Genomic DNA, 286,872 nt, shown 5'->3' on the forward strand with positions numbered 1-286,872 from the left:
TTTGGTGTTGTTTTGAAGTTATAGCAATAAGCTTCCCTCTGAGCACAGCTTTGAATGCATCCTAAAACACAGTTGGGCTAATTTCTTCAGTGGAATTTTCCTCTATGTATTGCTTTATATCTTTCTTGATTTGGTCTTTCGTTTCTTTTTTATTCAGACAGCTCAGATTTAACCTCCAACAGGTATTTCTACGCCTACTATTTAGATTTAGCTTTAAATGAATGGCACAATATCTGCCACTCCAATTGTGCATTCAGTTACTCTGTGTAGATCCCATCTGTTCATTAAGACATAGTCAATTCTTGAGTAAGTGTTGTGAGTCTTTGAGTAGTGTGTATACTCCTTATCCAGCGGGTGGTGTTCCCTCCATACATCTACCATTCCCTGCTCCTTCATAAATGTATTAACCATTCTCGCCAGGCTGTTTTTGCTTCTATTTGTGCTTGTTGTATCAATTCTATGGTCGAATACCACATTAAAGTCTCCTGCACACAGCACAGTCCCTTCAGATTCTGACATGACTGTAGTAAGTAGAGTCTTCACATTTTGTTGGTTGCTCTCAGGGGGAATATAGAGATTGATTAGTGTCACCGCCTCCCCTTCTAGTTTACCTCTTACAATAATGTATCTCCCCTCACTGTCCCGAATTTCTTTAGAACATTCAAAATTAACTGAATTTTTAATAAGTATTGCTACCCCCCTTTTACGACTTTTCTTGCAAGTACTATAGTAAGAATTTCTGTACCCAAATTTCTTCAATTTATCATGCTCTTCCTGCGACAGATGTGTTTCCTGTAGATATATTACATTGGCATTAAGCTTTCTCATTTTAAGTATCACTTTACTTCTTTTAATTGGGTTATTCATCCCATTGACATTCATTGACACCAGCGTTATATTCCTCATCTTTTCACTGTTAAGTTTTGCTTTATTTTTGGCTTATCACTATCATAGCCTCCCACACTAACTCTAAGAACTTGGAACAAGATAACAAGAAACTTAAGAGAAACTGAAAATACGTATTTCTTACCCACAGCGTCCCTGTGGTTCGTGGGGTATATCCCTTTCAGATTAGGGGCCCCCGTGAGATCCAACATAGGTTCCTTAAAAAAAAGAAAAAAAAAGAAAACCTACCACTTTCCGGTCTACCTTGCCTTGAAAAGTAACAGAGTAATGAACCTTTAGTTTCTGAGTTCTACTGTTCAATCATTTCCACCGGATTCAAATGTTTGTATCCTCACTTATAAGTTCTCGGTGTTAGATCGCTGCCATCCCAATGCATTTTGCAGTCGCTCCTCCAGCATCGTGCTTTCCCCGCTCCGCCGCGGCACCTCCGCCTGTATTCCTCTCTCTTTTAAGGCTTTCTTAATTCCAGCGTATTCCTTCCTCTTTTGAACCACGTCGGCAGCGTAGTCATGATCAAAGAAAAGCTGCTTATCCTGATGTACAACCTTTTTCTTCCACGCTGCCTTCAGCACCATCTCCTTGGTTGAGAACTGAAGAAAATTAACCACCACCAATCGCGGAGGTTTTTCTGGTCCGGGTTTTGGCACCAGAGCTCTGTGCGCCCGCTGAATATTTAGAGCAGAATCCGGCGGGAGCGAAAGCTCAGCTCTCAACAAGTCCTCCACACACTGCAGCACAGAGTTTCCTTCAGAGCCCTCTTTTAGGCCAAAAATGCGAATGTTGTTCCGTCGGCTACGGCCTTCCAAGTCAGCCAGTTTCATCTGAATATTCCGTTGTTGCTGAAGCGACTGGATTAGAGCGTCTTTTGCGGCCAAATTCCACCTTTCCATCTCTTCCAGTCTTTTCTCAGCTTCTTCGAGTCTGGTCTCATGGCTAGCTAGCTCATTCGCAGTTTCTGCCAGCTTTATATTAATGTCTTTCTTGAAGCTGTCGAATTCGTCCTTCATTTCTTGTGTGATGTCTTTCTTAAACGTGGAAAACTCGGTTTTAAACTCTGCTTTAAGTGAGTGAATTTCCTTAATGTTGTCCTGGAAGTCTGCGTGAGGGTGGCTAGCTACATCTCCTTCCATCTGCTCGCCTTGCACGCTGTTCTCGGACATGAATGCGTTGCCTCCTCTTGCCAGCTCCACTTGTTTCACAAAATCCTTAATGTTTCCTTGTCTTTTTGACCTTCTTCCACCTTCCATGGCATTTATTACACGGTTTAGCGGTGGAAATATTCGAATTCTGGTTCTCTTTCGAGTTTTGACCGGGAGCTGCAAGCTTATGCTGCCATCTTCCTTACGTCTCCCTAGTGGTCTCAGGACAGGGTTTTTAAAAAGGGAAAAAAGGAGACACTGATATGCAGGCTGGAGGAATAAATCTTTGGTAGACACCTAGCTTTGCCTCTGAGCCACAGCTGACAGCTTCAGCTTCTCATTATTACTCCCTGAATGATCTTTAGTCAGAGCTTGCGTCAATAAATAAAGGATAATGCACCCTGCCACAGAACAAAGGTTAGGAATGGTTGCAGGAGCACGACGGTGCATTTTAAGGGTTGATGTGGCCTCCAGACCTCCCAGATATCAATTCAATCAAGCATGTGTGGAATGTGTTGGACAACCAGGCTGTTCTTCACAGCTTACAGGATGTAAAGAGTTTGCTGCTGCTAACATCTTGGTGCAGACACTCTGGCACATCTTATTACCAGGGCATGGACTTCAGTGGTGTCCGTCCCTGATTGGTCAGGGCTGTTTTGGCAGCAACACAATATTTGGCAGGTGGTCATAACGTTATTCCTGATTGGTGTACATGTTCATCGTTATACTTACATTTATATTTATTTAGTACTTTGAGTCAAACGTTTACTTATATAATGTGAACACTTGCTTCACGATGGCCTAAAGAGATTTTTGTTGCGAGTCCAGAAAATAACGTGTGCTGACTGTGATGTTGTTTTTACATGTTTGCAGTACAGAGCACTGTGAGGGGTCCATGCAGCCACTGGTATCTGTGAGCTTTGTCTGTGTTCTAATACAATAACCTCCTTGGTCTTTGAGAGAGATCACATCAAAATCAATAATTATTTTTTATTGTTTTTTTCTCCTGCTGTTATTTTATTCTTCCACAGGCGGAAAATGCTCTTTACCTTTTACTGTAAGTCACAGTAATGTTGTGCTGACTCTTTAGGACTCGTGCAGAATAAAGACACGTTTGTTTGTTTTTTAAATATTATTTGTGTCACTTTTGCCAGTCTTGTGATCTTTTTGTTTTTACATCTTCCATAATGATTGGCACTTTTTATATCTTCCTATTTATTTTGTTTTATACAGTTTTATATAAAGTACAGTGGCACTGCATATAGTCTGAGAAAATATAAATAAAATTCAAAATGAAATAAAATTTATTAAAGCTCTGAACATTTCAACATATGTGACCAACGACTTGTAGGAGAGATGATTCCATCTAGTGGACAGGAAGTGACATTACACCGTGCTAATCCCGATCATGATCAACACGATGACCAGTCCAACACATAAACCAGCAGTGGGGAGTGTTACTACCGTATGCAGGAGGCACAAATGGTTTAAATGGTTGGAGGCAAATATCGGCAGGTACCAATAAAAAACTTTATTAATATGCCAAATTACAGTTATTTACTGCATTTCTCTGCAGACAAATGAGTTTCAAGTGGTTTCATGTTACGCTTGATTAATGTCAGAATTCTCAAAGAAGTCCAGTGTGCCAGCTAAAAACAGGGGTTTAGTATTTATTTATTTAAATGCGTTTTGGAGCTTTCTTAATTCTGTTCATCAGGACGTTTTCACTGGGAGAAACGTTTCGTCACTCATCCAGGTGACGTCTTCAGTCTCAGCTGACTGCAGGTTTCAATCTTATAAACAGGACATCTGCACAATGACTGAAACCAGCCCACTGAAGGAACAATGGGCTGGGAGGTCAGTTCCTTAATCTTAATTATGCAAACTCTCATTGATCAACAACCTCTGATCAGTGGCCATGAGTCCCATTCACAGAGAGTTGGGGAATGGCTGCAATCACAGCATTGTAAGATGGTGACAGATGCACCCTTAGGCCCCTCCTCCATTCAGAGATGGTCTTTCCCTTTTCACGTAAATGGCCTCCTTGACTCCGCCCTCAAACCAGCGTTCCTCCCTGTCCAGGATGTTACATCCTCATCATTGAAACAGTGTCCACTGGCCTGTAGGTGTGCATAGACTGCAGAGTCCTGGCCTGACGAGGTGGCTCTTCTGTGTTGTAGCCAGAGCTTGTTTGGTTTCCCCGATGTATAAATCCTGGCAAACCTCCTGCACTTAACAGCATACACTATGTTACTCTGTTTGTGTCGGGGGACCCGATCCTTGGGGTGGACCAGTTTTTGGTGCAGCGTGTTTTGGGGTTTAAAAGCCACAGAGACCCGGTGGTTAGAAAAAATGTGTCTCAGCTGCTCCGATACTCCTGACACGTACGGGATCACTGCAGGTTTTTGCTTAGGCAGCGGCTGTCCTTCTCTCCTGTGGGGATGGTGTTCCCTCTGTGTTATAGCGTCCTGATGACACCCAGTTTGTGCTCCAGTGGATGATGAGAGTCAAACCTTAGATACTGACCCATATGTGTAGGTTTACTGTACACGTCAGCTTTTAGATGTCCCCCATTACTGATGGAAATCTCACAGTCTAAGAAGGCTAACCTGCCACTTTTCATATCCTCCCTGGTGAATGTGATGTGTCGGTCCACCGAGTTAATGTGATCTATGAATTGTGGTACGTCCTGAGATTGTATTTTCACCCAGGTGTCATCCACATACCTGAACCAATGGCTTGGTGGTGTTGCAGGGTAGGATAGCAAAGCCCTCTTTTCCACTTCTTCCATGTACAAATTGGCCACGATGGGTGAAACTGGGGAGCCCATGGCACACCCGTGTTTCTGCCTGTAGAACTGAGCCTTGTATGTGAAGAAGGTGGAATGAAGACAGTTCAAACACACTTGGTGGATGCTGACGCTGGTCCTGTTGCTGAGGTCATCCTGTAGTCTCTTACGGACTACCTCCAACGCTTCCATGACTGGGATGCAAGTGAAGAGAGATGTAACGTCGTACGAGACCATGGTTTCATCTGCCTCCATGATGACATCTCTCACCTTCTCAACAAAATCCAAAGTGTTCTGGATGTGGTGTTGAGACCTGTTTATTAGATTGGGGGAAACCTACAGTCAGCTGAGACTGAAGAAGTCCCTTGGATGAGTGACTAAACGTTTCTCCCACTGAAAACGCTACATCCAGAGGAACAGAATCAACTTTTGGAGCCTTCTAAAGTATTCGTTTCCTCGTTCGATGGTCTAATAAATCTGACCTAAACAGGGAAAAGGCTCTCAGGGCACACATACCGATGGGCCAGAGGCTTCATGTTTATTAGGAGGACTGGAGAAATGATATTAGAGCCGTCACAGTTTCTCACAGCATCATCCACCAACTCAAAGAGTTTACTCAACTTTTCTATTCTGCTGGAATCCTGTTGACTCCTGCACTAAACGATATTTAACCTGCTCCTTTACCTCTGGTCTGACAGAAATGTCAATCACACCAACACAGCCCTGACTCTACGAAGTCTGAAACAAACAATCCAATCACAGTCAGGTATGAAAGTGACTCATACGGCAGGTTGTGTACCAATGGTCGTGTTTAATTTTAAACAGGATTATACACAAATAAAAACCATTAGCTTATTTTATTATCTAAAAAAAAAAAAAAAAAAAAAAAAAAAGCCCACACACACAATCCGTATGGACTGGGAGGAAAAGGTGGAAAGGTGAACTCCACAGAGGCCATGATGTCCCGGTTCAGCAGTAGATGGGCTCTGGCAGACTGGATGTCACATAGTCCTGCTGTAACTCTGTGGACTGCCAGTGACAGTCTATCAGTGCATCGTACAGTTCCTCACTGTGCTCCATGAACTTCCTGTTGGCCTCCACCACATCCACCTCCACACTTGGATCTGCGAAACACAAACATCCACTTAGAAGGTATATGCGCTGCAATTACACACAAGCCTCTTTATTAGGTAGACCTCCACCACTCAAGAACGCAAATATTTGTTTTGCCAAATCACAAGGCAGCAGGATGACCTGTTGAAGACCACAACACCAGCATCATCTGTTTAAAACATCAGCAATGGGCCAAACTGCATACACACGAATAAATAAGTAGGAATACTGCTAGTGTTACCCCTCAGCCTACTAGGAGACACACCTATGATATCAATGTCATGTTATCACATTCACAAGACTTTCACAAAACGTGACCTCTGACCTTTAGTTTGAGGTCACTGACATTCAAACTTGTCTGATGTTGTTAGTAGACGAAACGTTTCTTCCACTGTAAATGTCCAGATCAACACAACCAACCCGTTGAAATTGCCTTACCCAGATGATCGAGCATGCATCGAGAAATTTGAACCCACTTTGGCCCCGACTGCTTGAAGCTAGTACGAGCACGTGCGAGTAAATGTGGTTATCCCAGCCGGGCATTTGTCGAAGCAGGGAAGGCGCCTACAGAACGCTCCAAACCCGTAGTGGTCCCTTATGTGTCAGGAGTTAGGGCTGTTCGATATAACGATATATAATCGCATGACGATATAAAAACATCTATCGTTTGTTTCGTGGTGTCGCCAAATAAACTGTTTACTGCAATATTTTTTCATGTTTTGATGTCACTGTAGTGGCTACATTCATTTCTTAAAGCTCTCTCTTTCTCTTATATTTAATATAACCACACTACGGACGGACAAAATGGTAAAACCATCGCGTGTCCGCTTGTTTATTTTCCACATAAACCTTTCACAATAAAGCTCAAGATCCTGTTGAGACTTTTCAAAATAATCTGCATCACGTGAAAGAGTATGCAGAGTGTTTACAGGTGAGAAGCAAAAATGAGCCGTTAGGTGCTCCAAATAAACCTTAGACTCAAACGTTAGAACTTTTCCCCGCAGTACGCCGTGTAATAAATACTCACAAAGAAAACGGCGGCCGTTACAACTTATGTCTAAAAATGTGTCGTTTCATGTATCGGTTAAAGCACTCGACTCAGCTACATGACGCGCAGCTGGAAACACGTCACGCAAGTCGAGCTGCCCGAGATTCACAGAAAATGTAAAATTTTTGTGATTTATATCGTTATCAGGACGATGGATGTCTTATATCGGGATATGAGATTTGGTCATATCGCACAGCCCTACCAGGAGTATCGGAACATTTTCTCTAAACACAGAGTCTCTGTGGCTTTTAAACCCCAAAAAACGCTGCGCCAGAAACTGGTCCACCCCGACACAAACAGAGTAACATAGTGTACGCTGTTCAGTGCCAGGATTCATATATCGGGGAAACCAAACAACCTCTGGCTACAACAATGAAGAACTCGTCAGCGGGGCAGAGCGACATGAGGGAAATCTAATATCACAATATTTTCTTTATATAAATATCACCAAATGTTTAAATAACCTCCAAATGTTATTTTCAACCATATAAACCTAAAATTTCACTGCTATACTCAGTCAAATCGACCATTCAATGGTTTTTTTCTACTTGAATACAAAGAAAAAAATCTGAATGTTTTATTTTAGCCGTTCTTTAACCATCAGGTGCACAGAGGATACTGCCACAGTACGTCTGTGGTCAACACCTTTAACAAAGGATTTTAAAGGTTTCTTTGGTGTGTGGGGAGACGTTCACGTGCAAAGTTTAATATTGCCATGGCAACTCATACTCGATGGTTAGGATAAAGACATTTTAACCATTGTACGTGGAGAGACTCGCGATACAATGAAAATGTTCGATATCACCCAGCCCTACTCGTCAGGCCAGGACTCTGCAGTCTGTGCACACCTACAGGCCAGTGGACTCTTTCAATGATGAGGATGTAACATCCTGGACAGGGAGGAGCGCTGGTTTGAGGGCGGAGTCAAGGAGGCCATTTACGTGAAAAGGGAAAGACCATCTCTGAATGGAGGAGGGGCCTAAGGGTGCATCTGTCACCATCTTACAATGCTGTGATTGCAGCCATTCCCCAACTCTCTGTGAATGGGACTCATGGCCATTGATCAATGGTCATGACCTCCCAGCCCATTGTTAGTCAGTGGTGCTAGTTTCACTTATTGTACAAATGTCCTGTTTATAAGGTTGGAATATGGTATCTAAGCAGATTCTTACTCTGGATGGCATTACCTTGGCCTCCAGTAACGCTGTGAGGAACCTTGGAGTCATTTTTGACCAGGACATGTCCTTCAACGCACATATTAAACAAATATGTAAGACTGCTTTCTTCCATTTGTGCAACATCTCTAAAATTAGAAATATCCTGTCTCAGAGTGACGCTGAAAAACTAGTTCATGCATTTATTACTTCCAGGCTGGACGACTGTAATTCATTATTATCAGGAAGTCCTAAAAACTCCCTGAAAAGCCTTCAGCTGATCCAAAATGCTGCAGCAAGAGTCCTGACAGGGACTAGAAAGAGAGAGCATATTTCTCCTGTTTTGGCTTCCTGTTAAATCCAGGATTCAAAATCCTGCTCCTCACATACAAGGTCTTAAATAATTCAATTCAATTCAATTCAATTTTATTTATATAGCGCCAAATCACAACAAAAGTCGCCTCAAGGCGCTTCATAGATACAGAGAAAAACCCAACAATCATATGACCCCCTATGAGCAAGCACTTTGGCGACAGTGGGAAGGAAAAACTCCCTTTTAACAGGAAGAAACCTCCGGCAGAACCAGGCTCAGGGAGGGGCGGCCATCTGCTGCGACCGGTTGGGGTGAGAGAAGGAAGACAGGATAAAGACATGCTGTGGAAGAGAGACAGAGGTTAATAACAGATATGATTCAATGCAGAGAGGTCTGTTAATACATAGTGAGTGAGAAAGGTGACTGGAAAGGAAAAACTCAATGCATCATGGGAATCCCCCGGCAGCCTACATCTATTGCAGCATAACAAAGGGAGGATTCAGGGTCACCTGGTCCAGCCCTAACTATATGCTTTAGAAAAAAGGAAAGTTTTAAGCCTAATCTTAAAAGTAGAGATAGTGTCTGTCTCCCGAATCCAAACTGGAAGCTGGTTCCACAGAAGAGGGGCCTGAAAACTGAAGGCTCTCCCTCCCATTCTACTTTTAAATACTCTAGGAACAACAAGTAGGCCTGCAGAGCGAGAGCGGAGCGCTCTAATAGGGTGATATGGTACTACAAGGTCATTAAGATAAGATGGGGCCTGATTATTTAAGACCTTGTATGTGAGGAGCAGGATTTTGAATTCAATTCTGGATTTAACAGGAAGCCAATGAAGGGAAGCCAACACAGGAGAAATATGCTCTCTCTTTCTAGTCCCTGTCAGGACTCTTGCTGCAGCATTTTGGATTAGCTGAAGGCTTTTCAGTGAGTTTTTTGGACATCCTGATAATAATGAATTACAGTAGTCCAGCCTGGAAGTAATAAATGCATGAACTAGTTTTTCAGCGTCACTCTGAGACAGGATATTTCTAATCAGGCCCCATCTTATCTTAATGACCTTGTAGTACCATATCACCCTATTAGAGCACTTCGCTCTCACTCTGCAGGCCTACTTGTTGTTCCTAGAGTATTTAAAAGTAGAATGGGAGGCAGAGCCTTCAGTTTTCAGGCCCCTCTTCTGTGGAACCAGCTTCCAGTTTGGATTCAGGAGACAGACACTATCTCTACTTTCAAGATTAGGCTTCAAACTTTCCTTTTTGCTAAAGCATATAGTTAGGGCTGGACCAGGTGACCCTGAATCCTGCCTTAGTAATGCTGCAATAGACGTAGGCTGCCGGGGGATTCCCATGATGCATTGAGTTTTTCCTTTCCAGTCATCTTTCTCGCTCACTATGTGTTAACAGACCTCTCTGCATTGAATCATATCTGTTATTAACCTCTGTCTCTCTTCCACAGCATGTCTTTATCCTGTCTTCCTTCTCTCACCCCAACCAATCACAGCAGATGGCCCCGCCCCTCCCTGAGCCTGGTTCTGCTGGAGGTTTCTTCCTGTTAAAAGGGAGTTTTTCCTTCCCACTGTCGCCAAAGTGCTGCTCACAGGGGGTCATATGATTGTTGGGTTTTTCTCTGTATCTATGAAGCGCCTTGAGGCGACTTTTGCTGTGATTTGGCGCTATATAAATAAAACTGAATTGAATCCTGCAGTCAGATGAGACTGAAGAAGTCACTTGATGATGAAATGTTTCTCCCACTGAAAACGCTGCAGCCAGATGAACAGGATCAACCTTTTTGGAAACTACTGCTCATCTTTTTCTTATTTTTTTAAGTCTGGCATGTGAAAATAATGACAAGCAACAGCAAGCAGCTGCCACCCAGGCTAAATGCTAACCTTCCAGTCCTTCGTCCTCCTGAACGGTTTCACTCTCCTAAAACAAACAAACAAGAGGTTAGAATGATTCCATCTGTTTAACAATAACTGATATCTGCAACTCTGGTTTAACAGAGACAGCAGTTACCTGTGCAGCAGAATACTGTGAGTAATCATACTGCGGATAGTTGTAGCCATACATTCCTCCAGTCTGGTCATAGCCCCAGGAAGAATAAAAGCCAGGATAGGTCTGCTGCTGGTACTGGGTGTACTGGTCATAGTTTTGTCTGTATCCAGAGGTAGACTGCCATGATTTGTGCTCCGACTGCTGCTGCTTGTTCTTTAAGCTTAGAGAGGAAAGCACAGAAACACTCGTGAACTGAGCCAGTCCTTGGGGCTGTACTACGGGCACAAATACAGCCGTGTCCTGACAAAGGGAGGTAAGATTCTGAGAACTCACTTGTTAGCAGCCAGGCTCAATCGCAGAGGCTTGCCACCCAGCCCCACAGCTCCCTGACACTCCTCTAACGCCCGCTTCTGCAGCCGCTCATCAGGGAACTGAACGAAGCCACAGCCCCTGCAGAGAAACACGGCGGTGTTAAACTCACGAGGGAGCAACTCGTCTTAGGACCACCAGAAGTTTTCTTATGTTTACACCACATTTTAAAACAGAGGGTAAGAAAACGCTCTAGATTCAGTTTAGTTTGGATACTCCGGGATCATGTTTGAGTCTGGATAGGCTCAGATAAAGACCAACACTTAATTATACATTCGTGGTGCTGTTGATTTTGGCTGCCAGTTAAATCCACAGGCAGTATGGTGAGTGTGGAAAAAGTCTTTTTATACACAGTTACACAAAATACTGCAGAAAAATCAGGGTTAGACTGAAGTTAGCAGCACACGTAGCAGAACATAGTCGCAGCTATGGAGCGGAGCAGTGTCTGTAACATGTTCATATACTGTCTGTCAAATTCATCGCTTCAAAGTTCATCAACAGTCAATAATTGTCCCTTTTACGATAATTAACACGTGTGTAGGTCCCCGTCAGTGAATCACTGCCTTATTGTGGTGAAAGGGTCTGATTGTTTGTTTGCTGTAGGGGCAGACTGGTCCTGAATGAAGGACCAGAGAAAGAGCGATTCAGAAGACCCCCGTGACTACAACATCAAGGCAACAGTTCACCCTGCCCGGGATACCGGGGGCCATGAGAGGCAGTGGGTATCCTGGTATCCACTTGCCTTGGGGTTTTCCTCAGTGGACGAGAGGGTTTGCTCCCTGAACGGGTCCTGACTGTCATCTGCACGCGCCAAAGGACCATTCAGAGTATCCCGCCTTCTTGGGAGTCCCTGTGTGGGGACTCTGTCATCCTACTGGGGGACTTCAACGCTCATGTGCGCACTGACAGTGAGACCTGGAGGCGCCATTGGGAGGGATGGCCTTGCTGACCTGAACTCAAGCAGTGATGTTACCGGAGTGTTGTTTGTCAGTTTGTCCATAACAAACGCCATGTTTGAACATAAGGGTGTCCGTAAGTGATCGCAGTACCAGGTCGCCCGAGGCCGCAGGCTGATGACTGATTGTGTAATCGTATCATCAGATTCACGGCCGGATGTTCTGGACACTCTGTGAGAGGAGGACTGAGTTGTCAGTTAATCACCACCTGGTGGCGAGTTGGACCAGGTGGCGGGGGAGGACAGACCTGCCACACCAACACGTATAGCGAGGGTGAAAATATGACTGGATGAGTGCAGCAATGCCATTCTGTAGATCCAAATGTGTTCTGACATGTTAATACTTACTTGGAGTTGCCCATGCTGTCCAATACCACTTTTCCACCACGACAGGAAGGGTAACGATTGTAAAAAAACTCATAAAGCATCCCATCATCCACATCTGGAGTGAGATCTCCGACAAACAGAGAATACATCTGCCTACAACAAGAAGAGACAAAGTCAGAGCAGCGCTCCGTGATGGTTCTGTCATTAGGACCGTTCCGGTCACCTTGGATAATTCTGCTTGTCCACCTGGACTCACCCGCTTTCCTGTTTTCCAAAGGTCGCTCGGTTTAACTTGAATCTTGTGGGCTATGAGAAAATAAAGTCCAATCAATCAACAAATGAATAAAATCTCTGAAATGATGAACAAACAAACAAAAGATAAGGCTGTTGTTAGCAACTGCTGTTCTCCATACCGGGTTGGCTCCCGGTAAAGGTTTTCCATTGATTTTGCGGAGACACCTCTCGGCTGTGGCCTCGTCTGTCATCTCCACAAAACAGTAACCCAGAGCACCCCTGGGGGACGACACACTATTTAACGTCATTATAGAATAACTGCAAATAAGAATACTGCATGTGAATTCAGCTCTTACCCTGTCATCTTGTTGCGGATGATCCTGACATTAACCACCTGCTCGCCCATGGTGGAAAAAGCTCTGGTGATGAACTTCTCATCCATGTAGGTCTCCAGCTGCAGAGCAGCAAAAACAGTTAGCTATGTGATCACTGTAGTGATTACTGTTAGGAACGAGTCGGGCTTCAGCTAAATGTTTCTAACAAGAGAGGGAAGATAAATCTCCTTTGGTCCACAGAACTGCACAGTGAGAAATAAAATGTGAAATTCCCCCTTTTCTAATGAATCTGTCACAAATCTGGGCTCAAAGTAATGCTGGTCTAGTTAAAGTGCGACTTATCACAGCTGTGCCACTCCTATCAAACTGAGGGTACAGTTTGCACAGGCTCACCTAAACTGGACAATTGGAAATATGCTGCCTGGTCTGACAAGTCTCGAGCTCTGCTGCAACATTTGGGGGACAGGGTCCCAGGTTTAGATTTTTAAATACATAGTGAGATTGAAAAGATGCAAAAATATACACGTTCCAATCATTTGCTGGTGATTTTACCAAGATAGTTTAACTACAACCATTTCTAGGTTATACAATACACGACACATTTTGCAAATATTGTTGAGTCTTATGCATCACATCTTATATAAGTGAGATGGATGTTAGTTTCCCTTTGAGCGATTTGCCTCTTAACATAACAATTAAAGTGATTTTAAAAGTTTGCATTTTGTGTGTCACAGGACATGCTATGGATGATGCCCGCATTACCCGGTTATTTCTCTGTGTAAGAAAGTCGTCAGCAGCTTCTCCTACAGCTGGAGGAAGAGAAGAGAGCTGGCTGAAGTGCAAATACAGCTGGGTCTTCCAAGTCACCAGCTACTCACAGAGGCAACAGCTCGCTGGGGATCAAGGCTTCTCGTGATAGAGAGAGTTCTGGAGCAGGAAAGAGCACTTTCTAAAGTACTCTGTCGACATGAAAACCAGACCTCTAGTCCCTACTTGGCAGGACATAGAGGTCCTGGAGGCAGTTCAGAAAGCTCTCAAACCCTGTCAGGACTTCACTGATGCACTTTCAGGAGAGAAGTATGTGACCCTGTCCTGTGCTACACCTGTTTAACACTAGTCTCCTGGCACCTGGAGAGGTGACCTGTTGGACATGGCTTCTTTTGCCACGGTTCAGGGCGAAATACATCCCTAGTGAGAAAATTAATGCACTAAAACATAAACTCGTCTTGGAGGCAGAGTCTCTGCTCAGCTATCAGGGCACGTGTTTGTCTGAGCTGCCTGATCCAGCCGTGCCTGAGTCTGCAGACCAAGAAGAAGCAGCAGTGGGTGACACAGCTAAAAAGAGATCACTGGCAAGCTTCTCCCAGCACAGCCACCAACACTGGTTTCACAAGGAGGGAGGCAATCGAAAATGAATTTTCTAGCTACCTGTTGTCAGTTTGTGTAGAGTGATGCTGACCCTCTCAAATGGTGGAAGGAACATGAAGTTGCCTTTCCAGCACTGAGCCTCCTGGCCGAGAAATACCTTTGTGTGCCAGCTACCAGCTCCCCTTCTGAAAGGACTTTTAGTTGCAGTGGAAACATGGTAACCTGCCACAGGGCATCCTTGAAGCCTGATACTGTTGACAGATTAGTTTTCCTGGCACAAAATCTGGAAGCTGTACAGTAGCTGGCCTTGCCAATTGTTTGTGTTCTTTCTATATTGTTATTGTCATTGGAGATTTGCACAAAGACCCACTGAGCAAAGGATGTAATTTTGTTCATTTCATTCAATCTGTTTACATGTTTGGTTTTTTGCACAAAGTACCAGATGATTGTTCAGGAATACACACAAAGAAGCAAAACTTTACTTCAGTGTAAGCCACTTCCAAAGGCCAAGTTGCCTTTGTCACTTTTGCTCTGCATCTTTTTAGTTTACATTTAGTTTACAATTGTGAGCTTTTTGTTATACATGAAAAAAAATTTTTTACATTTTATTTATGGAGCATTATTAAATAATAAACGTTGACAATTTATTTTTGACTAATTTTTCATGTACATCTGCAGTTGTATGTTAATAAAAGTGCCTGTGTGACATCTGGGACAAGCAGCTTTGACTAAGAACTCTGTTTGTTCTTACTTTATGGGATTAAAGAAAAATAATCAAGATATATACTGTTTATCGCCACCCAGCTAAAAAATATCGAGATATGAATTTTGGTCCATATCGCCCAGTCCTATTGGTGCTGTATAAATAAAACAGAATTGAAATTGCTTGCATTAATAAATAGACTGTAGTCAGCAGGATCTGTGACACTGTTAAACACAAAATAAAGAAATTTGCTGTTTTGTACCCACAGCATCATTACCAACCGAGTCCACTTTATAGAGCTGTTATACTTGTTGCTGCCCTCTTGGCCAGATCGATCTCGGACAAAAACAAACATTTTTATTGTCATTGAGACTCTTGAGCTGCATTAAGGATATAAAGTGACTTGAGATCATTCATGAGAGATTTGTCTGACATATTACCAGCAAGATATTAACAACAAAGACTGGAAATCGCTTTTAGTGCAACACTGGTATCAGCCAGCGAGTTGCAAGAATTTGTTGCAGTAGGTCTGATAAGGAAAAGTCACTGTTATGGGTAAAGACCGGTTAAAACCGTGTCCTGGGTTTATCCGCGGCTAAGCTGCGGAACGCGGATGTATGCTAAATGTATGCTACACGAGAAAGCGTGTTTTGGTCTGTCCACGGTTGGTGTTGGCCCCTGACTGCCACATTAAACACAAAGTAACCGTCTTACAGGAACTCCGTACAAAGTTTTGTGCGGCAACGCAACATTACATGAAGTCAAGTTACGTTCATTTGGCGTGTGCGGCTCGTTTACAGCTAGCTAACACTCACGGTCAGACCAAACAAGTTACCGCGACAACAAGCTGGAAGCAACTCACGTTTCCCATCCATAGCGTACTCATGGCGCTGCCGCGGTGAAGATCCGACCACGAATACGGTTTACGGTCCAACTGCTAAACTACACCGAAGCTTCCTGTACGCTTTAGCCTAACGCGGACCACGCGCCACCGCTAGGTCCTACGTCACTCAAAAGGGCTTTGGAGCGTGATGTCACGGGAGGGGGCGTGGCTGCCGAGGCGCCATTTTAGCAGGCCAAACAAAGGAGCGAAAGCACACGGATGGCATCAGCAATGGTTCGCACTTGCTGTGTTGTCGGTTGTAATGATCGCACGATCGTGAAGGTAATAAGCTGGAAATGGGCTGTTTTTATTCTTTCCCCACCTGGAAGCATCGTGAGGCAGCTCGTGTATCCATGTTACCAAAAGAAGCGCCTGGATAGCAGCTGTGAGACGAGCTCCACAGACATCTGTTGGTGCTCCAGACATTTTCATTCAGGTAAGATCTGAATAAGTTCATATCACTCTTTGTAGCCTATTAGTGTTATTTTCAATGCGCTCTGAGCTCATACCAAATTAGAACAAACATCCTACTGAGTGATTTTGTAGATTTATGTTCTGTTTATAGAGTTGCTATTTGTTTTTCATTATTGCAGCAAACCAGTGGCGTGTCCAGCGGGGTGGCCTGGGGGGGCACAGGCCACCCCCCCAACCAGACTGGCCACCCCAGGTGCCACCCCAAAGGCAAAACAATAAAATTCAATCAAATATCAAATGTACGATTATGTTTTCACGGTGAAGCTCAGATATCTGAGTGTAAGTGAATGCAGCACCGGCTTCTGCGCTATGTGCATCACGTTAGCAAAGGTAGGAGAGCCAAGCACGAAAGAGGCACTGCAGGAAACAATTTTTCGGTGAAAGAAAATGAGGACAGAATAAATGTCAGTAATATTAAGTTTGTTGAGTTTAGTAAACTTCGGTGAAATTAGAATACCAAGGAAAAAATAACACTTAAAAGAATTATTGGAATATTTCAGACAGTATGCTACTGAGGGCAGCTAACATAAGAGTTATGAGTTATAAGATGTAATCTAAGTCGTAACATTGCTGTATGGAGCTGCAGATTTGGTTGCAGGTTAACATAGCTGGACTGGCCATCGGGCTTATTTGACTTATTTTTTATTTATTTTGTAATGGCATGAACAGTGAGAGGTGGTGGATCGGCCAGATGCAGGTCGATGTGTAAAAATAACTCAGTTGTTTGGTGGTGGCTATGGCAGGGCTTCCACAGAGGCCAGCAGGTGGATGAGGGAAGGGGAGGCAGGAGGAGAGCCCCGAGGCAGCCGCCAGTCCGAGTGTCAGGTGAACTGAACTTCAGGTAAGAAGTGATGACCTGCAGTCTATCTGGGTCAGATATAAACCAAGTTTAGGTGGAGTTTATTTTCATGTTGCTGACTTTTTACCCTCAGTTGCAATAACTCATACTGCGTTCTAGCCAGCTTGATGGAGTTTTTATACAGTACAGCTGGGTGGGTGCTATGATGTTACTGATAGTGAACTTTATTTTATTCATAAGGTTAGTTAGTAGAGTTGCCAACGACTCCTTAAAAATGGAATGGTCCCTCAATCAGAGAAAATATTACACGTTTCGTATTGAGCTGAGAAGAGACGCAGTTTGTCCCGGACTTTAGCTAGAATGGAAAAAGACACAAAGCTGGATTTATTCTGTCGTTATGCTGCACAGCTGCCTCTTCTTCTCTCATCCTCTCCCCTGCCTCTCCTGTTGCTACTTCAATCATGAAACTGATCAATGATCAGCTGATCGGCTCTCTTGTTTGTTTATCGCCCACTTTGCGCCAGAAAGAGGAAACCAGCGGATGTCGCGCAGCAGCACGTTTAAGCTTGATCAGCTGTTGTTAGAATTTATTTAATATTAATTTCTAGTATCAGCTGATGTTTGCTGGAGCCACAGCTGTAAAGCTGCTGGTCATGATGTTGGTTTGGATATGTGGTGAGAGGGAAACATGAAGATGAAACCAGGAGATGTCCTTACTGGATCATCAGAGCTGAACAGGTGATGGAGAAACAGGTTTACCTTTTAGGTGACATGAATGAGTTGAAGTTATGAACTGTTTCTGAGAGACAAATAACACCAGGATCCTTTTCTAAGCAGCTGACAGCTGGTAACTGTGCAGGGGCAGATCTAGCACAGCTTTTGCCAGGGGGCCAGGTAGGGCATTAACAGGGAGAGGGGGGCACAAAGAAATACTTTTCTTTCTTATTCTCATTTAAAATATCTCACTTTTATTAAATAATTATCTGAATCTTACAACCAAAGTTTTTATCTGACGTAAAATGTATAGAAATCATACATATACCAACAAGACTGTACATCACTGTCACAACAGGGTTTGTTTTCATTCAAAGGCTTTATGGCTTTAATACCTGGTGGGCCGGTCTGTAGTCAAAATGCCCGATTTTCTGTCCCAGTCCAGCCCTGCAGGTTAATACTGGCAGTGTCACCGTGTCAGCTGACTGGATTTCATCATCAGCCAGTGTTGTTCTTTATCAATATTACCAAACTTTACCATAAGGCAGCACAGAAAGTATTTACTTGCTTTCAGGTTTTATTCAAATGTTAGTCTTTTCAGTTGTTTCTCCACTTTTTTCCTGTTTCAAAATCAAACACCAGGTTGTGAGAAGATTATCTTCTTTTTTTAACAGGCAGATAAAGTTTAGCATTGGAACTGGATAATTTGTCAATTGTTTGTTACAAATGTTCGTATTTTAATATTCAAAAATGTTTTTGCCCAAAACATATGTGCACTACATGTCAATAAAAATACTATGCAAATATGGATGTCCTTGACTGCTGAATAAACACTGACTGATTGTATCTCTTGTACTTTATCAACGCAGTATCTAAAAACTTTGCACCGTAGTGGTTAAAATCTCATTCTAATAAGAGTTAAAAGCGCATTCGGTTATTAGGTTTACAGGGTTATTGAATTATGGTTAACGGTTGGTAGAATTGTTTTTAACATTATGTGCCAATTACATCTGCCACCCTTCTCCAAATCTGTGCCCCTACCTGGCCCCCCCAACAGAAATTTTCTAGACACGCCACTGCAGCAAACCAGCCTATGAAATGGATGAAACACCCTGACTGGGTTCCAGCGCTACACAAGGGACCTGCTTCAAACAAACCACCATGCCAATCAGATTACTTCTTCCATGTGAGGCTGAAGAGGGGACCCTCCTGGATAAGATGGTGAAGGTTTGCTGCGTTTTGGTGAACATGTGCCCCAGTGTGGCAGTAAAACCAGGGAAAAGAAACTTGCTCTTGTTAAGAACTCTTAAAAGTCTTGTGCTGTTTATGTAGTGACAGTAAATTACAGAACGCTATAGTGGGTGATATTATTTAAATGCTGTCGTGATTTTATGTGAACATTTTGTCATTTGTAAACTACACATGACATGGATTCTACATTGTTACTGATGTGATGTTCTACAAAGTGCTTTTAATCTTTTTTTAAAAGGCAAACATGTATTTCTTTATTCAACTTTTGAACAGTGGTACTTAGTAAGTACACATTCAGCAAATCCAAATTACTTACATGGCAGTGCACTTCAGGCACAAATGTAGACCCCTAAATACAACATTATGGGTCATTCAGAACAGAACTATGCTTGGAGAAATATTTTCCCATCAGTTGATCCAACTCTTCCACAGTAGCAGGTGGAATTTTTCTTTTTTGAGGACGGCTCCTTTTACCTGTCAATATGGATGGTCTGTTTATGTTTTGATCGAGAGCCTTTTTTTGGGCAGCTGAAGAGGAGAAGTCTATCTTACAGCCAACCACTGGCTGTATCTTGGTCATATTACCCAGCAAAACCCAGTATGCAGGTTCATCTGTAACAGTCCTTGTGCCAAGGATCAACACTGCTGCTTCTACTTTAAACAGAAGAGCAGCGACATGGCTGCAGGTCTCCACGACTCCGGCCATACAGGTGCAGTGGCCGGCTCAACCTTCCCTGTGATGCTCACAGTGACCCATGGCTGCAATGCTGGTTCATTCAGTCTTTGAGAGTGCAGCACCTGAAACACACACCAAGTTCATAAATGTGTTTGATCTACTTTGTTACTCTATTACTCTATTTAATTTGTAAAATATGTGTGTGTACACACACACACACACACACACACACACACACGTAGAAAAATATTTAGTATACACATCCAGAAATGCATATACTATTATATATTGTACATATATTTATTAGTTTCAGATGTAGCCATTCTTGTATTTTGCTTGTTTACATTATTGTATTTTGCACAACTCTGTTGCTTGTGAAGCTCGCACACAAGAATTTCACTCACATGTGCTGTACCAGTGTACCTGCACATGTGATGTGACAATAAAAGTGATTTGATTTGATTTGAAGTTCTGCCTTTCAAGTTGCCTCGAGCCCAGCACGCTCCAGAAGATAGGTAGGCAAGTTTGTTGTGCTCAGGAACTGGGTAGGTTGTGTGTGTGTGTGTGTGTGTGTGTGTGTGTGTAGCAGAAGGTAAGTTGGTCAAGAAGAATAAGTTGTTCGGTTACCATTAATTGTTGGCTAGCTTGTGAGAATTGGCACAGGTGTGTGTGTGGTGGTGGTTTTTTTTCAGGCTGGAATGGCGTTCCAGTTGAATCAGCTGGAGCTGACGAGCACTGGGCCTACATCTGTTGGTGAACAGGTGTCCAGAGGCTCATTTATGAGCAATAACATCCACCTGGTTCCAGTTTTCTGGGAGTCCAATGTTCATAGCTTCTTTATTGCCTTTGAACGCATAGCGACCGCACTGCAATGGCCTCAGGACATGTGGTGCGTGATGTTACTATGTAAGTTGACAGGTAAGGCTCAGGAGGTTTGTTCTGCTTTGTCAATGGAGGACTGCTTAGTTTATGAAAAGCTTAAAAGTGCTGTCCTCCAAGCCCATGAACTCATACCTGAAGCCTATAGGCAGAACTTTCGAGGTTTGGAGTTGGCACAGGGTCAGTCCTACCTTGACTTTGCTAGGGAGAAGGCAAAGCTCTTTGATAGGTGGTGTTCTGCAAGCCAGGTTAACGACGTGGGGTCCATACGTGAGCTTATGCTGGTGGAAGATTTTAAAAACTCGGTTCCTGAGTCTATTTCTTGTTATTTAAGTGAGCAAAGGGTTTCCACTCTACAGCAGGCTGCCATACTGGCGGATGGGTTTACCCTAACTCATAAAACAAACGCGGTGGAATGTGACATCCCTTCTCACGGTAACACATCTTGGAGAGCTAGGAGGGAGCCAGCTAACAAGGCTGAAAAAGTTGTGGTTTCGAGACCCAAAACGAAGCTTTGTTTCTTTTGCCACAACCCTGGACACCTCATTGCTGACTGTTCGAAATTGAAACTCAAACGGAAAGCCGACTCAAAGCAAAAACTGCCTGCTTTGAGAAAAGCTAGTCGTGGTTCTCAAACCGACCAGGTTGCCAGGCCTAGTAAAAGGCTACACTTGGAGCATAATTGCTCAATCGTGTCATGTAGTCAGTGTGAGAGGTCAACTAACCCTGAGCTGCTGCTGGTTGACAATGTCCCTGTTCCTCAACATGACCTGCAGGTGGACAGATCATGTATAACACCACCACTCAGATCTGCACCCCTGACTAACAAGCATGCCTGTACCCGTGACCGGAGCAATTGTCTGAAAACTCTTACAGTAAGGTCTTCTGACTGCCTGCTGTGTTCTCCACATGTGATGGCTCAAAGCCCTAGCTATCGCATGAGACGTTGTTTTGAGGGTCTGCGGCCACCCTCAGTAAGTATTTTGAACCCATTGAGATGGGGTTGGCAACTTCCGCGGGCAATGCCTAACCGTTGCTATGGGGTAGGTGGAAAGCCTGCAATTTGTTGATGCGACGGTTACGGACATGATTAGTTGTTTTGGTTATCATAATCATTGGACAAACCATGGGTTTGTATTTATGGGAGGGGGTGTTACGGCCCTAGCAGGGCCTCCTCCTGAACGGCCTCCCTCCTATGTGCCTGTGTGGGCGTGTCCCACTACCCCTTCTGCCTGAGGTGCCACCTTTCCCTTTTGTGCAGCTGACTCTCATCAGTAATTAAAAGTATTTAAGCCCAGGGAAAGGTGAGCTCTGGGCGGGAGTGCCAGTAGTGTGTTTTCAGCTAGTGAGCTGTGTTTGGTGGTTTTCAGCTGGTGAGCTGCTTTTTCGCTTACGTTTTACTTTATTGATTGACCAACGCCTGAGTTTTGTTTGTTGTTTTTCAAAAATGGTGATAGCGGCTTGTTCGTCTCTTTTAGTTGAATTACTTCAATAAAACTGTTTTATTTAACTGTTTCGCCTCCTTGATTCCTTTTTCTGACCCGGTCACTTTTGTTACTTCCCCCTCATCGCCTAGACCCCCCCCAGGGGAACGTAACAACTTTATCATAAATGTAACAAAGTGTTTAGAAAGTTGGCACATACATGTAATTTTTCATTTCTTTATGTGTCCATCTATAGAACGCTGCATTTTATACAGGGAGTGCAGAATTATTAGGCAAGTTGTATTTTTGAGGAATAATGTTATTATTGAACAACAACCATGTTCTCAATGAACCCAAAAAACTCATTAATATCAAAGCTGAATGTTTTTGGAAGTAGTTTTCAGTTTGTTTTTAGTTTTAGCTATTTTAGGGGGATATCTGTGTGTGCAGGTGACTATTACTGTGCAGAATTATTAGGCAACTTAACAAAAAACAAATATATACCCATTTCAATTATTTATTTTTACCAGTGACACCAATATAACATCTCCACATTCACAAATAAACATTTCTGACATTCAAAAACAAAACAAAAACAAATCAGCGACCAATATAGCCACCTTTCTTTGCAAGGACACTCAAAAGCCTGCCATCCATGGATTCTGTCAGTGTTTTGATCTGTTCACCATCAACATTGCGTGCAGCAGCAACCACAGCCTCCCAGACACTGTTCAGAGAGGTGTACTGTTTTCACTCCTTGTAAATCTCACATTTGATGATGGACCACAGGTTCTCAATGGGGTTCAGATCAGGTGAACAAGGAGGCCATGTCATTAGTTTTTCTTCTTTTATACCCTTTCTTGCCAGCCACACTGTGGAGTACTTGGACGCGTGTGATGGAGCATTGTCCTGCATGAAAATCATCTTTTTCTTGAAGGATGCACACTTCTTCCTGTACCACTGCTTGAAGAAGGTGTCTTCCAGAAACTGGCAGTAGGACTGGGAGTTGAGCTTGACTCCATCCTCAACCCGAAAAGGCCCCACAAGCTCATCTTTGATGATACCAGCCCAAACCAGTACTCCACCTCCACCTTGCTGGCGTCTGAGTCGGACTGGAGCTCTCTGCCCTTTACCAATCCAGCCACGGGCCCATCAAGACTCACTCTCATTTCATCAGTCCATAAAACCTTAGAAAAACCAGTCTTGAGATATTTCTTGGCCCAGTCTTGACGTTTCAGCTTGTGTGTCTTGTTCAGTGGTGGTTATGGGCAGAAATCTGTGCCATCAGAAACTGAATTTGAATAAGTTAAATTTGAATTTGAATTTATGGTTTGAAAATGATCATCACTAAATTGAAATTGAATTTTATATTTTGAAAATGAATTGATTTGCTTTGAAACTGCATTTTATCCTTTAAAAATTCAGCTCTTGAATAATTTCAGTTTCACTTCTCACCATTCAGTTTCAGTTCCAAAATTCAGTTTTTTGGAACTTACATCCGGTTCCGGTTCAAGCGCAGATTAATAGAACTACGTTTTACTAGCGGACCGAAAGTGTTACTGACGGGAATCTACAGCATCTTGAGCTGAATTAAGACTTCAGAAGTCATTCGTCATGTCGAATGACCAGCGGATAAACTCTCAGGTTGGTAATAAATGTACTACATGTATAAGAACAAGCGTCATGTTAACAAATGATAGCCGTAAGGTAACTTTTATGCTTATTGTAGCTGTTAGCTAAAAACGCTAATTTAGCGTAGTTTGCCCTGAATTCAGCTTTGACAACAAATATGATCGACTGTTTCTAGTAGAATTCCAAAGTTGTCATCTTGTACCCTCTCAGAGTACCCCCTCTGTATGCTTGCAGAGACCCCTACAGTAGGGAAACATGCAAAACGGTGTCCAAACCTTTGTGTTTTAGCTTTATTTATGTCTTACACAGCATCCCAACTCTGTAGCTAACTTAATAACTTTAGCTAAAGTGAATAGTTAGTCTGATTCATTAGTGCAGCATTACTGGATCACCTCTGTTTGAATTGATATAGTATTGAGTATTGCACACCTTGTGCTTTTGGGCACTCCAGTGATGTTGCAGCTCTGAAATATGGCCAAACTGGTGGCAAGTGGCATCTTGGCAGCTGCACGCTTGACTTTTCTCAGTTCATGGGCAGTTATTTTGTGCCTTGGTTTTTCCACACGCTTCTTGCGACCCTGTTGACTATTTTGAATGAAACGCTCGATTGTTCGATGATCACGCTTCAGAAGCTTTGCAATTTTGAGACTGCTGCATCCCTCTGCAAGATATCTCACTATTTTTGACTTTTCTGAGCCTGTCAAGTCCTTCTTTTGACCCATTTTGCCAAAGGAAAGGACGTTGCCTAATAATTATGCACACCTGATATAGGGTGTTGATGTCATTAGACCACACCCCTTCTCATTACAGAGATGCACATCACCTAATATGCTTAATTGGTAGTAGGCTTTCCAGCCTATACAGCTTGGAGTAAGACAACATGCATGAAGAGGATGATGTGGACAAAATACTCATTTGCCTAATAATTCTGCACTCCCTGTAGTATAAATCCGCCTGTTCTCTGTCAGAAACCTGCCTGCAGAAAATGAACCTAAAGTATGTCATGGAAGGATGTCATCACTTTAGAGATGGAGAAAGCATAAAGTGACAATTATGAATCACTTAATATGATAATGAGATTCTGCAGGTCATTAATCGATGTATAAAACTAAAATAAAATGTATTTTTAGTGACACAGGACACAAACATGGAAGCAAGGTGTATAATTAGGATTATTTATAATAAACATTAATAAATTATTGCAATTTCTTTAACCATAGAGAATAACTAAATTGTCACAATTTAGTCACATCAATGCACTGAACTCACTATGTTATCCCTCTGACAGCCTCCACATGTTCTCACTGTAATTTCCCCTCATGAATGAATTTATGCTGCACTAATCTGAATGTTCGGGAGGAAGTCGAACGCATTTCACTCGCAGTACTCGAGCTGACTTACCTTTGTTGGAATGACGGCGTACTCACGACGTGGAGGCTTAAAAATAGCCAAATCTTGTACCCAACCATTGGTGAACTGGATGTGCGCCTCCAGAGATTTATAATTGCGAAATTGGTTCGCCGTGTACGCGCTGACTCCACAGGTACGAGAATAGATCACGCTACGTCAACGGCGGTTGGTCCTCAGGGTTTCTACTCCACTGCTGTTATTTCATACGGGTCCACATTTTCAATGCACGCTATTTTTTTGCAAGTACCGTCTCGTTGCATCCGGTCGCAGTCTGTCTCTGTACCGTCCTTTTTCTTTTGAGCTGCTTTTAAGTGCGGTTCGTAGCACTCTTCCTTCCAACACAGTGGCCGTGTCCCTGTCACCTGGACTCCTCTGTAACATTTATTTGACACTTGATTGAATTTTATTTTTCTGTAACTCAGAGTATTGACCACATTCTAACATTACACGTTCAAGTGTTTCACACTTCCCCGTCTCATGCTTATTCATCTTTTTTACAGTGTTATTTAAACCTGTATGACCAAATCTTACTTTTGAGATTATATCGTCTTCTCTCTTACTGTTATGACTTCTTCTACAGTGTCCAGCTGCTCTCTGTATACCATAATAATATCTACCTTTTCCTTCCCTGTCCCATTGTGCCTGACACGCGACCTTTAACCTAATTTTACTATATTTTATATCCATATCTACATGACTTCTTCTCGTTGCACCTTTTGCAAACTTACCGGCCTCTTCCTTTCCATCTACACCGATATGTTCAGGAATCCATAAAAATGTATTTCTATTCCTGTTTGATTCTACAGATTAAACGAATTATATTAAAAAACAATATCGTGTCTAGAATCCAAACACGTAAGACATATCCTCAATAGTGCGCTACCAGAGTCCGAGCACATCAAACACTTCCTACTGGTGCCTCCTCCACCCAGTTTGCAGTGATTAACACTGCTACAGTTCTCCAGTATAAACATCAGTAATTCTTTTATTCATCACAAAGCTTGTTTCTGGAATAACAAACACAACACTTTATTATCTAACAATTATGCTGCATCAGTTTACATGTTCTGTCCACATGTTCTGAATACTCTCCCCTTATGTGATCATATACCTGGCTCTTCCTTTGTGTGATGAATGAAATCAGTTGTCTGGTCATATATCCATGGCAGTAAATTTGAAAATGGTTCTGCTGGACTAATATGTTCGTTACTAATTCCTGTCTCATTTATTTTTCCCCTATAATCCAACCAAAACGTCTTATTCGTTCACTTTTTTACTTTTTCTTAAACAAGGTTTAATTATATTCTGAGCTTTATGATTTTCACTGTGTCCCTTTAACTTTGCCCAGTAAGTTACAGCTATTTCATGTCTTCTGATTTCTAATGGTTGTTCACCCACTCCAACGTGCAGTGTGGACACTGGTGTAGTTTTAATGGCCCCACAACAAAACCTCAGCGCTTGACACTGAATTTTATCCAAGTTATTTAACAATGTTTTAGCCGCTGAACCATAAAGCAGAACTGAGCTAATGAAGTCTTTATAAAGCTTTTGATGCTGTCCTATCTGCACCCCACGCGCTGCCTTTTAAACATCTTCAAATATCCAAAACCTTTTTACATTTCTCAGTTATTCCCCAATATGTGTTTTCCATGTAAGCCTTTTATCAAACCACATACCTAAATGTTTAAAGCAATCAACCTGTTCCGTCTCATTCCCATACAATTTGAGATTAAACAGCTAATCTACTCTCTAAAAATAATCCAAATGCCTCCATCATCAGCAAATAATGATTGATCTATATTATTAAATACCTCGTTAGGGTTCAGGGTTAGCCTAACCCCTGAGCAGCATTGCCCCCCCCCCCCTGCTGAAGGACCCGTCCCATCCTGGCAACAATCTGTTCCAACTTCTGCGATCCGGCAGAAAGTTCCACATCATCCGGGCAAGGACAGAGACTCAAGAGGAGCTTCTATCCCCAAGCCACCCGAGCCCTAAACCATAACATGAATACACGTGTGCATATAATGTTCTTCTCTCGCCCTTTGCACAGTCGAGGAGCGTGTCAGGATACATTTCACTGCGTGTTGTACTTGTAGAACTGTGCATGTGACAAATAAGGAATCTTGAATGCTAACGCCTACCTTCCTGCCATTTCCAACTTTCCAGCCCCTGAATTTGGACACAGCCATGATAAAAATGCCTCCCCATCATTGACTGGTTCATCTAGAGGCCCTATATTGAGAAACATTCCTTAAACCGGTGTAAACAGATTCCTGGTCAGTGACTGCACCCAGGAGCTTTAGCTCGCCGAGCCTCAGGTGATCTCAGGACGTCACATGAGAGGGTGAGGCCTTGTCTCGCTGTGACTTCATCCCCTTTCCCCAGTGACATAATGACCCACGCCCTTTTTTCCACACCATGGCTCATGTGATGACTCACATGATCAATAGTGTGTCAGTGATCCCTCAGAACCAAAGATATCAGTCATCATATCAGTGGAATAATCTAACGCAGTCAGCCATGACCTTATTCCTGTTTAATAATGTTTTCATTTTGATCTTTGCTCCATAACAGAAATAAAAACAGCTGTGAGGACAAACATGGTGCACTTTATTCACCCTTTATTTTTAATAAGTATTATAGAGATGACGTTCCTCCATCACTGGCACATCTGTATTCTAACCTATTTTTTGACTTTTATTTTTATCAGATTGTGTGAAACTGGCCTGATATTGTTTATAAAGAGATCCAAGAAAAGTCACAGTACCTCCACACTAGATGTAATTCTGCTCCAACACAGCGTTCCCACAGAGGCATCGGCCTTCAAGCCCCGTGAACTACATTTCTGTTGCTGCTGCTTACAAACGTAGAACCTTTTTACAGGCTGCTGCTTTCATCTTCAATCATTTGTGTGCTCCATTTTTAAACGATGAAGCTCCAACAAACGTAAACGGAGCCTGTAAATGAACCATAAAGGTTGTTTTTTTAAACGGACACTGAGCGAGTCTGTTCCTAAAACCCTTAGTAAGAAGTACTTTCACCTGATCTGACGTTAATGTCCCGTACAAAGCCTCCCATGTGTCCGTCCCTGCTTTCCTTTCTATTTCACAAAGAAAAGAAACGATAAATGAAACTCCAGAAGCTCAAAGGTGCTGTAACATCTGCGTGTTCAGTTTATTAACAAAGTCTGGTCCTGGAAGGAGAGTGCTGAAGAAGCACGAGATCATTTTCCACCACAAAACAGAGACAGAACGTGTTGTTTAGTCGTACACTCCCAGTGTTCCTAATATGTGACGATTATCAGCAACAGTCAGACATAAAAACACCAAAGTCAGCTGTACTTCACAGAGATCATCGTCTGTGTGGAGAGACGATGTGCGTACTACTCAGAGAGCTTACAGAGTATTAAAGATCAGAAAAGAGAGAATCTTGTTATTATGTCCTAACATGACAAATGTTTCTGAAATGTGTTTGTCGCATTTCTCTAAAACCACAACATGAAATAAAGAAAACGAGCGTGACTCGCTGCCGAGCCGTGAAAACACACGAACCACATATTGAGCCCCTGTCACTGAGTCCACTGTTGGACAGAAGACAGTACGGACCCGTCAGATCGCTGCAGGTGCAGGAAAGACCGAGAGCTGCAGCGTCCAGATCAAACCATCGCTCAGTCTACTCTAATACAAATGTCCTGTTCAAAATACACAAGGATGTGTCCAGAGTTCACAGCTGATTGCATACTGTATAAGCTGGTGAAGAAGTAGCTAGACCGAACATTTGAGCTCACTGGCAGCTCCACGGGAACGAGTGATCTCGGGTCGTGGACACGTGATGAGGTGTGACCCTGTGCCTCATCTCGAACGAACGAGGACCAAAACCAAGGTAACGACTGGTTTAAGATGGTGTCCTGGGTTAATGACCAAGAAAGCTGCACCTTAAGAATAAATCCACAGAATGTTTTAGCAACTAAATCATTTGGTATTCTCAAACTACAGTAAGAACCTTACTCTGTCACACCTGACAGTATTTGGGAAAAGGTTATCATTTTTCCGCTACATCCAGCACCAGCTCTGAAAACCTGCAACAGCGATGCAGACATGCTGCTGCAGGTCAACCTGAAACCACTGCAGGTGAAGAGGACAACATGACCGCCTGGATACTGTCGAACTTTTGCCAGAAACTTTGGTTCCTGGCATTCATTTAAGCTAGCGAAACATGCACAAAGACCGAGGGCACGTTTGATCACCAAGGCAAGCCTCAGCCATGGAGGCCCAAACCCAATGATGATATCGTGCCATCACACATAAAGCAGTACGCTGTAGTGCGCTGTGGTCACCTGCAGGTGGCTCAGATGGTCTCATTCTTGACCCTGTATAAAGCTGAAATGGAGCAAATCAAGCCTGTAACCCTGAAGCCAAACGTTTACCACTGACGGCTCTGTCACAGGTGTGTGCGGCCACAGTTTGTGCTTCTACAAAGAACAAGGTCACCGGCGCTTTTCTAAGGTCGCTTCATAGGAAGACAGATTGGCCACATAGTTATACAATTAATACACAAGTAAGGCTCATTACATTCAAAACTTCCAGAGTGCATACTTTTCATTGCAATACAACATAGGTTTTAATATCTGCATGTTTCATCGCCACGACTGCTGAAGCTAACGTACGGGGAAAGAAAGCACAAACAAGCCCAAACAAAGGGAAACACAGTGGTAGTGTAGTCATGGAAACAACCAACACCAACGAAACCCAGCTAGCTAAACCAACGGCAAACTAAAGCCTGGGGACCAAGGGAAACGAAATTAGATGAAAAGCACGTGTGTGCAGTACAACTGAAGGTGGTCACATGTGCTGCAGACAGAAGACAGACACTGTTTTGTATGAGAAAGTCCAGAGGGCAACACGGAGGCGGCAGGTCAGCCTGGACTCCAGACCTGCCGAAGGTGAAGATGATGAGGTATACGAGCCCGCCGGACCCAGCTCATCCTCACACACACACACACAAGCGCACACTTAGTCCATCTTCTCCTTGTGAACCAACTTGGGGGCGTCCACAAAGTCTTGGCCATTAAACAGGATGATAGTGGCTGTAATTGCACTTGCAGCACCCCAGAACATCACATAAGCCAGGGTCTCTGTCCATGTATCACCTGGAAGGCAGACAGCAGACATCTCATCATCATCATCATCAGGAACACTTTTAGGCTGTTACTCTGTAAACCAAGCAGCTTCTAACGAGCTGCTTTCACGACACAGCTTTGATCCCTTCGGCCAAGTGTGCGGTTGGATTCTCACCCTGAAATGTTTTGCAGAACAAATTCAAAGCAAAGAATAAGATTATATTAATTATTAACAAATATCAGGAATATTCTTTAAGCTCGCCTTTAAAAGTACGATGCAATTAGTGCAATCTGGAAAAAGAAAGGAGGCAGCGAGAGACTTTATCCAGACAGAAATGGAACCTGAAGCTGCAGAAGTCTGGACCATATTTTACATGAAGACTGTAACTGTTGCTTCAACGTGTAGTTTGGTGACTACTTTTACTAAACAACAGCAACAAAGCTTGTGAAGCTGTTCTGGTTGAACTTAAAAAGATCTGAGATAAAGTTACCAAAATCCTGAAGATGTTCACACGAGGCCTGTTTGATACTCATATTACACAGTGGAGGGCTGACAAACACTTTCCTAAACAAGCACGACGGCTGTCTCTGATGCATAAAACTATTTGATAAGAACTGGATGTTGCACCATCAACATGCATGTTTCAGTGCTGACTGGTTGTGCTTCTTTCCAGTTGTATCGAGACACGTTGGTCCTTTAATACTGACCTATTTAAGCTCAGTATCTCTGATAAATCCACAGGCAGTAAAAAGATGGATGTAGCTAGTGTGACGTCAGCAGAGTATCATTTTGATGGTGAGTGTTTACATTGTTGCAAGCAGCTGTGACTGAGGCTGACACCAGCATGATGATGGTGTCCTTAGATCATTGGACTTTCTGTTTGTCAGGGTGCTGTTTTCCAAAAGAAGTCTTTTTGCAACCACGGGCCAGCTGTGGCTCAGGATGTGGACGACCAATCAGAGCATGAGCAGCTCAATCTCCAGCAGCTTTTGCCTGCATGTCAAAGTATGCTTGGGCATCCATGGGGGTGCCTCAGTGTCAGGTTAGAAGTGAAGGGCTTGTTGTTAAAGTGCTGCGAGTGCTTCAAAACGCCCATGCATTTACCAGAGCACACACATCACCCCTTGATAGCCATTAAAATAATGCAAGTTTGGGTCAAGCTGCATGATGAGCTGAAAACTACGTCCATCATTTATACCATCTATAGTTAAACCCTGGATTCATCTCTATAGCCTGGGAATTACACCAAGTGCTCAATGAGCTCAGTCACTCACTTCATACTGAATAAAACAAGTGCTTTAGAACTGGACAGTGCTCGTCTGTACCAAACTAAACAGGATTAAGGATCAGCAGTTGTACATACCAGCCATGAGAAGACAGACAATGCACATGGAAAATGCCACCAGCATAATGATGGGCAGCTGCAAAAATAAAAACACGAGTTAGTCACAACGTCCTGCTGCTGGTGACGACAGGACACGGTGCTGATATACTGACTGTGAGGAACTTCCAGTCCTTTTGCACACGAAGCGGAGTGGGTCCGTCCGACTCATCGACGGCAAAGTTACCCAGGAACAGGTCGATGGAGTCCTGAAACCAGCAACAACGCACATGCATAAATCTGAACGTGGCTGCATCACAGCTCATTTCTGCAACAAATAAGCCAAAGCAGAGCCGGTGAATGTGGACCCGGTTGTATTTAAGAAGGCAAGTCTGTCGTTAACCAGTGCCACCCTCCATCCACAGGGGGTGGGGCTATCTCAGCAGTCTCATGGGCGCCGTTACCAGTCTGTCACAGGGCTAACAGATAACCATTCAGACCTATGGGCAACTTAGAGTTACCAGTTAACCTGTCCCCACTAACTGCATGTCTGTGGACTGTGGGAGGAAGCTGGAGAGAACATGCTCCACACAGAAAGACCTGAACTCAGGACCATCCTGCTGTGAGGCAACAGTCATTTATGTGTTTCCATAGAGAACGTTCTGCTCGTCTCCTCTGAACTTCGGCTTCAGAGTAGAGATGGACTGATCCGATATTACGTATCGGTCTGATACTGACGTAAATGACTGGATCGGATATCGGAGAGAAATAAAAGATGTAATCCGATCCATTAAATATCAAAAAAGCACCTCACTAAACTACACGGCGTAACTCTGCTCATAACCGTAGCACGTCGCAGCAGTGTGGTCACGTGATAGAGCGGCTGTGTGTTTGTAGCCTCGCTACCAAACCGGCATTTCATCTCTGAGGAAGTGATCCCAGAGAGAAGTAAAGCAAGTGTGTAAGTTCATCTCTGAATGTTTGTAAAGCATTCCAGCGTTAAGCTTACCAACCGATATATGGAGCGACTGCCTCTCTCTCTCTCCTGCTGCTACTTCAGTCATGAAACTGATCAATGATCAGCTGATCATCTCTCTTCTTTGTTTTTGGCCCACTTTGCACCAGAAAGAGGAAACCAGCGGCTGAACAACAGCAGCACGTTTAAGCTTGACTGTTGTTAGAATGTATTTAATATTACTTTCTACACCAGGATCTTTTTCTACAGCTGACGTAACTGTGCAGGGGCGGATCTAGCAAAGTTTAGCCAAGGGGCTGATAGGGCATGAACAGGGAAAGGGGCACAAAGACATACTTTTCTTTCTTATTCTCATTTACAATGTCGAGCTTTTAATAAATAATTATCTGACACCCAAAGTTTTAATCTGATGTAAAATATATAGAAGTCCATTACTGTATATAGTAACTGTTAAGTCTAATATACCCTAGTAAGCTATAGTACTTTTTCCTTTGGGAACCATCTGTGCAGTCTGCAGCTCTGTTGAAGAAAGATGTTGAATCTGTTTAATTATTCTTGAAAAATAATTGATTTCTGTGCATTTTTTCACACTGCATCAAATTAAAGTTGATTACATCGATTAAGCATCATGAGGTAGAGGGCGGGGGGGGGGTTCCCTATTTTTTCTTTTTGCTGGGAGTTTGCAGCCCTGTTAGTTAGGTTGTTTAATATTTCTGGTAAGTACTCTTTAAAATACCAGAGTAGGGAGGATGGAGCAGGTTTACGTTTATTAGATTGATCAGTTTTGCTGAACTATGAAATATTTTGGGTGCAGTGTGTTTTTTTACATACAGGTATAACAGAATAGCTTTAGTGTTTGTTTATTTAAACTTGAGTATGAACTTCTACAAAATGCAGCAAGATATTAAAAAACAGTTTTATTGATTTAAAAAAAAAACCAAAAAAACCCCCACTATATCGGATTCATATCGGTATCGGCCGATATCCAAATTTATGATATCGGTGTCGGACATAAAAAAGTGGTATCGTGCCATCTCTAAGTTCAGAGTTAGCAATGTCTCAGATGATGCCTTAGACCGTTAATATTCTACACAGAGTCCAAACTTTTTCAGAATCAAGACTCCAATGATCTGTTGTTCTGACACTAAACTTGTTTCTTAAGTGACAAAGTGTGTAATAGCTTTCACACCTGTCTGAATCCATCAGAGAAGTTGTTTTTGTAATAACGGATCATCGAGTTCCAGCCGTCCATCAGCAGCCCCCACCTGGTCCGCTTCCCTGTCCTGAAAGAGATGAACTCTGGTTAAACAGCAGTCATCAGAGCAGCAGAACCAAGGCTGAGTACATGCTAGTCAGTGTGGATGCTACGGTACCTTGTGAAGTCTGTTTTTAAGGCTCCAGTTCCTGCGTACTGTACAGCGCATGCATTGGCATTGTCAGCCCATGCTGGTTAGAGAGCACACACACAAAAACAACATGAGGCTACAGTTTCTACCAATCACACTGCACATGCAGCTGTGCTAACAGAGTATCCTACCGTTCTTGTAGATCTTTTCAAACTCGGCCTGCTCTTCAATGCGCTGCCCCACATTCAGAACCCCCATCCTCTGTGGAGACACAGCAACAACACCTGTGCGACTCTTCTGAAACTGCACCTTCCCAAACTGGCCAAGTCCACCAGCTTATTTCATGTACATACAGTCTGCTCTCTACGCTAAAACCATTACAAACCAACGGGGCAGACGTGCGAGCGTAGCACCGTCCCGCACTGCAGCATTACACCACACAGTACGACTGGCAGCTGTGACCTTAAATACCTGGAGCTGAGACTGCAGCGAGCGGCGAGCCAGCAGGCTCTGGATGACGTTGGTCCTGTCCAGGCAGTCCATGCAGTTACTGCGGAATACGCCTTTCTGCTGGGCCACCGTCTTTCCCTCCGAGTTCACCATGAAGTACCTACACGCACACGCACGTCATCACAGCGAACTGCTCGACATTAGCAAAGAGCAGCTGCTCATTTTGTTACCCGTATTCCTCTTGCTTGTCAGCAACAGCATCCACTAGGATCTGGAGACGGTCCCACCTCATGTGGCTGCACTCTTTGTGGAAGTCGAAGGCTATGTATCTGTGGACAGGAGTGGGTCACACTGTAGATTATAAAGGAGACAACTGGAGGGCAGACTGCTACAAAACAAAACGAAGACTAAATCTTTGAAAGCTTGTCACAGCACACCGACTGAAAAGTAGGGGTGGGGAAAAAAAATGATACTGTGTAGTATCGTGATATTTTGTTTGCTAATAATGTATCGATACAGGGACAGCAGGAATCGATATTTTGTTACAAAAAAGGTTTTTGTGCTCTGACTTCAGAGCATGTTGATCCTTTTTCTGAGCAAGAATCCTGACATTCCTTCACTGTCCAAATGTGTTTAACTTGTTTTTGGCAGCAATAAACATGACAGTTTACTTATTTTAATTTAGGTTTTATTTTAATTAAGTTTAAAACTTTTTTATTTAATGTAAAATTATATTTTGTTTTAATTTACTTTCAAATTCTTCAGTTGCTGAAGGGGCTGCATAGTTTTCATATTGCATAGTTCAGAATAGCTGTAATTGTACCAGATGGTTGCATTCAGTTAAGTTGGACTAGACTGTAATACAAACCGTTCAGTTTGTCAACAATAAAACTGACTGACATGAGAGAAAGACTGAGTGTGAGACTTTGTTATTAGATAAAATGAATATTGATAAAGTTTACCTTTATGTACAGAATCTGAATATCGCAAAATATTTAAAAAAAATCTCAATAATATCGTATCGTGCGTTAAGTATTGTGATAATATCGTATCGTGGGATGTATGGTGATTCCCACCTCTACTGAAAAGGTTTGTAGAACAACTAAAACTGATGCAGCACCAGTGTCGTTAATCAATAAAACAATAGTTTATCAAACACTTTTGATGAGGAAGGTCAAACTGCTGAACCTGGTTGATTAAGCTAACGGCGACTCAGTGACCAGTAAAAACACAGGGTGACACTTACTTGAGCATATCATTATTCATGCCAGACACCATCCTATCAAAGGCCTGCTCCAGTGGCTTCTCTGAGCCCTTCTGATTCACCTGAGCAGGAAGAAGACGAACAGACTGGTCAGACTGGTCTCCTGAGTGCTTCTGTTTACCAGTAAGAGACTAAGGAAAGGAGGACGGCTCACCAGGTTCAGAATCGTTTGCTTCCCATAGATGAGGAGCTGAGAGTCGAAATGCCTCTGGAAGCCGTCCATCTGTACAACATTTCCATTACGTTAGCATAAAATTTCCATTTCACGTGATTGAAACGAACACGTGGATGTGCAGAAAGATCAGCTTACATGATTTGTGGTTTTGCTGATTATAGGTTTGGGTTTGTATCTGAGGTTGGGTCTCTGACTCCAGTAAAAGGGCATCGAGCCTCGTGTCTGGTTGTTTCAAAGAAAAAGAAAAAACGCTGTGAAATACCATCCGTTCTCATCAGCTGGTCCTCAGCAGGGTCGCAGGGGGCGGGACTCTGCCCCAGCCGCCATAGGAGGCAGCACAGAGTGTGACGCAGGGCTAACACATCTAATAAATGATCCTCGATGCAAACAGTAAAAACATCGCTGATATGATGAACCCTGAAACTTACCTGCACAAATGAAGCCTTTGCTCCCTCATACAAAACGATCTGCTCACTCTCCACAAAGTTGGCAGCATGGCCTTCAGAGTCGATGCCTGTGGACACACACACCGTCGGTCAGCAGCCACACTCAGGAGCACCGTCTGCTGCTGCACGGTGCAGCATGGTGATACTGCCACACAGCAGGGCACACAGGGTGCCCTTCATTACTGTCCGCCGCTCAGTACAGACCGTTACACTGGTCACATTAGTTTGAAACAATGAGGTCAGGAGGTATGTGCAAGTAATCCCTATGAGCTCAAGCCCAGGGTTTAGGCTGGACAAAGGTTCCATTCTTCATACTGACAGTTTATAAGGAACAGCCAAGCAGCTAACATTAGACAGAGGATGATGCGCCAGTGCTCAGTACGTGACAAAGAAGGATTAGTTTGAACTGGTTATGCAAAGCCCCTCTAGGTCACCCAGCGAATAAAATGATGGGTGTGAAAATTAGCAGAACAGCTGCTCTTTAAGAAAAGTCTCAGCTCCGAGGCTTTTACCTCTCACGTAGTATCTGACGCCAGCCCGGAAGCAGCTTCTCCTCGATATGAGGATCCACTCAAAGATCTTCCCGTTTATACGGCACGGTTTCATGACGATGACTGAACCGGGTCGGTCAAAGAAAAAAGGCTTCGCTTACGATTTTATGAAGAAAAAAAAAACAACTTTCACATTCAGTGCAAAGGATACATCCATGGATGACGGGAAGGGCAAACTTGTGAAGCTATGGAGAGACAGTGAAGGTCAGTAATTAAGCACAACAAGTACAAACACATGCATCAGTGTAAGTGAGGCTCAGGTCACCTCGGGCTGCCCAGCCAGCTCCCTCAGCAGGTTCCCGTTCCACACAAACCTCTGATCAGCCTGAAAATAACCACAAGCATCAACACATGACACTGAGGAAGACTTTACACTAATGTTGCATTTAAGTTGGACACAAATGTCAAATTAAGGATGTGCGATTTAAAAATAACTAAAATGCTACTGTGAACACTTGACCGATAAATAAAAACCTCGAGCAATAAATACAGCAAAACACAAAAGATTTTATTTTGAGAAGTATTCTTTCAGCTGCTCCCTTTAGCTCCTCCCATCCCAGCACGCTCCTGTCACTCCACCCTTCACTGCATCCACGAACCTCCTCTGAGGTCTTCCTCTGTTCCTCCTGCCTGGCAGCTGCATCTTCATCCTCCTTCGTCCCATATATCCGCCATCACAGCAGGTTGTAAACCTTCCCTTTCACACACCACCCCGACACCAGACTTCAGCCGCTCCACCCTGCCTGCACCCTGTTCTTCACCTCTCTTGTGCACCACCTGTTACAGTGGATAGTGTCACAGGTATTTAAACTCACCTGCCTTCACTACCACTGCTCCTTGCATGTTCACTCACACACTGTCACGCTCATTTTATCTCCACCTCACCTGCTCGCTCAGAGCAAACGCCACGTCTGCAGAGCTGCGTCTCAGCTTGAAGCTGCACTTACCTCTCTTATTAACCATACCAGAGCCTTCATATTGTCCACTAGACCAGTTCAAAGTCACCTGTCTGTGTTACACTGAGTGCATCGGCTGCTAACAGCTATTAAGACCACATGTTTCACCCTCTCAAGCAGACTCATCTCCTGGAAGTCAGGGCTGGTGTTGGCGAGCCGCTGCAGCGTGTGCGTCAGGTCGAAGTCGGTGCAGAAGTAGAAGCCGTCCGTGGTCAGCACATTGTTCAGCATAGAGAGGAAGGTCTTATTCTCCTGAGACTAGGAAAGGAAAGACGTTTAGATGGCAGGAAAGCTCATGACAGGTCACTTTGCTGCATGTCACAAATTCTACATTGTTAGGCGATTCACCAGCCAAACGCGACAGTCTGTCAGGTACGGACATTTCAGCTCTGTTTTAAAAACAGCACGCACATCTGTCTCTTACAGGTCGGGTCATCGAATCAGGCTCTGCTTTAGCCTGACGGCGTTCGGGGCGCCTCCAGTTTAGCTTTTCTGAATCGCTGCATCACAGCTGGGCTGATGTCAGAGCAAAACTACTTACGGAAACAAAGTGTTACTGGCTTACCACCGTCTGTCCCTGTTGCTATTCCTACACTGACTAACAAAGTTTATTGGTGTCGTTTCAGAACACGGTGTCCTATTAAAATGAGCAGACTACGGCGACAGCAGCACGGGCTGCGCTACCAGCCGTGTGTGTGGATTAATCTCACACAGAGCGAGTGAGCACGCACCGAAGAAAAACACAACAAAAGAAACACAGAACATGCTAAATGTTTGCTGCACACGAGCGTACAGCGTATGCTTTTTAATGAGCTTTTCTCTTTTTTCCATAAATGTTTTCTTGCCACAGCACGTTTGAATTTCCTTCGGGATCAGTGATCCATTCTTACCGACCTGTATCTCAGACAGATGCAGCACCGTCTTCTTATAAGAGATCACGTCAAAGTCCGCAGCCTTCCACACAGCGTGGCCCAGAAGGCTGCCGACATTTCTCTTCCTGGTGATGACAACGAGGTACATCCCTGCGGTGGAAGCAGAAGCGTTTTACTGCACAGCTTCAAAGAGCAGCTCGGACAGCAGTGATGCGCGTGTGTGCTACATACCTGCTACCAGGCGGATAGTTCCCATGATGCCACAGATAGGCCTGGTAACTGCAGAGGGAGGAACGTCCTTTTTACCTGTGACAGGAACAAAGGTTTGATTTTATTCCTCTGAATCCTCCGTCTCAGTGTCTGACATGGGCCTGCACACAAGGCTTCAGCTCACTGCAACATATTGTTCGTATTTGTGGACGAGTACACAGAAGGGCCAGCTGCTTTTGTCTGAAGAGAAAACCTCTTCATCACAAAGAAGTGACGGCCATTCGTGAAGCATCAGAGGCCTTTAAATTCACACAGAGTACACCTGTGCTGGATGCTGTACTCGAGTCACCACAACATACAAGTCCAGAGGGGTTCTACAAAGTTGACCTCAACCTTTAGAAGCAGTGTGTGTGTGTCTGTGTGCGCGTGTGTCTGTGTGTGTCTGTGTGCGCGCGTGTGTGTGTGTCTGTGTGTGTCTGTGTCTGTGTGTCTGTGTGTGTGTGTCTGTGTGTGTCTGTGTGCGCGTGTGTGTGTGTGTCTGTGTGTGTCTGTGTGCGCGTGTGTGTGTGTGTCTGTGTGCGCGTGTGTGTGTGTCTGTGTGTGTCTGTGTGCGCGTGTGTGTGTGTCTGTGTGCGCGTGTGTGTGTGTCTGTGTGCGCGTGTGTGTGTGTCTGTGTGCGCGTGTGTGTGTGTCTGTGTGTGTGTCTGTGTGCGCGTGTGTGTGTCTGTGTGTGTGTGTCTGTGTGTCTGTGTGCGCGTGTGTCTGTGTGCGTCTGTGTGCGCGTGTGTGTGTCTGTGTGCGCGTGTGTGTGTGTGTCTGTGTGTCTGTGTGTGTCTGTGTGCGCGTGTGTGTGTGTGTGTCTGTGTGTGTCTGTGTGTGTGTGTCTGTGTGTGTCTGTGTGCGCGCGTGTGTGTGTGTGTGTGCGCGTGTGCGTGTGTGTCTGTGTGCGCGCGTGTGTGTGTGTGTCTGTGTGCGTGTCTGTGTGCGCGCGTGCGTGCGCGTGTGCGCGCGCGTGTGTCTGTGTGCGCGCGCGTGTGTCTGTGTGCGCGCGTGTGTGTCTGTGTGCGCGTGTGTGTGTCTGTGTGCGCGTGTGTGTGTGTGTGCGCGTGTGTGTGTGTGCGTGTGTGTGTGTGTGTGCGCGTGTGTGTGTCTGTGTGCGCGTGTGTGTGTCTGTGTGTGTGTGTGTCTGTGTGCGCGTGTGTGTCTGTGTGCGCGTGTGTGTGTCTGTGTGCGCGTGTGCGCGTGTGTGTCTGTGTGCGCGCGTGTGTGTGTGTGTCTGTGTGCGCGCGTGTGTGTCTGTGTGCGCGCGTGTGTGTGTCACAGTAGACGTCTACTTCCTCTGAGGACGGGCTCAGGAGTGTGACTGAGCTTAGCTTGGACAGCAGTCCTGATGTACACATGCATGCACACACAGGGCAGTAAGGCTCACCGTCTAAGCCTCTTATATCCCTGTAACAGTGACATGTAGTTACTGCATGCAGGCTAACACTCTTGAATCGTGTAAATCAGGTTGTAAACATGTATATCATGTGTCAGGACACCCAGTTTGTTATTCTCATACAGTCTGAGAATGTCAGAAAGTTCTTTAGATGTGATTAGCAAACAACGTCCAAACTGAGGCACGTCTCAACGACAGCGTCTTTGGATCATAAGCGATGCTCAGCACTTTCGAACACAGCCTACCTGTGAGGGTCATCTCGTTCGAGACCCTGTCGATTGCCAGCACAGCATCGGCACCCTCATCGCAGGCCTCGATGAAGAACTTCTCAGGGGTCGTGTGCCTGGGAGAGGGAAACGGGATGAAAGAGGAAATTTTCAGTCGCGCATGAAAATATAGCCAGGAGGTGTTTAGTCAACAATGTCAATTATTCAACAGCATGAACGGTTAATGCTGATTATACTTCAAACAATCACTCAACTACAACCAAAGATCATTGAAATGTCAAAAACGGCCCCTTTGGTCCTTTAGTGCTAGTTTTCTTAGTCACATGTCCCTGGAAACACAATATTTCTGCCGTTGTCAGCTGAGAACAAACAACTTGTCTGACGTCATCTTTCACTCTACAAAGCTCCGCTGCTCGTTTTCTGTGACGGACACTTTCTTTGTCTTTAATTAAATAATGACAAACACGTTGGCAGAGGAACTCCAGCCATCTTCCTCTTAAACAAAAGCTCAACTGATACCAAAACCTACGATGCCAGGAGCACGATGTTGTGATAAACCAGTATTAAATACAAATATCAAAACTAAAGATTGATTTCATGCTGTGTATTAGGAAATGTTTCAGTGAACTTTCTAAATTGAGGCTTTTATTTAAAGCGCAGACTGTCAGAACCCACACTCTGTACGATGGAAATCTGAGAGAAGAGCACATCTGCAGTCATGTTTGCTTTGTGACCCCAGGTAGCCTCCAGAGCAGCACACAGGTTCAGACTGGACGCTGCTCCGGTTTGTTCTGAGGACAGAACAGGCCACGGTTTAAACACAGCATCTACACCTACGCACATTTAACAAAGTTTCAGGGTCACTTAATGCTGCCATAAGCAGAGATATGCTTTGTGACTGACAGTCAGTGTAAAACCAAGAACAAAGAGAAGAGACCGAATAAGGTCCCACAGCGTGGACAACAGGCAAGTGTGAATCAGGACATGTTTGATCTGTAGTCCTTGAAAACTATGCCATCAGAAGCACAATAAGACACACACAATAATCAGGTGGTGAACGTGACCCCCATGGTGGAAAACACAGAAAATAGACAGAGTTTAACTGTGGGGGGGTGAACTCTGACCCCCCACCACAGTGTGGACCAAACAGGAAACGAGTTTTCAAACAGACGGTTTTGTTCTGAGGCAACTTTTTCATTTGTCAGTGTTAGAATGAGCAGTCGTGCGATGAGTAACACATGACTGCAGACTGGTCTAAATCACACTTCCAGGCCCGCAGTGCTGGGATGCATCAGGTTAAGGTGCACCCAGCACCTCTTTGTACACAGAGGCACTCCAGGGTTAAATGAAAAACTGGCATTATTGTCAATAACTGGACAATTATGTACAAATTACCGAGAAATGTTAGGTCTTTACTTTATTTCAAAAGATGCTTTGTCAAAGTTTTTGTTTGTTTTGCATTTCCCCAGTTAGATTATGCCAGTGCTCACTGTACTGGCCCAAACTCAGAGGGTCCATTTGTCTAACATGTGTGACGTACTACAGAGCTGTGCCTCATTACCTGCTCCGTGTTGGGAAAGGCTGAGGAACACCCAACACCTTCACTCGTGTAAGTAAAACACGCTGCAGGCAGAGGCAGGACCGGTAGGGCTGGGTACTTGAAATAAAGGGCTTGATCGAGGGTGTGCCGGGGCTGAGCTGTCAGCTGCCGCACGGCTAACGTCACATGTCCGCGGTTATCAGTGTTAGGCTCACTTACAGCTGAGTGACATTCACAAGTAAATATAAACCCTGCACGTCTAAAAACGCGTCGAGGAGCTGCCAGCCGTGGAGTGCCACTAAAGCCGGAGGGAGCAGCTGTGCAGCAGCTCGTTGGGTGAATGAAGCCTCCCTGAATACCAAAGGCGCCCGTCGGCGCTCTCACCCACACTCGCTGCTGCCGGCTCCACACAGCGACACTGGCTAAGTGTTCATTATGAATGAGAGTGGAGAGAAACCTGGCTGGTTCCTGCTCCGCCGGCCGAGCCTGTCAGCAAACTTCAGCCGCTGTGTCATCTACCCCACCAGCACCGCTGAGCCCCCGCAGCTGCTTCACCTCTCACGGACAGCCACTCGTCTTATGTGTCTTTAACCGGAGCTGTGAGCAGAAAAGCCGCAGACAGAAACACTACGCTGTTCCGTATGAACACTACTTACAAATTGTATCTCTCGTAGCAAGTCGCCATCTTCGCTCCTTCTACCCGACCTCAGTGACGACAGCAATGCGAGGACCTGCAGGCGTTGCCAGATACGAGGTGTAAAACACAGAGCAGGCGCGGGGCCTGAAGTGCACGTTTTTCCCGCCAAACCCAGCGAACCTGGCACCCTGAGACAGACGTGGTGATGGGTGGTACTTGTAGTTTAATCCGGTTCGGTCGCTGCAACTGTCACTGGCTGTGTGAACAATAGCCGCACGTCACATGGTTAAGGGTTAGTGGGACTTTTACACCTGAGTCTTTTTCTTCTTCGGTAAAAGTCTGCATTATGGACTACATGAATAACTTGTTTCTACTTCACGGTTTAGATTTAAGTGCACCCAGCGTGGACTAACCCACCCATCGTGATTATTTATTTGTTCGTTTTTAAGTTTATTTATTGTGTGTGTGTGTGTGTGTGTGTGTGTGTGTGTGTGTGTGTGTGTGTGTGTGTGTGTGTGAGAGAGAGAGAGAGAGAGAGAGAGGGAGAGAGAGAGAGAGAGAGAGAGAGAGAGAGATTTGGTGTATTGTTTTAATCTCGTTGCTCTCTTGTGTATGGTATTTTAAATATATCGTATCTGTGTATCATAGCTTGTTTGCACAAACTGACAGCGTTATGAAGTGTTCACATTTTCTTTGGAGCCTGACTTCCAAACAGGCATTATTCAGGCCGAAACGGGCATTTTTCGGGCCACCAAAAGTCCGGTAGCGGTGAAGGACCCGGATATATAAGCCCTGGGCGCGCTCGTGCTCAGCCTTTGGGTTCTGGCTGTGGAAGGAGGAGGAGCTGATGTTCAAGGCTTTAGCATTTAGACAGATTAACCTCTGAATTGATAATGGAGGGTTTATTCGGAGAGCTCTGTGGTCAGAGTCATGCTGCAGAGCGCGAGGGACGAGCGGCACGCGATCCGCGGGTCAGGTGCCCAGCACGTGGCCAGGAGCCTGGCCTCGTTGCGGTCCTGTTCGTTTCTGTGCAGAAAAAGTGGGGTTAGGGTAGTGAATCTGCAGAGTCTACCTCCGGAGAAGCTGTTAGGGGAAGAGTGTGAGTATTACATCAAAGGTTCTGTTTTCAGTGTCGATTTTAATTTAAATTATTAGTAGGAATGAGTAATCTTCTATTATTAATCAGATACTTTACCGTAGTTTTAGGCTATGCTGGAGTAAAGCCTTATAATCGGGCAGTATTAAAATGCTAAATTGTCCAGCTAACAGCTCATGTCCGCATCGACACAACGTGGTGCGCAGCAGGTGAAATACGCGTTTTTTCCATCTAAATTGTAATCAGTGCAAATATGTAGCAGTTAACTGGGGTAAGGTAATACCATTTTACAAAGCAAGCAAATTAGAGCAGTACATAGCAATTCTGCTGGTGAGATGCGGTTACCTGCCCTAGCACAGTGAAGCTGGTATATTTAAAAATGTATTAAAGCCTTGGAAATAAATATCGTAGGGCTCTAAGGCCTCGCTGTGAAGTAGATCTTTCTGAAGATGGACTATGGCTCTAGAACGTTTACCATATAAAAACTAAACTGACTGGAAATTGCATCCTCTGCTTTCCAGAAAGCTGCAAAGAGCAGATGCAGAACAGTGTGGAGTCTGCAGCTGCGAGCTGATGGTGAGTGTTAGAAAGATCCTCTAATGTGATGGAGGAAGTAGTATGCTGATATGATGATTCATAAGACTAGAGTCTCTGAATACACAATGAAGCTCTTTCACAGTGCACTGAACAGCATTTTACTTCTTAACATGTGAATGCTACAATCAGAGCTAGTTCTAAAACTCTCCTTTGTACTCTGCAGGCACCTCAGCATGGTTTTATCTGCTGGACATAGCTCTTCTGGGTAAGCCTGGACTCTAAACATTGTTCTGTGCCTTAATGTGGGATGATGATTGCATAGACTAGAGTCTCTGAGAAGCATGAAGTTGTTTTCACAGTGCACTGACCACAAAACCCACAGCAGCCCATTTACTGCACATTACAGACATTAAATCATGGCTGGGCTTTCTTCAGGTCTGTCCAACAAAGAACACTTAAAGCTTGTGTTTCATTGCTTTGAGTAAAGGTAGTCATACTCAAGTATGCACTTGGTTAACCGTCTCTGAACTTTAGCACATGTAAAACATAAAAACATATTTACCATTTTAATACTTCAGAGGTTTGAAACAAGTGTCCCAGTCATCTGGGACCTTACTGATAGTTTCTCACAGGGAGAAGTTGTACAGTCATGTAACAAGTCTGAAGTGTTTGCAGTAAATGGGTAAAGCATCCATACACATGGTTTCCCTGAATGTGTTCACTGGTATAAGTCAGGTGCTAATAGTGCTTTCTTTTGTCTTGTAGCTCGTCTGCACACAGCTGCTCTCTCCATGTCTGTAAGTAAGAAATGTGTTCATTTTGGGTCACCTGTGACCATACTTCATCATGAGCAGATTATACTAAGATATCGCAGCTAAGCCTGTGTATTCAAATGATCCAAGCTTGTTGAAATGGAGCTGCTGTTTCCTGAGTCTGGTCGATGATGATTCAGTTATTCGGTTCTACTGATGTTAACTGAAGTCTACTCGCAGCGCACTGAGACACTCAGACTGGAGCGCTTCCTGAATATATGGATGAGAAAGAGCTTGTGATTTCATCACTGTTATCTTGTCAGGCATGACTGTAGCAGCCCCAGCTGGATGACCTTCATGAAGAGAAAGCAGGTTGGTGTGAGTAGGTGGATTATTCAAATGATCATTGCTGCAGTATGAGATGCAGTGTGTGTGCTGCAAGTTGGAGATGTACTACACTCTGTGACAATGAGTTCCCCCACCCCCTTACATGTCTCACTCATTTTTGTCCTTTGACAGGTGTAACTGCAGAGGTGGCACTCCCAACACTGAAGAGCCTCGTCTGTCATCTGATGGAAGCATCAAGCTGGAGCAGTGCACGTCTTCCATTGCTTTAAGCAACGTGTCTTCATCTGTGTGAATGTTGAATGTGGTTTTTGTTTTGTTTTTAAACCACTGTATTTAAGGACAATAAAGGTTGACCACACAGGACCAATGGCTATTTTCTTCAGTGGGTTGATCACAGTAAACTCAGAGCAATGTGCTTTGGAAGCTAATATCAGTGGGTGACAGTTTTGCCATAAGTTCTTCTCATGCACTGATCAGATGGTTGTAACTGTATAATCCCCAAGCAGCTTTTGGGTTTACTGTCTTACACATCAGTGCAACATTTTACTTGTATAAATGTGTGAAACCTTACTGATGGGTGACTGAATGCTGTATTAAAGTGCTGCACATGGCTAAACTGGAATTAAATGTTAGTGATGTGGCAAAATTATCCAACATCATTAAACGATCTCATGCAAAGGAATAAAAGGCTGAGCTGAAAGCGGCTTGGTCACGTATTTCTACGCTGAACTGATATAAAATCGGGTGTGTCCAGAACCTGAGAAATTGTGTAGTTTGATAGGTTTTACAAACATCTGCCTCCGTGAAATTGACTGACGTGCAAAGCTAATTTACACGTTGGCAACATCACTGAAGAGGACGAGTCTCACGTGATGCTGACCTTCTGACGGTAACCATGGTTTTATTTTGAAGGCTGAAAGCGACCCGGTAGTTCGTCGTCTTTGTTCTCGTAATGAGCGGGGAAACCGTTCAGGCGACCTTTTTGTGCTTGCTAGGAGTGCTCTTAGTGGTACCTGCCTTCCCTTAGCTTTGAGTGGACACGGACCTTTCTCTCCACAGTGGACATTTGAGCCACGACGTCCTGAAGCAGAGCAACTAGTCTGTTTATCGAGTTACCTCATGCTAACGAGTAGCGCTAGCTGGGTTCTGACAAAGCAGCTAACAGCGGCGAAGGTGAGCTTTTAGCTACTGACTTTTATCACTGACAGGTTTATTCACACCGAAAAATCATATGTGAGGTAAACTTTAAACAGCTCGCTCAGTGGTGAGTAACCTGTAGGGCAGCTGACCGCTGTGTTAGCAAAGCTGCACGATGGTGACGTGGAGCTGGATACCAAACTGCACGCGTAAACCAACCTTTCTACTTGTTTGAGGAGTTAACAAATGCGTTTCGAGAGGCTGAAAAAAGTTTGTTTTGTTTTTTTGTTGGGAAGGGCTGGCCAAAGAATAAGCTAACTGTTGGCTAACGCTGAGCTGAAGCTTTCGTCAACTTTCCCAGTTCCTCTGTGCTAAGGTGTCGCTGAAATACTGAAAGCACCCTCGAAGGTTGTCAGCTGAAACCAAACATGTAGACTGTTCTTCTGGACTTTAAATGGTGGAGTCTCGTTAAGAGCAGAGCCCTGTAAGTAATGTAGGGTGGGGGCGAGTGTAACCTTTTGTCTGCTGAACTGCTCGAACACACCCACAGGTGTGGCGATGACCCGAGGACGTCACGCTGCCCAGGCCTGAGGCCTCCTGAACAAGTATTTCAACTTCATAACTACACCGACAGCGAGTGCATGCTTTTCTCTGAAGCTCGGGAAGCCAACAGGACGTGAGAACTGACGATTTTAACCGAGCTCTAACAAGCTCCGCGAGCAGACATGGCAGCTGTGGTGGGCAAAGCGTGGGGGTGGGTCCGCTCATGGGGCAGCAGCGGTGCCAGGTCAAAGGACACTAACGTTTTGACAGCTGAGCGCCAAAAGCTGCGTGGCAGTGGTGGTTGGGGCATCAAGGCTTGGATCTGGGGCTCATGGGGACGTCAGCATGAACTAAGCAGTCCAGTAGAGGAGTACTGGGAGGCACAGGAGAAGCTTCAGCCCATTAAAATTGAAGATCTGGCGGCAGGGAAGCCAGAGGCTGAAACTGTACTGGTGCCTAGGTGGTGGGATAGATATCTTCCAACTTCTTATCTGTGGCCAAGGAAAACTGAGCTAAGTGGACTACGACACAGGAAACGTGACGGTGGGACTGGAGATCCACGGGAACGTGATACTGATGGAGACTTTTCTGATTATGGAACCCCCCCTCCGTCCCCCACCCCTTCTCCCTCTCAGCTGACTTCTCCTTTTCGACTGTTTGCACACAGCTGGAACGTGGAGATTGTACCAGAGCACTACGAGATCTGCTTTAACTTCCTACGCCACTTGTTTGACCTGTTTGTTGTTGGCTTCCTGTGGACTGTGTCACCTCCTGCCAAGCTTATCCTGGAGGTGCTGGGTGTCCAGGGAGCACTGAGACTGTGGTTTCATGGTATGGCTATGTTTTTTGTCGCCACAGTTGGAATGGCAGGATTACTCTGGTTGATCCAGGAGTATCTCCTGCAGTTTGCCCTGATCTATGGCATCATTCAGGCGTTGGTGATCTCTGTCAGTGTTCGACAGAGTGTGATGCTAGGTGTTGAGGAAGAGAATGACCAGACAGGAAAGGACACTGATGACACGAGAGACACTAAGGAACACAAAGACAAGCCTGTGTCTGTCAAAGACAAGGTAAAGACAAATTAAAGGTGAGTCCATTTATTCTTGTTATATTTGTCAAAGTTATCAGATTTAATTTTATTCTGTAACATTGTGTTGTTTTTTTGTCCAGGCTTCAGAATAATACAGCTGTTTACTGAAGGCGTTTTAGTGTAGGGGCTAGCAGTTGTTACACAGTTGAACACTACGAGTCTGTGTAAGTTGATCAACTACTGTAAGAAGAAGAGAAAAATGCTCAGTGCTGTCATTGGGCATCCAACACAAACACAGCAGGGACATCCTGGATCTATTTTAACCCTGTTACCAAGTGAAACACAAAAAAACATTCTCTGAGTGGTGTGAAACCAGCTCGAAGCTCAGACCTGCTCTGGGAGGAACCACTTATTTCCCTGTCAAGATTGAGTTATTGTGTGTTGTGAGTAAGACCCACTATCAGCTGTCTGCTAGGCTTCACACAGCTTTAACAAACTTCACTGAGCGTGAACTCTGCAGCTAAGTTAACACAGCCAGAGCTGTGGTTATTTGTGTGGAGTTTATCTTCTGCAAACACCTGGAGGATCAAACTACATTCACTCTGTCAGCTCGAGCAAAATAGAAAAAGGGCGCCAACTTGTTTACTTTCACTGTTAGTTGAAATAACTAAAATATGTTTGAGGCATTCTGTGACCAGTGGTAAGAAAAGCTGCTGTTGGCTGTGCAACAAAGCCTCGACACATTCAGTACAAGTTTCTCTCCCAAATGTGACGGAGTATTAGGCCCCCTTTAAGAGTAAAAATATATGTATTATTCAAAAAGTGGAGATTAAAGTCGTTGCTGTCACAGGCACCAAAATAGCATTTCAAGATTAATCTCAAGCTTCTGACTTTATTCTCAATGTGACCCTAATGTTCCCTCATAGTTAAGTCTAACTGTGAAGCACCGATTAGCTGAGATAGTTAGTGCTGGAAAACTAACTTTAACAAACATTAGATGATGTCAGCTGTGCATTTTGTTACACACTTATTACAAGCTTAAAAAAAAAAGTTCAAATCCAGCATTGAGGCTCTTTATGTTTTTTAGGGGCCGATCGTGGCTCAAGAGTTGGGAGTTCGCCTTGTAATTGGAAGGTTGCCGGTGCGAGCCCCGGCTCCGACAGTCTCGGTCGTTGTGTCCTTGGGCGAGACGCTTCACCCGTTGCCTACTGGTGGTGGTCAGAGGGCCCGGTGGCGCCAGTGTCCGGCAGCCTCGCCTCTGTCAGTGCGCCCCAGGGTGGCTGTGGCTACAATGTAGCTGCCATCACCAGTGTGTGGATGTGTGGATGACTGGATGTAGTGTAAAGCGCTTTGGGGTCCTTAGGGACTAGTAAAGCGCTATACAAATACAGGCTATTTACCATTTTATGCTGCACTGAGGGGTTTCTGTCTTCTACTCTGAGATCAACATTGGGCCTGAATTGGGCTACTGCACATGCTCACATCCAAGCATTTCAATCCAAGTCGGGAAAGCTGACGGAGTTTACAATGTGTGAAGATAATGAATAACTCGAGACTACGTGAAAAAATGATGGAACTGAAGTTTGCTTTACTTAATAATTTTACATTGGTTATGTCCTCATGTTGGGAGCTGCCTTTAGGATGATTGTTGATTAAATGATTGAATTGGGATTAGTGGATGTTCTACTTCCTGAGTGTATCTGCCAGTCTGTGCTGTGTGTGACCAGCCAAAACAAACCACCGAGCTGCAGCAGTAATCAGGAGGAGACGTACAACAAGCTGAAGAGGCTTTTCTAAAATAAGCCCGTGCTACCTCCACAGTCTAGCCCTGAAAACATACATGGGCAAATGCTCAGTGGAGCAGTTATTACTGAGAGTTCATTCAGTGAGGAAGAGGTTGCATAACAGCGACTATGGATTGCATCCAAAGGGAAAAAAAACTACTTTAATAAACTTTTCAGTTTATTAAAAAATGAATATTAGTTAAAGAACATGAGATGAAATCGAATAAATACTGGGAGTGCATTCTTTGATCAGAACAGACCAAGATGAACTTACTGATGTTAACAATGAATGTGTCGTCTCCACAGTCGAAGTACTCAGGGGGAGATGACAGATATAAATTACACCAGTGGATGTACCAAAATAATCTGACAAAAGCTCTCCCGGGAATACTCCAGCGTGATGATCCAAAGCACACTGACAAAATCATAGCGTTTCTAAAGGAGAAAGTGGCCTCAAATTCATTACTACACATTTGGATCATTTTAAAGAGTTAAAGCAACACAAAGCCCTGCGTTAAAGAGCACGCAGACATTTTTGTTGCATAGATTGATTCATGTAGAAAAGGTTTACATTCCACAAAAGAACAACTACCCGTCTGCATAGAGCTGTTTTTCTGTCTCTTGTATGGAATTCAGTAAGTAATTGACTTGTTCATGGACACTGAATTACCCTCAAAAGGCAGGTGTGCAAGCGCCTGCTGAAAGTGACTCTGAAGGCCTGCGTTAGCAGCTGGGCCTGAGAATCCTCACTGATTTTATAACGGATTCCATTTGATTACATTTTGACACAGTCGGAAATATTAAAATTCTGCTCATCAGTACATATCTACATTTTTATATCTATGTATAAAAACAAAGACTTGATCAGAGGTGTGAGCATCACAGCAGATGCCTTTCTGTCAAAGTAACTGAGGATAAAACACAGTCGGGTGAACGATCCACGCTGCGTGTTTCTTTGTGTGGAGTCCGTTTACCTGCTCTCATTTACTGTTTTAGCTGTTTGCTGGTTGTTTAAATACTTTAATGAGCTTTAAGCTGAGATTCTGTCGTTTGTAATTAAACATTTATATTTAAAAATTGATTCAGGATTTAATGAATCAATATCACTTTATTCAAGCTGAAATCGTTAAACCCTGCCCTACTTGCAGCCTATTGGTGATTTAACTACATGTTTTTATGTGAACCAAAAGTGTGTTACTCTGTATTTAATGTGCCTTATGTATTGTATCTTTATTTCAGACATATACAGAAAAAAAAACAATATATACACACACAAGTACACATACTTGCATTTACAAAAATGAATATATATGTAAATACACACACGTATGTGCTCAGATAAAACAAAATAAATAAAATAAGTCTAAATGACATGAAATGACAATTATTAAGTCTGAAATGGAAGAAGTATAACATACCTATTAATCCCTACCCCATGCTTAACCTTCTATTGAATCCCACACACAATAAACAAGGAGAACATGTATAAACATAGCTACAGTGATAGATACAATTTAGCATAGTTATATACACACAATGGGTGATCAACTTGACCAGTTTCATATTCTTCCAAATGTTATGTTGTTTTGTGTGAGACATACGTTTAAACATTTGCTATTGAGACCATGTATCCCCCCCAAGTAGGAAGGCCTCCAAAGGGAGGAATAAACTCCAACAAAGGAAGAACATCATCAGCTTATGTTTACTGTGAGATGGCAAAGTACATGCGCCTGTTTCACAAAGCAGGTTTAGCAAACTTTCATGTTTGACGAGATACGGATCTTTGACATGTTTGGCTCATGCCCGGTCTTGAATAAAGCAAAGTAAAATAAAAGCATGCACTATAAGAAGCATTTTAAATCTTACTTTGGGGAAAAGACATCTAACTTTTTAAGTGTCTTTATCAGATTTGACTGTACTTCTCAACATGTCGTTTTTATGTCCCACTGACAGAAGTAAAAGTACCAGCATTCTGCTCATTCATGTAGATTGGAACTTCAAATTAAATTCCCAAATAACTGCCAACATTATGCAACAGTGATAAGCAGTGGTAGCATTGACAAGGCCTTTGGTTTAACTTTCACCTCTGAGATGGAAACATGTTCAGTTGTAGAAGAGCTGAACAGGACACTGGTGAGACTGTCACTAGCAGTTCCACCAAATGTGCCTCTGCTGGTGAAAACTGCATCGGGTCTTTTGTTTTTCATGGAAGCCACGTCAGGCTGCACAGAGCACATGAGGAGAGTATGAGTTAGACACTGGAACAACAAAGAGAAGCTCTTAACTTTTCAAAATAAAAGACCCATACAGACTAAAGACTATGCTTCCTAAACACTGCTGGCTTGATTTTTGTTTTGGGGGATCTGACTGACAGTATAACAGTGTCTCCAGTGTCCACAGAGCCAGTGTTGGAAAGAAATGTTGCACGCTATGAAGAAATCTTAGTTGTCACTGTCCTGCATTTGTAGGCTGAAAACACTTGTTGTGTATCAGACTGATTGTTTTAGATTTCATTATTTCTAAAGACGTGAACTGAGAGCTCGGAAAAGGAAGTTGTTTTAACCAAACTGACAGCAGGGTGGTTTCAGAGGCAGTTTCCTTAGGTTGGCTCTGTTTTTGGGACAAATCTCACGTGTTTTCTTCACAGTTAACAGGATTTTATTAAACCTGTGCTCTTGAACAGAGTTTAGTTTTTGGTAGTTTTAAAACAGAGGCAACAACCACCGTGTTACAGTTAACTCTAATTGTTGAGCTATACCAGGCAGCATGCACACACGTGCAGTGATCGCTGTAGTCTCCTGATCGTCTGTTTATTTGGTGTGTGTCTTCCACAGGTGGAGAGAATTTGCTGGCACCACCAGTACTCCAGCTGTATCACACCTCCTCCAGCCCTCTGACGTCACAGCGGTGGGACTGAGACTGTGGACTGCAGCGTGTGTTCTGCAGCGTAACTTAAGAATTGTATTGCACATTAATTTCATATTCAGAGAAATGATACTTGTGGCACTTTATGTCCAGCACTACAGATCTGCATCTGTGTTCAGTTGATCTCACTGATAACTGTTGTAATCTACACCAGAAGAGCTCATGAATGTTCAGAGAATGCTTAAGTGAAAGGGGAAATCGCCAGCAGGTACCCGTTTCTGTTTTCTTCTTGTTTGTGGGACTACTCTTCCCATGAGACAGTCACTTGATTTGAGACCAGCCGATTGCCTCCAGTGCGTTGTGTTGGTGAGTAGAACAGCAAATCTTAGAGAGGACAGATGCAGCATTTATGAAGAGAGCCTCACTGAGACACTTTAGGTGAAGCAGAAATATCTTTGGGTCTCTTAAACACAGCGAGGAGCAGGAATAAACTCTGAACAGAAGTCTTACTGAACAGCACCACCGACAGTTTGCGCCTGCATCCACTGGCCAGTTTTAGTGTGCCTCCTAATGTTTAGCTCTTCTGACCGTGTTCATTGTGTGGGGGGCAAATTTAAATCTGCCGTATGGCCCCGCTCAGTTTGAACTCAATTGAAGCTTGGCCATGTCCAACACAGCTGATTTAAATGACCTCAACATGTCTTGAAGTTCTTCAGAGGCTGGTAATGAACCAATCATCTGACTCAGGTGTGCTGACCCAGGGTGAGATCTAAAACCTGCAGGACACCAGCTCTCAAGGCCTGGAGGTCCCCACCCCTGGTTTAGACTCTGTGATGGTACTGACCTGTGACTTTGAGCTTGTATCCAGGACACCGTACCGGCTCACTCAGTGGAACAGGGAGCTAATGTGAATGTTTGTGTCGCCTGCAGGAGATCCGAGCTAGTAGCAAACACCACTGGTGAGCTATAGCTACTCAAGACACGCACACTACAGCATAGACCACAGGTGTTGAACTCCAGGCCTCGAGGGCCGGTGTCCTGCAGCTTTCAGATGTCTCCTTGATCCAACACAGCTGATTCAAACGGCTAAATGACCTCCTCAACATGTCCTGAAGTTCTCCAGATGCCTGCTAATGAAGTAATCATGTGATTCAGGTGTGTTGACCCAGGGTGAGATCTAAAACCTGCAGGACCCCGGCCCTCGAGGCCTGGAGTTCGACACCCCTGGCATAGACTGTATTAAAGCCAAGAGTAGTCTGCAGTTTAAATTTCTTTTTTTAGACAAAGAGCAAAAGACTAATGAAATCTAATTCGGATCTTTCCTTTCAAGTCATAAAGGAAGTAGCTTCAGCATGGAGATGGTTGCTGTTCGTTTATAAGTGATCAGATATTCGGTGAATCAAACAGCAGGTCTACCTGAGCTGTGGAAGCTTCTGCAACCTTGGCATGCATTTGCAGCCGATGCTACATTCAAACTATGAACTGGTTGAAGGAGCAGTACACTCATTGTTGCTTTCTGTGAGAGATATGTGAGATTCTGGGAACCGGCACAATACCAGCAGCTGACTTTAAAGTATTTTGTGTGTACACTTAGATTCTGCCTTTTGTTGTTTTCTGTGCCATGATATATACTCACAACGTAGGGCGCACTTTCCCTCCACAGAAATGTCACGGAGGGCTTTTCCATTTACCACTACTCTCGTATATATTACTGTGTTTAAGTATGTGCCGCTGAACCGTTTATTCCAGTAACACTTATGGACTTCAGCTCCATCAGCCTGTGCGATGATGAAGCCTTTGGGCAAAATTAACTGAAGTATTTGTGTCTTATTTGTGCATGACGTATAACAAAACTACAGAATTCTTATTGATGAAAATATAGTGTAAAATCAAACCCTTACTGACACTGCACTTCACAGCACAACAGGGTTCAGAGTCTGCTGATAGTTTAAGGTAGGAGATGCAAATCTGCTGCTTTTCCTCGTCTTACTGTAACATAGGAGAGTCCTCAGAGGATGCAGCTTTAAAGGGCATCATTGGATCCTTTGGCCATGCTATATTTGTCCATCACAATTCAAATAATGATATGGTATTTTTTCCTTAATCTTACAATCTTAATCTTGCTTTTTTCCAGTTTTTGGCCACATAATGAAATATTTAAGTGTTTGAAAATGTTTGATTTTATAATATTGTTCAAGTAAACAGGTTACACCAAATCTTTACAAGTCTATGTGTATACTTCTTTGTTATTGTATTAATCACTTGCCTGATGCTGATCCCTTGTGTCAACCTGGAAGGAACAAAGCAGGGAAGGATTTCTAGCTGCCATCCTTCTCAGCTGAAATCTTGAAACTCTGGTGGTTGGTTATGTGGATTGTGCTGGAACGACCGTTTGTAGCCAGAGTGCAGGACCACACTGGTCTTTGCATGTAATAGCCAGCTAAACCTGATTGTTTTAAATGATTGATGCATTTGTTTCCATTCATGCTGGGAAATGTACTTGCACAGAGCTGATGACCTTTTTTAACTGCCAGAATTAATTAAGTGGTCAGTGCGTTCTTCAAATCAGATGTGTAACACTGATGCTACTCTGACAAGTGACCTAAAAGCACCCTAGGCTGCGTGAACCTCTGTAGCCTGTAGTTAGTTTCTACAGATGATTGATACCTGCCACATCACGCTGTAAAGTCACCAGGAGCCATCATATGAAATTAAATCTGCATTAAAAAAGACTCTTGGGTAGATTCAAACAATAAATTCTAAGGTATTTTTTTACTGTGGGATGTTGATGATGTAATAGTCTGTAGGCCAAAGTTAGCTGTGTTTAGTAGATCATGAAGAATGAAAAGCATCAGTTTTAAATCTCGGCTTGATTGTGACTCGAGTCTGACAAACTACTTTAAGGCAGGGCTCACATGAAGGAGCAATCTTTATTTGTCCTATTTCCTGCGAAACACGTCTTACTCTTTATCTGGTTAGTATTACACACACGTGAGTTTGGGTTTTTTTACACACTTTTACGAGTCCCATTTCTGTCTCTAGGCTCTAGACCTAGGAAAGGAACTCCCCTGTACTGTGATTGGTCAAAATACATAAATACTGCAGAGAGAGGGCCATTCAGAAACCTTTCATTAACATTTCAAATGTTAGTGCACACATCTCACCCTTCAAATGGAACAAATCATGGAGTCGTGAACAAAGACTTTACAGTGAAAGTTTGGCTTTTCCACCGACCACTAGGTGGCACTGGTGTCACTTGAGCGTTCACAATCATTGGGCCTTTAAAGGCTAAAAAACAAAGCAGCCAGGAAGCAGCTGCTTGCTTGGAAAGAAATAATGATAGCAACAGAACAGTGAAGCAATGTAGGAAGTCACAGTACTGAAAGTGCAAAGTTGCAAATAACTTTAAGCTGTAATGTTTTGTCAGTTGATGTTGGACGTGTCTCCACCATTCACCAACAGGAAACTCGAATCAGCTGTCAGCACACTGGCCAACCTTTAAACCTTAAGCCAGTTCAAGGTGAGGCTGAGGAAGTGACTGAGAAGCATGACAACCATGTGTTTCCACAGTGGAAGCTACAATTGAGGTGTTTTTATCTTTGTCAGGTCTGTTACTGTGGGGTCTTTACTGAAAGTGGATTTTACACACAGATTTGTCCTTTAGTCCACTGGGGAGACCTGATGGGACATGACTAAACATTTATTCCTGTGTGTCACATCAGTACGACATTTTTAATCGCAGTTCAAAACTTTAATTCACATTAAATCTGATCTCAGTGTATTCATTGTATATGTACAGAAAGCTGCAATACTGTTACAAGAACAATGTACATATGTAACAATGTGTGTGGGCAGTACAGGAAATGTTGGTGGAGATGATGTGAATATAACCCACGGTCTGAACCCATCCTGGATGAGGACGATGATGATGGAGTGTCACAGCAGAGACGTCAGAAAAATAAGCCTGGGCCAGTAGTCACGCAGCTTCACCCCCGTTCTCTGTGCCACGTTAGGCAGTTACATGTGTACACTCTGGTCAGCAACGAACCTCAAATCATGTAAAGCTCTGTCTTTATTTACCTCACAGCGAGGAAACCAGCGAGCACAGCAGGAAAAGCACAAACACCCCTCGCCCTCACCGAGGCTTTGTTTTCTGGCTGACATGCAGCTCAGGAACGTGAACACTGTAGTGAATCAGTGCACACACACAACTTCTTACTTTTCCATGCTGCTGCTCACAACCACTGCTGAGCCTGTGAAAAAGAAAAATGAAAAAGCAGTTGTACTCAAATCTCAAGTGGGCAGACTGGTTTTATCCAGTGGACACGAAGGATTTAAACAACCAAACAAAACTAAACCCATGAAAGTGTTTAAAGGTAAAACAGACCCCGCCTCCTCCTTCTGAGTTAATGAGCTTTGGTCAGAATACAGAGTGATTGTAAATAAGAGGCGGAGAGCTAAAGTTTTGAAGTAAGGCGACCGTGTATCTCCTCCAGGTCTCCATTCTTCAGATCTAGTCTGACTAATCCAGGCTTACATGATCCTGACCAAATCAGCTTACTTCAGTTCATCCAACATTAACATCCTCATCACACATGAAACTGTCTTCAAGAATCCAACTAGCTAAAACAATACCGATTTTGAAAGTGACTCCCAATGACATTAAAGGTTTTTTAAAAAGAAAACAAGCCTATAATCAGTAAATTCTGAAATATATAAGCTTAGTTAATATTTGTATTTATAACCAGCTCACTGCCAAAGTCTCTGATAAAAATCATCGACACAAAACAAGATGGACTTGTGTGACTAATCTGCAAACTCTAGTTATACAACAGTAGTTAGAAACTCATTTAAAGCAGTTTTGTATGTAAATTGAAACATTTTAGCATGCGTATGTACTCATGATTAAACTGTGTTTATTTACTATATTTCAATAATCTAAATGTTTGACTTTATTTTTCCCTCACTTTGTTTTTGTAGAGCTACTTCCTAATACAGTAAAAGGTGGTACTGATTATGGGGAACACTTTACAGAAAGGCACTAATCCTGCAAAATACTTTTGAATATGGGTCCATTTGAATGGGATACACTAATTCGTATCTGCTGCCTCTATTAGTTAGTTTGTGTTATTGTGAGCATGCCTTCCATAGCCTAATGATATGGAGAGAGATTTACCTGATAAGGGTTGCCAATGTGTACAATATGATCCACAAGAGAAAACTAACACTTACAAATCTGTGCAGTAATTTGTGTGCAACTTTTCATTAGCACACACTTCAATCCACACACAAATACAAGCAATCTGACCACATGTAAAACTATTCTAAAAATTCATGCATCAGAACCTGAATACATTCTGATCATTTACACACAGTTCATTAAGATCAGCTTCACAAATCCTATAATCCCACCTTTCAAAAACCTTTCTGTGTGTGTCAAAAACTACACGTAACATTTCTCTCACTTACTCAAAAAACCTTAAATACGTTTGGATGAATCCCCTGATACACACAGATCACATCGCATGCCCATGTGGGGTAAGCCTGCATCGGCTTCCCTTCATTGGCTTCCTGTTAAATCCAGAATTCAAAATCCTGCTCCTCACATACAAGGTCTTAAATAATCAGGCCCCATCTTATCTTAATGACCTTGTAGTACCATATCACCCTATTAGAGCACTTCGCTCTCGCTCTGCAGGCCTACTTGTTGTTCCTAGAGTATTTAAAAGTAGAATGGGAGGCAGAGCCTTCAGTTTTCAGGCCCCTCTTCTGTGGAACCAGCTTCCAGTTTGGATTCAGGAGACAGACACTATCTCTACTTTCAAGATTAGGCTTCAAACTTTCCTTTTTGCTAAAGCATATAGTTAGAGCTGGACCAGGTGACCCTGAATCCTCCCTTAGTTATGCTGCAATAGGTGTAGGCTGCTGGGGGATTCCCATGATGCACTGGGTGTTTCTACCTCACTCACTATGTGTTAACAGACCTCTCTGCATTGGATCATACCTGTTATTAACCTCTGTCTCTCTTCCACAGCATGTCTTTATCCTGTCTTCCTTCTCTCACATCAACCAATCACAGCGGATGGCCCCGCCCCTCCCTGAGCCTGGTTCTGCCGGAGGTTTCTTCCTGTTAAAAGGGAGTTTTTCCTTCCCACTGTCGCCAAAGTGCTGCTCACAGGGGGTCATATGATTGTTGGGTTTTTCTCTGCATGTAGTATTGTAGGGTCGACCTTACCATATAAAGAACCTTGAGGCGACTGTTGTTGTGATTTGGGGCTGTGTAAATAAAACTGAACAGAACTGAATGAGCTGTTCTGTTTATTTAGAAAAAGACACGCAGGTCTACACTTGAAGCAGTTTTACACTGGGAGCTTGGTGCATCTCATATTTGTGGATCTGTGCCAAGCTGGCACGGCTAAATTCGTCTCAAAACCCCACGTTGGCGTGCGAGGTGATCTGTGCACATCAGGCGATTCCACACATATGTAATGTTTTTAAATGAGTGAGAGAGATGTTACGTGTAGACATTTTTACACACAAAGGTTTTTGAAAAGTAAAATTATTGGATTCGTAAAGCTGAACTTAATAAACTGTGCATAAATAATCGTATTTATTCAGGTCTGGGTATACGCATTTGTAAAATGGTTTTCATGTGGTCAGATCGCTTCATATTTGTCTGTGGTGCCCCTGAAAAGTTGCACACAAATTATTGTACACATTTGTAAATGTTAGTTTACGCTTGTGGATCGTATTGTACACAGAAGCAAATTTCTCTCCATACAGTGAAGATATAGAAAAGCAGCTCACACAAGCCCACCTCAGTGAACCAAACTATATTCAGAGCCTTGGCTCATATGTTCAGCATTTGCTGTAAATCTGGTGAACAGCTCAGAAAAGACAAATATGAAGCTAATCTAAATGTCCAGTATTTAACCCGCTGGGCTCAGGTACATGTCAAATATGGACGAGTTCAGAATTAAGAGCAGCAAATAAATTAGAAAACTACATTTTAAAAAAACAATATGCTGTATTATATACATTTAACTCTGCGAGCAGACAGCATTTAATGGCCTCTTTCTGCTGTCACCTTTTCCAAACTGATGCCTTGCAGTCAGAAAGTCCCACATGCTGCTGGGGAGAGTCAGCACTCCTCTGATGTATTCAGAACCAATCACATTGCTACTAATGACTACTTTTGGAAAGATTTAAAGTTCTACGAAGTAACAGGAAGTAATGCGACTGTTATAGAGCTGTGAAGCTCTTCTGGGTGCACTGTGGAATCTGCAGACATAACTTTTCTGGAAAAAGGAAAATCGATTTTACAAGTTTTATTTTTCTTTTCTAAATAATCCTTTCAAACCTCCACATCATGGGGTTGATGCGCATCACCTAGATGATGACCATAAAGGAGCCCAACCTGCCAGCACAACTCAATAAAACCAAACAAAGGAAAGAATAAAGTTCAAAGCTCAGAGCTTATTTTCCTAGTGCGTTAGGTCGGCAGATAAGGCTGAGCAGTGATGTCATGCACACCGAGTGGAGCTGATTGGAAAAACGCTGAAACTGTCATTTGATTTCAGTTAGAATCAAAATTTGAACGTGTTGCCAGTCTATGCTTCATATTTAAGTTGGCACAATAGCAAACACGCTTTGAGGTCGGCAAAGTATTTTCCACGAGCCTGTGACGTGGCCATGACTTTCCCCGAGAGGAGCAGCAGCACAGAGGCTGCTGTCGTGCGGCAGCAGCTGGGACTTTCAGACTCGGGCTGAAGCCCGGTTGTCAGGCCTGAACCTCAGTGATGAAACTAAACTAAAACAAGAGTGCAGTTTGTTTGTTTTTAATGTGTCATTGTCGTGGCGCCAAAGAGCCCTCAGACCACACAATCAGCCCTGCTTTTTGTTAGTGTGAGTGCGACCCCCCAGAGTTTGGGGGTACTGTAGTCCCCCCACCCCCCGTCTGTCCATGGCCTCTCCTGCCGTGGCCCAGGATACAGTGAGCGCTGCCGCAGCCTTCGTCGTCGTCGTCTCCCTCGCTCTCGGAGGAAGATTCTCCAAACTGTCGGGGCTTCTCGTAAATGCAGCAGCCTGAAACACAACAAGCAGCTCATGATGCCACAGGCTCACATGAAGCTCCAAGTTCGTCATTTCAAAATTAAAAATACTTTCACTTCAGAAACAGTAACTGCAGGAGCGTGTGATTAAACACATACTGTGTCTTTGATGTAGTAAGTGTGCAGAAGGCGGATGCTGAGGCAGGAGTCCGTGGTCTACTCAGGGCTTTAGCTGCATTTTAGTGCATGTTACACATGTGCACGGTACTGAGAAAGATTAAGGCTATTAAAATTAATTAGCTGAGCCTCGATTATGTCATGGGGAAAGTAATGAGATGCAATGCACCGTGACACGCTGAAGCACGTTCGGTACAGCTACTACTTGTTGTAATTACTTCATGCGTGTCATATACTGCAGTTAAACAGGAAAACCACGTGTACTGTACAGTCACTCGTGGTGCGCAGGTGTATATGGTCCAGGCTTTATAAATAAGTGTGCATCATTTGACTGAGTACAGTCTCTGCTGTGGACACACAGTTTCAACCATGCTGAGGGGAAATTAATGATACAAAAATAAATAAATAAAAAGAATCATATGGAAAGCAGGGGTGCAGCGCGGCAGTACTAACGGTGCTGGGCAGCATAGCCAGTGTACTTTGTTGTCATTTCAAACTGGTTTTTCTTTTTCTTGCTTTCTTTCCTGATAATAAAACCACACAGTTCAGAGGAAAACGTCCAAATCGAGTTTCTTTCCAGGACAAACTTCATGAAACAGCTTTTTCAGGACTGACTCTGCAGCCCGGTGCCAAATATTCCATTGTTCCACACTCAGCATAAGAGTAAAATATCAGCTGTGTTGTTTTTGTGATTTAGTTTTAATTGTTTTATGATGACTTTCAATTATTTCATATTCTGCAGAATCCCAACAGACGAGCCACTGGACGCCCACAGAAAATCCCACTGATAACAACAACCCCACTGTGAAACATAAAATATACCACAGTGCAAGTTTTGGCACTGAACCTAAACAGTAAAAGAAAAAGTGCATCCAATACATTTGCATTTGTTCCTCCTAAAATGTGACAGAGCAAAACACTGAAAACTGGTGGCAGACATATTTGAAATGCTTAATTACATTTCTCAGCCTGTGTGCTACGGAGAAAGATAAACTCACACTTTGAAGACCTTCTTCCCAAATGCTCGTTGTCGACAGTGTCACTGGACCACTCTACCTTCTTCTCAGTCTTCCTCTTCCTCAACTTGATTGTCAAGCTTCTTCCCTCCTGTAACATGTAAGAGGTCTACTGTGAGACATCGCAAACAAACCACAGTGTGAACTGTGAATCCTGCAGTCACACTCAATGACATCTATCATTTGTAGGACCTTCTTGTTGTCTCTATGGCGTCGTGGGCATGCTATTGTTTCCTGCTCTCTGAAAAGTAAAACATGTCCTTGCTCAGGTGATGGAGCAGGTCACCTACTAATCAGAGGGTTGGTGGTTTGATCCCTGTCTGCTGCAGATACTAACCCCAAGGACTTATTCCTCTGATGTATCAGACTCTAAATGTGTATGGATGTTAGACAGATACAAGTGCTAATTGGCTAAGTTGTGGAAAGTGCTTTGAATGCTCAGAGCAGAAGCGTCTATATAAGAACCAGTCTATGTACCATGACCATCAGTTAGGCAAATTCTGACAATATAAGGAATAAATTGCAACTATTGAAATACTTCTAATTATGACAACATCTGCAGTAAACAGTCTGCATCAGTAGGACTACGAAGATTTGTGTAAAATGATACACAAAGTATGTTGTAGCCAAACACGAGTATGCCTCTTAATATCCTTTAAGACTTCTTCTTATTTAAAAGTCAAACATGACTATGCACATATTTAAAAAGAAATAAAAAATGCGCAACAAATTTTTAAAAAAGTCAAGCCGTGAGGGTTGGGAGGGGTTAATAACAAACTATTAAAGAGCACCTGCCTCAGAAATGACACAAAGCTGGGGTTACCGGGCATGAATGCTAGCAGAGACCATCCCTTTGCCCCGTGGTGCCTGCAGATGGGCCTGTCTGCGCTGCATCTAAACCCATTCTAACCGACTATGGGGATTTCAGTTAATGGAGGTCTGACTGTTTATCTGAGCAGGACAACTTGAAATATGATTTGAACAGAGTGTATTTAACATGTAAACCGGATGCTCCTGCTGCTTTAGACATTATGCAACAATACTACAGATTCGGGTTGTTAATTGAAAGCTGTTTAACTTTCACACAGCAACGCGGAGCTATTCAGCACTTAGCCCGCTATCGGCTTTCCCTAATGCTACCGCGCTACTAGCAGCCCTGTCATTTAAATAAGCCTAACGTAACTAACATATCAGGCCTCACGACGCTTCCCCCGTAATAACATAAACGCTGTATCTTTAATGTACACTGTCACTGGCTGCCAGAGCGGTCCAACTGTCTCAGGAACAGCTGTCCATCGTTTACCTGCTGGGGCGGCGGCGGCGTGCTCGTCTGAACGGTCTCCGTTATGGTCTCACTGGATGTTCCTGGAACCTCCGCCATCCCTGCAGCTGCTTTGCTAACGCTACCGTTAACTAGCTTAAAGATCCAAAAGAAACGAAGCAGAGCGTCAACAATGAGCGACACCGCGTTAGTCGACAGCTAACCGACTAACCTTCCGCTCTTTAACTCCAAAAATCGCACTGAATGGAAAAATGTCAACCCACAGTTACGAGGTGTGGGACAGCGGTGGCTACAGTCAAAGCACAAAACGCGTTAGCCAGGGTCGGAACGGAAACGTACGGCTCCTCGTTACAACTATCAGCTATGGGAACCATCATCACCCACAAAAAATAATCACATGACAGTAGTCGCTGGGCTACATCATTATATTATGTGTGGAATTTAAATGGTTTAGATAGTTAACTGGATAGAAAACTCTGTTTCCACAATTTATTTTATTTTTAAACTCGGGAAGGATGTTCCGGTTCCTCTTAGCTTTAACTTGAAACGCTGTGGGGAAGATATTTCCAGACGGACCAAGTGCGTTTCCTGTTGTCCGTGAAGATATAATATCCCGTCAACAAACAGCACCAAACCATACTGGAACATCGTTTTGTCACGGATTTAATTTTGTGTAAAGCTTCCATACAAACGTCTCTCCTCAGGTTGGCAGGGACAAAGTAGTGACGTTACACGGCTGTGGCTGGCATGCGTGGGCATTCTAGCGTGTAAAGTTACCGAGGATGTGGAGGACAGGTCCTGGTCCGAGTCTGAGGAGGGCAGCCAGACTCTGTTCCAGCACCCCACCTAAAGCTTCTCACACAAACAAACTTCGACCCCACGCCGAGAAGCAGAGGCGCAGACGAGTGCGGGAGGAGGGCATCCTATCGAGTCAGCATGGTGTAAGTTAGAGGGAGGCAAAGCACTAAGGCTAAAGCTCTCTGCCAAATCCCCCAAGGAAAGAGTACTAGTGCGTTTGTGTGTATTTTTACAGATATACTGGCATCGTTGTATCGATAATAATAATGTAATAGTTTAATGCTGCACTCATTAGTTACCTCTGCCTCCCATTCTACTTTTAAATACTCTAGGAACAACAAGTAGGCCTGCAGAGCGAGAGCGAAGTGCTCTAATAGGGTGATATGGTACTACAAGGTCATTAAGATAAGATGGGGCCTGATTATTTAAGACCTTGTATGTGAGGAACAGGATTTTGAATTCTGGATTTAACAGGAAGCCAAAACAGGAGAAATCTGCTCTCTCTTTCTAGTCCCTGTCAGGACTCTTGCTGCAGCATTTTGGATCAGCTGAAGGCTTTTCAGGGAGTTTTTAGGACTTCCTGATAATAATGAATTACAGTCGTCCAGCCTGGAAGTAATAAATGCATGAACTAGTTTTTCAGCGTCACTCTGAGACAGGATATTTCTAACTTTAGAGATGTTGCACAAATGGAAGAACGCAGTCTTACATATTTGTTTAATATGTGCATTGAAGGACATGTCCTGGTCAAAAATGACTCCAAGGTTCCTCACAGCGTTACTGGAGGCCGAGGTAATGCCATCCAGAGTAAGAATCTGCTTAGATACCATATTTCTAAGCTTTTCAGGGCCGAGTACAATAACCTCAGTTTGATCTGAATTAAGAAGCAGAAAGTTAGAGGCCATCCAGGTCTTTATGTCTTTAAATGATGCTTTCATTTATTAAAGTTATTCAAACCTGCACAGCCATGTGTGAAATCAGTGGCTGCTTGTGCTGGAAAATCTGTCCAATGTGTCTGAATGGAAACAATCATGCAAAGCAGAGTGGGCTAAAATTCCTCCACAGTGATGTGAAAGAGTCCTTGGCTGTTAACTCAAACACTCGATTGGACGTCTTGAGGGTAGCACTACCAGTTATTGGGTTTAGGGGACAATTACTTTACACACTGTTGTGTTTCAACCGTGTTGACTTGTGACTTGTTCAGTGCTGTGCTAATGCACTCCATGATGTCATAAATATAGTTATGAGAGATACGATAGCTGAAGCTGCCAGTCAGACACGCTCTGATGTTTCTGTTTGCAGAGTGCTGAAGGTAAAGCAGTAAAGTGGAGTGAGAAGCAGAAGATTGCTTACACTGCTCCTACACCTCCTGGGGCAAAGAAAGGTGACTCTCCTTTCGATACGGTCTCTCAATCACACCACCACACAGTACTGACCCACACATATGGTTCTTACACACACACTGGACTTTCTGGACTTTGGTTTTGCACAACACTGGTCACTATATTCTTCATTTCCGGTTAATACTTGTACAGCTGCTGTTATTGTGTGTATATTTATTTATATTTAGATTCCTTCATACATTCTTATATAGTTCTATATTGTGTATTTTGTTGTACAGTTATTTTATTTTCAACTTTAATTTATATATTTTATCTTATTCTTTCCCAGTTAAATTTACCCTTCATTCTAATTTGTGTTGTACAGTTATTTCATTTTTAACCTTAATTTATATTTTATTCCTTCCTAGTTAAATTTACCCTTTTTAATTTTTCATATTTATTTCCTATCTTATTCATAGCCTTTTCCTTTTTTGTTTTCTTTAGGTCACGAGCAGTTGTCCAAGCATTTCACTACATATCGTACTGTGTATGACTGTGTACGTGACAAATAAAATTTGAATTTGATTTGAATTTGATTCCTGTAACCTCTGCTGGCTCGGCTGTCTCTTCTCCTCACAGGCTCTGAAAGTCCTTCTTCTTTTTCCCTGCAGACACTAGCTTACCGTTCCCATCGTGTTACAGTCCAGAGTATGTGGAGTCCAGCTGGTATCAGTGGTGGGAGAAAGAGGGATTCTTCAGTCCTGAGCAACATGTAAACATGTGAACTTGTTAAATCATTACTGTTGCAGTTAAAATGAATTCACTTTAATGCAGTTTTTTTGCAGTTTCTATGAAACAAACTGAGTAAGTGGTTAATCAGCTAAGCTTTAATACTAATGCTAATAATAGCAAATAAATACTTTTTATTTAGTGATGCAGAAAATGGATGAACTGTTTGAGAGCACTGATCAGAAAACATACATTTGTATTTGTCACAGACAGTTACTTCTACTTTGGTCATATTTTCAGGCGTCCAAAGTGACCTTTATGTCCTTTCTGACCTTGTCCTGCCAGCAGTGCGCTCTTTATTTGCTGTAAAGCAGTTTGTTTTTTCTACAATAATTATTTTTATTGTAGAAAAAATATTGCTTTGCTTCTTCTGTTCCTTTGACAGGAGAAGGCAGGTTGCTGTGATGTCCTCCTGTGTTGTTTTTGTTTTTCTCTCGGCAGGTGATGAAGCAGATTTTCAGTGGGTTTTTTTCTCCCTCCCTCTTCATCTCGAGTTTTTCCTCCTCTTCTCCCCAACTTCTCTGTCCCTCATCTTTCCCGTCCCTCAGTCCTGTCCGTTCTAATTGCAATAACTTAAAATAAATAAATAATAATAATAAAGGTCGAATAAAATATGACAATCATGTGGTAAAAGCCATAACGATCTATTTGGGAAAATAAATCTGTTGTGCATTTTTCTGGGCCTTCAGAGGATCATTGTGATTGTGAAAACAGAAAAGTGCGTCTTCCTGAGATGTGATCACACTGCAAGCCTGACCACCTCAGATTTGGTCAGAGTGATCTGATTGTATTCAAGTTATCCAGGTAAAGGTGGCACGACGAGGAGCAAAAGAGACTTCACTCAGTCTCAAAGGTCCACCTTAATGTTCAGTTTCATTTGAATCTGAACATGTTTTTTTAATCCTTAGAAGTCAAGTCAATATTTTCAATAATTACAAAGTATACGTTACTAAAGCACGAGCAACAGCACTACGAGATATTTGATTACAGCAAAGGAAAAAGTTGTTCTGTAGAGCGAGTGTGCACACATGCACGCCAGTAACGTGTTTCCCTTCCTGCTCTCAGGAACGGCTGCCCCACGCTGGGGATCGGACCTTCTCTCTGTGTATTCCTCCACCAAACGTGACTGGTACTCTGCACCTGGGCCACGCTCTGACAGTAGCTGTAGAGGATGCGCTGGTTCGATGGTAACTATCAACAGCAGAGCAGCATGTTGTCTTTGTTCTCTGAGCTCACGTGTTGATGGTTTGTATCCATCAGGAGACGGATGCAGGGCTGCAGAGTGCTGTGGGTGCCTGGATGTGACCATGCAGGTATCGCAACGCAGGTACGCGTGATGACGGTTTGGCTCACATGTTCTCAGGTGTCCCTCAGAGTAACATCAAAATATGGAAACACATTTGTATCATGATTGTGGCACATGCTCAGTGCTGAGAGTGTCGATGTGCTCGTGTTTTAGACGGTGGTGGAGAGGAGACTGCTGAGGCAAACAGGGAAGCACAGACGAGACTTTACGAGGGACGAGTTTCTGGAGGAGGTGTGGAAGTGGAAGAATGAGTGAGTCTTCACATCTGGACTTCTGAACACATCTGCTGTGTGGCCTGCACGGTGTTTGCTGAGTTTTGAGCCTCTGTTGCAGGAAAGGAGACGAGATCTACCACCAGCTGAGGAAGCTTGGAGCTTCTCTGGACTGGAGCAGAGCCTGTTTCACCATGGACCCAGTAAGAGTGGAGTCACACATGTTCCTTACTCTGCGATTCAACGTGTTGATGGAGTTTTACGTATGAAACCATCCCAGAAAGATGATCTCAACCATCCTAACGAGCTGATTTATGAAACTGTACAAATAACTGCAGCAGCGGTACAAAGAGAGACGAATATGAAACTGTGGTGCGATGTAAGCACATACACCACATACACACGATGGGTAGAGATGATAAGTCATTCCCAGCGTCCCTGTTTCCAGTAAGGCAGATTTATTTATTTGTAGCCATCTCTGCCTCCTCACCACGGCACACGCAGGCTCGTCTAAACGAGAAATCGCACCATCCTGTGGCCTCTCCAGGAAAATGAAAGTGCCGTAAGAATTGCAGAGTGAAACACTGAAGCTGAGCTGTAAAGCTGCAGGGGTGAATGGGGCAAAGCACCTTCAACTGTTTATCCTGCTTTTGTGATTTGATTTCAGGGTTTTAGCAGAGCTGTAACTGCAGCGTTTGTCCGACTGTGTGACTCTGGTCTAATTTATCGCTCAGAGGGTTTGGTCAGCTGGAGCTGTGCCCTGGAATCTGCCATCTCTGACATAGAGGTGAGACAGCTTTACATAAATGGATAGCAAATGCAACAAGTGGACAGAATAATAGAGACAGTAATGTGTCTTCTCCCCAACCTAAAGTTACTCGTATCCAGGGGTCCAGACAGCTTTCAGATTGATTAACAACTTGTATATAAGTGGCTTTTTTATATAAGAACGTGTACAAGGTTTGACTTTGCTTGTTCCTTAGCACATGGACGTTAATGTCATATCTAAAACTAAAGGTTATGGGAAGAACTCAGAGACCATGTGTGTGCTGAAAACGGTACCAAACCTGCTCTTTGCCTCCACGTGAACAATAAAACCTTCAGCATGTGTTTGCATGTCTAATGCTACAGTCTGATAATGTGGAGCTCACATGAGCACTCGCTGTACGCTTTTTAGATGAGCTACAGAGCAGAGTGTGCCTCTGATATAATATCACTTGAACTCATCATCAGGTGGACTCGAAGGAGCTCTCCGGCCGGACCATGTTGTCTGTTCCTGGCTATGAACACAAGGTGGAGTTTGGATCGATGCTGAGCTTTGCGTACCCCGTAGAAGGCCACGGTGCGTGTCGGGACCATCCTGGGACATGGTGTGTCCTGTGTTTTGTACATTGATCCTCTTCTCTGTATTTTAGACACCGAGGTGGTGGTGTCCACCACCCGTCCAGAGACTATGCTGGGAGACGTGGCCATAGCTGTTCACCCTGATGATCCTCGATACCAGGCCAGTTGTTTATGTTAGAGACTCTGGGAGTGTCTCAGTGGGAGTGTTTGACAATATTTCAGGACAAGCGACAATAAACAGTACAGATCTCCTACACCGCTCAGTGTGTTGTAACATCAGTGAGCTGAAAACACGACGACTGATTTAAATGACCTCCTCAACATGTCCTGAAGGTCTCCAGAGGCCTGCTAATGAACTAATCGTGTGATTCAGGTGTGTTGACCCAGGGTGAGATCTAAACCTGCAGGACGCCGGCCCTCGAGGCCTGCACTACAGCATCAGGAAGCCTGGAGGCCAAATGGATGAACTGCAGGCTGGAAGAGTGGATACCACGTGAGCAGCGTGACGCTTGTTTAACGGAGCGTGTCTTTGCTTCTTCCAGACTGTTCATGGGAAGCACTGCAGACATCCTTTCACCGACAGACTGTTACCCATCATCACTGATTCTATGGTGGACGTGGAGCTTGGAACTGGTGACGACCACACCTGACACCTGACGTGACACTGTTCCTGTGGATGTGTTCAGCCCTCTGACCCGTGGTATCCGCCCACTTCCTGTTTGTCTTTTGCAGGTGCAGTGAAGGTGACTCCTGCTCATGACCACACAGACTTTGTCCTCTCACAGAGACACTCACTTCCACGCCTGACTGTGATTGCTGGCGATGGGACGATGACAGGGTCCTGTGGACAGTGGCTGGAGGTGCTGTGTTACCTGTTTGTATACGTGTGTGAGTTTGTTGTGTGTCTTTGGGTTTCACTGTTCTTTTTCTTTGTGAAGGGAGTGAAGCGTTTTGATGCCAGACAGCTGGTTGTGGATGCTCTGGTTGAGAAAAGACTGTTCAGAGGAAGAAAAGCTCATGCCATGAGTTTACCCGTCTGCAGGTACAGCAGCGCATGCACGCTCAACGTCTGAGTGTTTGCTCTAAAGGATGGACCGTGTTGTGTGCAGAGTCTTTTCATTAGAGCGTTTTGTGCCAGCTGACACCATAGTACAGAGTTTGAACTGGTTTTTGTGTCGGTGCATCGATTAAAGGGAAAGCCTGAATGCTTGATCCCTCGCAGTGACCAGCTCAGAGGGCTCGGTTTTGCTTTTGGGGAATTTTGCCGTCGTGGGTTAGCTCCACTTGTCCCCTCGGAGCAGAGGTCGGTAATTAATTTCCCACAAAGCCACATGAGAAGCTGGGACTGCTGTGAGGGGCGCACGAATATATCCTGATCTCTTTATATGAAGCTTATTAGCCCTCAGTCTCTCACGTGGTCCCGGACCCCAAATCAGTACAAAGCTGTCTATATGAGAACCTTATGATCACAGTTAATTCATCCATAGGACAGCAGGGGGCACTGCAGGACTTGATGCAGAGTAAACAGTAGAAATTGTAATGGTCTACATCAGGGGTGTCCAACTCCAGGCCTCGTGTCCTGCAGGTTGAGATGTGTCCTTGATCCAACTCGGCTGATTTAAATGACCTCCTCAACATGTCCTGCAGTTCTCCAGAGGCCTGCTAATGAACTAATCGTGTGATTCAGGTGTGTTGACCCAGGGTGAGATCTAAAACCTGCAGGATGCCGGCCCTCGAGGCCTGAAGGTCCCACCTCTTGTCAATATAGTCTCCAGATCTCGCCTATCAGGGATTTTGGACCAGTATAATAGCCACTACTCTTCATCACCATCATCAAAACACCAAATCAGAGAATTTGTTTAATTTTTTTAAAGGAGCGCTTCCACAGCTTTCCCATGACTTGAAATAATGCCAATGCGCACTGAAGTAGTTCTTTTTATGCCTTTCTTTCCTTTAATTTGTCACCTGTCTATAGCTTTGCTCGATCAGCCAAGAAAAACATTCAGTCCTCTTCAGAATAAATTGTTTAATTGTTTAAACAAGTGAAGAGCACAGCTGTCTGCCTCTTTACTTTATATCCATCACCAGATTTTTGAATGCTTCGCTTGTTTCCATGTACAAAGTCTTCAGTTTTATTTATACAGTCGCCTCAAGGTGTTTTATATGGTAAGGTCGACCCTACAATACTACATGCAGAGAAAAACCCAACAATCATATGACCCCCTATGAGCAGCACTTTGGCGACAGTGGGAAGGAAAAACTCCCTTTTAACAGGAAGAAACCTCCGACAGAACCAGGCTCAGGGAGGGGCGGGGCCATCTGCTGCGATTGGTTGGGGTGAGAGAAGGAAGACAGGATAAAGACATGCTGTGGAAGAGAGACAGAGGTTAATAACAGATATGATTCAATGCAGAGAGGTCTGTTAACACATAGTGAGTGAGAAAGGTGACTGGAAAGGAAAAACCCAATGCATCATGGGAATCCCCCGGCAGCCTACGTCTATTGCAGCATAACTAAGGGAGGATTCAGGGTCACCTGGTCCAGCTCTAACTATATGCTTTAGCAAAAAGGAAAGTTTTAAGCCTAATCTTGAAAGTAGAGATAGTGTCTGTCTCCTGAATCCAAACTGGAAGCTGGTTCCACAGAAGAGGGGCCTGAAAACTGAAGGCTCTGCCTCCCATTCTACTTTTAAATACTCTAGGAACAACAAGTAGGCCTGCAGAGTGAGAGCGAAGTGCTCTAATAGGGTGATATGGTACTACAAGGTCATTAAGATGAGATGGGGCCTGATTATTATTTATTTTTCCTGCTCATTTGCAGATGTTCTTCTTTGTGGTTTCTCTTTCCTGATTCTTTTTTCCACTCTCCTCTCTGTTTTAGCCGCTCAGGAGACATCATTGAACCTCTTCTAAGAAACCAATGGTTTGTCCGGTGTGATGTAATGGCAAAAAAAGCTGTGCAGGTCAGTTTACAGCTGTATCGATTCCATGACTTGCTTTCAAAAGTAAAATTTGTGAAAAAGTTCCCGGGTCACTATCGTCACGGAGGTGTGGTCTTTCCCGGTCAGGCTGTCGAGGAAAGACGGCTGGAAATCATTCCTGAGTACTACACAAAGACGTGGAAGAACTGGCTGTCCAACATCAGGTTGTGTGGCAGCGTGTGTCGTCAGTGACATGTGTGAAATGACACCACTCTCACAATAATGCAGCTCTTGTCACAGAACATGTGGGTTGTGAACAATGTGCCTCTGTTTGCTGTGCAGTGACTGGTGCATATCCAGGCAGCTCTGGTGGGGTCATCAGATCCCTGCCTACAAAGTGATGCTTCCGAGTTATGAGGGACAACAAGAGGTTAGTGTGTGGGAAAACTTCCAAAAACAGCACGCTTGTGTCGCCTGTGATTGACAGTTTCATGCAGAGGAACCAAAAGGACTGCACAGAGTTTGTAGATTATTTTGTGAATTATCTGATAATCCCTACATTGTACACCAGTGTCAGTCTGTTCCAGTCTGCTGTGTGTGTGTGTGTGTGTGTGTGTGTGTGTGTGTGTGTGTGTGTGTGTGTGCGTGCAGGAGCAGTGGGTTTGGGGACGCAGCGAGGACGAGGCCCGTCAGAGAGCTGCTGTCAAATATGGATTGAAGCCAGATGCCGTCACATTGACTCGGGGTGACTCACCTCCCTCCTGACCTTTAACCTGCTGCTGTATCTACACATTGTTACCTTATTGTGTGAATGCCGTGAGGCGTTCACACTATTGTGTTCCTGTTTCTCTTTAAACTTTATTATTATTCTAAAATTTATCAATTTTTTGCTGCTGAACTAGTCCCTCAGTTTTCAGCCGATTTTCACCAATCAAACTTTAAATTGTTCTGCTCTTTCTGCTGAAGCGTGATATATCTTTTGGTGCTCATAACTCTTGTACTTTTTGAGATATTAAGCTTTTTACACCTTTTTTTTTTGGCCCATTTTGCTGGATGGGACCACATTATCAGTGTGATCACCAGTTTGGTTTGCCGGGCCGAGCCGTGTTTTAGCTCAGTGAGATGAGCAGCTGTTCTCCGAGCGAGGCCCGGGTTCGAATCCCGCTTATGACATAAGAAGCTTCAGTTAACACTTCAATTTTTTAAACTCTTTTCAACACAAATTTCAGCTTCTTCACCTCTTTTCAGCAGACAGTTCTCCTCCTGCTGTTTTCAGATTCCACTACATGCCATTTACGCTGCATTTTTGCAGGAAATGCAACTTTTTCTAGTTATTTGTTGCTGTTGTTTTTTCTGTAAACCACTAATATGACTGTGCTACTGCCGGCTAAATGACGAGGACAAGGATTCGCTGATCTAATGAGACGGGTCTGAACATGTTCATGATTATTACACACTGCTGTGTAAAAGTATTAGTTGCCTACTTGATAGTTTGGTAGGTTTTTTGGTGCATGTCTGTCACACGTTTCAGGTTGTGAAGCAGGTTTTATGTCAGGCTAAGATAACCAGCAGGCTTCAGACTCCAAACGCCTGCTGCCACCCTCGCTGTAGGAACTTGAGTGTTGTGTTGCTAATGAGTCGTTCACACTGAGCCAGTCTTCTTTGTAGAATTATTTCAAGTCGGCTACATTGAGGGTGTTTTTGTGAGGCGACCCTTCCTGTTCTTGTCAGCAGTGGTTTCCTCCTCGAACTCTCCCGTGGAGGCCATGTTTGCTCTCATTCAGGTTGTTGAATCGCGAGCTCTGACCTTAACTGAGACGACCGAGGTCTTCTTTTGATGTTCTAGCTTCTTCTGTGACCTCCCGGATGAGTCGTCGGTGCACTCTGAGTAATTTTGTCAGACTGGTCGCTCCTGTGAAGGTTCGCACTGCTTTCTCCATGTGTGGATGACTGATGGTAAATGCCTCTGTACTCGTGTCGGAGTTACAGATGTCAGTGGTTGGATCTCAGTGTGCTGGTTTTTGACATCTTCTGGCTTACTTCACTTTGTCTGCCTTTCTTAGTTGAACAGCTGGGTTTGGATAGCTTTTTCTCCTGTATAAATTTAAAAACAGTCTTTTTTTAAGTTTACTTATTTTTGTCTAATATAAAACTGTTTGATGATCTGAAACGTGTGACAAAAATGGTAATGGGTCCAGTTAGTGGTTTACTGAGCTGGACTGTTGATGTTGAGATAAACTGAAAGGATGTGAGGTGTGTCAGAATTCAGCTACATTGTTCCCTGTTTCAGACCCAGATGTCTTGGATACATGGTTTTCCTCTGCGCTCTTTCCCTTTGCCATGCTTGGCTGGCCAGATCAGGTACTGGACTTCCTCTGACTGAATGTAAAAAGAAGCAACCCTCATCCCTAACCCACCCACTCTTTCCACAGACCGCTGACCTGCAGCAGTTTTACCCTAACTCTGTCCTGGAGACGGGCAGTGACCTCATCTTTTTCTGGGTTGCCAGGATGGTGATGCTTGGAACAGAGCTGACCGGGCAGCTACCCTTTAAACAGGTTACTTATAATAATGAGAAAATGGACTACAGCCTCAGCATATCCTGTTATTTTATTTTTGTCTCTCATCCCGTTTCCTTCCTGTCTCTTAGGTCCTGTTTCATTCACTAGTGAGAGATAAATATGGCAGAAAAATGAGTAAATCTCTGGGAAATGTCATCGACCCCTTAGACGTTATACACGGAGTCTCTTTGGAGGTAAAAAGGCCGTAATGACTGTCTGACATCCGTCTCACTCAGTGAAGAGCCCCGGCATCTTTAAACTAGTGTCAGAAACATCATGTTAGCGTCTGTTTTGTTGTTACGCTCTATTTTAAGGAAATTTGCTCATTCTAGACGTCTTAAAGAAAAGCAGTTATTGATTTGTCTTTACTGCTACAGCGCGGTGTAGAGAGCTAACAACAGCTGGCGAAAGATTGCATTTTTATTTTGTCTCACAGCCTCTGAGTTGCTGAGAAGATGCATAGCAGAGTTGTAAGCAGTACAGCTGTCACCGCGGCACAGCCGTCTGCTCTTCACTTTAAACGATGTGGTTTCCTCCATCCTCTTAGAGACTTCAAGGAAAAGTGAAGGAGGGGAACCTGGATCCGAGGGAGCAGCTGGTTGCAATGGAAGCACAGGTCAGCTCCCCTCCCTCCCGACTCGTTCTTTCTCTTTATTCCCACTCTTATCTGTCTGCTACATCTGCTTCCCCACAGAGGAAGGACTTCCCCGCGGGGATCCCAGAGTGTGGGACTGATGCTCTGCGCTTTGCCCTTTGCTCTCACAAAATGCAGGGTGAGTGAGTCCCTCCTCTGACGGGAAGCAATTTGTCAGAGCGAATGAATGTGGAAGACAGCGTCACAGGAAAGAAGATGTGATGCATATGTTCACTAGAGTTAAAAGTGACTGCATAACATATTATTGATCCCTGTTTCACATAAAAGCCAGCCGTCATTACAACACAGAAGGTTAAAACCATCTCGGGTACCTTCAAGTAGCTTATGAGATGTTATCAGGGTGATAACATCTCATCTTTCATCACAGTCAGAGGTTCCTAACTTGTAACTAACTGCTGGGGAGCAGAACAATCAAACAAGTGATCCATGTTAGACCGGTGGGCTGCTGCTTTGTCTTTTTACTGTGTGTAACGTTTTCACTTTTGCCTGTTGTCAGGAGAAGACATCAGTCTGTCTGTCGCTCAGGTTCTGAGCTGCAGACACTTCTGTAATAAGATGTGGCAGACCTTAAGGTTCACATTGGGAGTGCTGAGTGAGAACGGAGCAACACTGGAAACTATAGCAAAGGTACAGCAAGAACGATGTCAGACGATTTGGAACGCTTCTTCTTACCTTATAGACTTGTTGTTGTTTGAAAAAGGCTGTGTGTGTGTGTGGCGTTTTGTTTTTTGAAGGACTGAGCCTACATATCAGAGTATGAGCACTGAGCTGTGTTGAATGTAACACAAGTGTAAAAAGAGAGGAAAGTGTTTTTGTACAAAGGCTGTCAGAGGTTCTCTATAGCAAGGGAAAGAAGTTTGTCCCTCATAAACACAGAGTCCTGGGCGTCTCCACGGTCCTGTCAAAACATAGAAGCAGACTAATACAACAACACTGGCTGCCTCGCACAGAGTGATCAGGTCAGCTGACCAGTTACCATGGAGCTCTCTGACTCAATTATCTATCTGCTGATCCTAAAAGATCTTTTTTTGGTTTTTTTTCATTGAGTCGGATCCAAAGCTGGAGGAAACTCGTTGTTGTTCTTCACAACACAGGGACCAAACATGCACACCAAGAGAAATACACCAGGTTAAAATGAACTACAGTTCTTCTCAAATATCAAAATGCATCATGACAGCTTTGTTTTAACGGCGTGGACACTGAGGCTACGTCCACACTAATGCCTTTGAAAACTCAGTTTTCTCTACGGTTTGGCCTCCCGTCCACACTGAGACGCGGCGCAGTGTGGACACTCGAAAACGATGACGCATGTTGGTCATGTGATGCAGTCATGTGACCAATTCAACAAAGATAGCGGAGGGCATTATACAGCAGTTGTTTTGATTGCTCTCAATTTTGACAGCCCTAAAAAAAGATGAATATCAGATAGCTTTTCTTCAAATTCTTTAGTTCTCACTCGTTTTTGCGCAGGACTGCACGTAAGCGTTTTGGGCCGTTTCAATGTGGATGCACAACTGTGAAAACGGCTGAAAACGAGTGTTTTCAGACAAAAACGCCGTTTTCAAATCTATCCGGGCGAGTGTGGACGTAGTCTGAGCACGACACGCTGACTCCCCACTCCCACTTTACAAACAGCTGTGCCGTCTCTCAGAGGTTTGAGGTGTGGGAAATCTTGTGTGTTTGTGCCTGTTTCACACACTGTTTGACAGCGTGGAGGAAAAGACATCTGAAAAATGTTTACTTTTATCATCTTCTTCTAATCTGGCATCATAAACTTGACTGTGTACACTGGAAGCGCCTCGTTCACAGTGTTTGCCTCTGCAGACAGCTCCTCTGAGCAGCATGGACCGCTGGATCTGCTCCAGACTACACAGCACGGTTGGGCAGTGTGAGCAGGCCTTTGAAGCTTATGAGCTCCACAGCGTCACGTCTGCCCTGTACTCCTTCTGGGTCCACAGCCTGTGTGATATTTACATGGTGAGGAGCACAACTGTCCCAGGACATGCGTAGACTTTGATCATCCCAACAGACCAGATAAGAGGGTTTCCTTTGTATCTCCACTGATCTTCTTACTGCTCTGTCTAAAAAAAAAAAGAGAGAAGGTGATATATTTATCTGGTTTCTCCATGGAAACGTGGAGGCTCAAAGCTTAATGCAAAGAGATTAACCTAATTAAGACTAAAGTGTTAGCGCTAAGCCAGCAGTTAGCCCAGCACTGAATGAGCTGCTGTCACTTTGCTCTGTGTGTATTTGCAGGAGTATATAAAGCCTCTGCTGACCCAGCAGGACCAGGAAGTCGTCCTCACAACCGACGCAGAGCACAGTGGTGACGCGAGGCAGGCGGCCATCGCTGTTCTCTATCACTGTGTGTCTGTGTCCTTGGCCCTGCTCTCCCCCTTCATGCCGTTCATCACTGAGGAGCTGTGGCAGAGACTTCAGCCGTTTGCACCCGAAGCTGCTGCACAAACCAGCCTGTGTTTACAGCCGTACCCCCGCTCCGCTCAGTTGGTAGGGCTTTCTGAGGTTTTCGAGTGTTTGTAGCCCCCAGGAAAGCACCTTCTTGTCTTAAATAACGCTAAAAACAACCCTGCTAATGTGCATTGATATCTGGATTTAGGAAAATTCCAAATTTCTACCAATCTCAAGTTATTCCAGTCAGAGTAAACCAAGTACCAGCTTGGCAGAAACCTCTCCTGTCAGAGATGACGAGCAGAGACGGATCCAAACATGTTCAGGCAAACTTGAGACACTAAAACTCACAGCAAGCAGAAGGAAACAGAACACGACTGTTGTTGCTTATTAGGTGAGCTTCACCCAGAGACATTTACTGTAATTATAGTGTAATTCAAGATTTTAATAATATTTCAGTGACAGATATCACTGGAGAAGCAGATAATATTGATCACACTGCCCAGTTTGTACGCCCACAGACTGAGGGACAGTAAATAAGGTCCAGCTGACAACAGCCATAATCTTGAGGCTGTAAGATCAACTCTCCACAATAACATAGATTAGATGATCTTATATTGATAGCAGGAAATAAACTCTCTGAACGTTTGGGAAAGAGAGAGTTCACCAGTAATTACTCCTGAAGGTTTAAATGTCTGTCCATCCCTCTACTGGCACTAATCTAATCAGCTACTGAGCCTCCTCCCAGAACACCCAAGCCTGGTGTGGCCAAATACTTCATCTGGCTCTTTTGGATTTGGAAGAGGAGCAGCTCGACTCTGAGCCCCTCACCAAGATCCTCACCCTCTCCTTAAGGCTGAACCCAGGATTGCTCTCATCTCATTATTTTGGTCATTACCCAAAGCTCCTGATCATAGGTGAGGGTATGAATGTAGACGGACCAGCAACACCTTTGCTTTCACAGTTGGCTCTTTCTGAATGTGAGTGTGTCACCACAATACAACAGACCAGTTCAGAGTGCACTGTCACTCCTGCTCTCCTTACTTAAATCGTCACAGTGAGCACTCCGCCCTTCTCTAAGGACCGTGGTCTTGGACTTCAATTTCAATTTCAATTTCAATTTCAATTTTATTTATATAGCGCCAAATCACAACAAAAGTCGCCTCAAGGCGCTTCATAGATACAGAGAAAAACCCAACAATCATATGACCCCCTATGAGCAAGCACTTTGGCGACAGTGGGAAGGAAAAACTCCCTTTTAACAGGAAGAAACCTCCGGCAGAACCAGGCTCAGGGAGGGGCGGCCATCTGCTGCGACCGGTTGGGGTGAGAGAAGGAAGACAGGATAAAGACATGCTGTGGAAGAGAGACAGAGGTTAATAACAGATATGATTCAATGCAGAGAGGTCTATTAATACATAGTGAGTGAGAAAGGTGACTGGAAAGGAAAAACTCAATGCATCATGGGAATCCCCCGGCAGCCTACATCTATTGCAGCATAACAAAGGGAGGATTCAGGGTCACCTGGTCCAGCCCTAACTATATGCTTTAGAAAAAAGGAAAGTTTTAAGCCTAATCTTAAAAGTAGAGATAGTGTCTGTCTCCCGAATCCAAACTGGAAGCTGGTTCCACAGAAGAGGGGCCTGAAAACTGAAGGCTCTCCCTCCCATTCTACTTTTAAATACTCTAGGAACAACAAGTAGGCCTGCAGAGCGAGAGCGGAGCGCTCTAATAGGGTGATATGGTACTACAAGGTCATTAAGATAAGATGGGGCCTGATTATTTAAGACCTTGTATGTGAGGAGCAGGATTTTGAATTCAATTCTGGATTTAACAGGAAGCCAATGAAGGGAAGCCAAAACAGGAGAAATATGCTCTCTCTTTCTAGTCCCTGTCAGGACTCTTGCTAGTGAGTTTTTTGGACATCCTGATAATAATGAATTACAGTCGTCCAGCCTGGAAGTAATAAATGCATGAACTAGTTTTTCAGCGTCACTCTGAGACAGGATATTTCTAATTTTGTAGCTAATTTTCAGCCAAGCTGCTTCAATTTCAGCTGCAAACTCTGAGAAGAAAAATTCAGCAAATAAAAATGATGAACAGAAAGAATAAATCTGATATTTTACCAACAATGTGGACCAAGCTCTAGCAACACTTGTACAGAGCCTGGATAAGCCCAATACAACGTATTCCCCTGCAATTCCCCACAGGATACCCAGAGGGATGCGGTTGAATGCCTTCTCCAAATCCACAAAGCACATGTAAACTAGTTCGGCAAACTCCCATGAAACCTCGAATATCCATGCGAGGAGGAAGAGTTGGTCCAGCAATCCACAACCACAATGAAAAGACAGACTCACACCTCCAGTACCCTGGCACAGGCCTTCCCAAAGCCTGAGGAGAGTGAATGTTGCAGAGGCGTGTCAACCAAGACAGTCCTACAACATGACCTGAAAAAGAAAAGATGAAAAAACCTATTTGTGGGACGAGCAAACGCAACTCAGTGGAGTCAGACATGCCTGCAGAGAGAAAGAGCCAAAGAGGAGGAAGCACAAACCGGGGAAAGAGAAGGTGCAAACTTGGTAACATCCAGCAGCTGCAAGTGAATGCGTGGTGATAAAAGAGAGAAAATGCTCTACTGTGGCATAACGAAGGTCACATGATCCAGCCAGAATAACAAGCTTCTAAACTTTTACTTTTTACCGAGGGTTTTCTCCACACTAACCTGGACACTGAGATGCTTTCTTAGTCCAGGACTGAAAACTGTCCCAGAGTTATTAAAAGACTCTTTACAACACTGTCCGTGGACTTCAGCTGATGTGTTAGTTCTCTAACCTCCCGGTCCTTTCCATTCTCACAGGCACACTGGCATTTTGCCGAAGAGGAAAGAGATTTCCTGCTGGTACAGGAAGTGATCCGAGTGGCCCGTTCTTTACGAGCACAGTGTGGCATAACCAAAGCAAAACCTGACAGTAAGTCAGCACAAGAAGGCATAACCATTATCACACCGACTCTTCCACTGGCAAATGCTTGAAAGCAAATATAGCAACAAAGTTACGTTTTATTACTATGCAAAAGTCTTGAGTCACCCGCGATTTCTTCACTTTTTGCCAGGAAAATGGGTGCAGCGTTTTTTCTTTTTAATATTGCACAAACTCTGACTTTATGGAGATACAGCACAGAAGTTAAAGGTTTGCAGATATTTAAAAAAAATCGCTGCACCCATTTCCCGTTTTCCCATAGGACCAGCTTTATTCTTCACAGCCTGAGCTCTCTGAGACAGCTCTCCTTAAAAGTATCTTCAGGAATAGTTCTCCAGGCTTCTTGGAGGACATTCAGAATTTTTCCTTGGATATTTCTGCCTCTTGTTCTGTTATCTGTCAGGATGATCCCACACTGCTTTGGGATCTGAGGAGGCTAGACACGCACTGTTCTGATGTGCTCTGAACAATTCAATGATTTGAACCAAAAGTTTCAGATTTGGATTTCTCTCCATCAGACACGTTTTGATCATCAGTGCACGTCTTGCATAATTTTCATGCCTCAGTTTGTTTTTTCTCGGCTTCATTAAGAACGGCTTCTTGACAGCTGCACTTCCACTGGGACCATTTCTGACAGTAGATGGACCAGTAAATAGCTGATTGTTCAGGTTTTGTTTCAGCTCTTTGCTAGTGCAGTATGTTTTGCATACTAATATATGCCAAATTTTTAACTTACAGCTTTTTTGGAATCGTCTTGTTTGTGTAAAAATACCATTTAATGCTTGTCAAACTGGTATCTTTGGTATTTTTCTTGGTATTCAAAAATGGGAACAAACTGTGTTTTTGACACTTGTAACAAAGTGCCAAAGGCTTCACTTAAAATTGGTTCTTTGCTAAGTTGCCTGTTATGTGTAGACACAACACTGGTTCTTCACTTTTCTCTCTCTTTTTTTTTTTTTTTTTTTTAAATGCGTGAATTATTCAGAGGTTCAACAAACAAACATAAAACATTCCTTTGAAAATGGTCAGGTATGAGCACTGGCCTGAATATGTGTAACAAAGTAGCCAAAACTCTGAAAGCTCCTTGAGAGCCACACTCAGCTGTGGCAGGACCTTTATTCTTTAAGAAAAGAACAAAAATGATTTCATGCTTTAATTTCTTTAAATCTCGATGGTTTCAGTGTGGGCAGTGTGTTCGCCCAGCCAGGCCGAGGTCCTCCTTCGCTTCGGGTCAGCGATTAGCACTTTAAGCCGAATCTCCGACCTTCACATCTGCTGTTCTGACAGAGGCAGTATCCCCCCGTCTGTACACTCCACTTCTCCACCCAAAACAAGCCTCGTTGGTGTGGTGGACCACACATGTCAGCTACATCTTCACGTTCAAGTACGTATCGGGCTTCTTCTGCATGAAGCAATGAACTTCATTGTTAATGAATTAACTTTGTGTGTTGGACTGACTGACAGTTTAGTCTTTCAGCATTGGGATTATCATCTGACATACTGCGAATGAAATTATTTACTCTAGGATATGAACCCAATCTGTAATGCGCAGGGTTTAATAAGTAAGGAGCAGTCAGGTTACGCTAATAACTTGATTGGTTGATCATCGCCAAGTGTGCAGTTTTGGCAGTTTGCTGGCACGAACACCATGAGCCAAGGAGATAAACATCTTGTGTGAATAGGCACATGATCAGTAGTGGGTCAACTACCCTCTTACACAGTACAGATTATAATATTAATATCTGGGAGCCGCCACCTTTGGCCTTAGAGCTGAAGAAGCTTCTCAGACGACAGGTGAAACGTCTTCAAGAAACTTAGAGAAGTCCAGTCGTTTTTCTCTCCAAGCTTCTTAGATCATCAGCAGCGCTTTCAGGTGAAGCCACTGAAGACCACGAGCTCCTCTGTACACAGACGAGTCAGAGGTGAGGGCATCTGTCCCACAGCCAAAACTGGAGTCGTGCATCGGGACAATGTACCCAAACACAGTCAAGGTGCTGCAATATCCCAGTCACAGTGTGGACCTGAACTCCATTGAAATGCTGTGACCTTATGAGAGTAGTGTATAAATAAATGCACGTAATCGACGAATATTAAATGTCATGTGACCTTTGCTTAAGCAAATCTAATAACTCTTCAGAGAAGCACACATTGTTCACGTCATGTTTGCACTGTGATGAGAATCCCATCCTGTTCCTGTTGGATGTTTTTGCAGTGGTGATGAGGATGCTGGTCATGTCTAACGTACTGTGTTGTGTCTCTCAGAGTGGAATGAACATTGAGAAACAGATCGTGCAGCTCTCTCAGCGCAGAGACAGGCTCGTCCCAAAGCTGGATCAAATCCTTGCCAGAGTCCAGTCTCCAAGCTACCTCACCAAGGTTCCTTCTCATGTCCGGGAGCAGATGGACAGTAAGGTGAAGGAGACCTGCAGCAGCTTTGTTTGTAACTGCTTCACTGTATCTGAGTCAGCTTCATGGTTTGGAGAGAGAGAATCAAAGCTCAGGGAATGGCACTGCTGTTATCGCTCTCTAACCAACAGATGGTTGTAGAGTGGTGCACTGAACATTTCAAAGACTGATGCTGAGATTTTGCTGATAAATAAAAATTACAATTTAAAATAGGAGATTATATGAAACCTCGTACATATACGTACATTCTTCCACTCAAAAACCTCGAATCCTGCTGTGGCAGAATGAGGAGCCACACACCAGCTTTGCACATTCTGGTGCTTTTTATTTGTTGCTGTTCAGCTGCCCTGCATACACCTCCACCCTCCTGTCCCAGCACCGTCCTTAAAGGGGAGGCGTGGTTTGGTGTTGGAGATCAGGTGCGTATGACACCACACTATGAACCAACTGCTCCACCTGCCCCCTGCAGCTGAGCCACACCCCCTGACAAAACAGCCCCCAAGCCCCTTTTTGAGCCATCAGTCTGCAGAACAAAAGGTAGAAAAAGGCTAGGCGTGTAGAGCAGGGGTTTCCCACAGAGACCCTTCTTTACCTGCAATAAACACCGCCTGGCACTGCTCCGTCCATTAGACCAATCTGGGGTACCCTTTTGGATGAGGTCAGTCAGTCTGGCGGTTGTACCCAGCCAGCCCCAAGAACCGCCTCAGCTCTGTTTCAGTCTTAGGCCGTGGGCAGGATGCGATGGCTGCCGTTTATCCACCTGCCCCCCAAGTGGTTCCTACTGTACCTCCCGCCGTCCAACTTCACACACATCTAAATTTTTGTGTGGGCTTAGACCAGTTTTCTTGAATCCTGTCCAACGCCTCCCACAGCTTTCTCCCAAACAGTAAATCAAAGGGAGAAAGTGGAAGAAGTTGTTCACGGCCAAACCAACAGCCGCATCCAGACTGGTTGGGTGGTGCAGACCCACTCCGCGGCTTCTGCGGAAAGCCCCGCGATGAACTGTACCACCAGCTCTACGATGCAGGCCTCAACGGGTAACCAAGCAGCTCCCAGGTTCTCCAGTATTTTTGTCCAGGACTAAGACTGGCCCCGTAGCTTCTCCCGCTGGTGGTAAAACACTGCCGCTGGCTCCTTCTGCTCTCTCTAGCCATGATCTTAGCCATCATCTGGGCCAGCATCTCAGTTGGTTGGGCTGGTTGTGGTTCCGTCGTGCTGCGGCTGGGTTTCAGCACCACTGTGACAGAATGAGGACACCAGCTTTGCACATTCTGGTACCTTTGATGTCTTAGATGTTTTTCCTCATTCACAAAGCACCAGCAGGTATTCATCTGCTCTGCACACACCGACATACACACCTCTCCCCTCCGGTCCAGGCACCATCCTTACATGGGAGGCTGGTTCACTGATGGAGATCAGGTGCACGTCAACCTCCCCTGACACCACTCCTCCACCCCTCCCCTGCAACTGAGCCGCACCCCGCCACACGTACACGGTGGATCTCCTCCTAAGCCTAGGCCACACTCAATTTTAAAATGCACAGTCATCTTAAGCTAATATGTGGCTTCCTGCTGTCGTTATGCAATCCTGTGAGATTTTGCACAGTGAAAGCAAGGAAACGCATGTAAATGCTAATGGTGTCATCAGTTGTTGTTGTGTCATTGTGCAGAGAACATTCACTCTGTGAGTTCATACTAGCACTGTATCCATCTCTGTATTTTCATATGTTCTACTCTGTGTGTGCAGGTGTCTGCTTTGGAGCAGGAACTGAAAACTGTTGAGGATCAACTGAAATTGCTGCAAGAGATGCAAACAGCAGAGTAACTGAAGCCTTCGCAGTAGCTGTGTGGACTGCTGTAGGAAAAAAGCTGCTGTTTCATTATTTATAATATTATAGTCAAAAATATGAACTTTATATTATGTAATGGAGTTATACACTGTATAAGTAGCAGTCCTGTCTGGCTCCAGGTGTTTTGAGCATAGTGGAAGCATCTGCATTTGATCTGTTGCTCTTATTCCACAAATATTGTCTTCTGTTCTGGCCTTTTAAAAACTCTGATTTTAAAATAATTTTTATGATCAACTTTTCATTTTCATTGTTTTACCATGAATGCATTTCAAATCTGAATATTGCTGTGGGAAAGCACTTTTTGAGTATATCATAATTTAGACCCCAGAAGAATCATGGAGCGAATAAAGGAGGCTAAATAACTAACATGCGAACTAAAACAGCAGTTAATCTATTGATAGAAAATAAATACATCATAGAAATTCAATTTTTATTTTTTTTTAAATACATCGATTAGAGACTAAATGTAGAAAGATAACTTGGAGTGTTCATACAGAAATTCATCCTCTTACTTTGCTATAAACAGCAGGAAGTCAGCACTCGTATCTAATGACAGAATGAAGGTTTTCCTGCACAGCTTCACCTTCTCCCAAAGAGCATGGACAAGAAGAGCGGTCTGAGTTCAAAGCTCAAGCAACACTTGGCATAAAGATCAGCTTTATTACTTCACCAACATGTTTCAGCCTGTGAGTTTCATCGGGGTCGTCAAGAACTGCCCAGATTTCACAGCCATGTTTTCCACAGGTTAACAGTCCTAGTTATGGTGGTTTTGTGTGGCTGCAGACGTTCCCTGTTTGTCTGTCATGCAGGCGGTCAGTAGCTGTGACAGTTTGCCAGAAAACAGCTTTTACCCAAATTCTGAAAACTGCCTATCCAGAAGTTATTAACCTCAACTCCTCAGAACTTCTCTGCGCCCCCAGCGGTACATCCTTAATTAGATCACATAAGCAAAGAAAAGTAAAAACACTCCCAGGGATTCTACCTATTCATGAGCAGGTTGCACCGTTCTTAAGAAGTGCTCAGCCAAACACCCTGAGTGAGTGTAGGAAGACCTTTCCAAGCTTCTTCCCCAGTTGCAGCTGGGACAGGCTGCGCACACTCAGATGTACATACTTCCTGGCACATTTGTGATTGTGCCGAGCAGCGAGCCTTAATTTTAGCTGGAAAGTATCAGCTTTCCTAGAAATAAAGAAAGAACCTCGAGATTATGCCACAGTCCTCGTTCCAAACATATGCTGTTGAGTATTTGGTTATCTTGTTTAACCACTGAAGTGAGGAAACCTTTTTTTGTCACATTTATTCAAACTGTGTTTTAACTTCAAAGCTTTAGGGTTACATCTAGGTTACAGTTTGGTGCAGTTGTGATGATTTAGCTTTGGAGTTGGAGTACTGGAATAATTGCAGTCGGTGGAAGTTAATAACAAAAGGAAACAGCTGTTAGCCAAAGAGAAGTCAAGACGGTAACTGGAGGTCCATGACTTCCTGGATGAACACCACTGCCAGTACATAAAGTGGGTAAGTCTCCTTGTGCCCAAGATCTTGCATAAACCCAGTCTTGTTTTGGATTTGAAGGCTACACTGTAACTACCATGTGATGGCCTACGTTCAGCTCTCCAATCTAGTAAACAGCTTCAAAGTTACTGACATGAGTTAAACTCATCCACCTGATTTGTAACTTTAGTTCATTACCTGCTGACTATCAGTGTAGTAAACAAATGTAATGACTCACACAAGCATGAGGAACACCAAACTACTGAACTAGCCAGTTCCCGGACCGCTGACAGTGTGGGTCCACGTTAGGGCAGTACAACCTTGCAGCTGTGCTATGTCCCATTGGACAGATGTACTATAGTGACAGTCCCGTCACCATGGCCTGGATGTCACTACACCCTTTACAGAATTACAAAAAAACCTTCTGATAGGGCAAGACTTGTGTTTTTGTGTCTGTGGAGGTGAACCATTCTCCTGGAGTGATAAAGCTTTTCTCCTTTCTCTTAATTTGTGTGCCCAGAAAATGCCACTAAACCATTCATATTAAAAACACATATACATAAAAACACAAAAACTGTAAGAAAAACAGTGCAATGATTTACTGTGGCAGTATGTCATGCCTCCACTTCTAAAATACATCTTCAGGAGAGAGGAGGCCTGCCAGACGAGTTAGAGGATGCACGTTTTTAGTTTCTGTGTATAACAGAGGTACAGCACAGCTGGAAAAATACAAACCGTGGTTGGATGACTTACAAACTACTACTATTTTATCTTTAAGGTGATGCCCCTGTGTTTGTGTGTGATCATTTTTTTAAGTTTTAATGTTTTAAGTATATCTTGTAACATTTGCTCAAGTTGTGAATTTATTTAACTAACTACTATCCTAACCTTCCCTTGCAAACCACGCAGACGTTAGATGTAACAACTGAATTTCACATTCCCAGTAACACATTGAAGCCTACAAAGCAGTAGGTCCGACCTCTATGGAGTGTCTAAGAAAACCTGCGGCAACAAGTGAAGACTGGAATGATCAGAGAAAAGTGATTTTGTGAGCTGGAAAGATGTGAGTTTGTCAGGGATTAGACTTCGGCTCGGTTCGGGTCAACTCGGTTCTAAGCCAGTCGACAATCCGGAAGTGTAGTTTTGTGCAATCAAAAGAAAAATGCCATCAACACACATGGGAGGTAGTGGTCTGTGGAGTAAGTGAAGCCCCTGGCTGCAGGGACACAGAGAAGCGCTTCCCTCCGCAAAGTTTCTCCGTGGAGCACAGACCGCTAGCAGTCTGCCCCCTGCTGCGGAGCAGACACTGTAGCCGGCTAACATAGACAGCTGCTGGCGCTGGATACGGGAACGAGGCCGGGAAGATGACTGAACAGGAGGCGGATAAGGTGCAGAAAGTGATACTGGGGCCTCTGTGAACCCACTCAGAAATGTGCTGCTTAATGTCACACCATAAGAAATAAGAGGGTCTCGACTAGCTAACGTCAGCTAGCTCGCCAGCTAGCCGGTTAGTGCTGCAGCTCGATGAGCCTCAGTTCATTTGGAAATGCAAGCCTCGTTTAGCGGGCCAGCACGGCATGAGAGAGGTGAGTGACCCTGGATCCTGCCGCTGCATCCTGTCGTTGACTGGGGCGGCTGTTCAGCTAAAAAGCTGTCATTGTGGCTATTTGGCGTTAGCCGGCTTGCTAACAGCACGTCAGCGCAAGTGAACTGGTTAGCTGGCCGTGAGGATGATCGGTATGTGTGTGATGCTCAGAGACCGCTGTAGAGGGGACAGACACTGGGCACGGCCCTGCTGCATTTAACACGCACCGTGTCCTGTGCTTGAACTCAGCTTCAGCGACACTGGGCATATGAAGCGAACAGTTCAGCGACACAGACGGCTGCTGTGTGCAGAGTGGACGAGTCAGCTGAAAGCAGAACAACAAGTTTGTAGTGTTGGCAAACTAAGAGGCGTCGGCCGCCCTCCCAGTCCTTCCCTGCCAGCCCCCAGTTCACAGGAATCATGTGAGCCGAACACCGGTAAGCCCGGTCCGTGTCCGTTACTTCAGTAGGTTCGTGCCGCAGGCTGCTCTCTGTCATCCTACCAGTCAGCTCCACGTCGGCTGGCGGAGGGAGGAGGGGATTCACCGAGACTTTCAGCTGGTACACTTTGTGACAGGAGCAACAGTTTCTTCTTCTGCTCGGCTCCTCTTGTCGGCTTGAAGCCCTGCATGGCTGAACAGGACCACGACTTCAGGTACAGTTGGCAGTGAGTTTAACTTGCTGGGCTTAGTCTCTCTGACCAGTTTGTGTCTGTCTGTTCTCTCAAATTTGAGGCATTTTTTAATTTCAGTTGAGCTGATGATGTCTGACACTGTCCGGGACTCTTGACCCTTTCTTTAATAAGCTGTCTTTTGCAAATAATCAAGCTGCTTGATATATTAAACAGAGAGAGAGAGAGTCATCTGAGAAGTAGTCTCATGGATATTTAGCATAGGTAAACTTACAGAGATCATTATTATAGGAATCAAAAATACTCATAGCTATCTAATGTCACAGTGCTGTTAAAAGTACCTAGTACATGATTGAAAGCTTCAGATTGCAATGGTGAAGAGTTAGAGAGACAAGCCTTACCTTTAACCCCATTCTCAAGTCCACACAGCATTGAACTCTAAATTGGTTTGTTTTGCATATAGGTGGGCGTCTTTGATCGAGTTTTCCTTAGCAAACTGTTTTCATACACAGGTTCTTGACAGTATTGCAAGAATGAGGCAGAGACATGTCTTGATGCATGTTCAAATCCCCAAAAATGCATTCTGTTCATCTGGACTTAGGAGAAACGTTTCGTCACTCATCCAAGAAGACTGGTGGTTCAGTCCCGAGCGACTCTAGTCTTCAGTCTGCATGTCAAATGTCCCGGGCAAGATACTGAACCCCAAGTTGCTCTCTGATGAAGTATGAATGTTTGTAAAAATATAAATTAGAAAGTGCTTGTGTGAATAGGTGAATAAGAACCGTTGTATAAAGTACTTTGGCTGCTCGAGTGTAGTAGAAAAGCACTATATTAGAACCAGTCTACTCCATTACAGGCTGGTTTTCAGCTCTAGTCCCAGGCAGATGGACAATTTTTAAAAAGCTATAAACACAAATGTATTTAACAATGGCTTAATCACTGTTACAGATAATCACAACTAATATATATTGCTGTACAATGTTAACATTTAAGAGATTAAAATGCAGTTTGAAAGAGAATTAGTACTAACTAGCTGGCAGCCAAAATCAACTTTTAATCTTGATCCAGCTGTCTCCAGCTGTTGTGTTCTCACGCTTACCTCGGTCATAAAAAGTTAGGGTTGCTGTGCATGTTTGAAAATTGTTGTATTGCTTTATACAGTTAAAGCAAAACTAAATTGAAATGAAATAAATATAAATGTTACTGAAGGAAATAAGATAAGTGAAACATGAGAGAAGTTTACATTAGTCAATTAATATACTCATTTTCCAATTTCATGAGAGATTTGCATGAATAGTTTATATATTTCCAGAACACGTTTTACATCAAGTATTCTTTGCACAGTTTGATATTACACCTCTCATTTTATTGTCACTACAATATAATCTAACATTCATCTTTTTCCACTTAAAGTTGCCATACATATAAGACCAAGCGCCTCAAGGTGCTTTACGTTGTAGTGCAAAAACCTACAGTACTGTAAAGTATAATCCCCAAATATTGTGAGAGTATTTTAAGCTCTATAGAGGGCTGTCACTGCATTCTGTCATGTTTTTATATGCCACGTAGCTGACATCTATCACTATAGCCGTCTTACTCTGCTTGTTCATCGCTACTATTTCTGGTTGGTTAGCCACCACCAATTTTTCCGTCTGTATCTGGAAGTCCCACAGGATCTTAGCTCAGTCATTCTCGACCACCCTAGGGGGCGTCTCCCATTTTGACCTCGGGACCTCCAGGGGTTTCCATGCTTCTGACACTCACTAGTTCCCAGCCTCCTTCCTTCCGCCTAGCACACAGTCTCAGGGTTCTGGACTTGGGGTGAAACCCTGTATGGAGGAGGAGCTTTCTTGTCTTGATGTTAGTAGCTTCTATCTCCTCCTTTGGCCAGGATATTATCCCAGCAGGGGTACCTGATCATGGGCAGGGCGTAGGTGTTGATAGCCCAGATTTTGTCCTTCCCATTCAGCTGACTCCTCAGGACTTGCCTTACTCTCTGCCTGTGGGATTCACAGGTACTTGTAGCTGTCCTCAACGTCTGCAATGTTGCCTTCTGGTAGGGCTGTCCCCTTACTTCTGACTACCTTCCCTCTCTTTGTTACCATCTTCTCCAGTCTGAATGACATGCCGATGTCATTGCTGGTAGATCCTGGTGGTGTGGATCAGTGATCATTCACTCCTGGCATACATCTTGATGTCAACCATATAGACGAGGTGGCTGATGATGGTGGCTTGCTCCATTCCGTAGTCGGTATCCGTAGCCAGTCTTGTCAGTTATCTCACTGAGAGGGTTCAGGCCTAGGATTTGACAGGACAAAGCATTTGATGGTTACTTGTGCTATTGGCTTGAAGTTGGCTTCTAGTGTTGTTCGCAACATCCCCATTGAGTTCCTGATGAAGCATCCTGTCATAGACTTTCCCGGGGAGGCTAATGAGCGTGATCCCCATCATAGTTGGAGCACACCCTCAGGTCCCCCTTCTTGAAGATGGGAACCACTACCCCGGTCTGCCAATTCAGAGGTACCACCCCAGATCTCAACGCAACATTGCAAAGACATGTCAACCGAAACCTTACAACATCCAGAGCCATGAGGACCTCAGGGTGAACCTTATCCACCCCATGGGCCATGCCACCATGGTGTTGTTTAACTGCCTCAGTGACCTTACCCCGAGTAATGCTTAGGTCATCCCCAGACTCTGCTTCCCTAACCCTATCCCACTGAGACGTCTTAATCCTACGGAAGACGTCCTCCGAGTATTCCAACCCCCGACAATATCATCAGTTGAAGTCAGCAGCACTTCACCCGCGCTGTACACATTGTCGGTAGAGCACCGCTTTCCAAAGTTGTTTTTCCATGGCTTCACCAAACTCCCACCTGAATTTTTGTTTCAGCCATTGTGTGGCTTGGTCTGCCAGTGTCACGGTCTGCGGGGCAGACCATAGAGGTGTGGGGAAGATAGGACCCAAAACGCAGGACTCTTCACCGCAATGGTGCGTTTATTGACAGTGTAGGAGAAATAACAATAAATCCCCGTGTGCTCCCTTGACTCCCGTGCAGTGTCTTCTCCCAAAATCCGTGTCTTGGTGCTCTCCGCTCCCGTGTTTTCGCAATCCCCGTGCTCACTACCCTCCTGTTTCCACGCTCCTCCTGGGGGAAAGAATACCAGAGGCAGCCGTCAAGAAACATGCTCTTGCAGGTATGCACACACTGATTTAAACCTTAGTCAAGACACTGACGTGGAGTCTTATGCAACAATCCAGCGTCGAGGAGCGCTCAGCCAAACTGTTAAATAGCTCCCCGACGAGGCTTGATCGACTTCAGGTGTGTGCGCTTCTCCTCAGGTGTGGCCAGGCTCCTGACTGCCACGCCCAACAGGGCTGAAGAACAGGTGCTTTGCCACACCCACCTACACACAAACATAAGGAAACAGAGGACAGAAGCACCAAAAATACACATGTCCATGCTTATTCACAGACTGTGGGTCCTTCAGACCCAGGTCCGTGACAGTCAGTACCCATCGGCTGCCTCCAATGTCCCAAAGGCTAATCAAGCTCAATAGGAGTCCTTTTTCAGCCTGATGCCTCCTTTCACCTCCAGTGTCCAGCAGCTGGTTCGGGGGTTACTACCACGACAAGCACCAACCACCTTGCAGCCACAGTTCAGTGCAGCAGTCTCAGTCCATTTGGACTCAATGTCCCCAGTCTCACTCGGAATATTGTTGAAGCTCTGCTAGAAGTGAGAGTTGTACACTGGGACCTCTGTTAGGTGTTCCCAGTGTACCCTCACTATACATTTTGGGGCACCAGGTCTGTCCAGCATACTCCCCCTGCCACCTGATCCCAAAGACAGGACTCCAAGAAGCCCGAGTACTCTGAACTGTTGTTTGGCGCATAAGTGCAGACGACAGTCAAGACCCGTTCCCTGATCCAGAGGCGCAGGGAACAAACCTTTTCGTTCTCTGGGAAAAACCCCCAATGTAAAGGCATCAAGCCGAGGGGATGCCAGGATACCCACCCCAGCTTGCTGCTTCTCACCAAGGGCAAGTCCATGCTGGGGCCGAGTTCAGCCCTGCTTCTGGAGACTGGTTCCAGAGCCTAAGCTGTGCATTGAAGTAAACTCGACTGTGTCTAGCCAGTACCTCTCAATGTCATGCACTAGCTCAGGCTCCTTCCCCATCAGACGGGTGACGTCCCCATTTCCAGCCTCGGTAGCCAGGAATCGATCCTCCAGGGTCCCTGCCCTTGGTTGCTGCTTGACACACACAATACACCCAACCTCTACGGGAACACCCAACCGTTCAATCATAAAGAATCAAACAATAAATGACAGTTTAAGAAACCGGTCTTCAGTAACTATAGTGTTTTTTTCATCTTGAAAATCAGTATTGCTCATCCAATCATCCAGTATAATATAAAGTGAATAGAAGAGTCTGTTGTGTTGTACTGTGGTAAGTTTGGATCTGTTGACAGAGTGCACATGGCCACTAACCATAACCATTTCTCACTCTGCAGGCATGACACTACACTTTAACTTGTTTGGCTGGAACAAATGTGGGGTAAACTGAGAATGTGACAGTAATGGGTAGCACCTTTATCTACCCACCTCTCTGCTACCTTAGAGAACTGGCTTCATCCTGTCAGAGCACAGGCTTATGTTTGTCAGTGCTAATTGGTTTAGGTGTTTCTAATGCTAAGAAGTGACCTTCATCCGCTCGCTCACTTACTAAATTTATTCCTCTGTTACTTTGAAATAACAGAGAAAGCTTGTCAACATTCAGGTTTATTGGACTGGACATTTAGTTTTAGATGTCTTTAATTTATGAATACTGTTGGTGTCCAGTTGAAGTTGTGTACAGGTCAGTTTCACATGTTGACTAAAACATCAGCCAGAACCTCGGTGTGACCACTCTGTCCTGCCAGAGGCCTTTACTATCAGTTCTTACCGGGGTATATCACCATGATAACGTGCTGCAATCCTCATCTTCCCTGGAGCAAGCTGTGTTCCAGGTTAGAGATCAACAGGGATGAAATCACTGCCTACTGACTAGTGAAGTCTACGGAAAATAGCATCACCATTCCTGGAAGATCCCTCACACCTCTGCAAACTGAGTAGTCTAAGGTTTTCTGATTTAAGTCACCTTAAAACTACATGATTGTGTCCTTTGCTCATATTGCAAGAATCTAAAAGAAGAGCTTGTTTTGAAGGGTTTTTTTCCCCACTAGGGCAGGGCAATATGGCCAAAAATATTTATCACGATATATTTGAAAATTTACCATAACAATATAATTGACGATATAATTGACACTAGACAAAATACTTTACAACTCCACTACTTTATTAGTGCAAAGAAACCCCATCAATGTATTTTCACTTAAACAAGCAGCTGTTTTTATGTGCATTACAAAAATTGTGCTTTGGTGTGTATCTGACGGACAAAAGCGGGGTCAGTTCCTCAACCCTGGAAGTTGCAGCATTTTTACAAACCAATTCTGGTTCATCTGTTTCATTCAAAGATCCACTTTCGCTCTTCTCATTCTCCGTCGCCGCCATGCTTTTTCCGCCATGTGCGTATGAAAGCAAAGGCACTGCGCATGCCCGTTTTACCCATATTCTATTGTGATATTTCATTTTCTTATCATTGCCTAACGTTATACCGGTATTACCGTGAACGATATGATATGACCCAACCCTATTTCCCACCATCTTCCTGTATCCTCAGCAGTGACACCAACCCTCTGCATGCCCTAGTTGACTCTTCCGCTGGGCGAGGAATGGTCTTGATCTTGTTGTGGGTTTAACTGACAGTATAGCTGCTTTTGTTTTACAGAGACACATATACAGTACACTTATGAAATTCTCAAATGACCTACAGTCACCAAGCTGAATGTTTCCCTTCTCTTTTTTTCAGGATGGTGGAAGGATAACATTCAAGGAGTTGCACTCCCTCCACCCAAAGTGACCTGTCTTCTCCTTTTGTCCACTTTCACCTGCAGTCCATTTTGCTAGCTGCAAGCTTGCTGACCTGACCTTATGGGATTTCATAGACTGCATGTATTCCACAGTAACATCATATAAATTCCTTTTAAATTAGACATTCCTATAGCAGACACCCTCCTGACTGAAGGACAGAATGAAATAAGTACAGAATGGTGGGATATTAACTCCCTGCACATCCAAAATAGTCACCTTGGTCTGTAGGATTCATACTGGTATCGCTTGTTCCTTATCAACCCCACCCCTTTTCTAGTGTTATTGGGCCATGGTTCGCAAGAAAAGCTCTTTTATACTATGCGGTGCTTTCCTGTTTGTCGCCTGGAATGCTTTGCTTCTACTTTACCTTTGGGGTCGCCCTCCCATGGGCCACCTAGGAGAAGGCGGTGGAGCTGAACCAGGAGGAAAGGAGGAGTGGGGCATGGTCAGAGGTAAAGGAGGTCAAGTTAACCTTGCTGGGGAGGTCATCCGACTGGCCGAGGAGGTTGAAATTCAACTTGACACCCAGAAAAAGCTATTAAAGCAAATTGAAAGTCACAGGGCGGTGTGGGCTCGGCAGAAGGAGATTGGGAAAAAGCAAACTGATAATATCAAAGAAGTAAATCAGATTGTTGACCAGCAGCAGAATAATCCAGTTCCTCTCATAAATGATGTGTATGTTGGGGACCAAGGTGAAATAAAACACACACAGAGGTCTGTTGCTACAGTAGCTGCAGGCTCCAATATAGAACGGCATCAGGCCACTGATGTAAAGGAAGAGGTTGCTGAGGACAATAAAGTAACAGCTTCTGTTTCTGGTCCACAAGTCATCATTCCCATTCTGGTTATTGCCTGTGACAGAGTGACAGTAAAGCGGAGTCTTGACAAACTGATACAGTACCGCCCTTCTCAAGAACTGTATCCAATCATCGTCAGCCAAGACTGCGGCCATGCTGAGACGGCTCGTGTGATTGGCTCATACGGAGAAAAAGTAACGCACATAAGCCAACCAGACCTGTCGGACATCAGAGTCCGGCCAGAACACAGGAAGTTCCAGGGGTACTACAAAATCGCCCGACATTACCGCTGGGCACTCAACCAAGTATTTCACACATTCTCGCAGTCTACTGTGGTCATTGTGGAGGATGACTTGGAGGTGAGTGCTCTCAGACATCCACATTATTGTCATGGTATTGATGATGGGTGTTTTGATGCATGCTCAGTCATCCAGGTAAGTAAATCTCCAAAAGTTGATTCTGTTCATCTGGACGTAGCGTTTGGGGGAGAAACGTTTCGTCATCATCAGGTGACGTCTTCAGTCTCAGCTGACTGCAGGTTTCAATCTTATAAACAGCACATCTGCATAATGACTGAAACCAGCCCACTGAAGGAACAATGGGCTGGGAGGTCAGTTCCTTAATCTTAATTATGCAAACTCTCATTGATCAACAGCCACTGACCTGTAGGTGTAAATAGACTGCAGAGTCCTGGCAAGCGGATGGCACAACACAGGAGAGCCACCTCGTCAGGCCAGGACTCTGCAGTCTATGCACACCTACAGGCCAGTGGACACTTTCAATGATGAGGATGTAACATCCTGGACAGGGAGGAACGCTGGTTTGAGGGCGGAGTCAAGGAGGCCATTTACGTGAAAAGGGAAAGACCATCTCTGAATGGAGGAGGGGCCTAAGGGTGCATCTGTCACCATCTTACAATGCTGTGATTGCAGCCATTCCCCAACTCCATGTTAATGGTGCTCATGGACATTGATCAGTGGGTTTTGGTCAGTGGTTGTTGATCAATGAGAGTTTGCATAATTAAGATTAAGGAACTGACCTCCCAGCCCATTGTTCCTTCAGTGGGCTGGTTTCAGTCATTATGCAGATGTCCTGTTTATAAGATTGAAACCTGCAGTCAGCTGAGACTGAAGACGTCACCTGATGATGACCAAACGTTTCTCCCATAAAACGCTATGTCCAGATGAACAGAATCAACTTTTGAAGATGATGAGTGTTATTTTGCTGTCATTGTATCATTTTAGCAGCAAAGACTTCAGTAGACTTGTCATCCTCTTTTGGCTAGTCCCTTTATTAGGGGTCACCACAGTGAATGATCTGTGGCATATGCTAGTTATAACCGTGGTCGCACCCCAAAACCCATATTTGATTTAAATGTGACAGATAAAAGCGTTTCATCCTTGTGCACTTCTGAGCAGCTTATAGAGCATCTACTGTGTACAATTTACATAGTGTCTCGACCTTTTTGGAATCGAGGGTTATATTTACATGACTACTCAGAACCTCAGGTGGGAAACAACTTGGTATATCCTATTTCTAATGTTGTTCCTTTACATTTTTACTGGTGCCACTTGTGCCTAATTGAATTTGTTCTCCATAAGCACACAGTGGTCTAAGTATGACTGCACTTAAATGATTCAGAGAGTTTCTGTATAGAAGAGTGATCTAAAATCTCTCCTGAGATGTGTGTAGACCTGGTGACCAACTAAAAGGAACGTCTTACCGCTGTGGTGCCAACAAGGGATTCTCCCTCAAGCGTTAAGTCATGTTTGCTTGGGGATCAAATGCTTATTTCACTCAATGGCCTGCAACTTATTTGATGGCTTTTATGTCATTTTTGGTTGATATTCTGCCTCTCTCCGGTAAAAGTGAAACTACCATAGAAATTTCAGACTGTTCTACAGAATTATTACCAGCTCTGCGCATGCTGTTGATCCGTGGAGTGTTCTCAGTTTTTCACACATTGTTTTTGCATTTTGGTTCAGTTTTAGTTAAATAAATCATGACACTATGTAGTATGTCGTGGTATGTGTTGTTGTCCATTTCAGGTTGTATTTATCCAATCGTAAGGCCTGCTAAGAACTTCTTTCTTAAGAACTGACCGCTTTAAAGTACAAATCCGTTCTGAAGTAAAAAGCTTCGTGTGACACAGAAAAGTTGTGGTAAAAAGAGGCTCTGCAGTTACAGCAGTATAAAGTAATTTCAACCAGCAGCTCTGGAGAAACTGAGCCCTGGGGAAAAATCTGGCTTTACTTATGTAGCTGGTATCTACCAGTTTGCTCTTTTGATGTTTCAGGCAGGTCGTGGAATGAGTCTGTTCTTTGCTGAATGCTTTGTCTTTAAGAATAAAGAGTTTAAGTGAATGGATCTTTTACACTTGGTGTAACACACCACTGGATTACTACACACTGTATGTGCGGAAGCTATCGTTCAGATTTTAGTGTTTTGTGGACTTTTCTGTTTAATAATAGACCTCAGAGGTGAATATGAATGATCAGGAATGATGCTGTGGTCCCAGGCTGGTCTCAAAGCAGAGACCCTTGTTCCTCTACGACTCCCCCCATTAAAATCTGCTTTAGTTGTTTTGTGGGGGGAAACTATTTACATAACAAGCATGTGATGTCTGAGGCAGCCCAGTTACTGATCTTTGTACATGGGATAGGGAAAGAGTTGGAGATTAAGGTGGAACTGGGACTGGAAGATCACGGACGCAGCTGCATGCTCCGATAGGTTGGGGCTGAAATGGGACAAAAAGGGAATGTTTATTCATTGATTAATTAAATTGTTGGTGTTTTTACTATTTTTATTTTTTATTTTCATTGTCTAACTGCAATATCTGCCAATAACACCAGAAGAGAGAGAATTATTATTGAACTATTAATGCTGAGTTTAACTTACTGGTGCAGCCCTCCACAACAGTTTGTTTTCCTCTCATGTAGCCCCTTGGGAAAATTCATTACCCAGTCCTCTAAATTAATAGTTGGTAATTAATAACAGCTAGTGTGTTTGATCCCTACCCTAGGTCAAGTCAAGTGGCTTTATTGTCCTTTCAACCATGTACAGTGGTACAGCACAGAGTGAGGCGAGACAGCGTTCCTCTAAGATGAAGGTGCTATATATAACAGACAATCAGCACAGGACTACAGAAAGTGCAAGTGTGCAAAAATTACAAAACCAGTGCAACACCAGACAGGACAGAACGATGCAGACACGCAACAGTCCAACAGGAAAGTGCAACAACCACAGTGGGTTGTGCAAAAAGACTGAGCATTGTGCAAAAGGTAACTGTGTGTGTGTGTGTGTGTGTGTCAGTCAGTCCAGTCACTGAGTGTTCGAGAGTCTGACGGCCTGGGGGAAGAAACTGTTCCACAGTTTGGCAGTGAGGGGCAGGATGCTCTGGTACCTCTTTCCAGAAGGCAGCAGGTGAAGAGTGTTTGTGAGGGGTGTGAGGGGTCCTCCACAATGCTGGTGGCTCTGCGGATGCAGTGGGTGTTATACGTGTCCGTGATGGAGGGAAGAGAGGCTCCAGTGATCTTCTCGGCTGTTCTCACTATCACATTGTACGGTATTGCAATCTGATACGGTGCACTTACCATACCAGGCAGTGATGCAGCTGCTCAGGATGCTCTCGCTAGTCTCTCTGTAGAAGGTGGTGAGAATGGATGGAAGGAGATGGGCTTTTCATGTTGAGGGACCAGGAGAGGTTCTCCGGCAGGTGGACACCAAGGAATTTGGTGCTCTTGACGACCTCCACAGAGGATCCAATGATGTTAAGTGGGCAGTGATCTCTCCGTGCTCTCATGAAGTCAACAATCCTGTCTTTTGTTTTGTCCACATTCAGAGACAGATTGTTGACTCTACACCAGTCTGTTAGCTGTTGCACCTCCTCTCTGTATGCTGACTCGTCGTTCTTGCTTCAGTTTTCTAATTAGGTGCTGAGGAATAATTGTGGTGAATGCTGAACTGAAGTCTATGAAACGCATTTGTACATATGTGTCCTTAATGTCTCCATGGTGTGCATTATGCACATACCAACCCAACAGACAGGCACACCTCTACTGCATGAATATCACGAAAGTGACCAGTATAGGTAAGGTACATCATGCCAGGATCAAGTCTTCTGTCACGGAGCAATCAAACCTTTGATATTCGGCTGCAGGTAGCCTCGTTCTACTAAACACTAATCAGAATGCTTCATCTTGAATAAACTGAACGCTCATCAGTTTAGGTTTTTTTTTTGTTTGGTTTTTTTTTAGTTTTTTGTAGAATTATTAAGGACCTCATGTAGGACATTCAAGCATGAGAAATTATGCAAGAATTACAATCAAAAAGTTCTAGGACTGCAACCATGAAAATCAACTGATTTAAGAAGTCACAGAAATCAGTCCTGAAGTGAACATCAAGAACATCAAGATCTTCTCAGATGGCAAAGCAAAAAGTGAACGCTCGACTTCCGAAAAAACAATTAACATGGAGGAAGGGAAAATGTAAATGTCACATGTTGCATGCAAACTACAAACCAATAACAGCATTTGTAGGGTAACGCTGGGAATGAAAATGATGGGACTCAGCTCCCTGCTTCAGCTTTTGTCTGCTGTATTTGTTGGCTTGTTTATGCTACAGTACTTTCACAAATATGAATCTACAAAGCCAGAACATGCGCTGTCGTACACTAGAATACTCCTTTCAGGCCCGTTCGTTTTGTGGTGAGCAAACATTTAAATGGTTTCAGGTTGAACAGTAGTAGTTGTTGTTGGCTAACAGACTAGAAGAACAAAGGACATTTGGATTGGCATCTTGTCTGTGACCATCAGAGAAGAACAGATAGTAAAACAATGTCTAATAAATAGGTAAATAATACCTGGATCGTTACACTTGAGGCAGTGATTATGTGTTTGAAGCAGCAGAATTACTCTTCATCTGTCTCCTCTCTTTCAGGTCGCACCTGACTTCTTCGAGTATTTCCGAGCCCTGTATCCAATCTTGCGTTCTGACCCAACCCTGTGGTGCGTTTCTGCCTGGAACGACAATGGCAGAGACGCCTTGGTGGATTCGTCCAAAGCTGATCTCCTCTACAGGACAGACTTCTTCCCTGGTCTGGGCTGGATGCTGCTGAAAGAGATGTGGGATGAACTGGAGCCCAAATGGCCATCGGCCTTCTGGGACGACTGGATGCGTCAGCCGGAACAGCGCAACGGCCGCTCCTGCATTCGGCCAGAAATCTCTCGGACTATCACCTTTGGCCGGAAAGGTGTGAGCTTAGGTCAATTCTTTGACCAGTACCTTCGTTATATTAAGCTAAACACTGAATTTGTGCCTTTTACCAAACTGGATTTGTCTTATTTGCTAAAAGAGAAGTATGAGGAAAAGTTTAAAGAGGTTTATAGCGCCCCACTGGTAAAGATTGAGGATCTGCAACAAGGGGGCAGTTTAAGAGGACCTGGGCCGTACAGGGTGCAGTACTCCACCAGGGACAGTTTTAAAGTCTTTGCTCGAAATCTGGGAGTAATGGATGACTTAAAATCAGGAGTTCCTCGTACAGGTTATAGAGGTGTGGTCAGCTTCCTGTACCGTGGTCGAAGGGTGTTCTTAGCTCCACCAGAGGGCTGGTCGCAGTATGACACCAGCTGGAGCTGAGAGACCCAGACGCGGTCCAAATGGTGTTGAAGAGGGGACAGAGCCTTAATCAGAGGAACACCCTCTCAGACCAAAGAATACGGTGGACGCAGGAGTTCAAAGTTAAACGTGGAGCTGGAAGGCCGAGCTTCTAAAACTGACGCTCATTGAGGATCGGCACGTGTGGGCCACACAGACTTCAGAGCGGTCCCACTTTGGCTGAAGCCATTCCATCCTTAAACTAAACGGCTGCTGTCGGCGTGCCTTGCTTTCTGGGCTCATTTTGTTTGGTGTATTCTCTCTTCTTGTGACAAACTGGCCAAATATAGACTTGACATCACTTTCAGATGTTTGCAGCAGCTACTGGTAATCATGTCATTATCAACAGTGTGAGTGATGGTACACTGCAGTGGAGCCTGACAGGTATTGGATCAATGCAGTTTTGTTTTTTGGTGGGTCTTAGTTTTGGCTAGTCTGTGATGCAGAAAGAGTAAGCACTCTGCTAGATAAACTATGATAACACATTTGTAATGACTCCCCGAGCATTTTGCTATGAACATCATCAATTTGCACATACTAGACAAAAAGTAAGCAGATACTGTGAAATCCTAGAATCAGTCAGACTCTGCACTGAAAGCACACTAATCACCGTTCACACCTGGGAGAAAGAAGTGTCCTATGTAACACCTTATCCACCTCTTGGCTTCTGTAACGCTTGTAGAAGGCATCACGCATTAGATTGTATATAAAAGATGGACACACTGAAGCCTCGAGCTGACCATTTTAAACATCAGCTGAACAAAGTGAGGGGTCAATCTGACTGTGCAGTGTTTCCCTCCGCCTTCCTACAGCTCACAGATGTGACTACAGAGACAAAAGCAGGGAAAAATGATTTGTGACCATGAACCGATTGAAGTAAATAAACACAGCTTCAATTGTTTTTACTTCTTTCCCCTTGATTTCTGGGCTGGAGATCTTGCTGAGAAACTGAGGACCAATGCAGGCTCATGTGAAAATCAAAAGGTAACCCAACAAGTAAAGCATGCTGTGATTTATCCTCCTCAGAATCATCAGGAAGGTTTTTACTGAGTCCTTAAATCAAGAAAGAGGTTTTTCAAGTTTTTGTGCAGCTGCCCTCTGCTGGCCTTTGGAAAGAATGCAGGCAACACGTGCATCTTTTATATACAGTCTGTGGTAGTAAACAGGCCATTTTCAAAGTTTAGGGAGATCAAAACGGTAGGTTGGATTGAGGACTAACTGACAACAGTGCAGTACTTGCTTTACTGTCTCTCAGTCACGAGGCACAACATTTTTTACTCATGAGTGCTACAAATACAGAGGTGTGGATGCCAAATAACCAGATGTAGTCTGAATAAGGTCTGACGTCTAATAACAGTAATAATAGGTTTCAGATATAAAACAAGAGTGTACACCTGAATCTACTAAATATTGTTTCCACAAAGAATGAAGCTCTGGTGAGAAACCGCTGTTTTAGTGAGGAGGTGACATTGTTAGAAGCATTTACACGGGACAAACAGCAGGTGCGTGAGTGCACGAAGTCTTCACTATCAAACCAACATAGGCAACGAGACTCCACAGAGCCCGTCATCCTGTCGAACTCTGATGAACTTGTGTGAATAATGTTAAAGTGTAGTTTGAGAAGAAAGTGATACCTGCCCACAAACCATCACGTAGGTTAGTCTGTGGGGATGGTTAGTGGCTTTCCTGGTTCAGAAAGCTGCTTAAAAATAGAGCTCTAGTCCTGCTCGAGCAGACGTCTAATCTTAAAAAGAAAAACTTTGAAAACCTGTCACTCCAGTGTGAATCACAGCCATGCTTTACTGAAAAACACTACATTTCAGAGGGTTACAGTATTTTTCCAACACGCTCCCTTCAGGTGTGTCAAGCTGTAGGTTTATGAAGGACGTAAAGCTGCAAATTAACTTCAAATTTCACTGACATCATGATCGCCCTGAAACAGCTTCAAACTGCAGTTTGTAGAAACAGCAACCAGTGTTTGATAGTTTCTGCAACAGGAGGTCTGTGAGGTAGCTACAGATGATTATCACTGTACTGTAATTAGCTTTGGGAGATTATCTACATGATTGACTGATACCCACTTCTGTATGGTGATGTGTAAAACCACTGCCTGATGTTTATAACTTTATTACATTACAAATAAAATCCACTATTTTGATATTTGTCCATATATTGAAGGAAATTTTCAGTTCTCATATCCATGGGTGTCCACAGTGATCACTCCTTAGTTGGAGCGTAATAGCTGCACTGACTGAAGATCACACTAAAAAGCACACAGGGCACTACACCCTATGTGACCAGACCACGTCTAAAGAATGAAAAAAATACAGACATTATTGTGTGTTGTGCCAAACGAGCTGTGATGAGACGTCTTCGTTCAGCTTCCTCAGTTATTCAGTTGATTCATGGAGTTAAGGTGGCCGACGCGCTGTGAAAAAACCTTTGCATGCAGGACTGTCAGATACTCAAATTTAAAAGGTGCTGTTCACAAGTATACATGGTCCAAGATGTTGTCTTCAACAAGGCTTGGATTTAAAAACAAATATACAACAGATCATACTAACATGTTGAAAGTAAAATCACAAAGACTCACGAATCTAATCTCATTTTAACTCCAAATGATATTAAACATAAGAGATTCCTTTTGGAAAGGATGGATGGGTGTGTGCTCTAGAGAAGGAATCAAACTTCCTGTCAGCAGTTAAAAATCCCACATGCATGATATTATCAGGCTCCATTTACACCTATGCCGTGAATATTGGTGAAAGCACCGTTAATGGTATGTAGAGGTTTTAAAGAAAACTGTGCTGCCATCCTGACAAGTCTGAGTGTCAGACGATAACAAACACATTGTGCATGTATCCCAACAGCACGAGTGTGGATGTGGATTTAAAAAAGGAAAAGAAAGAATAAAGGAGACCTTACCAGGCAAACTTTATTAATCCACAGCAGTAAACAGTGCCTTTCTACTGTCAGTACTAAACTACCTCTGGTACTTCCACTCACACCTAGAAAACCAGATAACTTGAATTATATATTAACAAATACCGACATTAGAAACTTAAATAATATCATACAAAGTCTATTCTGAATCATTCCTGCAGAGGGAGCTGTGCCCCTGCGTTCTTCCTTTCAATAAGCACAGGCTTGGGTAAATATCTGCTGTTGGACATGCCAGGTTTCATACAAACACAGTCTGCATCTTCCATCAGAGTAAAACTGCAAAGTGAATCGAAGTCCAACTGGAGCGTCCGGCTCGTTTATCGTGCTGGTTCAACTGCAGGAGCGCACACACACACACACACACACGCGCACACCCACACGCACACACACGCGCACACCCACACACACGCACACACGCGCGCACACACGTGCACACACGCGCACACCCACACGCGCGCACACCCACACGCGCGCACACGCGCACACCCACACGCACGCGCACGCGCGCACACACACACGCACGCGCGCACACGCACACACACGCGCGCACACACGCACACAGTGCTGTTAGTTTGGATGAACCTTACAATAATTCAAGAAACAAAAGAAGACTTAGTGTACGAGGAGATGTCTATCTCTTCCGGCAGCTCGCCGATGTTCACCTCGAAGCGGTCCTGGACATCGTTGAGCGTGCGGGCGTCACCTTCATCAGACACAAATGTGATGGCCAGGCCTTTCGTTCCAAACCTGCCTGCTCGAGCAACCTACACCAAGACACCAGTGCAGCTGACCACATTACTCAGTCAGGATCACAGACTACAGCACAGTAGGGCAAACTAATCACAGTACAGGATAAGTATAAGACAATATAGTATGGCTTTGATAGAAGCCCTCTCCGTGTTCTTCTGGCATAGGTTAATGTTAGTGAATAAATGCTGTCCCAGAGTATTTGATCTGCCTTTTCTCTTCCGTACCCGTGTTTGTCCTATGAAGTCCTCTTTCAACAGAAGACTTCCTTCCAGCCTGGGTGCAGGACAGAGACCCTCCTTGCCACTCTTGGGATAAGCTACTACCTGCTCAGCTGATTATAACATTAATAAATGCCTCACACCTGTGTCTATCTAATAAAGAGCTCAGATTCCTCAGCATCTCCTTAAATATGTATTTGTACATCATCCAATAAGTCACAAATATGACCTTGTGCAGCTTTCACATATATTTCTATTACTCTTTTAGCCTGTCAGGTGAACAACACATGGATAGTCTCACCCTGTGAAGGTAAGTGTCAGAGTCTTCTGGCATGTCATAATTGAAGGCAATATTGACTCTCTCAATGTCCATCCCTCGTCCAAACAGGTTGGTGGCCACCAGGATTCGCCTCTGGAAGTCCTTGAACTGCTGGTAGCGAGACAAACTACAGAGGACAATAAGTGAAGCTTAGTCTGTGTGTCACATATCCTCACATTGAAAGTTTCATTATGTGTGTATTGGGCTGCTGAGTTGATCAACATCCTCACAGTACTGTGCAAATGTCCCCACTCATGTCTTTACATTTTTTACTCCCAATGACACAGACCTTCTTGGAATTTTTGAAGTGGTCTTGAGTAACAGCTCTCCAGCTTCCTGAAAGACTTTCAAAGTTTTTCTTGGACATCAGCTTTTTTTGAGTGTATTTATGGGATTTTTGGTCACCGACATCAGTCAGACACTGATGCTGGATGAGAAGGACTGGCTCGTAGTCTCCACTTTAATTTATCCCACAGGTGTTTGTGACAGGGTGTGGTTTCTGGCTCAGCTGCAGGGGAGGGGTGGAGCAGTGCTTGGAGGAGGCTGAAGGCCACAGCTGTTCCTCATTGTTCCACCTTGTCTTTCCCTATTTAAGTAGCACGCTAAGTCCATGGGTGTAGAGAGTGGAAGGCGCAGAGACAGAGGAGCAGCTGAGTGTACAGTCATGTGTTCTGTCAGGCAGAGCTAAGAACTCTGTGCAGGCCAGTCAAGTTCTTCCACATCAAAGCTGCTTATTTATATGGAGCTTGCTTTGTGGACTTGTTGATTATCTGACAGGAGGACCACAACGTGCGTCTTCAACATTGTGTGTCTGACAAGGTGATCGGCAACACGGGCACCACAAGGGACTGTCCTCTCCCCTTTCCTCTTCACCATCTACACCACAGACCTTTTACTTTTAGATGATCCTGCAGTGGTTGGATGCATCAGTGAGGGTGATGAGTGTTGGGCTGTGGTCGAGCAGAATCATCTGCAACTCAGCGTAGCAAAGACCAACCGATTTAGGAGGACCGGGAAACCTGTGACCCCTGTTTCAATCCAGGGGGTCGATGTGCAGGACTATAAATACCTCAGAGTACACCTGATAATAAATTGTAGTGGGTTAAAAACACCACTGCACTCTACAGGAAGGGCCAGAGTCGTCTCTGAGGTCTTCAACATCTGTCGGACAACACACAGGTGTTTCTATGAGTCTGTTGTGGACAGTGCTATCCTCTGTGCTGTTGCTTGCTGGGACAGCAGGTTGAGGGTTTCAGATGCCAACAGACATCCTGTCACTCGTACAGTTTCCTCAAATTTTTGTGAAGGACCCAATGCACACTATGCTAATATTTGTGGTCATCAATATGTATGGAAAGGATCAGGAGGTCCAACAGTGAGTGTCTACAGCCATCGGTAAAACAAGGTAGGGTGGGTGATGTTGTGGGGATGGAGCTAGACTTTAATAAGGTGGTGTCTGAGAGGCGGATGTTGTCCAAGGTCAGGACAATGCTGGACCTCCCACCCACTCATGATGAGCTGGTCAGTCACTGAGAGACTAAGATTACCCATAATGCACCACTAAAGGACACAGGAAGTCATTCCTGTCTGTGGATATCACTCTCCATCTAATGCACATCCTCTACAGTGAAAATAACAAAATTAAGTTTTACAGTAAAATGTCAGTTATATATATTTAATCTCTGTAATATTCTGGATATTTACAATTGAGTTATTTTATAATGGAGCTAAATCATGATAGTAAATGGTAAATGGACTGGTTCTTATAGAGCGCCTTTCTAGTCTGAGCGCTTTACACAACTTGCCTCATTCACACAAGCATTTTCTTCGATGCTGTTTCTATGTAAGTGCTTTCTTGCACACTGCCAATGCACTAAAACATACCTGGATATAAAAAACATACACAGGACAGTCAGTCATGGCCTCCCCAAACCTTTGAATGTCCTTTGGGAAGCCTGGAGAACTGCTCCTGAGTACTCATAAAGGAAGCTGTCTCAGAGAGATCAGACTGTGTTGAAGAATACCGGATTCTGGCTTTTAATCTTGTCAGACCTGTACAGACTGTGTTTTAATGTACTATATTTCCTTTTACGGTATGTTTGCATGTTTCAATATATGACAGCACCATTGTCTTAACAATGGTTGGCTCAAGACTTTTGCACAGCACTGCATCTTAGAGCACACAACACCATAAGAACTAATGCTTTACCTAATATAAAGAATGACCTCACTTACCAGTAAAAGTTATGTTTGCGATGGTATAATCATCACAACGCATTAATTTAACAAAATAAAAGTGTCTGAGAGTGAAAAAAATAAAAGCCTCCTGCTTCCTTCTTCATAATATTATTATATAGTAGAAAGCATAAAGATGTGGGGTCCTTACTTTACAAAATAAAGTACCAACTGTTGTTGTGATTTGGTGCTATATAAATAAAACTGAATCAAATTGGCCACAAGAAAGAGACTGCAGCTGCATGGAGCTAAGCTCACTGTCAGCTGATTACATTTGAGCCATTTCCTAAAGGTTCACACTGAGCTTGCTATCCTCTGCCAAAAGAACAAGTAGAGTGAACACAACATGGCAGTTCAGTGTTGTCTGGAGTAATAAAATAGTAACAAACATTTATGGCGTCACCGCTCTCAGTTACCGTTCCACCTGAGGCATCCCTCGATGGATGGCAATCGCTGGAAAGTTCTGCTCCACAAGCAGCTGAGCCAGAGCTACACAACGCTGGACGGACTTCACAAAGATCACCACCTGAGCAGCACAGCGACACAATCACTCAGCTACAGTGGACATTAAGTCCTGTCGGCTTCCTGTGTGTGTCTGTTTCACTGTGTGCGCCCCTCGTCTGCACTTGGAGACAATCGATCATTAACAGCTATTTATTACTTTACTCTAAGTAGAATCAAAAAGTTTTCATGTAGAACAACACCAGGACAAAAGAGACAGAGAAACAGGACAGCACCGTCAGCCATGCTTTTTGACACTCACTAGCGCTCGACTTGTTTCTTTGTTCAGTGACAAGCTCGCAAACTGCACAAGCAGAACCTGTTGGATTAGCAGTTATGACACTGCTGTCCTGTTGGTTTCCTCCACGTTCTGTTAACTCTGCTGCTGACATGGTAACGACAGAACTCCAGTGAACTGCTGGCCCTGTTGTCAAATATACATGATTCAGGTATTAAAGTCTGTACTGGGCTGATATCTAACAAATACTGGGTGGGCGCACCCCTCACTCTGGTGGACCCTCACATACTCACATGAGCAAAGTATATTGTTTCCCTCGCTCCCTCACACTGAAGCATAGTAAGGCCTTTAAGAGGACCATTATACTTTTCTGTCTGTACACACACATACTGTACATATCTTATTAAGTATTTCTTTAACTGTAAATGTGAGGAGATGTCCTCTGGCACACAGCCTAACCCTAACCCTTCTTTCTGAGAGGTGTAGCCAATCAGAAGAAGAATAGAGCCTGGTTTCAGGAAGTTGATGAGCTGAGGGGTTGCACACAAGTAGCATAAATAACATTTATTTTGATCTTTGAAATAACTAATGCTTCTCTAGCAGGATCTGCAAGTGTGTCCCACAGTAACATGCTTGTAAGACATGAACATAAAACGCAGCAATCTAATTCCCATCAACAGAAAAGCAAACAGACAAAACAAAAATGTCCACAGGGGGGGTTACACTGTGGGGAAAGTATGGTGTGGGTACCTGATTGAACTCTAGTGCATCCAGGAGATCGAAGAGCTTTCTGTTTTTCTCATTATCCTTCAGCTTGACGTAGTACTGCTGCAGCCCATGCAGAGTTAGCTTGGTTTCGTCATCTACAAAGATTTCCATCGGCTGGACCGGCAGGAGTTTGAAAGGGAGGTTGGCAAGATTCAGGGAAGAGCACACAAAGAGAACACCAATCATAATACAGTGGAAGTGAAAAGGAAGCAGCGAGGAGACGGAGGGTAGGCTTTGGTATAGGTAACACACACACACAGTTGTGTTTTCATATCTCTGTGGGGACATCTTATTGACATAATGCTTTCCCTAGCCCCTTACCCTAACCATCAAAGATGAATGCCTGACCCTCAGCCTACACCTAACCATGACCTAACTGTGACCCTCACACTAAAACAAGATTTTGAGCCTCGAAAATCCCTTCAAATTTGTGGGGACGGGAACTTTGTCCCTATAAGAGCTGTTAGTCCCCACAAGTATAGTAAAACTCCACTTTTTGGTCCCCAGAAAGATAAGTAAACACACACACACACTTCTTTCTTGTGACTTGGACTCATGGAGGCTGAACATCGACTTGGACTTTGTTACCCACTGTTCCAGCAGGCGAAGGAGTAGTGGAGGTGTGGAGGGAGCGGGAAGAGGCATGGCAGATGAAAGTGAAGAGGCGTATTTACATCTTGCATGAACTTTCTGCAGACTGGACGGATCTCTTTACTCAGGGTGGCGCTGAACATCATGACCTGCTTCTCGTGGGGAGTCATACGGAAAATCTCTTGGACATCTCTGCGCATGTCTAAGGAAGAGAGCATTATTTACAGCGTATTACAAACTCATCTAGATGCAGTGACTAAAGATTCAATAATGATGACTGAAGGCCCTTTCACATATGCACGCGCTGCACTCTGGAACCCATTTGTGTCTATTGTTTGTGCCACACAATAATGATTTCCCGCTGCACCGAGCAAAGCACAGCACATGCACACTTGTGACGTATTGTTGTGCGAGGAACAGAAACGAAGAGTACTGCTGCGCTGAGTTCAACCACATGATGAAGGAGAACATTCTGTACGTATCAGAGTTTGGTGAACTGTTTGCTGCAGGTTCTGCAGACCTCAGAGAGAAGCAGTGTTGTGGAAACAACACACTCTTCACCAGCTGGGATAGTTACAAAGTTTTCTTCTTTATGAACCAGCGATACATGTTTTTATCAACATTTGAACATAATAGGACACAAACTCTCCTCAGAGAAACACGTTTTGAAATGACAAGCAGTGAGTGCAGCGCACGGCCGATGTAAAAGGCCCTTCAAAAGAAAACATTTTTGCTTCACTTCGTAGCAAATGAATTGTCAAAAACACCAAGAAATCTATGACATCACATTTGAAACAATTAATTCCTAAAGTTTTTGTACAGTATTGAACAATCATATCACCCAACATCTAAAACTGTTGTTACACTGAGAAAAATAAACCCTAAGAGCTGCTAAGTCTACGTAGGTTCTCGGTCATCCAGGTCATAGTAATCTAAGGAGCTATTAAACACATATGTAAGACTGCTTTCTTCCATGTGTGCAACATCTCTAAAATTAGAAATATCCTGTCTCAGAGTGACGCTGAAAAACTAGTTCATGCATTTATTACTTCCAGGCTGGACGACTGTAATTCATTATTATCAGGAAGTCCTAAAAACTCACTGAAAAGCCTTCAGCTGATCCAAAATGCTGCAGCAAGAGTCCTGACAGGGACTAGAAAGAGAGCAGATTTCTCCTGTTTTGGCTTCCTGTTAAATCCAGAATTCAAAATCCTGCTCCTCACATACAAGGTCTTAAATAATCAGGCCCCATCTTATCTTAATGACCTTGTAGGACCATATCACCCTATTAGAGCACTTTGCTCTCGCTCTGCAGGCCTACTTGTTGTTCCTAGAGTATTTAAAAGTAGAATGGGAGGCAGAGCCTTCAGTTTTCAGGCCCCTCTTCTGTGGAACCAGCTTCCAGTTTGGATTCAGGAGACAGACACTATCTCTACTTTTAAGATTAGGCTTCAAACTTTCCTTTTTGCTAAAGCATATAGTTAGGGCTATGGCTGAGCCATATTATACCGTTCACGGTATTACCGGTACAATGTTAGGCAACGATAAGAAAATGAAATATCGCGATAGAATATGGGTAAAACGCGCATGCGCAGTTCCTTTGTTTTCATACGCATATGGCCGATTGTTGAGTGAAACGGATGAACCAGAATTGGTTTGTAAAAATGGTGCAACTTCAGTGATGTGGAACTGGTTTGGTGTTTGTCCCTCAGATACACAACAAAGCACATTTTTTTGTAGAACATGCAAGCGGGTCGTCGTTATTGCCGTATTTGTCGGACTAAGATGCTCGTAAATCTGGGAGTAATCTGGGTCCTAAACTTCGTCCGCTTCAGGTCCCAAAGTCAAACGAACACTGCTGCATCACTGAGAGTTAAAAACTGTCTAAATTCTTTCATCTTTAATAAAACGATCAGCGTTGCTGCTTTACCAGGTGTAACTATGAAGTTTAACTTCCAGGCATCCATGAAAACAGAATTTATGACATTTAACAGTTAGAAGTTAGCAGGAAGTTAGCTCGCTAGTTACCTAAGCATGATATAGCATGTTCCGACTGAGAGATTTCTGAAACATTCAAACGTACAGCTCTGCTATCACTTCCAACATATATTAAGACAGGAAACTAAACAGCAGTGACGTTTGTAGGGTTACTGAAGTTGGGCTAGCTGGTATATAATGATGTGCCACGTGATCGCTAGCGACACAGCTATGTTAGCATAACAAACACAGTGAAGCTGGAGGATGAACGCTAACACTTTTGCACTCGATAAAAGTTAACGTGAAGGTTCCTGATAGTTAGAGACAAATGCAATCGCATGGCAGGATGCTGTAAACGGACCAAACTTCAGTCAGGAGAACAACTGAGATAATCCATCCACAATACGAGGTTAGTCATTCATATACTGCAACAACATGGGAATAGAGCAGCTGCCAGAGAATTCAACATTAATGAATCAATGGTACAGAAGTGGAGGAAGCAAGAAGAATGAGTTGAATAAAGTTTGATTTCTCTGACTGCTTTGTTTTGCTTAATGTGTCTTATAATCCCGTGCACCTTATGGTCTGAAAAATACACATTAGACTTTTTTTATTTGGCACACTGCAGTTTAATGTAGCAAAGCACCTCTTTTTAACTTCAGTGGATATTATACATGGTTATGCTCAGGATATGTCAGCCCATATGTCAGCAAATTTGCATTTGCACTGTTAAATTTGTATATAGCTTTAATGCACATAAAAAACAGCTGCTTGTTTAAGTGAAAATAAATGGATGGGTTTTTTTGCACTAGTAAAGTTGTGGAGTTGTATTTTGTCTCGCAGTAACTATATCATCAGTTATATCGTTATCACAAATTTTCAAATATATATCGTGATAAATATTTTCGGCCATATCGCCCTGCTCTAGTTAGGGCTGGATCAGGTGACCCTGAATCCTCCCTTAGTTATGCTGCAATAGGTGTAGGCTGCTGGGGGATTCCCATGATGCACTGGGTGTTTCTTCTTCACTCACTATGTGTTAACAGACCTCTCTGCACTGAATCATCCTTGTTATTAACCTCTGTCTCTCTTCCACAGCATGTCTTTATCCTGTCTTCGTTCTCTCACCCCAACCAATCACAGCTGTCGGAGGTTTCTTCCTGTTAAAAGGGAGTTTTTCCTTCCCACTGTCGCCAAAGTGCTTGCTCATAGGAAGTCATATGATTGTTGGGTTTTTCTCTGTATTTATTATTGTAGGGTCTACCTTACAATATAAAGCACCTTGAGGCGACTGTTGTTGTCATCTCGTACTGTATATATAAAACTGAACTGAAAGCAACTGGATTTCTTTAAGTTTCTTGAAGATGTTTCACGTCTCATCCGAGAAGCTTCTTCAGTTATAAAACAAAATGGTGGAGATTCCCAGGTATTAATCCTTAGTGGAAGTTGTCCCTTAACCTCTTAAGGCCCGAACTCTTTCATGGCATGCATTTTTAATTTTTCTTTGCTATTTGGGCTGATTGGGACCCAATGGATGTAAAAACAAAGAATTCCCAGATTTTTTTTTATACCTGATTTTTGTTTCTGAGATAAATTAGATCCACATATGAGGACATTTGCTTTACATTTGGATAGAACAGTGGCAGTATAACGTCCTCATAAGTGGATATCGGGCCCTTGTAGAACAAAATTTTGTATTTTGGTCTAGACAACCCAAAATGTGATGTCCACATATGTGGACGTCAGGTCCTAGGAGGTTAAGAAGGTTGTTGACCCACTATTGATCATGTCCCTCACCACACGTGCCATGGTGAGAAAAAAGGCGTGGATTATTATCGTCAGAGTTTTGATGCATGCTCAATCATCCAGGTAAGTAAATCCCAAAGGTTGATTCCGTTCACCTGGACGTTTTGTGGGAGAAACGTTTCGTTACTCGTCCAAGTGACTTCTTCGGTCTCAGCTGACTGCAGGTTTCCAACCTTATAAACAGTACATTTACACAATGAGGGAAACTATTGGTGGGTGAACAATGGGCTGGGAGGTAATGACCATTAATCAAAGACCACTGATCAATGGCCATGAGTACCATTCACAGAGAGTTGGGGAATGGCTGCAATCACAGCATTGTAAGATGGTGACAGATGCACCCTTAGGCCCCTCCTCCATTCAGAGATGGTCTTTCCCTTTTCACGTAAATGGCCTCCTTGACTCCGCCCTCAAACCAGCGTTCCTCCCTGTCCAGGATGTTACATCCTCATCATTGAAACAGTGTCCACTGGCCTGTAGGTGTGCATAGACTGCAGAGTCCTGGCTTGACGAGGTGGCTCTGCTGTGTTGTAGCCAGAGGTTGTTTGGTTTCCCCGATGTATAAATCCTGGCAGTCCTCCTGCACTTAACAGCGTACACTATGTTACTCTGTTTGTGTCGGGGGACCCGATCCTTGGGGTGGACCAATTTTTGGCGCAGCGTGTTTTGAGGTTTAAAAGCCACAGAGACCCGGTGTTTAGAAAAAATGTGTCTCAGCTGCTCCGATACTCCTGACACGTACGGGATCACTACAGGTTTTCTCTTGGGCAGCGGTTGTCCTTCTCTCCTGGATCAGCTGGAGCTTTCTTTAGGAGCCAAAAGTCCAGCTGGGATAACCACACTTACTCAGGGCCTTCTTGATGTTCTTCTGCCTCCCTGGCTGCTGTGTCTGTGGGGATGGTGTTCGCTCTGTGTTGTAGCGTCCTGATGACGCCCAGTTTGTGCTCCAAATCACAGACGCCTCATTAAATTTTATTAGGGAAAGACTGATAGCCCTCAGTGTTTTATTAGATACCCTAGTGGTATCAATTTCACACCCCTATGTCGCTATGTCCTTGAGTTATCACTTCACAAATTTGCGTGTCCAGGCCGCCCGCCTCGCAGGGTTACGACAATAAAAGTAGCAGTTGTCATCAAAATAAAAGCAACAAAGTCATGCTGCATTTGTTTAGCTGCCCCCTCTGCCTCTACAAAGGTGGGAAGACGCTGGTGCCATGATCTTTCACAATCCTCCAAATTTATCTTTAACTGAGAAATTTGTTTCTTACGCTTTATTCTGTTTGTTGTCACACAAGCACAGCAGAGAAATCCACTGTGTACATTTAGATTTAGCTAGATATATGTCAGGGGTGCTCAATACGTCGATCGCGATCGACCAGTCGATCGCAAAGGTAGTATTGGTAGATCGCATGGCATTAAAAAAATAGATGCCAGCCTATCATCCATCCCGTCACTTGATTGATACAGGGAAGCCAGTCAGATGACATCAGATTTTTTCTGACGCTTAGGTCGCTGCGCATGCGCAAACAGCGGCGCGAAGTGTAGTAAAACTGACAAGCTAGTCAGCGAGTTAACTCCAATTTTTAGCTCTCGGTTTTTTCTCTTAAACCTGGCCGTCAGCAGCTACTGTCCGGACTATGCATCCCTGGCTGATTCAATTCAGTGCAAGTCATCAGAGTAAACTCAGGTAACGACAAAAAATTTACATAGTTAATTGTGTTGTGAAATATTGGATATTGCGGTTATGCATGTATATACATTGTAGATATAAAGAATCCTCAATATATTTATAAATAAGTATATGTTTTGGATTTTTGTAGTGGGTAGATCATTTTGACTTGGTCATTTTATAAGTAGCTCACATGCGGAAAAAGTGTGAGCACCCCTGATATATGTCATGTATACGTTACTGTTTATTCTCACTGTTTATTCTCACACCAATCACACCCGCAGTACAATAACTTCTACCACCAGCACCTTGGCCTCGAGTTGTCAGCTGTCAAACACTTTATTATCCTGGGAAAAGAAAAGATGGATACCTCATGATCCTTATAAAAATCACACATTACAGGAAAACCACAGACTCATATTTACTGCTGCAAGCTCCCCAAGGGAGGCAGGAAACCTTCACACAATATGAAAGGAAACTGGACTCCATACATAAAAACCACAAAGCTACCACAGTGAGACCACAAAGCTAATGAGACAGAGGTTGGTTTGAATGTTATCTTATCCTCTTCTTTGTTTCTTGGTTTTAAACACTGGCACATATTTGGATCTGATTTTGCTTTAAAAAGTGGGTTGTGCCACTTACCAAGCTGCTCGAGCATCTTGTCACACTCATCCAGGATGAAATGTTTGATGTGACGCAAATTGAGCGTCTTGCTGCGCGTCAGTGCCAGGATTCTGCCTGGTGTTCCCACCACAATATGAGGAGAGTTTTTCTTCAGCTCCTCTTCATCCTTCTTTATAGACAGCCCTTCAAAGAACACTGCCACCTGCAGGAAAACAAGCATACATCATACTGTTTGAGCTGGGAGAAACTGATGTATGAGTTCAAGCTGCTTTACCTTAACAGTGGGCATGTACTTTGAAAATCTCTCATATTCCTTGCTGATCTGAAACGCCAGCTCTCTGGTATGGCACATCACCAGGACAGAGACCTGCACATAAAAATGGCAAAGATTAAGATATAGTATCAACTTAATTCACTATGGGATGTATTTACTGCACTATGGTCCTTGAAAACACGATGCATCTGTAAATCTGAATGTACACTGTTCTTTTTTCCCTGCACACTACTGCAAGTCTTTCGTTCAAACTCAAACAGCCCACAACTCTTTACCAAGCGTTCTGCCAAGTGGATGGTAATAATTAAGAGTGACTCAAACATTTTTTCTCTCATCTGGATGTTAGCAGTTGGTCAGTCAAGAGTTGTGAAAAGCCCTAATCACAACATCATGGAGTCAACTGACTCTGTGACTGCCAGGTAAAAGTCGGCATTTTACACAAAAGACACAACGCAATATCCTGAGTTTGCTTTCAGATTTGTTTTTGAGCCTGTTTATCTAGATATGAAGGCTCCACAAGTACAGAACAAATGTGCTCATTAGCTAAAAATCAGCTGTAAGTAGAATCTAAAATGAAAATAAATGCAGAAAAGCAATTAAATGACAGTTGTTACAATATAATAAAACACCTTTTAGCTCTGTCCTGGCTGCTACACCTCACCTGACCGGTGATGGGCTCTAGCTGCTGCAGGGTGGCAAGAACAAACACTGCTGTCTTCCCCATCCCAGACTTGGCCTGACAGAGCACATCCATACCCAGGATTGCCTGAGGGATGCATTCATGCTGAACTGGAAGGAGAACACATGAGCAGGAGAATTTCAGCTCATTCAGGATGCAGCAACCACAAACCAGTACTCAAGCCATTTCTTTCACTCCCAGTTCAATGCAAAGTTACCTTTAAAATCCTTTAATTATTTCACAAAACTCTCTGTGGTTTGCCCTCCAGTATACTTTCTCAGGGTCTTTCAGAGTCAGAACTCTCAGGTCATCACATGCACATCTCTGAACTGTTCCCAGACTTAGGTCTACGGGTACTTTCAGCATCTGTGGTCCTGTTCTTTGGAGCAAGCTGCCTGCTGACCTGAGGTAGGTTACAGTGGTTTGCGAAAGTATTGGGCCCCCTTGAACTTTCCCACATTTTGTCACATTACAGCCACAAACATGAATCAATGTTATTGGACTTCCAGGTGAAAGACCAACACAAAGTGGTGCACACGTGAGAAGTGGAACGAAAATCAGACATGATTCCAAACATTTGTTACAAATAAATAACTGCAAAGTGGGGTGTGCGTAATTATTCAGCCCCTGAGTCGATACAATAAATAAATAAATACTAAATACTAAATACTAAATACTTTGTAGAACCACCTTTTGCTGCAGTTCCAGCTGCCAGTCTTTTAGGGTCTGTCTCTACCAGCTTTGCACATCTACAGACTGAAATCTTTGCTCATTCTTCTTTGCAAAACAGCTCCAGCTCAGTCAGATTAGCTGGGCAGCGTTAGTGAACAGCAGTTTTCAGATCTTGCCACAGATTCTGGATTGGATTTAGATCTGGACTTTGACTGGGCCAGTCTAACACATGGATATGTTTTGTTTTAAACCATCCCATTGTTGCCCTGGCTTTATGTTTAGGGTCGTTGTCCTGCTGGAAGGTGAACCTCCGCCCCAGTCTCAAGTCTTTTGCAGACTCCAAGAGGTTTTCTTCTAAGACTGTCCTGTATTTGGCTCCATCCATCTTCCCACCAACTCTGACCAGCTTCCCTGTCCCTGCTGAAGAGAAGCCCCCCAGAGCATGATGCTGCCACCACCACATCTGACAGTGGGGATGGTGTGTTCAGAGTGATGTGCAGTGTTAGTTTTCACACACAGCGTTTTGCATTTTGGTCTCATCTGACCAGAGCAGCTTCTTCCACATGTTTGCTGTGTCCCCACATGGCTTGTGGCAAACTGCAAACGGGACTTCTTATGGTTTTCTGTTAACAGTGGCTTTCTTCTTGCCACTCTTCCATGAAGGCCAACTTTGTGCAGTGCACCACTAATAGTTGTCCTGTGGACAGATTCCCCCACCTGAGCTGTAGATCTCTGCAGCTCGTCCAGAGTCACCATGGGCCTCTTGGCTGCGTTTCTGATCAGCGCTCTCCTTGTTCGGCCTGTGAGTTTAGGTGGACGGCCTTGTCTTGGTAGGTTTACAGTTGTGCCGTACTCCTTCCATTTCTGAATGATGGCTTGAACAGTGCTCCGTGGGATGTTCAAGGCTTGGGAAATCTTTTTGTAGCCTAAGCCTGCTTTAAATTTCTCAATAACTTTATCCCTGACCTGTCTGGTGTCTAAATCCAATCGAGAATCTGTGGCAAGATCTGAAAAGTGCTGTTCACAAACGCTGTCCAGCTAATCTGGCTGAGCTGGAGCTGTTTCAAAGAAGAATGGGCAAAGATTTCAGTCTGTAGATGTGCAAAGCTGGTAGAGACAGACCCCAAAAGACTGGCAGCTGCAACTGCAGCAAAAGCTGGTTCTACAAAGTATCGACTCAGGGGCTGAATAATTACGCACACCCCACTTTGCAGTTATTTATTTGTAAAACATGTTTGGAATCATGTATGACTTTCGTTCCACTTCTCACGTGTGCACCACTTTGTGTTGGTCTTTCACCTGGACGTCCAATAACATTGATTCATGTTTGTGGCTGTAATGTGACAAAATGTGGGAAAGTTCAAGGGGGCCCAATACTTTTGAAAGCCACTGTATATGTATGCCTACGTTCAAAAACAGGCTTAAAACCTTTTTATTCTGACTGACCTACAATGAGACTCAAAATGTGGTTTTAGTGTCAGGGTTACAATTAGGATGTAGTTAGGCATTCATTTGTCATGATTAGGGTAAGGAGCTAGGGAAAGCTCCATGCACTTGTGTCTTCACGTATTGATTATTGTAACGCTCTTCTTTCTGGGCTATCAAAGAAAAGTTTCAGAGGTCTACAGATGGTGCAAAATGCAGCTGCTCGCATTTTAACAAGAACTGGGAAATTTGAGCACATTACCCTGTGCTGAGATCTCTTCATATGTTTTTTGTTGTTGTTTTTTTGCACCATTTCCAAGCACTTTGTTCTCCAATGTGTGCCTTAGTCTTGTTTTGTACATATTCCTCTAGACTGTACATATGGCTATGTTTGCCATTTATTCCTGCTCTCTATTTACATTTTATTCCAGCACAGCTGGTGTGGAGCGCCTATACATTTGTTGTACAATGAATGGCTATTCTATTTAGCTGTTTTCACTGTAGGTTTACAATGATTTAGATTGTAAACTGTGGTGGGGCGTGGCCTGCGGTGCCGTGCGGATGCACCCTGCCGTGCCACATCCTGGGTTTCGGCACCAGTGTGGTGGAATTAAGGCACGGCGGTACCGCAGATCTGTGTTTTGAGCCATTTTTATTCAACATTTGTCAAACCACCACAACCCCACCAACCCCTGAGTCCCCATGTTTTAACATGGCGGGCTTGACTGTGGATGCCGTGCAGGTGCATCCGCACAGCACCGCAGTCCACGCCCCACCACATAAACCTACACAGATTTTCATGCTTTTATCTTCTGTGTTCAGCACATCGAGTTTGAGCATAATGAAATGTGTTATGTAACTAAAATTACCATTGCCAACACACCAACCCACCACAGCTCTGTAAAAGGAGGAACTGGCATTAATCTTTATCAGACGCTTCAAATACAGAGAGAAGATAAAAAAGTGAATAAAATCAGCAGCGGTTGTACCAGTTCCCAATTTTCCTCCTGGCACCAGTTACTCACCCTCAGACGGATGTTCAAACCCACAATCCACTATGGCTCTCAGCAGTTCAGGTTTCAGTAGAAAGTCTCTGAATCCAGAGGAGTGAATGGACACATAGGAGCCCTTCACCCCTTCCTTCCTTATCGACATGTCACTTGCACCTCCAACATCTCCAACATCTCCAACCCCTCCGGCCTCCACCTCATCATCTTCATAGTCCAACAGCTCGTTATCTACGTCGTTTTCTGTCATCCTGACCCTTCTGCGAAACAAGAAAAACAAATAATGTGTATGAAACTTCAGGAACAAAGAGCTTTTAAACTTTTGCAGTGCTAGAAGGTTCAACATGGCCAAAAATTATTGGAGTCAGCATGTGTGCAAATAAGAGCCAGCAGCTTAGACTTCAGAAGGTTGGGCTTGTTTTACTCCTGGTTCGGAGACGTCAGTCAGAGTAGATGTCCTTAATCTAGCTATCTCAAGCTCATGCTCTGAGTGCAGCAGCCCAATCCCACCTCCCAAAGTCAAATCCTAATCAACTTCAGCTGCCACGATTACGTCGACTATCAAAATCATCGACGACTAATTTAACGCGTTATTTAAAGCTTTGCAAGATCCCAAAAGACACAGGAATAAGTAGTAGGATTTAAGAGTGTAATAACGGACTGAAACAGAAGATGGTAGCACTGCATGCACAAGGATGCCAGCTGCCGTTAAACCCCAAAGAAGAAGAAGCTGTGTCCAAATTCAGGGGGAGCATCCTTCGGAGGCCGCATTTGTGAAGGCTTTCCAAATACAAAGACTTCTGCAAATGCAGAGGGGAGGAGCTCTGCTGTCTCCAAACTGTGGAGTAGAGCGGATAGCTGTGTACATATATACATATACATACATATACATACATACATACATACATACATATATACATACATACATATATATACATATATATATATACATATATATACATATATATATACACATATATATACATATATATATACACATATATATACATATATATATATATATATACATATATATATATATACATACATATATATATACACACACATATATATATACATATATATATATACATATATATATACATATATATATATATATATATATACACATATATAAACAACAACACCCAGCACGCCCCTGCGGGCGGTTTATCCTTCAAGCTCGGGTCCTCTACCAGAGGCCTGGGAGCTTGAGGGTCCTGCGCAGTATCTTAGCTGTTCCCAGGACTGCGCTCTTCTGGACAGAGATCTCCGATGTTGTTCCCGGGATCTGCTGGAGCCACTCGCCTAGCTTGGGAGTCACCGCACCTAGTGCTCCGATTACCACGGGGACCACCGTTACCTTCACCCTCCACATCCTCTCGAGCTCTTCTCTGAGCCCTTGGTATTTCTCCAGCTTCTCGTGTTCCTTCTTCCTGATATTGCTGTCATTCGGAACCGCTACATCGATCACTACGGCCGTCTTCTTCTGTTTGTCTACCACCACTATGTCCGGTTGGTTAGCCACCACCATTTTGTCCGTCTGTATCTGGAAGTCCCACAGGATCTTAGCTCGGTCATTCTCCACCACCCTTGGGGGCATCTCCCATTTTGACCTCGGGACTTCCAGGTTATACTCGGCACAGATGTTCCTGTACACTATGCCGGCCACTTGGTTATGGCGTTCCATGTATACACATATATATATATATATATACACATATATACATATATATATATATATACACACATATATATATATACACACATATATATACATATATACATATATATACATATACATATACATATATATATACATATATATATATACATACATATATATACATATATATATATACATACATATATATACATATATACATACATACATATATATACATATATACATACATACATATATATACATATACACATACATATATATACATATACATATATATACATATATATACATATACATATATATATATATATATGTATATATATATATATATATATATACATATATATATATATACACACACACACACACACATATATACATATATATATATATATATATATATATATATATATATATATTAGGGGTGCAACGATACACAAAATTCACGGTTCGGTTCGGTACTTTGGTGTCACGGTTCGATATTTTTTCGATACAAAAAAAATGTTCAAGCATTTTTAATTTGTCATTTATTAAAATTATAAATATATATTTTAACTCAAAAGTACAGTTTTTAAATTTAACCCTAACCCTTGTGCGCGTTTTTTATTTTGACAGCGAATGCGCACCTGCGGACCACTTATGTGCAGCCCTGGTTATTTAGCTCGTCATATCGCAGCCACAGAAATTCTTTTGTCCATGAAACCATAAAGCTGCACTTTCTTTTTGCCTTATAGTCTGATTTGTCATAACTTCTCCGTTTTGTGGTAAGCTTTTCTTTGGCTGTCACTTCTTCACCCTGACCTGTCTTATTTGGCTCAGCAGAACTGAAATGCTTTTACACGCTCACTCACATAATTTCAGCGATTCTCTGCGCGATCAACCTCTCACATGTTTAAGCTGCGGGAGATTTCACTTGTCATGTTTGCATAGTAAGCTAACGATTAATAAGACGATGTCAGAGGAATTGGTGCGCAAATTATCATTGAAGGAAACGGTTTCCAGGGCCTACTCCGTGGATCGGCTTCCTTCAAGGCGTGGACGTCTATCAGCAGAGAATGTACCTTCACCTATCAGCAGAGAATGTCCCTTAGTCTGTAACACAGTCAAATATATTCTCAAGTAATATTCAAGCATGCCATTCAGCGTGTTAGTACGAGCTCGGGAGCAGCTTGGGAGAACAAGAAAACAGAGACTGCTTCAGATTGTCTTCCCAAATTGACTCAACTTTATTCACAAGTACAACAGTTTATATAGAGGGTAAAATTCATGAGACAGCAGATTATCAGTTTAAACCAGTACAGACCAAGATAAGGCAGCGTCTTCCTGCCCTTGGCTGAAGAAGCATCCTTTGTGTAGTTTATCAGTTCAGCTACAATTGTGATTATCTCAGCGACATATTTTCAAGGCACAAAACGAAGAGTTCTTACATTAGTGAAATCTGAAACAAACCATTTGGCCTTCAACAGGCGTCTAAAAGATTAAGAAACTAATGTAGCTGAGGGAGTGATCTCTGTGGTATTTCAACCTTGGACCAGCCTGTGATTCTCACACATCAATTCTTGGGTCAAAGAGAAAAACACTGAAACAAAGGGGCCTTATTGAATGACAGAGTTTTCCTGCATAATGTCACTATAAAACAATATCCAGTAAATGCTACCATGGTACTAAAATACCTAACAGTTCCCCTCTTTTATTATTTTTAAAAATAATAACTCAATAGAAAGGAAAAATCACAAATGTAATAACATAATATAAAAAGTAAATAATAAAATGTAATAGTTCACAACCTAATGTTCAATATACACATCAGGAACATCATTGGTAACATCTGGCACATCCTCAGGATCAATTTGTGCTAATTGCAAATACATTGAAGTAGCTGTACTGGTAGCTATATGGGTTATCATTGAGAATGTGGCTTGCAGAAATGTGAACAGGGTTGCACTTTACAATACGAAATAGTAAATAAAAATCCTAAGGTTAATGCAGTAGATATGATTAATAACCTAAATATATAAAAAACACAGTTCTTCAGTCGTCTCCTGGCCTGGTCCCAGGTTCGAGAGACCCAGTATAAGCGTCGTGTGATGACAATGGGCATTTCATTTTCTCCATTATCAGGATGAAACGAGTCTATCTTTATCAGGTTAGACATTGTGTGGTACTTTCGGCTTTTTATTCCTGTTGGATGTTCGAGTACCTTGCTGTGGCTCTTTCAGGCGTTGTGTGTTAATCAGTGATTGTGTGTGTGTAGGTGTATTGGATCCGGGCGTTGGCTCGCCTGAGTCGTCATCTACTTGATCCGACGCCTTAGGTGGTTTGGTGGGGCTGGTCTTAACCCTGCTGGCATGAATCCACTGAGGTTGTCCGTCTGTTAGGATGCTGGTTCTCGTCACTGCAAGTACAGTCTGGGGGCTGGAACACGCGGCCTCCCTGAGTGCCCTTGGTTTTAGCGACTTCACCAACACCGCATCTCCTTGTCTCCACTGGTGGAACTGTGGAGGGGAAAGGCTGAGAGAGACAAACTTTCTGATAGTTATTATTCAGTGTTTCTACCAGGTTATGAACATAGTCAGACAATGCAGTGTCTATGTCCCCTTCCAATAGCGGTGCCCCTCTGGAGGCTGACCATGGTGTTGGAAACGGTCTTCCCATGATTATTTCAAATGGAGATAATTTGGTTGCTGCGGATGGAGTCATTCTAATCTCACAGAGGATTTGAGGAAGTAATTTGATCCAGGTCATTCCTGTTTCTATCATTGCTTTAGTCAGGCGATTTTTTATGGTCCTATTCATTCTTTCTACAACTCCTGAACTCTGAGGATGGTATGGCACATGATATTTCCAGTCTATTGCTAGAGTTTTAGCACACTTTTGAATTACTTCTGATGTGAATGAAGGTCCTCTATCACTGTTAATTTGGTAAGGTATTCCAAATCTGGGTATTATTTCATTGCACAACTTTTGACAGACTACTTCTGCAGTTTCTTTTGATGTTGGGTAAGCTTCTACCCATTTACTAAATTGGTCCACTATTACCAGTAAGTACTTGATGCTTCCTTGTGCTGGCATGTGTGTAAAATCAATTTGTAATGTATGAAATGGGAAATCTGGTTGTGGTAAATGCTGATGTTTTGCTTTTGGTTTTCCTACATTAGTTCGTGCACATGTTAGACAGGTTGCTAATATGCTTTTTACTGCGTGTGATGTTTTCTCGATTACAAATCTTGATTTTATTGCTCCTATTACCCCTCTTTGTCCGACATGACTCACACCGTGAAAATGGCGGACAAGGATTGGCAGTAGTGAAGATGGGAGGGCAATCAAACCCTCAAGGTTTTTGTATAAGCCGTCTCTGTTATCTAAGGTACAATCATTACTTTCCCAGTAAGTGTAATCTAAGGCAGAGGCTTGCTCTTGTATGAATTTTAGGTCAACATTTGTTTCTAAATAGTCTGGGAGTGCGACAAGTGGCAGCTGTAAAGGCAAAGATAATACTTCCTTTCTGGGTGGTTGCTGTGAGGCAGCAGCTGCTTTCGCGGTTACGTCTGCAAGAGCATTTCCCACTGCTTCGTCTGTGTCAGCCGTGCTGTGCCCCTTCGTTTTAACAACTGCAATTGCCGATGGCAGCTGTATAGCCTGCAAAAGTCTTTGAACAAGATCAGAATTAGCGATCGATTTTCCATCAGCAGATGTGAAGCCTCTCTGTCTCCACAATGTGCCAAAGTCATGCACCACACCGAATGCATAACGGCTATCAGTGTAAATTGTTACCCGCTTATCCACATGTAACTCACAGGTGCGTATTAAAGCCATGAGCTCTGCTTTTTGTGCTGAGTGAAATGGTAATGAGTGAGCCTCTAGTATGATGTCAGGCAATGTCACCACCGAATAGCCACAAAGAAATGAGTTGTCATTTGGTTTTGAACAGGACCCGTCCACATAAACAATGACTGAGTCTGGGATTGGTGTCTGCTCTAAGTCTGGGCGTGGTGCTGTGGATTCCTGTATACGTGTCATACAATCATGATCGTCAGGGTCGTCTGAACCATCCTGTCGGTCAGAGGAACACAGCATACGAATAAGTAAGTGTGCTGGCGAATTGGGTGTGCTGCTTGCTTTTATAGTGAGATTTGCTGTTGAAGTCAGTGTAGCTTCATAACCTGAGCGACGTTGTGCGGTCATATTTTGTGTAGTTATGTTTGCTAGAATGGTCGTGACCTGGTGATTGGTGTGTAGAATAGTGTCATGTGAGAGTGTGAGCTTCTCGCAGTCCCTTATCATGATAGAGCAAGCTGCTACTGCTCTCAGGCAGGCCGGCATCCCCTGAACTACCGCAGGCAGAGTCAGGCAGACCCAAACAAGGGGCGGAGGTCAGCGCTCCCTGTAATGCATTGAAAGAGGCAGTCATTTCTGTGGACCACAGTATTCGAGGAGGCTTGTCTTTTTTGCAGCATTCACGCAGAATGTGGTCATGAAAAGAACAGTCTGGTATCCACTGTCTGCAATAGTTCACCATGCCTAGGAAGGACAACATTTCCTTCTGTGTAGTGGGCCGAGGGACGGAGGTCACAGCTTTGACCCTGTCTGTAGTCATGGAACGTTGTCCGTGAGACAGTGTGAATCCCAAATATTGAACAGAAGTCTGACAGTACTGCATTTTCTTTGCTGATGCTTTGTGGCCAGTCTGTTGGAGGTGCTGGAGTAGCATGTGTGGCAGTTTGACATAGTTTTTCACTTTCAGCACAGAGGAGGAGATCATCTACATACTGGATCAGAGTACAGCCCTCTGGAGGAATGAAGCCGTCCAGGGTAGCACGTACCACCATTGAGAAAGCCGCAGGGCTGTCTACCATGCCTTGGGGTAAGCGAGTCCATGTGTACTGCTTATCTCTATGTGTAAAAGCAAATATCGGCTGTGTGTCCTCATGCACAGGTACTGAGAAAAAGGCGGAGCACAAATCCACCACAGTAAAATGTGTAGCTGTTGCTGGAATAGATGTCAGTATGCTGGGGACATCTGGGACAAGAGGAGGTAGAGGCATAATGACTGCATTAATTTGCCTTAAGTCTTGTGTGAAACGCCATACGCCAGGTTTGTTAGGCTTTGGCACAGGATTGACAGGAGTGTTATATGGAGATACTGTGGGCTTTATTACTCCAGCTGTCAATAAATCTCCTATGATGATGTCTAAGGCTGCGGCTTTTTCAGCGGAAATGGGATATTGCTTGACATATACCGGCTTGTTGTTTTTCAGCTGAGCATGATAAGGTGTACAGTCGATAAATCCTACATCATTCTCACCTCTTGACCATAATGTCATGTTTTGATATTCAGCTGGCAATGTGACAGCAGAGATAGTACAGTGTATGGGGTAGGTTAGATCTGTGTGTCGACATGGTGCAGTGATGTCATAGCCTATGTCTGAGTTATGTGACAAAACCACTGTTCGGCCTTCACTGGTGTGAGCAGTTATCATGTTGTTGAACAGTGTGAGAGAAACAAATATGTGGCTTCCAGGCATGGGGCTACCTGGTAACGGTGTTTGCACATGTTTTTGACACAGAGTGTGACGTGGGATACCAGTCAGATGGATATTGAGTTCATTCTCCGCTGAGGCGTCCAGCTGACACAGAGGCTGTTCCTTCTCCATGGTGTCGGTGCATAGGGCAGAGAAAACATAGCTGTTATCAGTATCTGCAAACATTTCACCCTTTGTGTTAAATGAAATACACAAGTTCATTTTTGCCATTAAATCTCTGCCTAATAGATTCACAGGCGAGTTTGGAATAATTATGAATGGATGATATGTAATTTCATCTGGTTTTGGGCCCCAGCGTGTTTTTAGAGAATGAGTTTTGGGGCATTGCACTAGAGTTCCGTTTATTCCCATGGTGTTGATGCACACAGAGGAAACAGGCCCACTATAGAATTTTCCAGACAGTGAACTTTTAGTGGCTCCACTGTCAACTAAAAAGGAATAAATCTTTTCACCTATTTCTATATCTAACATGGGCAAGCTTTCTGTGTTACGGGACAATTGCAAATGCAGCATCGTGTGTAGTGCTTCACACTGTCCCTCGTCTTCACCTGGGCCTCCCTATTGTCGGTCCAGTCTTTCGTTATCATATGGGTGGGGATTAAAATGTGGATTATAAGGTTGCTCCCTAAGTGCAAAGGGGCCATTATTTTGATGTGATTCCTGTCTGCGTTGCCAGTTACCTTGTCTGTAAGAGCTCTGCTGACGCCTAGTGGCAGGAGCTGGTCCTGTGTTTTGTGGTTGAGACCTATGTGCTGCTGATTTGCATTCCCTCCTCCAGTGTCCTATTTTTCCACAGTAAAAACATACGTCTCCACTCCTATCTCTCCTTCTGAGATCTCCCTGCTGCGCTTGTTGAAGGGACGGGGCCCCTGCATACATCATTTTTTCACTTTCCTCTGAGCCTTCAACATCAAAATTTAACATCATTCTAACATTTTTAGCCTTCGTGCTGTTGGGAAAAAGATCTGCACCGGCTTTCGTTTTGACAAGTGTGATAAAGTTCTTTATCTTCATGTCATAGAGATTATCAGTGGCAGTCAGCTTCAATAGTTGTGAACATTCTGGATGAATATTGTTTAAGAATGTTGTTATGAAAATCTGATCATTTCCTCCTTCAGGCATGCATGCCTCATTAGTCCAGCAGTGTGTGAAACGTTTCATAAACACTAGAATGGATTCATCTGGCTTTTGCTTACACATGGTTACTGCATTTAAATCAATTTTATCTCTAGACATTGTGAGCAGAAATTTCTTTAGATTTTGAAAAAAGGCTGTGATTTTGTCATCGTTTATCCACAAAAACGAGGTGGTGTTGGCTGCTTGGTCATTTTTAGGGTCTAGTTCCTCTACTTCTTCAATAAGCTGAGATTCAGTCACACCTGGAATTCGTTGACATAATATATATCTATAGTCAGGCCCACCCAAGTGGTGGTCCGCTATTTGTGATTTTATATTTTATTTTTTTCGGTTTTACAGTTAATTTTGATTTTTTATCGGACCCGTCTAAGGTCTTTGAATTATTCTGACCCATGGTCAGTGATTTCCAGAGGGGTTTAGACGCTTGAAGGATTTAAGTTAGTTTTATTTTGCTGTGGCACACCTGAGGTTACTTGATTTTTTGCTAGCAATTTTATCTTTTTAGTGAGCAACTTCTCACTTTTTAACGAGCAACTTCTCGTTTTATGACCACAGGCAACTTCCTGTGTCCTTTCTGCTGGTGAGCAACTTCTTAGTTTATGACAGCAGGCAACTTCCTGTGTCCTTTCTGCTTTTATTTACAAAACAACAGGCAACTTCCTGTGTTTCTATGTGGGCCACTAACAAAGGCTCCTCAGTGTATCCCACTTGTTACTATGTGGGCCACCGAAGAAGGCCTCGTCAGCGTATCCCGTTTCTATGTGGATCACTGAGAAAGGCATAACACAGTCTTATAAAATAAAAGACGAGTGCCTACCTTCATCAGGATCCCACTTCTGACACCAAAATTGAAGGAAACGGTTTCCAGGGCCTACTCCGTGGATCGGCTTCCTTCGAGGCGTGGACGTCTATCAGCAGAGAATGTACCTTCACCTATCAGCAGAGAATGTCCCTTAGTCTGTAACACAGTCAAATATATTCTCAAGTAATATTCAAGCATGCCATTCAGCGTGTTAGTACGAGCTCGGGAGCAGCTTGGGAGAACAAGAAAACAGAGACTGCTTCAGATTGTCTTCCCAAATTGACTCAACTTTATTCACAAGTACAACAGTTTATATAGAGGGTAAAATTCATGAGACAGCAGATTATCAGTTTAAACCAGTACAGACCAAGATAAGGCAGCGTCTTCCTGCCCTTGGCTGAAGAAGCATCCTTTGTGTAGTTTATCAGTTCAGCTACAATTGTGATTATCTCAGCGACATATTTTCAAGGCACAAAACGAAGAGTTCTTTCATTAGTGAAATCTGAAACAAACCATTTGGCCTTCAACAGGCGTCTAAAAGATTAAGAAACTAATGTAGCTGAGGGAGTGATCTCTGTGGTATTTCAACCTTGTACCAGCCTGTGATTCTCACACATCAATTCTTGGGTCAAAGAGAAAAACACTGAAACAAAGGGGCCTTATTGAATGACAGAGTTTTCCTGCATAATGTCACTATAAAACAATATCCAGTAAATGCTACCATGGTACTAAAATACCTAACAATCATCACTCACAGATCAGTGCTGTCGCTCTCTATACACAGTTCGCACGATTGCAAAGTGAAAGCAAAAAAACAAGCGCAAATTCAAACGCGATTTCAATATGTCACATATTGACAGTGGCTCACCGATGCCAATGACATAATTACCCAGCTACATTTCTGAAAGAATGCAAAAGCATTGACATATATTTTTCCTTCCTACAATAGCCCGACGGGCAGGGAAGAGATAGATTTTGGTAGCCCGACTGGAAAAATCGCTAGCTCCGGGACGTCGGGCTAGCGATATTGCGAGCCCTGTATCTGATTGAGGAATCACTCATCTTTGGAAAAGAGAGTTTATTACAGAGAAATGTCTCTTTCCAAAATAAAAGCTATACCATCCGCTTCTTCTGGGCTATATTCTCAGCAGCATAAGGAGAATCATGTGCTAACAGCTGTCTAAATGACTCGGCTAAAGTTAGTAGCATGCTTGTTGTTTTTGTCTTTGCACTAGGATGATGTCGGCGTAAATGTGCAGTCATATTCGTTGTGTTCCCACTAGTGCTTTCAGGTTAATCTCGTTGAAATGACCTTAGCGCCACAACACGGCAAATCTCCGTTAACGAGCTACCGCCGATCGCCCCGTGCATGGGGCTAGACGGCCAACACGTTAACGAGCTAACTGCGCTAACACACTAGTTCACACCAATGTAATTGAGCATTGCATGGCACATCCAACATACTGTTTTACTTTAGTCCATGACTCGCTTACCTTCAGGGTCATACGTCACATGAAAACCAAAATAATTCCAAACGCCAGATCTGAATGAGGGTGGGGGAGGTCCATGTTAAAAGGAGAGCTTAACTTCTGTCTCGCTAGCTTGCCCTGCGCTCTTCCTTCTGACTATGCTGTCTGTGTTGAGCGCTCAGTGGATCTGCGCTGGACAGTGCAGCCTAGGCGGAGTAGTCGAACACAGATTCACTGAGCGCTCAACACAGACAGCATCGTCAGAAGGAAAGTTGATAAAATAAATTACAAATGTTGTATTGTTCGATACATATGCGTACCGAACCGAAAGCACTGTATCGAACGGTTCAATATCGATACGAATATCGTTGCACCCCTAATATATATATATATATATATATATATATATATATATATATATATATATATATATACACACACACACACACATATCACTGACTTTCAGCTTGTTGTGTTTGTGGATATATGACTGACTTTAATTATTAAACATTCGCACATAAATAAGTGACGTCATATTCAGCACTTTTGACAGTTCACTCTTCGGCCGCTCCATCTTATCATCCACATACATAAATGTAAATTTCAAAACTCAACCCCATCATTTAATTTGTTTTTGATTGAAACTGAATATTACTTAAACTCTCTTAAACTTCCAATAAAAAAGGTTTATCATTGATTGAAGTTCATTCAGAAATGTTTAAGGAATGAGCTGTCACAACTTTCAAGTACAAAGTTGTTATGAAGTCTGTCACATTCCCCCCTTTTTTTCTTTTTTATCCTTTATTTAATTATCCTTCTTATTTCATTGTACTGTATATTGTTACTCTTATTTGCCTTGTATGTCTACTGTACAAACTGAACTGGAATGACTGACTGTTCGCTTTATAAGTTCAATAAAGTTTGGAAACAAAAAAAACCTCTTCGGCCGCTCCCTTCTGCCGTATTTTGCGGCAAAATTATCCACACCCACTGCCGCGCTATGAATTGTGGGATATATGGGACCACGAAGCGTGCACCGGACCACGCTTGATATTTGGGGAAATCGACGGCGCATTTGGAGTATGCATTTGAAGTGCACTTCGAATTGGGACAGCCGTCGTCGCGTGGCGGTGACGTAACCGCACTTGAAATGCGTACTTCAAGCGTGCAGACCCTGAATTGGGACACAGCCGATGTGATGGGTTATCCTTGATGGAGATGAGTGTGACCTCTGACCCTCACTGACTCAAACACCTCCAAATTCTGACCAAAGATGCTTCCAGGCTTTTGGATTAGTGTTTAAATCTTGCTGGCAGTGATGCTGCCCCTTCAGCAGACAGCAGCAGAATAGATGCACTCTCTACCACAGGATGTTAGAAGATCTCCAGCATCTTGCTGCACACATTAAAGGATCTGAGCTTCCTTAGAAAGTAGAGTCAGCTCATCCCCTTCTTGTACACAGCATCACCGTTGGGCCTTCAGTCCAATCTGTCATTCAGGTGACTGTGGTAACCCTGTATTACTAACCACCACATCAGACAGGTTGGCCCACAGCCGTACAAACTGAGGCCTCTCAGACAGATAGTGAGGAATACAAGATACAGCAGAATGGATCCATCCTGGGTTGTATCCGCAGCTCATGGTGTTGCTGTAGTAATGGCCTGGAGGATAATTTCTTGGCATGGTTTGTGGCCCTTAGTATCAAATGAGCATTGCTTAAATGCCACAGCCTGCCTGAGTACTGTTGGTGACCATGTCCACCCCTTTGGGGGATAGCACACCATGTCACAAAGCTCAGATAATCTGAGACTGGTTTTTTGAACATGACAATGAGTTCACTGTACTTAAACGGCCTCCACAATCACCAGATGTCAATCCAATTGAGCACCTTTGGGAGATGGTGACAAATCTGCAGGAACTGTGTGATGTTATGATGTCCACATGGGCCACAGTCTCTGAGGAAATGTTTTCAGCATCTCGTTGAATTGTTGGTACAAAGAATTCAATCAGTACTAACAAAGTGTACAAAGGTTACAAAGTGTTTTGAGTGAAAGCAGAATACTGGTACTGTCACACTGGTGCCTATCCCAGCTGTCTTAGGGCAAGAGGCAGGGTACACCCTGGACAGGTCGCCAGTCTGTCACAGGGCTAACACATAGACACAGATAACCAATCACACTCACGGGAAATTTAGTTACCAGTTAACCTAACCCCACTAACTGCATGTCTTTGGATTGTGGGAGGAAGCCGGGGTACTCAGAGAAAACTCACGCAAACACGGGGAGAACATGCAAACTCCACACAGAAAGACCTCGGCCTGATGGTGGAACTGAACTCAGGACCTTCTTGCTGTGAGGCAACAGTGCTAACAACTGTGCCACCCTGCAAAATTTATTTATATTGCATAGATGAGCAAACATGAGCACATTACCCCTGTTCTTGCCTCCTTACACTGGTTGCCTGTCCATTTTAGAATTCATTTTAAAATTTTATTGCTTGCTTTTAAAGTCTTAAATGGCCTGGCTCCTTCTTACCTGTCAGACCTTTTACACCAATACACTCCACAAAGGTCTCTCAGATCATCTGACCAGTCACTCCTTGCTGTCCCCATGTCGAGACTGAAACACCGAGGGGACCGAGCTTTCGCTGTTGTGGCCCCCAAACTATGGAACAAACTGCCCCTCCATATTAGGCTGGCCTCAACACTTGAAATGTTTAAATCACTTTTAAAAAACACACTTTTTTTCAAAGGCTTTCTAGGAGTATTATCAGAGTCAGTTTGTAGTCAGTTTTTAGTCAGCTGTTGGTCATTCTTAATCTTTTTACTTTGTTAATCTTATTCATATTGTTTATTCTACTCATGTTTTGATATTTAATATATACACTGATTTATTTTTATCTTCTTTTTCAATTATATATTTATTTTGTTTATTGATTTCATTGTATGCTTAATGTATGGTTTTTAACTGCTATCTCTGTTTTATTATTGGAAAGCACTTTGGTCAACTTTGTTGTTTTTAAAGTGCTATATAAATAAAGTTGGATTGGATAAATGCCAGAATAGAGGTGAGTGTCTAACATGAGGCACCAACTTTTACAGCAGGCTAGAATTTCTATAAGGACTCCAGTGATGTCCACCACCTCAGTTTGAAGACATGAATCAGTCCACTGTGCTAAAAATCAATTGCCTGGTTTCATTTTGAAGGAATATTCCGGAACTTTTATTTTTATTGTCGCTGAATATTAAATAGCTATAACCACACACGCAGTTATGGTTTGACTTTTGAAAGTTCAAATCCAGCAATACTGATGTCTTTAAGATTTCTTCATCACACTGCAGATCATTACCGACATGAAACTACGGACGCCATAAAACTGGGACCATCCCTGATCTCTGTTATTTACTCGAGCTCGTCTGATATTATGGCAGCTCACGTAAACACAGCGCACATGAGTGGCCGTTTTAGCAATAACCGTAAAAGCAAATCCCAAGTATTCTAAACAGCTAGCTGTCATTAGCTCAGCGGCTAACAAACAACTCATCACATCTCACTGGAACATCTCACGGCTCAACATTAAACTTCAGAGAGGTGACAGTCATGTTGCCGCAGGTACTGATAACGTGCACTGCCTACAGTTCTTTTAATAATCGACATACCTTCACTACGAGAGAGAAAAGTCAACGTCTGTTTAAAGTAAAGCGCGATTGTTAGCGCGTCACAATGACGTGTAGAATGCGACGGACAACCAACCGCTGTAGGACCCCACGGTGTGTAACCATGCAGATGCCAGGCTGAAAGTAACAACAGGGAGTCTTTGCTATAAACCGCGTCTTGTTTAGATTGCCAACCCTGTAAAGACATTGAACGGTAAGTCATCAAAGTGTTTTGTTAAAGCTGAAGGCTGACGACGAAAGCTGAACACATGGTTAGTTGACAGTTGCGGATTTGATCGATCTTCACGTGTTCAAGTGCCACGCGCGGTGTTTTGCTCCAGCGAGTGTTAGACAACAAAACAACAAAACAACATTACCGCTTTAACTTATTTTGGAAGGTAAGCTCTAAAATATGAATCGACAAAGCAAAATAAGTCAGTATAAATTTTTTATTCGATTCCATTTTACAGTTATTAATGGTATCAAAATGTATAACAATAATACTTCGCATGAAACAGAGATGTCGTGTTTTGGTGGTGGTCCGAACTTCTGCCCAGAGTGTGGGAATGTTCTTCCTCTCCCAGGAATACCGGACGTAGTGTGCTGCCCCGGCTGCTCCTTTAGGATCCCTGTATCAGGTAAATTCCATATCAGAGTTTATGTGTGAGCATGAGCAGCAGAGATTTTGCTGCTATCTCACTTTTTGTTTTTCTCATTTCGCTTCCATCTTGATATTCCTGTGATATTTATACAGCCTGTACAAATGAAGTGGCAGAGCAGCTATCTGAGAGCTATCTGCTGTCCATCTTTGGATCATTTTAGTTTCTTGCAGCAAGTGATTGTATTTTTATAAGCTCAATATACAGTATTGTGGCAAACGGATTCACTCACTCATCCAAATCACTGAATTTGGTGTTTCAGTCACTTCCATGGTCACAGGTGAATAAAATCAAGCATCCAGGCATGCAGCCCGCCTCTACAAACATTTGTGAAAGTATGGGTCGCTCTCAGGAGCTCAGTGAGTTCCAGCATGGTAACGTGATAGGATGCCACTACATGTGGCCTTCAGATTAAATCAGAACAGTGTGCAAAGAGCTTCATGGGATGGGTTTCCGTGACCACCAGCTGCATCCAAGCCTTACATCACCAAATGCAATGCAAAGTGCTGGATGCAGTGGTGTAAAGCACGTGGACTCTAGACCAGTGGAGACCTGTTCTCTGGATTGATGAATCACGCCTCTATTTCTGGCTATCCGATAGATGAGTCTGGGTTTGGTGGTAGCCAGGAGAGCGGTTCTTATCTGAATGCATTGAGCCAAGTCTAAAGTTTGGTGGAGGGGGGGTTTATGGTGTGGGGTTGTTTTTAAGGATACTGCACTGATAACACATTAGTGAGTGATAAGTGCACAGATGATTTCTTCTCTGCTTATTCAGAGTTCTCAGGTCAGGAGATCTATTCTGCCGTGGTGTTTAACCCTGTGGAGCAGACGGCTGTGTCTCAGGATGAGGAGGACTCTGAAATGAAGGGTGCTGTGGTAAGTGCTGCCTGTTTGCTGCCTGCTGAGTGTACTGCATGATGCCAACAGCTCTGTGTGCTACTAATAAGCTCTCTGCTTCATGTAGATTGACAGGCGCTGCTCTCGTTGCAACAAAGAGGGTATGATTTACCATACCAGGCAGATGAGGTCTGCAGATGAAGGACAGACAGTCTTTTTCACCTGCACACACTGCAGGTAATCATCATGAGGTCACCATATGTTGCTGCTGTTGTGATTGTTTGCTCATCGTTTCATTTTGTCATTGTAGGTATCAAGAGAAGGAGGACTCCTAAGAAGAGGGTCCTTTGCATCTCCCCCCTCCTGCTTACTCAGCTATTGTTGAAGACTGCACAAAAACCAGTTTAAACAGAGCTTACAGTAACCTTTATTTTAAACTTGAGTTTGTACAGTTAGGATTGAACAACATTTAAGTTTATGTGACTGTTGTACAGCTGACCACGTCAATAAAAACTTATTAAAGCAGCATTCCTGTTTTTCTCTTTGGCTGCTTGGATGATATATAGTCGGCAGAAAGTTGTGTGTGAATAAACTCAAGCAGGATTTCAGCAACACCATATTCTTGTCCTGATGGAGCCCCCACTAATTCATGTAACTGAATCAGAACAGGTGAAGCAATATTGAAATGTATCAGCTTTATTTTGTACAGGTTTTTTTTCTGCACTAAATAAACTTTGTATATTGTTTAGGTGATCAAAACAAACAAATGTGTGCTTACAGCTAAATGTATCCATATTTAATGCCTTTTAGGTTTCTAGTATTTAACGTCTGTCTATGAGCTGACACAGCTAACCTGGCCTGTTTGGCTGAAGGTTGCAGCAGATACAGGAATAATGTCCATAACCAAAGACATCAGTAACAACTCTGACTGAGACCACTTAGGGCACTGATTGAAGGAATCAAGGGCGTAGATTTGGTTTTGGCGTTGGTGGGGACGGATGATTCAGCCACCGAACCCTGCCCTGTTTCCTTTTTTTCCTTTTTGTCTTTGCTTCTTGATAAAAAAGGAGAAATATACTTGCCTACACATGCTATTCTACATGCTTTTAAACCATTTAAAATCACAATTCATAGTTTTACATGTGAATGATATAATGTTAAATTACTATTTAAAAAAATGACTAAGTATTTTAGACTTTAGTTTACTTCAGTCATATTCCATATAAATCAGGTATCATACAAAAATAAAAATAGCTTCAAATACAGTCATGACAATAAAAGAATATGACTTTAAGACTTAACAGCATTACTTCAGTTACACCAACATCTCTGATACATTAGCACTAAGGGAACACTGAATGACCTGCTGGTTTCTGTCCATAAAACTACTCATCTAAGATTACCACAAAGTAAAAGATCTCTCAGCAAAATTATGCAACATTTTAGGCACTATTGCCCCGATTAACTCGGTGAGCTGGGACTTTTTATTCTCAACATGAACTACTGTTACAGCTACTGGTGTCCCACACAACAACTCAATGTCCACTATGTGAAGCAGCCAAACACAGGCCTGCTCCTCTCACTAACAGAGATAAACTGCTGACATGTTTGTTTTACATCTATACTGTCCAGTCTGTCCTGGTGGACACACAGCAGCATTGTTTAATCTCATTTGAGTCATTGTTGACCTTAGCCATGTTTTTAGTCTTCTGAGAGCACTGAGGCTTCTTTCAGCCTCAGTACCTGCGTTTTATCCTCAGATTACAATTATTATTCTGTGCCTCACCTTTGGCCCTGGCTCCTCCCCTCTGACTGCACTAGGACATACTGCCACCTGATAAAATAACACATGATTCGTGCCATATAAAAAGTGAGACGTGTCAATTCAGATTCTTTGTCAAACATACACTAATGAATCAATTTACATCAGCAGCCTAACAATTGTCATGATAATAAATACTAGTTAATCTATAGCACCAAATCATCAGTCACCTGTGAGCTCGCCTCTTCACCTCTGTCTGAGCTACAACATGGCAGAGCTGCCTCTGTCACCTGATCAATAACAGTGAGACACTCCACATACATGCAGTCACACATGTGCTTCAAATACAGTCATGAACCAACAAGTCATCATTTCACCTGTGATCTTATGTCACCATTGCTCTCTGAGCTTTGTGTTGCTTCTTCTGTCACCTGACAAATAGGACAAACATGACAATAAGAATAAAATGTGCAGCTGCTTCAGTGTTTCTGTCAATTTGTGCAGATCTTGACTCATCAGTGATGTTTGTAGTGTGAGTGCATTTTTAAAACAATTTGTGCAAACTGCACTACAAGGTGGAATATTTGCAAAATCATGACTACCTCATGATATATTGTCTCAAAAATTAACCCTATGAATATGTCAGTGCCATTAGGATGAAATTTTAACATTAGATGTATAACTTTAACAGCCTCTGTGAACTAATATCCTGGCTGCTCGAGGCTGCCATTTTCTCTGACAGTTTCAATTAAAATTAGAAATGCTGCTCTGAGACTGAGAGAACTAACAGTGCTGCATGTTGTGCAGTTAGTTTCCCAAACACGTTATTCATGGTTACATACAGTTTTAGACTGATGTGGGCCAAAGCCTGGCATAGCCTGTAACGTTATTATGATGGACACATTTTATGAGTGAGCTTGACTTTAAGCGACTCACAGGTTTCTTTGAAAAACACTTTCTTATATCCAGGTTCTTCCTTTTTGCTGCCGTCCTCCTCTCCTCCTGGCAGCACAGGCTTGCAGCTGCTAAAACTAAACAGAGCTCCCTGAATGGCACAGCCAATCACATTGGCCATATTTGTTACATTAGGTAGGACTCCAGTAGAAGTAATTTAACTCTTTCTGCACCGCTGGTTGAATGAGACGCTGACAGTTTTCCCCCCCATTCTATCGCGTTTGTTTTTTTTACTCGAAGAGTTTAAATTATTGGTGGGGACAATTCAATAATTGCTGGATATTGGTGGGGACATGTTCCTTCCGTCTATGCCCTTGGAAGGAATTAATAAACATAACATGACCAGATAATGTGCGATTGAATACAAGGAGTCTTTTCACCTGGATTCAAATATGAAAGTTTGTCACATTGTTAATCAAGTATATAACTGCCCCTTCTAATTTTCTTCTATAATTAATGATTTTTCGCCATCTGCTGATCACAAATCAGGATTGTGTGCAGGTGATTAACAGAAATGTAGGACAAACTACCCCCACATAAACTAAAAGGTGTCAAATGAAAGGAAAATAGGGTCACAATATCTTTTATTTGCAATAACATTTTGTTCTTGAAACCTTTGTTTACAGTTGTCACTCTGTGAAGGTATTCAGAGGACAACTGAAGAGCGTTTCTTTGCCTTGAGACACTGGTGCGTATCTTCTGCAGTTTGTTTTGCTCAGCAGGACATTTCTTCTTTGTAAGAATGTACAAGCTCTCTGATAGCTTTATTTTGTTGGCCATCTTCACTTGTGTTGACATTGAAGACTTTAAATGAGCTAGCTCTTTATTACAAAAATGACTTGTGTTGGGCATCAGACAGTAATATTTGCTTTGATTCTGGCCAAGCTCAGGTTGGAAGACAGAGCAGCTTTGAAAGGTATAAGTGCAGATTGGATTATCTGTGGATTATACCTTTGTAAGATCTGTATCAGCTGCTTTACAGCCACAGTTAAGCCTCAGTTTCCTGGGGGTTTATCAGGGTATGCAAGCGCTTGTTCCAAAACGGAGACAGTATGGAGAGATATTACCTTTACCCTACCCTGAGTATTAGACAACCTATTCTCTCATGCTAGAGTACTAGCATACGCTAGTGCACTCACTTACTGGATATTTGAACACTTTGGTATAAGTTACTCACTAGTAACTTATATAAAAAAAGTTACTACTACTACTATTACTACTAATAATAATACATTTTATTTATAAAATGTCTTTCAAGATACTTAACAATAGAATAAAACACGTAATAGAACAAAGACAAAATAAAGAACAATAAAAACAAAAGCACAAGATAAAATAAGAAACAGACAAACTAAGTCCACAAACAAACTAGTCCACAAGGATGGGCGTAATTAACAGTTCATATTCCAGATCCTTGTCTAACTGTACTTTAATATACAGAGAGTGGTTTTATTATACAGCCTGCCTTCATTTGTATAACTGGGTTGTGAAAAAGAAGAAGAAGAAAAAACCCAGCATAACACAACACTGTTGAACAGAACAGCAAACTGTAAAATGTCCAACATTTTGACTCGAGTCTTCCGTAAAATACAGGTTTTACCACAATACAAATCCACTTTGTAATTTTACAGCATCTTTTTAAAAAATTTCCCCGGATGTCAGCGTTTCCAAACTAAATGCAGCAGGCGGCGACACAGCACCCTTCTAATAGTACGATCTCAATTAAAAGCAACAGAAGAAGAAAACGACCAATGAGAACTTTCCTGTTCAGGTCACATGACCTGGAAACATGGCCGCTTCAGAAAGCTGAGAAAGCTATCGAGCAATAACAATTACTTTGAACAGCACAAGTACTTATCTATAGGAAGACGGCGGTTTACTTTACTGTAAAATAGCTTTTTATATTTGTATTCACGTGGTAGCTTTGTGTGGCTCAGCTGTCCTGGTTATAGTCCAGTTATACACGCAGAATACACATGTGCAGAAATAAAGCTGGATCCACAGAATACGGAGTCTTCCGTCAGATACTGTCAGTGTCTGACAAAACGGCTGAAGCAATTTTACATTTTTGTGTTTCTAAAGGAAATCTGGGAGCCTCGTGGGTATGAAGTAGCTTTACCGCGTTTGCTGAAGTTCCTCTTTGCTGCTGGAGACCATGAAGCTGCGTGTCCAGCTGCAATGCAAGAACCTGCATGAATACCTGAAGGAGCTGAGTCCGGAGATTTTGGACAGACTCTACAACCACCCAGCGACATGCCTGGCTGTGTACAGGTGCGTGCCTGTGACTGGTTCTTTTTTGTTATATAGAAAGTGTTGAGTGAATCTTCTTCCCTGTTTTTTTATGTGTTTTGATATTTTACAGGGAACTCCCCTCTCTAGCAAAGAATTATGTGATGCGCATGCTGTTCCTGGATCAGCCTCTCCCCCAGGCAGCTGTGGCATTGTGGGTAAAGAAAGACAGTCAGAAGTAAGTTGCCTCTGTTGTTCTGTTTGTCCGCTGTGTTGTCAGTCAAGTACAAAACTACTCTGCTGATTCTCATGAAAATAGAAGAGTTAGAGCATGGGCAAAATAACAACCTGCTAAACTTTGGTGCACATCACTGGTGGCTGATGCACGACAAACTCCAAAGTTTTGTTTTTTTCATTAAAATCACAGTAAATTTCTAAATAGCTCTGTAACACACTGGTCCTGTCAGCTGATGACCCCAGCCTGGTAGGTCTGAGCAGGAGAGCCCCTGTTTTTATGCCTCAAATATCAGCCTTGTGTCAGTGCCCTTGTTTTCTGCTTTTAAACTTTTTTCCTCATTGTTTAAAACTCATTTGAAACATTTGTCAGAGACTAAAATGAGAGCAGGAATTGTTGCCAAAGAGTCAGCAGCCTGTTTGGTTTGTGAAGCAATTAACAGCTTAGCAGAAGATATTAAAAACAAGATAATGGTAACTGCCATGAATTTATTAGAAGTTTGTTACACTTTTATGTTCCTCGTGTGTGGCTTAGAGGTGTTTCCTAAATGGTTGAATGTAGATTTAAATTTATTCTCTTCATTGTGCTCTTTGTCCCCTTTGTATGTTTGGTTCTGGAGCGGCAGGTGACCAGCATAACACATGGTGCAGATCATTTAACTGCATGACTCGCTGTTCAACCCTGTGTCTGCCTCATGAAGTGATTGATAACTGTCAGGTGTGCTCTGTCCTTGGATGGCGGAGCATCCCTGTGTCTCTGAAACAGGAAATAAGTTTTCTTCAGTGTTTGCAGTTTGTCTTTGACATCTTCAGGGGACTGCACATTTCAACGTGATAACCAGTTCTGTTCATTGTTTTTTGTCCTCCTGCAGGGACCACGATGAATGTGTCTCAGTGTTGGCTGGTCTCCGCCTCTGGCACAGTCAGCAGCTGCAGGGTGGTCTGCAGGGATACATTTTAAATCCGGTGTTTAAAGACAACCTGAGGACAGCTTTGCTCGGGGGGTACGTCTGCCACTGTGAAAATACCGATTAGTCATGGGGCTGCAGCATCTCTCTCTCTTTTAGGAACTGTTCTTTGAAAAGTGAAAACATGGTTACTATTGGCGACTGTCAAGCCTTTGAGTCGCCGAGCAGCTGAATAGGGGAATAATGTTGACGCGCCCGTTGTTCAAAACGTAAGTCAAAGTTCCAGATTAAAAACTTCTTTAGTTGTTATCAAATCCTTAAAATCCAGAAAAACACTGATCAAAAACATTCTAAGCTTGAGCGGTCAGCAAAAGTCGACTTCCCCCATCGCCCACTCATTCACAAAAATTCCCTCGGGACGTGAACAGATGATATAGCAATCACTATTACTGTTACCGACACCACGTGACCCAAAGCTACGCCTATCCACAACAGTTACTGGGCCCAAAACTAAGTCAGTGAAGTCACCTGTTACCTGCTCGGTTTCACTTTCTTTCATTCCTGCAGGACCAGTATTAACCAAGAGAGCCAAATCATTGTTGTTTCAACACACAGGGGGCGAGCTTGGGCTGATGAGGGCAGCACGCTGGGCCCTGACCGCCATGCACGAGACATTGAGAGTCTTGACCGCTATGCTATGGAGCGCTGGGAGATCATCCTGCAGTTTATGGTGGGTTCTCCCAGCGCTGTCAGCCAGGACCTGGCACAGCTTTTGGTTCAAGCAGGCCTCATGAAAAGGTATGCAGTAGTCTTTATGTCACATTCACATTTTACATGTAATGTATATGAAAGTAAGAAGATTCAAGATTGTTTATTTGCCACATGCATAGTCGTACAAGTACAAAACACAGTGAAATGTGACTGTGCAAACATTATAAACAATAAGTACATTTAAATTAAAAATCAGGAACTTTTTAATGAAAAATCTGCAAATGTACTTTGTGCCATATGAGCACTGCGGAGCAATGCAAGCAGAGTGGCCAGAGTAATGTAACAGTAAAAACTCTAAAACACTTTTAAATCTGCATTTACAGCTCATGTGATATAAATGAAATTCAGCATTATAATGTGCTCCAGTCAAAAACATCTGCATTCTTGCCAGTGATGGTTGTTACTGTGAGATGTTGTTGGTTTTCTCTATAAAGAAGTGCTCATGTTTTTATTTGTAGCCCTGGGGCGTTTGCTTTGGCTGCAGTCAATGAAACAGTCAGTGTTGAAAAACGAATGAAACGTGGCTTGAATCCTCTGGCTGTTGTCTGATGGTGATTGGACTATTTAATGCGGGGAAAAGAATTGGTACTCATATCCTTTAGAACAGGGGTGTCAAACTCAAATACACAGTGGGCCAAAATTCAAAACTGGAACAAAGTCGCGGGCTAACGCTAATATTTATTGAAAAAAAAAGTCTTCCTCCAGATATAAGAATGAATCTTTTCTTATGGACTCAAACACGTTTTGCTGAAAAACTGAATATGGAACAAGCAAAGCTTAATACTAAACAATATATATATATTAACTGTATAATACCAGTAGGCCAGCTCTGATAGTCATTTGGTGTGGCTTTGCGGGCCAAATGTAATTAGGCTGCGGGCCAGAGTTTGACACCTATGCTTTAGAAACTCCAAGGGATGGGGGAACGTAATAAAAAAGAGACATGAAGGCAAAATTGATAAATTAGGTTTTTATTAATTTTTGTTTCATACTAATTAAACTGAAAGAGACAACAAGCCACTGTCACCTTCAAAAGAAAGGAAACACTCAAAGTTGGTCACTAAACAGAAGGCCAGTCACACACTCGTCTTCACAGACCAGTCGTAAGCAGTCACCACACACAGCTCACTAGCTGAAAACCAGAAAGGCTCTCTGGCAGCTCTCCTTTCTCTGGCCTCAAGTACTCTAGCTCAATTGCTGGGTAGAGTCAGGCGGCACCTAAAGCTAGACACACCCATGCAGTGTAAATTCAATTAGTCTGTATTCAGTGACTTTGCCTGTACATGACGTATGAGTTTTCCAGCTGCCGAGCCTGATGGATTCTACGATTAGTAACCACTGACGCTGTAGATTGTTACTGTAACCGTACAAGACAAGGAAGCCCAGGTCAGACTTTTCCAGAAAACATCAAAGAAAGGCTTCAGGCTGGGGGGGGATGATGTGTGCAGCCTGTGTGAGCTCAGGTCAAATGTAAATAACGTGTTGGGTGCGCCTGAGTAAGAGGAAATCCAAAGTGGACAGCTGTAACATTGTATGAAAGAAGTAACAGTAAAGAGTAGACTATGCTAAAATAAATTTTCTTTCATCTCCATGGCGTTAACAGAAACTCGCCATGGGGGAGGGTTTGTTGGCGAGTAATGTCGGCGCTGTATCTCATGTTGTCCTGATTTATTCTCCGACTGTCAGTGAAGCAGGAGAGGCGCCCTACATCACCTCAGCTGGCTTCCAGTTCCTCCTTCTGGACACAGCCTCTCAGCTATGGTACTTCACCTTGCAGTACCTCAAAACTGCTCAGGTATGCCTCTCTACTACTTCAACCTGATCAGGTTTAAACTGATTTGACGAGCAGGTCGTTGAGCCTCTAGAGTCTGTAGCCTGTCATTACTCTGACTAGCACGTGTTCAGGCAGACGGGGCTCTAGTCCTCGATGCGAGCTGCTGCAGACGCTGGCTGGACTGAAAACCCTACTTTGGGTCACAGAAATCTTTTCTAAGGATATCTGCTCTATATAGTGCACATACTGGCCTGAAGGGCTGAGCTCTGTGTGGGAATGGAAATCTATTTGTGAGACAAAGTGAAACTTGGCAGTTGTGAATAACAATGAAAACTGGGCAGCATCTTTACATCAGCGTGTAAATTCATTTTGTTCCCACTCTCAATCAGCCATCATTTCCCTGTGAAGTAAGAAAAACATCTTTAGCTGAACCAATCAGGCTCTTCGTGTCACCAGACCCATTTAATCATAATTAATCATTAATCATCCTGTCGCACTCCACGTTGATTAAAGTGAATAATGAATCCTGATGGCAGCACGGTGGCACGGTGGTTAGCACTGTTGCCGCACAGCAAGAAGGTCCTGAGTTCAATTCCAACATCAGGCCGGGGTCTTTCTGTGTGGAGTTTGCATGTTCTCCCCGTGTTTGCGTGGGTTCCCTCCGGGTACTCCGGCTTCCTCCCACCGTCCAAAGACATGCAACTTGTGGGGATAGGTTAATTGGATAATCCAAATTGCCACTAGCTGTGAATGTGCGAGTGAATGTGAGTGTGAATGGTTGTCTGTCCCTGTGTGTTGGCCCTGCGACAGACTGGCGACCTGTCCAGAGTGTACCCCGCCTCTCGCCCTATGACAGCTGGGATAGGCTCCAGCGCCCCCCGCGACCCTGAAAAGGATAAGCGGAAGCGGATGGATGAATCCTGATGTAACATAATTAAAAGTGTAATTATGGATAGAAATACATTTGTAAAGCTTGTTGAAAGACTGTCCTTGAGGTGTTTATTCACCAATGATTTTAGTTGTCAGTTGCCTAGCAACTAAAGCTCGACCTGAGGACATACTCGACCCGTGTCGATGAACAGTTAAGCAAACACTCAGAGAGCTGCAGAGTGTGCAGAGCTGTACTTGTTTCCTGTTATGTCCAACAAGAAACACCACTCTGCTGGTAAGTTTGCCGTAAAAGACAATAATTTATGGTTACATTAGACTAATATTAATGACTACAAATTGTCATTAATAAATTTTTTTTTAATTTAACCTTTATTTAAACAGGAAGATCCCACTGAGATTAAAAACCTTTTTTTAAGGGTGACCTGGACCAGACAGGCGTACAGAAATACAAATTATGTAAATTATAGAAAAACGCTATGAGCCACCTCTTAATTGTGGATCAATGTTGAATGCATCATTAATATAGATTTAAAAAGAGGACATCAAATCTGTGCCCATAGTTCAAGATCCCCCTCTTCTTTCAGCTGCTCCCTTTAGTGCTCTCCACAGTGGTTCATCCTCGTCTGTCACACCAGCCCTCTGCATGTCCTACATGCACGAACCTCCTCTCAGGCTTCCCCTTTTCTTGCCTGGCAGCTCCATCTTCATCATCCTTTGTCCACCATATCCACCCTCCATCCTCTCCTACTATGAGCTGTTCCTTATTTCTCATCCTGTCCATCCTGCTTACTCCCAAAGAAAACATCTTCTGCTTTCCATTTTTTGTCAGTGCTGCATCACACGTGTCTCGGTGTCCTCTGTGTTGAATTAAAATGTTAGAGCTGAAGCCCCAGCCTGAAACGGACCAAAAGTGTTGATCTCACAAAAAGAAACTGTCCATTCAGGATCGAGGAGGTTGTAGAAATGACTCCGTATCAGCGAATCTTTATCTCACTGCTGTTGTAAGACCTCAGCCCTGCTGTGTAAAGTGCCATGTGGTGCATGCAATGATCCAAGATGGAGTTTATTTGTTTTCCTTTGCTTGTTATTAAATGCTTAAATGTGTAATTGAACCGATCTACTCATATCTCATACTTTGTGTCTTGTAGTCCAGAGGGATGGACCTGGTGGAGATCTTGTCATTCTTATTCCAGCTCAGTTTCTCTAGTCTGGGCAGAGTGAGTGCACAGCAGTTAGCATCTGTTTGACTTATTTATTCATTTTTAATTGATTATTTTTACTGGGGTGTGTGCAAAAAGCAATATAACTTTGCTGTAATACGGTGGTCTCAGGTCTTCCTTTAACGTGCTGCCTGTGTGCCCTAGGATTACTCGGTGGAGGGTATGAGCGAGTCATTACTGACTTTTCTGCAGCACCTGCGAGAGTTTGGACTGGTGTTCCAAAGAAAGGTGAGCTACTTGAGAATCTTACTTTGTGTGCAAAAAAACAACCCAACTAGCTGTTTGAATGGGTCTAGCTTTAATGGTTGTGGCTTGATTTTACTTAACCAGTTGTTGTTCTCCTTCGGATTGGTTTTCTTTCTTGTGTAAATAAGAAAGTGTAGAATCATTCCTACTGTTTGACAAATTTGGGCATTTAGAGGGAAAAGGTTAAGTACAGCTTACAATAAACACTTCAAACTGAAACCTGTGTGTCCTGGACTAGAGTACAACACTGACAGAGCCATTGCACGTGAGACCTGGTTTGCTAGCTGCTACTGCAGTGCAAGTTAGTGCAGTTACGTAGCAGGGTTGGACTGGTTTGATTACGCTGTCACCACAAAGAGCTGTGGAAGGCAAAATGACCTAAATGCTTAAAAATGGTTGAAATCTGTATAGAGTTAGTTACCAGAACACTATCAGTAGTTAGAAGTCTGGTTTTGGTTGTTGTTTTTTAATGCTTCCATCTTCTGCTATTTAGAGGAAGTCCAGGAGATATTATCCCACCAGGCTGGCAATCACTCTGGCTGCAGGAGTCGCCAGCAGCTCCTCCTCCTCTAACCTGGCTTCCAGTCCTGGTACTGGAGATGCAGGTTTCATTGTGGTGGAAACCAATTATCGTATCTATGCCTACACAAGTATGTGTGAACACCTCAAGACTTTTCACATCTAGTCACTATGTAACCATTGATTAAGAGGGTGTCAGGATGGCTGAAGCTCCATTGTAAACCGCATAGAATTTGACCCTGACTTCCTTTAACTGTTTTACAGTAGCATCTCTAATTGTTCGTGTAATTTTCCCCTTTGTTTCATTTGAAAGGATGCACAGCTATCATACAGAACCTGTCCAGACTTGTGTTTGTGTGACTCTCACAGATTCAGAACTTCAGATTGCTCTGGTGGCTCTCTTCAGTGAAATGCTCTACCGCTTCCCCAATGTAGTTGTGGCTCAGCTGACAAGGGAGTCTGTGCAACAGGCTATCGCCAACGGGATCACTGCACAGCAGGTACTGCTGCACTGGGCTCACTTACACACTAAAAATTCAGTTCTCATCTTTCCCATCCTCCAATCCCCTGTACTGATGGAGCCGCAGCAAAAACACAAACTGTGAACATTAGACAGATTGGAACAAACACAGAAAGTAATTATGATAGAACATTAGACTTGCACTCCCGTATGCATTGCCACCACAGAGCTGTAACCTTCGTCACATGGCCTGATGTTACAGTAGAAAGTGAACACTCAGTAAATGTATGAAAGAATTAGCTCACATAAACCTTTGATTTCCTCTTTGGAAACTTTTAGGAATACTTTTCAGCAACAACTTCAGGATCAAATGTTTTCCCTACTTGATTTTGTGTTAACGCACACCTGAATCCAGAGCAGCGAATTGTCGAACAGTATATTCATTTTTGTTAAATGAGTAATGGCACATAGTTTTGTGATTCATCTAATTGAAGCCCTATTAAGGAACATTTTATTTTTAGAACGTCCTGATGTGTAAAACCTTAAGAGGGTGCACTTGTTTTGACATTGATGCGTCGGGCACGAAGCGGCGCACACCCCGGACAGGCCACAGAGAAAACTTACATTTACAATCACGGGCAATTTATTTAAATCCAAAATGCCACAGCAAACCGGGCCGGTGCAAGTATACCCACCCGCTGTGGATAAGTCCAGACTGGGACAGAGTCTAGTCCCTCTGAAGGCGACTGGCTCCAGAGCTCCAGAGCTGAGTTTTTACATTTTGTGTTCTCTTCTGTTCAGATTATCCATTTTCTGAGGACCAGAGCTCACCCTGTCATGCTCACTCGGGTACAGCATTGATTCTTTTTGCAGTTCAGTCTAGTAAAATGAATAATGAACAGGTTAATCGCTCTGCAAAGTATCCTCATCCTCTGTTGTGCTTTTAGACCCCGGTGCTGCCTCCAACTATAACAGACCAGATCAGACTGTGGGAGCTGGAGAGAGATCGCCTGCAGTTCACAGAGGGTGAGCATGTTTATCAAGTGTGTGTGTTCAAAACAACACTTAACACTACTTGTTTATTTCTTGTCTTCATAAATTTGTTGTAATGTACATATCCACTGTGCTAATTACAGGTGTGCATCAGTAATCGTGCCATGCTAACAAGTAGTCTGCTGCTCTCACATATTGTTTTCAGTTTCACATTAAAACCTGTGGTAAAGGTGAAAAATACCCGCCCTCCCTGTTAGATGTGAAACATCTCCCTGCAAACTGTCGCTCACTCAATGTTTCCTCCTTTTTGGACTGCTCTTTGTAAATGAGATTGCTTGTGTAGGACAATCCCAACAGTCAGGCTATTTTAATCCACTGTTCTTTCTTCTTCTTCTTTCTGATGATGCCCAGTTCACACTTCAGCAGGTCATCTTGATGATGCCTAGTTGCCTAAATGCATTGTGTCGCTGCCATATGATTCAGTGATTAGTCATATGCCTTAACAAGTAACAGGTGTATCTAATGAAGTGGCAATAAACAGCAGACTGTGTACATGTACTTTTATCAGTGAGTGGTTCCTTGGCGCTCTATGTAATGTCTGTGAACCATCATTTGATTCTTCCTGGTGACGCTGGACTGACTGCTGACAGAGACCTTTCAAAATAGCTGAGCTGTAACTCTCATTGCATGAACTCTACACTATGATAGAGAGGAAGAGAACTGATTGTGTGTGTGTGTGTGTGTGTGTGTGTGTGTGTGTGTGTGTGTGTGTGTGTGTGTGTGTGTGTGTCTGTCTGTCTGTCTGTCTGTCTCCTTCAGGTGTGCTCTATAACCAGTTCCTCTCCCAGGCTGACTTTGAGGTTCTGCGAGACAGAGCTCAGGTTGGTTTGTTTTTATATTAATACCAGAATCATAACAGATTAATATACTGTGTAATGTTTTTAAGGATCCTTAGTCAGTTAGGATATGCTGCTTTGATTTTGAGGTCTCCAGCATTGCTTGTACCTGCTGCTCCAAGACGCTCATAATGTCTTCATAATGGAACGTCCTGGTGTACAACAAAACGTAACAAGTTGTAATAGTACAAATTTTATTAAACATAACTCCTGTATTGGTGTTACAGCACAAGAGCCAGTAACGTTGTGCCATATTTTCACTGTATGTATTCATATAATTCCATGCGATCGACGTGTTGTAGTTACAGCAGATGGACATCTTTTTAATGACTTTTCTGTTCATCAAATGCCAAGACTGTCTTTGTAGCCTGCTGGTGTCTAACAAAGGTGTTCTGGTGCAGGGCCTGGGCTGTCTGGTGTGGCAGGATGTGGCCCACAGAGTGATGGTGGTGACACCACAGGGACACAGCGAGGTCAAGAGGTTCTGGAAACGTCAGCGATCTCACACGTAAACGGAGGAGGAGAAATGTGGCTTTTCTTGCTTTCCACTACCATCACCGTTGTTAGTACGATAGGAAAGTGAAGATGACTTTGTATTTTTTTACAACATGCTAGCATCTGAGTATTAAACTGAACAGTTTCTGCTCATGCTTTCCTTTTTGAGTAGCTGTGTGCATCCTATACTCAGAATCAGGTTTTGATTACTGAGTTCTCGAAGACACCCTTTGGACTCTAAGTACTACAAAGTACTGTGGAACAGCCACTGTAAATAATCGTATAACTGGTGGAGTTACAGTGAAAAAGCTGACAGCAATAATGGAACCAAACTCAGAAGATTAATTTGTAAGAAGCCAACTTTATTAATTGATCTGTTTGGTGTTGTGACCTGAAAACTAAGTGCATGGCTCAAAGACACCCTGTACACACTGGATAAGGATTGTGGCTTTTTATATTTTTGAGTTCAGAATAAAAGTTGTTGAATTATATTTTCACAATAATGTTTTGAATTAACTTCACATAATACCTGCTTGAAACAACAGACACTTATCTTTATGTTGGTATTGCCACTAGAGCAGCTTTTTTTCGTGGCTGTGGAAGTTTAACTGGGACAGTATGGTGTCTTGTAAGTAATTGCTGTTTGAAGTACTCATCCATATTCAGTAAAATATAGTAGATGACCTTAGTGGTAGCTCCCAGTTTGAAGTAGCAGATAGGATTAACTAGAATTTTGCTAGACCAGGCCATGGACCAGTTGGAAGGTTGATGGATCCCTCCAGCCTGCTTCCCTGAGGAGGATCGCAACTCCTGAGTTTCCTTCAGTGTGTTCACCATAGTGCCAGTTAGTGAGTGTGATTGAATGAAAATGTTAGAGGAGCCTAGGCATAGATAAAAACACTGTGTAGATATGTGTGTGTATGAGTAAATGAAATTGATGAGAAGTTAAAATGCACTCCTCATGAGCAAGAATATCATGGTAACGTTTGTCTTTTAATAGTTTCTTTTGCAGTGTGGGAATGACTGTACAGCATACATCTTCAGTGACTCAAAAACAAGAATGAGGTGCACAAGTTTGAATTTTCTCTCATCCACACAGTCAAAAGTATACACACAGGCACCTCTGGATATTGGACAACCCTTCTTGGCAGAATTGGTTGAGTTCTTTAAATCAGTTGGTTTTCTCTCTGCTTTTAAACTTAGCCCACAAATTTTCTATGGGGTCAAAGTCTGGGGTTTTGGGAAGGCTTTGTTCTTGATTGGTAGCCTCAGTCCATGTTGATGCAAAACTGACTTCACTATAGAAAGTGATGCTGGTGTTCAGCAGTTTCCAGTTCATGGCAGGATTGAGCCTTAGTGGTTCCTGAGTTGCTCTTGAGCATCCAAACTATTTTCTTCTCATCTGAAGATGACAATTTAGGTCTTCTTCCTGATTTTGGCAAAGTGGTGACATACCAGAATAAGCTGTACTTGTGTACAGCAAATTTCAAATCAAAAGCAAATTTCCATGTTCTGAGGTAAAGGTGATATTTGACAAAGAGGGCTGTGATTGCCCCAATCTGATCTAAAGGTTTAAGTTTGTTCAGGGAGAATCTGATGATTACGTGGCATATATAAGGGCCCATGAACTGTTTTCTTTCATGTATAATCTGATATTACATTAGATTGGTATTTTTTTCTTTATTTTTCGCCCTTTCCAGACACGCTTTGTCTTATTGGACCCCTGTATGTTTGAGCTACAATGGAAACCTAAAAAGATCTATAAAAGGATGTACAGTTAAATGACATCTGATTTAACTCCACATGAACACGTGAGTAATAAACATGTGTTATAAATATAATGCAGCCCACCATCTGCAGTATTCACTGCAGGTTCTGAACCCGCAAGTTACATTTAACCCAGTATTATATCTATGTATATTAAATATCATGATACAAATGTAATTTTTAAAAAATTACTGCGATTGTGAAAAGAATTAAACCAGCAGAAGGAAGAGTGGGCTGTAGTGGGGTGCCATAGTCGGTGCCATGTGACTGGCTGGCCTAGCGTTAGTCAGGCGCTGGTTTGTACTAGTAATGTGTCGGTCGCGAACGAAATGGCTCTTAGAGCCGACTCCTTATCGCGAGCCGTGGGTTTTTTTTGGTTTGTTTTTTTTTTCCTTTCTCTCACTTTTTTCCCCGCTTCACTCTGCACGCGAGCCTTGTGTGGAGTGAATAAATAAAAGTATATTTATGGTGACCCCTAGAGACAACGCACGTACAAACTTCAAAACACGTCCGAACTCTGAAGCACGTAAAAACCCCGAAGCACGTACAAACTCCAAAACACGTACAAAAGACAACAGAAGTGCTCCAGGATGCTAGGCACAGTGTTGAGCTTTTGTTACTTAGTGGCTACGCAAGCCAGCAAGTACCAGCGACCGGATTTGGTGTGTGGTAGTAACAGGTAAATGAACATTTTTTTTAAAATTATTTGAATATATATATATATATATATATATATATATATATATATATATATATATATATATATATATATATATATATATATATATATATATATATACGTACGCCCTGCCCGTGATCAGGTACCCTGCTGGGGTAATAGGCTGGCCAAAGGAGGAGATAGAAGCCACTGACATAAAGACAAGAAAGCTCCTTACCATGCATGGAGGGTTTCACCCCAAGTCCAGCACCCTGAGGCTGTACGCTAAGCGGAAGGAAGGGGGCCGGGGACTGGTGAGTGTCAGCACCACAGTCCAGGATGAGACAAGGAACATCCAAGAATACATTGGGAAGATGGCCCCAACTGACCGAGTGGTCAGTGAATACCTCAGGCAGCAGAAACCCAAGAAAGAGGAGGGAGACGAGGAACCATCATGGAAGGACAGGCCCCTGCACGGTATGTACCACCGGCAGATAGAGGAGGTGGCTGATATCCAGAAATCCTACCAGTGGCTGGACAAAGCTGGACTGAAAGACAGCACAGAGGCACTAATCATGGCAGCACAAGAACAAGCTCTGAGTACAAGATCCATAGAGGCTGGGGTCTATCACACCAGGCAAGACCCCAGGTGCAGGCTGTGTAAAGATGCCCCAGAGACAATCCAGCACATAACAGCAGGGTGCAAGATGCTAGCAGGCAAGGCATACATGGAACGCCATAACCAAGTGGCCGGCATAGTGTACAGGAACATCTGTGCCGAGTATAACCTAGAAGTCCCGAGGTCAAAATGGGAGATGCCCCCAAGGGTGGTGGAGAATGACCGAGCTAAGATCCTGTGGGACTTCCAGATACAGACGGACAAAATGGTGGTGGCTAACCAACCGGACATAGTGGTGGTAGACAGACAGAAGAAGACGGCCGTAGTGATCGATGTAGCGGTTCCGAATGACAGCAATATCAGGAAGAAGGAACACGAGAAGCTGGAGAAATACCAAGGGCTCAGAGAAGAGCTCGAGAGGATGTGGAGGGTGAAGGTAACGGTGGTCCCCGTGGTAATCGGAGCACTAGGTGCGGTGACTCCCAAGCTAGGCGAGTGGCTCCAGCAGATCCCGGGAATAACATCGGAGATCTCTGTCCAGAAGAGCGCAGTCCTGGGAACAGCTAAGATACTGCGCAGGACCCTCAAGCTCCCAGGCCTCTGGTAGAGGACCCGAGCTTGAAGGATAAACCGCCCGCAGGGGCGTGCTGGGTGTTTTTTTTTATATATATATATATATATATATATATATGAGTGCATGTGTATAAATACACAAACAATACACTTATGCTTTCAATTGTGTAATTTAAGTGATCTAGGTAGCTCTGTTTTGGAAGTTCAGTTAATGCTAGAAATGTGTTTTGGAGTTTGTACGTGCTTTGTCTCTTGGGGCCACCGCATATATTTATATATAAACATATATAAATAAAACCACTTTTTTTTACATTAGTAATTCATTTTGTGCATAATTTTATATTGTTGTTAATAATAAATTCATTGACGCAACAAAACAACCTAAAGAGCCGGTTGGGAGCTGAAAGAGCCGGCTCTTTTTAGTGAGTCGAGCCGAGAGAGCCGGTACTCTAAAAAGAGCTGGAAATCCCATCACTAGTTTGTACACATACTCGTACTCAAAGTATGAGTACACGCGAGGCGACCTTCCACTGCCCTAAACACTGACACATTATTGTACCGGGAGGTTAAAGAAATATCACAGCAGCCGAACGACTGGGCCGCCCATGGAGCCTGGGACCTCGCGTGAAACTCTGAAGCGTGCAGGAAGCCCCAACCCGGCCGGCCTGCGGGAGGAGACGCCGGGAGAAGAGGCGAAAGGCGGAGACGGCAGAACCACGATGAGAAAGCAAGTGGGAGCAGACTGTGGGAATGATGGAGAGTCTAACAGCCAGATTAAAAACGGAGAGGAATACGAGGAGGAATTGGACCCAAGAATTCAGGTATGTTGCTAAAGGACAGTTTCCCTCCCCGCATTAGCAAATGCGTCATATTTCCCGAGCCAAACAAAACTACGATAAACGCCGACCGTACATGGCAACGATCTGCTCCTGACACAGACCGACGCCTGGGTCAAGCCCATCCCCTGTCTAACAATATTTCCAGCTGTCTGGTTGTATTCTGCTTTTAAAACACGTCGTCTTTCCCGTGTGTTTCCAGGAGGAGCTGGAGCACCTCAACCAAGCTAGCGAAGAGATCAACAAGCTGGAGCTGCAGCTGGATGTGAGGAGGTCACAGTAAACCTGCGGACACCCCAGCCCCCACGTAGTTTTGCGTTTTGTTCGTACATTAGGGTAACAAAACCCGAGACCCCATTGCAAAGTAAAAGCGATCTTAAGGTGAATGTAATTTCAACATTACCCAACACTAAAGATATAATATGTCATGAAATAAATGATAAATATGAAGAATACATTTTACTTGAAATCAGCAGTATCCATGCTCAAAGAGTCACTCAGTCTGTGGAAACAGGTTTCCATATATTAACACTGTGAAGCACAAGGAAAACATTTCATTAGGCTTTTACTCACTAATGTTCCCCCGTCTGTTTCTCTCTGTTTTTCTTCATTCTGTACTTACCCAGTCATCTGTTAACTCTTCCCTGAAATCTCTGCAACGTTCATTTTTCCTCAGCTTCCACCATTTATTCCTTGCCTCTGCCTTCACTCGCTTCCACTTCTTGATGACCAAAGTCATCCTGCAGACTAACATCTGATGCTTCCTAGGTACATTCTCCATCTAGCAATCTTCTCTTTCAGATTGCACCTTCTCCATAGGATGTAGTCCAGGGGTCCTCAATCCCAGTCCACGAGGGCCGGTGTCCCTGCAGGTTTTAGATCTCACCCTGGGTCAACACACCTGAATCACATGATTAGTTCATTACCAGGCTTCTGCAGAACTCCAAGACATGTTGAGAAGGTAATTTATCCATTTAAATCAGCTGTGATGGATCAAGGACACATCTAAAACCTGCAGGGACACTGGCCCTCGTGGACTGGGATTGGGGACCCCTGATGTAGTCCAACGTATAGTATCCTCCTCCTTATAGATCATCCCGTGTTCCCCCCCTCTTCTTGAATCATGTGTTCACCGCAGCCATTATTTCCATCCTTTTGGCAAAATCCACTGCCATCTGTCCTTCTGCATCACTCTCCAATCCAACACCTTCTCATCAGTTGTGTTACCTTCATCTACCAGTCCACTCAAGTCTGCTTCAATCACAAATCTCTCAGTCTTGAAGACACACTCCACCCATTCATCCATCTCACTTCCAAATTCCTTTCTCTTCTAACTGAAATCCAACCTGTTGGGCATACGCACTGAAAACATTCAACATCACCCCTTTGATGTCCCGCTTCACACTCATGATGCTGTCTGACACTCTCTTCATATCCACAGCACTGTTTTCATGCACTTCTTCCAGACTGACCCTATCCATATCCACCATAAGAGAGCTGTTTAATCTCTTGTCCTTGCTTCCATCCCATCTGGTCTCCTGCACACACACAATATGTGGTGAATGGACTGGTTATAGTGCTTTTCTAACCTACTCAAGCACTCAAAGTGCTTTATGCAACATGTCATATTCACACCCATTTATACAGGCACTGAAGATCGCTTTTAGAGGACTTTGGTCTCAGTTTCTGTTACTGTAATGCCTCGTATATAGTGAGGGCTGGCTTTACTGTGTTTCTTGAAGTGGGGAACATTTTGGTTCCCTTGGCCAGGACACCCACTCCAGGATGTTGGATCTTCAGGAGTACTGAGATCCAAAAGTGGCCAGTGGTATGCTGCTCCCATAGTAATGGCAGCAGCCTGCTGCTGTTCTCAGAACGTTGCCTGCTGCTTTTGACTGGCCGGTAAGTCAGTGCTGGCCCGAGGTTTGGTTTTTGACCGTGTCCACAGCTAAACCCATCACCAACCACCCACCTCAGCATGTATTAACCAGGTCTGAACTACGGTGTTACAGACCGCTGGTCCCCCAACCTTTGTTATGTAGTCATTATTATATATTATATGTAGTAATTATTTCTACATCTGTGTAGGCCAAATAAAAAAACATTAAAATTAAATATCCAGTTTTATGTATTCAAATTTGTGTAAGGAAATAGAGGGCATGTACTGTACACGCTTCATCATGAAGAGTGCACTATGCCTCGCTCTAAAATAAAAAGTCAGAACAGCGTAACAATTATAATACTGCTTGAAATGGCTAATGATAAATGGAAAATATAAAAACCCAAAACAGCTCTGTTTTTGCTTTCACTGGGGCATATTCTGACTGTCCTCACACAAACACACACCTGCTGCTGCCTCTGTTGTGACTGTCTTCTGTTTTCCTCCACTGCTCTTTGAGCATTGTCTGTCTGTCAGTCAAGGCCGAGCAGCTGCTGTGTACTGGTTGGACCTGAAAGTTGACGTTTCATTTTTTAAAAAACTTTATTTAACACAGGGATCACTAAGGTCAAAGTGAGCGAGAGCTACTGCAACAGAGAGAGCGATGTGTTATTCACAGAGCGTGAAGGTGACTAAAGAAGGTTGGCTTACTGGTTTGCAGGACGAAGCAAGGAAAGAGGGCAGGGTGGTTCTCAGTGATGCAATGAGTGGAATAGGATGTCCGACCTGTCTGCTCTTTTTCCAGAGTGGTGGTACGTGGTAGCGAATAGGAGGCCAGGCAGGTGAGATCCATAGTACTCCAGGAGGCCAAAAGGTAAGGGCAGCAGCAACTGACAGGTAAGTTGCAGGCAAGCAGAGAGTGAGTGAGGATGACCAGCATCAGAGGAAGTTGGTTCCTAATAGAGCTTAGCCAATGATGATCCAAGTGTGCAAAACTGGAAACACAGAGAGCGCAATGTGCTGGACTGCACCGGCTTGATATGTGAGACACGAAAAGTGGGTTGACTGCATAGCATTGGGAGCGGCCTGAGTCTGACAGCTGATCACTGAGTCCATCTCGTATGGACCTATGTAACGAGCAGCCAGCTTTCTGGTTACCTGAGTGAGAATCAGAACACTTTATTAATGCCTGCGGAAATGATGTGGTCACAGTTGCTCCAAAACAGTAAGAAAAGTAACTGAATTAAACAATAACATGTATTAAAAAGTGAAAAAAACAAACAAAATAAATGTAATGTATACAAATAGCACAATTAGAAATAACCTAGTATATTATACAAATTAAATGTATATGGCTTCCGCTGCACTCAGCCGGAAGCCAGTGCAAGAACTTTAACAATGGACTGATACGAGAGAATTTATGACTGTGGGTTAAAAGCCTTGGTGCAGCATTTTGGACCACTTGAAGGTGATTTAAAGAAAACTTTGACAGACAGGAGAAGAAAACATTACAATAATCTAATCAGGAGGCGATGGAGGCACGAACAAGCATCTCCATTTCACCTCTGGAGACAATAGTCCTGAGTTTAACAATATTTCTTAAATGAAAAAAACAGGAGCGGGTCACAGACTTGATATAAGCATCAAAAAACAGAAAATGATCAAAAATTAATTTGATCATTTTAAAATTAATTTTACCGTGGATGAGAAAGGACCCAGATGTTGTCTAATATGGGGCCTAATACTCTCTGGAGCAAGAATTGATTTCCTCCGTCTTTAAAGGTTATGTCTCACTGATGCTGCTGATGCTGATGTGCTCCTGTGACTACCCAGCACGCCATCACCGTCTTAGAGTCCAACTCCATCCCCAGGATATTACTGGCCTTGTCCATCCCTTTATTGAGATTTTTGGCTGACGCTCGTCGAGTGCTACGTTTGCTTCAGGCTTAGGTGGCACATGTTGCAACAGACTGCCTGATGTCCTTCTCCAACATGCCCCTCCAGAAACGGCGTCTGAGGAGACTTATGGTTCTGCTCACCCCGAGGTGGAATTCAAAGCTTGAAGAAAAACAGCTTAGATGTACAGGCAGGCGAGGTGGGCGGTCTGAGCCAAGTAAATCACAGCAGAACAAACAGCTGTGGGGACATAGCGGTGGCCAGGGGACCTGAGCCAAGATCAATGGTCAATTTGCAGGCCTTTTCGGATTGTCTCCTCCAAATCCAACATGTACGCCCAAAACTACAGGTGGGCAGGCTCTTTTGGCTGCGCAGGACAGGAAGTGAGAAAGTGTCCCGAGTGACCATATTAAAGATACTTGCACACTGGTTAGCCTCTCAAGCCTACAATGCCTGATCTGAATGTGTTCAGGCTGGGGCTCTGAAGGAGAGGGCAAGGAATTAGGAGCTGAGCGAAGGAGAATATACACTCAACAAAAATATAAACGCAACACCTTTGTTACTGCTCCCATTCCCCATGGGATGGACGTAGAGACCTAAAATTCATTCCAGATACACAATATAACCATCCCTCCCAAACAGTGGTCACAAATCAGTCCAAATGTGTGGTAGTGGGCACATCTGCTATATTGAGATAATCCATCCCACCTCACAGGTGTGCCACATCAGGATGCTGATCTGACATCATGAGTAGTGCACAGGTGTACCTCAGACTGCCCACAACAAAAGGCCACCCTGGAATGTGCAGTTTTGTCTCACAGCAAAATGCCACAGATGCCACAAGCAATGAGGGAGCGTGCAATTGGCATGCTGACAGCAGGAATGTCAACCAGATCTGTCGCCCGTGCACTGAATGTTCATTTCTCAACCATAAGCCGTCTCCACAGGCGTTTCAGAGAATATGGCAGCACATCCAACCGGCCTCACAACCGCAGACCTCGTGTAACCACACCAGCCCAGGACCTCCACATCCAGCAGATTCACCTCCAAGATCGTCTGAGACCAGCCACCCAGACAGCTGCTGGAACAATTGGTTTGCACAACCAAACAATTTCTGCACAAACTGTCAGAAACCGTCTCAGGGACGCTCAACTGCATGCCCGTCGTCCTCATCGGGGTCTTGACCTGACTCCAGCTCGTCGCCGTAACAGACTTGTGTGGGCAAATGCTCACATTCGATGGCGTCTGGCACGTTGGAGAGGTGTGCGCTTCACGGATGAATCATGGTTCACATTGTTCAGGGCAGATGGCAGCTGAGAATGTCCCAGTTCTTGCATGGCCAGCATACTCACCGGACATGTCACCCATTGAGCATGTTCGGGATGTGCTTGACCGGCGTATACGACAGCGTGTACCAGTTCCCACGAATATCCAACAACCTCGCACAGCCATTGAAGTGGAGTGGACCAACATTCCACAGGCCACAATTGACAATCTGATAGACTCCATGCGACGATGTGTTGCACTGCATGAGGCAAATGGTGGTCACACCAGATACTGACCGGTTCTGGGTCCCCAGACCCCCAATAGCGCAAAAAAACTGCACATTCCAGGGTGGCCTTTTGTTGTGGGCAGTCTGAGGTACACCTGTGCACTACTCATGATGTCAGATCAGCATCCTGATGTGGCACACCTGTGAGGTGGGATGGATTATCTCAATATAGCAGATGTGCCCACTACCACACATTTGGACTGATTTGTGACCACTGTTTGGGAGGGATGGTTATATTGTGTATCTGGAATGAATTTTAGGTCTCTACGTCCATCCCATGGGGAATGGGAGCAGTAACAAAGGTGTTGCGTTTATATTTTTGTTGAGTGTATTACCATGGGCTCAAAGCTGGCCTTGGCGGATGCTCTGGGGGTCGTGTAATTTTTTTGGCTTCCCTCTGATATGTTTTTTTATCCCCTGTAAACACTTTGTAACAGATTTCTGTCTTAAAAAGTGCTATATAAATACATTTTACTTACTCTCTTTTAAAAGATTGTAAATTCTGAGAGAGAAGGACACCACGGTTTGTCACCGGACATTAACTGATCAATCATCCGGTCATTCAAAGCTTGAAATAAAACAGCTGAGACATTTATTTGGGCCAACCTGGTTTGGCTGCCACAGTCCGGAACTCGACCACAAATTGTGCTGCGTTACCTTGGCGGAGATTTAATAATTTCCTTGTGGAAGTTTGCTCAGACATGGAGTCAGTGAAAGTCCTCTTCAACTCATTCTAAAAAACATCATTTGGGTCAGAACGTAAAAAAGACTTCAGTCCACGCCAGCGCTGTTCCCCCCAGTAAGCTAACCACAGGAGGGAAGGAGGGCGACGAGCGACCGAAAGCTAACAAGCATCGTAGCAGCAAGCCCCTACACTGTGCCAGCTCACCGGTGAATGGTTCCAAAACACGGCTGTGACCCCACGACTGTCAGCATTACATCCCTCTTTGCCCTCTTTTTCTCTTCTGGACACCTCTTTCTTTCTTTCTTTCTTTCTTTCTGGATATGAAAAGAAGTTACAAGTAGCCTAGGTCAGCCAAACTAGAACTAGAAAAACGTCATTTCATAATTCAGTGTGTGTGCTAGGGGTGGGTTTTGATTATTGATTTTCCGATTCTAGCTTGAATAATGTGATATCAATTCATTAAAACCCTGAATTGATTTTTAAATATAAATTCATTTTGCCAGAAATACCAGAATCTCGGGTTAAACTAGCAAACAGTTAAAACAGTAAATGAGAGCAGTACACAGATTCTGCACAAAGACGTAAACACAAAGCGCGGACAGGCTAACGCATTAGAATCAGTGAGCTGTCGGCTTTCTCACGACGGCACGTACATGGACACGCCATCGGGGCTGAAAGCCGACAGCTCACAGATTCTGAAGCTGCAGTTTTGTCTCTCCAAACAAAGTTGACTGAACCAGCAGCAAAAGAAGATCCAAACTACGCTTCACGTCTCGTTTCACATAAACATCGTCATGAATTCCCTCTGACTTTTGCTGTTTTGCTTCCAGCACGATAAAATCACACTTCATGCACAGCTCTCTCTCTCCCTGTGTACTTCAAGAGCAGTTTCCCATCTCAAATCTCTGTTTTCTGCATTATTCGCGTGCTTATTATGCACAAGTCTACTGTTATGCACAGCGCTGTCGGCTGCTGTTTTTTTTCTTTTTAAATTTAACTTCCGACAAGAAAGCCTCATTTCTGCTGTTCTGTTTTTAAAATGATGCAAAATTGCATCTGTGCAGCTGTGTCTCTAATAAAACCTCTGTAACTTTGCTCTGCGTCACTTCAGCAGCATCAGGTAATGTTCAAATGTTGATTCATGGTTTTCTTCTGTTTTTGTTCTACTGCAGAGTATTATTAAGGTTATCTGCTATAAGAAGACAGGACACGAAAATCACCTTCATGTTTTTCTGTGTTTTATCCTCAGTTACTTTGACACAAAGGCCTCTGCTGTGATGCTCACACCTTTGATAAAGTCTCACAAGTGTCAGCTTTCTTTTTATAGATATAAAAATATGGATATGAACTGATAAGTGATCAGAATTATAATATTTCTGACTGTCTGAGGCAAAGTTTCCCTGATTCAAATGGAGTCGATCGAATTGTGGATCGAATCGAATCGATTCTAGAAGTCAGTTACGATACCCAGCCCTAGTGTGTGCGTTTGCGTGACGGTGTGTGTTAGGGTTGTAAAGACTTTTCTCTCAGGCTTTCTTTTTTTTTGCAGACTCTGTCACAGCAAGTCGGGTTGGACGCCATCAGTGAGAGTGCACTGCTGTTTTTGCATTCTACTTAGCCTACGTCCACACGTACACGGGTATTTTTGAAAACGGAGATTTTTCCGTTTCCGTTTTAAAAATAATCCCGTCCACATGTAAAGGCAGAAATGAAGGAAAACGCTGCTAGGAACATGCCAAAGCAGCAGGTGGCGATATATTCCTAACAGTGTAGAAATGTTGGCCAATCAGAAGTCTAGAAGCCTCGGTGGGAAAAAGTCAACAAAGCTGGGGCATAGAAGCAGAACCGAGTAGTGATGGTAAATTTGATTCTTTTTACTGAATCGAGTGTTAATGAGTCACTCACCAAAGTGAATCGGGTGTTTTGAGTCATTTGATTCACTGAGTCAGTTGACCAGAGAGTGCGAAAATTTTACATTTTCACTCAAACTTAATTTGTTTCCCTTTTCATGTAAATCCCACTGCTAAGATGAATGATAAAAAAAACAAAAAAACAACAACTATTTTATAGAGAACAAAGAGCAAAAACATTTCTAAAATTAAGCAATTTCTTATCAAAATTGCTTAATAAACATTTATTTTGTTTATTTGTATTTTATTAGTATTTTCCTTAAGTGTGTCAAATATATATTTTCTCATCTAAATGTCCACTGCGCTGTGAGCCAGGGGGCGGTAATGCGCCTTAACATTGGTTGCCAACCAAGAAGAAGAAGAAGCTGTGAGCCAGGAGGGAGGGGGTGAGTGAGTGATTCGTTCGCTCGCTCTATGATTCAGCACAGGAGGGAGGGGGTTAGTGAGTCCTGAGTGATTCGTTCGCTCGCTCTTTGACTCAGCACAGGAGGGAGGGGGTTAGTGAGTCCTGAGTGATTTGCTTATGCTTACGATTCAGCACAGGAGGGAGGGGGTTAGTGAGTCCTGAGTGATTCGTTCGCTCGCTCTTTGATTCAGCACAGGAGGGAGGGGGTGAGTGAGTCCTGAGTGATTCGTTCGCTCGCTCTTTGATTCAGCACAGGAGGGAGGGGGTTAGTGAGTCCTGAGTGATTCGTTCGCTCTTTGATTCAGCACAGGAGGGAGGGGGTGAGTGAGTCCTGAGTGATTCGTTCGCTCGCTCTTTGATTCAGCACAGGAGGGAGGGGGTTAGTGAGTCCTGAGTGATTCGTTCGCTCTTTGATTCAGCACAGGAGGGAGGGGGTTAGTGAGTCCTGAGTGATTCGTTCGCTCTTTGATTCAGCACAGGAGGGAGGGGGTGAGTGAGTCCTGAGTGATTCGTTCGCTCGCTCTTTGATTCAGCACAGGAGGGAGGGGGTGAGTGAGTCCTGAGTGATTCGTTCGCTCGCTCTTTGATTCAGCACAGGAGGGAGGGGGTTAGTGAGTCCTGAGTGATTCGCTTATGCTTACGATTCAGCACAGGAGGGAGGGGGTTAGTGAGTCCTGAGTGATTCGTTCGCTCTTTGATTCAGCACAGGAGGGAGGGGGTGAGCGAGTCCTGAGTGATTCGCTTATGCTTACGATTCAGCACAGGAAGGGAGGGGGTGAGTAGCTCAAATGTGCTGTTAGCATGTTAGCAGCGCGAAGCTACTGTGAACCGAGGAGCTATTTTCTTGATGTGAGCTTCTACTCAGGGGTTTTTCTTCCAGTTCAGAGCAGAAATGCTTTTGTTACGAAACTGGCTGTTGTTTTTCCCCCCCACAATTTTAATTATAAGCTAGATATATTTCTACTAATGGAATTAGTTTGCTAACAGCAACAGGGATGAGTCAGTGAGTCAGTTGGGCTTGTGAATCATGATTCACGAGTCAGTAAAGTGATTCTCGAGTATTGAACGATTCGTTCACGAATCGAACATCACTAGAACCGAGTCGTATGTGTGGAGGGACAGTAACTGTGTGTGTATGTAAGCATTTACACTGCAGAGAGTACAAGTAACAGTATTGTAGAAATTCATTTCACCGAAACAATAACGCGGTGCACAGTGTGACGTCAAAAAAGGCGCACACCTTTGACGCTGCGTTTTCTGCGTTTTTTTCCGTTTTTCTCGTCCACACGTAAATGCAAAAACGGAGTTTTCAAAAATATCCACCCTGGCTGGAGTTTTTAAAAATCTCAGTTTTCAGTGACCGAAAACGCCGTTTACGTGTGGACGAAAGGTGCAAACGCATAGAAAAATCTGCGTTTTCAAAAATACCCGGGTACGTGTGGACGTAGCCTCAGTTCATTTTAAATTCTTGGCATCTTTAAAAGCATTATTTGCACACCGCGTTTCATCCAAATGAGACTTGTCTTATTTGCTGTGAAGAAAGCATCAAACTGGGTTATCTCAGTTCACATGGGTAGTATTGCATTAGCAGGTTTATGAACAGTGTTCACAACCCAAGATTTTATGTTCAATAAGTTTCTAAACTTTTCATGATTGCTGTGCAGCCAGTCTGTGGTCTAAGCAGCCAAGTGACTTTGTGCTCTGTCTTTATCTGCAAACACTTTGTGCCTCTTGGTATCCTGTAGTTGATCTTTCTATGACGAGCGCACATTCACTGCAGATTTTTCAAAGTGCTCAAATTGCTCTCAGAGTGTCGAAGAAATTAATATCAATCTGTAGATCCATGCAGGCCTTTTGCAATGATTCAGTGTAAAAACAGATCATTGAATGTGCAGTGTGACAGCTTACATAAACTCGTTTCCTAAGTTGTTCACAGATCAGTAGTAATGAGACTGACCCTCTAACAGCACTGCCTTAAGATCTGAGAACAGTGCTGACCAGCCTGAAGCAGGTGGTTGACCGTCTCGAGAACAGTGGTCAGCTGGCTGAACAGCTTCCTGTCAAAGCCCCTATATAAATCAGCTGACTACTGAGGCATCGCAGTACACCACAACAACAGGAATAGCATATCACTGGCCACTTATGGATCTTCTATTTGTCTCATATTTTGCATATTTGTCACATTTACTTAGATGGTTGTTGCAAGGGTGAAGAAAAGATTAAAGATCGGGGGACAGAAGTCTTGCATGGTTGAGTGGCTGAAACTCCACATACCCTTTGCACACCATAGCAATTGTAACATTCATTTGAAACTGTTTTTCCTTGCCAAGTAATTTTGTACGTTTTTTGTCCCGTAGGCATAATTTTAATCTCCAGCTGCGTTCCATTTATGAAGCTGTGATCACTGCTTGATTAAACACTAATTAGAAACATTTAGAGAAGTGCTAAAATGAAGCCTGCTATGATTACTGCTGGATCTTGTTTTTTCATAAGAAACTAGAAATTCTCTTATTTTAAGGTAGGAAAAGCTCTACTACAGAACCTTTCAGACCACATATTTCTTTTTTGCTTCCACAGTGTCTTAATCTGAATTCTGTGAGTGCAGATGCTGAAATATTTCAGTAACCTATCCAAAGAAAATCTATGAGCATAGCAGAAGTACATTTAAAATGCTCATGGTTCAAAAGCAAGTGCATCTCTGACCATTATCTGTGAGGTGTTATGTGTACGCTAGCAGCTATGTTATGTTTCTAAACTGAGGTGAAGGTTTTAGTAAAGTGGTGTTTGTTTAAGCGATATGTTGAATGTCAATCACAGAACTTAGAATGTAGGTCACGGATATAACAATAAACCCCTTTTTCCCTTCTCTGGTGCCTGCTTAACCTACTCAAAGTGTTTGTACACTTGACTCCTGTCTTCCTGTCACAGCTCCAGATGCCACAGTGAGTCGTGTCAAGACTCACGGTGTGTAATGTAATGTGCAATCTTATGCATGTGCTCCCTCAGGACGCCAGGTCGAGCTACAGGAGGATCCTGACTGATTCTGCCAGGAAGCTCAATGCCCAGGGCTCCCAGCTCGGTGCGTGCATTGACAAAGCAAGGCCTTATTATGAAGCTCGCAGACTTGCCAAAGAGGTATGTGTTTCTACTGCTCACAAGTCAACAGAGTGAGATATATGCAATCAGTTAGCAGTTTATTAGAGCTGCTAAGCACAAAGTATGGTAAATGGACTGCTTCTTATATAGCGCTGTTCTACTCTATCTGAGCACTCAAGGCGCTTTATACAACTAATTCATTCACCCAATCACACAAGCACTTTTTCTAAACTGTTTAGTGCTTACTGTCTAACATTCATGCACATTCACACTCCGATGAATGCATCAGAGAGCAGCACGGGGTTAGTATCTCTCCCAAGGATATTTGGCATGCAGACTGGTGGAGCCTGGGATTGAACCGCCAACCTTCCGGTTAGTAGCTTACCTGCTCTACCACCTGAGCTGGGCAAGATATTCAAAAGGTGGGTACAGGTTACCCAATCTGGGACAGGGTTGCTGAGGCTTGGAGTTCAAGAGGTGGTTGGGCTGGTTAGGCTTTAGGCCATGGGGCTGGGCTCAGTCAAGAAGAGCTACAACGACCTACCCACAGGATGGTGAAGGACTCTGCCAGTCCAGGTCCCAGTTGAAAAACAGGCTGTAGGAACAGGTTGGGAAAAATGCAGCTGTGCCCTGGAGGCAGCTAGAGTTCGATGCAGTGCTTTATTTCTTCAAAGAGATAATTGTGCATCAGTGTATGAAACATTTTCGACTGCTAGAGAAGCTCACCTCCTTTTACTGGGGTCATATCTTTAGCTATTGTATGTTGGCAATTAGCAGCTGACGTTCTTAGGTGAGGTACCCAGCAGCATGTCAGTGTGGTGAAGGGCCATGGAGGTCCCAAGTTGTGTCAGTTTCAGTCCCAGTCATGGCTGAAGGCATAGCTATCTGAGACAAGGCAATGTGTGAGAAGGACCTTCCTTCCATCCACAGCTATATGCAGTGTAATGTGCTTTCTACAGCTTAACACAAGAACAAACGACTGTGGCAGAATATATCACATGAAGTCACATGAAGTCCTGTAAATGGTGATTCTTGATTAGTATGTATGTGACAGGGAATGGGAAGGTTGAGCCTTCTAAATCTTAATAGAGAGTATAACAGTTTATTTCAATGTGAATTTCATGGTGTGGAATGTGGCCATCAGTGGATGGTGTGTTTGGCTGTATTTGACGAATGAAATATCAATTTTTATACACAGAATTAACAACAGTAACACGAGCACATCTGTTTTATTTGGTTGCTCAGAAGACATGCTGAAGTGTGGACCTCTTCAACACAGTCTGACAGCTTAAATCTTACACTCCACTCTCTTCCCTTATCCTTATCAGGGTCATGGGGGGCCACGAGCAAGAGGCAGGGTACAGCCTGACAGGTTATCAGGCTGTTGCAGGGCTAACACAGAGACACAGACATTCACACCTATGGGTAATTAAGAATTATCAACCAACCTAACTACCCTAATTGCATGTCTCTGGCCTGTGGGAGGAAGCCGGAGTACACAGAGAAAACCCATGCGAACTCCACACAGAAAGGCCACAGGGAGATGGTGGATTCCAACCAGGACCTTCTTGCTGTGAGGCACACACCACTGTACTGCTCTTTTGTATGCAAACCCAGATGATCAGCTGTAAGTTTGGTTAAAAAAAAGCTGTCACAGTGACAGCAACAGATGGCAGTGCTAGGTGAAGAGAAATGATGGCGACAGACCATGGACTGTCTCCATCATTGAAAAAGCCACTGTCAGGGACTTGGCACACCTTACAAGGCTAACACATGACAATAACATTCATCAGGAACTTAGGGAGACCTTAGAAGACAACAAGCTGATGCACTGTCCTCACTGCTGTTCTGTATAGACTTTAAACCCCTAAGCCAGCTGTTTGAAGCTGAGTGACCATCAGCCACCTCCTGTAAATGGATGACATCAGGCTGTATGCCACGAGTGAACTCACTGATCCACCTCACCAGGATCTACAGCAAGGACATGGGAAAGTCATTTGGACTGGATGTCTAAAACTGACTGGTTGAGTTCTAAAGGGGCAGCATTCCCATAAAGCAGAACAGCTGCAGGTACCTGTGTGTTGCACAGGCCATCATGAAAAAGATGCATGAATGTCAGTAACAGACAAATATCTGCATAAGACACGAGCTGAGACAAAGCAGATCGGTAGCAATATGATGCAAGTCATCAATGCATGTGACTTTGCAAGAAACAAAGCACGAATACTTTGTTACTGTACTCAAGTAGAATTCTGTACCTGAGTACAGTTTTTTTCTGAAACTTTTTACTTTTACTCCCTTTTTTAAACAAATACCTGTACTTTTTACTCCTTTTGGTTCATCATTTACAGTAGAATGTAGCTAGTGCTATGGAAGAGGAGGAAGCTTGAAAGGAGTGATGTCTCTGAAGTGTCAGGTAATTTCAGACTCAATGTTTTGGTCAGTTCAACAAACATCAGCAAACATACAAACTGTTTGTGCGCAGTGTGTTGATAGCTGCTGTATTTCCAAGGAGAGAAAAGAGTGTGAGAACTTTGAGATGGAGAAAGATGTAAGAAAAGACAGGAGGGGACACAGAGAGGTTAGATTTAAAGGCAGGCCAGCTCAGTAAAGCCTGGAAATCTGATTTGCAAATTTAAAACGTACATGTATAATCTCATATTGAACATTACTTCAAAACAAACCAGGTTATACTAACTTTGTGTTAATCAAATGTTGCATGAAAATACTCTGTACTCTGTATGGGTTAAAGACGTTAGCTTGTCACACTGCAGTGAAGTTATTGTAAAGCTGGAGTGGTGCACAGTGTCAGTGGTCAGTCTTGGTTTTACATCAAGTGTAGCAGACTGATTTACAATTAAGATGATGATGGTTGGATTAACTCACTGAATTCTGACGTTATACCAACTGTATCCAGTCTAATATAAAGACATTGTACAGCATAATGTCAGTGTAGGAAATGGAAATCAGTGAAGATAGCTGTAAAAGATCTGCTTACATCGTTGTGTACATCCACAATCCTGTACACTAAATCTGCTGAAGCTCATGTTAGAAATGATTTTGAGTTGTGATTTTTGTCCCCATGCTGAGACACGACACAGATGTTAGGGTTCCCCCACCTGCCCACTGTAACCCCTGACTGTGCTAATTTTACTGTTTAGCTCAGGAGGTGAAGTCACCCTCTACAGTGTAGGCAACTAGGGCTGCCACAAACCATTATTCTGATAGTCGACTAGTCACCAATTATTTTTGCGATTAGTCGACTAATCAGATCATCATCCATTGGACGCAAAACTACAGCTTATTGCACCAGCAGCATCTGCTCTTATATAACTATCATTAGCTTACAGCTTTAAGTGTTTAAGGTGCAAACTAAAAATAAAGACAAGATGATAGTTTATTAAATTTTAATGAAATCTGCAGATTGTTTCGGTGAAGTTTAATAAACTCCTTGCTATCTAAACTATAACAGGACACCGGAGTAAACTCTGGAGCATCTCACACTTCTGATAATCAGCTGTCTGCTTGACATTTATTCAGCTGTGTAAAAACTAGAACTTTGATCTCAGCCAAACCGATTTACTCAGGAACAAATAAAAGACTGAAAAAAGCCAAACAACAACATTTTTAAGTTATCTAAGTGACTCATATATCATGTTTAACCTGAGTAGCGAAAGACGGCGGTGGGTTTGAAAACGATTTGCCGGGAGTCCGGTGTTCTCACGGCGCTAGTGAGCCTAGCCCCCGGCTCGCTATCGAGCTAGTGGGTAACAGACATCTCCGAAAACGTCGGAGCGCTTTTGAAAGTATGTGGTGTCTTGATAAACTGAGCAGATATTTGAGGTTTACACAGCTACATTCTCGCCTGAAAATATGTTAAACGTTTATTTTGTGACCCAGAAAGAATAATAAGAGTAACATTAAAACTAACTAGCTGCCGCCATTGTTGGAAACTGAGCTGGGCCGCGCTATGAATTCTGGGACAGAGCTTCTTCTTCTTCTTCGGGGTTTAACGGCAGCTGGCATCCTTGTACATGCAGTGCTGCCATCTTCTGTTTCAGTCCGTTATTACACTCTTAAATCCTGCTACTTATTCCTGCGTCTTTTGTGATCTTACAAAGCTTCAAACGACGCGTCGACTATTAAATCAGTCGTCGACGATTTTGATAGTCGACGTAATCGTGACTAGTTGACTTATCGTGGCAGCCCTACAGGCAACACAATGTTTTTTCAAATGATCCTACACCGCATGTGTCCTACGGCAGATTAAAACTCAGGACTTTAGAATTTCTATTCAAAAATTTGTATTCTCGTGTACTAATATTATTTTATTATCATATTAATGTAGCACAAGGTTCAGGTACCTTTTGTGTAAAACCAGTTTTCAACAAGCTACTTTTTACTTACTTACTTTGAGTACATTTCAGAGCCTGTTCTTTCTCAGTTTTACTTGAGTAAAAAAGTTGCTTCAGTACTTTTATTGGAGTATTTTTCAACACAGGCATCTGTACTTGTACTTAAGAAAAGAAGTCTGTACTTTTGCCACCTCTGCTTAAAAGTAATCAGATACCCAGCTGGAAAAATACACACAGGAGGAGACAGATGGAGGGCGGGTACCAAGAACGACTCACTGAGGTCTCCACTGAAGTCCAGCATCCTGAGATCTGTGAGCTATGGAGGACAAGGATTAGTGAGTGTCAGAGACACAATTCAGCATTAAACTCAGAACATCTATAAATAAAACAGGAAAATGGCCCCAGAGATGAGCTGCTCCAGAGTTCCTTGTGCAGCTGAAGACAGATGGTGAGGAAGTATCACAGACCAGGCCCCTACATTGGATTTACCATCGACACATGGAGGAAGTGGCTGAAATCAAAAAATCCAGTTTTGTGTACAGTGGTCCCTCGTCTATCGTGGGAGTTACATTCTAAAAATAACCCGCGAGGTAGCCAACTTTATTTTTTACAATTATTATAGATGTTTTAAGGGTGTAAAACCCCTCAATACACACTTTATACATTTATACATTTATTTTCACACTTTTCATTCTTTTGTTTAAACTCTTTCAAAGTTCAAACCTTCGTAGAAGAATAAGTTCAGTATTACAGAATGAGACCAAAGGCACCCGCAGGTGACGACGTCTCGTCGACATTGTTGTGTTTGTTGGGGAGAAAACTTACAAACATACAGTGCAGCACTTCAGAGTCACACAGCTAGCGATGGAAGATTTATGTCAATTTGACAAGCTGAACGCATCCTGTACTGTACAGGAGACACGGCATGAGATTTATTGACAATGGTCTACAGCCAATCAGGATGCAGAACACAATGCGCTGTATAAAAAAAAAAAAAAAAAAAAGGAGAGAGAGAGAGAAAAATTGCACATGAAGAATCCACGAAAGAGCGAGGCCGCGAAAGGTGAACCGCGTTATAGCGAGGGACCAAATCTCACACTAAGAAAATAATCAGCTTTCCCACATGATAAAAATTAGATCTTAGGCCTGAGGAATATTTGGACGTTTCATTTCAACCAGAAATCTGTTATTTGAAGTTAATCGTCAGATTGAGCTCTCAATGGTTCTGTGACATGTTTTAAAGTAAAGATTTCTCTTTTCACCCCAAAGTCCACTAAAACAGAAGAAACTTTGTTTACAGTGGTAGCTACAAATAGGGAAGGATGCGATGCTGACTGTGTCTTTTTCAGCGTTAATTTGTGGATTCAGCTGTGGGGCTCTGCGCGTCTATTGGGAATCTATGGATGGAAGTTAGGTTTATGTCCAGCGCTCCACATCAAGTTGCAGAGTGGAAACCACAACACAGAGTTACAGAGCGGGGTCACTGAGCGCAGAGTTGCATTTTACTGCACACTGTGGACCCTGCACAGTACTTTTGAGTTTTCAATTGTTACTTTTTTTAACTTTTACTTTTTAGTTTTCAAAAACAGAAATAAAAAAAAGGATCATTATGGATGTTGCCAAAATATGTGCAGCAAGGTAGGCAGAGAGTACATAATAGTAAAAATAAGTTATTTGAGAATATTTTTTTAACCCTACGGAGTAAAGCTATTTAAACTGTTGTGGTATCTGTCTACATTAATGAAATTATATCAATTATCAATTTATGTAACCAGAGTCTCTGAGTTAATAGTATGGAAAAAATCAAATCATAGCTCTAATGCTGAAAAGACTATCTCTATGCATGTATGTTCGAACATGCATCTCTTTCCTGTGTTTTAATAGCTGCTATCTATTCCTTTAGGCCCAACAGGAGACCCAGAAGGCAGCTCTGAGATATGAGAGGGCTGTGTCCATGCACACTGCTGCCAGAGAGATGGTGTATGTGGCAGAGCAAGGCCTTTTGGCTGACAAGAACACCATGGACCCAACCTGGCAGGAGATGCTTAACCATGCCACCGCCAAGGTACACACTTCTGCCTCTTGCTGATGGTAGTGTTGTTGTGCTGTTTATACAATTAAAATCAGTGCGCTATAGATAATTCTTTCTGAACAAAAGGTCACCAAAAATAAATCTCCAACACAGGAACCTTCCCAAGGGACTAGAAACCTTACTACATTACTACAGACCAAAACAGCTACAACAGTTCATGGAGCTGAGACTGTGGCTGCATCACTATTTCCACTTATATGAAAAAGTTCAGGTGGTTGTTTGTCTGTTCTTCTTTATAACAAACAAATACACAATCATTAATAGTAATGGTTACAAATATATCTGTGTTTTGTCTCATTTCCGATTAAATAAAGGCTTCCAGATTATTTACATCCCAACTTTTTCTAAAGTTTTAATTTAATGGTGGCTGAATATTTAAATACAAACCATTTTAATGTTATTAGTCAAATCTTTAATAACTGTGACAACTGAAAATGAAGCATGTCTGCTTATATCAGTGCCAACCTGGGATCTGGGCAGAAGTTAAAGTGTGATCTAAGTGTCCATCCAGCGTTCCTACTCTTAGTCATGGTTTTTGTCCTGTCAGGTGAATGAGGCAGAGGAGGAGCGCCTTCGCAGTGAGCGAGAGCACCAGCGAGTCACCCAACTGTGCCAGGATGCTGAAGCTCGAGTCCAGACTCTCCAGAAAGCCCTGAAGAAAGTCATTCTTAAGTCCAAGCCTTACTTTGAACTCAAGGCTCAGTTCAATCACATTTTGGAGGTATGTACCATCATTAATTTAAAAATATCTTTTGAGTTATTCATTAGTCATGAATTAGCCTTTCAGCTGTAAAACACTTTATCAAGGCAGACAAGAAATGTTATTCCAGTTACTCCAAAAAGCTCTGTGACAGTCACTGAGAATGCATTGCATGATTTTGCATTGCAAATTTCCCTTTTCAGTTAAACACAAACAGATAATACTCGCTGTTGTAGAAGCAGCAAATCCTTTATCTGAACGTGGTTGCCGTACATATTGAAAATTGAAGAAAAACAAATTTCATTAGAAGAGTTAGCGGTTCCTCACCCCCAGTCCTTGCAGTTAAAAATCAGAACTTTTTAAAATCAAGATAGTGCCCACAACAGTATCAGAATGCAGTTTGCAGTTATTTATGTATTGTCTGTAAAAGTTGTCTGTGTGAGGCATACTAACCCCATGTTGCTCTCTGTCCATCGGAGTATGAATGTGTGTGAACATTAGATAGGAAGCACTTAGCGTGGGAAAAAGTGCTTGTGCAAATGGGTGAATGTACAAGTTGTGTAAAGCATTTGAGTGCTCAAAGTAGAAAAGCGCTGTATAAGAACCACTTGATTTACCATGTGTGCTATACTTTTCACATCTTAAGCCAGTTCTACTTCAAATACAAAAGATCAAACATAGTGTACCTGTTTAGGTGTAAAACCCTCAAAGTAGTAAATTCGTGTAACGACGTCTTTTCTGTTTGGTCCACTGCACCCAGGCGCTCACAAAATTAATTACTGTGTAAAATATCACTGACAAAAGTGAAGAGTGAATTTCTTTATGCTGGACAATAAAATTACTAACTAATGATAAGGCTTGCATTCATGGTATAAGAAGCTGCATTTACACTCAACAAAAATATAAACGCAACACCTTTGTTACTGCTCCCATTCCCCATGGGATGGACGTAGAGACCTAAAATTCATTCCAGATACACAATATAACCATCCCTCCCAAACAGTGGTCACAAATCAGTCCAAATGTGTGGTAGTGGGCACATCTGCTATATTGAGATAATCCATCCCACCTCACAGGTGTGCCACATCAGGATGCTGATCTGACATCATGAGTAGTGCACAGGTGTACCTCAGACTGCCCACAACAAAAGGCCACCCTGGAATGTGCAGTTTTGTCTTACAGCAAAATGCCACAGATGCCACAAGCAATGAGGGAGCGTGCAATTGGCATGCTGACAGCAGGAATGTCAACCAGATCTGTCGCCCGTGCATTGAATGTTCATTTCTCAACCATAAGCCGTCTCCACAGGCGTTTCAGAGAATATGGCAGCACATCCAACCGGCCTCACAACCGCAGACCTCGTGTAACCACACCAGCCCAGGACCTCCACATCCAGCAGGTTCACCTCCAAGATCGTCTGAGACCAGCCACCCAGACAGCTGCTGGAACAATTGGTTTGCACAACCAAACAATTTCTGCACAAACTGTCAGAAACCGTCTCAGGGACGCTCAACTGCATGCCCGTCGTCCTCATCGGGGTCTTGACCTGACTCCAGCTCGTCGCCGTAACAGACTTGTGTGGGCAAATGCTCACATTCGATGGCGTCTGGCACGTTGGAGAGGTGTGCGCTTCACGGATGAATCATGGTTCACATTGTTCAGGGCAGATGGCAGCTGAGAATGTCCCAGTTCTTGCATGGCCAGCATACTCACCGGACATGTCACCCATTGAGCATGTTCGGGATGTGCTTGACCGGCGTATACGACAGCGTGTACCAGTTCCCACGAATATCCAACAACCTCGCACAGCCATTGAAGTGGAGTGGACCAACATTCCACAGGCCACAATTGACAATCTGATAGACTCCATGCGACGATGTGTTGCACTGCATGAGGCAAATGGTGGTCACACCAGATACTGACCGGTTCTGGGTCCCCAGACCCCCAATAGCGCAAAAAAACTGCACATTCCAGGGTGGCCTTTTGTTGTGGGCAGTCTGAGGTACACCTGTGCACTACTCATGATGTCAGATCAGCATCCTGATGTGGCACACCTGTGAGGTGGGATGGATTATCTCAATATAGCAGATGTGCCCACTACCACACATTTGGACTGATTTGTGACCACTGTTTGGGAGGGATGGTTATATTGTGTATCTGGAATGAATTTTAGGTCTCTACGTCCATCCCATGGGGAATGGGAGCAGTAACAAAGGTGTTGGGTTTATATTTTTGTTGAGTGTATGTAATATTCATTGTTTTAACCAAGGTGTAATTAATTGGAGTGTAGAGATGTTTAAATGTGTCAGCGTGAGCCTTCCTAACTTGCTGTAACCTTTTTTGCAGGAGCATAAGGCTAAAGTCGTACAGCTAGAGGAGCAAGTGGCAAAAGTAAAAATGCGTTACTCCGTGGCCCTGCGGAACCTGGAGCAGATCAGTGAGCAGATCCATGCACAGAGGGGGCGGGCCAGAGCTAGCAGGGGGCATCCTGCCATCTGTGGGGGTCGGAGCTCCCCTGTAGGTGCTGAAGCTGAGGTCAGAACTGCCGCTGGAATTCATGACAGTAGCTGTGTGGGAGTCGACACTATTGAGAGCGATTGGGCAGATGGTGAGAAAACCAGACTGTGGGTAGAGCGGCACCGAGAGAGTGGCTGGGGCCAGAGGGAGCAACTGGAGGCAGAGCAGGTCGGCTCAGACTGCATGTCGGTTATCAGCCTTCAAACCATCGCCTCCGACCTGGAAAAGTGTGACTCGGTGGAGCATTTGGGCGACCTGAGTGATGCTGGGAGTGTGCTGGGTGAAGAGTGGGACCACTACAGCAAGTCTAATGACAAGCCAGTCAGCAGGGAGATGGTGACTGAAGGGCCTCAGCAGGAGCTTGTTCACCAGGAGAAAGGAGCTGCTAATAAAGAGAAACAGGAGAGTTTTGTTAAGCAGCACCACAGAAGTGTTAGTCTATGATATCAAGCAGGAGGAGGAATGTTGTGATGGTGATGATCGTGGTGATTAGGCTGAGGGATCATAGAAGAACTTGAGAGAATCTGAAATATCTCTGACTGAGAGGTGCCAAACAAGCTGACAAGAAGGCGCTGACAGTGATTGACAAAGTTAGGAATAGGTGGGTGGATTAACAGGTACATCAGCTGCACACTAATGAATCTTTGTGTGACAACATTAATCCAGTGGAGCAGCCCCGCACAGCGCACTGAGTCTGATCCAATCTGTTGCTCAACAGCTGAGGAAAAAAAGTAATTGTAAAGTACAAAAAGGCTTTTAACAACAGTTTAAACACATAGTTGTGTTTCATTTGTGCACCTGGTTTTGGCATTCCCTGTGTTAGCATGCTATCAGCTTGTATTTGCTTTAAGGATGGTCTGAAGCACCTGTTATACTTTCTGCATTTACAAGTTTGCAAGGGTGCCTTTGGGTCTGGGTAACATAAATTTGTGCCATCACAGGATGAATGTAAGGCTTTGTAAAGACATACGCATATGTACCCTCCAATTTGACCACTCTACAATGATTATGCTGCAAGGGGAAAAAGCTGTACATGCATCTTCCAAGTGCACTCCAAGCAGACCAGGAAATAATCATAACAACTTGCCTGTGGTGTCCACCAGCTGCTGTGCCTGCTTCTGCAAGTGAGTATGGTCTTTAGGAGCAATAAGAGTGAATTCACTCTGCAAACTTTCCTGATGTAGGAACATGCAGAGTGTGACAAGAAACATGAGCAGTCACACTTGGGTTGGACACAAACTGGCAGCATGACCTGAACCAACCCATCTGGAAAACTGTGATAATCCTCAATTCTGAAGAAAGAATGTGGACACAAAACTGCATTGTCTGTGGAGGATAAAATAAGTCTGTAATCTGTGGGTCTTTTTTACGCCACATGCTCGGATATGGCATTTGTATGGACGTATGTAATCGGTCTTGAAACTGATTTCAGCTACTCCCTTATTCACAATGGTCACCATAGCAGGCAGTGCTACATATTTGAGTTTACAGATTTGTATCTTCTCACGAGACTCAACGGGAATCTTTCACTTCTGTTTTTGAAGCGCTGCCAAAATAAGAGCAACATCAACCACACTGAAGCAAGCAGTGGTTTCAGGGTAAAGAGGCACACTGTAGGGTGCAGTTAGGCTCAGCTTTCCATAAAAATATTTATAAAATATATTATAGCATAATTTCATAGAGTGGAACATTTTCCACTATTGTACATGGATGTGCCGTGAACTTTGTGAATTGTACATTAACCAATCCCGTATCCTAACCCTAACCCAGTGCTGCTAAAATAAACGTCTAATTTCAAAAAGATAATGAGCTTCATTCTGTCCTTGAGTTCAGCAACTGCCAGAGGTGGGAAGTACAAATACTTTGTTACTGTACTTAAGAACATTTTTGGGAGTGTTAGGTCGGACAGGTTGTGGAGCTACCGATGAGTGAAGTCTTGAGTTCCTGCTTTTCAGCTAGCTCACCTGTTGCTCATCAGCCTCTTCAGCAGCCATTTTAAGGACCAGCTCCAGCACCCAGTTGCCACCAGATTGTCTGCCTCACCTGAATAAGGCTCTTTCATGCCTCTCCCATCTTACCATACTCGTACCGTAATCTAGACTCTCAACTCTAGATTCTTTGTTTTTCAGATATACTGTATCTTGACTCCATCTGTGTATCCAGCGTATAGCCATGAAATATCTGAAAATTTTATCTCTTATAAACAAACAATGTATGCTTCCAAGTGAGATTCACACAAAGTCAACTAAGCCTGGGCTTTTTGGGAGATCTAAGTGTCAAATTTTGCATATTTGCCCACATTTCTCTTTACCATATATAAACTTTTGTTTTTAAAAGAATTTGTTAACAAGAGTGCAGGAGTGCTTTTTTGCCACATCTCTGCTAGTATCCAACAGTCGAATAGTCAGCCAATCTTTGCTTCCCTTAAATTAAACAGATGGTGACCTGCTGCATCTGCCCAATGTAGCACTCTGCCTTGATTGAGATTTCTCATAAATGTTATTTTTGTGAAGTTGGAGGTTTTGCAGAGCTGTTTGAACACCAACAAGCCTTGGGTTTCTTCTAACATGGGTGTTACTTCTGTGTAGAACTATTTTCCTTCCCTCAAGCAGATCTGTATACTTATTCTGCTAGCACATGCTAGTCTTGTGTTCAGAAATTTTTGGAAGGAATCTCAGGAGAAAGGTCTGTCTTTTTAAAAAGATTTTATTTGCTTTGGCAGTTGTAAACTTGTAAGTTTACACAGCGCTGTGGATCTCTATGTGAACCAGCAGCATGTTTTACAAAAAGGATGACCCTCAAGCGGGCTGCACAACATTATATGGGGACAGAGGCAGTGCTCCAGGACAGATTTAAAAACACAGACTGGAATATGTTCACCCACACAGACCTGGACCAGTACGCCTCATCTGTACTGGATTACATCTCCGAAACCACAGACAGTGTCACCACCCAGAAACGGATCACCATGTACCCCAACCAGAAGCCTTGGATGAACCGGGATGTTCGTCTCCTCCTGAAGGCCCGCAACACCGCCTTTAGGTCAGGAGATGCACACGCCTACAGCACAGCCAGGGCTAATCTAAAGAAGGGCATCAAAAAAGCCAAACACCATTACAAAAAGAAGGTAGAAGAACACTTCTCCAACTCCAACCCCCGACGCATGTGGCAAGGACTCCAGACCATCACAGACTACAGGACCACCAAACCCTCCCCCGCATCCTCTGATGTCTCCTTCCTCAACGAGCTCAACAACTTTTATGCTCGTTTTGAGCGAGGGAACCCCACAACCACAACCAAAGCAGACATGACGCCAGACCACCAACCTCTGACTCTCTCCCCCACCGATGTAGGAGCGGTGCTGAGCAGGATCAATGTCCACAAGGCTGCAGGTCCCGATGGCATCCCCGGGCGTGTTCTCAGAGCGTGTTCTGAGGAGCTTGCAGGAGTGCTGACAGACATATTCAATCTGTCCTTGGCCCACGCTGTGGTACCGGCCTGCTTCAAATCCACCTCCATCGTCCCGATACCCAAAAACTCCAACCCATCTTGCCTCAATGACTACCGCCCAGTAGCACTCACCCCCATCATCACTAAGTGCTTAGAGCAGCTGGTCCTAGCACACTTCAAATCCTGTCTCCCCCCCACCCTGGACCCCCACCAATTCGCATACCGCCAGAACAGGAGCACAGAGGATGCAGTCTCCATCGCACTGCACTCTGTCCTCTCACACCTGGACAACAACAACACCTACGCCAGAATGCTGTTTATAGACTTCAGTTCAGCATTCAATACAATCCACCCCTCACAACTCATCAGGAAACTGACAGACCTGGGCATCAGTTCCCTCATCTGCAAATGGTTACTGGACTTCCTGACCAACCACCCCCAACATGTCCGGCTGGATAACCACTGCTCATCTACCATCACAATGAACACCGGTGTACCACAAGGCTGTGTGATGAGCCCTTTCCTCTACTCCCTCTTCACCCACGACTGCAGACCTGCTGATGGTTCCAACACCATCATTAAGTTTGCAGATGACACCACGGTGATTGGTCTCATCAGTGACAACGATGAGGCCGCCTACAGGGAGGAGGTGGATCGTCTGGCTGAGTGGTGCGACACAAACAACCTGCTGCTTAACACCGAGAAGACCAAGGAGCTCATCGTGGACTACAGGAGGAATGCTGACCCACATCCACCCATCCACATTAAGGGGACGGCTGTGGAGCGTGTGAGCAGCTTCAAGTTTCTGGGAGTCCACATCTCCGAGGATCTCACCTGGACGACCAACTGCTCCAAGCTGGTCAAGAAGGCTCACCAGCACCTCTTCTTCTTGAGGACTCTGAGGAAGAACCACCTGTCCTCAGACATCCTGGTGAACTTCTATCGCTGCACCATCGAGAGCATCCTGACCAACTGTATAACAGTCTGGTACGGGAACTGCTCTGCCTCGGACCGGAAGGCGTTGCAGAGGGTCGTGAAAACTGCCCAGCGCATCGCCGGAGCACCACTTCCTGCCATAAAAGACATCTACAGGAAGCGGTGTCTGAAAAGGGCTGGGAAAATCATCAAAGACCCCAGTCACCCATCACATGGACTCTTCACCCTCCTGCCCTCTGGGAGGCACCACAGGAGCCTCCGGACGAAGACCACCAGGTACCGGAACAGCTTCTTCCCCACAGCTGTCAGACTCCTGAACTCTGCCTCCTGACATCTGACCCACGTTAAACTCATGGACTGAACATACACACACCCACAATGGACAACTGTACCCTCAAACACACAATAATAACATGGACTGAACCACCACTCACAACCACTAGCACTTTATATAGCCTCTGTAGAAACTATCTACACCCTCACTTATCTTAACTGCACTACTGTATAGCTCCGTGTAAATAATTCAATTCAATTCAATTCAATTCAATTCAATTTTATTTATATAGCGCCAAATCACAACAAAAGTCGCCTCAAGGCGCTTCATAGATACAGAGAAAAACCCAACAATCATATGACCCCCTATGAGCAAGCACTTTGGCGACAGTGGGAAGGAAAAACTCCCTTTTAACAGGAAGAAACCTCCGGCAGAACCAGGCTCAGGGAGGGGCGGCCATCTGCTGCGACCGGTTGGGGTGAGAGAAGGAAGACAGGATAAAGACATGCTGTGGAAGAGAGACAGAGGTTAATAACAGATATCAATCATTCTGTACATTCAATAATCTTTAATCCTACAACTGTTTACAACTTGCATAGTTCCCATTTCTGTATAGCTGTATATCTCAGATTTCTGTAAAGTTATTTATTTCATATTCTGTATAGTTTTTCATATTTATATCCTGTTCATAGCCTGCACATAGCTTGTACTCACTACAGCCTGTACATACTTAGTTATAGAATATTCACAACATACTTCATACCGTGTACATTATAACATACCATAATAGACCCATTTCTGTAATATACTTACATATCTATACTATTGCTAATATATATTGTAATATACCTATATCACTAAAGCACTTCTGGATGGATGCAAACTGCATTTCGTTGCCCTGTACCTGTGCATGTGCAATGACAATAAAGTTGAATTCTATTCTATTCTATTCTATATAGTGAGACAAAAGCATAGATTATAACAGCTATCTTCCTCCTGCACGGACGTGGCAGTTGTTGGGTCTGTGCTTCCACAGGCCCCGCTGGTTTAGAAACTTATTCCCGTTAACGACAAGGAAGCAAGACAATCAGCGATCAATTGATTTTAATTCCGCAAGGGAGGCCCTGGTCGGTGTCTCAGAAAAGCACTCTGAATCCAACCGCAGAATGACCCAGACTTAGGCCTTCACTTGCCGCCTTTTATTGAAAACAGTTACAGTACACACAAGCACCTCCCATTGTAAAACCCCCCTATGGTTCTAAAACATAAGGCACTATGTGTGTATGTGTGTGTATGCATGTGCGAGAATGTATGTGTGTGTTTGTGTTTGTGACCTCCTGCCCACAAAAGGGTCATAAAGGCAGGAAGCTTATTAAACAAGAAAACAGAACCCTCACATAGATGTCCCTATAATAAAACACTATAGCCTCCCCCACCGTCCAACAGGCTGGAGAGGTCAACAGAAACAAAGGAATGTCTTTGATCATGCTGTTTGAACTAAGCCTTACAAATTTAAGTAACACAATGACAACATTTAACAATTTGACTCCAACAGCAGTCTTGGTGAGAAGCATCCTCGTCTCTCTGTGACTTCGTCTGGTATCTGCTCCATCCCCTGTAAGAGACAGAAAAGGAAAACACTTCTCTGCCTAGCCTTGATAATCTAATGTTATCATCCATTGTTCTTCTAGTGATTCAAATTTGGTTTAGAATATCATGTTCAGAACTCTCCAGAGACTTATTCTAATCATTATTCGTGTGTGTAAGCGTGTTTGCGATTACCCGTCTGCAGTCTAAGTCATTTCCTACAATATATCAGCCCGGACAGTCATGACGAACGAAGCTTCTGACCTTCAAAAGACTGAGTGCTAACTCACATGAGCACATTTGCAGTAAATGTGTGAAAATGATTATAACTGCTTATTTTAGTAAGAGAAATCAAACATTTTCAATCCTAACAGTAGCCACCTAGTAACTACTAAATCAGTCAGTTTGTGTGTTTCTCCATTTAAAGTGTATGTAAATCTCTATAAGTTCCTGAAGTCTCAACTTTCATCTCAACTGTCATCCGAGTGTCCAGAACATACGGCTGCAGATCTCATGATGCGAGTACAAAATCAATCATGGATCTGCGGCCTAGAGTGTCCTGGTGCCACCTGCACTTATGGACACCCTTATGTTCGAACATTATTTTCCTTATGGAAAAACGGTGGTTTGCACACAAGTAACATAACACCACATGGGCTCAGATCTGGCAGGCCATTCCTCCCAATCAGGCCCCTCCAGGGTAGAGCGCGTAGAGCTGTACAGCCTGTCGACAAAACATTGCACAAAGCATTGCACAGAAAAGAAATGGGATCTGAACCACATAGGATATAAGGGGACCATGACATGCAGATGCTTTAACATTATCTTAAGATACTTAAAAAAAAAAGAAGTATTTAAGCCTTTGACATACAATACCAAGAATGCAATTTTCCTCCAAAGAAAAGGGTCCAAAACGTCTTGATTATTACACACTGGTAAATGTTATTATATTCATGGAGCTTCAGCTGAGATGGTTGGATATTTTAGAGGTACAATATGCTGACATTTTATTTCGGCATTTAGCTCTCTCCATGCTGTTGCATTTTGCTGTTTATGAATTTTTTTTTGTTAAATCCTTTAACAACAAAGTAACTGTTAAACACAAACCTTAAAGCAGATAACTTGTAATCTGAAGAAGAAATAGTGTGCCACTAATTTACAGTGCCTTGAAAAAGTATTTATACCCCTTGAACGTTTACAGATTTTGTCACCTTACAACCAGAAACGTAAATGTTTTTTATTGAGCTTTTCTGTGATAGGCCAACACAAAGTAGCGAATAATTGTGGCGTGGAATAAAAATGATACATAGTTTTCAAAAAATTTTAAGCAAATAAAAATCTGTGTGGCTTGCATTTCTATTCAGTCCCCTCTGCTCTGATACCCTAAATAAAATCCAGTGCAATCAATTGCTTCAGAAGTCACCTAATTGTGTGGATGCTTTAAGGCATCCACACTATTGTTTTCCTGTTTCTCTTTATTGTGTGGATGCTTTAAGCATCCACACTATTGAGTTCCTCTTGGGACTTCCGTACACTTTTTGGCACTTAACTACTTCCACAATTTTCAGCCGATTTTCACCGTTCAAATTTTAAACTATTCTGCTATTTCTGCTAATGACGGCTATGTCTTTGGTATTTTTCACTATTATACTTTTTAAAATAGTAAGCTTTTTTCCTTTAATTTGAAATGAATGGGAAACTTCTGCAATTCTGCTAAAATTTGCTTGTTTTTGAAACTTAACTACTTCCTCATATTTTCACCTAGAACAACCATTCAAACTTTAAAATGTTCTCAAATTATTGGGCTATTCAGGTATAAATCAGCTTTTTCAAATCTTTTACCGTTTTACTTTTATGCCTCTTAAAGTTTTCAGTTGCAAAATTGTGATTTTTCACAAAATACATGCGTCGTTATGGTTGCTATGCTCTTGGCTTCCAGTGTGCCACTGAAGGTTTTGCAGTCTTCTCTTCATGTCCGAACAACTTTTTGCTACTTGCTCAATCTTTACTCAACTTCCACAAATTATACATCAAAACGTAGGTATTTTTGCTGGCTTTCAGGAAATGTCACCATCATTGTTGTGGGACTTATAGAATTTTGGCAAATCTCCTCAGACCAACACAAAGTCGGAAAACTCTCCATAGAAAGTCAATGGAGAGTTTGTTCAAAATCACCGCTTGATTTCTGTAAGGAGAGGCATATTCGAATCGTCATATCTCCTTAACGAAACAAAGTTAAGACATGAGGCTTGTCCCAGTATATGTTCAGACACTCCTGACGCTCACAATTCAAGAATTTCTTTCTCACCTCTTACCGTTCTGAAATGAGTTAGACTTGTTTGAGGGTATGAAATTTGTCCTTCGCTCAGATTTCTTCAGATTTCAAACTCGGGAAATGAACCACTTTTTTCTCTCGTCATAACTTTTTGTTGGATTTCCACAGAGACTGTTCACCAAATCCTGCTGTCTCTTACGGTGAAAGAATGATATCAATGCTCCAAATAGATTTAGAGTTACAAAGCGTTGTTTGAGGGCAGGTCAAGGCAGTTTTTGCTTCGCTCTACTCAGTTATGGTGCATTACAAGTCAAATATCTTTAATAAATCATATTTTAATGATAAATTGTTAACACTTTAACATTCCCCCATGTCTTCTGAACAAAACGGTGTAAGAATGACCGTTCTAGCCCCTACGGTTAGGAAATTATGGTCATTTGTTTGAGGGGAGTCGTCACTATGAGAAATAGACTACAAAAATCCTGTGTCTCTCTGTGCTGCGTGCACCTGTTTTGGTGGGAAAAAATACACAGCCTCTCTGATTGGTGGATTCAAATTCAGCAGCTCCCAGGCTGCTTGACTGAGCTAGAAACTTGCTTCTCTCTCCGTGTGTGTGTGTGTGTGTGTGTGTGTGTGTGTGTGTGTGTGTGTGAGAGACAGAGAGAACGAGAGAGAGAGAGAGAGAAAGCCTTTTAATGGGATGATCTCATTGTAAGATTTAAATTCAATATATTTAGACTGGTTGACTGAATTGGATCTTGTGTGTGTGTGCACCTGTTTTGGCGGGAAAAAGTACACAGCCTCTGTGGATTCAAATTTAGCAGCTCCCAGGCTGCTTGACTGAAAACATGCTTCTCTCTCCCTGTGTGTGTGTGTGTGTGTGTGTGTGTGTGTGTGTGTGTGTGTGTGTGTGTGTGTGTGTGCATGAGAGAGAGAGAGAGAGAGAGAGAGAGAGAGAGAGAGAGACCCACTTTAGGGAAGCATCTCATTATTGGAAAAACATATCATATATTCAGACTGGTTGACTGGCATAGACCCTCTGTGTGTCTCTCTCTCTGTGCATTTGTGTATACATATTTGATTTTATGTGTATCTGTTGGCTGTTCCTTCTTGTTTTTTTAATTTATTTTTATTTCTTTATTTTTTTTTCCACAGGTGAACAACAATTAGTTTTGAGGGAACTTAACCATGTTCTGTTTTTTTTTCATCTTGTCATTTTACTTTTCCAATATTTATACTTCAGTTATTGCTATTCTGCTCAATCATAGTATTTGTTCTAAATCATTGTTATTATGCTATATTGTAGTATTTCTGCTAAATCATAGTATTTCTACTATATTATATTTTTCTTTCTAAATATAGCATTTCTGCTATATAATTGTATTTCTGCCATGTTATAATATTTGTGCTAAACCAGAGTATTTGTGCTGAAACATAGTCTTAATTTAAAATTACAATATTCATAGTTCATCACAGTGTCTCTGGTAAATCACAGTATTTCTGCTATGTTGTACTATTTTTCTAAATCATAGTGTTTCTGTAATGTTTAAGTATTTTTGGCTAAATATATTCTTTCTGTTATCTTATACTATTTCTCCTAAATTCTTGTATTTTTGAGAAGTTATCCTGTTTCTGGTAAGTTACAATATTTCTGCTAAGTTCTGCTATGCTATTGTATTTCTGCCAAGAATTATGTTTCCTCTAAGATATTGCAGTTCTGCTAAGTTATTCCATTTTAGCAAAGTTCCTTTGCTTCTGCAATATTTTTACAATTTCTGCAACTTTTCAGCTTTTTCAGCTAGTTTTTGCATACAGCTTCAGCTTTAAAGCATCCACACTGCATTTTCGCAGGATATGCAAATCTTTCTAGTTAGATAATAGAGGTTACCTGTGTGTAATTTGGTCTCATTATAAATACACCTGCTCTGTGAAGGCCTCAGTTGTTTGTTAGAAAACATTAATTCAGTAAAATCATAATTCACGTTGGCAGTAATGACACTCGGTTACGCCAATCGGAGGTCACTAAAATCAATATTGAATCGGTGTGTAACTTTGCCAAAACACTGTTGGACTCTGTAGTTTTCTCTAGTCCCCTCCCCAATCAGACCAGGAGTGACATGTTTAGCCGCATGTTCTCCTTAAATTGCTGGCTGTCTGAGTGGTGTCCCAGAAATGATGTGGGCTTCATAGATAATTGGCAAACCTTCTGGAGGAAACCTGGTCTTGTTAGGAGAGACGGCATCCATCCCACTTTGGATGGAGCAGCTCTCATTTCTAGAAATATGGACAAATTTATTAAACCCCCCCAAAATGTGACTATCCAGAGTTGGGACCAGTGTAAATATCAACACTTCACCGAGTTCTTTTAATTCCTCAGAGGCATCCGATGGAAGACAAAACACTGCTCAGTAGACCATTTAACACTTTATTTCTCTTTCACAATACTTCTAGAAGGGAGATGCGTCCTGCACGACACGTTGCCGCGGATCCCAAAATGCTGGTGTGCCCCTTTATTACAGAAGCTCTCTCATTCTAGTCTAAACAACAGTGTCGCAGTAACTTTCCACTAGAGATGGTCCCCTGTTATCTACTTTTTCCCAGGCAAGCGTGAGCGAGAGTCTACAGCTTTCTACTCCCCAAGGACACATGGTCTCATGCCTTTATTTTCAGGGCTGTGTCCACTACTACACTATATAACTTATTAATAAAAAAGTATAGCATTATTGAGGCACTGCAAAAACCAGCAAAAAGCGACTTACACATATCACAAAAAAAGAACAAAATAGTATCCACTTCTGAACCAAAGAGTAAAACAGTGAAATGTGGATTATTAAACATTAGGTCTCTCTCTTCCAAGTCTCTGTTAGTACATGACTTAATAGTTGATCAACAAATCGATTTACTCTGCCTCACAGAAACCTGGTTGCAGCAGGATGATTATGTTAAATGAATCAACACCCCCGAGTTATTCTAACCACAGAAGAACCAATCCAATTTACAGTATCGATATCGGTCCAATACTGACCTAAATTACTGGATTGGATATGGGGAAAAATTAAAAAAATGTAATCCATCCATCCTAAAAGCACATCACAAAACTTGCGACATGGTATAACCCAGGTGAAGACCTTAGCACATCAGAGCAGTATGCGCCATGTAATAGAGTAGTTATCATGTGCGAGTTCTGTGAGCGGTCATGTCAGCAGTGTGGACATACTTCACACTAAAAGACGAAAAAAGCAAGACTGCCAAATGCAAGTGTTTTGCAAGGTGGTACAGTTTTGGCAACTTTAACACCACAAACATGATTAAACACTTACAGAAACACCACATAAAGGAGTACACGGAATTTATCCAGGCCTCCAATGCTAAGAAGAAAAGTGTACCATTGGAAAATATTCAGAGACTTGAGAAATTCCAGCCCCTTTCTGTTGTGGAAAATGACGGTTTTCAAAGCTTAAATGAGTATTTGGAGTCTCGCTACATGCTGTCCTCTCAGTGGAAGCTATCCCAGAAAATTACACACAATTGTGCAAGTTCATCTCCGAATGTTTGGAAGCATGACAACTGATATCTAGAACTCTGACGTTTGTCAGTTATCACTGCTAAGTCTGACTGTACAGTAGATAGACTCAAGTTTTACTATGTAAAAAGCAGTGTGGCAGGCTAACGAGTGTCATGGTTCACACGAAGGAGAGTCCATCACTACAGCTATGGAGGACATGTTAAATGCGTGGAGAATTCTGAAGAACAAAATCCATGTTGTTTTGCGAGACAACGCCAGCAATATAACAAAGGCAATGGACCTGCTAGGTGTTGCAAGTTTGGAATGCTTTGCTCACACTTTGCAACTTGTGGTGAATGAGGGACTGCTAGCACAACATATGTGATGGGTCACTTCAAACACTCACCACAGGCGTATTTGCGTTTGGAGGACATTCAAATGGAGCTGAATATGTCACCCAAACGTCTGATACAAGATGTGTGAAAAAGATGCAATAGCACATATTATATGATCAAGATCCACACCAAACAGAAGCGAGCCTTGTGTGCATATTCTGCAGAGTATGATCTGCCAGCCACTCTCAGTGCACAGCAGTGGGGGTTACTGGAAAAGGCTCTGACAGCTCTAGCTTCCTTTGAGGAGTTAACAAAGGAGGTAAGCTCCTCATCTGTATCTGATGTCATCCCTTTTGTCTGCGTCCTTAAGCTCTGCTCTCCCGAGAAAACGAGGCTGATAAAGGAATAAATAAAACGAAAGGCACTCTTCTAGAAGCGGTTAACAGATGCTTCAGAGATGTGGAATCAGAGCCACTATACACAGTTGCAACACTGCTGCATCCAAGATATAAAGACAGGTATGTAAGGCTTCACTCATATTATTTTAACAGATCAAATTGTGTGTGTGTCAGAAAATGGTGAGGACATTCTAGATTAGTTGTGATAGACTTGTCATTCAGTCCAGACTCCACCAGTGCACATTAGAACATACATCGTTTGATTCAGAATTAGGGCTGCCACAAACGATTATTTTGATAGTCGACTGGTCAGATCATACGTACAGCTTATTGAACCAGCATGCATCTTCTCTTATATAACTATCATTACCTACAGCTTAAAGTGTTTAAGCTGTGTGTTAACTAAAAATAAAGACAAGATGATAGTTTATTAAAATTTTTATGAAATTTGCAGATTGTCTTGGTGGAGTTTCTGCTCCTTGCTCGCTAATATATAACTGGACATTGGAGTAAACTCTCAATCATCTCACAAGTCTGTTTAATCAGTTTTCCGTTTGACGTTTATTCATCTGTGTGAAAACTGTAACTTTAATCTCAGCCAAACCGATTTACTCAGGAACAAATAAAACACTGAAAAAAGCCAAACAAAAATTTTAAGTTATCTAAGTGACTTATATATCATGTTTAACCTGAGTAGCGAAAGACTGCAGGGGGTTTGAAAACGATGTGCCGCGACTTCGGCGTTCTTGCCAGCTCTAGTGCCTTGAACCCCCGGCTAGCTATCGAACTGGCAGATAACAGACGTCTCCGAAAACATTGGAGTACTTTTGCAAATATGTGATGTCTTGATAAACCAAGCAGGTATTTGAAGTTTACACAGCTACATTCTCACTGGAAAATATGTTAAAAGTTTATTTGGGACCCAGAAGACTAATATTAAAACTAAGTAGCTGCCGCCATTGTTGGAAACTGGAATTGGCTTGGCCGCACTATGAATTCTCGGATAGGTTGGGCCACGAAGGACACACCCGACCCATCCTTCAAATCTGCGGAAATGAAGGATGCATTTGTCGGCAGCATTTGGAGCAGCCTTCGAATTTGGACAGCCTTCGTCGCGTCGCTGTAACGTAATCAGCCTACAAATGCGGCCCCCGAAGGATGCAGCCTCTGAGTTTGGACACAGCTACGATACTGGAGACTGCTTCTTTGGGGTTTAACGGCAGCTGGCATCCTTGTACATGCGGTACTGCCATCTTCTGTTTCCGTCCGTTATTACACTCTTAAATCCTACTACTTATTCCTGCGTCTTTCAGGATCTTACAAAGCTTCAAACGACGCGTCGACTATTAAATTAGTCGCCGACGATTTTGATTGCCGACGTAATTGTGACTAGTTGACTAATCATGGCAGCCCTGTTCAGAATAGTACAGAAAAGTATGTTGAAGTCTATATAATGGACATGGAATAAATAACAAGAATGAGGGATGATAGTTTAGTCACACTACTGGATGATACTAATGATAAATTTAATGATTCATTTAATATTATAGTTTGGACACTTCAAAAGTGTAGAAACCTCAAAACCAGCAAAAGATGCTTTGATGGCAGAGGTGGGGAAGAAGGAGGAGTTTTTGAGGAGAACCACATTAGATACCTCAGAGCCAGCAGAGGGGACATCATGTTCAGCAGTCTTGGAGCCAGCAAAGAAGACTCCACAGGTGGAATCTTCCAGCCACAGCAGACTTGAAAGTGTTTTTGATGAAATCCTGAAGGAAAAAACTCTAGATCCTGTTCCTGAGTTAGCCACGACAAGTGCACGCATTGAAGTGCAAACTTATCTCAGTAAGCCAACCATTCAATGCTCAGACAATGTCAGACAAGCAAGAGAGTCTTCAATACAGCCTCCATTATTATTAATTAAAGGAGAAGCAGGCTGACACCTGAGAAGGGTGAAATGTTGATCATTCTGAAGAACCTACCTCTAATGTTAAAGTGAAAAAAATGTTACAAATGTGTTACTACAAGAATGTTGTGTGTTTAAGTATGAACGTATACAAAAACAGTTAAAAAAATAGACTATATTGGATTCATATCGGTATCGGCAGATATCCCAATGTATGATATCGATATCGGACATTAAAAAGTGGTATTGTGCCATCTCTAATTTTAGCCATCAGAAACCTCGAAGCACAGGCCGAGGAGGTAGTGTGGAGGCAATTTTCCACACCAGCCTATCAACCAACCAAAGACTCAGACAGACTTTTAATTCATTTGAAAGCCTGATGCTTAGCCTTGTCCACCCAGGCTTTAAAACTCAGAAACCAGTCTTACTTGTTATCATCTATCGTCTACCTGGGCCTTACACAGAGTTTCTCTCTGATTTCTCAGACTTTTTATCTAATTTAGTTCTCAGCTCAGATAAAATAATTATTGTTGGGGATTTTAACATCCATGTAGATGCTAAAAATGACAGCCTCAACATGGCATTTAATCTGTTATTAGACTCAATTGGCTAATAGACCCACCCACCACTTTAATCACACTTTAGATCTTGTTTTAACATATGACATAGAAACTGAACATTTAACAGTGTTTCCTGAAAACCCTCTCCTGTCTGATCATTTCCTGATAACATTTACAATAATTGATTACACAGCAGTGGGGAGTAGACTTTATCACAGTAGATGTCTTTCTGAAAGTGTGTTTCTGGGACACCACTCAGACAGCCAGCAATTTAAGGAGAACATGCGGCTAAACATGTCACTCCTTGTCTGATTGGGGAGCGGACCAGAGAAAACTACAGAGTCCCACATTGTTTTGGCAAAGTTGCACACCGATTCAATATTGATTTTAGTGACCTCCGATTGGCGTAACCGGGTGTCATTACTGCCGACGTGAATTATGATTTTACTGAATTTACGTTTACCCTTAGCCAGCAGTTTTAAATTTCCTTCAATGTCGCCTGCTCTGGCCCCTGGTAGACAATTGACTATGGTTGCCGGTGTCTCTAGCTTCACGTGTCTGAGAACAGAATCACCAATTACCAGAGTTTGACCCCTGGCGGGTGTGTCGCCGAGTGGGGAAAAACGGTTAGACACATGAACAGGTTGGTGGTGTACCCGGGGCTTCTGTTTAGGACTATGTTTCCTCCTCACCGTCACCCAGCCGCCGTCTTTCCCCAGCTGCTTGGGGTCTGCCGGGGAACAGCTAGCGGGGCCTACACTATCTTCGGCTGCACCAGCTACAGGGGCCTGGCTATCTACGGGTGAATGAAGGGTGATCCTGGTAATCCTGGACTCCAGAGCTGCAAATATGCTACATTTGTTACAGATATCATTACTGCTAAAGGAGGCCGAGGAGTAACTAAAGATCTGACACAATGAGCAGGAAAGTGCAGGAGGGACAGGTGAAGTAGCCATGGTGCTAATGAGTCGGCTACGAGCTAAGCTAAGCTAGCGAAACAGTACAGAGACAGTGAGTGAATACTTTGGCTATAAATTAGGTAGTGAGTACACAGAAAGTGTGCTTCGGATGAAGCACGTGAAGATTATACTATGAAAAAAGAATGTATTTAAAAGTTGTTAAATTGCTAAGCAGATAAGCTACTCTGAAACACCACTGTGTTTGAGCAGGAACAGGAAGTGATACTCTACCACAGAGCGAGCGAACACCAAGTGACAACTTTGCGAAATACTCCCCGTGCATATGGTACGACAACTTTTCTCCATGCCCCTGGTACACTGTGCAGAAGCACTTTGCGAAATACTCCCCGTGTGTATGGTGCGACAACTTTTCTCCATGACCCTGGTACACTGCTCAGCAGCACTTTGCCACACACACTCCTCGTGCATATGGTATGGCAGCTTTTCCACATGCCCCTGGTACACTGACCAGAAACACTTAGTCCGCTGTACGCACCCTCCTCACTAGCTAATTGGTGATCTCCCCCACCTCCAGGGTGCCCCAAGGACCACCATGACAACTCCCTGACTCCCTTACGGCTGAACAAGATGCATGCTGTTCCACTGGCCCTGCTACTGTTGTGTCTCCATTTGGCCGAGGGGGTGAGTCGGCCTCCTCTCTCCTTTACGGTCGAAAAAGATGTGCTGCTGGTGCACTGGCCCTGCTGCTACTCAAATCGAGCATGGACCTTGACCTCCAGCAGGCCCCAGGGACCCACATGCTCCCCTTCTCTAGTGCCCCACTAGCTTCTTCTTCTGCAGTTAAGCTCCACCGCATATCCAGCATTAGGGATGGGTATCGAAAACCGGTTCTTGTTGAGAACCGGTTCCCACTGTTTCAATTCCTTGGAATTGTTTGCCATTTTTGCAAACGATTCCTTTATCGATTCCAGTCGCCCCGAATGACGTCACCACGTTGCGTCATTTACCTGGCAAGAAACACGGCGCGTAAGCGGCTCAAACGCTCAAAAGTTTGGTTATACTTTATGAGAACGGATGACAACAGGGCAACTTGCAATACTTGCAAAGTAGATATTTCATTTAAGGGAGGAAACACTACGAATATGTATAAGCATTTGCTCACAAAACACGAGATAACCTTAAATGAATGTCGTGTTTTTAATTCCGCTCTGGACTCGTGAATCTCAACCCAGCAGCAGTGGTAGCGTTTGCACGTCCTCTCCCGTTAATGCAGCAGGTAAATAATCAACTAACAGTGCATATTATGTTAGCGCGATCTGCCTTATTACAAAACCTGCCATTACTGTGCATTTAGTGACCATGATGAGACAGACAGAGTCTGACTCAGATGCTGGCAGTTCTCGCTGCAGTCTACCGGTAGCGTCTCCTTTCAGGCCAGGATAGACGAATGTCACCAAGCAGTGACTAAGTTTGTGGTAAAAGGCTTGCACCCATTTGCCGCAGCAGATGCCCCCAATTTTCAGTAAGTGAATGTGTTTAATTGTAGGCAGGGACATTACTGGATATTCTTGTGTAATTGCTACTGAATAATTTATGTTATACTTTGTTATTGCTACAGAAGAATATTTATTTTATTATTTTACATTTACAATTTTTTTTCCTGGGGACCCTGTGACACCCCATTGAAGAGCCATAGGCTGTAGATCTCACTGTTGGGTTTGTAAGGTCATGTTACTCCTAAATTTCTATCTTATTCAAAGAGAAGATATAAAACAAAGTTCTAAGCTTATCGACCTTAGTGTTCTCCTTTTTTAAAAAGAATCGATAAAGAATCGAATTGTTAAACGGAATCGAAAATGGAATCGGAATCGTGAAAATCTTATCAATACCCATCCCTATCCAGCATGGACCTTGACCTCCAGCAGGCACCGGGGACCTACATTCTCCCCTGCTCTACTCCCCCACTAGCTTTCCTTTCTTGCAGTTACGCTCCACCACATATCCAGCATGGACCTTGCCCTCCAGTAGGCCTCGGGGACCCACATTCTCCCCTGCTCTAGTCCCCCACTAGCTTTCCTTTCTTGCAGTTACGCTCCACCACATATCCAGCATGGACCTTGACCTCCAGCAGGCCCCGGGGAACGACATGCTCCCCTGCTCTAGTCCCCCAGTAGCTTTCCTTTCTTGCAGTTGCCCTCCACCACATATCCAGCATGGACCTTGACCACCAGCAGGCCCCGGAGACCCAAACTTAAGCCCCCTCCCACTAACAAAGCAGAACAACACTGGCAAAATCCTCGTGCCCCTGGTACTCCAGAAAGCAAATTCAAGGGTGACGCCTCGTCTGGGGATCCTCAGCCCTTCCCATGAGGGTGGCACGGATGCCCCCCGGTGGTCCTCCTTGGGCTCTCGCACTCTGGGGCCTCTGGATATCTGGGGCCTGGATCTCCTCCATGCCTGCTTCATGCCCTGGGGGACGGGGCTATGGCTCGCTATATCCTGTTGCAGACCATTACATGTGGAAACCATTTGAATACAAGCGCGCTGATCCACACAGGTATGCACACGGGTGTTCACTGCTCGTAGACTTAAATTACACCTTTCTTGGCTGCTACTTCGAAGCACATTGTGCGCTGTCTGTCCTGCGTGCTGCACAACAACATTGAATATTTAGTATTTACTGCTGTTTACACTTAGCTAGATTAATGCGATGGTGTTGTGTTTAGTATGTTGCTTTGGTTTTTTTTTTTTTTTTTGCTTGTTTTCTATTCATCTCTCAACAGGTGATCCAGGAGATTTTTTTTTCTCCCCCCTTTCTCACTGTCCCTCTCCCCTTCTGTTTTTCCTTTACTTCCTCTTTCTTTCTCCCTTTCCTATCCCTCACTCATGTCTGTCCCGTCTGTAACATCTGAAAATAAAATATAATAAATAATAAAAACAAAGATCGATCAAATGGACCAATACGGCAATGCCACGATGATCCATTTGGCAAAGTAAATCCATTGGGTATCCTTGTTGGTCTTCAGACAACAATTCTGATGGCTAAAGAACCAAATGGGACAGGCCAAAAAACAAAAAAACAAAACAAAAAAACAACAACAAAAAACTATAAAGTAATTAAAAACATTTAAAAAACAGTATACCAGTTAGAGAGCATCAGCTGGACATCAGTGGTTGGACTGGTAGACGACGCCTGGCTCCAGTGTGACACAGACACACACAGTTCAAACAACAGGAAACGTGATTACAAGCCATTCAAACTTTAATGCACAGGAACCACCTCAGCTTCAAATCACAGATTTTATAATCCACACACTCTCTCTGCTTCTTCATCCATTGTCCATGAAACCTCTACCTTTATGTCTGTGAGCTTATTAACGGCATTAGATTACATTAGAAACTAAACATTTGCTGCCTCCAGACAAACTGAGAAGTGACACTTAAAATCATTGCATCTTGATTTGTTTTGACTGAGTTATTACTGACAATTGCATGTACCGTATGCGCACAAATATTCTTTGTGTTGCATTAAAACCTTATCTGCATCAAACTATGGGGAATGACAGGGTGTGCATTCAACCAATGCACACTTTGCATTTATCACCAAAGCCTCATTTCCGTTAATAATAATAATAATGGACTGGATTTATATAGCGCTTTTCAAGGCACCCAAAGCGCTTTACAATGCCATTATTCATTCACTCTCACACACTGGTGGAGGTAAGCTACGGTTGTAGCCACAGCTGCCCTGGGGCAGACTGACAGAAGCGAGGCTGCCATATCGCGCCATCGGCCCCTCTGGCCAACACCAGTAGGCGGCAGGGTAAAGTGTCTTGCCCAAGGACACAACGACCAGGACAGAGAGCCCAGGGATCGAACCGGCGACCTTCCGGTTACAGATACACTTCCCAACCCCCTGAGCCACGGTCGCCCCGTTAGTACCCACTGAGGCCATCTGGCATCAGTTTTCAGAGTTAGCTGTTAGTACCTGGTACCAGCTACTTTTTTAGTGCCTACTCTGCCGGGGTTTGAAGCAACCAAAGGTGATCCAAAAATCTGAGATCAACAGACTGCAAAAGGGCTCATGTTTATCAATGTGTTACCTTTCCGTGCCCCTTTCCATTATTACCTACTCAGATCAGCTTGCTGTGACTTGAGGTGGTGCAACTCAGCTTGCCTCGTTTTCCATTACAATTGAGTTCAAGTGAATGTCTGTGGGGTCGTTATATGAAGCGTGCTGTGATGTTATTAGTATATGACACAAACACCCCAACAAAATAGGTCGAGGTGACGACTGCTGCTCGGTCTGTGTGTTTCTGTCAGTCGGGGATCATGACTTTGTTTTTTGTAGTCATTTCCCTCATTGCTAGTTGGTGGTTTTGATTTTTGTGAAGGAGATGACTAATCAAGTGAAGCCACTGAGCAGCCAATCGGTGACATGCAGTCTGCTGACGTCACTTTTCCATTTGGCTTGGATCGCTACTTTTTTTTAATACCGAGTAGGTACTAAAAAAGTAGCTGGTATCAGGTACTATGACCTGATAGAAAAACCTGACATCCAAAGCGAGCTGAGACAATGAGTGCTAATGGAAAAAGATCTTTGGTGTAAAGCCTTCACCAAAGATCTTTTTTGTTTCTCATAGTGAGATCAGGAGCTTGATGTCCTGTGGTGTTGTGTCGGTCGCTAACGAAACGGCTCTTAGGGCCAAATCTTTGAAGTGAATGGCGCGAGCCGGCTCCTTATTGGGAGCCATGCGTTTTTTTTTTCTTTCTCTCTCCCTCTCTCTCTCTCTCCGTTTTTTTTTCGCTTCACTCTGCATGTGAGCCTTGTGCTTTGCGCTGGGCAGAGGGGGGAGGGGCAGTAGTTCCAAAGCAGTAGCACAGGAACAGAGCGGGAGGGAGAGAGAGAGAGAGAGAAAGAGAGCCAGGGACAACAACAAGAGACAACATCAGTAAATCCGCAATTATTTTCTGTTGCGGATAATAAAGGATTCAAAAAGTTTCATGCAGTGAATCCTATGTATGCAACTCCAAGCAGTAAAACACTCTCCCAAAAAATCATCCCAGGCCTATATGACAGAGAATGTACACCTTCTTTTTGTTTTGCATATTTTATTTTATATTTAATTGTGTTGTGGTTTGCAGAGTTTTGTGCTGTTTCACTTTAAATTTGTTTAAAAGGAAAAAGTTGAAAATTTAAATAGTTAAAAGTTGAAATGTGAATAGTTGGTTTTTTGTATTATATAATTTATTTATTACATTTTACGTGGAGTGAATAAATAAAAGTATATTTACGGTGGCCCTTAGAGAAAAAGTCTAAGTGAGAAAGTAATTAGCTTTGCATGCAAACTGAAAGTAGCCATCTTTGCAGCTGGATCATACTCTGCACAATAAAACACAGATAAATTACCACGGCCACCACAACTACAGTACTGTTATAGTATTACAGTAGCACTCTGGCAAAATATCTTTCTGTTTAATGTGACATTAAGTAATAGCTGTTAAGAGGTTTTCACAGTTTTTTCCTCCAACCTCTGAATACCTCTGCTGTGAAACAAAGAACTGGGTGAGAAGGAAACAAAGACCACAAAGCTGACCCCTTTTTTTCCACTGCAAACTCACACATTTCACCGCAAAGCACAAAGTGAACACTTTCTCACAACATGAAGATTGTTACTGGCCAAACCAATGCACTCTGTGGTGAGTTGTCTCTGCAGTGTGAGAATACATGTCAAATGGAATCAACAGCAGGAAGTAGCTGCTCTGGTTTTAAATGCAGAACAAAATGACAATGATTTACTGCATTAAGAGACAGCTGTGCTGTTCACTCTGTCTCTTTATATAGTAATGACAAAAAATGTTGAGTTCAAATTTTGCAGAAGGAATTCGGGAGAAGGTTCTGTCATTTAAAAAGATTTAATTCAGTTAAAATTACAAGTTTACACAGCGTTGTGGACCGTGATGTGAAACAGCGTTCAGTCACACCAAAGATGACCCTGAGATGGGCTTTACAGGTTTTTATAGAGTGACAATAACAAGTGATTATTATTGTTCTCTTCTCCCAACATAAACATAGCAGTCTGCTATAATCCTCCTCTGTCCACGTCTCACCTCGTATCTGCTCCCTCCTCTGTAAGAGACAATATAAGAACACCTCCCTGCTTAGCCTTGATGATGTTATTATCCATTGTTCTTCTGCTGATACTAAGGCTCCATTCAGGATGTCTTGTTTGGACTCCCTGACCTGACAATCACCTGCTACTCATTAGCAGTTGTAATGTGTGTAAGCATGTTGCAAATCTCTCTGCGGTTCTACGTCATCCTACAATTGATCAAATCCAGGAGCTGGTGATGGCCTCCAGGGATGGCAATGATTTTTGTGTGTGTTGTTAATTACCCTTTACACAGCCTTCCTGTTCTCGGTTTTGGCCTCTGAGTTTAGGCAGTAGGAGAGTACACTTTCCACTTTGGAGCGGTAGAAGGCCAGCAGCGGGTTCTGGTTCAGGTTATTCTTCTTCCTCGGGACATGGAAGAAGAGCAGCCACTACTGGGCTTTCTTTACCAGGGCACTGGTGAGGTTGGCGGAGAATTGGGTGCCCAGACATCTGAAGGTGGAGAGTCCACCCATTCTCTATCTGTAATGAGTACGGAGTGGACCTGTCTGTGCCTCTGTTTTAAGGACGCTCAGTTTTGAGTGGACAAATTCTCTACCTCTTGTCTGCATGCTGCTGTCTCATCTTGATCAGATACCCCTGAGATAATACAGCATATAACAGCAGGGTGAAAGATGCTAGCAGGCAGGGCATACATGGAACACCATTACCAATCAACACGCCACCTAGGGCTGTCAAGAATGCACAAATTAAGATTCTGTGGGACTTCCACATACAAGTAAATAAACTGGTGATGGATAAGCAACCAGACATGGTAGTAGTGGACAAACATAAAAAGATGGCCATAGTGAGAGATGTAGCTCTACCCAGTGATAAAAACATCAAGAAGAAGGAACACAAGATGCAGACGTAGAAGAGATATATGGGAGGATGACTTGGAAACTTATGATTTTTTTCTTTCTTTTTTTTGCCTGTCCCCTTTGGATCTTCAGGCAACAGAATTGTTGTCTGAAGGCCAAGAAAGATGCCAAGCGGATTTACTTTACCAAGTAAATCACCATGGCCTTGCCATATTGGTCCATTTGATTGACCTTTATTATAATTATGTATTTATTTGATTTGCTTTTCGGTTGTCACAGACAGGACAGACATGACTGGGGAATAGGACAGGGAGAAAGAAATGAAAGAAAGAGAGGGCGATAAAGAAAAATAGAGGGGAGAAGAGATGGTAAATGGCCTGTATTTGTATAGCGTTTTACACCCAAAGCGCTTTACACTACATTCAGTCATCCACCCATTCATACACAAATTCACACACACTGGCGATGGCAGCTACATTGTAGCCACAGCCACCCTGGGGCGTACTGACAGAGGCGAGGCTGCCGGACACTGGCGCCACCGGGCCCTCTGACCACCACCAGTAGGCAACGGGTGAAATGTCTTGCCCAAGGACACAACGACCGAGACTGTCGAAGCCGGGGCTCAAACCGGCAACCTTCCGATTACAAGACGAACTCCCAACTCTTGAACCATGATCACCCCCAAAGACGGTGAGAAAGGGGGGAAGAATAAAAAAGAAAAACAAACAAAACAGCTGGATCACCTGTATGGCGATAAATAAAAAAAAACAGAAGAGAAAACAAACAAAAGAGCTAACAGTAGATAACAGTAGCTACTAAATATTACATGTTATTGTGCAGTACGCAAGATCGACAGTGCACATGTGCTTTGAGGTAGCAGCCAAGAAAGGTGTAGTTTGTGTCTGTGAAAAGCCGTGTGTACACCTGTGTGTACACCTGTGTGTATCAGCACGCTTGTATTCAAAAGGTTTCTGCTAGGGAGTTTGGGAAGCCATAGCCCCGTCCCCCAGGGCATGAAGCAGGTATGGAGGTGATCCAGGCCCCAGACATCCAGAGGCCCCAGAGTACGACGACCCAAGGAGGACCACCGGGGGGCAACCGTGCCACCGTCCTGGGAAGAGCTCAGGAGAGCCCCAAAAGAGAGGTCACCCAGTAGCCAAGGAGCAGAGGCAAAGATATAAGAGCCATCCCACCAGTTAGAGAGCCCTGCAGTTGGGCCGATGCACCAGACATCGCCCGCACCGAGGCTGAGTTTATTTCTGTAATGACCTCATCCAAGTTGCCCAGCAAACACACTAAAGGGGAGGCTGGAATGTTACATTTCAGACACTTTGATAAGTCTTCACATATCTCACGCCAAAACTTCTGAACTGGTTGACAGAACCAAAGACCGTGGATATAATTGTCTGGTGTATTTGCTTGACAGTGTGAGCAGCTGTTGGAAGACATAAAGCCCATCTTGAACATCCTATGACCACTATAGTGCACTCTATGTAATATTTTGTATTGAATTAATTGCAAACTGGGATTTCTGATCCATTGAAAGGATAATTTAAACATATCTGAGACCAAAGGTTTTGGTCTAAGTTGATCGATAAATCCGCTTCCCACTTTGCAATAGGAAGGGATATTGATTCATCAATTTTAGAAAGTGTTCTGTATATTTTAGACAATAATTTGGGTTTGTAATTCAGCTTCACTGGGATTAAAGTTCTTTTTTACTATGGATTTAATTTGTTGATATTCCAAAAATCGTTTCTTGTTGATCCCATATTGTGTAACTAGTCTGTCAAATGAAATAAAGCCTGTTCCTGCCAATATATGTTTAAGTATTTAATTATTAGTATTTAATTCCTTTATAACGCCAATCTGGTAAATTGATCATATTATTGTTTTGTAATATGTCCGGATTGTTCCAGATTGTACGTTTGCATGGGATTAATGAAGACTCTGTTATTTTTAGAAACTCCCATCATGCTGTCAGAGAAGAGCTGATGTTGATGCTTTTAAAGCACATGCCATTTCATGTTTGAGCTTGAAACATCTGAAATTTCTAGATTATTACACAGTGCCTGTTCTACATTTATCCTGGGTTCATCTAAGAAGGTGTGTTTTAACCATCCTGAGATGGCCTGTTGGACAAAAAGTAGTGATTAAAGTTAAGCAGATCTAGTTCTCCTTTATCCTTGGTCTTTTGTAATGTTTTTAAGATGACACGTGGGGGTTTATCTTTCCAAAGGAATTTAGAAATATACGAGTCTAGAGATCTGAACCAATCTTGTGATGGCTTACTTGGGATCATTGAAAATAAATAGTTTATTTTTGGCAAGACCATCATTTTGTATAGCAGCGACCCTTCCCATGAGTGATATGGGTAAAGATTTCCATCTAGCCAAAAATGCCTTCTACTGTCTTTAAAAGTGGGATGTGGTTTAATTTAGTTAATTCTGCAAGCTTAAGAGAGATATTGATACCTAAATACTTAATAATTCCAGATTGCAGTCGGGTAGATGAAGAATTATGGAAGGAGCAATTAATGGGAAGAACTGTAGATTTTGACCAGTTAACTGAATAATCTGAGACTCTTGAGAAAGAGTTTAGCAATGCAATTACCCCAGAAATATTGGTTTGTGAATTTTGGAGAAAAAGTAACACATCATCCGCATAAAGGCTGATTTTATGTTCTACATTCTTACATTTTATGCCCTTAATTACTGAATTCTGTCTAATTGCTGCTGCTAGTGGCTCAATAAAAATTGCAAACACTGAAGGGGAGAGTGGGCATCCCTGCCTGGTGCCCCTCAGGAGACAGACTCATTTGTTCTGACAGAAGCTGTTGCAGAATTGCATAATATTTTTAACCAGCTTACAAAAGAGTTTCCAAAACCAAATTTGTGTAAAGTTGTAAATAGAAATTTCCAGTTAACTCTTTCAAATGCCTTTTCTGCATCAAGAGACAATATTATGCTTTCAATGTTTTTACTGCATGCGTAGTCTATTCCTACCTTTTATGAAACCAGTTTGGTCAGGATGAATTAAAAGGGGGGTTATTTTCTCTAATCTCTTTAAGAGAGTTTTGAAGATTATTTTAAGGTCTACATTTATAAGGGATATTGGACGATAGATTGAAGGAAATACAGGGTCTTTGCCTGGTTTTAGTAAGGGACTAATATTTGCAGAGTTCATATTTGGTGGTAGTCTACCATTTTGTTTGATTTCCTGCAACATTCTGTGAAAAATTGGCGCTAGAATCGTCCAGAATTCTTTGTTAAATTCTGGAAAGCCGTCTGTACCTGGAGCCTTATTATTGGGCATACTTATCAGGGCTTCCTGGAGTTCACCTGGTGTCGGTGGTGAATCCAGTGCCATTGCTTGGGTGTCTAATAATTTTTGGAAGAGTTACGTTGTCGAGAAATTGATCAATTTCGTTTTTAGACGGGTTTATTTGTGGTGGATATGAAGTTTTGTAGAAATGCCTAAAAATTTTGTTTAATTTTTTAAGGTCATATATTGTATTCCAAGATAAATCTTTAACGGCACATATGGTTGTTTTTTCTTTATTGATTTTTAACTGGTTAGCTAGAAATTGTCCGGATTTGTTACCAAGTTCAAAATTATGCAGGCAAAGTCTTTGTACTAAGAATTGGGTCTTTTCATTAATAATTTAATTTTTTGCGTATTTTGTTCAATATTTCTTGATCTTGGTGTGACACATACGCTTTTTCTAAGGATTTGATGTTTTTTTCTAGTTCCTGAACATTTTTGTTTTCTTCTTTCTTCTTATGCGATGAGAAAGATACGGTAGCCCCTACAGACAAAGCACATCCAAATTCCAGAGCATGTACAAACTCCAAAACACTTACAAACTCCAAAACGCGTACAAACTCCGAAGCACGTAAAAACTGCAAAGCACGCACAAATTCCAAAGCACGTACAAGCTCAGAAGCACGTGTAAACTCCAAAACACAACAGAAGTGCTCCAGGACGCTAGGGGCAGTGTTGAGCTCGCTTTGCAAAATAAACAGCAAGTGTGTTGCAAACACATGGAGTTGGATACCAGCGGAAAACACCTGCTAGGATAGAACAACCACACTCATATATATATATATATATATATATATATATAAAGTTCATTTATAGAAAACTGCTCAAAGAAGTCCTGCCATTAATTAATTCTTCGATCTTAAATATGATCAACCTATCTCTAATAATCAGCTATGTACCACAGGCTTTCAAGCTGGCTGTAGTTAAACCTTTACTTAAAAAGCCATCTCTAGACCCAGCTGTCTTAGCTAATTATAGGCCAATCTCCAACCTTCCTTTCATATCAAACATCCTTGAAAGAGTAGTTGTCAAACAGCTAACAGATCATCTGCAGAGGAATGGTTTATTTGAAGAGTTTCAGTCAGGTTTCAGAGCTCATCACAGCACAGAAACAGCTTTAGTGAAGGTTACAAATGAACCATGTGACAGGGTTTAAAAGAGAGCCGCGCTGACAGCCTGGTCATGGGAGTGGAGCGACCAGACTGACAGTTGAAGTGACCCGGCCCTGGCCACCAAACCTTTGTTCGTTTCTGTGAATGTGGGAGTGTGTTCTCCTGGAGAACCGCAGTTGTGTAGGCTTAGGCTGTACATGTGTAGGCTGAAGCTGAGAACTGCCTTTTTCTTTGCAACCATTTTCTCTTGTTTATGGGTTAGGACAGGGGTGGGCAACTCCAGGCCTCGAGGGCCGGTGTCCTGCAGGTTTTAGATGCGTCCTTGAACCAACACAGATGATTTAAATGGCTAAATTAGCTCCTCAACATGTCCTGAAGTTCTCCAGAGGCCTGGTAATGAACTAATCATGTGATTCAGGTGTGTAAACCCAAGGTGAGATCAAAAACCTGCAGGACACCAGCCCTCGAGGCTTGGAATTGCCCACCCCTGGGTTAGGAAGTTAGGGATTGTATTGTCTTTTGCTCCTTTGTGTTTCTGTAGGGCTTAGTTCCACATGTCAGGGTTAGTTTGTTTTGTTTATTGTTTTGGCCTAGGTTCGCCGTGGAGTTATGCTTCCTGTTTACTTAGTAAATGTCACTTATACATTTTAAATGTGCGTTGTGGACTTGGAGAAGTCATTCAACCCATTGCTACGGGCCATTCAAGCCTCATTGACAGATTGACAGACGGATTGGTGCTGTGGCTAGAGGGATGCGGTCGCTGTACCGGTCTGTTGTGGTGAAGAGAGAGCTGAGTGTAAAAGTTAATCTCTAAATTTATCCGTTGATCTACGTCCCTACCCTCACCTAAGGTCACAAGCTGTGGATAGTGATCGAAAGAACGAGATTGCGGATACAAGTGGTGGAAATGAGCTTCCTCCGAAGGGTAGCTGGCTTCTCCCTTAGAGATAGGGTGAGAAGTTCAGCCATCCGGGAGGGGCTCAGAGTAGAGCCGCTGCTCCTCCTCCAAAGGAGCCAGCTGAGGTGGTTTGGGCATCTGACAAGGATGCCTCCTGGGTGACTCATGAGTGAGGTGTTCTGGGCACCGGGAGGAGGCCCCGGGGCAGACCCAGGACACACTGGAGAGATTATATCTCTTGGCTGGCCTGGGAATGCCTAAGTTGGGAAGAGGGAGGTCTGGGCTTCTCCGCTTGGGCTGCCGCCCCTGTGACCCGGCCCCGGATAAGCGGAAGAGATGGATGCATGGATGAATGGACGGCACCAAAGCCCATCAACAGTTTTCTGAAGATGCTTCCAGACATCCTCTCCACCTATTGATTTATCTGTGGGAGAGGCTTGAGCTGATTGTTGATTTCAACTGTTTTTTGTTTGGGTGCTCACAAATGTAGGCAGTCTGAAAGTTTTTTTTCCCTAAATAGATATAGATAAGATAAGATAAGATAAAACTTTATTAATCCCTCAGGTGGGTTCCTCTGGGAAATTCGGTTTCCAAAAGCACCATGAATGAATGAATTAGACTAACTATTCACTTTAGCTAAAGTTATTAAGTTAGCTAAAGAGTTGGGATGCTGTGTAAGACATAAATGAAGCTAAAATACAAAGGTTTGGACACCGTTTTGCATGTTTCCCTACTGTAGGGGTCTCTGCAAGCATACAGAGGAGGTACTCTGAGAGGGTACAAGATGACAACTTTGGAATTCTACTAGAAACAGTCGATCATATTTGTTGTCAAAGCTGAATTCAGGGCAAACTACGCTAAATTAGCATTTTTAGCTAACAGCTACAATACGCATAAAAGTTACCTTACGGCTATCATTTGTTAACATGACGCTTGTTCTTATACATGTAATACATTTATTACCAACCTGAGAGTTTATCCGCTGGTCATTCGACATGACGAATGACTTCTGAAGTCTTAATTCAGCTCAAGATGCTGTAGATTCCCGTCAGTAACACTTTCGGTCCGCTAGTAAAACGTAGTTCTATTAATCTGCGCTTGAACCGGAACCGGATGTAAGTTCCAAAAAACTGAATTTTGGAACTGAAACTGAATGGTGAGAAGTGAAACTGAAATTATTCGAGAGCTGAATTTTTAAAGGATAAAATGCAGTTTCAAAGCAAATCAATTCATTTTCAAAATATATAATTCAATTTCAATTTAGTGATGATCATTTTCAAACCATAAATTCAATTTCAAATTAGACTAATTCAAATTCAGTTTTCAAAAGCATTTATTCAAGTTACAATTCAGATTCAATCTGAGCAATTCAAATTCAAATTTAACTTATTCAAATTCAGTTTCTGATGGCACAGATTTCTGCCCATATTCCACTGACTGCTGCGACTCACCTGCACCAGGGCAAACCTCCGCCTGCCCCACTCCTGCTATACAAATAAAAATAGAGCAACAGGACCGCTGAGTCTTTGATTTTATTTTTTTATTTTTTATTTTTATTTTTTTCTGTTGTGTTTTACTTGCATCTATTTAAAAGAGTGAGTGTAAACACACAAAAACCTATTTCATTTTATGTGCTGGAATGTGCAGAAAATAGGTTTAAATGTTAAACAAATTTCTTCCAGTCAGAGAATGTTGCATATAATACAATTTTTGCTTGATGCATAAAGTTAAAAGATTAAAACTAATAAAACTAGTTTTAAAAAGCGACTTTGTCATCTGATTTCATTTTGTATGATGGATTATGCAGAAAAAGAAGAATTGGGCTGAAAGATCTATCGCTTTATCACCTATACAGGTTGTAAATCGTGTTTTTAAAAAGTAACTAAGTAATTAATTACCTTTGAAAATAAGTAATCAGTAAAGTAACGAGATTACTTTTTTGGGAAAGTAATCAGTAATTAGGTTACTGATTACTTTTTTCAAGTAACTCGACCAACACTGTGAAAGACTGAAGTCCTTGTATGTGCTCCTGACAGATTTGTACCTAAGATAATGAATGCTCTTGGTCCCCTTTCAATGTTTGTTAAGTCATGCATAAGGAACCTTGCGGTAATTTTTGATGTGGCTCTCACTTTGGATGTTCATGTCAAATCTCCGTTGTTTTTATTTTTTTATCAGTTAAGAAATGTTGCTAAATTAAGCCCTATTGTATCTCACACTGAACTGGAGATTGTTATATATGCATTTCAACACATTTGGACTACTGTAATTCACTGTTTATATTTTTAAGCAGAAACTCTCTGGAAGATCTTCAGACTGTTCAAAACGCTGCAGGAAGATTTCTGACCAAATCTTCTAAGTACTCACATGTGATACTGTTGCTAATACAGCTGCATTGGCTCCCCAATGAATTTAGAGTCCATTTTAAGATTCTGGTTCTGACTTTTAGAGCTCTTCATGGAGAAGCATTAGCTTACATTATTGAACAGCCCTATGTCCCTGCCAGGTCCCTGAGGTCATGTGATCAGGGCCTACTTGTTATACATACAAGGCTGAGAACTAAGGGAGACAGAGCATTTGCCATTGTGGCCCCCAGACTGTGGAACTCTCTCCCTTTGAGCTTGAGATCAGTTCTTTTAAAAAACAGTTAAAAACCCAACTTTAAATTAAACTTTACTTTTAAATGCTTTAATAAATGTAGACTCTTTGTAGCTCTTGAGGCCAGGATCACTGATTTGGAAACACAGCTTCGTACCCTTGAAAAACCATGTCTTCCAGGGGTCCTACCAGGCCACAATGAGGGAAATTTAAAACTGCTGGCTTAGGGTCATAAATTCAGTAAAATTATAATTCATGTCGGCAGCAGTGTTGGTCAAGTTACTTGAAAAAAGTAATCAGTAACTAATTACTGATTACTCCCCCAAAAAGTAATCCCGTTACTTTACTGATTACTTATTTTCAAAAGTAATTAATTACTTAGTTACTTAGTTACTTTTTAAAAACACGATTTACAACCTGAAGAGGTGATAAAGCTTTCAGCCCAATTCTACTTTTTCTGCATAATCCATCATACAAAATGTAATCAAATGGAAAAGTCTCTTTTTTTTAACTTGTTTTATCAGTTTTAATCTTTTAACTTTATGCATCAAGCAAAAATTTAATTATATGCAACATTCTCTGACTTGAATAAATTAGTTTAACATTTAAACCTATTTTCTACACATTCCAGCACATAAAATAAAATATTTTTTGTGTTTACACTCACTCTTTCAAATAGATGCAAGTAAAACACAGTAGAAAATAAATAAAGTCAAAGACTCAGCGGTCCTGTTGCTCTATTTTCACCTGTAAAGGAGGAGTGGGGTAGGCGGAGGTTTACCCTGGTGCAGGTGTGCCGCGGTCAGTTGAAGAATCCGCGAGTTTCTCTGTGAGTTTCCCATTACGTCGTAGCTACTTGGTGCTTGCTTGGAAGTTTAGGGGTTTTTTTCGCTGTAAAAAGAAGTTTTCTTCCCACGCACAACGGACGCTAATGGTTTTGTCACTTTTTATGGAATCAAACTCAAAGTAAGGTCAGTACTTCCACGCTTTAAACGCTGCACGCTCATACTCTCTCCCACAATCAATATGTGATCCATTGTTGATCTGCACACAGCTGTTGTCACCAATGGCGCACTTGCTTACGTCACTGTCGTGAGACATTCTCGCAAAAAAATCACGGTTTTAGTAACGCAGTAACGCAGCGTTCCTACGGGAAAGTAACGGTAATCTAATTACCGTTTTTGCAATAGTAATCCCTTACTTTACTCGTTACTTGAAAAAAGTAATCAGATTACAGTAACGCATTACAAGTAACGCGTAACTGCCCATCTCTGGTCGGCAGTAATGACACCCGGTTACATCAATCGGAGGTCACTAAAATTAATATTGAATCGGTGTGTAACTTTGCCAAAACAATGTGGGCGTCATATAATTGGGAAACTTTCCGGAGGAAACCTGGTCTTGTTAGGAGAGACAGCATCCATCCCACTTTGGATGGAGCAGCTCTCATTTCTAGAAATTCAATTCCAATTTATTTTTATAGCGCCAAATCACAACAAGTCGAAGATTATGTGATTTACGCTACACCATCAAACACAGCGGTTACTCTGAATCAGCAGCAGCAGCTGCAAAGATCAACCGCCATCTCGACGTCTTCCAACAACGTTGTCTTCGACGGCTGCTCAAGATCACATATCGGGATTGCGTTACCAATGAGAAAGTATATCGCTGTGCGGGAGTAGAGCCACTCCATGTCCAAGTCACCAAGCGTTGGTTCAGATTAGCCGGTCACATCTTTTGGCTACCTGACCCAAGACTTGCCCGTGTTGCGGTTTTGTGGAACACGAAGAATGGAAAGAGACGGTGAGAAAGACCCAAAATAACATGGAGGAGGATTTTCCTTGAAGATTAACGCTCAGTCGAACTGTCATGGGATGAAGCAACAACTGCCGCGATGGACCGAGTTTGATGGCGCTCTCTTGTTGCCCGATGTGCCGATCGGCATGGGAGGATCTAAGTCTAAGTAAGTAAATCACAACAACAGTTTCCTCAAGGGGCTTTATATTGTAAGGTAGACCTTACAATAATATGTACAGAGAAAAACCCAACAATCATATGACCCCCTATGAGCAAGCACTTTGGCGACAGTGGGAAGGAAAAACTCCCTTTTAACAGGAAGAAACCTCCGGCAGAACCAGGCTCAGGGAGGGGCGGCCATCTGCTGCGACCGGTTGGGCTGAGAGAAGGAAGACAGGATAAAGACATGCTGTGGAAGAGAGATAGAGGTTAATAACAAGTATGATTCAGTGCAGAGAGGTCTGTTAACACATAGTGAGTGAGAAAGGTGACTGGAAAGGAAAAACTCAATGCATCATGGGAATCCCCCGGCAGCCTACGTCTACTGCAGCACAACTAAGGGAGGATTCAGGGTCACCTGGTCCAGCCCTAACTATATGCTTTAGCAAAAAGGAACGTTTGAAGCCTAATCTTGAAAGTAGAGATAGTGTCTGTCTCCCGAATCCAAACTGGAAGCTGGTTCCACAGAAGAGGGGCCTGAAAACTGAAGGCTCTGCCTCCCATTCTACTTTTAAATACTCTAGGAACAACAAGTAGGCCTGCAGAGTGAGAGCGAAGTGCTCTGGTACTACAAGGTCATTAAGATAAGATGGGGCCTGATTATTTAAGACCTTGTATGTGAGGAGCAGGATTTTGAATTTAATTCTGGATTTAACAGGAAGCCAATGAAGGGAAGCCAAAACAGGAGAAATATGCTCTCTCTTTCTAGTCCCTGTCAGGACTCTTGCTGCAGCATTTTGGATTAACTGAAGACTTTTCAGAGAGTTTTTAGGACTTCCTGATAATAATGAATTACAGTCGTCCAGCCTGGAAGTAATAAATGTATGAACTAGTTTTTCCAGCATCACTCTGAGACAGGATATTTCTAATTTTAGAAAATCTAAAAGTTTCTAAAATGATGGCTTTTTAACTGTTTTTTAAAAGAACTGACAGAGATCACTCTGTCACCTTTTTTCTTTTTAACCTTGTATGCTGGACAACCAGAAAGCCCTGTTCAGAAGACCTCAGGGACCTGCTGGGAATATAAGGATGAAGAAGATCAATGATGTACAGTATATTGGATCTATTCCGTGCAGAGCCCTGAAGGTCAGAATTATAATCTTGAAATGGAGCCTGAATTTAATGGGGAGCAAGTGCAGCTGGATCAGCAGGGGAGTGACATGAGAGTACCTGGAAGCCTTCGTCAAAAGCCTTGCAGCAGCATTTTGAACTCCCTGCAGATGTTCAAAGGAGGCATTACATAGACAGCTAAACACAGAGTTTCTTAAGGGGTAAAAACAAGAGCGGACCAGAGATATAACATGAATATCCAAAGACAGAGCTGGGTCAAATGTAACACCAAGATTCCTAATATAAGATTTAGCAAAAGGGACCTAGATTTTTTACTACCATAGTTACAAATTTATCAAGAGCAAAGAGGACTTCAGTTTTCTCAGTATTAAGTTAAAAATAATTATCAGCCATCCAACCTCTGATAGAATCTAAGCATCTCTGCAAAATTTGAAGTTTAGAAACATTATGTGACCTAAAGGAGATATATAGCTGAATATGATCTGCATAGCAATGATACAAAATGTCCTTAAAAGTGCTGAGAAGTAAATAGACAAAAACAGCACAGGACCCAAGACAGAGCCTTGTGGCACACCATAGGCAAGAGAAGTGAGGGAGGACCTGAACTTAGAGGTAGCCACAGAGAAGGATCGTTCACAAAGATAGGATTTTAAGCACTCCAAGGCAGTTCCTGATATACCCACCCAGTGTTTTAGTCTATGGTCGACAGTATCAAAGGCAGAGGTCAGGTCCAACAACAGTAGAGCAGTGCACTCGCCAGCAGAGATGGGCAGTAACGCGTTACTGTAATCCGATTACTTTTTTCAAGTAACGAGTAAAGTAAGGGATTACTATTGCAAAAACGGTAATTAGATTACCTTTACTTTCCTGTAGGAACGCTGCGTTACTGCGTTACTAAAACCGTGATTTTTTTGCGAGAATGTCTCATGACAGTGACGTAAGCGAGTGCAACGGTCGTGACAACAGCTGTGTGCAGATCAACAGTGGATCACATATCGAGTGCGGGAGAGAGTATGAGCGTGCAGCGTTTAAAGTGTGGAAGTACTGACCTTACTTTAAGTTTGAATCCATAAAAAGTGACAAAAACATTAGCGTCCATTAGCATTGTGCGTGGGAAGAAAACATCTTTTTAGAGCGAAAAAAACCCCTATACTTCCAAGCAAGCTCCGAGTGCGCTATGACGTAATGGGAAATTCACAGAGAAACTGCCGTATCCTTCCACTGACCGCTGCGGCACACCTGCACCAGGGTATACCTCCGCCTACCCAACTCCTGCTTTACAGGTGAAAATAGAGCAACAGGACCGCTAGTCTTTGATTTTATTTATTTTCTGCTGTGTTTTACTTGCATCTATTTGAAAGAGTGAGTGTAAACACAAAAAAATAAAATAAAATTTATGTGCTGGAATGTGCAGAAAATAGGTTTAAATGTTAAACAAATTTCTTCCAGTCAGAGAATGTTGCATATAATTAAATTTTTGCTTGATGCATAAAGTTAAAAGATTAAAATTAATAAAACTATAAAAGTTTTAAAAAGAGACAGTTCCATTTGATTACATTTTGTATGATGGATTATGCAGAAAAAGTAGAATTGGGCTGAAAGATCTATCGCTTTATCACCTATTCAGGTTGTAAATCGTGTTTTTAAAAAGTAACTAAGTAACTAAGTAATTAATTACTTTTGAAAATAAGTAATCAGTAAAGTAACAGGATTACTTTTTGGGGGAAGTAATCAGTAATTAGTTACTGATTACTTTTTTCAAGTAACTTGACCAACACTGCTCGCCAGCATCATAATTCATCAGTATATCACTGGACACTCTAAGAAATGCAGTTTTGGTCAAATGAGCTGTACGAAAACCAGATTGGAAATTATCAAGAATTTTATGTTCATCAAGAACCACTGTGAGTTGCTTGGCCACAACCTTCTCTAAAATCTTGGCAATAAATGGTAGTTTTGAAATAGGTCTCTAGCCTCCTGTGCAATCCTGAATTGGATAAGTGTTTAAAAATGGGTGGATGGAAATGTCCTGTAACAGGTGTTAGGAGAGATGATAACGTGTCTTGATGCATGTTCAATCATCCAGGTAAGACAACTCGAAAAAGTTGATTCGGTTCATCTGGAGGTAGCGTTTTCAGTGTGAGAAGTGTTTCATCATCATCGTGTGACTTCTTCAGTCTCCGCTGACTGCAGGTTTCCCAAACCTTATAAACAGCACATTTGCATGACTGAAACTAGCGCCACTAAATGAACAATGGGCTGTGAGGACAGTTTATGATAATTAAAATACAAATTGTCATGACCATTGATGAACAACCACTGATCAATGGCCATGAGTACTATTCACAGAGAGTTGGGAAATGGCTGCAATCACAGCATTGTAAGATGGTGAAACATCTTACATGTGCATTATATATACATGTGTAAACATGATTATTTCAGGCAAGAGACATGACTACAGGATGCAGGTCATTAAAGCATGCCCTGCCCTCAGCAATCACAGCAGCATATCATCACAGCAGTGTGGCGACTTGGTGTTCAGCCAGTGAAACACTGCATGTGATAAAGGGGAAGTGATGAAGCTTAAGGCATTTCTCTGCTGCTCAGACTGGAGACGTGATCAGTCGTGATCCAGACAACATGAAGACTGCGGCTATCTCGCTGCTTATCGGTGAGTCCAACTCACATCTCCTTTACTCAACCATCATTCATTCTTTCATTCAGCAGAAATCCAACACTTTTTAAAGAAAATACACATTTCCATTAGACGTATAGGGAAGCTGTCTCTGACTCTCACAGCTGGAAGGGAAGTTATGGCACAGTGATTAGTACTATTGCCTAACAGCCAGAAGATCCCGAGTTCAATTCCACCATCAGTTTTCATATTATCTTCAGGTACTTCCTCCCACAGTCCAAAGATGTGGAGTTGGATTAACTGGAGAGTTTAAAGTGTGAGTGAATGTTTGTCTGCCTCTGTTAGCCCTGCAAAAGATTGGTGACCTGAGCAGGGCGTAGCCTGCCTCTCGCTCTATGTTAACAACACTGGCAAGAGGATAGACGGATGGTTTTCATATATTACAAATGAACTGCCTAAACATTCCAATGAATGTTTGCTATTGCAATGTCAATCAAGTCAAGTGTGAAAAAATTCAAGTGAATTTACTAACATTTTGGTGTTGCATTTTAACATCTGCAGCAAAGAGGTACAGGGATATGTAAAATGCAGTTGACTAGAGATTCAATTCATCTCTTGAAGAACTGTAATTCTCATTGTAAGTATTACTCTAGCTGTAACAAAAAAAAGGAGTTATTTGGGTTATTTCTTCATGTAGGTAAATCAAATATGAACAGTTACCTGTGTTTTATGTATGAGAGAAGCCCCTAAAGACACCAATAATGCAAGGTGATACAAAGGGTTCATGCAAGGAATAAATGCAATACAATGAATAAATATTTTAGTAATCTTTACTCTTGCTGCAGCATTTTGGATTAACTAAAGGCTTTTCAGGGAGTTTTTAGGACATTCTGATAATATTTAAATTAAATTTTATTTATATAGTGCCAAATCACAACAACAGTCGCCTCAAGGCGCTTAATCTTTTTTCTTCTTCTTTTTTCTTTTTTGGGGATTTTAAACTAGCGATTAAGACCTTAAACTTATTAGAAAAGTATCTTTTGTTATCATAAATTGAGAAGAAGGGTTACTTTTCCATAGATAATTACAGCTGCCAAGGAGCTTTTATCTTTGATTGCTTGCCATAATTTCTTTGAGGAACACAACAATTTGTAAAGTTTTGCATGTACGGCTGTAGAGTGGGGTCATGGTAACCATCCATTAAGCTCTTCAAAGTCAGTTTAATGATTTATTAGTCAAAAATTGTCAGAAAGGCTAATAACTTAGATGCCATGATTGCTACGAGTGAGGCGTGTGTTGTCAATATGTAGAAAGTACAATTCAGTACTGATTCAGTATTAATAATGAATTACAGTCGTCCAGCCTACAAGTAATAAATGCATGAACTAGTTTTTCAGGGTCACTCTGAGACAGGATATTTCTAACTTTAGAGATGTTGCACAAATGGAAGAAAGCAGTCTTACATATTTGTTTAATATGTGAGTTGAAGGACATGTCCTGGTCAAAAATGACTCCAAGGTTCCTCACAGTGTTACTGGAGGATCCAGAGTAAGAATCTGCTTAGATACCATATTTCTAAGATTTTCAGGGCCAAGTACAATAACCTCAGTTTGATCTGAATTAAGAAGCAGAAAGTTAGCGGCCATCTAGGGCTTTCTTATAAAGCAACAAACTATTTCTCCAGGCTAAATGATGATTTTCTAAATTTGTGACACGCCATTTCCTCTCCAGCTTACGGGTTATCTGCTCTTTGAGAATTATACCACGGAGTCAGGTACTTCTGATTTGAGGCCTTAGTTTTCACCGGAGCTACAGTATCCAGAGTCGTACGTAGTGAGGAGGTAAAATTATTAACAAGATGATCGACCTCTGATGGGGTAGTGTTCAGATAGCTGCTCTGCTCTATGAGCATTGAAGATGATAACAGTGGGTGGATTATATTCTTAAACTTAGTTACAGCGCTTTCAGAAAGACATCTACTGTGATAAAGTCTACTCTCCACCGCTGTGTAATCAATTATTGTAAATGTAAATGTTATCAGGAAATGATCAGACAGGAGAGGGTTTTCAGGAAACACTGTTAAATGTTCAGTTTCTATGCATATGTTAAAACAAGATCTAGAGTGTGATTAAAGTGGTGGGTGGGTTCTTTTACATTTTGAGGGAAACCAATTGAGTCTAATAACAGATTAAATGCCATGTTGAGGCTGTCATTTTTAGCATCTACATGGATGTTAAAATCACCCACAATAATTATTTTATCTGAGCTGAGAACTAAATTAGATAAAAAGTCTGAGAAATCAGAGAGAAACTCAGTGTAAGGCCCAGGTGGACGATAGATGATAACAAGTAAGACTGGTTTCTGAGTTTCACAGCTGGGGAGACGAGGCTAAGCATCAGGCTTTCAAATGAATTAAAAGTCCGTCTTGGTCTTTTGTTATTTAATAGGCTGGTGTGAGAAATTGCTGCCACACCGCCCCCTCGGCCTGTGCTTCGAGGTTTCTGGTAGTTAGAATGACTCGGGGGTGTTGATTCATTTAAACTAACATAATCATCCTGCTGCAACCAGGTTTCTGTAAGGCAGAGTGAATCGATTTGTTGATCAATTATGAAGTCATGTACTAACAGAGACTTGGAGGAGAGAGACCTAATATTTAATAATCCAAATTTCACTGTTTTATTCTTTGGTTCAGATGTGGATACTGTATTGTTCTTTCTCTGGCTACAATGTAGCTTGCCATCACCTGTGTGTGAATGGGTGGATGACTGGATTTATAAAGCGCTTTGGGGTCCTTAAGGACTAGTAAAGCGCTATATACACTCAACAAAAATATAAACGCAACACCTTTGTTACTGCTCCCATTCCCCATGGGATGGACGTAGAGACCTAAAATTCATTCCAGATACACAATATAACCATCCCTCCCAAACAGTGGTCACAAATCAGTCCAAATGTGTGGTAGTGGGCACATCTGCTATATTGAGATAATCCATCCCACCTCACAGGTGTGCCACATCAGGATGCTGATCTGACATCATGAGTAGTGCACAGGTGTACCTCAGACTGCCCACAACAAAAGGCCACCCTGGAATGTGCAGTTTTTTTGCGCTATTGGGGGTCTGGGGACCCAGAACCGGTCAGTATCTGGTGTGACCACCATTTGCCTCATGCAGTGCAACACATCGTCGCATGGAGTCTATCAGATTGTCAATTGTGGCCTGTGGAATGTTGGTCCACTCCACTTCAATGGCTGTGCGAGGTTGTTGGATATTCGTGGGAACTGGTACACGCTGTCGTATACGCCGGTCAAGCACATCCCGAACATGCTCAATGGGTGACATGTCCGGTGAGTATGCTGGCCATGCAAGAACTGGGACATTCTCAGCTGCCATCTGCCCTGAACAATGTGAACCATGATTCATCCGTGAAGCGCACACCTCTCCAACGTGCCAGACGCCATCGAATGTGAGCATTTGCCCACACAAGTCTGTTACGGCGACGAGCTGGAGTCAGGTCAAGACCCCGATGAGGACGACGGGCATGCAGTTGAGCGTCCCTGAGACGGTTTCTGACAGTTTGTGCAGAAATTGTTTGGTTGTGCAAACCAATTGTTCCAGCAGCTGTCTGGGTGGCTGGTCTCAGACGATCTTGGAGGTGAACCTGCTGGATGTGGAGGTCCTGGGCTGGTGTGGTTACACGAGGTCTGCGGTTGTGAGGCCGGTTGGATGTGCTGCCATATTCTCTGAAACGCCTGTGGAGACGGCTTATGGTTGAGAAATGAGCATTCAATGCACGGGCGACAGATCTGGTTGACATTCCTGCTGTCAGCATGCCAATTGCACGCTCCCTCATTGCTTGTGGCATCTGTGGCATTTTGCTGTGAGACAAAACTGTACATTCCAGGGTGGCCTTTTGTTGTGGGCAGTCTGAGGTACACCTGTGCACTACTCATGATGTCAGATCAGCATCCTGATGTGGCACACCTGTGAGGTGGGATGGATTATCTCAATATAGCAGATGTGCCCACTACCACACATTTGGACTGATTTGTGACCACTGTTTGGGAGGGATGGTTATAGTGTGTATCTGGAATGAATTTTAGGCCTCTACGTCCATCCCATGGGGAATGGGAGCAGTAACAAAGGTGTTGCGTTTATATTTTTGTTGAGTGTAAATACAGGCCATTTCTTTGTGATTTTTTTCGTTTAAGTTGTTTGTTGCTGGTTTTTAGTTTTGTTTTTTTTTTCTCTTTTTGGGAGCTGAGACAATTTCTAAGGGGATGGGTTTTTGTTGGGGAGGGGTGGCGACTCTGCTTCCTGGTCACAACTCTGGATAGGGGGGTTTATTATATTTGGCCAGATTCTAGAAATGAGAGCTGCTCCATCCAAAGTGGGATGGATGCTGTCTCTCAGAACCTTCAGATAGGATGTCCATATAATAAAACACTTCAGCCTCCCCCACCAACAGGCTGGCTGGAGAGGTGGTCAGAGACAAAGGAATGTGTTTGATCATGCTGCTTGAACTAAGACTTACAAATTTAAGTGACACAATGACAACATTTAACAATTTGACTCCAACACTGTTATTCCAATCATTCCTTCACATACATCCACAAGAAGTAGAATGAACCACCACTATATCGTAGTCCCCGATAGATTACACATACACAGATATTGTAAGCTTCCTGCTTTTATGACCCTTTTGTGCACAGGAGATCACACAAATGCACCCCCAAACACACACACACACACACACACACACACACACACACACACACACACACACACACACACACACACACACACACACACATTTTCTTGTCTTTTGTGACCATTAGGGGGATTTTACAATGGGAGGTGCTTGTGTGTATTGTAACTGTTTTCAATAAAAGGCAGCAAGCGGAGGCCAGAGTCGAGGTTGTCTGTGGTTGGATTGTGCCTTTCTGAGTCACCGATCGGGGCCTCCCTTGCGCAAGTAAAATCAATTGATCGGTGATTGTCTTGCTTTCTTCATGAGGAATAAGTCTCTAAACCAGCGGGGCCTGTGAAAGCGCAGACCCAACAAACAGTATTAAAGGTAATGCCGTTACCAACGTTGATATATTTTTAAGTAACTAGTAATGTAACTAATCACTATTTCCATTACTGTTACTAACAAGAAAATGCTTATCGAGAGCTGGGAGGGCGAAACAATCGCACGTAATAGGCCACGTAAAACCAGAGTCATGAAAATAATATATAGTAATGTCTTTTCTTGAATACTATCAATATGTTTACTGCCTAAGGATATTGCATGGCAAGCACTCCCTGCTCACACTCAAAAAAGGGGAAAAGAAAAGACAAACCACCCATTTTCTATTGGTGGAAAAATGTACCATGTTGACCAATCAAAAAATGATATGGCCATGAGTAAGAGTGAGAGGGGGAAGTTTTAGGAGTGATGATGGCAAAAGAAAGAGAATGATGGCATAGAAAGGAGCGAGCGAAGGAATGAGAGACAGCGATTTTTGAGATATTTAGTGTATTTGGAGTGTGTAGTTAGTGTGTTGTGCGTAGTCGTTGTTTTGTTTTGTGTGTCAGTGAGGGTACTAGTGAATGTCAAAGTTTTGCCAAAAAGCCACTAAAGGCAGACTGCAGTGTAGACCCTGTATCCAGGTGGAAAACAGGAGGAGTGATACACCTCCTGCTGTCAGGCCTGCAGATTATCAGGTTTGTGATGTTCTTCTTTATCTTATCTTGGACAGAAGTTATTTTCTGGAGTGGCACAATAATTCGTGTGACTCTTATTTGATGCAGAGCATATGATTGTTCTGTAAATAGTTTGAAATGGTTTTAAAAAATGTCATGACTGCATTTTTAGGTAAATAGTTGCAAATAACTGTTATTTGCAAAACTTGTGCATAAGTTTTTAAAATGTACAATTTCTGTTTTTATGTCAAGTTATGAAAATGATTTGTTAAACATATTTGTGGTTGTTACAGTAAAAAATATACATTTTTACTTTTGTGTGATTTTAGGTCAACTGTGTTAATACAGTACGTCAAAATGAAAACATAACTGTAAATTCAGACATGTAAGGTTGTGCTGAAAATAATGACACCAAACAAGGCGAGATAAATAGTTTTTAAAGAGGAAATGCAGAGGTAAAATCAAAAGTAGATAATAATGGCCTATTATACCCTGGACCCCAGAGGGTAAAACATTTATTTCAAAGTAATGCAATGATTACTTTTCTTAGTAATTAATTACTTTTATAATATTGTAAGTCAGTTACTAACACAGTTATATTTTAAAGAACTAATTAGTACCTATAACTAATTACCTTTTCAAAGAAACTTGCCTAACACCGATGAGAAGGCGATGCCGTCTCATAGCTTCGTATTTTCCCATGCACTATCATCAATAGTCTCTGTTTCTTTTGTGAACCCGAGGCTTGATTTGTCACTCCAGCTGGTGTACTTCTGGTCAGCTTGACAGACTAAGTTCTCATGTTCTCCTCTCAGTGTTTCATTTCATGTCTCCCCTCTCTTTCATGTGATTCCATGTACGTTTCCCCTGTCCATCATGTCTCTGTTTTTCTCTCTTATGTGTCCCCTCGACCCCTGTGTTAAGCTTGTGTTGTCACAGTCTACATCTCAATGTTTCCTGTTTTATTTTGACAGTCTACTGCTCCATGTTCAGTGTGTTTAATTTTGCTTCCCCTGTGGCATCATATTTATTTGCATCAGCTGTTCCCCATGTATTTCCAGTTCCCTCGTCACCCCTGTGTGTGTTTATTGTGTCAGTTTTTACTTCCTTATTTGTAAGGACGTCCGTTTTCCACGTCCCAAGTTCCAGGTATTCACATTCCTTGTGTTCAGTTTTAGTTTTAGTTTTCCCAGTTTAGCTTTTTGTTTAGTGTTGTATTTAATTGCTGTTTAAAGTGGGGGTTTATTTGGTTCTATCCCCATTCAGGTCATGCTGACAGATAGATGGATGGATGGATAGATGAAGGGATGAAGGGTTTTAAAGAGGCCATCTGAACAAATTCAAGTTTCACATTCTTAAAAAGTGACCGTTTCATGATCCGGCAGAACCTCCCTGAGCCTCGTTCTGCCGGAGGTTTCTTCCTGTTAAAAGGGAGTTTTTCCTTCCCACTGTCGCCAAAGTGCTGCTCATAGGGGGTCATATGATTGTTGGGTTTTTCTCTGTATCTATGAAGCGCCTTGAGGCGACTTTTGTTGTGATTTGGCGCTATATAAATAAAATTGAATTGAATTGAATTGAATTGAATGTTAAACACAAGTTGCCCTGGAGAACTGACATACTGACTTTCTGGTTGGGTGCAGGAAATCAGACGGGAATTGTGTCTTGTCATTAGGCAGCGGCTGCAGCTAATAGTGAAACTGTAAGGCTAATGATGAAACACACAGCAAATGTTTATAATGCCGGTCTGTAAAGATAAATGACTGTGTTAATTTAAAAGCACAACACATTTTTTTTGTCTAATAAACTACATTTCTCTGTAGCTAAATACATTTTTACAGAGGCACCACTGACCCTCAGTGACCTCTGACCCTCAGTGACCTCTGTCCTCCTGTTACAGGTGTGTGTGTGCTGCTGCAGTCTGCACTGACTGTTTCTGCAGGTGAGTTGGTGGAAGTGAAAACATTCAGTGAGACTCCAACAAGAACACGAATACATTTATTCTGTGTGTGTGTGTGTGTGTGTGTGTGTGTGTGTGTGTGTGTGTGTGTGTGTGTGTGTGTGTCTGTCCTCCAGTGTCTCTGTCTGTCAGCCCAAACCTTCAGCAGTTCTTCAGTGGACCTTCTTCAGTGTATCTGACTTGTGTTGATGATGGACAGATAGTTGATGGATGGACAGTGAAGAGGACCAGAGGAGGACTTACTGAGGACTGTGGAGCAGCTGCAGGCTTTGGGGAGTTTAAAAGTTACACCTGTATCCTCTCAGACATCTCCGAGCCAGACTCTGCAAGTTACTGGTGTGAAACCAGTTCTGGACAGAGGAGTGATCAGATCAACATCACTGTAACTGGTACACAAACTCACTGCTCCATCTGCTGGTACAGCATCTGGATATGACTCTACTCTCATTAACTCTGTTTGTCTCCATTGGTCAGAAAAACATCTTATCCTTGAGGTTCCTGCACTTCCTGTGAGGACAGGAAGTGATGTCACACTGCGCTGCAGACAAAGGAATGGTGGCACAGTTCAGGGTTATTTCTCCATCAAAGGAAGTTCTGTTGGTCCTAAACGAGAGCACAGCATCACTAACATCCAGCAGTCTGATGAAGGCCTCTACTGGTGCTCTACTGATGACGGTGGAAAGTCTCCTCAGAGCTTTCTGAGGGTCAGAGGTCAGATCACTGACATCACTTCCTGTTTAAAGCCATGAATTAATCTGCTGAGCTGATAATAAAGTGACTGAATCATCTTCATCATCTCTCCTGCAGATCCTCATCTTCCTCAAACACCATCTCCCTCCTCTCCTCCTGTAAACTCTCCTCTTTTTTTTACTCTTTCCATTCACCACCCAGCCTCCCCCTCCCTTCCTCCGTCTCTCCTGGTCACAGTTGTAGCAAGTCTCGTCTCTGTGGTTCTCCTGGTTCTAGTTGTGGGTGGAGTTCTGTTCTTCTGCAGGGAAATAAAAGGTGATAAACCTGGACAGAAGTAAAAGTCACTTTAAAAAACATTTGCAGGAAGAATGAACTGTGTAGGACTTAGGCAAAACTTAAAGTCTGGTGAATGTCCTCTTATAAACATTGATTGTTCTCATTTGAAATATAACATAATGATAACACTTTAATTCTAATGACAATTTCACGATTCTGAATTTACGAAACCCTTCACATAAAAAAACATAGAACACTGTAATCTCTGCCTCCCATTCTACTTTTAAATACTCTAGGTACAACAAGTAGGCCTGCAGTGTGAGAGCGAAGTGCTCTAATAGGGTGATACTACAAGGTCATTAAGATAAGATGGGGCCTGATTATTTAAGACCTTGTATGTGAGGAGTAAGATTTTTAATTCAATTCTGGATCTAACAGGGAACCAATGAAGGGAAGCCAATACAGGAGAAATCTGCTCTCTCTTTCTAGTCCCTGCCAGTACTCTTGCTGCAGCATTTTGGATTAACTGAAGGGGCAGCACAGTTGCATGGTGGTTAGCACTGTTGCATCACCGCAAGAAGGTCCTAAGTTTTATTTTACCATCAGGTTCGCGTCTTTCTGTTTGGAGATTGCGTGTTCTCTCCATTTTTGCATGGGTTCTCTCCGGGAACGCCAGTTTCCTCCCACAGTCCAAAGATATTGAGTTGGTGGGGTTATGTTAAGTGGAAACTCTAAATTACCCATATAAATGTTTGGTAATGGGTTAGGGTTGTTGCTTCAAAGACGTTTCACCTCTCATCCGAGAAGCTTCTTCAGTTCTAAGGGTCAAATGGTGGAGAGTCCCAGATTTAAACCCAGTGGGAGTTTCCCCCCAAAAGAGAGACAAAGGACCCCCTGATGATCCTCTAGCTAATCACATGAGCCAAGGTATGAAAGCGGGTGTGGGTCACAATCAGCCGAGGTTTCGGGAGAGCTCATTATGAAACTTGGCCCCACCCTATCATGTGTTTTCTTGAGATCAGGAGGCCCAGGATGTGAGTGGGCGTTCAGGCGTCTGGGGAGGGAACTCAAAACTGGATTATAGATGGCAGACAGTTGGTGTCATAAACCACCGCCTCTGTTTAAAGATGGTCGTTCACAGTGGACATAGATGCTTCTTTCACTGCTCTTTCAAACCATCTGTCCTCTCTGTCCGAAATGTGAACATTGGCATCCTCGAAAGACTGACCTTTGACCTTTAGATGCAGATGGACTGCTGAGTCTTATCCCGTGGAGGTGGCTCTTCCATGTTGTGCCGTGTGTTTATGAAGTGGCTATTTGGTCTCTCCAATGTAGAGGTCTGAGCATTCCTCGCTACACTGTCAGTTGCGCCGTAAGATGGCTGCACCGACGAGAGCTCCCAGTCATCTCAGCAAAAATTTTATTATTTATTTTGTACTGCTTTCTATTTCTGTGCGCACAGTGCGATCATACACTCTGTATGACTGACAAATGCTTTTGGAGCTACGTTCGTTAGCCAGTTTGGACTTTACAGTGAGTTTCGACTTCGTGGACGCTCTGCTGCCTGGGATCCTTTGTTTACTCGTGCGATGTTGAGGGAAAACAAAGAGGGGGAAACGCGCCGGAGTTTTGTGCTGAACGCGACAGAGAAACAGCAAGCCACCTCTGCCCAGCATCCTGCTTGCGATTCTCCAGTCTCTTGACAACAAACTTGACGAGCTGCGTGCACGGATTAAACACCAACAAAACATCAGGAACTGCTGCGTTCTGGCCTTCACAGAGACATGGCTGGAGCCCAGCGTCCCCGACTGTGCCATCATGCTGGATGGATTCACTGTTTACCGGGGAGACCGAACGAAGGACTCAGGCAAGAAAAGGGGAGGAGGGGCGTGCTTTATGGTTAACTCTTTGTGGGCTAGAGATGTGTGTATCTTAAAAAGTTACTGCTCTCAGAGCCTCGAGCTACTGACCATTAAAGTCAGGCCTTTTTACCTCCCGAGGGAGTTCAGCTCAGTTCTCCTCTCAGCTGTTTACATTCCCCCACATGCTGATAAAGCTACGGCTATGGACGAACTGTATAACATCATTATTGGACTTGAGAACAAAAATCCAGAAGCTGCCTTTATTGTGCTGGAAGACTTCAACAGAGCCAACATGAAGAAGGTTCTCCCCAAATACTATCAGCACATCTCCTTCCCCACAAGAGGTGATCAAACACTGGACCACTGTTACACTCCATTCAAAGAGTGCTACAAACCCCTCCCCCGCCCAGCTTTTGGTAAGGCAGACCATTGTTCCATACTGCTGCTGTCTGCATACAGACAAAGACTAAAACTGGAAAAAACAGCTTCCAGGGTCATCTACAAATGGGACAGTGAGGCTGAGGAGGTCCTACAGGACTGCTTTGACACAACTGACTGGCAGATATTTGTGGATGCAGCTGATGGCAACATCAATGAACTCACAGACTCTGTCACTGGATATATTGGAAAGTGCATGGATGATACCGTCACAAAAACCACTGTCCGCATATATCCAAATCAGAAACCCTGGGTAAAGACGTTTGCGCCAAGCTAAAAGTGCAGACCTCTGCCTTTAACTCCAGGGATGTTGATGCATATAAAGCAGCCAGGTACGACCTCCGAAAGTCCATAAAAAAGGCCAGAAAGGACTACAGGGACAAAATGGAGTCCAGCTATCACAGCTTTAACACCAGGCGACTGTGGAATGGACTGCGCTGCATCACTGACTACAAGAAGGACAACACAGGCAGTGTTCAGCCCACTGCATCTCTTGCAGATGAGCTTAACAACTTCTGTGCTCGTTTTGACGCAGACAACAGAGAGCAGATCCTCTACCCTCAGGAGGACAGTGAGGCTGCAACTCTAACTCTGAAAACAGAAGCTGTGAGATGGACCTTTAAAAAGGTAAATCCTCACAAAGCTCCAGGACCAGACGGCATCCCAGGCTGGCTTCTCAGAGTGTGTGCCGACCAGCTGGCAGGGGTGTTCACCAACATCTTCAACCTCTCCCTGAGGCAGTCAGTGGTCCCCATGTCCCTCAAAGCATCCCCCATCATTCCTGTTCCCAAAAAATCAGTGGTCTCCTGTCTGTTGCACTGACATCCGTCATCATGAAGTGCCTGGAGCGGTTGGTCAAAGGTCACATCTGCTCCTCCCTCCCTGACACACTGGACCCTCTTCAGTTTGCCTATCGGACAAACAGAGCCACAGAGGATGCCATCGCCCTGGCAACGCACACCACCCTCACTCACCTGGAAAAAGGGAATACATATGCAAGGATGCTCTTCATCGACTACAGCTCGGCATTTAACACCATCATCCCCTCAAAACTTGCCACGAAGCTCGTCGACCTTGGGCTGGGAACACCAATCTGCAGATGGATTCTAAACTTCCTCACAAACAGGCCCCAGGTGGTGAGAGTTGGTAAGCACACCTCCCCACCATTCATCCTAAACACAGGTACGCCACAGGGTTGTGTGCTTAGCCCCCTCCTATATTCCCTGCTCACACACGACTGTGTTGCTAAACACAAGTCCAACATCATCATCAAGTTTGCGGATGACACAACCATCATAGGCCTCATCACAGACAACGATGAGACGGCCTATAGAGAGGAGGTGATGGCACTTTACGAGTGGTGTCTGGAAAATAACCTGACTCTCAACATCAGCAAAACTAGAGAAATGATAGTGGACTACCGGGAACGACCAGTCAGGGAACACCAGCCCATCCACATCAAAGGTGTCAAGGTCGAAAGGGTCAGCAGCTTCAAATTCCTTGGAGTCAACATCACCGAGGACTGGACCCTTCACACAGACACTGCTATCAGAAAAGCTCGCCAGCGGCTTTACTTCCTGAGGAGGCTGAGGAAGTTTGGCATGAACGCCAACATCACCTCAAATTTCTACAGGCGTGCAATCGAGAGCTTGCTGACGAGCTGCATTACAGTTTGGTACGGAAGCTGCTCTGCCAGCAGCCGTAAATCACTACAGAGGGTGGTGAAGGCAGCAGAGCACATCACTGGCACGAGGCTTCCTGCCATTCAGGACATTTATCTTGATAAGGCACACAGCATCATCAAGGACCACAGCCACCCAGCACATCAGCTGTTCTCCTTGTTACCATCTGGCAGACGTTACAGGAGTCTGTCTGCTCGGACTACAAGACTTAAAAACAGTTTCTACCATCAAGCCATACTACACTTCAACCACAACACTTAAACACACACACACACACTCCACAGGACACACTCAGAAGCTACCCTGCAGCTGGTCATTCCACTTCATTGATATTTATATTTTAAAAAAGTGCAATACTGTAACAACTGCCACAAAAAAACAAAAACATTTTGTACTGCTGCTCATTCCTGTGCATTATCCCATGTGCCCCCCGCCCTCACATTCCTATTTAAGATTTTCTTTATTTAATCACTAATGTGTACATATATTTATACATACATATTTAGTCAGTTAACTGGAAATCTCTTTTTTTCTTTTACTACATCTTATTAATATTTTGCTCTTTAGTATTTTTCTATTTATTTTTTATTATCCATCCATCCATTCGCTTCCGCTTATCCTTTTCAGGGTCGCGGGGGGCGCTGGAGCCTATCCCAGCTGTCATAGGGCGAGAGGCGGGGTACACCCTGGACAGGTCGCCAGTCTGTCGCAGGGCCAACACACAGGGACGGACAACCATTCGCACTCACATTCACTCGCACATTCACACCTAGTGGATTATCCAATTAACCTTTCCCCACAAGCTGCATGTCTTTGGACGGTGGGAGGAAGCCGGAGTACCCGGAGGGAACCCACGCGAACACAGCGCCAAATCACAACAACAGTCGCCTCAAGGTGCATTATATCAATGGGCACATGGGTCAATACATGAGAGTAGCACAAAAAGGGATTGGCAAGAATACCAGAGGTGCAAAACACCAGTTAATGGTAGACAGAGCAGTCAGCAGAGATTGCAAGACTAGGCTGACCAACCTGTGCACTGCCTGGATTGATGACAAGAAGGCCTATGACTCAATGTCCCACACCTGGATCTTTGGATGCCTAGAACTGTATAAGATCAACAAGACCCTAAGAGGCTTCATCTGGAAGCCTGTTCTCAATGGGGATGTGGCGTAAAACACTAGAGGCCAACTTCAAGCCCATAGCACAGTGACCATCAAGTGCGGGATCTACCAAGGAGATGCTCTTTCCCCACTGCTGTTCTGCATAGGCCTGAACCTCCTCAGTGAGATCATTTACAAGACGGGCAAATGGGAATCATGATGAGGCCGCTAGGAAAGCTGCAACTACGAAGTACCTGCAGAGGGTCAGGCAAGTCCTGAGAGATCAGCTGAATGGTAAGAACAAGATGCGGGCTATCAACACCTACGCCCTCCCCATGATCAGGTACCCTGCTAGGATAATAAGCTGGCCAAAGGAGGAGATCGAAGTCACTGACATCGAGACAAGAAAGCTCCTGACCATGCATAGAGGGGTTCACCCCAAGTCCAGCATCTGTAGGCTGTATGCTAAGTGGAAGGAAGGAGGCCAGGGACTGGTGAGTGTCAGCATCATAGTCCAGGATGAGACAACAAACATCCACGAGTACATCAGGAAGATGACCCCAACTGGCCGCGTGCTCAGTGAATACCTTAGGCAGCAGAAACCCAAGAAAGAGGAGAATGAGGAACCATCATGGAAGGACAGGCCCCTGCACGGTATGTACCACCGGCAGATAGAGGAGGTGGCTGATATCCAGGAATCCTACCAGTGGCTGGACAAAGCTGGACTGAAAGACAGCACAGAGGCACTAATCATGGCAGCACAGGAACAAGCACTGAGCACAAGCTCCATAGAGGCTGGGGTCTATCACACCAGGCAAGACCCCAGGTGCAGACAATCCAGCACATAACAGCAGGGTGCAAGATGCTAGCAGGCAAAGCATACATGGAATGCCATAACCAAGTGGCCGGCACAGTATACAGAAACATCTGTGCCGAGTATGGCCTGGAATCCCGAGGTCAAAATGGGAGACGCCCCCAAGGGTGGTGGAAAATGACCGAGGTAAGATCCTGTGGGACTTCCAGATACAGATGGACAAAATGGTGGTGGCTAACCAGCCGGACATAGTGGATGTAGACAAGCAGAAGAAGATTGCTGTAGTGATAGATGTATCAGTTCCGAATGACAGCAACATCAGGGAGAATGAACATGAGAAGTGGACACATTTAAATATTAAATGTTACTCATTCTAGTCAGTTCTGACTATCTGACAGTTTATAAAAGTAGTCACAGATATCTGATTTGTTTTCCATGAGATCAAAGTTATATCAGTTTTACTGAAAGGTTCTAAAAGGAGCCACTGGAACCCAAGTAAATCATGAAATTCAACTCAGTTTATAGTTTAGTTTTCAGGGTAATACTGGCTGAATGCAGGAAGTGTCATGGTCGGCTGTGTGGCAGGCAGGCAGGAGTGGTGGACCCAAAATGCAGGATTCTCAGGACACGAGGTTTCAGAATCAGAATCAGAAACTTTATTGTCATTGTCATGAGAACAACGAAATTAAGAATGGTCCCCGATCATTGCATCATCCCTAGCAATATCAAAATATAAATAAAACAATAAAATTCAATAAATAAAATAGATAGAATACTTAAAATACTAATAAGATATAACAGTAAAACATTCACATACATTCCCACACACATGCTTCAGACCGTGCATAGATTAACACAAGAGTGGCGTGATGGACATTTTTTTGTAGTATTCAGATGTGTTATTGCAGTTGGATAACAGCTGTGTTTGAGTCTATTAGTCCTTGCTCTGATTGCCCTGTACCGTCTGCCTGAGGGCAACAGTTCGAACAGGGAGTGGCCAGGATGTGAGGTGTCTTTTATGATGTTTTGGGCCTTTTTAAAACAGTGGGCGTTGTGTAGAACTTCCAGTGTGGGGAGAGGGCAGCCAGTGATCTTTTGGACGGTGTTAATGATCCCTTGGAGTGCTTTCCTCTGAGCCCCTGTGCAGCTAGTGTACCAGATGCATATGCAGTAAGTTAGAACACTCTCAATGGTGGCTCTGTAGAAGGACACCAGCAGTCTCTGTATGATGTTATTCCTCCTGAGAATTCTCAGGAAGTACAGTCTCTGTTGGGCCTTTTTCAGCAGCTCGGAGGTGTTCACACTCCAGGAAAGGTTCTCCTCTATATTGACTCCCAGGAAGCGGAAGCTTGCCACCCTTTCTACACAGTCCCCATTTATGAATAGTGGTTGGATCTCTGCCTTTTTCCTTCTGAAGTCTATTATGAGTTCTTTGGTTTTTGAAGTGTTGAGGAGGAGGTTATTGGCCTTACACCATGACGTCAGCTGCTCCACCTCGTCTCTGTACGTAGACTCGTCTCCCTTGGAAATGAGCCCCACCACTGTGGTGTCATCTGCAAATTTCACAAAGATGTTGCTGTGGTGGCGAGGAGTGCAGTCGTGTGTGTAGAGAGAGTAGAGCAGTGGACTGAGCACACAGCCCTGGGGTGAGCCAGTGCTGAGACTCAGGGCTGAGGATGTGTGATGGCCAACTCTGACTCTCTGTCTACGGCCCGAGAGGAAGCTATTGATCCACATGCAGGTGCTGTATGGAAGCCCCAGGTCTTGTAGCTTGGCCACCAGTTTGTGTGGAAGGATGGTGTTAAAAGCTGAGCACTAATCCACGAAGAGCATCCGCACATAGCTACCATGCTCTTCCAGGTGAGTTAATGCAGCATGGAGTGCTGTGGCTACAGCGTCTTCCGTGGATCGGTTTGCTCTTTAGGCAAACTGGTGTGGATCCAGGCTGCGGGGCAGGGCTGCTGTGATGTGTCTGCGGACCAGCTTCTCAAAGCATTTCATTACCACTGGGGTGAGTGCCACCGGTCTGTAGTCATTCAGGCCGGTGATGTGGGGCTTCTTAGGCAAGGGGACTATGGTGGAGGACTTCAGGCAGAGTGGGACAGTCGCCTGTGCGAGGGATTTGTTGAAAATCCTGGTGAAGATCCCAGCCAGCTGTCCTGCACAATCCCTCAATATTCGACCTGGCACACCATCAGGACCCGCCGCCTTTCTCGGGTTAACAGCCTGCAGCATGCGCCTCACCTCGTGCTCTTCCAGGGTGAGGGTGGTGCTGCTATGGGTGGCGTGTTGCTGCTGTGGCTCCAATACCTCCGGTACCCTGGTCTCAAAGCGGGCAAAGAAGATATTCAGCTCCTCTGCCAGCTCCAGGTCACCGTCCGCAGCTCCGAGATTGATCTTATAGTTGGTTAGGTGCTGGATGCCTTGCCACACCTGCCGGCTGGTATTACTCTTCAAATGGTCCTCAATCCTCCTCCTATAGTCCCCCTTTGCCTCTCTGATGCCTCTCTTCAGGTTGGATCGGGCTGTGGTGTAGTAATCCCTGTTGCCAGACCTGAACGCAATGTTCCTCTCCTTCAGCAGCTGCCTGACCTCCCGGGTCATCCAGGGCTTTTGGTTGGGATAAGCCCGGATCCGTTTGACTGCTGTAACAGTGTCTATGCAGTGTTTTATATAGCAGAGGACACCGTCTGTGAACATTTCCAAGTCCTGATGTTCAAAGATATCCCAGTTAGTCCTGTCAAAACAGTCCTGCAGCTGCTGAGAGGCACCCTCTGGCCATATGGTAATATTCTTTGTGATGGTAAGAGCAGTTTTCTTGAGGGGGGCATATGCAGGGATTAGAAACAGTGACAAGTGGTCAGACTGACCCAGATGTGGCAAAGGTCTGGCCCTGTAGCCCATTTTGATGTTGGAATAAACTTTGTCCAGAATCTTGTCACCCCTAGTGGCACACTTGACGTGCTGGTGGAATTTGGGGATTGCTCTTTTTAAGTCTGCGTGATTGAAGTCCCCTGCTACGATATGTACAGCGTCAGGGTAAGTGCTCTGTTTATTATTGATGTTTGTATGCAGGAGTGCGATCGCAGAGTTAGCATTAGCATCTGGTGGTATGTAAACAGCTGTTATTATGACAACGGTGAACTCCCTAGGTAGGTAGATGGGCCTGCATTTAACAGTCAGATATTCAATGTCCGGTGAACAGTGACGGTCTATTATCACTGTGTTGGTACACCAGCTGTTGTTCACATACATAGAGAGCCCCCCTCCTTTGCGCTTACCGGAGTCCACTGTTCGGTCATGTCGCTGTGTGGTATAGCCTGCTAGCTCAATAGCAGAGTCTGGAATGGATTGATTAGACAGAAAATGCAGCTTTATTGCTGGAGCAGAACATCAAGATAAAATAAAACTCACAAAAGCAAACAAAACTCTAAACAGAGATGCAGGAGGACTGGAAATCCTAAACACGCAGCAAGTGAGGGTGAACAGACGTTAACGATGCGACACCGAGTAGGGGAAGACACAGACACTAAATACAAGAGGTGAACGGAGCAAAGAGGAAACAGCTGGGAGACACGGCTGACGTTGATTACACTGACGAGACAGGGAGAGCACAAAGCTGAACGCACTGACAAAGGACACAGACCTACAAAATAAGACAGGAAGCACACGCCAGACAGAGACAGACTCGTAAACAGGCATAATGACGTCATGGACAAACAGAGGGACATACGGGCAGAGAAGACCAAGCACAGGCAACCTAAACCAAACATAAGGGCAAGATAACAAAACCTAAACCAGACATAATCATCATCGTCATCAACATCATCATCAGATAACTAAAGAATCAGAATATAATTGTAATCAAAACAGTATCACCAGAGAATAACCAATCCATAATGCAAAAATAAACCAAAACATAAGAAACTCAAAATGCTGGGTCGACCCGACCCAGGACCGTGACAGGAAGAGCAAAACCACCTGAAAACATTTTAACAGGTAGTTGAGTCTGGTTAGCATGTGTCTGTGTTTTTCTTCCTCTCTGCTCAGGAGGTAACAACTCTACTCCCCCTGAAGATGTGACTTATGCTGATGTCAGACTCAGAAAGATGTCCAGCACAAAAGGTAGGCTGTAACAGTAGGTAATAAGTATTTGGTGGATCAGGCAGCAGTCAGAGTTGGATGTACTAGCACTCTTTTCCTCAGCTTCAAAAACTGGCTTGTAGTTCAAATCAAGTCACCTGTTTGGTGGGGAATTTAATTTATTGAAGCCCCCCAAATATGACTATCCAGAGTTGAGACTAGGAAGCAGAGTTGCCGTCTTACACGCCTCTCTGCAGCTTCTCTCCTCCTATTACCCCCTCCCCCCCAAACCCAACCTCTTAGAGATTGTCTCAGCTCCCAAACAGACAAAAAACAAACTAAAAACCACCAACCAACAACTTAAACATAAAAAAATCACAAAGAAAGAACAATACAGTATCCACATGAACCAAAGAGTAAAACAGTGAAATGTGGATTATTAAATATTAGGTCTTTCTCTTCCAGGTCTCTGTTAGTACATGACTTCATAATTGATCAAAAATGTGTTTTCTTTGCCGTAAAGAAACCTGGTTGCAGCAGGATGATTATGTTAGTTTAAATGAATCAACACCCCCGAGTCATTCTAACTACCAGAAACCTCGAAGCCCAGGCGGAGGGGGCGGTGTGGCAGCAATTTTTCACACCAGCCTATCAAAAAACCAAAGACACAAACAGACTTTTAATTCATTTAAAAGCATGATGCTTAGCCTTGTCCACTCAGCTGAAAAACCTCAAAAATCAGTCTTATTTGTTATCATCTATCGTCCACCTGGGCCTTACACAGAGTACAATATGAGTACCATATTTTCCGGACTTTAAGGCGTACTTAAAATCCTTAAATTTTTTCAAAAATCGTCGCTGCACCTTAATCCGGTGCGTCTTATATATGAATTCTGTTTGTGCTTACTGACCTCAAACTGATTTTATTTGGTACACGACGCTTAAAAATCTGTCAAAAAATGTTTTAGTACAACTTTGTGTAAGCTACGAATCCGCAATCTTGATGGATTGTCAGAGCATTACAGCTACCACAGTCAGGAGCCTCCCAGAGTAATACGTGCTGTGGCAACATATTACTGAATTGTGCGTATTATGTTAGTATAGGGACCCCGAAATGGCATCTGTTAAGAAACATGCTTACAAAGTGGATTTCAAACTCTATCAGTCAGGCAGTAGAACATGGGAATAGAGCAGCTGCGAGAGAATTCAACAATAATGAATTAATGGTATGGAGGTGGAGGAAGCAAGAAGAATGAATTGAGTAAAGTTTGACTTATCTGTTTTGTTTTGTTTTGCTTCATGTGCCTTATAATCTGGTGCTCCTTATGGTCTGAAAAATACGGTAGTCTTCATAATCCTTAAGGGATGGCTTCCAGACATTCCTAAAAACAATATCCAGAGAAAGGGTGGAAAGTGCTTCTCTAACTTTTTTTTTTATTAGTGATCATAAATGTATTTTATTTGATCTCTCCTTTAATTGAGACACACTGTCCTCTGTTCATGTGGATGTTCTGTCAATGTAATTACTGACTGCAGTGGAACAAACTGTGGAATTGTTTGATAATAATTTTTTTCAAACAGATGATATAGAATGGCATTTGGCCTCCTTTAATTCACAATGTCAAAAAATTCTAGATAAAGTGGATCCTCTTAAAATCAGGAAAGGCAGCACTACTAAATCCCTGCCCTGGTTCACAGAAGTTAATTGCAGGTTCAGGCGAATTTGCCGTAAAACTGAGCACCTGTTGAAAGCCACAAAACTTGAGGTTCATAAGCTCCACTTCAAAGAACTATTATCTACTTTGATCAACATGGTGAAAGATGCAAGAGCCACTTATTTCTTTAAACTACTCGCAGTAGGAAGAAGAAATCCTAAGGTTCTCTTTGACACAGTAAATAACATAGTCTCCCTCCAACTCCATGTACACCTGTCTTTTCAGATAAGGGCTGCAATGACTTTCTAGGATTTTTCAAGATAAAATCTGTGACCTAAGAGGAAACTTAGCTCCCTCAGATAGTCCCTTCAACCAAGTTCTCTAGCATATCGAGACTATCGCTCCACACCGTTACATATTCCATATGTACGGGGTACGACCCCCCTTGGTCGTGGCGTGTGGATATTTCTTTAAGACACTCCGGCAGGCCCGGCTTTGCCCCACAGCTCACATATAAAACAGCTGTGCAGACGTGACACTGGTGATCATTTGATCTCCACTTGTGTTGTGTGTGAGTGTGTGAGTGCCTTGCTATGTGTGTTGACACAAAGGGGATACGGCTACAGCGTTCCAAGTGTTCGCTGTTGGCCTGCTTAACACTGTGGGGGATAAACAGTGGGGAATTATGCTACGGTTCGTGCCAGCTAATCGTTAGCTGGCCTGCGAGTAGCATTCCAGCTGGTTAGCCTGCCTGGCGTGTCACCCGCAGCTCGTAGGTTAACGCGGCCAACAGTGCTCCACTCGTAGCCCGACCACATTGGGGAAATGTGTCAGAGTTCCAAGCATATGTTTTTACCTGTCAGCACTGTGACGCAGGAGCTAATAAACAGTGAAAAGGGAATTCGGGTTGCGGCTAGTGCTGGCTACCTGTTAGCACTTCCTGGTTAGCGTGTGGCTCCGCCCCCTTGCTTGGTAGCAGAGGTATGGCAGCCCACACATCCCAAACATGTCTGTGTATGGCATTTTTGCCCTTTTACGATAGGCACAAGCAGTGTGGCTGTGCCTGGGTGAAAAAGGAAAAATAAATAACTACATCAAGGCAGCCTAGACCATGCTGTGCTGGCTAAAGTAGCTGACGCTTGCATGCACTCCTTTGTTTCCAGCACGAACTTGGCAGACCATGCTTAATTTCTGAAAGTACTGGTGCCACTGCTGTGGCACCAGTTAGGCAGGCCATGGGCTGGGTCCCTTCCCACACCTGTTGCTGATTTACTGCTGGCCCCCCCTACAGCATCCCTCCCATGGCTCTGCTTCTGTGAGGCCTGGGCTTGTGGAGGTTGACTGTCAGGTGGCGGATGTTGAAAAAGCTTCCATCCTCTCCTCCAGTGTTACCCACCTGTCCCTGGGCTGCCCCCTGCTGGTCCCTGGGCACAGTGTCGGGCGAGATGGGTCCCTTCAGCTCTTGACTGGAGCATGCCGTGTGTGGGAATGAGCCCTTCTTGAGGTCTCATCTAGTAGAGTGGACCTCAAGGTTGTTGCTATCACGTAGCCTCAGCGCCTACTGTCTAAGGTGCTGCTGCTGCCTGGTTGGCCTAGTTGCAGGCAGTGAGTGCTCTGCCTCTCAGCATTTCTGGTCCCCTGCCCGCAGTTGGTTGCTGCTGTGCATGGCGGGAATAGTTGCCTTTGGCCCCTTCCACGTTAGCCCCCCACTGGTCCCTAGTTGCCCCTTCGGGCCTTCCCTGGGCAGGGCGGCATGCCCTAACAGGGGCGGGAGGATTACTTATGCCCTGCTGGTGGTGTGCTGTCTGCGGACACCACGTGCTGTCTGCAGACAAGCACGTGGTGACAGTGCTGGGGGTGGACCTTTGGGTCATCGCCTTGCTCAGCCCTCCACTTATGCAGGCTAGGCTGCCAGCCACCCCCTCCCTGTCTGTCAACAGCTCGGGGCGGCTTCGGCTTTGAGGATGGATGGGTCACATCCCTAGCTTGGCCTGCGGTTGCTGGCTGTGTTCCCGTGGCGTGTTGCCCGCTTCGCCAGCTTACACGCCAGTCGGACCTCGCTGTGGCGAGTGAGTTCTCCAGCCTGTAGCGCCGACTCTCTGTCTGGAATTGCCCGCATGTCGTAGGCCTATGCGACCAGTGGGATGCTACTTGGCAGCTCGGTGTGCTGCGTTCCCTGGCAGTCTGCCTCGCGGTTCCCGGGCTGACCTTGAGCGGCCGATCACTTGCAGTCCTGCATCCTGCACGACCAGTTCAGGCCAGTCATTGCGAAGCTCTGATCAGGGTGGTGTCTCCATTGGTGCGTTGTCACTGACTCCCGGCACCTTCACTCTCGGCAGTTTGGTTGCACTGTCTCCTCGCGGGGTGTCTTACAGAGTTACCCCGTACATATGGAATATGTAACGGTGTGGAGAGATAGTCTCGATATGCTAGAGAACGTACGGTTACGGTGTAACCTTGGTTCTCTTAGTGAGAGACTATCTCTACCCCATCAGGCCGCTCGGAGACGCGTTCCGATCAAACTATCACCGGTGTCATGTCTGCACAGCTGTTTTATACATGAGCTGTGGGGCGTAGCCGGGCGTGCTGGAGTGTCTCAAAGAAATATCCACACGCAATGGCCAAGGGGGGGTCGTACCCCATACATATGGAATATGTAACGGTGTGGAGAGATAGTCTCTCACTAAGAGAACCAAGGTTACACCGTAACCGTACGATCTTCCACACCCTGTAATTATGGAATCCTTTCACCCAGTTTCACCCAGAAGATCTATCAGAAATAGTGACAAATGAAACCCTCAATGAGTCCAGCTGATATCCTACCTACATCTTTAGTAGGAAGCGGTTCTAGGGGAGTAGGTTCAATTGGATGGCTCCTCGGCCTCAGTCAGGCGATGTGGGTATGTAGTGAGGCGTGGTCTGCGGTGCCTTGCAGGGAAGGCGGACGCACCTGCACAGCATCCGCAATCATGTCCGCCGAGTTGAAACATGAGGTTTGTGGTGTGTGTTGTGGTGGCGTTATGTACGAATAAAGATGAAACAATGACAAAACACCTTCGTCTGGACCCGCCATGCCTTAATCACACCGCATATTTGTTTCTCAACAAAAGAGTCAAGAAGGAAGTGGAGTCTTCTCTGCCCAACCTTTTATGCATTTAACTTGAATTTTAAACTCTCTGTTTGTAATTTACTTTTGTCACAGACAACTCGGGTCCAAAGTGAAGAAGGTGAAACAGACCAAGAGTCTAGATGAGAATAAGATATAAGATAATACGAATTAAGATAATCATGTAACCACTCCCATAAAGAACGGGGCTCACACGCCCCATAAAAGAAAGCGGCAACTTTTGCCATCTATCCAAATCTTTTTTTATTTTTATGAGCAATGTAGAAAAATTCAATTTCCATAGGTTTTTAAGATCTGGTCTAATCTGTAGTGCAAGATATGTAAAGCCGCTGTTATGTGTTACAGAACAACCAGATGTTCCGGATCTTGTGTATTCATCAGTGAGAGCAGGTATCATCATATACCTACATATATATATCTATATCTATATCTATAGATATAGATATTTACATTGTATATATCAGACCAATATGTGATAATTTTTTTCTCTTTTGTTCTGCACAGGAAACTAAAGCCATATAGCCTGATGGACCTTCTACTCCTGTTTCTTTAACTGTTAAATTGATATGATTATATACGTAATAGATATATGGGCTCAAATAAATATTTTGTACTTGTAAATGAAAAGGGTAGTTGTGAACTGAGCTTTGTAACCCTGTAAACCAAAATATCTGAAAATTTTATGTTTGTGCATCTATAGATGAGAATTTGTGTGTTTGTAAAAAATATTTACACAAGCTATAAGTTCATGTTTTTTGTTAACGTCTGATTACAGATACAAAGCAAAGAACTACGTGAAGCTCTGCACTCAGGTTCCCTTGCTCTGTGTGTCTTTCAACTTAAAAGTACGGATTTTGACCCAATTTTTCTTCCTTTCAGCTGATTGGTCAACGTCATGTCAATCACAAATTTAAGAAACCAATCAGAGAACAGATGGGTTTGGCTGTCGGAGGAGCGCTTTGATTTGATATACAAGTAAAAAATATTTCTGACCACAATTTGAGCCCATATAGATACACTATAAATAATTAAATGAATCTTCAACAGACATTTCAACTAAGTTAGCATGCTCATGCTACTATAAATCAAATTCAAATTACAGTAATATTTTCTTGCAGTTGCAACCTTTCCTACATTATGTTTTGCTGTAAATCACAAAGAACTGATACTGTTTCAATGTAAAAATGTTTTTTGATGTGACAAATATTGAACTGAGTTTCCCAGCAAATTTATAAAATGTGTGTGTGTGTATGTGTGTGTGTGTGTGTTTGTTTTTAATGTTTATATATCAAGTAAAAGCCACCGAGTAACCGCTAAGGGCCTCTATACCACTCGTGCAAACTTTCAGTCCCAAAGCTCTTGCAGGAACGAGCCCAGAATAAACAGGACAAGAGGGTCAATATCAGCCAGAGACGTTAAAGTTTATTATTTTAAAAGAAAACACAAAGGGTTTGCAATAGTCCTAAAAAATCACCTCTCTAGGGACATCTCAGGCCCTCCAAGGTATGGAGGCCTATCTCCCCCCACCACTTCCCCTGCCAGTGGCAGACGCCCTCAGACATCGGTGTGTTGGTGGTTCTTTGTGTCTGGGGATGGGCGTCCGGGTACCCACCGGCTCACTCCTTGATGGCTGCTTATCAGGGCCTGGAGCCTGGGGCTAGCTCGGACCACTTCGGGGGTGGTGTGCCCTCGGCCTCTCGGCCTGGGGCTCGGTCACTCAGGCACAGCTGGCTGCCGGCGGAGCTCACGGGCACGTCACTGCAACCCCCCCTGGCTTCTGCTCCGCAGCTGCTGAGTGACCCCTCATCTGGGGCTCTTTTTATTTCAAACGTATTTTTTGTCTGCTTATTTTGTTGGTTTTTGTTTCTTGTCCTGTCCCTCTTCCCCGCTGTTTTTCTTTCTCTTTCTTTCTCTCCTTTCTTTTCCCCAGTCAAGTCTGTCCTGTATTTAACAAGTGGAAATAAAATAAAGTAAACAATAAAAGGTGAATCAAATAGACCATTACGGCAAGGCTGGGATGGTCCATTTGGTAAAGTAAATCCATTGGGCATCTTTCTTCGCCAATACTTCTGATGGCAAAAAGAGCCAAACGGGACAGGCAAAAAAACAAAACAACCCCCCCCCCCCCCCCCCCCCCACAGTGTCCATTTTAAACAAAACAAAAAAAAAGGACTCAAATTGAATATATTCAGACTGGTTGACTGGATTAGATCAAGTGCCTGTGTCTCTGTGCATTTGTGTTTCCATATGTGTCCATATTTGTAATTACTTGTATCTGCTGGCTGTTATTTCTTTCTTTTTTCTTTTTTAACTTTGGCCAATTTTTCACAGTTAAACAAGTAGTTTTGAGGGACCATTACCATGTTCAGCATTTTTTCAGCTGTCCATTTTGCTTTACCAGTATTTCTACTTAAGTTATTACTATTCTGGTAAATCAAAGTATTTCTACTGCTTTTCAGTATTTGTGCTAAATACAGTATTCCTACTAAATCATACTATTTCTGCTATTTTATAGGATTTGTGCTAAATATAGTATTTCTGCCAAATTATAGTATTTCTACTAAATATAGTACTTTTGCTAAATCATAGTTTTTCTGTTATCATGTCTCTCTTAAGTCACAACATTTTTGCTAACATGTTATGTTAATGATCCATATCAGAAATACATTGCAGAAAACCCATATCTATGCAAGGGGTGCAGCTTTATTGACAAGAACAACTACACAGCCTGATGAAGCAGACAAAAGCAGCATCTCTGATTGGTGGATTCAAATTGAGCACATCCAGGCTGTTTGACTGTCATAGATACAGTTGAAAATATAAAGATGAAAAAAGCTGAAGAAGCTGAAGTCAGTTTTTGAAAAAGTTTTTGAACTTCTAATAACTTTACAGAAGCACAGTTTGTGTGTGTGTCTGTGTGTGTGTGAATGTTTCTAATTTCTGTATCTGCTGGCTGACGTTTGTGCCAATTTGCCTTAGTAGAACAAGAATTAGTTTTTAATGAAGTTTACATTTGGTTTACTTTTTTTCAGCTCGTAATATTGATTTTCCAATATTCCTGTTATGTTACTTCATTCCTACGAAATTGCCTGCCAGGTCCCCAGCCAGCCAATCCTCTGTGAGGGCTGGTACATTCAAATTTACATATCAGGGCCTGCTTGGCTTACCAGCCAGCCAATCGTCTAGGTCAAATATGTTTAATAATTCATATTTTAATTATAAATGGTCAACATTTGATGATTCCCCCATCTCTTCTGAACAAAACGGTCTAAGAACGACCATTCTAGCCCCTACGGTTAGGAAATTATGGCCATTTGTTTAAGGTGGATCCTCAATATGAGAAATACACTACAGAAAGACTGTGTGTGTGTGTGTGTGTGTGTGTGTAAAAGGCTGCAGCAGGTGCAGCTGCTTAGGCGGGAAAAAGTACACAGCCTCTCTGATTGGTGGATTCAAATTGAGTAGCATCTGTGCATCTGTGTGTCCATATTTGTGATTGTGTGTATCTGTTGGCTGTTCTTTCTTATTTTTATTTATTTATTTTTAATTTCTGCCATTTTTTCACAGGTTAACAACAAGTAGTTTTGCAGGAACTTAACCATGTTCAGCTTTTTTTAAGCACCACAGGTCGCCAGACAGCCAATTGTGGGGGGCAGCATCCCATTACTGGATTCAAAGTGAGCAGATTCAGCCTGATTGACTGGCATAGAAACACATAGGACACTCCATGCTGTTTGTGTCTCTGTGTGACTGTGTGTGTGTGTATATGTTTGCATGTCTGTGTTCATCTTTGAATCCATGTTCATACACATTGTTTTCTGGACGTGACTTATGTGTCACTGCGTGTCTTTGTCCATACAGGGAGTGCAGAATTATTAGGCAAGTTGTATTTTTGAGGAATAATGTTATTATTGAACAACAACCATGTTCTCAATGAACCCAAAAAACTCATTAATATCAAAGCTGAATGTTTTTGGAAGTAGTTTTCAGTTTGTTTTTAGTTTTAGCTATTTTAGGGGGATATCTGTGTGTGCAGGTGACTATTACTGTGCATAATTATTAGGCAACTTAACAAAAGACAAATATATACCCATTTCAATTATTTATTTTTACCAGTGAAACCAATATAACATCTCCACATTCACAAATATACATTTCTGACATTCAAAAACAAAACAAAAACAAATCAGCGACCAATATAGCCACCTTTCTTTGCAAGGACACTCAAAAGCCTGCCATCCATGGATTCTGTCAGTGTTTTGATCTGTTCACCATCAACATTGCGTGCAGCAGCAACCACAGCCTCCCAGACACTGTTCAGAGAGGTGTACTGTTTTCCCTCCTTGTAAATCTCACATTTGATGATGGACCACAGGTTCTCAATGGGGTTCAGATCAGGTGAACAAGGAGGCCATGTCATTAGTTTTTCTTCTTTTATACCCTTTCTTGCCAGCCACGCTGTGGAGTACTTGGACGCGTGTGATGGAGCATTGTCCTGCATGAAAATCATGTTTTTCTTGAAGGATGCAGACTTCTTCCTGTACCACTGCTTGAAGAAGGTGTCTTCCAGAAACTGGCAGTAGGACTGGGAGTTGAGCTTGACTCCATCCTCAACCCGAAAAGGCCCCACAAGCTCATCTTTGATGATACCAGCCCAAACCAGTACTCCACCTCCACCTTGCTGGCGTCTGAGTCGGACTGGAGCTCTCTGCCCTTTACCAATCCAGCCATCCATCTGGCCCATCAAGACTCACTCTCATTTCATCAGTCCATAAAACCTTAGAAAAACCAGTCTTGAGATATTTCTTGGCCCAGTCTTGACGTTTCAGCTTGTGTGTCTTGTTCAGTGGTGGTCGTCTTTCAGCCTTTCTTACCTTGGCCATGTCTCTGAGTATTGCACACCTTGTGCTTCTGGGCACTCCAGTGATGTTGCAGCTCTGAAATATGGCCAAACTGGTGGCAAGTGGCATCTTGGCAGCTGCACGCTTGACTTTTCTCAGTTCATGGGCAGTTATTTGGCGCCTTGGTTTTTCCACATGCTTCTTGCGACCCTGTTGACTATTTTGAATGAAACGCTTGATTATTCGATGATCACGCTTCAGAAGCTTTGCAATTTTGAGACTGCTGCATCCCTCTGCAAGATATCTCACTATTTTTGACTTTTCTGAGCCTGTCAAGTCCTTCTTTTGACCCATTTTGCCAAAGGAAAGGACGTTGCCTAATAATTATGCACACCTGATATAGAGTGTTGATGTCATTAGACCACACCCCTTCTCATTACAGAGATGCACATCACCTAATATGCTTAATTGGTAGTAGCCTTTCGAGCCTATACAGCTTGGAGTAAGACAACATGCATGAAGAGGATGATGTGGACAAAATACTCATTTGCCTAATAATTCTGCACTCCCTGTATTTGTAAACATCGTTAGGCATGTCATTTTTGCCTTACACTTATGTACCTGCTGGCTCTTCCTTCTTGCTTTTCTAATGTTTCTGCCAATTTTTCACAGTTGAACAACAAGTAGTTCAGCTTTTTTCAGCTGGCCATTATGCTTTTCTAATGTTTCTGCTTAAGTTATTACTTTTCTGCTAAATTATAGTGTTTCTGCTACTATGTTGCATTTCTACTAAGTTATACTATTATACTACTTTATATTAAGTTGTACTCTTACACATTTTCTTCCAAGTTGCTATTTTTGTGCTAAATATTAACATTTCTGCTGTATTACAATACCTCTGCCATGTTGTACTGTTTCTGCCAAGTTACTATGTTTCTACTAAGTTACAATATTTCTGCTAAATTCTCCTTTAATGTAGTATTTTTGCAAAGTAATTGTGTGTCTTCTAAGTAACTGCATTTCTGCAAAGTTATTATATTTTTGCTAATTTGTCATTCATCTGCAACATTATTACAATTGACAAAACAAATTTCCCACGTGTGGGACTAATAAAGGTTATCTTATCTTATCTTATCTTATTTCAACAACTGTGAAGAGAAAATTATTTAGAAGATAAAGAAACTCACAACTCAGATATCTATTTTTTACATGCGCATGGGCAGTCAACGGTCCGATCTGCTTTGCACTGACGTGCACAACAGATGAGACACAGAAAAACCGCGCAGGGCATCCAGAACGTCCTTTATTTATACTTAAAACGAGCTTTCAAGGAAGTAGGAGTGGCAAAAACATTTCCATAAAAGGAGAGACTGTTCGCTTGTCAGCTGAAATAGGAGATAACTTGGTATGTATAGAAATGCAGACATTCCCATAAAAGGAGAGAAAGAGAGAGAGAACGCCAGCTTGTCTGTAAGAATAAGAGGAAGTGTCGTATGTCACCGCATTCCTCTACACATATGGCTTCAATCTCTCTTCCTGTGTTGGCTCCAATTCACAACCTCTTCTTCCTTTAAATGAAGCTACAACTAAGCATTAATCACAAAATTAAAAATCTTTCCTCATTCCCTCCTGTTGTCGCGAATTTAAAGAATATACATCAATGTGTTTCAGACACAGACCCTACATTGTGAGTGCTTTCGGTCTGGTCGTCATAAAATGTGTATCATTCAAACATAATCATTCATCACATTAGTTTCATACTCATCGTCTTCTCCTTCTTCCTCATCTGGCACAGTGACATATGCAACGAGAGATTAGGATATCATTCTTGATATCATTCCTCTTACACAGGGAATAATACATGTAGTAAAGATACAAAACATGATAAGTATTAGGCCAATAAACATCAAAACCTTAAACATCAATGTTCTCCATGAGCCACTCAATCGGTCACCTGTGCCTGTTGAACATTTCTAAGTAATTGTAGAGCATTTGTCATATTATCAGAATGCACATTGTCTAAAATATATGTACAACAAGTCGTATCGAACAAAACACACAGACCGCCCTTTTCTGCCAAGATCATGTCCAGGGCGACTCGGTGTTGCATAACAGTCATTCTTATGGCATCAATTTCCTGATTTTGCTCATTGTTGATGGTGGTTGATGCATTTAAAAACAGCCCAAAACGATAATCCAATAGTCAGGGGGTCACTGTGGTTTAGGACAATTCCTGAATATTGATAATCTGGACTGGCAACGCTTGCTGTGCATGTCACTTGAGTCATATTCATAGGTTTGCCATATAATATAGCATACTGTGTTGTAGTAGGCATGTGTGAGCATATATATTTGTATCAGGCGTTGTTCATCCAGGGATGGATGTGGTCCTGTGTCACTTCGACCAGGTGTGAGTTGTCATATGTCCATGTCCTTCTATACAAGTTGGCTTCTTGATCCATTAAGTGCATCAGAGTCCATGCTGTAAGCAGCAGGGCCAAGGTGGTAAACAGAATAATCTTCATGATGACCAGACACACCGATTTGCTCTGGTGAGTAGACTACAGGCGAGAAGTAGAAGGCGGGATATACCCAATCAGCCCTCCCTTCACCTGTAGATCACCAAAGAGTCGGGGTGGTGGTGTCTTTTAGGTTATGTTGTCACTCACTTCCACCTTTTTGCAATGGCTCTGGTGGATCCAAAAGGGCCTCTCAGCGATTTTGCAAGCTGTTGGTGTCGTCAAGAGTACTTGGCATGGACCTTATCGCCTGGGTTTAATCTGCAAGAGACTTGAGAAGCGTCGCACAGCAGTTCAAAACAATATCCCTATTTTCTACTAAAGTTGTCTCTCTAACAGATTTATCTATGGGTTCACTTGTATCAATTCATGCATCTTTTCACTGAGGTCTGATTCAAACTATCTGACTACTGATTCTTTCCAAAAATAATTTCACATGTAACAATTTATATATGTGTGTTTTCTATTTTTTATTTACCTCTTTGTTGTGATCTGGTGGACATCTCTAAACACCATCATGAGTTCAGGCTTCAATTTCAACCCAATTATACTCCTCTGGGCTTCACCTTCCCACTGGCCCCTGTACCCTTCTCAAAGTGTCCTTTGTTGTCTTAAATCTCCAGCAAACACAATCTGTTTCTTCTCCGTTTCTTTTCAGTATTTTCCTTATAGATTAAGTCCCAGCCAGGCAAAATATCACATTCAGTGCCTTTAAACAGTTATGTCGCACTGTTCTTACCAGCCTGCTGTTAATTCTTCAGGTTCACGATGTTCTGTTGGTCTTCATCAGGAGATTGACTGTCCTTTGAGCTTCTTCTCAGGATCGGGACAAGTGGGAGGTCAAGCTGTAAAATTTTAAGCCAAACTTTGGCCTGTTTTCTCCCAATTATGTTAATCTATGGTTTTGCTGCTATGCTCAAAATTCTAGGTTGAGAAAAGTCCACCTTTATCTATTTGTGGCCTATATATTAACACACTAAACCATACCATTAATATCATTTTCATTTCTTTTCTTAAAGCCTCCATTGCTTCATCTGGCTAGAGTCTGTCTCTTCTGTTTTTCTCTCTGGGTGCTCACTCCTTCTATGGGCATGCAAAGGTCCTGTCACACACACACTTCCTGTTACTCTCTTTTGTGTTTCTACAGGCTAATCAAACTCATTTTGCATTTACAATCTACAAACCCTTTGTAATTCTACTAACTTTTGATCTAAAATGTAGCGTCATTCACACAATAATTTCATATTTTGATCCTTGACATTCATTCAATTCAATAAAATCCATGTGGATGGTGTGGAAAACTGGCCTCTCTTAGGTCTTAAGTTTCTTTGTGAGTTGTGTTTTTGACAGAATAGGCATGTTCTTACAAATTAAAGTTTCAAAATTTATAGTGTAAAAGTGTGTATTGTATTGTTTATCTATACTATATCTCCCTCCTGTTTACACATGTATTACTTCATGTGTCACTACAGCCGCTGTCCTGTGTAACGACTCTGGTAATATTGGTTTTCCATCACAGACCATTAAGTCATCTTTCAGTTGTGCTCCACATTTCAGCCACTTGTTTTGTTCAGTGGTTGTTGCAGCTTTTTGTTCGGTTTTTAGTACATCAAGTGGTATTTGTGGGCAGCAGTCGGATACTAGTAGCTCTGCCAATTGTTGTGCAGCCTGTTTTGCTACTTGATCTGCAAAATTATTACCTTTTGTGACAATAAAATTGTCTTCTTGATATGCTGCACATTTGCAAAGTGCCAATTGTTTTGGCAAGGTGATCACTCCCAGCAAGATTTTAAAAAGCTGCCGTGTTTCACTGGGTTACCCATAGAGGTAACCATACCTCTGTTATGTCAAATTTTTGCAAAGTGGTGCACTGCTGAAAGAACAAACTGGCTGTCAGTGTATATATTTATATTGTGGCCTGTGTGCAATTCATATGCACATATGACTGCGTACGTGCAGCTGACTTTTTTACTGCCTCTGCTGCGGCTACACAGCCTTGCACATGCAGGCAGGCCTGACGCAACAGAGTCTAATTTACACGAGTCTAAGTTTCACCAGGAATGTTAATGAGCATTGTTTTCCTCCAAACGCCTGTGTTATCACAGCTGTCATATAACCTGCTCCTCTATCTACACGTAAGTAGAAAGGCTTATCATAGTTAGGCAAGGCTAAAACTGTATCTGTCTGTAATGCCTATTTTTAAATAACTGAACGCTTCTTCTTCTTTTTTCCTCTCCATAGATGAAACATTACATTTTCACTTGAGGCATTTTTAGATAATTTCTAGTTTTTCAAAGAACTCACACATCTTACATATTTCAAACTTCGAAGTTAGGGTTTTGTTTTGTTTTATATATATATATATATATATATATATATATATATATATTTTTTTTTTTTAAACTTTGCATTGCTCACAGTTCATAGCTTACAGCTCTAAAACTAGGCATTTGTAAATCATATGCCTAATCACTATGTGTCACTGTGATCCACAAGTATGGTCACAAATTTGTTTCCAAACCAACAAAATAAAATAATCAAACAAAACTGAAAGCATACATGAGTCAGGACACAAAAAGAAAAATGCTGCTACTGAAACAGAGCAGAAGTGTGAGGGAAAACTGAGCTCACAGACAGCTGCATGTGTTGGCCTTTAATAGCATGCAGCCTCTGTTCTAAAAAAACAAATAAATAAAAAATAAAAGAAATGTGTAACATGCTCATCAACTTAGCGGTGTCCACATATTTAATTCAGCTTCTCAATCCTGTAGGTTTAGCTATTATCTACAGGGTTTGGCTTATTAGTTGTTATTATTGATGTGCTCTATATCTCAGTAATATTTTATCTAGGATAAATGACAGGTTTTCAAGCAGGTTAAGTGCCTCTATGCACCTAATTGGTTTAGATATTTCCTTTATTTTCTTCATCTCATATGTCATTATACTGAGTTTGAGCAAACCTTAAGCTTGATGCAGACTACTTCATAACAATTGTCCATCTCACATCATACTGACTAGGATACTTCTTGTTATTAATATTATATCATTATTAATATTATCATCTTTTTCTTTCTATATAATAACAATAGTATATTACAATATTTTATTAGTGTATATCACTATACTACTACTGAGCCAATTTAATAGTTAGGATCATCTTACTCAGCAAACAGATAATTTAGAATTCATCCAATCTGTACAAATTGCTTTTTCTCTGAACAGGTTTGTGCCTACTTTTTAGACTGGTCTTCTGTTTGCCTCATCTCAGATCCAACCTTCAGTCACATTCATTCTCTCTGTTGCATGTCGAACCAAGTAATTTATTATTATATATTTTATATTTTATTTTGTATCCATCAAGGGCTTCGGGTGATCTGCAGTTTCACCCTTTCCCAAGCTGGAGACATTTACCTTTTCACACACTTTCCTTGGCTGAACAATGACACAGCCTTAATGTACCTTATACATCTCTCTATTTTGTTTAAAAGGTTTTCATGTGAATTATTTCCTTTTATTTATTTTATACATTCTGGGCATGAACGTCATGCCAACTATGTTTCATTGTTAATATCAGTTTACAGGTTGTTATCCTTCCTATTATTAGTTTCAATACGTTAAAAATAAGTTCTAATGTAATTTTGTCTTTGTTTATTTTATTTTTGTACTTCTTATATTTATATCTATTCGTTGGGGTCTGTTTCCAACCTTTTTAAACTACTTTGATCTCTAGTTTTCACTGCACTGTAGTGTGACCTGATGCTGATTTTACTATTAAATTATCTTCTGAGAGTTGTACTTCCTGTGGTTTTCTGTTCAAAACGGTTTTACATACTTCTGTATTACGTAACATCTGCACTGGTTTGCCATTGACATATACTGTCAGTGTAGGTTTGCCTTTTACTTCAGACACTAATTGATAGACATTAAATACTTCTGCGTCACTTTTGTCATTTTCATTTGGCTTTTTTCTCATTTAGTCATTCATTTAAATACTGCCGTTTGTCTGTTTTATGTCTGCAATCTCTGGTGAAATGCCCTTCCTTGCCACAATTCCAGCACGTACTATCTCTTTCTTCACTTCTTTCGCGTAAGTCTGTCTGTCCTACATATCTCTGGCCCTTTCCTCTAAATCCTCCTCTTCCTCTGCCTCTATTTCCTCTCCTCTGTCCCTGTCTGTTACCTTCTAAATCCTCCTGAAAATGCGATAAACTCTGTTTCTGGATCTAATGTGAAAGTACCTGTGCTTGCAGTTTTTTATATATTACACGGAGCGCGTGCTCGGCATATTGCAATGCGTCGGCTAGTGGTCATTCATTGTGACCTAGTGTTTTCCAACGTGGGATTTCACTGCGGGTAGCAGGCGATTCAGGAATGCATTTTTTAGCTGCTGTTGGTAAGGACCGTCGGGACCTTCATTATAATCCATTCCTGAATGTTGCCTAAAAACTGGATGCAGGCGATCTAAAAAATCGGACGCTATTTCATTTTCTTTTTGTTTCACTTCACCAATTTTGCCTATCTTTTTGTGACCACGGCCGGAACATGAATATATTTGGGTTATTATCACGTTGTGCCTCTCCACCTTCTTTACCTTCCCCCGTGGGTTGGCCATATCTGGGGTTTGGTACTGCTATCATGGGAAAAATGCCGGGAGGACCAGGTGGATCGACATCACCTCCCATATCTCGTCCGTAGCGATGTTTTCCTATTTTTTCCTGTGGATTTTCACCTAGTGCCATTTTATCTAACATGTTTTGTGCCTCTGCATAAGGACCAGGCTGAGGTCTAATCGGATCAGATGATAATTTAAGGGGGGTCGCAGCAGCGGGAGTGGGGGTTGACTACCTCTGCCTTTTTCATTTTTCTTTTCTTGTTTCTTTTTTTTATTCTCACATTGTCTATCTGCCTCTCGCTTCCATACTTGGAAATATTTAATTCTTGCATGCGTTTTCCTTTTTTCTTTAAATCTTTTGTTTCTCCTACTTGTTTCAGTAATGCTCCTTTAAGTTGTGATAATGCAGATGGGCTACATTTTCCTTCCCAGGTGGTGTCACGATCTGGTACAGGGATTCAAACGCAGAGCGGTAAGGTATCTCCAAGGTGTAGTTTATTTACAGTGCCAGTGCAATATATGTACAGTGAAGGGATCCAAAACTCCGGGGGAATCACAGGGTAACTCGCTCACGTCTTCTTTGCTCACACTCACACACGTTCCCGCAGCAGGGAGGTCGCAGGTCCGGGGGGGAGATCTGAGGCAGACGAGAAGGCAGGTCACCAACTAATCACAAATCACGAATATGAAGCACAAGAGCTGTGAGAACACTAACGTTAGGGGTACAATCATCCAGCGACGAGAGGATCTGTGTTCCAGCCTCAAATAGTGCTCCCGGTGATGATGGGTGAGTGTTGTCAGGTGTGTGTGTGGGCCAAGGGCGGGAGCCCACAGTGAGCTCCGCCCAGGCAGAGAGGGAGAGAACAGAAACAGCAAATGTAGCCTTGTGGTGCCGGGCAGGCACGGAGACCATGACAGTACCCCCCCCTCAACGGGAGCCTCCCGGTGACCCACCAGGCTTGCCTGGATACCTGCGGTGGAAGTCCCGGAGCATGGCCCCATCCAGGACAGCAGCTCGAGGCACCCAGGAGCGTTCCTCTATCCCGTAGCCCTCCCAGTCAACCAGGTACTGAAAACCCCGACCCCGGCGCCGGGAGTCCATGATGCGGGTGATATTGTAGACCAGCTGACCATCCACTAGCCAGGGGGGTGGCGGGGCCCTGGAGGGAGGGCACAACGGGCTGGAGAGCACCGGCTTGACCTGAGACACATGGAAGACATTGTGAATGCGCATGTTGTGCGGCAGCTTGAGGCGGACAGACACAGGGTTCACAATGGCTTCAACGGGAAAAGGGCCAACAAACTGAGGAGACAGCTTCTTCGACTCAGTCCGTAGCGGCACAAAACGGGTAGCCAGCCATACCTGTTGACCGATGGTGTACACGGGGGCTGGTGTCCGGCGACGGTCAGCGAGGGTCTTGTTCCGCTCCTTAGTACGGAGTAGGGCAGCCCGAGTCGCCCGCCAGGCACGACGGCACCCGCGGAGGTGAGCCTTTACAGAAGGAACGGAGTGCTCACCTTCGATGGCCGGGAGCAAAGGCGGTTGATAGCCCAGGGACGCTTCGAAGGGAGACTTGCCCGTGGCGGAGGACGTGTGGCTGTTGTGGGCGTATTCGATCCATGGAAGCTGTTCACTCCAGGTCGATTGGTTGTGCGAAGCGACACAGCGGAGGGCAGCTTCCAGCTCCTGGTTGGCCCGCTCCAATTGCCCGTTACTCTGTGGATGGAAACCGGAAGACAGACTGACCTTGGCCCCCAGTGCGGAGCAGAACTCCCTCCAAACACGGGACGTGAATTGCGGCCCTCTATCCGAGACGATGTCCTCGGGGATCCCGTGAAGACGGAACACATGGGAGGTGAGGAGCCGGGCCGTCTCCAAGGCAGAGGGGAGCTTCGGGAGGGCGACGAAGTGTGCAGCTTTGGAGAAACGATCGATAATGGTAAGTATGGCGGTGTTACCAGCGGAGGGCGGCAGGCCCGTGACAAAGTCCAAAGAAACATGGGACCACGGTCGGGCTGGTGTAGGGAGAGGCTGCAGAAGACCCGGTGGAGGGCGGTTCGAAAGCTTATTCCGGGCGCAGGTCGAACAGGCCGCTACGTACTCCTTGGCATCCCTAGCCATAGCAGGCCACCAGAAGTAACGTCAGAGGAACGAGTAGGTGCGGAGGACCCCAGGATGGCATGAAAAGCGAGCGGTGTAAGCCCACTGGAGAACCTGAGAGCGGACGGCTGAAGGAACGAAGAGGCGACCAGGTGGACCAGTGCCAGGATCCGGTTCGGTCTCCTGCGCCTCTTGGATGAGCCCCTCGATCTCCCAGGAGATGGCTCCAATTACGCAGGCGGCCGGGAGGACAGGCTCAGGGTCCGAGTCCTCCCCAGTGATGGAGAATTGCCTGGACAGGGCGTCTGGCTTTACGTTCCGTGTTCCTGGCCTGTAGGTGATAGTGAAGTCAAAACGAGCGAAAAACAGCGCCCACCTGGCTTGCCGGGAATTGAGACGTCTAGCCGAGCGCAGGTACTACAGATTCTTGTGATCCGTCCAGACGATGAATGGTTGTGCCGCTCCCTCCAACCAATGTCTCCACTCCTCCAGGGCCAGCTTGACGGCCAGAAGCTCCCGGTCCCCGATGTCATAGTTACACTCTGCTGGGGAGAGACGGCGAGAATAAAAGGCACACGGGTGCAGCTTACCGTCCGTCTGTTGAGACAGAACTGCCCCAACCCCGGAGTCCGACGCGTCCACCTCCACAACGAACTGCCGTGTAAGGTCCGGTTGCCGGAGTATGGGAGCAGTGGTGAACCTGTCCTTGAGCAGGGCGAAGGCTCACTGAGCGGCAGAATCCCACTGGAAGGGAACTTTGGGAGAGGTGAGTTTAGTGAGAGGGAGAGCGATTCTGCTGAAATCGCGAATGAACCGTCTGTAAAAGTTGGCGAATCCCAAAAAACGTTGCACTTGGCGGCGATCAGGAGGAGTAGGCCATTCCACCACAGCCCGCACTTTCTCCGGATCAGTCTGCAAGTCCCCCTTCTCGATAATGTGGCCCAGAAAACTCACTGACGTCACGTGGAAATCGCACTTCTCCCCCTTCACAAAGAGCCGGTTCTCCAGAAGGCGTAGCAGGACCTGCCGGACATGGACCTTGTGCTCCTCGAGTGTCTTAGAAAAGATCAAGATGTCATCTAAGTACACAAACACACAACGGTTAACAAAATCACGAAGGACATCATTAACCATCGCCTGAAACACTGCGGGGGCGTTAGCCAGCCCAAACGGCATCACGAGATACTCAAAGTGGCCCCGATGCGTATTGAACGCGGTCTTCCACTCATCCCCCTCTCTGATGCGCACCAGGTGGTAAGCGTTGTGCAGATCCAGCTTGGTAAAGACGGTCATGCCCTGAAGCAGTTCAAAGGCGGAGGAAAGCAACGGCAAAGGGTATTTGTTTTTAACAGTGATCTGGTTAAGGCCCCGAAAGTCAATACACGGCCGCAGCGAACCATCCTTCTTATCCACAAAAAAACCCCCAGCCGCGACAGGGGAAGAGGAGGGGGGAATCAACCCTGCCGCCAGCGACTCCAAGATGTAGCGCTCCATAGCATCCCTCTCAGGCCGGGAGAGGCTGTACAGGCGGCTAGACGGCAGCGGAGCTCCAGGAAGAAGATCGACGGCACAATCGTACGGGCGGTGCGGGGGAAGGGACCGCGCCCGATCCTTACAAAAAACATCCCGCAGATCATGATAAACCCGCGGAACCATCGAGAGGTCCGGGGCGTCCGACGGCGAGGCCGCGGGCGGGAGCGGAACGGGGGAAGCCGTGGCCCGGAGGCAGTTCATGTGGCAGGCCACACTCCAACCCAGCACGGCACCCTTCTCCCAGTCGATATGCGGGTTGTGGAAGACAAGCCAGGGGTGACCCAGAACCAGCGGAGTGAGAGGAGCCTTAAACGAAAAAAAACAAATCCTTTCTGCGTGATTGCCCGAGAGAGATAATGAAAGGAATTCAGAAACATGAGTGATGTCAGGCAGGCGCTGACCCGACAGTGCGTGAACGCGGAGGGGGCGTGACAGAGGCTCCAAGGCGATGTTCAGTTTGGCGGCGAGTGAGGTGTCAATAAAGTTCTGCTCAGCCCCAGAGTCAATGAGAACGGAGAGAGAATGAGAAACAGTCCAAACACGCAGTGTAGCCGGCAAAAGAAGTCTGGGGAGAGGGCTTTCACTCGACAGATCGCCCACCAGCACCCTCACGATCACTGGTGAGCGTGCCCTTTTGCCAGCGTTGGGCAGGAGGAGACAGAGTGGCCTTTACAGCTGCAATAAACGCACTCACCGGAGGCAAGGCGGTGCTGGCGCTCCGCGGGCGACAGCCGTGAGCGCCCAAGCTGCATGGGCTCTTCCCCATCATTGGTGTCGGCGTCACACGACCCATGGGCTGCAGTAGGGGTCCCACAAAAGTCCAGCGGGGCATGCCCCGAACGCGCGCGTGCGCTCTGATGTGCGCGCACCTGATCGCACATCGGAGCTTGAGCCCAGGTTAGAGCACGGTCCTGGAGTAACTGGACGATATAAGCGATTTTCGCACCATCAGTAGAAAAGGCTTGCGGTTGCTGGCGAAACTGAAGGGCACACTGAGTGAGGAAACCAGCACATTTATCAATCTCTCCCGTGAAAGCCCTGGGAGTAGGGAGGAATCTGTCAACGTGAACAGGTGAGGGAGCAGGTGGCGCGACACTTACTGCTGGAACTGGCGCCTCCGACGGAGGAGCGGCGACCAGTGGAGCGGCCGGTAGCGGTGTTAGCCGGGCCACGGCCTGTGTGAGGTTCGCGAGCGCTGCTCGAAGGTGAATGAACATCTGCTCGTGGCGTGCCAGCATCGCGGCCAAAGTGGCGAGGGTGGGAGTCGAGACCGCTGGGTCTGCTGAATCCATTTCCGTGTCTGGATGATTCTGTCACGATCTGGTACAGGGATTCAAACGCAGAGCGGTAAGGTATCTCCAAGGTGTAGTTTATTTACAGTGCCAGTGCAATATATGTACAGTGAAGGGATCACAGGTCCGGGGGGGGGGGGGGGGGGGGGGGGGGGGAGAGATCTGAGGCAGAAGAGAAGGAAAGTCACCAACCAATCAAAAATCACGAATTACGAAGCACAAGAGCTGTGAGAACACTAACGTCAGGAGTACAATCATCCAGCGACGACAGGATCTATGTTTCAGCCTCAAATAGTGCTCCCGGTGATGACCAGTGATTGTTGTCAGGTGTGTGTGTGGGCCAAGGGCAGGAGCCCACAGTGAGTTCCGCCCAGGCAGAGAGGGAGAGAACAGAAACAGCAAATGTAGCCTTGTGGGGCCGACCGGGCAGGCACGGAGACCATGACAGATTAGTCCTTAAGCTTTTATTTTGAAAATCCTTTCGGCGGATTAGTCCTTAAGCTTTTATTTTGAAAATCCTTTTGGCGGATTAGTCCTATTTTTACAGATCCGTGCAGTGGATCAGACTAATTACATCCTTTCGGATAAGACCTAGGTTCGTTTTACGCGAGTGTAAGTGAGTGGTTTCTTTACCTTCCCAAAACTCTCTGGCTATGTTGAAAGTCAGCCACTGGATCCCAGCGTCGTGGACGACTTAATGACACTGGCCAGAACCCGAATTTCACGTCTCTGGACTTTGACTCCTAGGCTGTCGACAGGCTTTTCAGTGCAGCTTCCACGACGCCAGGACACAGCGGCCGATGCTTCCTATCCGGCTCGGAGGACCAAGAAAATGTGAAGAGAAAATTATTTAGAAGATAAAGAAACTCACAACTCAGATATCTATTTTTTACATGCGCATGGGCAGTCAACGGTCCGATCTGCTTTGCACTGACGTGCACAACAGATGAGACACAGAAAAACCGCGCAGGGCATCCAGAACGTCCTTTATTTATACTTAAAACGAGCTTTCAAGGAAGTAGGAGTGGCAAAAACATTTCCATAAAAGGAGAGACTGTTCGCTTGTCAGCTGAAATAGGAGATAACTTGGTATGTATAGAAATGCAGACATTCCCATAAAAGGAGAGAAAGAGAGAGAGAACGCCAGCTTGTCTGTAAGAATAAGAGGAAGTGTCGTATGTCCCCGCATTCCTCTACACATATGGCTTCAATCTCTTCCTGTGTTGGCTCCAATTCACAACCTATTCTTCCTTTAAATGAAGCTACAACTAAGCATTAATCACAAAATTAAAAATCTTTCATCAAGAACTTTTCAGATACTGACTTCAGCTTATTCAGCTTATTCAGCTATTTTCAGCTATTTTCAGCACAGCATCCACACAGCATTTTCGCCATAATGCAAATTTTTCTAGTTTAGATTTTCTTTTTCTGCAGTGAAGCACTTTAAGTACAAGCACTTTTTCAGTACCATATTTTTCTAGCTATAAAGCGCACTTAAAATCCTTAAATTTTCTCAGAAATCGTCAGTGCACCTTATGTATGAATTCTGGTTCAATTCAATTCAATTCAATTTTATTTATATAGCGCCAAATCACAACAAAAGTCGCCTCAAGGCGCTTCATAGATACAGAGAAAAACCCAACAATCATATGACCCCCTATGAGCAAGCACTTTGGCGACAGTGGGAAGGGAAAACTCCCTTTTAACAGGAAGAAACCTCCAGCAGAACCAGGCTCAGGGAGGGGCGGGGCCATCTGCTGCGACCGGTTGGGCTGAGAGAAGGAAGACAGGATAAAGACATGCTGTGGAAGAGAGACAGAGGTTAATAACAGATATGATTCAATGCAGAGAGGTCTATTAATACATAGTGAGTGAGAAAGGTGACTGGAAAGGAAAAACTCAATGCATCATGGGAATCCCCCATCAGCCTACATCTATTGCAGCATAACTAAGGGAGGATTCAGGGTCACCTGGTCCAGCCCTAACTATATGCTTTAGCAAAAAGGAAAGTTTGAAGCCTAATCTTAAAAGTAGAGATAGTGTCTGTCTCCCGAATCCAAACTGGAAGCTGGTTCCACAGAAGAGGGGCTGAAAACTGAAGGCTCTGCCTCCCATTCTACTTTTAAATACTCTAGGAACAACAAGTAGGCCTGCAGAGCGAGAGCGAAGTGCTCTAATAGGGTGATATGGTACTACAAGGTCATTAAGATAAGATGGGGCCTGATTATTTAAGACCTTGTATGTGAGGAGCAGGATTTTGAATTCAATTCTGGACTTAACAGGAAGCCAATGAAGGGAAGCCAAAACAGGAGAAATATGCTCTCTCTTTCTAGTCCCTGTCAGGACTCTTGCTGCAGCATTTTGGATTAGCTGAAGGCTTTTCAGCGAGTTTTTTGGACTTCCTGATAATAATGAATTACAGTCGTCCAGCCTGGAAGTAATAAATGCATGAACTAGTTTTTCAGCGTCACTCTGAGACAGGATATTTCTAATTTTAGAGATGTTGCGCAAATGGAAGAAAGCAGTCTTACATATTTGTTTAATATGTGCATTGAAGGACATGTCCTGGTCAAAAATGACTCCAAGGTTCCTCACAGCGTTACTGGAGGCCAAGGTAATGCCATCCAGGGTAAGAATCTGGTTAGATACCATATTTCTAAGATTTTCAGGGCCGAGTACAATAACCTCAGTTTTATCTGAATTAAGAAGCAGAAAGTTAGCGGCCATCCAGGTCTTTATGTCTTTAAGACATTCCTGCAGTTTAACTAATTGGTGTATGTTATCTGGCTTCATGGACAGATAGAGCTGGGTGTCATCAGCATAGCAGTGAAAATGTATGCTATGTCTTCTAATGATGCTGCCTAAGGGAAGCATGTATAATGTAAACAGAATTGGTCCTAGCACTGAACCCTGTGGAACTCCATAATTAACCTCAGTGTGTGAAGAGGACTCTCCATTTACATGCACAAATTGGAGTCTATTAGATAGATATGATACAAACCACTGCAGCACAGTACCTGTAATACCTACAGCATGTTCTAATCGCTCTAATAGGATATTATGGTCAACAGTATCGAATGCTGCGCTAAGGTCTAGCAGGACAAGCACAGAGATGAGTCCACTGTCAGAGGCCATAAGAAGATCATTTGTAACCTTCACTAAAGCTGTTTCTGTGCTGTGATGAGCTCTGAAACCTGACTGAAACTCTTCAAATAAACCATTCCTCTGCAGATGATCTGTTAGCTGTTTGACAACTACTCTTTCAAGGATTTTTGATATGGTTGTGCTTACATATCTCAAATCAATTTTATGTGGCACACAGCGCTCATAAATCTGTCAAAAAATGTTTTAGTACGACTTTGGTATACTAGTAAGCCACACCGCTTCATGGATTGTTGGAGCATCATGGCTACCGTAGTCAGGAGCCTCGCGGAGTAATACATACTGTGCTTCAACATAATATTACCGTATTGTGTGTTTATAAGGACCCCGAAATGGCATCTGTTAAGAAACATGCTTACAAAGTGGATCTTAAACTCTGTCAGTCAGGCAGTAGAACATGGGAATAGAGCAGCTGTGAGAGAATTCAACATTAATGAATCAATGGTACGGAGCTGGAGGAAGCAAGAATGAATTGAGTAAAGTTTAACTTATCTGTCTTGTTTTGCTTAATGTGCCTTATAATCTGGTGATCCGAAAAATACCGTAACTTACCTTTCTTGTAGAAATGTGCTCCAAATAAAAAACTTTGTATTAACAAGATTGTTAATTAATCATTTACAAATCAATATTGTCAGCAATGGACAGCATTTTTTCTTCCTTTTTCTCCTCTCTCTCTCTCTCTCTCTCTCTCTCTCTCTCTCTCTCTCTCTTTTTAAGTGAACATGTAAAGCGCTCAGGTTGAAAAATTTGGGTGCGTCTAACTTTTGTGCTGGTGCACCTAAGGAAAAGGGTTAGGTGCACTGTGAACCCTGTGATATCTTCAGTTATCACTGCTGACAAGATTACAGCTGGATCACACTGTACAAAAAAACATAGATAAATTACCACGGCCACCACAACTACAGTACTGTTATAGTATTACAGTAGCACTCAGGCAAAATATCTTTCTGTTTAAGGTGACATTAAATAATAGTTGTTAAGAGGTTTTCAGTTTTTTCCTCCAACCTCTGAACACCTCTGCTGTGAAACAAAGAACTGGGTGAGAAGAAAACAAAGACAACCACAAAGCTGACCTCTTTTTTTCCACTGCAAACTCACACATTTCACCGCAAAGCACAAAGTGAACACTTTCTCACAACATGAAGATTGTTACTGGCCAAACCAATGCACTCTGTGGTGAGTTGTCTCTGTAGTATGAGAATACATGTCAAATGGAATCAACAGCAGGAAGTAGCTGCTCTGGTTTTAAATGCAGAACTCTAACAAAATGACAATGATTTACTGCATTAATATTGTGTTCAAATTTTGCAGAAGGAATTCGGGAGAAGGTTCTGTCATTTAATTCAGTTAAAATTACAAGTTTACACAGCGTTGTGGACCGTGATGTGAAACAGCGTTCAGTCACACCAAAGAAAACCCTGAGATGGGCTTTACAGGTTTTTATAGAGTGACAATAACAAGTGATTATTATGGGTCTTTTCTCCCAACATAAACATAGCAGTCTGCTATAATCCTCCTCCGTCCACGTCTCACCTCGTATCTGCTCCCTCCTCTGTAAGAGACAATATAAGAACACCTCCCTGCTTAGCCTTGATGATGTTATTATCCATTGTTCTTCTGCTGATACTAAGGCTCCATTCAGGATTCAGTTCAATTCAATTTTATTTATATAGCGCCAAATCACAACAAAAGTCGCCTCAAAGTGCTTTATATTGTACAGTAGATCGCACAATAATAGATACAGAGAAAAACCCAACAATCATATGACCCCCTATGAGCAATCACTTTGGCGACAGTGGGAAGGAAAAGCTCCCATCCATCCATCCATCCATCAATCTTCATCCGCTTTATCCGGGGCCGGGTCGCGGGGGCAGCAGCCTAAGCAAAGAGGCCTAGACTCCCTCTCCCCAGCCACCTCCTCCAGCTTATCCGGGGGAATACCAAGGCGTTCCCAGGCCAGCCGAGAGATATAATCTCTCCAGCGTGTCCTGGGTCTGCCCCGGGGCCTCCTCCCGGTGGGACATGCCTGGAACACCTCACCCAGGAGGCGCCCAGGGGGCATCCTTGTCAGATGCCTGAACCACCTCAGCTGGCTCCTTTCGATGTGGAGCAGCAGCTGCTCTACTCTGAGCCCCTCCTGGATGGCCGAACTTCTCACCCTATCTCTAAGGGAGAGGCCAGCCACCCTTCGGAGGAAGCTCATTTCTGCCGCTTGTATCGGTCACTACCCACAGCTCGTGGCCATAGGTGAGGGTAGGGACGTAGATCGACCGGTAAATTGAGAGCTTCGCTTTTACACTCAGCTCCCTCTTCACCACGACGGACCGGTGCAGCGTCTGCATTACTGCAGCCGCAGCCCCAATCCGTCTGTCGATCTCCGGCTCCCTTCTCCCATCACTCGCGAACAAGACCCCGAGATACTTGAACTCCTCCACTTGGGGCAGGAACTCATCCCCGACCCGGAGTGGGCACTCCACCCTTTTCCGGCTGAGAACCATGGCCTCAGAGGTGCTGATCCTCATTCCCGCTGCTTCACACTCGGCTGCGAACCGTTCCAGTGCAAGCTGGAGGCCCTCACCCGATGAAGCCAACAGAACCACATCATCTGCAAAAATCAGAGATGAGATTCTGAGGCCACCAAAGCGAAAGCCCTCCGCCACTTGGCTGCGCCTAGAAATCCTGTCCATAAAAATTATGAACAGAACCGGAGACAAAGGGCAGCCCTGGCGGAGCCCATCACCCACCGGGAATGAGTCCAACTTATTGCCGGCAATGCGAACCAAGCTCTTGCAACGGTTGTATAGGGATCGAATGGCCCGTAGCAATGGGCCAGACACCCCATACTCCCGCAACACCTCCCACAGGACACCTCAAGGGACACGGTCGAATGCCTTCTCCAAGTCCACAAAACACATGTAGACTGGTTGGGCAAACTCCCATGCACCCTCAAGTATCCTGGAGAGGATAAAGAGCTGGTCCAGTGTTCCGCGACCAGGACGAAAACCGCATTGTTCCTCCTGTATCCGAGGTTCGACTAGCGGACGAACTCTCCTTTCCAGCACCCTGGCATAGACTTTCCCAGGGAGGCTGAGGAGTGTGATCCCCCTGTAGTTGGAACACACCCTCCGGTCCCCCTTCTTAAAGATGGGGACCACCACCCCGGTCTGCCAGTCCACAGGTACTGCCCCTGATCTCCACGCAACATTGCAGAGGCGTGTCAACCAGGACAGCCCTACAACGTCCAGAGCCTTCAGGAACTCGGGGCGGACCTCATCAACACCAGGGGCTCTGCCACCAAGGAGTTGTTTAACTGCCTCAGTGACCTCGCCCTCGGAAATTGGCGGGTCATTCCCCTCATCCAAGCGATCGTGGCTCAAGAGTTAGGAGTTCGCCTTGTAATCGGAAGGTTGCCGGTTCGAGCCCCGGCTCGGACAGTCTCGGTCGTTGTGTCCTTGGGCAAGACACTTCACCCGTTGCCTACTGGTGGTGGTCAGAGGGCCCGGTGGCGCCAGTGTCCGGCAGCCTCGCCTCTGTCAGTGCGCTCCAGGGTGGCTGTGGCTACAATGTAGCTGCCATCACCAGTGTGTGAATGTGTGTGTGAATGGGTGGATGACTGGATATGTAAAGCGCTTTGGGGTCCTTAGGGACTAGTAAAGTGCTATATAAATACAGGCCATTTACCATTTACCATTCATCCCCAGACTCTGCTTCCTCCTCGGAAGACGTGTCAGTGGGATTAAGGAGGTCCTCGAAGTATTCCTTCCACCGCCTGACAATTTTCTCAGTCGACGTCAGTAGCGCTCCGCCAGCACTATACACAGTGCAGGTAGAGCACCGCTTTCCCCTCCTGAGACGCCTGACGGTTTGCCAGAATCTCTTCGAGGCAGTCCGAAAGTCTTTTTCCATGGCCTCTCCGAACTCCTCCCACACCCGAGTTTTTGCTTCAGCCACTGCCCGAGCCGCATTCCGCTTGGCCTGTCGATACCTGTCGGCTGCCTCCGGAGTCCCACAGGCTAACCAAGCCCGATAGGACTCCTTCTTCAGCCTGGTGGCTCCCTTCACCTCTGGTGTCCACCATTTGGTTCGGGGATTACCACCGCGGCAGGCACCAACCACCTTGCGGCCGCAGCTCAATGCAGCAGCTTCGGCAATGGAGACGCTGAACATGGTCCATTCGGACTCAATGTCCCCAGTCTCCCTCGGAATGCTGTTGAAGCTCTGCCGGAGGTGTGCGTTGAAGATCTCGCGGACTGGGACTCTGCTAGAGGTTCCCAGGACACCCTCACTACGCGTTTAGGTGCACCAGGTCTGTCCAGCGTCCTCCCCCGCCACCTGATCCAACTCACCACCAGGTGGTGATCAGTTGACAGCTCAGCCCCTCTCTTTACCCGAGTGTCCAGAACATATGGTCGCAGGTCTGCTGATACGATTACAAAATCGATCATCGACCTACGGCCTAGAGCGTCCTGGTGCCACGTGCACTTATGGACACTCTTATGTTCGAACAGGGTGTTCGTTATGGCCAAACTGTGATTAGCACAGAAGTCCAATAACAAAGCACCGCTCGGGTTCAGATCAGGGAGGCCGTTCCTCCCAATCACGCCCCTCCGGAACACACCTCGCCCTCGGAAATTGGCGGGTCATTCCCCTCATCCAAGCGATCGTGGCTCAAGAGTTAGGAGTTCGCCTTGGGTCATCTGATTGTTTCTCCAAGATGGCGCCGGTGTGCATGGCTGGCCGTCTTCGACTCCGTCTGCGCCTCGGCGCTGTACTCCTTGTGTCTTTATCCTTGGCACTTTGTTCTCTAGGTGATTGTACGCTAATAACCTATGATAGAAACACGCTCCTGAATCTTCGTTTCTCCTGTTCTCAACGACCGAACTATTTTGGGACCGCGGGTGATGCCATTCCCCTGATGCCCGTCTCTCCCACTCATCTGACCGATTTACCTCTTCCCATGCCCCGCAGGATACGTCCCAGGAGACGGGGTAGAAGGAGTGGTGTCCGTGTCCGCTTCAAGGCTTATATCAGAGCCATGGCTACGGATTACCCCCCTACTAGCTGTGAATTTTCTCGTTTCATCCACCACCTTGGTAGCCGCTTTGCGGCTAAACTGCTCAACCACCGTTGGATATGTCCCGTTGGCCCTCAGTTCTATCCTGCCTGCCCAGTGGCCTTCCACTCTGCTCGTTCTTGGATATCACTGCCTGGCCGTGGTGTTCAACAAAACAACCTCAGTACCCTCAAACGAGCTACTACTAAGGACAGGACTCCTCGGACTCGGATGGCCTTATTTAATGTTAGGTCTCTTTCTAATAAGGCCTTCCTCTTAAATTATTTTTTTCTCTCCTCGGGTCTGGATGTTTTATTTTTGACTGAGACATGGACCTCTCCGGGTGAGTTCATCCCCTTCTCTGAACGTCTCCCTTCTGACTGTGCCTTTTTTAGCTCATTGAGGCTTACTGGTAGAGGTGGTGGCTTAGCCTCGGTTTTTAGAAATAAACTTGAGGCACGGCTGCTACCCTCCCCAACCTATTCTAGCTTTGAAGCTCAGCTATTGGAATTGACTGGCCCTCGAACTACTCTGTGTGTCGTGGCTTATCGTCCGCCTAAATATCATAAGATGTTCATCTCTGAATTTGCTGATTTTTTGGGTTCTATTCTTTTTAAATATGATTCTGTAGTTATTTCTGGTGACTTCAATATTCATGTTTGTTGTATGGATGACCACCTGTCTAAAGATTTTTCTGCACTGACTGACTCTTTTAATCTTACCCAGTGGGTAAATGAACCTACTCATGTTAAGGGTCACACCCTTGATCTGGTTTTTTCATTTAACGTGGATATATGCATTAAGGAAATTAGAAATACTGGACTTTCTGATCATTCCCCGGTCATCTTTGACGTTGACCTGGGTATCACTGACCCTTACTTGGAGGTTCCTCTCCATCCTACTCGGACTATTAACGCCGATACTGTGGTCAACTTCTCTACATCTTTTGTTAATTCTTCATTTAATATGTCGGACTGTTTTATCCCACACACACTTGAGAATTTTACCAATACTTTTTTAACTACATGTTCCTCGATTCTTAACACTGTTGCACCTATCAAACACAAACGCCCCAGAACCTACTCGCAATGCTGGTTAAACGACTCTGTTCGTGTTCTACGGCGTTTGTGCAGGCGCGATGAGAGGAGGTGGAGGAATGATAGACTCCAGTCATCATATGACATTTTACGTATTAGCCGCTCGAAATTCCAATCTGCTGCCAGAATGGCTAAAGCAGCCTTCTTCGCTAAGATTATTACTTCTAATGGTGACAATCCTCGCATCCTATTTAAAATTTTTAACTCGGTGGTGAATCCTCGTCCCTCTATGCCACTCTCGTGCTCCCCAGGTCTCTGTGAAAAATTTTCAAACTACTTTCTAGATAAAGTTTTATCTCTTAGATCTACGCTTCCTTTGGTGGCTGACAGTATGTCTAATCCTGACTGTTCTGCTGCCTTACATCAATTTGAATTAATTTCACTTCCCACTCTGAAGCGTATAACTGAGAAACTAAACAATACTAATTGTGTACATGATGTTCTTCCATCTCGTATAGTCAAGGATTGTTTTAATGTAATTGGACCCTGTCTATTGTCTATATTGAACCTCTCCTTGCTTTCTGGTTATGTACCTTCAGTTCTTAAACATGCTTTTATTCAACCCGTTTTAAAGAAAAATAACCTGGATCATAGTGATTTTGCCAACTATAGACCGATTTCCAAGCTTCCTTTCTTGGCTAAAATCCTTGAGAAGGTGGTTCTACTTCAACTGCAGACCTACCTGGACGAGAATAATATAAATGATAAATTCCAATCAGCCTTTAAACAACATCATAGCACTGAATCAGCGCTGCTTCGTGTTTTTAATGATCTTTTACTCATGGCTGATAATGGTCGTCCTTCTGTTTTAGTTCTATTGGATCTTTCATCTGCATTTGATATGGTTGACCATAACATCCTAGTCGCAAGATTAGAGCACTCTGTTGGCATTAAGGGCACTGCCTTGGACTGGTTCAAATCTTACCTCTCCAATCGGCTTTCTTCGGTACATCTGGCCTCATCTTCCTCTTCCCCTGTACCTGTTTGCTGTGGTGTCCCCCAGGGTTCTGTGTTAGGCCCGACCCTTTTCTCACTGTATATGCTTCCTTTAAGCGCTATCTTTGAGAAATACCACATTGCTTTTCACTATTATGCGGATGACATCCAGATTTATTTTGAGTTACATGATGATCTTGCTTTATCTTTAAATAACTTTCGTGAGTGCATGAGTGAGGTCAAGAAATGGCTGTTGGCAAATACTCTTATTCTCAATGAAAAAAAGACTGAAATCATGATTTTTGGCAGTAATGCCCTTCGCGCCAAACTTCAAGATGCCTTTGGCTTTCTTACTAGTTCTTTCTCTGATACTGTCAGGAATCTGGGTGTCTTGTTTGACAGCCCCTTTAAACTTGATAAACAGGTGTCTGCTGTTGTCAGATCTAGTTTTTATCAGCTTCGTCTCATCTCCAGGGCCAGACACTATATCCCGTATAATGACTTAGAAAAGCTCATTCATGCTTTTGTAACGTCAAGACTAGATTACTGTAACTCACTCTATTCTGGTCTCCATGTTACCCTTCTACATAGATTACAGACAGTTCAGAATGCTGCGGCACGTATTCTAACTAAAACCAAGAAGTTTGACCATATTACTCCGGTTCTTGCTGAGCTGCATTGGCTGCCTATCAAATACCGTATTCAATTTAAAATTTTGCTGCTTACGTTTAAAATTATCAATAATACTGCACCAACCTATCTTAAGGAACTTTTAAACCCTTATGTCCCTGCCAGGGTTTTAAGGTCATCCTCGCAGTTATTGTTAGTTCAGCCCAGATCTCGGTTGAAATCTAGAGGCGATCGATCGTTTGCCTTTGCTGCACCTGAGTTATGGAACAGCCTCCCGATTGGCATTCGGGAGTCTGATTCTATTTTTTCTTTTAAAGCACGCCTTAAAACTTATCTTTTTGAACTTGCCTTCTCTACCCGTTAAATGCTGACTGTTAACTGCGACCTATTGCATTAACTTTTTACTATTCCTTCATTCTTGGTGTTCTCTATCATGCGGCACTGGGTCTGCTATAATCTATGTGCTGCAGTCCATTTTATTAGTGGCTTTCTACTGTGAACATTGTCTGCTGTTCTTATTATATTTGATATTAATGCTCTTAACTGTATTATTTTATTGTTTTTTTGTAAAGCACTTTGGTATGCCTAAGGCTTTTAATGTGCTCTATAAATAAAGGTTGTTGTTGTTGTTGTTGTTGTTGTAATCGGAAGGTTGCCGGTTCGAGCCCCGGCTCGGACAGTCTCGGTCGTTGTGTCCTTGGGCAAGACACTTCACCCGTTGCCTACTGGTGGTGGTCAGAGGGCCCGGTGGCGCCAGTGTCCGGCAGCCTCGCCTCTGTCAGTGCGCCCCAGGGTGGCTGTGGCTACAATGTAGCTGCCATCACCAGTGTGTGAATGTGTGTGTGAATGGGTGGATGACTGGATATGTAAAGCGCTTTGGGGTCCTTAGGGACTAGTAAAGTGCTATATAAATACAGGCCATTTACCATTTACCATTCATCCCCAGACTCTGCTTCCTCCTCGGAAGACGTGTCAGTGGGATTAAGGAGGTCCTCGAAGTATTCCTTCCACCGCCTGACAATTTTCTCAGTCGACGTCAGTAGCGCTCCGCCAGCACTATACACAGTGCAGGTAGAGCACCGCTTTCCCCTCCTGAGACGCCTGACGGTTTGCCAGAATCTCTTCGAGGCAGTCCGAAAGTCTTTTTCCATGGCCTCTCCGAACTCCTCCCACACCCGAGTTTTTGCTTCAGCCACTGCCCGAGCCGCATTCCGCTTGGCCTGTCGATACCTGTCGGCTGCCTCCGGAGTCCCACAGGCTAACCAAGCCCGATAGGACTCCTTCTTCAGCCTGGTGGCTCCCTTCACCTCTGGTGTCCACCATTTGGTTCGGGGATTACCACCGCGGCAGGCACCAACCACCTTGCGGCCGCAGCTCAATGCAGCAGCTTCGGCAATGGAGACGCTGAACATGGTCCATTCGGACTCAATGTCCCCAGTCTCCCTCGGAATGCTGTTGAAGCTCTGCCGGAGGTGTGCGTTGAAGATCTCGCGGACTGGGACTCTGCTAGAGGTTCCCAGGACACCCTCACTACGCGTTTAGGTGCACCAGGTCTGTCCAGCGTCCTCCCCCGCCACCTGATCCAACTCACCACCAGGTGGTGATCAGTTGACAGCTCAGCCCCTCTCTTTACCCGAGTGTCCAGAACATATGGTCGCAGGTCTGCTGATACGATTACAAAATCGATCATCGACCTACGGCCTAGAGCGTCCTGGTGCCACGTGCACTTATGGACACTCTTATGTTCGAACAGGGTGTTCGTTATGGCCAAACTGTGATTAGCACAGAAGTCCAATAACAAAGCACCGCTCGGGTTCAGATCAGGGAGGCCGTTCCTCCCAATCACGCCCCTCCAGGTCTCGCTGTCGTTACCCACGTGAGCATTGAAGTCTCCCAGCAGGACAACAGAGTCTCCAGGTGGAGCACCCTCCAGCACCCCCCCAGGGACTCTAAGAAGGCTGGGTACTCTGAACTGCCACTCGGCGCATAAGCGCAGATGACAGTCAGGACCCATTCCCCGACCCTAAGGCGCAGGGAACAAACCCTCTCGTCCACCGGGAAAAACCCCAACGTACCGGCAGCAAGCCGAGGGGATATTAGAATACCCACCCCAGCCCGCTGCCTCTCACCAGGGGCAACTCCAGACTGAGACAGAGTCCAGCCCCTCTCCAGGAGACTGGTTCCAGAGCCCAAGCCATGCGTAGAGGTGAGCCCGACTATATCTAGCCGGTACCTCTCAACCTCACGCACTAACTCAGGCTCCTTCCCCACCAGAGAGGTGACATTCCATGTCCCTATTGCCAGTCTTGGCAGCTGGGGGTCAGTCCGCCAGGGCCTCCGCTCCTGGCCGCCACCCGGCACACCGGGTGTTAAAAGCTCCCTTTTAACACAAAGAAACCTCCAGCAGAACCAGGCTCAGGGAGGGCTAGAACCAGGCTATTAATGCATAGTGAGTGAGAAAGGTGACTGGAAAGGAAAAATTCAATGCATCATGGGAATCCCCGGGAGCCTACGTCTATTGCAGCATAACTAAGGGAGGATTCAGGGTCACCTGGTCCAGCCCTAACTATATGCTTTTGTCACGGTCCTGGGTCTCCTGACCCAGCGTTTTTAGTTCTTTGTGATTTTCGTATTATTGTACTTGTGTGATTTATTCTATGGCTTCTAGTTTTGATCCCTTGCCCTTCATGTCTCCCTGTGTGCCCCTCTATGTATTTATGAGCCCTCGTCCCCTTTCGTGTTTATTCCGTGTCTCCCCTGCCTGTTATGTTGGTGTTCTACTCGTGCTCTCTCTCCTCCTGTCTGAACCTCTGTGCTCCCTGTTTCACCTCTCCCGTCAGTGTTCAGTTCACCCCGCCCTGTCTCGTTATGGTTATCAGTGTCACCTGTGTTCCCCGTGTGTTCCCACTCCCCTCGTTAACCCTCTGTGTATTTCTGTCTGCGTCTCCCTCTGTTCAGCGTGACGTCGTCCCTCATGCCGTGTGTGGATCTCCCTGTGTCTCTCTGTGAATTCTTAGTTTGTGGTTTCCCAGTTTAGTTTAGTTTGTATGTTTGTTCCGCCAGCGAATAAAGCTGAGTTTTGAGTTCATTCCCTCGTGCCTGTGAGTCCTGCATTTTGGGTCCTACTCCTGCCTGCCGCACGGCGATTCATGACAGTACGACGTCACCACAACATGGACCCAGCAGACTTACCCGGGGAGAGCGATCTGATACGTGTCCAACGCCTAGTCGAGTGGATAACCCACACTTCCAATACAAGGGCAAAGATTGTGGGGATAAATGCTATCGAAGCAATCCTCAAAGGAAATTCTCATCTCCGCCAGGTCAGAGGATGTTTGGACCTATTGGCCAATTTGAATGAAGCCCGGGAGGCGGCGCGAACTCGGGAAATATCAGACTTGGCCCAGCAGCAACAGACAACAGCCACCCTGGAGCAGCCGCGTCAGTTTCACCGGCCGGATGAGGTTTTGCCCGGCCCTTTGGAGCTATCTGCGGGGAAGAAGCGTCGATCACGCCGCCGACGCGCCACCCCACAGCCGGACATTCGGCCTTCTAATTCACCTTCTGTGCTGCCAGAAGCTCCGTCGGCTCCCTCGCTGCTACTTCCAGCTCAGTTAGCTCCCTCGCAGCTACTTCCAGCTCAGTTAGCTCCCTCGCAGCTACTTCCAGCTCAGTTAGCTCCCTCGCAGCTACTTCCAGCTCAGTTAGCTCCCTCGCAGCTACTTCCAGCTCCGTTAGCTCCCTCGCCGCCACCCGCAGCTCAGTTAGCTCCCTCGCCGCCACCCGCAGCTCAGTTAGCTCCCTCGCCGCCACCCGCAGCTCAGTTAGCTCCCTCGCAGCCCTTCGCAGCTCCGTTAGCTCCCTCGCCGCCACCCTCAGTTCAGTTAGCTCCCTCGCCGCCACCCTCAGTTCAGTTAGCTCCCTCGCCGCCACCCTCAGTTCAGTTAGCTCCCTCGCCGCCACCCTCAGTTCAGTTAGCTCCCTCGCAGCCACCCTCAGTTCAGTCTCCTGTGTCCCCGCTAGCTCAGCCATTAACTCCACCACAAGCTCCATTTTCACCTCTACCATCGCTTCAGTCATCAGTTCGGTCTGCCACTCAGTCGCCCTTAGCTCCATCATCCACTCTACCACCTGTTTCTCTTCCACCACAACCGTCACTACACCCAGCCACTCAGGCTGCTACTCAGTCAGTCATTCAACCCATAGCCCTGCCGTTAATATGCTCTGTAGCTGAGCCACTAGCCGCCCGACCCGCAGCCACTTCAGCCACTCCTCCACCCGTCACACCTCCACTACAACCATCACTGCAGCCTCTAGCGCAGTCACCTGCAGCTCTGCTTTCCCCAGTGCAGTCTCCAGTGTCCCCAGTGCAGTCTCCAGTGTCCCCAGTGCAGTCTCCAGTGTCCCCAGTGCAGCCTCCAGTGCAGTCCCCAGTGTCCCCAGTGCAGTCTCCAGTGTCCCCAGTGCAGCCTCCTGCAGCCCTGCTTTCCCCAGAACAGTCTCCAGTGTCCCCAGTGCAGCCTCCTTTAGCACAGTCACCCACTCAACCACCAGCACCACAACCGTCACTACCTCTAGTTCATTCCCCTGTGAAGTCATTAACTCCACCACCTACTCCACCCTCACCACCACCGTTACTACAGACATCAGTTCAGTCCCCTGTGCAGTCATTTACTTCTCCACCGTTAGCAGCTCAGGTCCCCGTGTGTCCAGCAGCTCAGGTCCCCGTGTGTCCAGCAGCTCAGGTCCCCGTGTGTCCAGCAGCTCAGGTCCCCGTGTGTCCAGCAGCTCAGCTCGCACCTGAACCTTTGGCCCAGTTCCCCGTAGCAGTGCGGTTTTCTAGCCAGCTTAACATTGAGCCCGGGGTCCCAATCCTCTCTGGCTCTACATCAGCTCCTGCTGAAAGCTCGGATGAGCTCATCCAGGACTCCGTGGCTCCCACGCCGCCATCTACCTCGTCCGCTGGGGGTTCCAGTGAGCCCGGCCAGCACCTCCTCGTCTCCGCTGGAGGGTCCGAGGGGCCCGTTCCGCCTCCTGTCTCCGCTGGAGGGTCCGAGAGGCCCGTTCAGCCTCCTGTCTCCGCTGGAGGGTCCGAGAGGCCCGTTCAGCCTCCTGTCTCCGCTGGAGGGTCCGAGAGGCCCGTTCAGCCTCCTGTCTCCGCTGGAGGGTCCGAGAGGCCCGTTCAGCCTCCTGTCTCCGCTGGAGGGTCCGAGGGGCCCGTTCAGCCTCCTGTCTCCGCTGGAGGGTCCGAGGGGCCCGTTCAGCCTCCTGTCTCCGCTGGAGGGTCCGAGGGGCCCGTTCAGCCTCCTGTCTCTGCTGGAGGGTCCGAGGGGCCCGTTCAGCCTCCTGTCTCCGCTGGAGGGTCCGAGGGGCCCGTTCAGCCTCACGCCGCATCAGCTGGAGGGCCCGAGGAGCCTGTCCAGCCGCCATCTGCGACCGCCTCGTCATCACCTGGCCCGGCTACATCCGCCTGTGCTTCTGCTACGCCTGGCCCGGCCTCAGCCTCTGCAACCTCGCCTGGCCCGGCCTCAGCCTCTGCAACCTCGCCTGGCCCGGCCTCCGAGTCTTCGTCTGCCGCAGCCTCTTCAGAGCCTTCGTCTGCCGCAGCCTCCTCTTCAGAGCCTTCGTCTGCCGCAGCCTCCTCTTCAGAGCCTTCGTCTGCCGCAGCCTCCTCTTCAGAGCCTTCGTCTGCCGCAGCCTCCTCTTCAGAGCCTTCGTCTGCCGCAGCCTCCTCTTCAGAGCCTTCGTCTGCCGCAGCCTCCTCTTCAGAGCCTTCGTCTGCCGCAGCCTCCTCTTCAGAGCCTTTGTCTGCCGCAGCCTCCTCTTCAGAGCCTTCGTCTGCCGCAGCCTCCTCTTCAGAGCCTTCGTCTGCCCCAGCCTCCTCTTCAGCTGCCTCGTCTGGTCCAGCATCCTCATCAGCTGCCTCGTCTGGTCCAGCATCCTCATCAGCTGCCTCGTCTGGTCCAGCATCCTCATCAGCTGCCTCGTCTGGTCCAGCATCCTCATCAGCTGCCTCGTCTGGTCCAGCGCCCACATCAGCTGCCTCGTCTGGCCCTGCGCCCACATCAGCTGCCTCGTCTGGCCCTGCGCCCACCGGGCCATGGCCGGCACGCCTGGGACTGGAGGGCCGCCGCTGCCTTCCGCGCGGTCGGCCTCCTGAACTGCTCCGTCGTCTCCTTCGCCGCCGCCGCTGCCTTCCGCGCGGTCGGCCTCCTGAACTGCTCCGTCGTCTCCTTCGTCGCCGCCGCTGCCTTCCGCGCGGTCGGCCTCCTGAACTGCTCCGTCGTCTCCTTCGTCGCCGCCGTTGCCTTGCGCACGGCCGGCCTCCTGAACTGTTTCCGCGTCGCCGCCGTTGCCTTGCGCACGGTCGGCCTCCTGAACTGTTTCCGCGTCTCCGCCGTTGCCTTCCGCACGGTCGGCCCCCTGAACTGCTCTGTGTTTTGGGTTGTTTTCTTGGGCTCCGGTGTTTTCTGTGCTCTTTGTTTTCTGTTCCGAGCCCTCCGTCCTGGGCCCCCGCCGCCCGCCCTGGGTTGTTTTCTGTTTGGTTTTGTTTTTCTGTGTTTGGGCTGTCTGGAGCCAGCCCTTGAGGGGGGGGTACTGTCACGGTCCTGGGTCTCCTGACCCAGCGTTTTTAGTTCTTTGTGATTTTCGTATTATTGTACTTGTGTGATTTATTCTATGGCTTCTAGTTTTGATCCCTTGCCCTTCATGTCTCCCTGTGTGCCCCTCTATGTATTTATGAGCCCTCGTCCCCTTTCGTGTTTATTCCGTGTCTCCCCTGCCTGTTATGTTGGTGTTCTACTCGTGCTCTCTCTCCTCCTGTCTGAACCTCTGTGCTCCCTGTTTCACCTCTCCCGTCAGTGTTCAGTTCACCCCGCCCTGTCTCGTTATGGTTATCAGTGTCACCTGTGTTCCCCGTGTGTTCCCACTCCCCTCGTTAACCCTCTGTGTATTTCTGTCTGCGTCTCCCTCTGTTCAGCGTGACGTCGTCCCTCATGCCGTGTGTGGATCTCCCTGTGTCTCTCTGTGAATTCTTAGTTTGTGGTTTCCCAGTTTAGTTTAGTTTGTATGTTTGTTCCGCCAGCGAATAAAGCTGAGTTTTGAGTTCATTCCCTCGTGCCTGTGAGTCCTGCATTTTGGGTCCTACTCCTGCCTGCCGCACGGCGATTCATGACAGCTTTAGTAAAAAGGAAGGTTTGAAGCCTAATCTTAAAAGTAGAGATAGTGTCTGTCTCCCGAATCCAAACTGGAAGCTGGTTCCACAGAAGAGGGGCTGAAAACTGAAGGCTCTGCCTCCCATTCTACTTTTAAATACTCTAGGAACAACAAGTAGGCCTGCAGAGCGAGAGCGAAGTGCTCTAATAGGGTGATATGGTACTACAAGGTCATTAAGATAAGATGGGGCCTGATTATTTAAGACCTTGTATGTGAGGAGCAGGATTTTGAATTCAATTCTGGACTTAACAGGAAGCCAATGAAGGGAAGCCAAAACAGGAGAAATATGCTCTCTCTTTCTAGTCCCTGTCAGGACTCTTGCTGCAGCATTTTGGATTAGCTGAAGGCTTTTCAGCGAGTTTTTTGGACTTCCTGATAATAATGAATTACAGTCGTCCAGCCTGGAAGTAATAAATGCATGAACTAGTTTTTCAGCGTCACTCTGAGACAGGATATTTCTAATTTTAGAGATGTTGCGCAAATGGAAGAAAGCAGTCTTACATATTTGTTTAATATGTGCATTGAAGGACATGTCCTGGTCAAAAATGACTCCAAGGTTCCTCACAGCGTTACTGGAGGCCAAGGTAATGCCATCCAGGGTAAGAATCTGGTTAGATACCATATTTCTAAGATTTTCAGGGCCGAGTACAATAACCTCAGTTTTATCTGAATTAAGAAGCAGAAAGTTAGCGGCCATCCAGGTCTTTATGTCTTTAAGACATTCCTGCAGTTTAACTAATTGGTGTATGTTATCTGGCTTCATGGACAGATAGAGCTGGGTGTCATCAGCATAGCAGTGAAAATGTATGCTATGTCTTCTAATGATGCTGCCTAAGGGAAGCATGTATAATGTAAACAGAATTGGTCCTAGCACTGAACCCTGTGGAACTCCATAATTAACCTCAGTGTGTGAAGAGGACTCTCCATTTACATGCACAAATTGGAGTCTATTAGATAGATATGATACAAACCACTGCAGCACAGTACCTGTAATACCTACAGCATGTTCTAATCGCTCTAATAGGATATTATGGTCAACAGTATCGAATGCTGCGCTAAGGTCTAGCAGGACAAGCACAGAGATGAGTCCACTGTCAGAGGCCATAAGAAGATCATTTGTAACCTTCACTAAAGCTGTTTCTGTGCTGTGATGAGCTCTGAAACCTGACTGAAACTCTTCAAATAAACCATTCCTCTGCAGATGATCTGTTAGCTGTTTGACAACTACTCTTTCAAGGATTTTTGATATGGTTGTGCTTACATATCTCAAATCAATTTTATGTGGCACACAGCGCTCATAAATCTGTCAAAAAATGTTTTAGTACGACTTTGGTATACTAGTAAGCCACACCGCTTCATGGATTGTTGGAGCATCATGGCTACCGTAGTCAGGAGCCTCGCGGAGTAATACATACTGTGCTTCAACATAATATTACCGTATTGTGTGTTTATAAGGACCCCGAAATGGCATCTGTTAAGAAACATGCTTACAAAGTGGATCTTAAACTCTGTCAGTCAGGCAGTAGAACATGGGAATAGAGCAGCTGTGAGAGAATTCAACATTAATGAATCAATGGTACGGAGCTGGAGGAAGCAAGAATGAATTGAGTAAAGTTTAACTTATCTGTCTTGTTTTGCTTAATGTGCCTTATAATCTGGTGATCCGAAAAATACCGTAACTTACCTTTCTTGTAGAAATGTGCTCCAAATAAAAAACTTTGTATTAACAAGATTGTTAATTAATCATTTACAAATCAATATTGTCAGCAATGGACAGCATTTTTTCTTCCTTTTTCTCCTCTCTCTCTCTCTCTCTCTCTCTCTCTCTCTCTCTCTCTTTTTAAGTGAACATGTAAAGCGCTCAGGTTGAAAAATTTGGGTGCGTCTAACTTTTGTGCTGGTGCACCTAAGGAAAAGGGTTAGGTGCACTGTGAACCCTGTGATATCTTCAGTTATCACTGCTGACAAGATTACAGCTGGATCACACTGTACAAAAAAACATAGATAAATTACCACGGCCACCACAACTACAGTACTGTTATAGTATTACAGTAGCACTCAGGCAAAATATCTTTCTGTTTAAGGTGACATTAAATAATAGTTGTTAAGAGGTTTTCAGTTTTTTCCTCCAACCTCTGAACACCTCTGCTGTGAAACAAAGAACTGGGTGAGAAGAAAACAAAGACAACCACAAAGCTGACCTCTTTTTTTCCACTGCAAACTCACACATTTCACCGCAAAGCACAAAGTGAACACTTTCTCACAACATGAAGATTGTTACTGGCCAAACCAATGCACTCTGTGGTGAGTTGTCTCTGTAGTATGAGAATACATGTCAAATGGAATCAACAGCAGGAAGTAGCTGCTCTGGTTTTAAATGCAGAACTCTAACAAAATGACAATGATTTACTGCATTAATATTGTGTTCAAATTTTGCAGAAGGAATTCGGGAGAAGGTTCTGTCATTTAATTCAGTTAAAATTACAAGTTTACACAGCGTTGTGGACCGTGATGTGAAACAGCGTTCAGTCACACCAAAGAAAACCCTGAGATGGGCTTTACAGGTTTTTATAGAGTGACAATAACAAGTGATTATTATGGGTCTTTTCTCCCAACATAAACATAGCAGTCTGCTATAATCCTCCTCCGTCCACGTCTCACCTCGTATCTGCTCCCTCCTCTGTAAGAGACAATATAAGAACACCTCCCTGCTTAGCCTTGATGATGTTATTATCCATTGTTCTTCTGCTGATACTAAGGCTCCATTCAGGATTCAGTTCAATTCAATTTTATTTATATAGCGCCAAATCACAACAAAAGTCGCCTCAAAGTGCTTTATATTGTACAGTAGATCGCACAATAATAGATACAGAGAAAAACCCAACAATCATATGACCCCCTATGAGCAATCACTTTGGCGACAGTGGGAAGGAAAAGCTCCCATCCATCCATCCATCCATCAATCTTCATCCGCTTTATCCGGGGCCGGGTCGCGGGGGCAGCAGCCTAAGCAAAGAGGCCCAGACTCCCTCTCCCCAGCCACCTCCTCCAGCTTATCCGGGGGAATACCAAGGCGTTCCCAGGCCAGCCGAGAGATATAATCTCTCCAGCGTGTCCTGGGTCTGCCCCGGGGCCTCCTCCCGGTGGGACATGCCTGGAACACCTCACCCAGGAGGCGCCCAGGGGGCATCCTTGTCAGATGCCTGAACCACCTCAGCTGGCTCCTTTCGATGTGGAGCAGCAGCTGCTCTACTCTGAGCCCCTCCTGGATGGCCGAACTTCTCACCCTATCTCTAAGGGAGAGGCCAGCCACCCTTCGGAGGAAGCTCATTTCTGCCGCTTGTATCGGTCACTACCCACAGCTCGTGGCCATAGGTGAGGGTAGGGACGTAGATCGACCGGTAAATTGAGAGCTTCGCTTTTACACTCAGCTCCCTCTTCACCACGACGGACCGGTGCAGCGTCTGCATTACTGCAGCCGCAGCCCCAATCCGTCTGTCGATCTCCGGCTCCCTTCTCCCATCACTCGCGAACAAGACCCCGAGATACTTGAACTCCTCCACTTGGGGCAGGAACTCATCCCCGACCCGGAGTGGGCACTCCACCCTTTTCCGGCTGAGAACCATGGCCTCAGAGGTGCTGATCCTCATTCCCGCTGCTTCACACTCGGCTGCGAACCGTTCCAGTGCAAGCTGGAGGCCCTCACCCGATGAAGCCAACAGAACCACATCATCTGCAAAAATCAGAGATGAGATTCTGAGGCCACCAAAGCGAAAGCCCTCCGCCACTTGGCTGCGCCTAGAAATCCTGTCCATAAAAATTATGAACAGAACCGGAGACAAAGGGCAGCCCTGGCGGAGCCCATCACCCACCGGGAATGAGTCCAACTTATTGCCGGCAATGCGAACCAAGCTCTTGCAACGGTTGTATAGGGATCGAATGGCCCGTAGCAATGGGCCAGACACCCCATACTCCCGCAACACCTCCCACAGGACACCTCAAGGGACACGGTCGAATGCCTTCTCCAAGTCCACAAAACACATGTAGACTGGTTGGGCAAACTCCCATGCACCCTCAAGTATCCTGGAGAGGATAAAGAGCTGGTCCAGTGTTCCGCGACCAGGACGAAAACCGCATTGTTCCTCCTGTATCCGAGGTTCGACTAGCGGACGAACTCTCCTTTCCAGCACCCTGGCATAGACTTTCCCAGGGAGGCTGAGGAGTGTGATCCCCCTGTAGTTGGAACACACCCTCCGGTCCCCCTTCTTAAAGATGGGGACCACCACCCCGGTCTGCCAGTCCACAGGTACTGCCCCTGATCTCCACGCAACATTGCAGAGGCGTGTCAACCAGGACAGCCCTACAACGTCCAGAGCCTTCAGGAACTCGGGGCGGACCTCATCAACACCAGGGGCTCTGCCACCAAGGAGTTGTTTAACTGCCTCAGTGACCTCGCCCTCGGAAATTGGCGGGTCATTCCCCTCATCCAAGCGATCGTGGCTCAAGAGTTAGGAGTTCGCCTTGTAATCGGAAGGTTGCCGGTTCGAGCCCCGGCTCGGACAGTCTCGGTCGTTGTGTCCTTGGGCAAGACACTTCACCCGTTGCCTACTGGTGGTGGTCAGAGGGCCCGGTGGCGCCAGTGTCCGGCAGCCTCGCCTCTGTCAGTGCGCTCCAGGGTGGCTGTGGCTACAATGTAGCTGCCATCACCAGTGTGTGAATGTGTGTGTGAATGGGTGGATGACTGGATATGTAAAGCGCTTTGGGGTCCTTAGGGACTAGTAAAGTGCTATATAAATACAGGCCATTTACCATTTACCATTCATCCCCAGACTCTGCTTCCTCCTCGGAAGACGTGTCAGTGGGATTAAGGAGGTCCTCGAAGTATTCCTTCCACCGCCTGACAATTTTCTCAGTCGACGTCAGTAGCGCTCCGCCAGCACTATACACAGTGCAGGTAGAGCACCGCTTTCCCCTCCTGAGACGCCTGACGGTTTGCCAGAATCTCTTCGAGGCAGTCCGAAAGTCTTTTTCCATGGCCTCTCCGAACTCCTCCCACACCCGAGTTTTTGCTTCAGCCACTGCCCGAGTCGCATTCCGCTTGGCCTGTCGATACCTGTCGGCTGCCTCCGGAGTCCCACAGGCTAACCAAGCCCGATAGGACTCCTTCTTCAGCCTGGTGGCTCCCTTCACCTCTGGTGTCCACCATTTGGTTCGGGGATTACCACCGCGGCAGGCACCAACCACCTTGCGGCCGCAGCTCAATGCAGCAGCTTCGGCAATGGAGACGCTGAACATGGTCCATTCGGACTCAATGTCCCCAGTCTCCCTCGGAATGCTGTTGAAGCTCTGCCGGAGGTGTGCGTTGAAGATCTCGCGGACTGGGACTCTGCTAGAGGTTCCCAGGACACCCTCACTACGCGTTTAGGTGCACCAGGTCTGTCCAGCGTCCTCCCCCGCCACCTGATCCAACTCACCACCAGGTGGTGATCAGTTGACAGCTCAGCCCCTCTCTTTACCCGAGTGTCCAGAACATATGGTCGCAGGTCTGCTGATACGATTACAAAATCGATCATCGACCTACGGCCTAGAGCGTCCTGGTGCCACGTGCACTTATGGACACTCTTATGTTCGAACAGGGTGTTCGTTATGGCCAAACTGTGATTAGCACAGAAGTCCAATAACAAAGCACCGCTCGGGTTCAGATCAGGGAGGCCGTTCCTCCCAATCACGCCCCTCCAGGTCTCGCTGTCGTTACCCACGTGAGCATTGAAGTCTCCCAGCAGGACAACAGAGTCTCCAGGTGGAGCACCCTCCAGCACCCCCCCAGGGACTCTAAGAAGGCTGGGTACTCTGAACTGCCACTCGGCGCATAAGCGCAGATGACAGTCAGGACCCATTCCCCGACCCTAAGGCGCAGGGAACAAACCCTCTCGTCCACCGGGAAAAACCCCAACGTACCGGCAGCAAGCCGAGGGGATATTAGAATACCCACCCCAGCCCGCTGCCTCTCACCAGGGGCAACTCCAGACTGAGACAGAGTCCAGCCCCTCTCCAGGAGACTGGTTCCAGAGCCCAAGCCATGCGTAGAGGTGAGCCCGACTATATCTAGCCGGTACCTCTCAACCTCACGCACTAACTCAGGCTCCTTCCCCACCAGAGAGGTGACATTCCATGTCCCTATTGCCAGTCTTGGCAGCTGGGGGTCAGTCCGCCAGGGCCTCCGCTCCTGGCCGCCACCCGGCACACCGGGTGTTAAAAGCTCCCTTTTAACACAAAGAAACCTCCAGCAGAACCAGGCTCAGGGAGGGCTAGAACCAGGCTATTAATGCATAGTGAGTGAGAAAGGTGACTGGAAAGGAAAAATTCAATGCATCATGGGAATCCCCGGGAGCCTACGTCTATTGCAGCATAACTAAGGGAGGATTCAGGGTCACCTGGTCCAGCCCTAACTATATGCTTTAGTAAAAAGGAAGGTTTGAAGCCTAATCTTAAAAGTAGAGATAGTGTCTGTCTCCCAAATCCAAACTGGAAGCTGGTTCCAAAGAAGAGGGGCTGAAAACTGAAGGCTCTCCCTCCCATTCTACTTTTAAATACTCTAGGAACAACAAGTAGGCCTGCAGTGTGAGAGTGAAGTGCTCTAATAGGGTGATATGGTACTACAAGGTCATTAAGATAAGATGGGGCCTGATTATTTAAGACCTTGTATGTGAGGAGCAGGATTTTGAATTCAATTCTGGATTTAACAGGAAGCCAATGAAGGGAAGCCAAAACAGGAGAAATATGCTCTCTCTTTCTAGTCCCTGTCAGGACTCTTGCTGCAGCATTTTGGATTAGCTGAAGGCTTTTCAGGGAGTTTTTAGGACTTCCTGATAATAATGAATTACTGTAGTCTAGCTTGGAAGTAATGAATGTATGAACTAGTTTTTCAGCATCACTCTGAGACAGGATATTTCTAATTTTAGAGATGTTGCGCAAATGGAAGAAAGCAGTCTTACATATTTGTTTAATATGTGCATTGAAGGACATGTCCTGGTCAAAAATGACTCCAAGGTTCCTCACAGCGTTACTGGAGGCCAAGGTAATGCCATCCAGGGTAAGAATCTGGTTAGATACCATATTTCTAAGATGTTCAGGGCCGAGTACAATAACCTCAGTTTTATCTGAATTAAGAAGCAGAAAGTTAGTGGCCATCCATTTCTTTGTGTCTTTAAGACATTCCTGCAGTTTAACTCATTGGTGTGTGTTATCTGGCTTCATGGACAGATAGAGCTGGGTGTCATCTGCATAGCAGTGAAAATGTATGCTATGTCTTCTAATGATGCTGCCTAAGGGAAGCATGTATAGTGTAAACAGAATTGGTCCTAGCACTGAACCCTGTGGAACTCCATAATTAACCTCAGTGTGTGAAGAGGACTCTCCATTTACATGTACAAACGGAGTCTATTAGATAGATATGATACAAACCACTGCAGCACAGTACCTGTAATACCTACAGCATGTTCTAATCGCTCTAATAGGATATTATGGTCGACAGTATTGAACGCTGCACTGAGGTCTAGCAGGACAAGCACAGAGATGAGTCCACTGTCAGAGGCCATAAGAAGATCATTTGGTTCAAGGTTCTTTATTTGTCACATGCATAGTTATACAAGTATAACACACAGTGAAATGTAGCCTGACACGCTCCTCGACATGTGCAAAAATTTGGGGGGGGTGTAGAGGAAGAACATTATATATATATATATATATATATATATATATATATATATATATATATATATATATAGTATATACACTGGGTGAATGTGCAGTAGTAGCAGCAAGCAGGTGAATTCTGTACATTAATATGAATAGACATCTGACTATTTTACAGGATAGACAATATAAACATATTTAAATTTAAAGGAATTTGAAATGTACATTGTGCCTTGGTTTAGAGTGTCTGGAAGAGAGTCCTGTCTCAGTCAATTATAGATGATGTGAGAGGGCGGGTGTGTGTGTTTAGGGCACGGATGGCTTGGGGATAGAAGCTCCTCTTGAGTCTCTCTGTCCTTGCCCGGATGATGCGGAACCTTCTACCAGATTGCAGAAGTTGGAACAGTTTGTTGCCAGGATGGGACGGGTCCTTCAGTATCTGCGCTGCTCTAGTCCGGCATCTCCTGGTGTAGGTTTCCTGAAGCGGGGGGAGAGCAATCCTGCAGCAGCGTTCTGCTGTACGGATCACTCTCTGGAGAGCTTTTTGGTCCTTCACACAGCTGTTCCCGAACCACGATGTCATGTTCTGTGTGAGGATGCTCTCCACAGCGCCTGTATAGAAAATCCTGAAGATCTTTGGAGAGACCCTGAACTTCCTCAGTTGTCGTAGGTGATACAGGCGCTGCCTAGCCTTTTTGGTCTGGACCTGAATGTGGGCAGCCCATGTCAGGTCTGAGGAGATGTGGACACCAAGATATTTGAAGGACTGCACCCTCTCCACTGGAGCTCCATTGATGATAATGGGCTTGTAGTCTCTGTGCTGACCCCTTCTGAAGTCCACCACCAGCTCCTTGGTCTTGCTGACATTCAGCTGGAGGTGGTTGTCCTGGCACCATGATGCCAGATTCTTCACTTCATCCATGTAGGCCGCCTCATCGTTGTTGGAGATGGCACCCAACACCACTGTGTCGTCAGCAAACTTCACAATGGTGTTGGAGCCATGGGTGGCCACACAGTCTGAAGTGTAGAGGGAGTAGAGCAGTGGCGAGAGGACACATCCCTGAGGTGCTCCTGTGTTGATGGTGATGCTGTTGGAGAAGCACCTGCCCACCCTCACCACCTGAGTCCTGCCAGTGAGGAAGTCCAACCCCCATGCACACAGACGGCTGTTAAGTCCCAGATCCCTGAACTTTGTGAACAGTCTGCAGGGCACTATTGTGTTAAACGCTGAACTGTAATCAACAAACAGCATTCACACATAGTTACCCTGTTTCTTGTCCACGTGGCTGAGAGTGGTGTGTAGGACGTGGGCGATGGCATCCTCTGTGGATCTGTTGGATCTGTAGGCGAACTGCAGCGGATCTGTGGTGTCTGGGATGGAGGAGGAGATGATGTTCTTCAGCAGCCTCTCAAACACCTTCATTACTACCGAGGTCAGTGCAACTGGCCGGTAATCGTTCAGGGATGAGGGTTTGCTGTTCTTGGGCACAGGGATGATGGTGGATCTTTTGAAGCATGTGGGGACCACAGACTTCGCCAGGGACTCGTTGAAGATGTAAGTGAACACACCTGCTAGCTGGTCAGCACAGCAGCGCAGCAGACGGCCGGTGATGCCGTCTGGCCCCGCCGCTTTCCTTGTGTTCACTCTCCTCAGTGCCGCTCGGACGTCATGCTCCGCGATGCTGGTCACCGGTCTCTCGCTGATGACGTCACTGTCCTCGGTAGTCAGGCGGTAGATAGCATTAGCCGCCTGGCTAGCCTCGAAACGGGCGTAGAACCGATTCAGCTCGTTGGTGAATGCAGAGTCGGCGTTGATCAGCGCAGTGTCCCTGGCTTTGTAGTCCGTAATGGTGCGTAGTCCGTGCCACATACTCCGTGTGTCGCCCTGGTGGAAGCGGGACTCCACACGTTCCCGGTACCGGCGTTTGGCATCTCTCACCGCGCGCCGCACGCCGTATGAGGCCGCTTTGTAGGCGCTCATATCGCCAGTGGCGAGACCCGCGTTGTAGGAGGCGGTCCTGGCGTTTACTGCAGTGCGGATCGATCTGTCCATCCATGGGAATGTGGTGACTCTCGCAGTGGGGATAATCTCCTCCGCTAGCATATTGACGAAGCATACTGCTACTTCCGTAAACTCGTTGATGTCGACTGCGCATGCTCTGAACATGTCCCAGTCGACGTCGTTGAGTGCGTCCTGTAGCGTAGCTTCTGATTGGGCAGTCCACCGTTTTACCTCCCTCGTGGTCACGTCTTCCCTCCGTATGCTTTGTTTATACTGGGGAATGAGGAAGATGGCGTTGTGGTCAGACTTCCCAAAAGCCGGGTGTGAGACAGCTTTGTAGCCCTGCTTGTATGGCGTGTAGCAGTGATCCAAAATCCGATCCCCTCTCGTTGGACACGAGACATGCTGGTAAAAGTTTGGCATGACTTGTCTGAGGTTCGCTTTGTTAAAGTCTCCTGCTACAATGAGGGCTGCGCCCGGGTCCTTGTTTTGAAGCGAGCTCAGCACATCATGTAATTCGGACAAAGCCATACCTGTGTCCGCTTGGGGTGGGATGTAGACCACCGTGGCGATGACTGAGGTGAACTCACGGGGCAGATAGAAAGGGCGGCACTTAATGCTCAGGAACTCCAGATGTGGCGAGCAGCCGCTAGAGAGAGTAGAAATGCTCCTGGCATCACACCACTTTCTGTTTACCATGAAACACACTCCTCCACCTTTGGTTTTGTTCGACTCTGCCGTTCTGTCCGCGCGGAGCACAAAGAATGAATCCGACGGAGTTACGGCCTGGTCCGGCACGGTGGGGGTCAGCCATGTCTCCGTGAAGCACAGAATGTTGCAGTCCCTCATGTCACGTTGGAAGGTGACCCTTGCTCTTAGGTCATCGAGCTTGTTCTCCATGGATTGTACATTGGCCAGTAGGATACTGGGCAGTGGTGCGCGATGCGCCTGCTGTCTCAGTCTGTTCCTAATACCAGCGGCCCGTCCTTTGTTGTTCTCCGCGCCGCGTAGAATCTCTGGCGGCCAGGAAGGGTCAGGTTTAAAAGTGTCCAAGATTAGATGTGCAACCTTGGCACCGATGTTTACAAGTGATCCGCTGTCGTATACTATAAGACTAGAGGATTTTGGGATGTAAACCAGAGCAAAAAATAAGTAAAAAACAAGAAAAGTGGATAGTCGGAGCGGAGCGGTCAGGAAGGCGTCTGGACGTGGCCGCGCCATTTGTAACCTTCACTAAAGCTGTTTCTGTGCTGTGATGAGCTCTGAAACCTGACTGAAACTCTTCAAATAAGCCATTCCTCTGCAGATGATCTGTTAGCTGTTTGACAACTACTCTTTCAAGGATGTTTGATATAAAGGAAGGTTGGAGATTGGCCTATAATTAGCTAAGACTTCTGGGTCTAGAGATGCTTTTTGAGTAAAGGTTTAACTACAGCCAGCTTGAAGGCCTGTGGTACATAGCCGATTATTAGAGATAGGTTGATCATATTTAAGATTGAAGCATTAATTAATGGCAGGACTTCTTTGACGAGTTTTGTAGGAATGGGGTCTAAATGACACGTTGATGGTTTGGAGGAAGTAATTATTGAAGTTAACTCAGAAATATCAATTGGAGAAAAAGAGTCTAACTTAACATCAATGGTACTAAGAGTAGCTGTAGATAATATTACATCTGTGGGATGATTATTGGTAATTTTTCTCTAATGATAAAAATTTTATTTGTGAAGAAGTTCATGAAGTCATTACTAGTTATGTCATGGTCCTGGGCCATGTTGGCCCAGTATTCTTAGTTTTTGTGTTTTTGTATTTTGTTCCCTATTTATGCCTTGGTTCCTAGGTTATTTAGTTAAGATGTTCCTTATTTGGTTACCTCCTGTGTGCCCCTGTGTATCTGTGAACCCTAGTCTCTCCTTGTGTTTTATTCCATGTTTTCCCCAGCCTGTTATGTCTGTGTTCTCCCCGTGCTCTCTCTCCTCCTGTCTGAACCTCTGTGTACTTCCTGTTTTACTTTGACAGTCTCTCGTCAGTATGCGTCATGTTGTGTTCACTCCTGCCCTGTCTCGTTATGATTATCTGTGTCAGCTGTGTTCCCCGTGTGCTCCCACTTCCCTCGTTAACCCTCTGTGTATTTATGTGCATGTCTCCATCAGGTCAGTGTCGCGTCGTCAATGTCTCCTCCCCGAACCTGTGTGTCTTTCTGTGTTCCCTCGGTCTTCTGTTAGTATTCCCAGTTTAGTTCTGTTTCGTTGTGAACCCTGCAATAAAGCAGTGATTTTGAGTTCAGTTCCTGCCTCTGTGAGTTTTGCATTTGGGTCCTCATCTGCCTCCACACAGCCAGCCAGAGTGTGATTAAAGTGGTGGGTGGATTCTTTTACATTTTGAGAGAAGCCAACTGAGTCTAATAACAGATTAAATGCCATGTTGAGACTGTCATTCTTAGCATCTACATGGATGTTAAAATCACCCACAATGATTATTTTATCTGAGCTGAGAACTAAATCAGATAAAAAGTCTGAGAAATCAGAGAGAAACTCTGTGTAAGGCCCAGGTGGACGATAGATGATAACAAGTAAAACTGGTTTTTGAGTTTTACAGCTGGGGTGGACGAGGCTAAGCATCAGGCTTTCAAATGAATTAAAAGTCTGTCTGGGTCTTTCGTTAATTAATAGGCTGGTGTGAGAAATTGCTGCCACGCCGCCCCCTCGGCCTGTGCTTCGAGGCTTCTGGTAGTTAGAATGACTCGGGGGTGTTGATTCATTTAAACTAACATAATCATCCTGCTGCAACCAGGTTTCTGTAAGGCAGAGTGAATCAATTTGTTGATCAATTATTCAGTCATGTACTAACAGAGACTTGGAGGAGAGAGACTTAATATTTAATAATCCACATTTCACTGTTTTACTCTTTGGTTCAGATGTGGATACTGTGCAAAGAAAAGCGTCTGGACTTCTTTAAGTTGCTTGAAGATGTTTCACCTCTCATCCGAGAAGCTTCTTCAGTTCTAAGGTCAAATGGTGGGGAGTCCCAGATTTGAACCTAGTGGGAGTATCCCCCCCAAAAAGACACAAAAGGACCCTCTGATGATCCTCTAATCGCCTGAGCCAAGGTGTGAAAATGGGTGTGGGTCCCAATCAGCCAGGGTTTCGGGTGAGCTCATTGTGAAACCTGGCCCCACCTTATGCGAATTCCTGAGGTCAGATGGCCTAGGATGTGAGTGGGCGTTAAGGCGTCTGGTGAGGGAACTCAAAACTGGATTACAGACGATTTTTTTATGTTTTTTATTTATGTTTAAATTGTTTGTTGCTGGTTTTTAGTTTGTTTTTTGTCTTTTTGGGAGCTGACACAGTCTCTATGGAGATGGGGTTTTTTTTGGGGGGGGGGGGGGTAGCAGGAGGAGAGAAGCTGCAGAGAGGCGTGTAAGACTGCAACTCTGCTTCCTGTTCCCAACTCTGGATGTCTTGTTTGGATTCCCTGACCCGACAATCACCTGCTACTCACTAGCAGTTGTGATGTGTGTAAGCATGTTGCAAATCTCTGCGGTTCTACGTCATCCTACAATTGATCAAATCCAGACAATCACGCTGAATGAGAGGGTGGCGCTGTGGTTCCCGACAAGATGGCAGCTTGAAAAGAGTTGCTCTGCAACTTGCACACTGAAAATAGTTATAGTAATAGCATGCACCGTCTTTTTTGGAACACTGTGTACTGGCACATGTATGTGAAATGCCTTTAAATAACTAGCCCCCGTGAACTAATGCGGAAACGGCAAACTAGAAGGGCGCAGCGTGCTAAAGACCCGCCGCCTGAACAACAAGCTAAAACTACTAAGAAAATGGATGCCTATGTCAGCAGGCCTCAGGAAGACCCAGCCGTTGCGACGTGTGTAGCATCGGGAGGAGAATTAACATTAAACGAGTTGGTTGCTGAGTTAAGAATCATTCGGACATCGACAAATAATATTGAAAAAGACACGAAACAGATAAAAACGACTGTTCAGGAGATCGAAGGTAAAATTAATGCGTTTAGTGCCCGCATGGAAGAAGTGGAAAGTTGGGTTGCAACTCTTGAGGAGGCAACCCGTGCGTCAGAGCAACAATTACCCACTATTCAAGAAGAAATTGAGAACTTAGGGAACCATATTGAAGATCTGGACAACAGAGGATGACGCTGTAATATCAGGATAATTGGTATACCCGAGTTAATAGAAGGAGAGGATATGATCAAGTTCTTACAGCGGGATATCCCCATAATGTTGGATTTAACTTTGGAGCCCCGTACGCTAGAAATACAGCGAGCGCATCATGTTCCTATGGGTCCGCCGAAACGGAGTAGGAGAGAGGGAGAACGACCGCGGCCTGTTATGGTTAACTTACTCCATTACCGGGATAGGGAAGACATCCTTCGGGCGGCCAGAGAGAAAGGCCAGATTCTATGGCGTGGGGCGAAGATAATGTTTTTTCCGGATTACTCCCGACGAACCATGGACCGGCGCATATCTTTTAAACAAATCAAGTTGGAGTTGATAGAAAAAGGAGTGGAATACTCGCTGCTCTTCCCCGCCACTCTAGAAATAAAACGCAATGGAGCAAGGCACAGATTTTCTTCACCGGAGGAGGCTGCAAAATTTATTAAGAATATGTTCCCTTAAGATAAGTGACACTTTCTGCCTTTTTTTGTTTGGTTTTGTGATCGGGGATGGTGAAGTACTTTACCATATGTAAGTGTGTTTAACGTGCTGTTAGATGGGTTTGGTGCAGGGATTTTCTTTTTTTCTTTTTACTCGACTAATTTAAATATCCCTATAAACTACTAGTTATGTGCTGGGTTGCTAGCCGGGCACCGGTGACCACCAACCCTGGGTTTTCCAGTGTTAGCAAGAATTAGTCTTGCTTTTTGTTTTTACCTTTTTTCTGGCTGGAGTTTTGCTGGAGCTGTTTTCAATTTGTTTCTATTTATTTTGAATGCTTGTATTCATAAATTGGTTTATCTTCACATAAAACCACCCTCTACAATGGATATATTTATGAATTGGAGTATTATATGGAATTCCACATTGTAACATGGATAGACAGACAGATTTCAAAATAGCCAGCTGGAATGTTAAGGGGTTGAATAACGGAATTAAGAGGAAGAAAATATTAACATATTTAAAGTTATCAAGAGTTGATGTAGCCTTTATTCAAGAAACGCACATGTGTAAGTCAGAAGCCTTAAAACTTAAATGTTCCTGGGTAGGTAAAATCTTTTGGCGGACAATGCATCCAGAAGGCAGGGAATATTCCTTTTACTCTCCACCTCATCATGTTTATACTAGAATCCACTACTTTCTTATTTCTGAAGCCTTAGTGAATAACTCTATAGATTCAAGTATTGGTAATATGGTATTCTCGGACCATGCGCCAATTTTTCTATGTCTTGGAAATATTTTACAGATTCCTCAAAGTCGCAGATGGCGTTTAAATGTGTCTTTAATTCAAGACTCTGGGTTTATTAAATTGATAAGAGATGAAATACAATTTTACAAATAGACAAATAATCGAGAGGACACTACATTGGCTACTTGGTGGGATGCTATGAAGGCATACTTAAGGGGGAGGATAATTTTTTACGCTTCCTTTAAAAAGAAGGCAGCTAACAAGAATATCATTACGTTAGAAGCCAAATTAAAGGCACTTGAGGCAGTACATTCCCATACAAAAGACAGAGTTACGTTGAATAAAATCGTTAAAGTTAAATATAAGTTGAATGTACTGTACAACAGAAAGGCAGAATACGCTTTATTTCGCATTAATCAAGCATATTGCGAAATGGGAGAAAAGCCGAGTCGTTTATTAGTATACCGTCTTAAACAGAAAGACAGTATGAACCATATCCCAGGCATACGACAATCAGATGGGGTTATTTCAACTTCTATTAGACATATAAATGACGGATTCAGGGCCTTTTACAATAATCTTTATTCTACACAAGGTAGTTTAGATGAACAGAAATTCGAAGCATTCTTTACTGATTTAAACCTGCCACAGCTTTCTACTACTGACCAGCAGATTATATGCTCCAGTTACTATGGAGGAGATTACCCGTGCAATTAACAGTATGCCACTTAATAAAGCTCCAGGATTAGACGGGTTACCATTGGATTTCTTTAGAGCATTTGAGGATGTGTTAAGTCCCCTGTTGCTTGATGTTTATAATGAGGCATTCAAAGTAGGCTCATTACCTCAGTCAATGCACTCTGGACTTATAACATTTATTCCTAAAACTGGGAAAGACCCTTTAGACCCAAGTGGTTACCGCCTCATATCTTTGCTGAATTCTGACCAAAAAATCTTGGCAAAGGTCTTAGCGGGTCGATTAAAAGTAGTAATGGCGAAAATAATTCATGCAGACCAATCTGGTTTTGTTCCAAACCGCTATGGTTCAAATAATATTAGGCGGTTGGTTAATTTGCAAAATTATGTATATGATTCAGTATATCCAACAGTGGCCCTATCGGTGGATGCTGCAAAAGCTTTTGATTGTGTTGAGTGAGATTATCTGTTTAAGACATTAGAAAAGTTTGGTTTTGGTGATAACTTTATTAGGTGGATAAAGATATTGTATGATTCGCCTTCAGTGCGAGTATTGACAAATGGGCTCACATCAGACCTATTCCTTTTACAGAGATCCACAAGACAGGGTTGTCCCCTTAGCCCTGGGCTTTTTGTAATTGCTATAGAGCCTCTGGCACAAAAACTGAGAAATAATGTAAATATATTTGGAATTTTGATGGGTAATAGTCAACATAAGCTTCTACTATATGCAGATGATATATTGTTACTTATGACCCAGCCTGGGAAGTAAATTCCAGCCCTATTAGAATGTATAGAAAGGTTTACGCTGCTTTCAGGGTATCGCGTCAACTGGGATAAATCAGAGGCAATGCCTATGTCAGGACACTGC

General features: G+C 44.0%; 11 protein-coding genes, 1 long non-coding RNA gene and 1 other non-coding gene across 21 annotated transcripts; 9 read left to right on the plus strand and 4 right to left on the minus strand.

The window, feature by feature from the left end:
- Positions 1–5,626: 5,626 nt before the first annotated feature.
- LOC146549900 (tRNA selenocysteine 1-associated protein 1-like) lies at positions 5,627–15,768 on the minus strand. Of its 2 annotated transcripts, none has more exons than XM_085263194.1 (9): positions 15,609–15,768; positions 12,697–12,794; positions 12,520–12,619; positions 12,363–12,412; positions 12,128–12,259; positions 10,789–10,905; positions 10,477–10,675; positions 10,350–10,386; positions 5,627–5,957 (listed from the first exon to the last, which is right to left on the minus strand). In XM_085263194.1, exons 1-9 carry the CDS (start codon positions 15,630–15,632, stop codon positions 5,803–5,805), a joined length of 912 nt encoding a protein of 303 aa, XP_085119320.1. In that variant the 5' UTR covers positions 15,633–15,768; the 3' UTR covers positions 5,627–5,802. The 2 variants fall into 2 exon arrangements, with proteins under 2 accessions (XP_085119320.1, XP_085119319.1); XM_085263193.1 differs by having other exon boundaries at positions 12,520–12,634.
- A 77-nt stretch (positions 15,769–15,845) lies between these two features.
- LOC146549901 (uncharacterized) lies at positions 15,846–21,932 on the plus strand. Its single transcript, XR_014890530.1, has 2 exons — positions 15,846–16,065; positions 16,847–21,932. It is a non-coding gene; the product is annotated as an uncharacterized LOC146549901 (long non-coding RNA).
- Positions 21,933–28,038: 6,106 nt separating this feature from the next.
- Positions 28,039–42,593, minus strand: sacm1la (SAC1 like phosphatidylinositide phosphatase a). 3 transcript variants are annotated; one of them, XR_014890529.1, is made up of 21 exons: positions 42,437–42,593; positions 40,259–40,356; positions 38,597–38,671; positions 38,388–38,515; positions 37,602–37,751; positions 36,803–36,862; positions 36,689–36,722; positions 36,499–36,600; positions 35,969–36,054; positions 35,676–35,762; positions 35,520–35,588; positions 35,348–35,427; positions 34,332–34,430; positions 34,123–34,261; positions 33,843–33,912; positions 33,679–33,751; positions 33,495–33,588; positions 31,506–31,598; positions 31,372–31,429; positions 29,004–30,037; positions 28,039–28,966 (listed from the first exon to the last, which is right to left on the minus strand). XR_014890529.1 is itself a non-coding variant. In XM_085263187.1 (20 exons), exons 1-20 carry the CDS (start codon positions 42,463–42,465, stop codon positions 29,901–29,903), a joined length of 1,761 nt encoding a protein of 586 aa, XP_085119313.1. In that variant the 5' UTR covers positions 42,466–42,593; the 3' UTR covers positions 28,039–29,900. The 3 variants fall into 3 exon arrangements, 2 of the variants coding, with proteins under 2 accessions (XP_085119313.1, XP_085119314.1); XM_085263187.1 differs by having other exon boundaries at positions 28,039–30,037; XM_085263188.1 differs by lacking the exon at positions 42,437–42,593 and adding an exon at positions 42,238–42,387 and having other exon boundaries at positions 28,039–30,037.
- Positions 42,594–44,353: 1,760 nt separating this feature from the next.
- LOC146549903 (small nucleolar RNA SNORD52) lies at positions 44,354–44,420 on the plus strand. The gene has a single exon (XR_014890583.1). It is a non-coding gene; the product is annotated as a small nucleolar RNA SNORD52 (small nucleolar RNA).
- Positions 44,421–46,042: 1,622 nt separating this feature from the next.
- On the plus strand, positions 46,043–54,725 carry lg22h6orf47 (linkage group 22 C6orf47 homolog). Its single transcript, XM_085263195.1, has 2 exons — positions 46,043–47,917; positions 52,479–54,725. Exon 1 carries the CDS (start codon positions 47,013–47,015, stop codon positions 47,913–47,915), a length of 903 nt encoding a protein of 300 aa, XP_085119321.1. The 5' UTR covers positions 46,043–47,012; the 3' UTR covers positions 47,916–47,917; positions 52,479–54,725.
- A 1,513-nt stretch (positions 54,726–56,238) lies between these two features.
- Positions 56,239–63,510, minus strand: ppp1r11 (protein phosphatase 1, regulatory (inhibitor) subunit 11). Of its 2 annotated transcripts, XM_085263197.1 has the most exons (4): positions 63,057–63,510; positions 61,736–61,844; positions 60,460–60,594; positions 56,239–56,762 (listed from the first exon to the last, which is right to left on the minus strand). In XM_085263197.1, exons 1-4 carry the CDS (start codon positions 63,132–63,134, stop codon positions 56,725–56,727), a joined length of 360 nt encoding a protein of 119 aa, XP_085119323.1. In that variant the 5' UTR covers positions 63,135–63,510; the 3' UTR covers positions 56,239–56,724. The 2 variants fall into 2 exon arrangements, with proteins under 2 accessions (XP_085119323.1, XP_085119322.1); XM_085263196.1 differs by having other exon boundaries at positions 56,239–60,594.
- A 2-nt stretch (positions 63,511–63,512) lies between these two features.
- Positions 63,513–84,821, plus strand: vars2 (valyl-tRNA synthetase 2, mitochondrial). Of its 3 annotated transcripts, XM_085263186.1 has the most exons (30): positions 63,513–63,976; positions 65,136–65,217; positions 65,827–65,927; positions 67,010–67,131; positions 67,205–67,271; positions 67,404–67,501; positions 67,584–67,665; positions 68,130–68,249; positions 68,696–68,804; positions 68,878–68,966; positions 69,349–69,439; positions 69,539–69,666; positions 69,745–69,848; positions 71,687–71,768; positions 71,874–71,950; positions 72,069–72,156; positions 72,378–72,471; positions 74,017–74,087; positions 74,159–74,284; positions 74,377–74,481; positions 74,835–74,903; positions 74,982–75,060; positions 75,439–75,569; positions 75,990–76,070; positions 76,767–76,919; positions 77,199–77,450; positions 80,212–80,323; positions 81,514–81,716; positions 82,595–82,744; positions 84,485–84,821. In XM_085263186.1, the coding sequence occupies exons 1-30, from the start codon at positions 63,818–63,820 to the stop codon at positions 84,560–84,562; spliced, it is 3,303 nt and encodes a 1,100-aa protein (XP_085119312.1). In that variant the 5' UTR covers positions 63,513–63,817; the 3' UTR covers positions 84,563–84,821. The 3 variants fall into 3 exon arrangements, with proteins under 3 accessions (XP_085119312.1, XP_085119311.1, XP_085119310.1); XM_085263185.1 differs by lacking the exon at positions 75,990–76,070 and having other exon boundaries at positions 63,518–63,976; positions 72,384–72,471; XM_085263184.1 differs by lacking the exon at positions 75,990–76,070 and having other exon boundaries at positions 63,520–63,976.
- A 2,272-nt stretch (positions 84,822–87,093) lies between these two features.
- mgat1b (alpha-1,3-mannosyl-glycoprotein 2-beta-N-acetylglucosaminyltransferase b) lies at positions 87,094–102,875 on the plus strand. 2 transcript variants are annotated; one of them, XM_085263189.1, is made up of 3 exons: positions 87,094–88,317; positions 94,204–95,421; positions 100,001–102,875. In XM_085263189.1, the coding sequence occupies exons 2-3, from the start codon at positions 94,555–94,557 to the stop codon at positions 100,697–100,699; spliced, it is 1,566 nt and encodes a 521-aa protein (XP_085119315.1). In that variant the 5' UTR covers positions 87,094–88,317; positions 94,204–94,554; the 3' UTR covers positions 100,700–102,875. The 2 variants fall into 2 exon arrangements, with proteins under 2 accessions (XP_085119315.1, XP_085119316.1); XM_085263190.1 differs by having other exon boundaries at positions 87,094–87,664.
- Positions 102,876–103,634: 759 nt separating this feature from the next.
- ddx39b (DEAD (Asp-Glu-Ala-Asp) box polypeptide 39B) lies at positions 103,635–133,705 on the minus strand. Its single transcript, XM_085263191.1, has 10 exons — positions 132,589–133,705; positions 119,435–119,676; positions 116,295–116,422; positions 115,634–115,726; positions 115,378–115,561; positions 109,364–109,482; positions 108,672–108,803; positions 107,599–107,708; positions 104,930–105,074; positions 103,635–104,424 (listed from the first exon to the last, which is right to left on the minus strand). Exons 1-10 carry the CDS (start codon positions 132,663–132,665, stop codon positions 104,254–104,256), a joined length of 1,401 nt encoding a protein of 466 aa, XP_085119317.1. The 5' UTR covers positions 132,666–133,705; the 3' UTR covers positions 103,635–104,253.
- A 97-nt stretch (positions 133,706–133,802) lies between these two features.
- Positions 133,803–135,733, plus strand: polr1h (RNA polymerase I subunit H). Its single transcript, XM_085263198.1, has 5 exons — positions 133,803–134,107; positions 134,228–134,347; positions 135,144–135,244; positions 135,333–135,442; positions 135,516–135,733. The coding sequence occupies exons 2-5, from the start codon at positions 134,230–134,232 to the stop codon at positions 135,538–135,540; spliced, it is 354 nt and encodes a 117-aa protein (XP_085119324.1). The 5' UTR covers positions 133,803–134,107; positions 134,228–134,229; the 3' UTR covers positions 135,541–135,733.
- Positions 135,734–139,678: 3,945 nt separating this feature from the next.
- On the plus strand, positions 139,679–150,048 carry gtf2h4 (general transcription factor IIH, polypeptide 4). 2 transcript variants are annotated; one of them, XM_085262612.1, is made up of 14 exons: positions 139,703–139,807; positions 140,004–140,192; positions 140,284–140,388; positions 141,257–141,388; positions 141,908–142,090; positions 143,750–143,858; positions 145,877–145,945; positions 146,093–146,176; positions 146,688–146,844; positions 147,083–147,213; positions 147,975–148,022; positions 148,121–148,199; positions 148,986–149,047; positions 149,464–150,048. In XM_085262612.1, the coding sequence occupies exons 2-14, from the start codon at positions 140,077–140,079 to the stop codon at positions 149,572–149,574; spliced, it is 1,386 nt and encodes a 461-aa protein (XP_085118738.1). In that variant the 5' UTR covers positions 139,703–139,807; positions 140,004–140,076; the 3' UTR covers positions 149,575–150,048. The 2 variants fall into 2 exon arrangements, with proteins under 2 accessions (XP_085118737.1, XP_085118738.1); XM_085262611.1 differs by having other exon boundaries at positions 139,679–140,192.
- Positions 150,049–153,636: 3,588 nt separating this feature from the next.
- On the plus strand, positions 153,637–176,904 carry sh3bp5lb (SH3-binding domain protein 5-like, b). Its single transcript, XM_085263457.1, has 6 exons — positions 153,637–153,995; positions 154,213–154,275; positions 165,345–165,473; positions 171,693–171,854; positions 172,429–172,602; positions 174,928–176,904. Exons 1-6 carry the CDS (start codon positions 153,780–153,782, stop codon positions 175,540–175,542), a joined length of 1,359 nt encoding a protein of 452 aa, XP_085119583.1. The 5' UTR covers positions 153,637–153,779; the 3' UTR covers positions 175,543–176,904.
- Positions 176,905–211,855: 34,951 nt separating this feature from the next.
- Positions 211,856–235,754, plus strand: LOC146549912 (uncharacterized). Its single transcript, XM_085261716.1, has 8 exons — positions 211,856–211,904; positions 219,453–219,494; positions 219,629–219,901; positions 219,987–220,223; positions 220,404–220,517; positions 230,428–230,502; positions 235,588–235,632; positions 235,747–235,754. Exons 1-8 carry the CDS (start codon positions 211,874–211,876, stop codon positions 235,752–235,754), a joined length of 825 nt encoding a protein of 274 aa, XP_085117842.1. The 5' UTR covers positions 211,856–211,873.
- The last annotated feature ends 51,118 nt before the right edge of the window (positions 235,755–286,872 follow it).

The sequence above is a fragment of the Mchenga conophoros genome, linkage group LG22, assembly GCF_057382185.1.
Source record: "Mchenga conophoros isolate Kocher_MC1m ecotype Shallow Benthic linkage group LG22, M_conophoros_male_GT1.1, whole genome shotgun sequence".
NCBI classification, from domain to species: Eukaryota; Metazoa; Chordata; class Actinopteri; order Cichliformes; family Cichlidae; genus Mchenga; species Mchenga conophoros.

What these genes read in the sequence shown, in the direction of transcription:
- LOC146549912 (XM_085261716.1), top strand. Translation starts at nt 211,874, where the DNA reads ATGAAGACTGCGGCTATCTCGCTGCTTATCG. An exon ending in GATCAACATCACTGTAACTG is followed by an intron (nt 219,902 to 219,986) that starts GTACACAAACTC and finishes TCCATTGGTCAG; the next exon opens with AAAAACATCTTATCCTTGAG. An exon ending in CTTCTGCAGGGAAATAAAAG is followed by an intron (nt 220,518 to 230,427) that starts GTGATAAACCTG and finishes CTCTCTGCTCAG; the next exon opens with GAGGTAACAACTCTACTCCC.
- vars2 (XM_085263186.1), top strand. Translation starts at nt 63,818, where the DNA reads ATGTGGAGGACAGGTCCTGGTCCGAGTCTGAGGAGGGCAGCCAGACTC. An exon ending in TGCTTGGCTGGCCAGATCAG is followed by an intron (nt 74,088 to 74,158) that starts GTACTGGACTTC and finishes CTCTTTCCACAG; the next exon opens with ACCGCTGACCTGCAGCAGTT. An exon ending in TACACGGAGTCTCTTTGGAG is followed by an intron (nt 74,482 to 74,834) that starts GTAAAAAGGCCG and finishes CCATCCTCTTAG; the next exon opens with AGACTTCAAGGAAAAGTGAA.
- LOC146549900 (XM_085263193.1), bottom strand. Translation starts at nt 15,632, where the DNA reads ATGAGTACGCTATGGATGGGAAAC. An exon ending in CTTTACCGGGAGCCAACCCG is followed by an intron (nt 12,413 to 12,519) that starts GTATGGAGAACA and finishes ATTTTCTCATAG; the next exon opens with CCCACAAGATTCAAGTTAAA. An exon ending in TTTGGAAAACAGGAAAGCGG is followed by an intron (nt 12,260 to 12,362) that starts GTGAGTCCAGGT and finishes TTCTTGTTGTAG; the next exon opens with GCAGATGTATTCTCTGTTTG.
- mgat1b (XM_085263189.1), top strand. Translation starts at nt 94,555, where the DNA reads ATGGTTCGCAAGAAAAGCTCTTTTATACTATGCGGTGCTTTCCTGTTT. An exon ending in TTGTGGAGGATGACTTGGAG is followed by an intron (nt 95,422 to 100,000) that starts GTGAGTGCTCTC and finishes CCTCTCTTTCAG; the next exon opens with GTCGCACCTGACTTCTTCGA.
- sacm1la (XM_085263187.1), bottom strand. Translation starts at nt 42,465, where the DNA reads ATGGCGACTTGCTACGAGAGATACAATTT. An exon ending in AGCTGGCTGGGCAGCCCGAG is followed by an intron (nt 36,723 to 36,802) that starts GTGACCTGAGCC and finishes GTCTCTCCATAG; the next exon opens with CTTCACAAGTTTGCCCTTCC. An exon ending in TCAGCAAAACCACAAATCAT is followed by an intron (nt 35,589 to 35,675) that starts GTAAGCTGATCT and finishes AATGTTGTACAG; the next exon opens with ATGGACGGCTTCCAGAGGCA.
- gtf2h4 (XM_085262611.1), top strand. Translation starts at nt 140,077, where the DNA reads ATGAAGCTGCGTGTCCAGCTGCAATGCAAGAACCTGCATGAATACCTG. An exon ending in ACATGCCTGGCTGTGTACAG is followed by an intron (nt 140,193 to 140,283) that starts GTGCGTGCCTGT and finishes GATATTTTACAG; the next exon opens with GGAACTCCCCTCTCTAGCAA. An exon ending in TCGTATCTATGCCTACACAA is followed by an intron (nt 146,845 to 147,082) that starts GTATGTGTGAAC and finishes TGACTCTCACAG; the next exon opens with ATTCAGAACTTCAGATTGCT.
- polr1h (XM_085263198.1), top strand. Translation starts at nt 134,230, where the DNA reads ATGTCGTGTTTTGGTGGTGGTCCGAACTTCTGCCCAGAGTGTGGGAAT. An exon ending in CTGAAATGAAGGGTGCTGTG is followed by an intron (nt 135,245 to 135,332) that starts GTAAGTGCTGCC and finishes TGCTTCATGTAG; the next exon opens with ATTGACAGGCGCTGCTCTCG. An exon ending in TTCACCTGCACACACTGCAG is followed by an intron (nt 135,443 to 135,515) that starts GTAATCATCATG and finishes TTGTCATTGTAG; the next exon opens with GTATCAAGAGAAGGAGGACT.
- sh3bp5lb (XM_085263457.1), top strand. Translation starts at nt 153,780, where the DNA reads ATGGAGCCTGGGACCTCGCGTGAAACTCTGAAGCGTGCAGGAAGCCCC. An exon ending in AATTGGACCCAAGAATTCAG is followed by an intron (nt 153,996 to 154,212) that starts GTATGTTGCTAA and finishes GTGTGTTTCCAG; the next exon opens with GAGGAGCTGGAGCACCTCAA. An exon ending in TTAACCATGCCACCGCCAAG is followed by an intron (nt 171,855 to 172,428) that starts GTACACACTTCT and finishes TTGTCCTGTCAG; the next exon opens with GTGAATGAGGCAGAGGAGGA.
- ppp1r11 (XM_085263196.1), bottom strand. Translation starts at nt 63,134, where the DNA reads ATGGCGGAGGTTCCAGGAACATCCAGTGAGACCATAACGGAGACCGTT. An exon ending in CGCCGCCGCCGCCCCAGCAG is followed by an intron (nt 61,845 to 63,056) that starts GTAAACGATGGA and finishes TACATGTTACAG; the next exon opens with GAGGGAAGAAGCTTGACAAT. An exon ending in GGGAAGAAGGTCTTCAAAGT is followed by an intron (nt 60,595 to 61,735) that starts GTGAGTTTATCT and finishes GTTGTGTTTCAG; the next exon opens with GCTGCTGCATTTACGAGAAG.
- ddx39b (XM_085263191.1), bottom strand. Translation starts at nt 132,665, where the DNA reads ATGGGGACAGCAAGGAGTGACTGGTCAGATGATCTGAGAGACCTTTGT. An exon ending in TGGTGTAAAAGGTCTGACAG is followed by an intron (nt 119,677 to 132,588) that starts GTAAGAAGGAGC and finishes CTTGTTTCGCAG; the next exon opens with AAGGGTCAGGATGACAGAAA. An exon ending in GGGATGCCTCAGGTGGAACG is followed by an intron (nt 105,075 to 107,598) that starts GTAACTGAGAGC and finishes TGTCCTCTGTAG; the next exon opens with TTTGTCTCGCTACCAGCAGT.
- lg22h6orf47 (XM_085263195.1), top strand. Translation starts at nt 47,013, where the DNA reads ATGGCAGCTGTGGTGGGCAAAGCGTGGGGGTGGGTCCGCTCATGGGGC.